Raw genomic sequence first — 228,889 nt, forward strand, 5'->3', positions numbered from 1 at the left:
GAGAGAGGGTGGGGATAGGCTAAACCATTTTACAACAGGGGCCCAGAAGCCAAAATCTTCAGTTTGAGTGCTAAACTTGTGACAAAGATCGACTGTTTCCCTCACCCTTCGCTCCAGGTTATTTAGCATTTCCCATCATTGTCTATGGTAAAACTCATTTCCAGTTCCATCGGTTAAATTCAACCCTTAGTGTCCCAAACAGAGCATGCAGAATCTGGAAGACTTGCAAAGTGGCCACCTGTCAAGAGCTGAAGTGCTGCACACGATGTCTGTGCAAAGCACAAAGAGGACAAACCCATTTCTCCCTGGCAGTTTTCAGCTTGCACTAATTACAAGAGTGGACTTTCTCTTCCTAAAACACACCATGGTTGCTGATAAAGCTTTCCCAGAACTGATTGCCAGTGTCTGCAAAGACAAAAGCCCCTCAGTACCCAAATTTGAGATGCAGCCGTGCTCAACCCAAAACTTTGTACCACCCCTGACAAGGTCTTCAGCCTGGACCTGCTCCAAGCAATGACCTCTGCCAGTGAACAGACAGGGAACCCAGTGCTTTACAGAGGTGCTGTCCCATCTCCCTGGTGCTCAAAGCTTGCCCTGGAGGTAGGCACGCAGCCTGTCTCTTGAGCTGGAACTTCAAACACTAGTAAGCCCACAACTGGAACTTGCTGAGCAAGAGCAGAGAATGATGCTTACACATAACCCTCAACAATCTTTGACTCACAGGCAGCTACATATTCCCATTCCTAATTCCTGCAAAATTCCCTCCAGAGCTCTTGTCATACCTTTTCAGACCAGATGCAGTTATATACAACAGCCCATCTCAGCCCTGTGTTTTCAGAGTCAGATTTAAAAGCAGTTATTCAAGAAGTGAAAGGCAAAGCCTGTAATTTTTTGTGTGTTTTGGGCAGGGGCAGGAGACGAACTGACAATACACCCAGCACTGGTTCCTTTGATGATTGCATGAGCACATACATGTGCTTAGGCCACAGTTTTCTCTGAAATTCTTCTTACTGTAGGAACTGACTCTTTAGGGAGATAGAAAAGGAAAATAAAAAAGGAGGAAATTCCTGTGCCATCACCAGTTATTCAAAGAATCAGCTTGCATAGCCAGTAGGGAACTATTCCCACTTGAGTTTGTGTTTTGTTCTCATGGCAGGCTCCAGAGATACCATGTTTATCTGTCTCCTAACTGACTAGCTCTACTGTAGCTCAAAGATTTTTTTAAGGACAGAAAGATGAGGTCTTCTCTAGGTTATGTTTTTGTCCTCTGAAGTCAGAATATGGTGCAGGTTTTGCTCTCTCAAGCTGTTTTCTCAGACATGAGGGAGCTGTGCCATTTGTTTACTCTACAGGTTTGTCCAAAGCCAATCTGCCAGATGCAAATCTCTACCATGAGTCTGCAGCAAGGGAAAGCAACATTCTACATCCCCTTACAGCACAAGAGCGTGGCAAACCACATTCCAGGCATGTCCACAGCACCCAAATGCATTTAATCCACACAGCAAATACATTAACACAGTACTGGTGATGGAAAATATAGAAGACCACAGAGGGAGGAGGGTGTGTGGGTCATGGGGAGGATTCTCAACTTGCAGTGTCTGTGATGATTCCACACAGACCTTCACTGTTTTATTGCATCTTTGTGGAGAGGTGGTGATGGGCGTGGTGGGAGCGTGGCTGCCATCAGCATATGAAGCCCTGCAGCTACAACACACCTGCTTGAACACGGAAAGCACTGCAAGCTGCCATCATTCATCCCATGGGGAAGGGGGACAGCACTGTGTAAGGCGGGCACCTCCACAGCCGAGGAGGCTGTGTGCTCCTGGGGCCAGCTCTTACGGATTCCATACACCCATGCTCCCAGTGCATCAGGCCCTCCCCAGGCAGGGCACCCATCCCGCAGCTGGCCACATCCAGGAGCTGGGAGAGGCCTGGCAAGCACAGAGCCTGCAGACTGCACCACTTGCCTGTGACTGAACAGGTACCAGAACATTCATCAGCAAGAGCCTGGCACTGCCCTAGCTGCCCTGGGAGCTGGAGGAGCATGGTGAGAGGTGGGAAGATGGCTGCTGCAGGCCTCAGGACACCGAGCACAGCATGCACAATGTGGCCTCTGTTCAAAGCACACAGTAACAGAATCAAAACCACTTCATTTCAAGGGGCATTCAGGCCCAGAGCCGCGACTGGCACTGGGACAGTTCTCCAAAGTGGCAGTGCTCCTGTTGAGGGAGCGAGTCCTGCCTGGCTCCTGTAGATACAGCAGTGTGCAAGAGCTTCAAGGACCAGGGCCTCTGCATTTGTCCACCCAAAGTCTGAATTTTCAAAGCTGTGTCTCAGAAAATGAAGCAGGATAGGGTTCTTTCAGATTTATAACTGATTGCTTAAGAACTTAAGCCTCTATTTCATTACTCCACTGTAACAGGAACACAGATCTGAACCATCAACCATGTACCTCTCCACAGCTGCAGTGGATATTATTTCAGGTACTCCTGACTGCAGCTCACCTGTGGGAGAGGCAGGTTGTTCACAGGGTTACCAGAATGCTGTTTCACTTGTGCATGCAGCAGGCAATCCAGCAACAAGATGCAGCTCAGCTTTGAGATGATTAAACAGATGAGAAGTACTATCAGCCTTGAGGGATCCAGTTTAGCTGCAGCTACAGAAACCAACAGTAAAAAGGCTTTTTTCATTACCCAGAATGCAGAATTGAACTCAAGAGATTCTTCCCCTACATCACAGAGGCTTCGCAGACTGATTCTTTTTATGTTAAGACAAAAGTATACAAAAGGACTTGAAATACCAGCACAGTTTGCCAGGGGAATAGAATTATTCCCAAAGCCAAAACTAGAGTAAGATGTTATCCTTGCTGCAACACAAGGACAGACCTCAGCCACTTTGCCATCAAAAAGTTATCTACATTTTAAGCCTGTTGTTCACAACTGTAACACTTACTTACAAATTGCAGTTTATAGCTGCAAGAGTGTTGCAGAAAATACCACAGCAATAAAAATAAAAAAAATACTGCATCTGTTTAAAATCATGAAAAATTTATTTGAAACTTTCATCTGCAGTATTTGGGTCACCAGTTACACCTGAGGTACCAGCTAAAGCACCATTTAACTCCAGGTGCACATTGCAATGCCAAAAAATATGCATATTAAATTATTTAATAAGTCAGGCAGGCAAGAGGCTTCTACCTGTGGTAGAAGTCAAGCTAGGGGAAGCTTTAGCTTAACCTTTAAACATTGTGAAAGGCTATCTATCACCTTACCATGTTTGCTATGGGCCATCCCAACGCAAAAAGAACAATATCATTCTCATTTCCACTACCAAATCTAACATCTGCAGTGTCTGCATTACAAAAAAATTACCTCTGTCTGTACTGAAGAAAGCAATATGCAGGTCTCACTGGAGATTCAGGGTTTTCTCTCTTACCCAAACCTTACAGACACCCTATTACTACACAGCCACATCACTCCAACATAACTAACACTATGGCCATCCTCAAATCTTGGGTCCTCTGTTAAAAAAACCAAAAAACCCAACACAACAAAAACCATAGGATTAACAGCACTGAAGGAAAATTAAGAGTTTTGTTTCCCCTTATCAAACTAAATTCATTTGCAGAACCATTTAGCTTACTGTTCTCATCTTCATATTCCACACGTTTTTCACTATAGGTATCACAGTAACTGGAGTCTGTTTAAAAATTGAGTAGGTAATTTTTAAATTATTTAGACAGGTTTTCAGATAAAAAGCTTTAAAAAAAGTAGTATTTTTCACCAGAAGCTACCAATAATGTATATAATTTTGAAAAATTTGGATGTGCTGCAAACATCCTACCCCCGGAACAGAAAGCTGTTGATCTAAACTTTAATTCCCAGTATCTTTATTTGGGAGTTTTACTAAATGCAGTAAGGTTTCCTGTATGTTTCTGTATAGATCAGAACTTGGTTTCCTAAGTCACCTTAAAGATAAAATCTGAGCTGCTCACTTTCCAGGCAGTATTTGTGTGCTAATAATGCCTTTCTGCACACCCATTGTACTCTGAAGGAATATTTCCAGCTTACAGAGGGAGCAGCATGTTTTACTCCTGGGCACATCTGTTTCCTACACTTAAACTGCACTCTCAATCTAAAAATGTTATCGACTAAATTTATGAAGCACTTAGCACTAAGTATCTACGTGAATCTCTCCTCAGCCCCTTAACAGAAGAGAGTAGGGAAAGAACACAGTCTGAAAAATAATGAAAGATCTGAGTGTCAAAGTAACTCTGACAACCTTAAATGTCATAGTCTTACCTAGAAGAAGAACTGGCACTTTCTCATTTGTAAGTGACATTAAAAGAAGGCAAGATGAATTTTACAAGTTTTATTATACAAAGATGATTCAAACCCATAAGAACTCTTCTACAGTTCTAAAAGTTTTGTTCTGCAACTTGTACTTCCATATGCTTTTCCAAAAAGCAAAGGTAAAAAGCCTCATTAGTCCCACTTTCTTCTTAGCAAGAGTCTAGAAAAAACCAACCGTAGCTGCATCACAATTTATTCTTTGTACTCCAGGAATTGCTGAAGTCTTTTCTTGTGTTCTGTAGCCACTTGTACAGCACTAGAAACAAATGCAGAACATTTTACATTAAAAGTAATACAGCACAAAACTAAAGTCTCATGCCAAAATTGAGTGTACATTGAAATCAATTACACTGAAGCTAAATTTTATGAAAAACCATCTATGTTCCAAGACAAAGAAGTATATTAACCCTTAAAACTGTCAATTCTTACCCTCAACAGCTTCTAAAAAATACCTATACCAGGAACCCTTGCCCATTTCCTTACCTTTAAACAGCAACTGATTAACTTACAAGGATGATTTAGGTAAGAAAGAACCTCTTAAAATGATCCCTTCTGTATACTGAGCACTTCTAAACCAAGGGACATTTCATCCCCAGAGGGAGAGATGGGCAGATACTACAGGATGTTTCAGTCCCACATATTCTGAGGCCAAGTATGGAAGTTTGCCTGCTGGGAGAGTGGTTGAGGAAGAGCTGTTGGACAACCAAGCAGCAATGGAATTTCATTATTTGGACCCTTCACAGGATTCTCTCTCTGCAGAACCATTGTCTCTAGTTGATTTATTTTCTTTTCAGCAGCTGAGATCTATTAAACAAGTGGTATTCATGAACTGCTTCTAAAGAGTTCGTGAAAAGTCACTAAGAAAAATTGCCTAGGAATCTATGAATAATAAATTTCTAAGGGGGACCATATATCTACACAGGAACTTTTTAAGGTTCCACAAATCAAAAAATACTAAAATACCAAGTTATAATAATGACCAGAAGGCATTTTTTTCCCCCAAAACTTCCCTTTTCACAAGTCCTAAAATAACATTAATTAGACTAAATTTAACAAGCAAGCAATCATGAGGAAATTCTTACTTCAAGTGTTCTCCAAAGACAGTAGTTATCCGGTATAGGGCTGTTTTCAGAGATGCTCTAAGTGCAAATCGTAGTGTTTTGTAGGATGTGTCCACCAGACTCCCTGAAATCCGGGGAGGTTTGCTAGAAACATGTGGTAGTTTGAAATGTCTGTCTACAACCTGATTGAGAAAAACAAACAGATTCCTATCACATGTTCAATTATTTCATAATGTAACTAGTGACATGTTTGTGTCAAATAAAGCAAAAACAAAGTGCAAATTCAGAGATTCCAGCAAAAATGTTTTGGAGACTGAGCACTTCCCAGCCATCAATAGGAATACAGAACCAGGCTCTGTGACATAAGATTCTCTGTTACTGAGTCTTAAGCTAAGGAGAAACACAATTCTATCCTGTATTATGACTTGTTTCTTTCACAAACAAGGGTATTGGCTTTATTTCCCTGCTGGTGCCTGTTCTTGGAATAGATGACTTACACTGAAGAACTTTAATAACCTCTAAATTCTTTCCAAGAATCTCCATTAGGGCAGTGTAAAATGGTAATGTTAAAAGGACACACATAGCCTTGGAAATAAATCTGGATTTTTTAAAAACACACATTACACAAACATCAGTAATTTGAGAGTAGTGTGTTAGTATTAGCAGAGACACAGATTTTATCTCCTGAGATTTGCAATGTCTCCAAGTGCTCCGTGTTGCACCAGGAATTATGTGCAACCAAATAAAGATTAAGTTCTAACTCTGCAAAAGATACTGTATTAGAATTGCAGCATCCCTAAAATAAACTCTTCAACTGAGCACACAGTAGCCTTTATTTAAAATTAAATATTCCACGTTTTCTCCTTCTACATTTTAAAACACCAACAGGGTTTTTATTCAGCTGTTTCATAGTGTACATAGTGGCAACCAGCTGTTTTGGTTAGATTAACTGCAGAAGAGCTGTTTTAGTGGCAACAACTTCAATGTTATGACTAGTCAGTAAGGTCATTACATAAAATCAGTAAGACTCCTCTTCTAAACTTGCCTTGCAGCAAGGCAAAGTTAATAGTTTTACCTCCTGAAGAGTCAGTAACGTGTTCAGGATAGCTGGCAGTGTAGTTTGGACAACTCCAAATTGGTCTTCAGTAAAGGAGGCTGCTACCAAGTGAGACAGACCTTAAAAAAAAAAGAAATCTGTTGTAATTAATGCTTCAAAAGGTGAGAATTCAATAACAAAGATCGTGGAATCTTCAGGCAACACCATTAGTGTGGTGGAATTCCTCAGGACTTGCTGCAGCCAGCTGACAGTCACCTCAGCTCTGGCTCAAGGACTAAACCACTCACTGGTTTGACAGGTGTTTAATAGCTTGATGTTGGTAAAGCAAGAGAGATTATACAAAAATTATGTGTGATTCCCATCTCCAAACTCTGTACATCCCAAGCCATCACCTTCAATCTGACACAGCATGGCACATCTGCCCATAAAACACATCACCAAGGAAACTGATACACTTTGCACAGACAAATGTAATAAAAGATTCTATCAATACTGGTATTTACTCATGGCTTTGAAAGAAACAAGAAAATCCAGAATGTAACTTCATACTGTCATTGTTCTTCTAATTCTCTGCAGACCATCTTTTCTATTTGCTGAGTTACTACCTGAGTATCTCCCTCAGCTCTCTGATGAACAGAGAAAGACGCAGAGCCTTTAGTCAGAAAAGCTGCTGTAAAAATAAATCTGTCACAAGAAAAAATGTAAAAGTGATATGTAGGTTCAAATGAGAGAGAACCACCAGAAATCAAGTTTAGGAATCTGTACAGAACATAAAGGAAGAGATCTCACATGGGATCTCAAAACTAACAAGTGAATTAGACTTTAGTCATGTTGGTGTCTGAAATGCAGCTGGGTTTTTATCAAAAGCATTTCAAAGATTTTTTTCTGTTACATTTATAAAACAACAGAGCCCAGAGAGTTTTCCATGAATGGAATCACCTGGAAACCACTTACCTTCCAAAGCCCAGATGTGCATTTGGGCGTCAGAGAAAACAGCCTGGATGGAGGCCTCTGGGTGCTGAGGAGAAAGCAAAGTGTTGCAAGTGCACTTTGTAAATAATATCACCAAGCTTGCAGGTTTCAGAACAGACTTTCAAGGCCAAAGGATCTTGGGAAATAGCCAGAAAAATCTGATCTAAAGTAGTAAAATTCTTTTTGGACAGGAGCTGCCCACAATGCTACAGCTGTAACTGGGGAGGAAAAAAAGGGGAAGAAAAGGATATACCCAAGCTAGTTTTCAAGGGCTAAGAATGCTTTAAGCAAAATGCAGTTTCTAATAAGATGAGTTTAAACAAGCATTGATATTCTTATTTTCTGCAGGTATGGGACAATCCTGCTGTGAAACTCACAGCAAGCAAGAAGTTGTACTTATGGAAAGCCTTAGACGAAAATACAGGTTTTAGAACCATAACCTGTGTCTCAAACACAGGAGCACCCTTACCTTGCTGAAGAAATACATTATCAGTGCCCGTTTGGACAAGAAGTTTTTCATCTGAAAAGAAACAAAAGATTAAACACATCATCTGCATTTAAGGCATGCACAGTTGGCCCTCCTAAACCCTACTATCTTCACACAGCATAGGGATAGAGAGTGGAGGGAAGGATTTGTTATATAAGCTAAGTGGACAAGGAAGTATTCATTCCATAAAGTGGAAAATTCTTCCAGAGAGATACCACCTAAGCTGCACCCCCCTGTGCACTGCAATTTTACTCCACCTGTTCTTGCTTGTTCTGAAGCCACGTGTAAATAAATCTTGGCTGCACTGCCTCACTGCCAGTTCTTGCAGCAGAGACCACTGGGAAGGATTCATGATGGGAACCATTCATTTGCTGATCTGCAAGAAAAAAAAATACAGTACCTTCAGAAAAACTGGTTGCTGCCACTTTAATCCTCACAATGCACTCTCCATTGACATTGTTACTACGCTTATGGCTGCGAGGCTCAAGACAGTGCTGTGGAAAAATCTCTACCTGGAACTGATGTCCACAGCTTTGGTCCTCTTCTCATGACATGGGGACTTTGAACTGGTCCGTGCCAAGGGGACTTTACATCCACAACTCCCATCTTGTAACTTAAAGCAGGGGAGCTGAAAGGTGAACCAACATCAGAGCCAGGAGATGTCTTCACAGGCATCAGGGATGGCTTGACCAGTGGAGACATGGAGGCTCTGAGAACAATGTTGGACCTCTGTGACTGGAATGCCATGTCTTCTATCCCAACAGCTCCTAGTGACAAAGAACACACTGCATGAAGACAACAGGCTGGCACAATGAAATAGGAGATGGGTTTGTTATTTGATTGCTATTTCAACAACTTCTGTATCAGAGCTTTTATTAAATGTCAAGATTAGCACTGTGGTCTTGCACATCAGCATAAGCATGGAGTGTTTTCAAAGTTCATCAGCTTAAAACCAGCAAGTGATGAGAAGGATCCTTGTGATTTACTTCTTTTACTCCTTCTGCTAGCCAACATTACTACACCCTGTAAGTACGAGAAAAAAGGCTGCCTATAGAAGAATGAAAAGTTATTCTGATTTTGTGAGAAAAGGCATGTCCATCTCAAAAGCCAAGGATCAGCAGCACTAGAAGAAATTCATCTGTGACACACCAACAGTCCCTGCTGTTGCCAGGGCACTGCCTCCTAAGGGATTCCATTACCTGGCAGCCTTGTGATAACACAGCTGTGCTGCCAGGAATGATGCCCAAGTCTGGCATGTAAAACACTCGAAATGCCTGGAGGCTGCTCACAGCTCAGGAGTCAGACTGGGCTCTCCTCACTCTACAGTGATATTAGTGAATCACACAAACATAAACAAAACCTAATTTTACCATCTTACACTAATCATAAGAGCAGTTATGCAATTTACAGAGCATCTCTTGGCAAGACTTAAATTCTCCCTGTGCTATGTTGAACCACTTACTGAAACTGTGATAACCACTTTTTTTATTCATGCAAGTATGGAAAAAATACTGTATTGAACATAGTATCATGCAAGTAAACAAACTCAGTAAACATGATAACCGCAAGTTTTCTAGCTATTTTGGGATTATTTCAACAAAAAGATCTTTTTTGTTTGGATTTATTTGCAGAAATGCCTCATTTTCCTCATAAAATTTGAGACTAAGGTATCTATTGGTACCTTCATGCTTTACAGACCTTTATGAGCATTTCCTCACATACCTGGAGTCTGTGGAGGTACCTTCAGCTCTCCCACTGGTGGCTTTGCTCTCCCATTTGCTGCTGCTGCTTCCTGCTGTGCCATCAGCCTCTGGGTAAGGTCACTCAGGAGACTCAAACACTCCCGGGATATTGCAGTCCAGTTGTGTGGGTGCCCACCTGGCAGTGCACACAAAGAGCAGGGTTTAACCCAGCTGCTCCTCCCTGTATCTGTTCTGACAATGCCCACGTGCTCTCAGCAGGAGCTTCACTGTGACAGGGCCACTCAGCTTCTGAAACGCCACAGGCCATTTCTACTGTGACAGCTTGTTTGTACTGAGAGAAGATGAAAACATGGACAGATTCTATGGATAACTCAGTGAAACCTGCTAAGCAAGCAGGAAACACAAGCAGTTCAGCCCATCAGATCTGAAATCACTGAATGGCTAAAATGAACAAGTATCAGTGGTGATGGCAAAACAGTTTTGAAATAGTACAAATACTAGAATTTCTGGTAAGGTGCAAAAACTTCCTGAAGGCGTCTAAGTAGTTTTAATTTACCTCCTCCGCCATATCTTTGAAAACAGCAAAAAAGCTGTACATTAATTGAAGTTACAGCCACTGTTTGCTCTCATAGCTGCAGTGGTGATTCAGTATTTGTGCCTGATTTTCCCCCACTCCCACCTCAACATTCAGCTTCCATACATATCTGTTAGATTTTCCAGTCTGGACTATCTGACTGGTGGTGTGAAGTGGGCCCTGCTTTCAAAATCCTAAACCTGTGTTTCCTTTTGGCTGTCATTTAAATCCAACAGACACCAGAACTGGTTGAGTTTAGCAGGTGAAACAACATGATTATAGGTAATTGAGCATCCTTTTGGAAAAGGCACCACAGGCTAGAGGCTCCTGGCTTTGGTAGCATGCCTCACAGCATTACATAATTTCTAAGAGCATTTGACTGACAATTTTAAAAAAGGAATCAACAGAAAATAAATTTTATAATTACCTGGCTGGCTAAGGCTAAAGACTTCCTGTCGTCGAACAGGAGAATACTGGGAAAGTAACATCAAGTCTTGTAAGGCTAAAAACTACAAAGAAAGGAAAATGTTTTAGTGCATGCAAAGTCCAATGTATGCTTAAAAAATATGTAGTTATCCATACAAAATCAATCCTTGCCAGAGAATGAGATCACACAGGCTAAAACCAGCCATGTAACAGAAAGAGAATGGAGGCAGATCCCTAGAACCACTCTGGATGGAGCTGCTGAGCTATTAAGAGCTTTACTGATATGTCAGTTCTCTGCAGTTCAAGATCTAACACTGTTTTTTTATTCTAACAGCTCAGGCAGAAAGATCTTAAGACACAAAAAAGTCTAAGAAGAGAAATGTTTTTGCAAACCAGATCTCAACTACAGCTTTAGGGTCAGTGCCTTATGGGACCAACCTACCACTGTTTTTTCATGGGATTAAGCAATTCGTGTGGCAAACTAAAAATAACCAGATTTTTCACAATATTCAAATCCTATTATAAATAGGACATTTTAATCACATCTGAGATCATAAATTAGATTTCCTGTTCCTTTAACTGTTCGTGGTCAACTCTTCCCCACTTATCCTCAGATAACGCAGCAAAGCTTAAAAAGGTATCTCCAGCCTTATCAGAAATCTGTAAAATCAGTAAAGGTAGATTTTGCATGTGCAAGAGAATATTCTTATCTTTATTTACATATTACTTCTTAAATAAGGTCTCCAATTTCTAAGTATTGTAATCAGTAAGTCCTATTAATGACTACCATAGACCAAAATTCCTCTTCTTTACTCACAGGTTCTAAGTAGCTTTTTACTATTGCCTTTTATAAAAAAGAAACCCAACTTCCAACGTAAATACAGATGTATTTTTAATTTCAAGAGAGAACACACATGTTAAGAGCTCAAATATATTTAGCAGGGACAAGATGTTGAGAGTACAAAGGTTTGAGAAAACACCTGCTTATGTGACAAGACTCAAAGTTGAGTTACAAAAACCTGAATGCCACTAAGCTGCTGTTTTTGCATCAGTACACACTATCACACTTCTGCTGCACACAGATCTTACCTTTGACTAAATGAATCTTCAGCTGAAAGTAACCGTGGTGAGCACCAGCAGATGTCACTACTAAACAAATTTTCACCATACAGTGTAACAGCCTGTGAGTGCTCTGAGGCAGCTTTTCAAGGAACACCTCAGTGAACAGAACTGGTACCTGTAAGATGGGACTGATTGCTCTGAAAAACATCTTTTTAGTACACACCTATCAGGGAAGAGGTAGGAGTTCAATTACCTTTATAAGGAGGGGAGGATTGCTGTTTAAGATTTTAGGCAGGCACTGGTCTGTCTCCTGAGCAAATGTTGGTTGAATGGGAAAATGATGACTCTAAATACAAACATCAAAAGTTGTATTATACAGAGGGAAGCACAAGAAAATCTTATGAAAGACCAGTAAACTGGCCTGGAATTTCTAACATAGAAACAAAAAGAGTTTACTCCTTTCATTTAAAATTGAGAAATCTTAGAAAATTCAGATATCTTTATCTTCAAATAAATGTGCTCATATAATTTGTGGCTAGGGGCATCACATCTTTATGTAAGAAATTCCTCTAACCACGTATCTGGGAAAAACTAATAACACCATATTCCAAAAAAAGACTGAAACCTAAACTGCAGTGCCTGTCTTTACACCTGGGTAACAACTCTAGTGAAGAACTGAGGGCTCTTTTAGCAAATAAAAAAATATTTTTGAAATTCTTCTTTTGTGCTGCTCCACTTCTAAACAGAAGAATTCTTATTTTTATCATCATGATATTCATATCCTGTGTTTTAATAGAATTTCTGTGGCTACAACATTTAAAATGTAAATAGCACTGCTTGAATTGTATCAAGCATTCCATTGTTTTAATGCTATTTCACATGGTTCAATTTGGGAACAGATTACCTGTTAGTTTTGTGTTACTGCACTTGTTTTACACATCATAGCCTTATTCTCCTGTTTCCAACTGCAACATTGAAACCTGAGGTAGCAATTGCTTTCAAGAGGTTAATAAATGAACTTCATGTGGCCTAATTTTACAATTTCTTTCCTGACTTTTCACTTAACACTATGCAAATATTTAAAAGCAACTTAATGAACTTTTTAGCTCATTAAGAAAAACAAAATCATGTGAATAAAAAAATATTTTTCATCAGCCAAAAGGGCAAAGTCCATTTCATACTTTCACAGATGGATGTTTCTTTTGTCTTCCACAGTTTCATAAGCAATATAGTAATTAGAGATGTTGACACAGTGTTCACTGGTGCTTGTTATTATCCTCTGAGACAGGTTGCTCACACCTCAGAGCTGTTGTCATGCTTGACTCATTGTTGATCTTTTGTCCACATAGTCACAACAACTACACCTTTCTAATTAAAGCTAATTAAACACCCCAACACTGAATTTGCTGTTTAATTCCATGAGTACTTTGCACCAATACATTGACCCAGGATTTAAACCTAACTTTTCTTCTCTTTTATCAAGAGTCTCGTAGTGTTTTAATTTAAAAAAATTAAAATCAAGTTAGATGAACAATTTTTTCCTCTCTATTCTTACAAGGAAATATCTGGAAACAGAAGCAGAGGAGTAAGAGGAGGAGGTGGCAGTAACAAAACATTTTTTGTAAGGAGCACAGGTCTTGCTATGAGAAGAAAGGGAAAGGCAGTTAACGCCAGGCCTCTCTTCACTACTCAGTTATCAGTTACTATCTGTAGTGCATGCTGTGAAAATTCAAGAACTCACAGTGAGTTATTTCCTAGTAGAACTTCTTTTGAAATGAAAGAATCATCTGTGCCACGCTGATGTTCTAACTTGAGCACTGTCACAAGTACTGACCTCTGTGGCATAGATTTTGAAGAGCAGCCAAGCAATGTACCAGGTCATCAGGAGAAACACACCACTCAGCCAGGTATGGTAAAACAAGGAGAGATCCAGTAAGCCACTCAGAGTGTCAAGAGGATGTAATTTACTGCAGATAAAATAACCAAGAGGATATAAGTATTTTAGTATTTGTATTATGAAAGATGTCTGTAGCAAGCTGTTAAAGTAGCAACAATTGCAGAAATAAAGCTGCTCTTTTTTTTTTTTTTTTACAAAAAAAGTTTAAGTGTGTTTAAGATACCAGCTCTTTGATTTTTCAGTAACTGAGGAAATAAAGTTAAGAAAAATTAATGAAATTAAGGAATAAGAAATATGAAATAAGTAATAATGACTACAGTTTTAGTCAATTAAGATATTAAGACTCCAGCTTCCCTATTTTAAAACAGCCATATAAAAATAAAGATTCCCCCCACCAAAAAAAACCCCACCATAGAAAATCAGATAAAACTCATAGATGCAATTTGGAGGAATTAGCCTTTCTAATATTCTAAAGACTTACAGAGATAAAAAAAACAGGTAATTTCTTAATTACTGTCTTAATGACAAGATGGTTCCTACAAGGGGACACTGGTTCCTTTAGGATTCATTGCAGAAGTGGCCAAAGCTCCCCATGTTCTATGTGGGGAGGCAAAGAACTGAGTCCTGCTAGCAAGCTGGATTTCCTCAGGAAGGCAGCTGTCAGCCACGATTCCAAGTTTCCAGCACAATGTCCTACCTACCTGTCTGTATGGAGATCCATCGTGGTACATATCCATACCTTTGGGATATAACCTAGGGAGTCAAAAAGAAACTCTGAAACAAATACAACACTACAAAACACACACACAGTAGGCCAAGAAGACGACAAAAAAAATAGAATTCATGCAGACACAAGAGACAGGTCTTGTAACTCACATGGACAAGGAAACAATCTGCCTTTGGGGTTATTTTGTTTTAAGAAATAGAAAAAAGAGAAGGAAAAAAGGCTTCAGGCCAGCAGCTATGCACTGAGAGATGTAGACCTTCTCTTTTATTGCTGCTTCTCAGCAGTGAGTTAATTGTGTTTCCTCACTAACAAAAGAGGGTTAATAGTAATTTAATATTAATTTTCACTACAGCCCAGGCAGCAGCAAAGTGCTTTTAAAGACTTAATGGAATCTGATATAGAACCACTATACTTCCAATTTATCCCCTGATGTAAATAAAAGGATAATAATTCTTGCATATTTTGACATCATCTAGGAGGATAATTACAACCCTAACAAAGCATTCCTGATTTTTAGAAAGTCTAGAGCAATTATCTTAATCAGCAGAGATTTTTTTTGCACCACAGACCAAACTCCATTTTCTTATGGGAGGGAGCCATCCTACCTTTGTTTCCCAAGCTCCCTCCAAATAATATACAGGGCACTTGAGAATAAAGCCAAAGTGCTAATCTTTGCCTAAAAAATAGGGAAGATAGAGAACATTACACACAGTGAAGTCCTGCCCACTGCTGGTGTGTCAAGTTCAGCTCTGGGACACTACATTTCCACTACCAGGCAGTGGAAGCAACAATCCAAAGCCTGACTGATCAAAGTTTTCAAAATACAGGAATTACAAATTAAAGAGAGAGAATTTCAGGAGCCCTTACCAAAAAAGTAATATGTGACACAGAAGTTTCTAACAAAATATAATGATTCCACACAACTGTGTTTTATCAGGAGAGGCAAAGACCTTCTGAAACGTAAATACTTGTATTGCTAAAACCAAACAAAAGAAATAGTTTAGTATTCCACATTCAGAACAAATCAATGAAACAGTTAATAAAAATAATACAACAAAAAAAGGACAATGTACTTGGAAGCCTGTAGTCTAGATCAATTAAAAACTTAATTTAAGGTAATTCCAGGTGTTGCATTTATTATTTATGCTCCCAGTCTTTCCTGATATTTTATACTCATGTCTAGTTCTTATCCTTTTTCCTAGTTGTAGCAGTGAAAATTGAAGATGGGGTAGATTGACTCCATACACAAGAGAACAAAATAGAGTAGCTCTGTCTAATGCAAAATAAAGAAGAAAAAAAAAAGGCATCTTTAATCTACTAGATTTCATTTAGATTCTAAATGTTCAATTAAAATACAGGGAAAATTTAGACAAGCCTGAGTTCCAGAGTCAGTAATCCTCCAGGCAGTGAAACCAACATAATACTGATGCTTTCCTCCAAATAAATGAACTCTATGCTTCCAAATGACAAAAGCAACCCAGCTGGCCATGAAACTATGAAAATGAAACTATGCAAATGTAACCAAAGTGATTTAATTTTTTATTTGACTAAGTTGCACTAGAAAAAAAAAACAAAAAACAACAAAACAAAACAAAAAAAAGGAGAATTAACAACATTGGAATAGATTTTTTTTTTTAATATTTCAGCTACAAAATGTTGCTTGGTTTGCTGATGAACTGAATGGTCAGCATAATGCAGCAAACATGTTTTTCACTAATACGACCAACCTTGTTTAAAGACAACTCTTGCCAAATTGGTTGGACTGTGTCAATCTGGGAATCAGGCAAAATTAATGGCTGCTGTGAGGCTGCAGCAACAGAAGTATTTTTAAGATGATGTTTCACACTGGTACAGATTTCTACAGGACTCCTCCAGAGGAATTAATGGAATTTCAGTTTCCATAGCGCTACGCACACAAAAAGGCTTTGGATATTGAGCTCTAAGCAAGATTTAAGGTGCTATTTAGACTTGAACTGAGCTGGTACAGCTGGAGCTCAGTTATGACTGATAATATGCTGCCTTTTTTTTTTTTTTTTTAACTGTCAAGATTTTCAGCTTTTAGGTGACCCTTGTTGTCAGTTCCAGGAACTGATACCCAGTTTGTGCACGTTGTCCTGTAGTTCACCTGCCACCTCAGCCAGCTTTTAACACGCATCAGAGCAGTGTAGTCTAAATGCTAAAGAGTCACAGCATCCCAATTTCTGTGTCCATTTAAAAGGAGCTGAGCAGGAAGGAAGAGGATGAAGCCTGCTGGCATTTAAAGCTGTGTGTACACTTTATCTATCAGTGAAAGCAGCTGCCCACAGGCAACTCCTACTGCCACACTCAAATTATCCAGGCTATTTCACTGTTTCACTTATGTGTCTTTCTACAAAGGTGCTTAAACCTCTTACCTGTATGATTGGAAATGGCAAATAATTCATGTTGTTAATAAGATAGAAAAGACTGTAACTGTATCCCAAGAAAGCTCCAGAAAGTAGAAAGAAGAGGTGATACTCATTTAGGCACATCTGAGGAACAGCATCTTCTAGGCTAAAATAGAAAACTTAGAATCAATTCTGAGTTCAAAACAAAAAGCTGTTCAAGCCTTAGGAAACTCAAATCAGAAGTTTGATTTTACTTTCCTGATCAGTACATCTGATGATATCTCAGTAAGTTTTTGCTAAAGTAGGAATCCCACCACCTGTTTTTGTGGTTTATGCATGAAATATGTCCCATTAACCACAAGACCAAGACTTAGTTCAAGCGACAACTTTTCATTAAGAATCCTGGCAATTTAGTTTTTCTGGTCCAGTTATTTCTCTGTGCACTGTAACATTTACAAATGGGGGTATTTTTTGTCCTTTAATAAAGAAAATCAACATACAATTGCTGATTTTTGAGAAAACCCAAATTCCAGGGATTCCTTTTGAAAGAAACAATCAATAAATACTTTTTACAATAAAAGTTCTTTCTTTATCTTTGACACACACACACAATTACCTTTCTGAAGGTGTGCAGGACACAGCAAGAAACTGGAACCTGCCTTTTGTCATGACTGTAGCACACCAAGCAACCAGCATTCCCATGATAGCATGAACAAAGGAATGGATGACTTGATGAGGGTGAATAATTTTTCCTATCAGTGCTAATCGAGAGCATGGTATTGATGGCACAACTGTAAAAAAAAAAGCAGAAAATTCATTTTCACTTACTACTAAAAAAACCTTTCATTAAAAAAAAGAAAAGAGAGAGAGAGAAAAACCCACCATTGTCAACAAAGAATTTTTCACAGTCAGGATCAGTCACTAAATTGTAAATGATCATCTTATTTAATACAGGTATCAAAGACAGTTCAACAGTTTACACAACCCACCTGCATAAAATTCAACATTGAAGATGCTTATTACTATTATCACCACAGACATCAGGAAGATACAAAAGATGACATAGGAAGTATACAAGTCATTGAAAGAATCTAAAAAAAAAAAAAATATATATATAGTTCAGAAAATTGCAATAACACAGCAGCGACACATTAAGTAACAGAAAAGAGCACGTAAGCAATTGACAATAATCCTCTAAGAGCTTAAAGAGAAGTAATGGTCAATGGACTCTAATCCCACATGAGGTCTGCCCAACTACGCAAAAGCATATGGAAGCTCCATAGAAACTATTTTACACCCTTATAGCTGATTTTCTTGTAAGTGAACACTCAGAAGTTTAAAACATTTTTTTTTCAAAGTGAATTAAACTATGGCTCAAATATCACATTTCTCTTCATTTAAGAAAAGCTGCAGCCATCCAGCCACACCAAAAAGGGAAGAAATTTCTTACAGAGTGGTTCTCTTGGGCTTTTCTGTTTTCAAAGGAGGAAGGAAGTCAATTCTCTCTGCCTGAAGCAGCTCAGTGACCACAGGCATTGAGCTTCCAGCTAAATACCTCTCAATTTTCATTGTAGGCACTCAGGGGAAGGTTATTCTCACCTGCAGAGTGGCTGCTTCAGGAATTTCTCTTAGGATTCAGTGCACCATAGAGAAAACTGAAGCTGTTTATGGAAACAATAGCTGCCCAGGGTGGAAGAGGAAGAAGGGTGTCCAAGTACTCAGAACACATAACTAAAGCACTTAACCTGGTTTTTGTTCTTCTCTGAGGGATATACTCACATGAACTTGCAACACTTATTCCTGCCTAGGGTGCACCGTGGCTGCTATGATTGTAACACAGAAACATTTCAAAGGCCAAAGACCATTCAAAACACTAGTGTAACACGATGCCACCGTCAGTTCCCGCTATCTGGGACTGGGCCCAAAACAACAGAATGGAGAAAAAAACCCCAAAACCACAAGCACGTGAGGGCAAAACCAGGAGAACACGGCCGGGCACCTACTCGAGATCCAGCGCACCGGGTGGAACAGGTCGAGGCCGCTGAGGACGATGAAGGCCGCGGTGCAGATGGGCAGCAGCAGCACGGACCAGGTGACAGCGGCGGCCACTCGCCAGCCCAGAACCTGTGGGGACACAGCGTGAGGGGACCAGGACCCGCCAACCCAGCGCCTGCACGGTGACAACAGGAGGGGACCGGGAGGGGGGACCGGGACCCGCCAGCCTAGCGCCTGAGGGGTGCACAGGCTGAGGGGACCAGGGCTTATCACCCCAGAACCTGAGGGAAGACAGCGTGAGGGGGCCGGGGACCGACACCATCCGCCAGCCCAGCACCTGCGGGGAGACAGCGTGATGGAACCGGGACCGGGGGGAGATGCGCCGCCACCCGCCAGACCAGCGTCTGAGGAAGCGCAGCCTGAGGGGAGCGCAGCCCGAGGACCGACCTGCCGGAGCAGCGCCCGCTGCCCGCCCGCCGCCGCCGCCGCCGCTGCCGCCTCCATGGCCGCGGCCCGGCCGCCCGTTCAAAGCCGCCGCCCAACGGCCCCACGTGCCGGGCGCGCGACACTTCCGCCGCGCGCCCCGGCAGAAGCCAATGGGAAGGCGCGCACGCCGCTCTCCCCGCCCCTCCGGGGGTGCGCACTGACGTCACGCGCACCGGGAACTACAAGTCCCGGCGTGCCCCGCGCGGCCACGGCCGCCTGAGGGAGCCAGGGGCGGCCTCCGCGTCTAACGGGGCAGAGCGCGGCCCGGGGCGGCGAAGAAATAAAATTATCACATTAGTCCACATTAAGTCTGTTTACTAACACGTTGAAAGCCTCGCTGGCGGCTCGAGGGGGTTCAGTCCTGTCACAACTCCACCATGCCTTGGACCAAACCCTCGCCCACAGCTTTAGAGCGTTAAGATGCTTTGTGCACAAAATATGGATCACATTGCCTTCAGAACGCTTTATTCAGAGGCAAAACAGTGTAGTGAGCATAGACTGAATTAAAGAAAAAACCAAAAAAAATTCCCTCCCCCCCAAAAAAAAAACCCAAAACATAAAAAAATCCCAACCAAACATAAAAACCCTTTCTGTTCTGGACTGGGATCAATGGTTCACTCTCCTCCTGGAACCAGTCAGTATCCAGTGAGCATGGAGATGTCCATGGGACATCACTGTCCATCCTGCTGCAAAACACAGCCCCCGTCCTTGAAGTTTCCATGGTCTTCAGTGAAAAAAATCATCTAAAACAAAACTACTGTATAGATGGAGGAAGTGGTGCTGTCATCTGAAAGAGACAAATAACTCCCGTGAATACTTCAGCTCCTCACCAGAGGACACAACAGCACACATATTTAGGTCTCAATACTAAAATTCATTACTGTCATATTGATTCTTATTAGGTATCTAGAATTAAAAACTGATTTTGCAGAAGGAAATGCCACTGAAGTTGACCTGGGTGACTGGATTGTGTAATTTTTTATGTGCCTTTTGCTAGGCACATTTGGCTATTTTTTATATTATTTGTTTATTTTAAATCGAATATAGCTTCTATTCAGTAAATACCCTGATTTTCACAAACACACTTGTGGCTGGTGTACTTGGAGTGGCCTGGCCTTTACATGTCTATTAGCCTGCTTCTGAACCTGCTCCACAGAACTATCCAACAGAATTCAGATGTCATCTCCTGCTGGCAGCAGTCCCAGATACCAGGAAGCAAATCCTCAAGCTATCCCACAGAAGGAATGCAGTCCAGAGGGATGGATGGCTCAGGCTCTGAGTCAGCCCTGCCCAGAGCCCACATGGATGTCCCCACACACAGCCACTGCTCTGGAACGCTGTCTCAAACAGCAAGGGTTTGAAAAATCCAATCTGCTTTTTACATTAAAAGGAAAGAAAAACTGGAGTGTAACAGTTTATTGCTTAAGTTTCACTCGTGCAGAATTCAAAAAAATGCTTTTGGGTTTTTGTAAGGGGCTGAATATATTATTTATTTAACTATGAGTCTCTTCACCAAGAGTAAACCTCAAAGAAAAGAAAGATAACCTATCTTTGCTCCTCAGTCTTTACATCTGTACTTAAAACTTACAACTGAAAGTTAAGAGATGTTATTTATATATAGACCCCATTTAGCAAAATTAATCCGTTAAACCCCTTTCCATTCAACCACAGTGATGGACAAAAGTTTCAAGATGTCTGTGATGACTGCAGAAAAAAAACACATTTAGATTGGATTCTTACCTTATTTAGTGACTCTTTGTTATTACTGTGGTTCCATTGTGAGCAGGGATAATAGGTGCAGGAATATCCAGTTCAGGGGCATCAAAAAAGTATGCCTACATTATCAGAGGCGAAAAAAAATTAGAGAGACACATACTGTGCTGCCTTATCCCAGCTCCTTCTTTCCATACCCATCAAACACAGCTACAAACACAGCACTGAAATGGCAAATTTGAATCTTTTTCTGTTTTTATCAATTAGAAAGAGTCAATTAAAACAGTACTCTGAACTGTACTTTTAAATTTAACTGTTAGCAGCCAAGGCCTTTGAAAAAGACCTGTAGTGGAAAGGGTTGGATTGCAGATCCAAGGACAGTTTCGTTTTGCTGTTGCCTCCCTGCACACTGAGCTGTGGGGAACCAAATCTGTCTACCCTGGAAGCTGTGGAAGCTGAGGCCTGGCTGATACCCTTCTACCTAGTGCAACAAGGAAACAAATAATTTAAGTGTTCATTGTGTATTTCAGTGGCATCAGGGTCTTCTGTTTCCTAACACTTACTGTGTATGAAAACATGAACCTGCCAAAGCCCATAAGCACATGCTTTATATTGAACATTTAATCCTTCTAAAGGACTAAGCATAGTACTCATTGGAATAAAGTGCCACTGGATACTATAAAGATTAATGCTTTGCTGATACTATGATGAATTCCAGGTACATTCAAGAGTGTGCTGTGGGGGGTGGACTCAATGACCATGATGGGTCCCCTCCATCTTGGGAGATGTTCTATGATTCCATAATTGATTACTGAATTTATTACCAGCACTGTCAGGGTCACATTGGCATCAATTTTTCGCTACATTTAAAATAACTGGAATTTTTACATCAGCGGTTTTCCAGTGACCAGCCAATCCTTCCTCCCCTGTCCCATAACATGCCACCTGTCCTAGGAAATAGGAGATTAGGGGAAAGGAATGGCAGTGTCCCACCAAACAGCCAACAGCCAGCAGGGCGTGAAGCAGCAGGATGGTGGCCACGGTGGCCACTGCGATCCTGCGGTTGTCGTCTCGGACCGCGGGCCAGAAGGTCATCACCAACACGGACCCCGAGAGGCACAGCGAGAACACCACCAGCACCCAGCGCACCACCTTCTGCGGAATGATCCACAAAATCTGGAAAAGGCAGGGAAAGGGCTGTCAAAGGGGCCGTGTGTTCTGTGACACACCATCCCTTCCAGCTGATTCGTGCACAAATTAACTCATGCCTTTATCTGACACATCTCTGTTACTGGAGGAAAGAGTAAGAGCTTCATTCCCAGACACAACAAGAGCGAATCCCAAGTTATGCCACTCCCTCCAAGGCCTGTCCCCAGCCAGGGAAACTTGTCTTTGGAGCCATCAACATTGCCTATCTGTTCCCTGGGGACACACACATCCAAGTTCTTGAGGCTGTCTTCTGGGCTCACCAGCAGCACCTTGCTTGGGTTTGCTGCCTCTGGGGAAATGACCTGTCCTGGGCTTTTCCAGCACCCACAAGACACATTTACATTAGACAAGCTTCAAGAAAAAGAGCAAAAGATTCTCCCAGTCCCTGAAATTTCAACAAATATCAAAAATATTTTAAGAAACAGCAAATCTTCTCAAGCAGGACAGGTGAGAGGTGCACTCTTTAGCCATACGTACCGCGGTGGGAATGTAAATGAAGAGGGAGTAGCCATATACACAAACTATCTCCAGGAACGAGTAGGAGACAATGTTCATGACTCTACTGTTCCTCCACATCAGGAATCCCCAGAGAGCAAGGGGAACAAGCCAAGCGTATGCATAAATCGTTGTAGCTGCTATGGACACTGGAAACACAACAAAAGATTTAATGTTCTACTTTGAATCCTGTCAGAATCAAAGGTGTAGAAGCATTCAGCGTGAAAACTAAAAAGCTACCTGTGAAGATACTTCCAAAAGATGGAAGCCCGAATTATTAATAAACTGAGAACTTTGCATTTATATCTAGTTTACACTCACTACTCTGCCAGCACTTCAAGTTAGTTTAAAAGTAAAAACTTCAGAAAAAAAATCTCTTGGTATTTTCAATTTCTTTATTACACCTGTGTACAAAATGCTGTTGGTTTCAGTTGGAAAGGAAAAACCACAGAGGCAGGAAAAACTTCGTTAAAAATAGAAATTCAGCTACTAGCAGCTAGTGTCAAATCAAATTATTCAAGTGACTGCATTCCCAAGTGGCAGCGTTCTTCCCAGTACATTAAGGATTTTGGAAACAAAGAGAAGCTGTGTTCCTTTGGAGGGACAGCAGCCTCCCTCATAACACAAAGACAGATATCGAAAAACTGGCTCCTCACTCTGAGTTCTTTGGGGAACAGATCAGTGGAACATCTTTTGTTTATTTCTGCATTTGCCAGAAGGTAACAACTTCCAGCCCTTGGCAGGTGGTATGAGTGATAATCTAATCTGGTAATTTTCTGCCTGAGGCCTGCAAGTTCCTGGGAGGCCACAGATCCAGGAAAGCACCCAGCAAAGCACCACGGTGGCCAGTGCTGGGCTTTCACTCTCTGTACAAGGAGACATTCACTAAGGCTAAAAAATAACTAATTATTCCTGCTTGCTCTTCTAAAACCCTGGAACTACTTTATGCTCTGGAGAAACAGGGTTCTGCCAGTGACAGCCCACCTTAAGGACTTGTTTCACATCTCTAAAAATTTAAAGACAGCAATCAATCAAAAGACTCTGCTAAATCAAAGCCGTGACCTGGTTTTATATTACTTCATTTGCACATTAAAAAAAAAGCAAAAAACACCCCACAACAAAAAACCCAACCAAAAACCCCCACAAATGACTACTTGCAAACCTTTTCTGAACTCAGGCACGTAGTGGTACGTTGGTTTGCCCAGATGGATGAAGAAATTCGAGAGATTGCCACTAACAGCAATGGTGAACACGAGTGTGGCACATATCCAAAATGGACCTTAAAAGGAAACAAAACCAATAGCACACCCTCTGCTCTCCTTTTTTAAGGCTAGCAAGTAAGAAGAAATATAAACTCAGAATATTTAGCACAGAAAATAACTTCTCACACCTCCTACCTACCATAAAGGTCGGGATTGCTGCGGATATACAGCCTTACAAAGTTCTTCCCTGGTACTGGGAACACTGACCCTTTGATTCTGTCCAGGACCTATGAAACGTAAGGATTTGTCTGACTGACAATGCAAGAAGGTAAAAAACCTCAATGGATAAGGCATAATTCAGACAACAGCTCTCTTCTGGAGCAGAGTATTAACCTGGTATGTGTCCACATCGAAGAAGGTCTGGTAGTACTCAAAAGTCCAGAAAGGGGCACTTTTCTTCTGTCCTGCAAGCAGCTGGGTGGTGGGAAAGGCAACATGGAAAGTGTTACAAGCAGGCAATTTATACATTACTAGCTCATTTACACTGTAGTCACATGATTTTGGCACCAAAACAGCAAACAAACTTAACTGGGTGGTACTTCCTATGAATTATGTAACGGTTTCCTTTCCCCCTCCAGTATCTGTTAGCAGTCAGTCTCTTATCTCCCTGTAAGCAGAATTGTGGCCTGGGATTCTAAAGAGCAGCCTGTTACTACCTGCTGCCACATCATCTGTAACACACACCCTCAACACCACGACATGTTCCTTTTGCTGTCAGAATCACAATCTAAACCTCTTCTCTTTTAAAATCCATTCCTCCTTGTCCTGTTCTCTGCATGCTCTTGTAAGAAGTCCCTCTCCATCTTTCTCACAGGCCTCCACCAGCAGGTGTGAGAGCATTACCTCTGTTTTATCGGAGTCGTCAGTGCCCAGTAACTCATCATCCTCTTCCCTTCCTGGCTCCTGCAGGCGGCTGTGCTGATTCTTGGGGATTTCGACCGGCTCATCGATGCTTATGGTGGTGGCATCAGGATTTGCTGCAAGCAAATTAGCTGCATCGTCAAATTCTGCAAATAAGTACATCACAAAACAGGCGATGATCAAAACACTAAAATTTTTGTTGTCATGGCTCAAAAAACCATATAAAGACCCTGAGACAGTGTAATCGCTAGCTTAGGCATGTTGGGTACGATCTGTTTCCTAAAGCCCAAACTGACACGGAGCAAGCTGAACCTTTACTCACTTAATGAAGTGTGAGGCCACCTTTCCTGCCAGTCTGCCTGCAGGATGTTCCAATGGCCCCACCGGAGCCTGCCCTCCTTCCCTGCCAACAGCCCCGGCCCGAGGACAGCAGGTCTCTGCAAGGGGAGGGAAAAGCTGCCTCTCTGAAGAAATGGGCACTTTTAATATTCTCCAAAAACCGACAAGAAATTTTTTATCAAAAACTAAGGAAGTCTGAAACCGGGGCCTTTTGCAGGTTACAGAGCGCTCTGCCCCTTTCCAGCTGTCACCTTCCACCACACAGGATTTCAGTCCACGATTTCAGTCAACGCCGGTTGCATTTTTTAGCTCGCCAGCAGCACAATTTCACCTCAGAAAATTCAGGACACCTGACTCCCCCATCCTGACGCCACCTGCAAAACTCCCAGGACGTTTTCATTCTGCGAACGCTCAGAATCGCTGCCAAAGCCTCCAGCGCCTGACAGCTCCCCGAGCCGGGCCCCAGCCCCGCGTCCGCACCTGCGACATCGCCTTTACCTTGAAATTTGAGGTCGTCCGCCGTCGCCATTCATCCGCCTGGATGAGGATCAGCTCCCCGGGGCCCGACCCTCCTGCAAGAGGACAGGGACAGCGCTGGCACGAGTCCTGTCCCCCGCGCTGTGCCAGCGCTGCTGTGCCAGCGCTGCTGTGCCCCGCGGCCGCGCCCCCCGCTCGTGCCCCCGTCCCCGCCGCACCTCGGCTCCGCCACGGCCCCGCACCGCCGCTCCGCTCCCTTAAAGGGGCCGCGTCCGCCGCGCAGCCGCAGCCAATCAGCGGCGCCGCCGGGCGCCTCTGCCCCCGCCCCTCGGGGCGCGACAGCCTCGACGGCGACGCGGCTGGCACCGGCCAATCAGAGCCCGCGCGGCGCTTCCGCGTGCGCGCTCGCCCGCCCCCTTAAAGGGCTCGCCGCGGCCCCAGCGCGGCTGGTCAGGGGTGGCGGGGGCTGGTGCTGCTGCGTGCCACCGTCTGTGCACAAATACACACTGGGGCTGTAGCTAAGCATACGCTTATACATCTACGTACACTGCATGTTCTGATAACTGAGAGTTTTATCAGAGAGTCACGGAATGCTTTGGGTTGGAAGGGACATTAAAGATCATCCCGTTCCATCCCCTGCCGTGGTGGACACCTCCCACCAGACCGGGTTGCTCCAAGCCCCGTCCAACCTGGCCTTGGACACTGCCGGGGATGGGGCAGCCACAGCTCCTCTGGGCACCCTGTGCCAGGGCCTCACCACCCTCACAGGAAAGAATTTCTTCTTCATACTTAATCTGAACCTGCTCTCTCCTTGTTTGAAGCATTTCCCCTTGACCTGTCACTCCAGGCCCATGCCAATGGCCTCTCTCCATCTGTCCTGTCTCCCTTCAGGTGCCAGAAGGCCACAATTAGGTCACCACAAAGCCTTCTCCAGGCTGAACAATCCCAGTTGTCCCTGCATTTCCTGCTCCATCCCGCTGATCTTGGTGGCCTCTCGAGGCCTCACTCCAACGGATCCACATCCTTCCTTTGCTGGGGGCCAGCTGGCTATTATATATAATGGAGTTGTTTGGTTGGTTGTTTTTTGGGGTTTTTTTTTATCTTTCAGCCCCAAAATGCCAAACCTTGGAGTGCAGCAGAGCCCCAGACCAGGCAGAGCAGGAGGAGCAGGACACTGTTTGCACAGCATCTGCATCACCCCAAGGCCTCAAGCATCAGCACCTTAGTCTTTAGTCCGGGATTCGGGGAGAACACCCTGATCCCGCTCCTCTCATTAGTAAAACACAGACCACATTTGTGGATGAGCCTCACAGCTCTGCAGTGAGCACCACGCATCCACCCTGGCTGCAGAGGATGCCTTTTGGTGCAGCTGGAGGGAGCACAGCTGACAGGATCCTTGCTCACACAGCGACTGAAGTGCAGGGAGGGGACAGTGTGCAAGGCAAGGCAGAAACTCAACCAAACATGTGAACGTTTTCCCTCCCCCTTACCCTCTACCTTTGCCCCTACCTCGCATTGTGCTCCCATCGGGAGCAGCCAGACCTCTCCACCACGATGTTTGGCCCCAGGGTATTCCTACAGAAAATCCTGATTCTTCTGCAGGTTACTCTGTCTGTTGTTGTTGGCAAAACACTGATGATACTGTTCCCTAACGCCATGAAAAGGTACATCCTAAAGATGGGCGAGAAGAGCAGAATGAACCAGAATCCAAAGTTCAGCTACGAAAACTGGGGCCCAACCTTTTTCAGCTTCAAGTATTTGCTGTTTGTGCTGAAGGTGAAGTGGAAGAGGCTGGAGGATGAAGCCTATGAGGGACACCCAGCACCCAACACGCCAGTGGTGACTCTCGGCGGGGAAGTTCGTCACCTCCTGGATTTCATGGCAGGTCAGTACTTGAGCCGTGTAGCTGGGTTTGGTTTGCTGAGAGCATAAATGAGGAGATTCTGCTGAGGGAACAGGGACAGGCAGCTGGCACCTGAGTGCATCACGTGCACACCACCAGCACTCACTTCATGGAGAAGATGCAGCACATTTACTCCAGCTGCCTCTTGATTTTCTGCTGAAAGCCAAGGTAATAATTTGCTTTCAGGAGAGAAGGCCCAGAATTGAACCATTTGCAATGATTCACAAGTGTTGGCTGTCGTTCCCTGTCCATACAGAAAATTCCACACCAACTCCCTTAGCCAGCCTAAAGCCTAGAAAGCACAGGGTGGGTTTTTCCAGATCCAAAGTGGCTGGGAATAAAGCAGAAGTAGCTGCTTTGTACTTTGTCCACTGCCTCCCACTGAGATCTCAGCAGAACACGGAATTAATAATTAAGCTGCAGCCTCCATCCCCATGGGAGGAATTACATCCTTCTCTCACTCTGCTTTCCTAATTATATAGAGATATTTATGTAGGAGATGGGACGCAAAATGGAACAGAGATACACAGATCTACATGAAGGTACCACTGTTATTTAATTCTTTAGGATGTGGATCTGTGTTAGCAGCAGCTTTTAAGTTAACCCCAGCCAGAAAGATCTTGAACAAATTTCATGTAATTTAGCATAACCAGACTAAAAGAGGTGCTTAAAAATCCTGCAAGCTCTCTTACATCAAGGTCTTGCAAACAGATGCCAACACCAACACAATACTGTGTTAATTTGTAAGCAACTGCAGATACTTTTGCCAGTGTAAGGTTAGTTTAATAATAATATATAACCAGAGTTCTGTTTGGACAGGAAATTGCAGAAATACATTGAAAGCATGAAAGCCTGTGATGCATGACTGAAAAGTCTGCAGCTTCCCCTCAGCTCAGCCTGAACTGACGCATCTAAAAAAATCTGGACATGAAAAGGCACTGGGACTCTGTCCTTAATGCCCACCCCTGAACCACTGTCCCTGGATAACCTTGCAGAAGGCCATGTTTAGTATTTTTGAAGTTGCTCCATACTAAAGATCCCTGGGAGGCTGAGATTTTGGATCAGTTCCCTATCCCAAAAACGTTGGTAGCTTGAAAATTGGCCCTTGTGATGAGGAAAAGAGAAGCTGTGTGACTGCAGGGTGCCTGCTGCCTGTACTGGGCAGGGTTCCTTCTGGTACACTCCTTGCTGGATGCGGCACAGATCAGAGCCAGGCTAGGAAAAGCACCTTTAAGCCTGCTTTGCAGAGATGCAGAGGTTCTGCTGCTGATTTTAATGACCTAGGAGAGGTTTATGGAATCAGTGACTTAGTGTTGCCCAGGAATCTCTGCACCAGAGGCTCAGTTCAGTGTATTTAGTTCTGTCCTTCCTCCCTTCGCTTAACCACAATTTTTTTTTTTTTTTTTTTCCCCCAGATAACCGACCTTTAATCCTGAATTTTGGAAGTTGCACCTGACCTTCATTTATGTTAAAATTTGATGAGTTCAACAAGCTCATCAAAGATTTCAGCTCAGTAGCAGATTTCCTTATCATCTACATTGAGGAAGCTCACGCAGTAGGTAAAGTACAAACACCACAGTGATGCCAACCACAGCTCCAGATGTGTCATTTCCTCTAGAAAAAAAAAGCGTGTTAGCAAAGGAGGGGGCTGAAAACAGGAGAGAAACCTTCAAATCAAGTGGCAACACCACATCGAGGGCCCAGTTTGTGTCCCTAATTCTCCTAAGATTTTACTCACACATCTGACTTTACACTGAGTTTCTCCTGCTGAAGACACCCAGCTCTGTGAAGGACAGAGTTATATGTTTTAAAAATTGCATCTAAGTGTTAGTGCAGCTCCTTTTGGAAAGAGGAAGAAAAGACATTTCATAGAACAAAAGTTAAGTGTACAATGCCAGCATGTTATGTGTTAACAGAAAAAAACCCTAGTTTTTAACATTTTCCAAGGACAAGACACAGACTCCAATTTGAAAAATTTAGCAAGCAAACAACACACCCTTGTTTATCTACGCTGGATTCTAAGTAACACATTGGCACTGCTTTTATCCCAGGATTAAATGTTTTTCTAAAACCTAACATTTATAGTTTTCTAGCAATATGTCATTTTCAGCAGTTGAGAATCAGGTAATGACTAAGTCAGTCATCAAACCCTTTTAACTAGTTTTTACTTTATTAGGAAGAGTTGTGTGTAAATGTTTGTTTGCATAGTTCTGAAAAACAAAGGTGTGTCCTGGCTCATGTGTTTCACTTCTCACAGACCTATAATTTTGGTTTATAGGCTTAATGAGTACAATCAAGTAGAATGAACAACACTGACAAAGCTTGCCCAGATAGAACATATATTCCCCTCCTGGTGTATTTCTATGGTCGATTTATGTGGGAAAATTTCAGCTAAAATCCATCAAATATTTCTGAATCTGGGGCAAGGGGAAAATACAGTTTGATGAAATGAAAAGGAAAAAAAAGTAGATCTTGGGACCACTTATTTGAAAAGCTCTAGTGCTCCCATAGTCTTTCATTTCATGGCAGGTTTTGGTATTAAGAATAAACTGCAAGATTCTTTTAACCTAGTTTTGGGATATGACACACAGTATATCTCCACCCTTGCACCTATTCAAAATGTTCCTTGCTAAATCCCTCCCTCATTTGTTTTAGATGGATGGGCTTTTAAAAACAATGTTGTTATTAAAAATCACAGAAGCCTTGAAGATCGAAAAATTGCAGCCCAATTTCTTCAGAAAAATCACCCTCTATGTCCAGTGGTTTTAGACACCATGCAAAACCTGAGCAGTTCAAAATATGCTGCGCTGCCAGAACGACTCTACCTGCTCCAAGGAGGGAAGGTCATCTACAAGGTAAAAAATATCCACAGCAATGAGCAGAATATAGAGATTTTAAAATTTCAAGGTAACTTGAGACTGCTTTACATTTAACAGTCAGTATTTCATTCTGTTTGAGAGCTAAACATTTCACAATGCACTGTAACTGTGGAGAGAAATGAACATGCAGCACAACCAGTCTGAGCCTTTATAATGTACATATTTGATGTACACCCCAGTCTTGCTCAAACATTTATCTTTTGGCTCACTACTAACCCGAGGTACATCTAAGCTGTGAGATCCAGGAACACTTCCCACCTGCAGGATCCAGACACTGGCTCTGTCCCAGTGACACAGCAGGGTGTAACCAGTGCATAATCATCTCCCAGGGATGGCTCCAGTGGAAAGGGAGCCCAGGCACACCTGCCCACAGTTCTGGTGCAGCTGCTGTGCTCTGAAGGACTTCTGCTCTGTCTGCCTGAGCATCACTGTGTCATTTTATTGCCTTTGCAGGGAGGAGTGGGGCCTTGGAATTACCACCCCCAGGAGATACGTGCCATCCTGGAAAAACTGAAATAGAGAAAGAAGAGGACTTCGGAGTAAAGACTATTTGGATAAAGAAGTTCAAGAATAATTTTTCACAAACATAAGACTAAGGAATAAAAAAAGAATTTAAAAACAGCCATAGAGACAAGAAGAAAAAAAAGAATGCTTTATGGGCATCTAAGGAGCATCTGTAACGAGGTCCATTATGTCTGTCTAGAGGCTTTCAAGTGTCATCCTTGCAACACCAATTTCTGTTCTGTAGTAACTTACTACTCTTATACCACATGCAGTAATGTGGGAGCTGGGTCCACTGAGCTCTGGATACCAACATTTACACTTGCAAGGAATATCCTGCAGGATAAACTTCAGGGTGGTGACATTTGCAAGAGGCTACTGGCATGCAAAGCAACTGATTTCACATTACTAGACACATTGCACTTGTATATTTAAAATGTTCCCTTTCACTGACTTCAGGAGGCTTCTGAGCAAGACAATTTCTATCAACATCTGTTTCCATGAGTATTTGTTATGATGGTCCCAGCATAAAGCACCGGCGGCTGTGACCTGATTGTAGAAAATATTTATAGAAACAAGGGATTGATCTACAATTATTAAAAGTCTATCAAAGCACTTCATATGGCTTCAGTTTATTTCCCTCCCTGCCCTGCCTCTCTCCCCAGGTTATTTCTAAGCATTAGCAGATATTTATATTCATTCTAATAATCTCTGAGTTTGAGCTGATCAGAAAGTTACCAATTTAAGGACCTTTGAAGGATTTGTTTGACAGTAGGAGGTAATATATCCCACTTGCGTAGTTCACACTTCTTTTCTATTTACCTCAGAGCACAAGGGAAGCATTTTACAGGAAATCGAGTTTTAATTCATGTATTATGAAAGCCTGATATAAACATACTAACTTAAATGGACTCAGTTATGCTCAAGTGTTCTAGGCTGACAGTTTAGGTTACAAAATGAGAAAGCTGTTACTACAATTAACAACAGCCCTGCGTTGTGGTTGGACTTGATGATCTTAACAGTCTTTTCCAACCTAAATGATTCTATATTCTCCTATTCCATACATTAAACCAGCAAGGAATACATACCACATCCATACCTTCAAAAAAACCACTTTAATACAAGGGTCTAATAATAAACATGCTCTGCAGTGCAGCTATCAAAATGTAACTTCCTTATAAAAAAATTAAATGGAGGCCCAAATTTCAGCTGGACTCAAGTGTTCTCTGCCGTTCCCTCTGCCATCACCCGATGCACTGACACAAAATGATCAAAGGCAGATTTGATGACAAAACGCAAGTAAGTGGCTTGGAACTCAGGAAGCTGCAGAAGGAATAAAAATAATGTTATTGCATTCTCTGTAGTAACAAAAATACCAAACCACATTTGCAGAAGTTTGTTGGACACAAGGATCTGGATATTTCGGTGTCTGATTTTGAACTGCACATAAATCAAACTCTTTGACCTGCAATTCAAAAAACTCCCATCACCTCCTGAATTCTGCAGCCTTAAAGGCAGCAATTGAAGGAGAGAAGATTGGCACACTTCTGGAAAGGGCCCTTGCACATTGTCAGGAGCACGAGGCAGGTGCAATTTCATAGCATAATCTACAGAGGAGCAGCTGGGAAGTGCAGTTTCACACCACAATCTACAAATTCCTCTCTTTAACACCAACTGAGCAATAATTGTAAATAAAGACATGTTTGGGTTCTTTTATGGTTTCTCCCCACTTAGTCCAGACATCCCATATCATGAACCACTACTGATGTACACTCTAAATACTCACTGGAAATTCTTCCATTTGGAGCTGTCCTTCTGTGTGTTGCAAATCTAGAAAATATATTTTAAGGTAAATAACAAAGAATAATGTGCAATGCTGTGAAGTTTTCACTGGACCCAGAGTTCAAGTACTATGAATTTACACTGCACATAGACATTGTTCTTTTTTATTTTCACAAGGTGATTCAAGAGAATACTTTTTTGCAATATCCCACTGTGTGTATATATACCCTACTCATTACCGTGTTATAAAAGGTCACCCAAGAGGCACTAGAGAAAGCCAATCCCCAAACCAAACAATGCAGGAAATGGCACTCTATTACACTATGTAAGCCTGGTTTTAATTTTTGGAACATGAAGTGCACAAGTAGTGCTTTTAGCCCTTATACAGCATTTTACTCTCCAAAGTGCTGCAGAAACTAGCAGTGTTCACAACATTCACTTAAACATGACCGTTACATTAATGTCTAATAAAATAATCATCAAGCCACACTTTTGGATGTCATATGAGAGAGCAGTTGATGAGTTGAAGGTAACAAAGGGTCACTTCTTCAGGGCCAGAAATTACTTCAAAAATACAGACTTTTCAGAATCAGCAATCTAGCAAAGTTGTAAGACAACTGTGTGGTATGTTGAGCAGTCCTGGAAAAAAACAGACCACTGGAATATGTTTCACAGCAATGCTAAATTTATAAACTTCCTACAACCTACTAAAATAACATTTCAAGATCTATTCAGCTTGTGATCTTACCATGCTACTCATGTTAGAGATAAAAGAAAATTAAATTCTATGTTTCTGAGGAATATGAACAGAATGACTGAATGATATTAAGCAGGACCTGCAGTGAGATCCTTTGTTGAAATCAGTTTTAAAATGAATGCAAAGAGATGGTTTCAAAGAATGTTATTATGGTCTATAATAGTTTCTGAAAATAAACTGTGTTTTCTATATAACTTTCATTACACCTCATTGCAGATATGGAATATTTGGTTGGATTTTTAATAATTCAAGAATTTATTTTCAAGTTTTCTTCTCTTTTGCTAAGTGTGAAAGAAAAGGTGTGGCAAAGTGATAATTTTGTATCAGATAGGCTCCTGTTTATTTGAAGTTAGGTTGTTTTTAGAAAAACACATGGATTGTCTGTCATCCTTTGACTGTAATTTGCAATTTTTAAAATAAGTTTATCTGTGATTTCCTATTAAGCAAAACATGCCAGTTTTCCTTTGTTTAGGGAGGCATCCAACCTTGCAGCTTCTCTGCCTTCTAGTCCAGCAGAAGAATCCCTTTCTCAGCAGCAAACCCTTCCACACACTGAATTCTAGTTTCCTAACAGCTTTAGGGCAATGGAGCCCAAATCCTGAGCTGGTATGAATTACACAGCCTCTAGCTGGGGCAGTGGAGCATAATAATCTTGGCTGAGAGTAGTTTAAACTTTTGGTATCCATCTTTCTCAGACTAAAGTAATCTCTAAGAACTAAATGCAAATCATCATTCAAAGCATGCCCTCATGTGAAAATGTTAATTGTAGACACTGGGAAACAAATTTTTAAAGTTAGTGAAGAAGGTGTAGAACCCATTCTAAAAATATTGGCCAATGTGAGAAGCAGAGAAGTCAAGAGAGCCAAGGGGCCAAACTTGTGATAATCTTCAGGGGGCTTATCTGAACCAAGTGTCCCTCTGACAATCCTTTAATAAATTAAAAAAGAAGTACAACCCATATTAATTTTGTTAGTCTGATCCTCCTTCAGATCTTGACCAGACGTTTATCTGATATGTGTCTGCAAATTAGCAAAAATAAAATTCAAAAAATAACAATTCTTTTAGGAAATAATAGAAACCCTTTTAGCTCAGTACTAAAGAAAACAAAAAAATGGATACAACATGGATAGCTTCAAGTTTCGTCGAGGCAATTTTGTATTGTCATTCAAAATGTTATAAAATTCAGCAAAATGGCTAACTGATACAAGAATTACAAGAATTTTATGTCAACATACATGAAGAGAAAAAGCATTTAAAAACTTGCTGTACATTTTCAGATTTCCCAGAATGGATTATTTTAATCAAAATTAATATGGGCATTCATGCCCTGTTTTTCCTGTTATATCACTTTTACACTGACATTTAATTAAGTTCAATGGAGTTATTTCTAATTTACAATATAGCATGTAAGAAGGATCAGATCCTGAGACTTTAATGTACCTAACATCACAATATAAATAAGCATCCTTCACTGTGAATCAGAAACCTCTAAAATAGATAGAGAGCTTAGTACAGGAGTATCAAAATGTTAGGTAGGAGGGGCTTAGTACTTTTGGTCTTTAAAAACAAAACAAACCCACCAAAAAACCCAAAATGGCAACAACAAAACCCAAACTTCTACAATATTGTACATATTTGTATTAAGCTTTCTGGATTACTTCTTGGTATGCAGTTTTAATATCCTTCTCTCTTTGACAAGGTCAGGTCTGCTTTCTCTTTAAGGCAGCTCAAGAGATTCAAGTTATAGCTAATTGGTTTGATTATTTGTTCTGTAACCTCTAGTTCCCTATGACTTTTTCCAAGACCATTTTCAATTAAATGAGCCAAACTAATAAAGCTTATACTGGGCTTTTGGTGAGACCTGTCAGAATGTCTTGACAAATTAAGTGTTCCACGTACTAGGTTGCTTTCAGACCAAATGCAACTGCAGAGTTAATGCTGTTTTTCTTTTAAGGTATATCGTTTGTCTGTACAGAACCATTGATTTTCACAGGAAAAAAAACTACAACCAAACAAAAAATATTTATTTTTCTACACTATCCATACAGGCTGGTCCCTAAAGATTAAATGTGTGTGTATATATATATATATGTGTATATATATATATATATGTATGCATCCAACATTGTAACTTTAATCTTTTTCTTATCCACTTCCCTATTTGATTAAACTACACTGCCTTATACAAGAAGTCCACCTGTAATTGGGATAGAAATATCCTTACAGGGTACAAACATTTCTAGTTTAAAAAAATGGATTAAGAAAACCTGAACTTTTCCCTTAAGCTGAGCCATCATTATCAAGCATGATCATAACAGAGAATTGTTAAAACAAGACAGGTGTAACTGGTGTTTTGATTTAGACTTTACAATTATTATAAATGGCATGACTGCCCTTTATAAGAAAACAAAAAATAAAGCTCCCTTGTCACACCCTGCCCCACGTTTGACAGTGGGATGTGGTGTTGACTTGTTTCAGGAAACCTGTTTTCTCTTTGGCTTCGAAAGACCTACATTTGTACTTGTTTTTATAAAACTGTCACTCTGAAGTAAAGCCCAGCAATTATTCCATTATCTAGAACAATGAATGGTTGGGATATGCAAAATGGTAGGAGGAAAAAAGGGGAGGAGAAAAGTGCTTCAAGCAGCAAGTTAACACCTTCCGGAAGGGACTGAGTACCTTCCAATTGACCTTAGTTCATCTGCACCATTCTTCCTAGCACTTGCTTTTCCCACACCACAGTACAAAGCCTTTTCTGTGACGTCATCCCCTGCTAATCACGTGCGCTATCCCGCGAGTTCCTGCGGAGGCTTCTGAGTTTTGGGTCTGGAATTTCCCCGGAGTACGGGATGGGGGAAAACCCGGACTGGATTTTTCCCGGAGTACGGAATGGGGGAAAACCCGGACTGGATTTTTCCCGGAGTACGGAATGGATTCAGGGGAAAACCCGGACTGGATTTTTCCCGGAGTACGGAATGGATTCAGGGGAAAACCCGGACTGGATTTTTCCCGGAGTACGGAATGGATTCAGGGGAAAACCCGGACTGGATTTTTCCCGGAGTACGGAATGGACTCGGGGGAAAACCCGGACTGGATTTTTCCCGGAGTACGGAATGGACTCGGGAGAAAACCCGGACTGGATTTTTCCCGGAGTACGGAATGGACTCGGGGGAAAACCCGGACTGGATTTTTCCCGGAGTACGGAATGGATTCAGGGGAAAACCCGGACTGGATTTTTCCCGGAGTACGGAATGGACTCGGGAGAAAACCCGGACTGGATTTTTCCCGGAGTACGGAATGGATTCAGGGGAAAACACGGACTGGATTTTTCCCGGAGTACGGAATGGGGGCAATCCAGACTGGATTTTTTCAGAGCAGTTAGTTATATTATAATTGGAATGAAAGGCAATTTTCTAGCTGAGATTATAAAATATTAAAGGACAAAAAGGTAGAAAAACCTCCCAAATGCTGACCTCTGCCCCAATAAAAGGAAAGTGATAGAGATATCCTTACACAGAAAGAAAGACAAGATCATTCCTGAGAAAGCAGACAAGAGAGAAAGATGAGAGTGTGCAAACTGGCAAGGACTAGCACTGTAAGAAATGCTAGTATTAAATCTTGAGGAGCTGTTAAAGCAGGTGGGGCAGTGCTCGTTATCTCCTACCATGACTCATCCTTGGTAACTCCCTCCAGGTGTTATCTCTGTTTAATGGGCAATCAAGGACCCACCACGTGACTCACAGAATTACGTCAAGCCATTGTTAGATGCTCCACCCAGGGGGAGGAGCCAAGCATTCCCACCTGGATCTAATCTGGGGTTTGGAACAAAGCACAAGCAGCCCTTAACTCCTGGATTCCCAGAGCTAGCACTGCACCTTCAGGTGAAGACCAAACTGTTTCTACAGGATCACTGCTTCAGCAGGACTTCATCTGGACTGCTACCACCACCCTGCCTAACAGGGTGTCAGGCTGCATCCTGACTCTGTCAGTGTTCTTGTGCTATTGTCTTCATTTCTTTTAATTTTCCTATTAAATTATAATTCTGACTTGTGATCTTCTTCTGGTTTGCTTACAAACTAGTACATATTTAAATCACTTAGTCAATATAAATAGCTTTCTTTTCAGATCAGATAAAAGATATGGAAACTTAAAGATCTTTTTTAAGAGTCAAAAGTTATTTTGAAAATATCTTGAGATACAATAATTGCCAAGGGAAAAAAAAACTCCAATGCATTGTTTGTTCCCTTTAACAAAATTCAAAACATAATCATCTGATAGTGCATATCTTCAAGGGTCAGATAAAAGTTTCATATATTTTTTATGAGGCTCTTCTTGTTCTTGTGTTGATAGCAATGGTACACGCCTGCTGTACAGTGAAATACAAAGTTAGTTAAATAGTGTATTTGTGCAATACACAGGTTTCTTCTACTCCCAGCCTCCCTAAGATGGCCTGCTTTATTTCTATTCTTCAAGAAGAGAGGAAGCAAAATCCTACATAAAAATAGATGAGGGGTTACAGTGATTCTTTGAAAAAGACCAACATTGTTACCACAAAACCACACAAACTCAGGAGTCTTACCTTTTTCAATGCACTGTTCAAAACCCACAGGGTCTTTAGATGTGCTTCTTTCAATCCTTAAGGTCCGCACTAAAATATATATAAATTTGAAATATCAACACAAGTTCTGATTCTTTATTGATAACTGTATTTATTCAATTACTTTACATCCACAAAGCACTTTCAAAGCACTAATTTATTTCTTCTCTAAGCTATGGAGATTGTGGACATGAAGGACAACTGCTTTGTGAAAATGAATCTTTATGTGAAGTTAAATGTTTATGAATCTGTTAAAAGTGGCTGCTTACAGACTATGAGACTACTGTGGGAGCTTTCATTAAGGCACAGACACACACTTTAATATAGCACGTATTACCTACTGTAAGACACAAAGTCTTACCCAAATAACACTGGATGGCGACTTTGCTGATTTTTACACATTTGGGAAAACCAATAATCAATTCCTGTGGGAACATGCCTGTTGTCGTCCAAAATGTTTTGGAACTTCTGTGGAGAGAACAGGACAAAACCCTCAACTGCAGCTTTCCATCTATAACCATCTTGAATTAAATTTATCACAGAAAAATATGGACGGGAAAGGAAGAGAGGAAAGGGAAAGGAGAGGGGTGGAAAAAGACGATGGGGAAGAAGGGAAGGAGAGGGAGGAGAAAGGCGGGGGGGGAAGGAAGGGGGAGACATTTTTATTTGCGGTGCTTTCAGCAGTGCCCTGTACAACGATGGGGCCGCTCTCTGGATGTGTTTACAACTCGCCGAGCAGGCTCTGTACCCTGGCGGCACCACACGAACCCCGCAATGGCGGTGGGCCCCGAGCAGTTCCACTCTGCGGCGACTGGAGCGTGAGGGCGAAGGGCCGGCCCCGGCCCAGCCCCAGCGGGCTCCGTGCGGGAGGAGCCGCGCCCGCGCCCCCGCCCGGCCCCTCACCCGTCCGCCACGCTCTCGGCAGGGTGCTCGGCATCGCTGGACGTGGCCAGGACGAGAGCGGCCCCCGCCGAGCTCCGGCACCAGTCGGCGGCTTTCATCGCGCACGGCGGAGCTGCCGCTACCGGGCAACGGCGGCGGCCCCCCCGCACGGCCGCTCCCGGTGCGGGAGGTGCGGGAACCCGGGGCCCTCCCCTGGCTGGGCGGGACCCGCCGCTCCCGCCGTGCCCCGCTCCGCCCCGCCCGCTCCGCCCCGCCCCCCGCGGCCCCGCCCGCCGCCCGCGGGCGCTGCGGGACGGGCGGCGGGAGCGCGGAGCCCCGGCCCGGCTGACGGCGCGGCCCCTCCCGGGGCAGGTAGGTGGGGGCCGGGAGGATGGGGGAACGAGCGGGGCTCTGGCCTCCCTGCCCGGGCGGGGCGAGGACCCTTCCCCCTGTGCCCCTTCCCCTTATTCCGCCTCCCCTTGTGCCCCTTCCCCTGGCGCCCCTCGGAGCTGTGCCCGCTCACGGCGCGCTCACCCCCGGGCACAGTCCGATCCCTTCACGGACCCTTCCCAGCGTGGCCCCCGACCCCGCTCCGGGCTGGACTCGATCCCTTTGCCCCCGCCTCCCCATCCCTTCGGTACCCCCGGCCCTCCTCGGGCAGGGCCCGATCTTCTCCCACCCCTCAGGACCCGGTCCCCAGCCCCGCAGGGCAGGAGCTGAGAGGATCCCGTCCCTCTGCTGCCCCTCGCCATCGCAGCTCTGAGCTCTCCTGCCCCCCGCCAGGACCCCGCTCACGAACCAGAGCCCCCCGGGACCGGCTGGGCAGGGGGCACCGGGAGATGCCCACCCTCCCAGGGAGGGAGGTTCCAGCAGTCTCCATTGCCCTGCTGCAGTCAGACATGTGCCCTCTTCCTCCTCCTCCTGCTCGTGCCTGCAGCAGAGCCAGGCCTGGTTGTGGGGACACTTCCCACTCAACCCCAGCTCTTCTCCTGCTTCCCCTGCCTCCATCCCGGGCGTGGGATCCATCCTGGGCCTCTCAGCCAGCCCGGGGTCCAGTTCCCACTCGGATGGGGTGTGTGGTTTGGTGGCAGGCAGCTCACACCCCTGCTCCACACAGCCTGGCCTCCTTGCACCACAGGGCTACGTGGCCATGCTCAGGGCTCTAAGGGGAGCTGCCAGCTTTGGGGTCTTCCCTGGGTCGTGTTTTCCTCTGCGGCTGTTCTTCACCTGTCTGTGATTTGTTTTTACAGAGCTGGTCGAGGGGAATGTCGTACTGTCTCCACTCAGAAAGCCATTTGGATACTGGGCCAATATACGTGCGTGAAAATGGGAAGCTGCACGTGGTAAATCCGGGTGCAGGCGGCGTACAGAATGTCACTCCCAAAACAAGACCTTTTAGTCTGTTTTCCAGAAGTTTTTCAGTGGAGCTTTGCATGAACAGGGAGGACGATAGGGCAAGGAGGCAGAGGACTGATCATTTCATCTTCACATACACTAAGGAGGGGAACCTCCGCTACTCAGCCAAGTCCCTCTTCAGCCTAGTGCTGGGTTACATTTCTGACAATGTTGATCACATTGACTCGTTGATTGGTTTCCCAGAGCAGATTGCTGAAAAGCTCTTTTCAGCAGCAGAAGCAAGACAAAAGTTCACAGAGCCAGTGACGGGACTGAGAGCTCTGCAGAAGTTCACTGAAGCCTATGGCAGTTTGGTGCTGTGCTCACTGTGCTTGCGGAACAGGTAAGTGTGTCCCCTAACAAATCTTGTCACCTGCCAGGGCTTTCTGCTAGCACACTTCAAGCTTCTCCTAAATTAAATTAAATAAAAATATATTTTGGGTTTATAACACCACCTAATTTTAATGGAATGCCCTGAGCCTTATCTGATTCTTGTGCTTGCTGCCTTTTGTCCCATCCCTTTCCTACAAGTGCAGCTGCAGGTTTTATTTTAAGATACAAATCATAATACAGGTAACAGACTACATCTGTTTTAACCAACAGGGGATCTTACATGGAGGATTCAACCTGCAACTATTTTTTAACAATAATGATCAGCACTTCTGTGGAAATCCATGTGCTTAGTGCTTTCTCAGGCATTTCATGGGATGTTTCTGTAATTGCTGTTTAAAAGCTTTTTGACACAGCTGACTGTACAGATAAAATACACCCTTGCAAATTATTTGGGTTTACTAAGTATAAGCTTGCTGTCCTGTCTCATTCTGGGGGCTCAGAAGAAGATACAGACTTGTGGGTAAGTTGCAGGTTTTGAAATCAGGCAGATTTTACCTTAATTTATTTTTGTTGCCATCCCCATATTGAGTGTACTTTAACAAGGTCCTGATTACAGTCCAGCACTAGTTTTTCCATCTTCTCAGTGTCCACATCTTTCACTGAAAGAGTCTTGCCAAGTTTAAAACTGGTTTATGGTTTTAAAGCCTTGCTCCTACTGAAGTCTTTCCCAATAATAGAGCCCGTCTCTTCCATCTCTGCCCTTGAAAAAGGGATGGTTTATCCAGTTTAAAATCAAAGTACTGGCATATTCATCTGAAGTGCCAAGGGTGTTCTGAGCACAGTAGGAATGTTTGAGTAGAAGTCAATTATCCTTTGTTTTATCCTTTAAACCTACTCCCTTTTTATCTCTAGCACAGATAATTTTATGGCCTTAATTTAGAAATTAAGCTACTTCTGGCATTTTTTGCCATTACAGAAAGCTGAGTTAAGTATCAAGTCTTTGAAATCCAGGAAGTAAGGCATTAAGGCATCTTCTGATGAATTTTATTTCTAAAAGAGCCCACTCTCCTCTCCAGAACCCCCCTGAGCTAGTAATCTCTCTCAAGAACTGGCTTGTGCTCTGACTGACTGTATGTAGTGCTTTTTGCAGAGCCAAATTGCACAGCAAAGGGTTTTGGGGGGTGGTTTGATGGGGAAACTTACACTGGGAGGATATTAAGGTCCCCTTATTTGCATGGACTAAGAGGTGTTCCTGGAGGGATCAAATTAATAATCACCCCCAGTTTATGCAGTGACGATGCTGACCTCGGGGTGTGTCTTGCCATGGGGAATATGAGGTAAATTCAGGAGAGATCAGTGAATTTTGAGCTTGTCTTGCCACAGGGGCAGCATGAGGTGACTGCAGGGGAGGTATTGAGGGCTACGTGCTCATTACTGCATACTCATGCCTGCCATTCTTCAGTGGTTTGTTCCCATCTCTAAACCTCCTACTGAATAGCTCCAGCACAGATGTTTGCGTGGCTGCTGAGTGAATCAGACCAGGGAACCAGCACAGCTAAAAAATAACCCACTGAGGAAGTGCTGCCCGGGGTGTAGCCGCAGCTCTGGCCAGTCCTGGACTTTTACCACGATCATGTATTTTATTGACATATATAAAATGTAAAATTTTGCCACTGACAAGCTATCCTGTCCTGTTTAAAATCCACATTTGAGGTGGATTTTAAACCTGGATGAATGCAGATTTGTCTATACCCTTCCTAGACACTGAGGAAGAGCAGTTGGTGAAGCTGACTTAGGATAAACTGGGATATTTTGCATTATTCTGAAATAATACAACAGTAATCTCTAAAGAAGCTCCTAATAGTAATATTTGCAAGTTGAAGTCTTGTTAGTCCAATTTTTTGCATCAAAGCAAAACCATGACAGTGATTTAAGGAGAAGGCTGGGAATTCAGACATGTTGTGTGCCAGCTGCACGTAAAGAGGTACTTAGTGCAGCTGGGTAATTTCTGTCAATTTTCACATAGATCCTGAGCAGAAACGAGTACATTGTGCTTATGACACTTGAGGATATAGACACCTTCTTATGTGCCTGAGCACTGATGGAGTTTTTTTTGCCTTTGCAGATACCTGGTTATCTCTGAAAAGCTTGAAGAAATTAAGTCTTTCCGGGAGCTGACGTGTTTGGATCTCTCCTGCTGTAAACTTGGAGATGAACATGAGCTGCTGGAACACCTCACCAAAGAGGCCCTGTCTAGGTACCAATTTCTTGAGCTAAAAATGACACTTTCTTTCCTACCACTAAGCAGTTCAAAGAATCAGGCTGAGACTTTAAAGGGAAGTTTCAAAGGCTGCAGAGTGTAAGGTTGAAGATTTTGGTTGTTCATAAAACCTGTTCTGGAGGTAAACAAAGTACAGAATTTATTGTACACAAGGCACATACTGAATCATGAAAAGTACTAAAAATATGCAAGGTAATTTACTGTGTCATGTTTTTAAATCAACGTTTTACAATTTTCATTGGCTGGGTAAAAAATATATCTTAGGCATTTGCAACAGTTTTACACTTACGTTTCCTTTTTCAAGGGGGAACTTTATCAGCCAAGTTTTTAACAAAACTAGTGTTCTAGACGAAGATTTCTGCAAGCAGGAGGTTGAATATTTGGTTACTTAACATCTCAAACTGGTAAATTTTCTATTTTTGTTTGGTAGTAAAGAATGACAAGTTGAGGATTTTGGAAACCATAAGTAGGATGACTGCTGATTGAGGATGTTATGTTGCTGTAAGATTTTGGTGCATTTTGCATCAAGGTTTTGTCTTGAAGTGCTCTGAAGAGAGCACTTTAGTGTGATATTTTTTCCTGAGTTTTGTTAATCTATGTTATAATACCTCATTATTTTCTTAAAATCATTGCTGTATCACTTATCAAATCTGTCCTCTCTCATTTTGCCAAGCATTTTTCTTAGTTTTGAGTGCATTTCAGTTTGGCAGCCTTGGTATAAAGAACTTCAGGGTATAAAGAAGCTTATTGTCTCTGTTGGCAAATGTTTGGCTCTAGGATCAGTTTGTCACTGGAGCTGTGGGAATAGCTGCTCAAGTAGTGCTTCTGTTGAGCTAGCAGGGAAATATAAAGATATTTGTTACTCCTGCTAACCCAGGCTCCTTTGTCACTGCTTTTTACAGTGAGCCTGTAGGGGTTGGCATAAGATGACCCTTCTGACACAGAGTTTTAGGACATTTTGCAAAACTGTCTGAAAAAATGACCATACACTACATGTTTGTGTCTCTTCCTGCCAGCGTGAAAAGGCTTCTCCTGAAGGACAACTCCCTGTCAGATGCTGGCCTGCGCAGGATGACAGCGCCCGTCCGTGTGCTGAAAAAGGGGCTTGAAAATCTGCTGGTGCTGGACTTGTCCTGTAAGTGCTTCATGTTTCATAACAGAAAGAACCTGTGTCCTTTCTGATAAAGAGTTTGTCCTCCTTAGTACTGAAGCAATACAATTAATTTGTTGATTGCTGTGAGCCAAGTGCTCAACCCCAGATTTCACCAGCAACCTGCCAGAAGGCACAGGGCAGACATGAAGTCTCAGGCATTTGCTACTTACATAAATAGTTTTGGGAGTTTGAGAATTGGCATTGTAAATATTTGTATTTTGATAATTAGAGGGGAAAAGTCAGTCTTGTTCCAGTATTAGCTTTTGGAACAAATACTTCCTTGGTATTTTGATCATCTTTTTCCACATCATGCAGCTTAATTAACTTTACTTGGCCTCACAGGTAACCCTAAAATCACAGATGTGGGAATTGGATACCTTCTTTCTTTCAAGAAATTGAATTGTTTGGACATTTCTGGGACAGGTCTCAAGGTAAAAATAATGAGAAAAAGTTTATTGGACAAGTATAATAAAAGTTCTTGCCCTCTGACTGTGGTATTTCCCTTTTTCCCAGGATGTCAATGCTGTCATTAAGCGGCTCCAAATGCAGATAGGCCTGGTTCATTCAAAAGTGCCTCTGAAAGAATTTGATCACAGTAACTGTAAAACAGAGGGATGGGCAGAACAGGTAAGGGGGGGTTAAATCTGCTTTACTCTCTAAAAATTTGCCTCATAGAGCACGAAATCGCTGAATAGGAAAGAACAAGGGATGGAGTTGTTTCAAATGGTATTTCTGTAAATTTTTTTTTTAACTCCTTCATCTGTTCTTTCAGACAGTTCTGCAGTGGGAACAGGCAGTTATGGAGTCCATGAAGCCCCAGCACAACTTGAGATCCAGAGCAGCAGCTCTTCACTTCTGTATGTAACTGCATGGACACCACGGAGTTGATTTATTTTCTTTTCTATGGGGAGTACTTCCATACTTTATGGGGTTTTAGTACAAATGGCATCTCAGCCGTGCAATTTTAGCCCTTTGTGTAACTGCATTACAATGTACTTGAGGTTTTTTTATTTGTTAGACTGCTGGATAATTCAAGTACAGCACAGCAGCCTGCTTAGGGCAACATATAACAATTGATTTTTTTCCTTAAAAATCTGAGTCCAAAATATAAATTATATTTTTTCCTCTGGACATTTCCAAGTTGGCTTGGCCAAAACAATTTGCACCACAAAGTTATGCATTTTACAGGAGAATTCTGTTTTTCCCAAAATCTAAACTTGATTTTTTTTTTTTTTTTTGCTTGTAGATGGCAAGACACACAGAATAGAGGAAGTAGTCAAATGCACACTGGTGGAGCCAGAAACTAAAGCATCTGGAAACTTGCAGTTTTATAAGGATAAAGTTCAAAATTGCCATTTACCTTTGAAAAAGGAGGTTGCAGGCAGCCACGAATTAAAGAACAATAAAAAAAGAGCTTTGGCTGAACAAGAGAGAGAAAGGACTTCCAAACAGAAGCATCTGTGCCTCACTGTAGAGGACTGGGATTTGTTAAATACCTACTGAGTCAGAAAGAAGTGGGTCTTTTGTTTGTTATTCTCTTGCTGATGAGAGGATTTGGACATATTGAGAGGGAGTGACAAAGGAGACAAGTGCTGTTAAATCTGGTTGCTGTGCCATGCCTGTGGGGTAACCTGTGCTGGGGGAGGGATAGAGACAAGAAGGTTGGTACTACTACTGTATATTTTCAATACATAATAATTTTTTCAAATAAAGTTTTTGTTGTCATCCTTAACTTACTCTTCTGATGAAGGTATTTTTCACCAGAACAGCTGGACCTATCCCTGCTCTCCTGCTTCTCAAGGGGCAGGACACGAATCACTGCAGCTCATCTGACATGAAGCTGCACTGGGCTTGTCAAGTGCCACAGGATGTTTACAGTGCTGCTAGAACAGAAACCTCAGCCTGAAAGCAGCAGGCTGTGCTGATGGGGCTGTGGCAGAGGGAGGAAGCACAAAGGATAAGCACAGGCCTCTGGGGAGGGAGGCACGAGGCTGTAACACCTCACCACAGTCATTGCAGAAGCCCAAAGTGGAACACAAGTCCCCTTTCTTTCTCATTTTAGCCCAGGACATGAGAGCTGGAATGAGGTTACTGTAGAGATTATGCTCTGCAGTTGTAATATATTCTGCCTGACAAAAATTCACTGCATTTGAGATCATTCTGTGGTTTAAAACTCATTTTCAGTGTGCCTGCAATACACTTAACTGTACTTCCCCATCTGAAAACATTGAGGGGCATTTTGATTCAAATATGAATGATGCAGATCAGCTGTAAAACACCTTGACACTCAGACCTGTTTTGTGTTGGTCTGTGCAGCTGTAATGCTGCAGGTAACTGTTTATCATTGAATTCCTGCCCTGAGTGTTTCCATCAAAACTGGCTGAGGTGCACGGTGCCCATCATTGTCCTCTTAGGCCTCATGAGGCCAAAGATTTTCTCCAGGTTTCCCCTACTAGTGCTTCTTCAGAGGGTATCTTCCTTTTTACACTGTTGTTTACCATAATTCATCACCAAGAAAAGCAGCACATCCTTGGAAACCATGAAGAGGCCAAGAAAATGAACTTCAGCTCAAAAATGCATAAAGAACAAAACCCCTTTGTCTTTCCCTTACTGCTGAATTTTCCTCAGAAAAGGACTACACACAAACAGAACAGGCACACTTGCATTCAAATCCTACTTTCTTTTCCCAGAACCTCAAGGCTATTAATAGCTTCCCCTGACAACTACATCAGCTCTCTGCTGAGACAAATAATGGCACAAATTGTGACTCAAAACAGCGGCTCAACGGGGAGGAAGATGTGCAATCTTCCCCCTCAAGCTGCTTCTGGTGCAATTGCCACCATGGAATTTTTGGCTAGCCCTTCCACCATTGGAGATCTGCTGATCTGACCACGGAGAGATGCACATTTTTTTACCAATCCCATTACCTGGGCCCTGTGCTGAGCATGAGGGTTCCTGTATTTTTTTTAAAAGCTGATTAGTTCAATCCTTACTGCACTGGGATAACATTTTACAGGCACAGAGAAAACAAACCCTGCACCCTGGCCAGGCCTGGAGAGGGACAGGTGAGTAAAAGCAGCTTTAACATTCCCCCATGCAGAGTTTTGCCATATTCCAGGTGAAGTGTGAGTCACAGAACTGTAAAGCTATTTATAAAAAGATCTTTCAGATTTCCGCCTGTATCCCAGTGACAAATTAGAAGCAACATTCACCATTGATCTGAGTTATGGTGACAGGCAGAGCTGCAGATCACAGGACAGAGCAGAAATGAGTGAACAGGGGTTTATTTTTAAATATCTATGACCTGGGGTGGTCATAGATAGAAAAAGATCACCTCATGTTTATTTTGGGCCTAGAAAAGTAAAAGTATTCACTGTAAATGTGGGGTTTTCCTCAGAGACAATGTTTTAGATACAGATGAGATTTTCAAAGGAGCAGAGAAAAAACTTCATCTTTCTTAAATTTCAGTGTCATGTCCATACCTGTATCCTGAGGACTGCTTTGAAGGCTTGGCTGCCTGATCCTGCCTTGCTGGCAGAGGAACAAAACAAGCAGCAAACGGATCCAGTGTCATCCCACACCGCCCTGGGAGCAGCACTTGATTTTCTGCTGCTCTCTGCTCTGAGGCTGCAACTTCTTTTTCCTCCTTTCTTTGCCAACTTCAGTGAAACCTATCCCAGCTCCATGGCTGTTCTCAACCTGCTGCTGCAAAACTGCACTGCCCTGCAGGTTATTTACTTGCTGGTTCCCTACCCTGGCTGTCAGGGACAGCTACTCTGTCCCTAAAACCCTGAAACTTCTCCAGTTTTCCTTGCCATTACACTCTCTGTGTAGTCCTTTATGGTTTGAGAAGAGAGCAGGAGGTGGTCTGAGCAGCAGCTCCCCACGGTGTCACCCCCAGCACAGCACTCTCAAGGAAGCGTCCCAGGAGCATCAACACAGAGCCCTCAAAGTCACTGCTGAAACCACCTGCAGATGTGTTTTGAACACAAATAGAAGCTTCTCCTCCTGCCAGTGAAGATCAGGACTGTGAAGATGTGTTGGAGGCTCACCTCACTCAGCTCTGCTCCTTGGGGCAGTTCTCAGTGTCCCTCACATGGCTGCCTGCAGAGGCCCCAGCACGTTCATAGAGGAGAAACCCCAGCCCAGGGCTGTGCCAGCAGTGGCTGGTGAAGCATCTCCAGCACAGCACAGCATCGAGTCAGTGCTGCCCATGCAGGAAGTGCTCACCTTCACACGGCAGCAGATTCCTGGGAGCTGTCCCACAGATGGTGTCCAGCCAAGGGCTGCCACGCGCCCTCGGTCCTCGGTCCCTGGTCGGTGTCACTGCACTGCTGGGGAGGATTTGCTTGGGCTGGAGCTTCCCAAGCAGGCAGCAGGGCAGGACCCCAAGGCTCCAGGGCGACGTGTGGGAAGCACCGTGCTGTCCCCAGCAGGGTGGGTGCCAGGATTCAGGGTGTGCAGATGAACTCGTCGGACCAGCCCAGGCAGTGCTGGATGCCATCCCGGCACAGCCTCCTGGGGATGCAGGAGCAGAAGTCGTAGTGCACAGGGCTGCAGCTCCACCACTCCCACCCGCACGGCGGGCAGGCAGCCACTGGGAAGGATGGAAAACAGGGAGCTGAAATGCTTCAGCTGCACTGACCCCCCCCCCCTCCTTCCTTACATGGGTTAAACCTTTTCATCCCCCAGCAGAAAAGCCACTGTGACAACCCTGCGACTGTGAGCCCACCAAAGAAGACACAGGTTTGGTGCTACTCATGGGAGACAACCAGAGTGTGACATTGCAATGACCTTCATGGCAGATAGGCCATCCTGGGAGGAGCAACTAACTGTAATTCTTTTTTTCCCCCAAACTATGGAGCTTACTTCGGAGCAGACCTGCTGCTCATTTTAGCAAGAGGAGGATCTCGATGGCTTTGAAGCTGCTGAGACTCAGCTCCCGCCCAGCTCAGAGATGTGCCCATCTGCTGACCAGCTACCAAAGGCCAAAATGAATGGCCACTACTGACTACAGCTACACATCCTGACAAAACTGTTCCACATCAGCAAGCCACAGAGGAGGAGCAGCTTTTGGGTCTGGGAGCAAAGCATGAAGCCTTTCCCCTCTCAGTTGCCACCAGGCTTTGATGCAGAAGCCTTGGCAGCTGGTGGGATTGAGTCTGCATGGTTCTTATTCACACCCTATCCCAGCTATTTTGTGTTTTAGTGGTGGATGCCAGTCTCCAGGCATTTCCAGCAGCATCCACAAGCACCACACCTGTACAACCTGTCTCAATCCATCAGCAGAAAAGGCAGGAGCCAGCAGACAGACTTACAGCTCCCTGTCTCGTCAGAGCAGTCCCCGCAGTCGTTCATCCTGTTACACCTCTGGTCAGCATAGACCCAGGATCTGGGGTTACTGCAGTGGAAAACCAGGTATTCTGGGAGGCTGTGGGGCAAGTCACCTGCAAGGACACACACAGAGGGCACGCTTAACTCCACCAGGCATAGACACACTGGCTAAAATGAGGATGGCACACACCAAAGGCTGCTGTCAGGACACTTCCCCTGCAGTATCAAATGAACATGAACAAATGGGGAAGCTCTGTCACTGGACACAGGAAGTCTGCCCCAGGTTTCTGCTTTATTTAGTTTTTTTCCCCAGGGTGACTGAACAGTAAATTACCCACGTAGGCATACAGCTTCACTGATGGAGGAAAACTACAGCATGGTTTTAAAAAAAACCCTGGGAAGGTCAGAGGAGCTTGGAGTCTTTGATTCCCGGCATTCCTGCTAGGTTTTGGGCAGTGCCATCTCTCAGCATCTGCCTTACAAAGGCTCTACCAGGCTTATCTGCTCGCTTAGGCAGCTGGAAGCACGGAACAGGATTAGAGAAACCGTGGCTGCTGTCTCACAGCTGGAAGACCAGTGCAGGGGGGATGCTTACAACAAAACCACTCACCACAGAGCTGCTCCTGCTCATCCTCTCCGTTCCTGCAGTTGCTGACCCTGTCACAGACCCAGCTGGCTGGGACACAGGTCACTCTGTCATCACACAAGAAGCCTGTCCGGTTATTGGGGGCTGTGCAGAAGCGGTTCACTGAGGGGAAAGAAAGAAGACCTTTATTTTCCAGCATTTTTATGATACAAGGAATAGATCAAGGGGAGTAAAGGGGGGGGTTCTGAAATTAATTTTTTGTTCTGGAAATAACCAGGGGCCGGGATTAATCTCTAGTAGGTTCATGGCAGAGTCTGAAAAGCACACCAATAGTCTTAAGTGTGACAGTGCTACCCAGAATTATCCCAGCCCTATGGAGCAGGACAGCAGAGCCAGGGAATGGCTGGTGGCCATTTGGGCTGTGCAAAGCTGGCACAGCCCCCACCACCCTGCTTGTCCCTTTCCTTCCTCCTGGTCTATGCTGGAGAGCACCACTAAACACACAGTGATGGACATGAGGGCTGTGCTCATGCAGCATCTTTTTTGCCTCCCTTACCAAAACAATAACCACTCTTGGGATACAACCTGGTGCCCGTGGCAGGAGTGCCAGTGCCACTCCCAAGGCCAGGGCAGCCACAAGGACGAGCAGTGCCACGGCAGAGATGCAGAGGTGTCTCTGTGTGCAGCCAGTGCAGGCACCACGTGGATGGCAGTGGCCTGGAGGAGGAAAGAGAGAGGTGAGGGCCTGGGGAAGGGTCTGGGGTGTTTCAGAGGGGAACAGTGCAAGGACACGAGGCTGATGTTTTGGGGTCTCTGCATGCGAGACTGGTATGGGCTGCTGGGCTTTAGGGGTTGATAGCTGAGTTTAAAGAGCCAAGCTCCAGCATTAAACACCCCCTCACAGGGAATTTTGCTGCTTGCAGTGTGGAAGAACCTGTGCTGCTGTTACAGAGCACTGGGATTGAATGGCACAAACGCTGTGTCTCCATCAGAGCTCATCCTGTGGACTCGGATGCAGAAGGATGAAGGCCAAGCCTCTGCCCAACCCTGTGGTACAGCAGTGACACCAAAACATGAGGCAAGTCGGTGTAAGGCTGGGGAAGGTGCCCTCCCAGAGCCCACAACAAAACTCCTCAAGAAGTAAGATTTCATTTTACAGCACTTCAGGCTTTCTGCCCCAACCAGGACTCACACCCCCACGGAATGAGGCTGGACTATCAGCACAAAATGTTGAGAAGGAACTGAAGAGCTCCCCTTTCCCTCCCTAACGACATCTCCACGACACAGCAACCTTCCAGGGACTCCAGCTTTCAGAAAGTCAGGTACATAAATCAAACCAACTGCAGAAGCTAAAGGCCAAACCCATAGTCATTGCAACACAAGGGCAGCACACATAGGAGCAACGCCAGGCACCCACCATCACCTCAGCAACCTGCACCTGGAGCTTTGCCTCTAAACCAACTGGGTATTTTCCTCCATTCCTTCATATTCCCACACCAATAGCAAAAAATATTAGTGTGGTCATCTCAGAAACGTGTAACCAGTCACTTAAGACAATCCTGCCTTTATAATTGATTTTGGTATATTGATTTTTGGTATATCTGAACGTAAAAATCTTTAATTATAATTTTAAAAAGCTTTCAAGGAACTTAAAGAACTTTTAAGTTAGAATTTATCTTAGCTGTGCTTTGTGTTTACTTAGTTGTTTCAGTGTTCAAACTCAAGGGAAGGCACAGCCTTTGCTCAACAGCAAAAGGATCCTGATTCCAGCAACCTCCCCCTCTGTCACACTCAAGCAGGAGCCAAACACAGAACATTTCAGCTCAGAAGAGAAATGGTGAATTACAGCATGTCTGTGTCTACAAAACACCTCTGACCATAAAGCACAACAATTACAGATGGACTTGTGTATAAAATAATGGCAGTGATGAAATGTTGCAACCTGATCTACAGGATTGCTATTTGATTCTGTTTGATCCCACCTTGTCCTTCAGAGTATGGGCAAAATTTGCAGAAGTTTGCCTATTAAGACGTATGGGAAACCCACAGCAAGCTCATTATGACAGACAAGGATCACCTATCATACCACTATACATATGACTGCCAGCTCCAGGCCAACACAGAACAGGTGAAGTTTATTAATTTTATAGTCTGGATATTTCACTACAAAGAAAAGGAGGAAAATCAGTCCAAACAGCCCATAAATACTGGTTGTATGTTACATTACATCAATAGTTTCAATTGACTTATACTTTAATAATAGAACTCTGCATTTTATTCATTACCTCTTTCTCCAGAGAAGGACTGTGTTGAACCAAAAGTAGCTACATCACCGTTTCTCTAGAAGGAAAGGGATAAAAGGTTGTTTACAGAATCCCACAGCCACACAAACTTTGCCTTTCTAGTTCTCACATCATCTTACCCAGGAATACACCATGTACTCCTTTATTACATACAAGCAGAAGTTGCCTCGGTGGAAACACGGCCCAGCTTTAATTCCCAAAACAATCGATCACATCACCTTTTAAACCTTAATTACCCATTTGTAAAACAAACACTAACCAAGTCCAGTGCTTTATATCAACACTTCTCTTTTGTATCAAGTTAAGTAGAAGCAACTCAAAATCTCAGAGAAAGCAGTAATAAAGAGGTCAGGCAAATAGCACTATCAAGAACACAAGTACTTCAGAGAACAGCAGGATTTTTCTGAAGGACTGTACCTGGGGATGAGTTTTGTTCATGCTTCCCAGAACTCCACGGGCCACAGGGAGTTCTCTGCACCTCAGCAGCAGCGATGTTACCGGGATACAAACCCAACAGAGGCAGGAGAGCAAGGAGAGCACTGCACAGGCAGGAGGGGACTGGCAGGGCGGTGCTGAGCCTCTGCTCCAGCCCTCGAGGAAAGCCAACCACAACCTCTGTCATTCTTGTGTCACAGTGTTTCACAGCAGGGTTCAGACAAATCATAACGCAAACATTTAGGAAGCCAAGAGCCCTGCTGAGAGTCCGGAAGAGGAACACTCACCTCTAGCGCATCCTGACTGAATTAACCCCAGTGGCAGCTAGGGAAAAGCCCCTTTCACAATGAAAGCTTGAGGGAAGAGTCTGCTCATCTTCATGAAAGTCTCCTTTCTCCACACCTCCTCCCCAAGACAGAGCTGTCACACTGCCCTTGTGGCAGCACCAGCCCAGACTCCTGCCAGATGATGAGATCTCAGGAGAGCTGTGCAGGATACAACCATCTGGAACAGCTTCCTTGCTTGGGCAATGAGCACAGGCTCAGGAAATCCTCCAGGGTCCTCTTTTACTTGTGTGCTTGAATTTCCAGGCCTGCAGGAAGTCTTAGCAGCTCAGCCCACAGCAAACACGAAGTTACAAATACATTGCAGCCTTCTAAGCTGGCTGCAGGTCTTGGCACAGCACATGCAGAGGGGAGTTTTACAGCTTCAAGGATGAAATTTCATGAGCAGGCAGCTTTTCCATGGGGGTAGTGGGGAGAAAAAGCACCAGCATAAAGTTTTTGAGGAGCCCGGGTTGTTCTTGCAAGAGTTTACTACGAGCCCTGTGTAAGAGCCAGGTCAAGCAGGCCAGCTATGCATACCCTGCAAAACAATCTACAATGAAGAGTTTAAAATGTGGAGTCAGCCCCCTCTTGGAGACAAATGTCCATCTGAGATGTCCAGAGAGGGACAACACAGCTGGGGAAGGGTCTGGAGCACAAGTGTAATTGAGGGAGGGAGCTGGGGGTTTTTAGCCTGGAGAGAAGGAGGTTCAGGGGGACCTTCTCACTCTCTTCCACTCCCTGAAAAGAGGTTGGAGCCAGGTGGGGGTTGGGCTCTTCTCCCAGTTGACAAGCAACAGGACAAGAGGAAACAGCCTCAAGTTGCACCAGAGAAGGTTTAGATTGGATAGCAGAAAAAAATTTCTTTACTGAAAGAGTTGTCAGGCATTGGATCAGGCTGCCCAGGGCAGTGGTGGAGTAATTACCCCTAAAGCCATGTGGATGTGGCACGTGGGGACACGGGTTACTGGTGGCATTGGCAGTACTGGGGGAATGGTTGGACTCATTCTTGGAGGTCTTTTCCGAGCTAAAAAATTCCGTGATTCTACAGCCTGACATCTACCACCATCTGTTTCCTGCTGCAGGATTATCAAAGTCAGCTGTAGCCAAGCAGGGTACAGTTGGATTTTAGAGCAGTTACCCACATCAAAGACTGCTTAGAGTTCAGAAAAATGAGTTCATGACAGCGAGGTAAGAAACATAAGCAAGCTTTTCTGAAATTTAAATTTTTTTTTTTTTTTAAATTGCTGAAGATCAGAAAAGCTGAAGACGCAGCAAATATTAAAGTATCCAATATGATAGGTTATTGTTAATTCTAGCACCTAAAAATCCCCCAATTTCCCCCAAATGTACCATGGCTATTTCTGCCAGCAGTGAATTGCACACACTAAAGAGGGTCACCTCATTTGTGTCCAGATGATTCCATTCTAAATCTGATACAGGCTCAGTTGAACACATGCCTAAAGAGAATATAAAATGCTTTCCACCTGCAATTTCAATAATTTAAGGCCCTTCATTTAAACAGTGGTTTTGAGCAGAGATCAAACCCAAATTGCAGCCTCTGAAAATGGAGATGTCGGTAAGTCAAACATTTGACAAAAAATGAATAGGAAATGACATTTTGCAAAGCCAAATGCCAAGATAGCTTAAAGAGTCCATTTAGATTAGAAGTCTTGAGAAACAGTTCAATTGCTTGCTAGTTATCTGATTTTACTGAGGGAAGATCTTTTGATAAGTTTACAACACTTACCAAATTCCTCAGGCTCTGGCTGGCTCTGGATACAGCAGTGCCAAGTGCCAGAGTGCCACAGGCACAGAGCTCTCTGTGACCCAAGAGCACAGTGCTGAATCACTGGCTGCACTGCACAGATCACTCAGCTGAAATGTCATTAAACAGCAAACAAAAGACAAAACACCCAATGAAAGCACAAGTTGTTTGCTTAACTCGAGCCCGGGGCTGTAAGCAATGGAGTTTTGAAGAGAAAGTTTTGTGAAATCAAGTCATCAGCCTAACAGAGGTTGTACTGTCCACGCTGGAACAAGCAAAGAGCCACGTCTGCACGGAGCTGCTCCCTCTGCAACCACGCTAATGGTAAAGAAAAACATTTTAACAGACTTGCAAACATTTCCATGAGCTGTTCAGTTAGAAAAATGGGGATTGCTGAAGTCTCTTCTGGAAATCCCAAACACCACAGTGCTAAGAAGATGGGCACTAATCCCTGAAGTAAAGCCAGCATTGGCAGAGTAATTGCTGAACAGGGTTGCACACAGCAGATCTGAGCTCTGGCATCCCCAGCAGAGCGGGGCCGTGCTGGGCTTTGCTTGCGCCAGCAGAAACGCGGCTGAATCGCTGCTGCAGAATCACTGACGGGGATCTCCTGTCCCTGCCAAGCGAGCAGTGGCCCCAGACAGCACCCTGGCCCTTCTCACAGCAAGGCCTCTGCAATGACACCTACACAGAGGGCAAAGGCTGCTACCACCCAAACTTCTGGGCTGTCCCACTGAAGAGTTCAGCATGAAGAGGTACTGCTAATTTAATTCAGATTGCAGTTGCTGCAGGCTGATAGAAACCGGCTTAAAACAAACATCCTTAATGGGCTGAAAGCTCCTGACAGCCACAGTTAAGAGTGCTGCTGGACTGGGGTCTGCACATTCCTGCCTGATGGCCCCTGCAAGGCCCCATCAGCTGCAGTCACACAACCATCTGCTCACAGCCAAGCTGGGAACCACCACCGAGCCAGGTTTAAGTAAGGGAACAAACACATCACTGAGTCACAGAGTCTTCACACTGCATCACACCCAGAATCTCCATAGTTCTTCAGTACATGGTTTTAAACCTTTGAGGGAATTCTGTCTAATCAACAAAAAGATGACAGTGAATTGGAGACCATGCATTCTAGCCAGCACTCACGTAGACACCCTAAAATAAATCACTGACACCCCCAACTTGCCAACACTGTGGGAACCAGCATATAATAAGATCCATAAAAAACAGGTTAGACATGAGGGATACTGTTAGTTGCTGTTGCTGTGCTAGTGAATCACACAGCAAAATCAGGTCATGTTGCTCTTGAGAGGAAGGCTACAGACAGGCTTTTACACTGAGCCTGTTGTGGTCAGTAATTAACCATACCAAAAAGCTATATAGTCAACATTTTCTATACAGTCAATTTTATTTGTCTGCTCTCATTTCTCAGGAATCAACTTGTTTCTGTAAATGAAGTTACAAGACCAGAATAGTTAATCAAGAACAGAAATTAGAAGTCTTCAAAAAACACAAGTGCTAACTTTACAAGCAATTTAAGACTTAAAGGCTACAGTTTGACAAAATAACTGACCATGTTATGTTCTGCACGTGAAGGGATATGTCTGTAAATTTTAACAAAGTTTCCATCTTTCACAAGCTGAGTTCTATCTTACAGTACCTCACAAATGCTTCCCACCTTGAATATCGCCACACCATAGAAAAAATAGATTTCTGTTTTTGGAGACAGGGTTGTTTGTGCATGGACATTAACAAGTACAAAAAAATTCAGCAGATAATTTTATAATATTTTCTCTTAACTACAACAGAAAGTGCAACACTAGAAAGGCATCTCCTGCCTACTTAAAATGCCTTAATACCTTTACAAAGCTAACTCTGACTGTACACATTACATCCTAGAACACACAAGTAAGTTTGAAAGTGTCCTGGCAGAAGTATGGAAAGCATGCTTACAACTTTTGTAAGCAAAAAGACACATAACAAACACCAGTGAGAAGTGATTATGCCTGGAAACAAACAAATTCATGTCTGAATGTCTGAATCTTCTCTACTAGCTGAAAACAAAAATCCCATGACATTTGTTGATTCTGCAACTTTATTTGCATTTAAAGACTGGCTGCTAAGCTTCTCATCTGAAGAACCACCACAATCAATCAGGAGTTGCTAGCTCTGTTAGAATTAGTCTATCGGATCCAAGAGATTTAAATTGCAGATTGATCCAGATTGACTTTTGTAGGAAGAGGTCCTGCTTCTTCATGTTCCTCAGTCTTGCATCTAACCACAACAAGTGCAGAGGGTGGGTATGTGTTGAGTTTTTGCTCATTCATGTATTCCAAATCTCCGTAGATGCTCAGCTTCTGAAATATTTAAACAAGTTACTTTAAGACAAAATACTGTGAATAAAATGAATTTCAGTATGCAGCTGCATTCCAGGCTCTGATGGCTGCAGCCCTGCAACACAAGCTAACCCAGGCTTTCTGCAACATCTGAAATTCAGGACTAGAACTGGACTTGCATCCAGAAGAAATGCATGAAACCTGCCAGAAGAAGGGCGGATACAGCGTTTGTGTAACAGCTCCTTTGGTGTGCAAACACTGTGAGCCAGGACTCTCTGGGCACTGGGAGAGTGCCTGTGCCCCTTGATCAGACTCTGCACTCACCAATACTGTGCTGTCCCTCTGTTCTCACTGTTGATCCTCCTGCATTAAACCCATACTGGGTCCCCCCCTACACCACTCAACCCTTGGAACAGCTTCATTCCCAGAGAAATGAGGATCAGCCTCCATTTGTTCAGAGTAATCTGAAAGTTGTTGAGAGTAGAGCACTACAAACCAAAAGACATCATCATGTCTGAGTAAAGCTCAGAGCTCCTGTGAGCCACAGGAATGAGCAAGAATGCTCAGCTATAAAATCATCATTTAAATAAACAAAATTGGTTTGCCATCCACAGCCACAAAATAAAAAACCCCCTCTTTCTAACTGAACCTCCCCCAAATATTTCTTAGTCTCTAGACAGCTGTAACATAAAAGCAATATAATGAATAAATTCGAAATACTGCAGCTCTGAAATGCAGTACCTCAGATGGAACATACTGCTCTACAGCTGTAGCTACAGTTGCACAACAAATCCAGAGCAGCACCAGCACTGACAGGACGAGCGTAGTGGTTAAAATCCAACTGGAATTTCTGAAATGAGAAGAATGTTGATAAATTTTATAGCCTGAATACAAGACAATGGACTCTATAAAGTCTGGCTCATTTCTGACTGCCTTTCCTGCCAATTCATTTGTCTCTGGCTCTTCCAGCTACACAGCCCACTGCAGACTCCTGGGTACTCTAATGCCTCTTTGGTATCACAAAAGACTTGCTGGATTCTGTTATTGGGCCCTTAGCATTCTCCTGTTTACAGATTTACAAACCAGTTTTTCTGTTATGCATCTGGGGACAACTCACTGATCCTGCATGTGTAAACTTTTAAGGACAAAGTAAAAAAGCTTTAATAAATACATACTGGGTATTTTCAGCCTGGAAACAAGACATAGCAGTGTGCTACATAACACAATCCCAAACAAGTGCTTTGCCCTAAAACACATCCAGAGCTAATGAACAGGCAAAACACAGTATTGATTAAACAGTTCCCAGAACACACTCGAAAAACAGCGCAGGAAATTATCAGTATGTTGTTCACTTGAAATGGAAAGGAAAAATCAAAGTTGGCAGGACAGCCTGCACAAAACACAGGTCCAGCACAGCAAAGCAGCACTAACAGTCAGATACAAAATTGTGATGCTGTGCATCCTGAGCCTACAGACTTGGAGACCTTGAGACCTCCCAAGAGTGCTGCACACACAGAGGAAAGGCCTTTATCCTCCTCAGTGGGCACAGACATCCCAGGCCATACGTACATGGAAAGACACTTGAAGAAGCTGTCGTTTGCTCGCTCCTCAAAGAGTCCCCGGAATGTCTGTGAGCTCCCTGGACGTCCGTCTGCTGAGGTACAACAGCAAAACAGAGGTCAGGAGAGCAAGGACAGGGAAAACCCAAACCCCACACACTGTCTGTGTAGACAGCATAAAAGGAAGCTTTTAAACCAGCCCCAGCTTACAGGGTTCCATTTCCAGCAGAGCTGGGTTTCTACCACAGTTTGCCAAGTGTACACACTGCACTCTGCACAGTAAATAATTACATTGCAGCTTTACAAAAATTTGCTTTCATACGCCACCTGTAACTTCGTTTTTTAAATTTGCATGACAGGGAACATTTGCATTTACTCTTCCAAAACACAAAGAACAACTTACAGGCTGTTTTACTCAGCGACAAGGATCCTCTTGTATCTCCAGTTTCCTGATCAAGCTGTGGAACATACTGCACTTCTGGCTTTGACTAAAACAAAATAAGGAGTTAGGAGATCCTGCTAGAAAGCTTCCACTGATTTTGATAACTTACATTTTCAGAACTATTACAGAAATTAACCTTAAGACATGCTCCATTCTTTTAAGTTTGAATTTTTAAATGGCCTTAAAGGCAGTGAAAGACTAGGAAAAATGAAACACTTCTGATGGTGCTCCACAGTCTTTGGCTGGAAGGAGCAGAGTTGAAGTCAGCAGCCAGGACACCTTAATCTCAATGAAAAAAAGGAAGCACCTGGAATATGACAATTTTGCCATCATCTGCTTGAAGGTAGAAAGTCCATGAAGATGTTATGAAGCTCTGAGCTGAGTCCATCATGTCACTCCAGAATGATCTCACCAGTGTCAGAGGAAAGAGGAGATGAATTCTTGGCATCAGGGACATTAACTGCAAGCACAACATTAACATTTTTTTCCATTGGTTTTCATTTGAAAAGGACAGAAGTTATGTTCTTGCTCACCCCTTGCCCCATGTCTAGATTTCAGTCTTCAGGAAGATTTATTTTCCATTGAAGAAGTTTAAAAATGAGAAGACACACACGGAACAGAAACAAGTAGGTGGTATTTGAAAAACATGTCACCTACTTACTTGCTCTTGCCTTAACTCAGCAAATGGCAACTGGTTCTGGCATCCAAGATGGCAAGCATATTGTTCATCAGATTGGGAGTATGCTTCAGTACAGGCTGCAAGGGAGAATTTCCCCAAATGAGATGATAAATTCTGCATTTTAGTTAAGAAAACATTCCCAGTATAAGTTGGATCAGAAACAAAGCGGCAGTTGACAATCCCATTTGCAGAGAAAGATATGGCAATCCCAGGGTAGCATTTGCTCTGAGGTCTAATGACAGAATCAGAGCTTCAACAGGGGAGTTGAAATCTGGCTGCAATCAGAGCAAATGACCACCAACATTGCCCTGGCTGAGCTCAGGGATGCAAGTTCTCATGGATCCTCCCACTGCCACTATAGCTTTCCTCTACATATCACATAAAGCATCAGAGAACAGAGATGGAATCCTAAAGAGAACAGAGGGACCATCAGTCCATTAAATCCCTTTGAGGTAACACAGAAGCCATGGTATCATAGGAATATCAAGGGAGTGTTTCCTGCTAATACAGAAACTGCACTGAAAGTACTATGGAATAATTTCTTATGAAAAAGGAAGCCAACTCGTTGTTTTACAGAGAGCTTCTATTAATTGCTCACTAGAGATCATAAAGACCAAGAAATCGAAAATATTTGGAGAGAATAATTTAGTTTATTCTGCCCATGGACAAATCAGGCAGATGATATACAGGCACAGCTCTCCTGAACAATTCTAAAGCTTACGTGGACAGTGTTGCAGTAGTGCCTGAACTAAAGAATCAAACCAAGAAGCAACACAGAGGACAGGTGCTCTCCTAATTTTCCAGAGGAGCAAATGGACCATCATAAAGACTAAGAAGCTGGCAGGAAGCATGGCAGCAGCAGCTAAACATTTGAGTGTTCAGCTCATGGCACCTGAGCAGCCATTCCACGCTACAACTGCCACAGAGTCAGTGTTTGCAGGAAGCACCAGAGACGGAATTGAGCAGATCAGCCAAGATGGATCTGCCAAGCACAGAACACTCACTCAGGGCACCCACCAGCAGATTACAGAACATAAGCCAGCAAAGACAACAGTCCCAGAAAGGGGAGTTAAACCAGAAGCAACTGTTCCATTACTCTACATGTGCTCTATTGCTACGTTACCCTGCTTTATGGCACTCTTTCGTGTGTGGTTTGACAACTGCACTGACAGGCTGTATCACAGCTACACACACAGTGTGACAGACTGGAGCATTAGCCCATTTCTGGAGTATTTAGTGCAGTTTTGTAACACATCAGCATCTTTCCATGTCAGGCTTCTGCTTCCCTACCTGAGCAGGCCACAAGCTCTCTTGCTTTCACAAGCCACTGAGAGGACAAAAGCCTCCCTTGAGTGCTGGCCTGGTGCTTACTGGCAGTAAAGATAGAGAGTTCCTACCCTTCATTTCTGAATAAAACATTGAATCAGCTTCCTCAATATTACTGAAAGAAGTTCTATACCATTCCAAAACCACTGTTAGTTAGCCTGTATCACACACCATCCCTGGAGGAATTTAAAGGTGTGGCACTTGGGGACATGGTTTAGTGGTGGGCTTGGCAGTGCTAGGGGAATGATGATCTTATAAGTCTTCTCCAACTTAAATGATTCTATATTTCATCTTCACTGTGAAATCTTTGCTCTAACACAGATAGCCTGAGAGAATTAGTAACCAGCACTTAAAGGTCTATTCCAAACAAAACACGTACTTCATTCCCAAGGGTTTAGCTGCAGGGAAAGCTTAGGATGTAGCCTAGGCCACAAGTTACAAGGCATATTAATATCTGTGTTCTTGCTCCACTTAAAAATTCACTTCTATACACAGATTTTTCAGGAATGGCAAATGGGACTGATTGTCGCAGGGAATTATTAAAAGACAAGTGTTCATTTGCCTGGATTTTCCCCCAGGCATTTTGTGTTTTCTATGACAAACTGTTTATAATAAAATGAAGTATTTCTAATTTATTTACAGAGACTGATGATACTTGAGAAGTTCGGGAAATCAGCAACACTAAGGAGAAACTCACAGAAAACAACCTTCCCCTGAGATTTTTTTTTTTTTTTCAAATATCCTGTACATAGACTTTAAGAATCTGTTAAACAAACCCAAAGCAACCGAAGGAATGCCACCAATTTAATACCACCCTTTCAGACATTGCAGCTCTCCCCTCCATTATGTCTTCATATGATGGGATGTGGAAGGGGCTCTGAGGGCTCACCAGAGTCGCATTCCTGTTTGGTCCGATTCAAATCGGCGCCATCGTCCACAAACTGACAGATGGAGAAGAGTCGGCAGCCCCGCTGGCAGGCGTACAGCTCCTCTTCCTGGGGAGGCACAAGGACAGGCTTGCATCCCTCCAGTCCACAATAAATTGTCAGAAAACAAGCGTTTTTTTGTTGTTTGGTTGGGTGTTTTTGTGCTTCTTCCCTCCATCAGACCTACAACCCAGCTCAACGTGACGACCCGAAATAAACCCAAGCCAAGCAGCGCTAACAACTTCCGGATTTATTTCAATCAGAGCTTTTCCTTCTGCAGTGGGCAAACCTGGAACAGCAAATGCTATTTTATAATTCCAGGCACACAACTCACAAGCAAAATGAATTTTTTAGAAAGTGTTGTGTTTGAAATTAAGAGACAGCACTGTAAAAGATTTATTGATGTTTAACCCTACAAAGAGTATCAAATCTCCATTCTCAGAACTGAAATGGTAAAACCCAGCAGGAAAGAACAGGAAACTTCTAATTTTTACAGTGTAATACAATGTATCTAATCAGACTAATGACTCTAATCACAACTAGGACAGAACTATCAGAGAAAGAGATTATTTTCTAATGTCCTACACAGCATCCTGGTTATCTGCTTATTGCCAGACCAGCTCCACAAACACAAATGTTTATTTATTATATTGAACTGAATGGCAAAAGTGCTTCCTCACTGCCAACCATTAAAATTAAGCAAATATAGAAATCCTACACCTAGTATTTCTTCCGTCCACAGCACCAAGGGGATGGATGTGAACCGAAACCTTTGTCACCGGACTGTCCCACCTCTGACCACACCCTGTCACTGACCCATGAATCAGAACTTCAAAGCCAGCAGCCACTCGAACTGCACAGGTGCAGAACAGGCTCTGAAGTAATTTAACAACAACCAAACACACCGCACCTCTTGTACAACCTGCTGTAAACGACCTGGCCATTGTAACCGAGACCACGAGTTCACGTGCTTTAAAGGCACAAGAGTAGAAAATTGTGAATATAAGTTAAAATTCAAGTCTCACACTGACAAAGTGGGTGTGCTGTCACAGAAAACATCTTCTGTACATTGATACCCAGATAAATCAGTTTACAAATATATCTCCATGACAGTCTCAATGAAGTTTATCTCATTTTCCAATCACAACAAAAACAACTTCCTTCAATTCCACCAGCAGTTTTGAGACAAACAGAACAAACACTAAATGTAAAGGAAGACGCGATTGTACTAGTGAACAGCTCCAACAACACATAACAAAATTAATATTCAAGAACTAAAGCAGCAAAATTCAAAAGTGCAATAAAAATCACAGAAATATCAGCCCTCCTTGAACTTCAAAAGGTCCTGCAAGAGAAACAAGAGCAACGCACCAAAACAAGCTGTAAGTACACATGTAAATTTACTTTTATTTCACACAACTCCCTGCTCCTTCTCTCCATGGTGACACCAGGATCAGCTACAAAATCCTACTGAATTCCATGGGGAAGTAGACAAAGCCCTGTTACCTGATCCTGGCACTGCTCCACTTGCCTGCAGCCTTCCTGTGAAATCCTAAATCTGGGATAAGAGTGCCACCTGCTACACAGCTGCAGCTGATAATGAAGTTTGTTGCCAAAAAAGAACAAGGAAAGATGAGATTTTTAATCCAGGATTTTCCAAATTTAAGCCCGTAGTTCAAAGCTGTACAAAGCATGAACCAACAGCAAAACTCTGAGGTATGAAACTAAATTCCTATCAGACACTTTCGGTATTTTATCATGAGATAAGAATTTCCCATAAAGGCTCTGACGAGCTACTTGTTTGTCATCGTTTATGTTTCATCCTTCAACATCCAGTGCCGCACTGGCACCCTGACTCAGGATCTCTGCGCTGCCACAAACGCAGCACTCTTTTAGTGCCCAAAATATGGAACACCCCAAGACAAATTACAGTTGCCTTTTTAGGAACAGGAGGAAAAAACAAGAGCAGCAAAACGCCCAAAACCCACAAAAGCCGCAGCACTGACAAAGCTCTACTTTGACAACAGCGCTTCACTGGCAAGCGGCAGCCTGCCCATCTATTTCCATAACGAAGTATCTGTCTTTAGAGACGAGACGGAGCTGCAGGGGGAGAGGGGCAAAGGAGCGGCCGTGCCGGCCCCGGGGAAGGCGGAGGGAAGCGGCGCAGGTGCGGGGAACGGCCCGCCCGTACCTTGGGGTAGGTGTGCAGGGAGTAGGTCAGCTGGCAGGCGCGGTGACACGACGCCGTGTTGCCCAGCACGGAATCGAAGGCTTCGGAGGAGGCGGCGGGGAGCGGCCCTGCGGCGGCTTCCGCCTGGATCACCAGGAACAGCGGCAGGAGCAGGAGCAGGACGGCGAGGCCTCCCCGCCGCACCGCCATCTTCGTCCCTCCGCCCCGGCACCGGCCGCCGGCAGCCTCTCGCGAGATGTGCCCACGCCCCACGCGGGGCCTGCTGGGAGGTGTAGTCCGCACAGCGAGGCACGCCCGCCCATTCCATAGAGCCTCGCCCCCGGTGGGCACTACCGTGCGGAAAGGACGAGGCAGCGGCACCGCCTCCCGCGCGGGGCCTGCTGGGAAGTGTTGTCCGCACCGCTGGGTACCCCGGCCATCCCATAGGGCCTCGCCCCTGGTAGGAACTACCGGGCGGCAATGGTGGGGCGGCGGCGGCGACTTCCGTGAGGCCGGGCTAACATGGACCGGTTTGTGGTGCGCCGTGCCCGCGACCCGCAGAGCCCCCGCCGGGCCGCGCCCGGGCCTCGCGTCTGCCGGCAGGTCACCCTCGAGTCCCTCAAGGCAGGTCACCGGCGGGAGGGAGCGGGGGCACGGCCCGGCCTCCCGGGGCCGAGGAGGGTCGTCAGCCCGCGGCACCGGGTGCGGCACGGGCGGGGCAGCGCGGGGCGGCGGCGGAGGAGCCGTGTGTGAACACCGGCCCTGCACCGAAATCTTTGCAGGCCTGAGGTGGGATCCTCGCAGGGAAGCGGTTATACAGGTGCAGAGGGCTCTGCTGCCTTGGAGGGGGTTCCATAACTAGGCGTGGTGCAGGGTCAGGCTGGGCACACGATTCTAGGATAGCCCGGTGGCACCGCCAGTATTTCCAGCTGGCTCTCTTCCCTCCCCAGCAAGGAAATCCCTTCAGTTCACTTCATGGATGTCTTGCGTGAGACCTGCACAAGAGCTGAACCTCTCTTGGTCACTTGCTTGTAGAAACACAACAGCAAAACATTAGCTGCACCAAAAAGTTCATCGATGTGTGGCAGAAATCAAAAGAATACTGCGTAAAGCACTGCAGTTGTCTGACCACTGCTGAATAAGATGCCTCACATCCAAAATACGAGACTTGAACTGTTTGCAGTCTGTTCTGTCAAGGTCTGTGGCAAAACCAGTGAAAAACGCTGCAGCTGTGCAGTGTACTCAGGTCTGCATTCGTGTTCCCTAATGCTTTGTTTCTCACCTTGCTGGCATTATTTTACTTTTGCAGTCAATCTGAGTGGGATTCTAAGGATAATCAGCCACCTCCCCCTTAATCCCTTTTCCTATTTAGAGGCATTTATACAATGGATTCCTTAAATTCAGAACACTTCCAGGAGATGTTTGCTGTTACCTGCCCAGAGTTTGGCAGACCAAGGTGATGCCTCTCACTTTGCTTTCTGGTTACTAGAGTCTTGATTTGCAGGGGTTTTCTAATTCCAAGCAAGTACCCATCATGATCAATAATTCATGCATTGATAACAGCCCCATTAGCTGAAATGAAGGCAGTGTCCTTACTTATAACAAGGTTCCACTTCCCTAATGGCTTTTCTCTTTCCCAGAGAGTTGTGGTTGTGGAAGACATAAAACGATGGAAGTCCATACTTGAGCTTCCTGGGCAACCAAAAGAGAACCTGATGGAAGCTTTGAAGGAGCTGAAGAAGAAAATACCTTCCAAAGAAGTGTTATGTTCCACTAAAATAGGTACATCTGGTCTATCTAAACTGTGAATATTAGGCTGTCTTGTGTCTGCTTGGCTTGTCAGTACACAAAGAGACTAGTCTGGAAGCTTTTTAAGAAATGAGGAAATTGCTGCCAATGAAATATTGTTGATATCAAGCCTGCAGTTTTCATAGCTTGCACTGAAAAAGTCAACTGTCCTCTGATTCCTCCCAGGAAATACTGCATCACCCCTTTTGTGGTCAGAGTTTTGAAGAGCTCTCCTTGGTACCTGTGTGTTTTATTCCTTCTGCTGTCTGTCAGTGCTCATTTATCTGATTTGGCTGAATCCTCTGAAGGTGTGAGAAAATCTCCTCAGACTGGCTTCCTGCATCCTCATCCTGAGGAATCCCCGGCAGATTGGCAGCTCCATGCAAATGGCACAGCCCGATGCCTGCCTCTTTTCTGTAGGACTTGGGGGAGGGATAATGTGTGACCGCATGGTCCCTGAGCAGGGAGAGCATCCCGGCCTTTGTTTGCCATCAGAGCAGGCGGATCTGTATTCACAGAGCCCTGGAAAAAGAGATGTGATCCGCCCCTTTCCCCTTCAGATCTGTCGTTTCATTTGCTATCTTCAGCTTATTCAGGCTTTTCCCGGGATTTTTCCTGTCTGAATAGCGCCGGGCTGGAAGAGCCACTGAAGCCTAACACTGACATCTCCTGGCCGACAGCGCTCCTGGCCAGGGAAAAACACCCCTTTGGAAGCAGGAAGGTCCCTTTTGTCTCCTCGCAGGGGAAAGCCTCTTCTGCACTGCTAGGCCCTCTTGGCAGGAAAGATTCTGCTTGGAGTCACCATGGTGTTCACATGTTAAAGTGCTACAGCCATCACCAGCAACATCTGCGTCCTTAAAGGGGTTTCCAGTTAAAAAACAGCATTTTTTATAGGCCAAGCTTAAAAGCTTTCACCAGATCCAGAATCTGTGTAAAAAACTAGTGTAGCCCTGTGTTCCATAAGTGTTGCTCCACACCTTGGTGACTTGGGAAGGTGATTTTCACAATTCCTTGCTAATTTCTCAGGCTCCATGCTTAGCTGCTAGTCATTTTGTATGTATGTTTGTGTCAATGCTTTGGTTGTTTTGCTGAGACTGCCTGAGTTAAAAACGTGTGGCTCCTTTGGCACAGATGTGATTTGGCTGGTGTCAGTTGTGTTTTTTCCCACCTGCCAGTCCCAAAAGAGCTGTTCCTGTTTTCCAGGTCACACCGTGAACAAGATGCGCAAACACCCCGACCCGGACGTGTCCGGCCTCGCCAAGGACATTTACAGGGAGTGGCGAACCTTCATCAGAGACCACTCCAACAGGCCCTCCATTGAGGTCAGGAGCGACCCCAAGACTGAGGCTTTCAGGAAGAATGCTCGGAAGCTGCTCTGTGAAGCCCTGGAATTAGAGGTACAATTCAGAGGCACTTGTCTGTGGCTCAAAAACTTCCTTCTTGTAGGAACAAGTTAAACCTTTTCCAGCCAGAGCTACTGCCAAGCAGAGTGGGGACAAGACCAGGTGATCTGTTCGTATTTTTAGGGATTCACAGCACATCCCTATTTATAAGTAACTCCATTTGCAAGCTAGATAATGTTTTTTGGTTGTTAACCAAGCGAACCTGCTAATTGTAAGCAAGGTGTATTTTGTCATTTCTATAACCTGTCAACAGATTACTTGTGTAGCCACTGCAGTTGGGCTGTACAAGAGAAGGAGGAAATTAATAGAGCATGAAGTTTTTCCTATTAAACAGCTGTGGAAGCAAGAGTGGGACTTTTTGGGTGTTTCCTAATTCAGTATTTGTAAATTTCAATCTATAGCAAAAACGGAGAGGTAAGGTTGACAGTATATAAAGTGGTGATAAATACCAGATCCCTCAGGTATATTTAACTAAATGGACAAGGCTTTGCTGTAAGGCTTAATAATAGTTTGCTTGGTCTATGAAATGCCATAATAATTATCCTTTTCAATTTATTCATTAATTATCCTTTAAATGATGAGTCAAGTGTTAAACACTAAAGAATTTCAAAGTTTTGTGTTTGCTGGCTGTGAGAACAACCTCTCCAGCTTCCAGTCTGGTGCAGCATAGAAGGATGGTTTGCTGTAGGAATGCCTCAGAAAGGCAGGAACTTACCTTTGCTGGGTCAAGCTTAGATCTTAGCACAGCTATGCATGGTGTTAGACTGGTAGTAAAGTCTAAATCTGTGGGACATAAAGACTCTGGTACCACCCTAAAACGAGTAGAATTGGGTAAACAAGAATTGGGAAAAGCAGAATTGCCTCTGAACAGGACTCACCTGAAAACACCTGCAGCCACCACATGCACAAGCAGAGGTCACAGCAGTTGAACTGCTTATAAAGGCAGGGGAGCCACAGCTGCTGCACCAACACCTGAGAGACTGACAAAAAGGAGAAGGGAAGGTGGGGCTGAGTGGGTCCAAGGGGCTTTTTAGTGATGTGTAGCAAAACCTGTGTGGCGAAGGACTTGCAGGAATACTACTTGGCTCACTGGAATCTCCTGCATGCAAAGCATGGGAGATCCCCCATCACAAAAGGCAGAAGTGAAATTAAAACCATTTCTTGAAGGGTGGGGGATTTTTTCCTAAACTCTGCTGAATTACAGGTTTTGGCACATGTTGAAGCAATAACTACATAATTAACATTTAGCAAATCCCTTTCTGCATTCTTAATTACACCTCCTTCTACACACAGAGAGCCCACATTTCCCTTTATAGCACCAGGCAGAGTTGCCAAGTGTTTGGCATGTCTTAGAGTTGCTGTTGGAATCAAGTTTAAAATAGTATCCAAGGTATCTTATGTCAGCAAGATCAAAAGTGAGCTTTATGGAGACACTACAGCATAGTTTATAATTGCAGTTGAGCTTGATACCCAAAGCTTGTCACAGATTAGTTTCCTGTTGTGATGGCAAAGTACTGCCACCCAGCTGGAGGTGGGGATATGTTCCCTGCCACTGACCACGTTGCCTTGTCCTTTAATTGCTAGGGTGGAATTAAATTGCTCTTCCTGTTACACTTGTGATGGGAAGCAGATTTCCTTGAATCTAAGCTGATTAATGAAGAAACACTGAAAAGCACCAAACTCCAATTTCAATCAGCTGGCCTCCTTATTAAATGTAAAGATCTAATTTTATACTTTGCTGTTTTCAGATTGATCACCCACTGGCTGAAAATATTGAGCGCGAAGCTTTTCATCTCTGTTCCCGCCTCATTAGCGCTCCGTATCGCAGGGCCGTGCGAGCCCTTGTCTTCTCATTAAAGCACAAACCTGAGGCCCGAGCAGGAGTCAAGGCTGGCACACTCACTGTCCCTGCCTTTGTACAGAGCCATAAAAAGTGAGGTGTTGAGAACTTCCTGTGCCTGCATTTCCCTGGAACTGGGAGCCCTCCCTGTGGTGAGGGGAGTGCAGGAGGGCTGACTGTGTGTGACTCCCTGGCACCACTCCATGAACTGGGCTGCTGGAGGGAAGAACTAATGATGGAATGGGTGCTATAAATCTGACTTGGTAAAAATCCATGTGGGCTTGTTGCAAGGAAAGTTTCTTCTACTCTGCTGTATATTTTCCATCCTTGCTGACTCACCTGTTTCTCTCTTCTGCACATTTGTCATAGCTCAGTTTAGCTCCATCCCTGATGTGGATCTTCAGGTGTAATCAGCTGAATAACCCTTTTAAAGGAGCAGCTCTGTGCTGTGCTGGTTGGAAATACTGGGAATTCAGGGTAATTGGTCCATGGGAGGGGATTCCTAGTGGATAATTGCAAACTCTGGTTAGCCCTAAGTCAGCCATGACTGCTGCAGGTGGGCCCTGCCTGTGGCAAGAGCTGTTTTGCCAAGGTGATTTCCCTTTGCTGCATTCCAGAACTGGATGCAAAATGGATTTCAGTAACTTCTATCATCTCAGCCATCCTGTGATTTGGGGCATTTTCTAAAGCCCCAGGGTATAGGTGCTATCTGATGCCTCTGCTGTTCAAGGAGCAGCTCACTCAGCCTTCCAAACCTCACTCATGATGTAAACATGGTGCTTGTTCTTACTGTAATGTGAAAGAAAACATGTAATGAATTTTCTAAATAAAATTAAATACTCCTTTTACAGGCTTTTTTTTTCCTCCAAAAGGAACATGGTTCAGAATGTTTGCGTGAACAAATCTAAGCAACAAACTATTGTTTAAATTCTTTCTAGTTATTGAAAACTGGAAATGTTGTCGCTATATTTGCTCTGATTTCTTTCCTGCCACAAGTTGTCTCCTTCTCCATAAGCTATTACTGAGGCTGTTCCAGGCATGGTGTTCATGTCTTCACCTAAAAAATGACTGACTGCCATTACTTGGACCTGCTAGATACTTTTTTCTTCTGTAGACCCTTAGCAGAAACACCCAAAATTTACTTGAGGTGTTGAAATTTAATTAGATAATTGCAGGTTCTCTTAAAAATATCTACACTGTTTTGTTTGCTTGGGCCAGTCCAAGACCAGTTTTGCCTGTACACATTGAAGGTGTCCCCAAACAGCTGAACACAGAGGTTTTATTTGTAGGACGTTAAGGTTAGGTGTGTTGGAGGCAGAAACTGGCAGATCCTTGAGTGGTGATGGTGTGGGTAATATTCAATAAGATGTAATACTTGTTGACCAAGCTATAGCAAGAAATGGGAAAACCCTCAATTTCTTACAAGCAATCAGCTCCATTCCCCACTTAAATAGCTTCAAACTGCACAGCTGTGATTGAATTTGTGTATCCTGGACTGTCAGGAGGGGTTCAGGATCAATGAATGACACAGGTTTTGCATCAGAGCTGCAACGCCAAGACCTGCAGTATTTATTTTTAGCTTCCTGTTCCTGGTGCTGGGCTGTGTTTTCTCTATTTGGGTAACATGTGAGAAGCAAAATTCCTGAAAAGGAGGAACTTCTGGTCTAAGGAAGGCCAGGCCAAGGAAGTTTCCCACACAGGTCAGATACAGTCTGGCTGTGCCAAATACTTTTCATTTAGAAAGTAACTTCAGGGATGCAGAGTTGCTGCACACGAACAGAAAACTCTCCTATAAACTTCCTCTATTTAATGGTTGATGTTTTTGCCCAACTTGTTTCAAAGGAACCCAAGTGTAAAGCTCTGGGTCCAGTTCTTTTATCTTGATGTTAAAGCTGGCAGTAACATCTGGGCTGAGGATTCACAGACTCAGCTTTGCAGAAAACTGACTGGAGGAACTGGGAAAGAGTCCAGAGAGTTGGACTCAAGACCCACAGCACAGGAGGGATTCAGGGAACAGGGAATGAACGCTTTAAGGACAAAAACAGAAGGGAAGGTGGGGAAAGGAAACAAAAACAGAGATGGGAAAGCAGTAGGCCAAAAAGGCCTTCGTTTTCCCAAAGGGTGATGCTGAGTATGACAACAGGATACTTGATACCTGCCACTAATGAAGTTTTTAATTAGTCTATAAAAACAGATTCCCTCCATGGGACAGTGTCACCTGCACACTGTTTATTTATGCCTTGGGTTACCTGCTGAATCAGTTTTCTGGTCCTTGGCTCTTCCTTCCCTCCCGTGGGTGATGCAGCCCAGTCTTCATGCTGGGGAAACCCGTCTAGATTAACATGGAGGATGAAGGGGCTTTGTGCTCAGTTTCTCTGGCATGGAGACTTTGAAATCGCTGGTTCCCTTTTTACAGGGGAGATGTTAAATGAGGGAGGCACCCAATCTAGAGAAAAGTTCTTATTTTTCCCTTTTTTCTTCCAGATTAAGCCTATCCCACAGATTCCTTTCAGCAAAGGGGTACATACATAAAGCTGGCAGACCTCTAGAGAGCTGTTGCACCCAGTGGAGAGAGGAGGGAAGCACCTTCTGGAGGTGTCACCTCCTGATCCCCCTCCCCATGCTTGGGGAATACAGGGTGGGCTCAAGGCAGCACCAGGAGGGATGGAAGAGGGAATTCACTCCTGCCAGAGCTGACTTCTGACCCTGCCTTCTGCAGAGTAGATTTGGGAAGGCAGTAGGTGACAGCTTGCTCTGTTCCCCATCAGCAGGCACAGCTCAGGAGAGCTTTGTCCTGCTGCAAATTACTTGGGTGAAAGAAGATGGGAGTAGACAAGACCCTCCCTGTCATTTGGAAAAGAGTGCGCAGCAGCTCACCAGCTTTCAAGAGGCTCTTCAAAGGTTTCTTCACAAAGAACTCAAACTTTTAGATCTCATTTGCTTCCCTGGCAGCTCTGTAATATGAAGGGTTGGCTAAACTGGCTCTGGATTAAGAGACATTAAGGCAAGGAGCAACCAAAAATGCCCTTTGGAGCCCAAAGGAGGCTCCAGGAACTTCCCTCCCAGGGTATGTTATGGAGCAGAAATTGGGGGCTGGAGCAGTGAAGGGACAGAGGGAAGCAGAAAAGAAGAGGTAGAGGGAGGGAAACACACGAGGGAATTCCCCAGCCCAGCTGACCACAACCAGCAAAGCCCTGCTCCTCCATGCAGGGCACAGCAACATTCAGGTGGATGGACTGGCACCTCACAGGAGGGGAAACTGAGGCACAAAGGAACTCTGACATGTCCCTGGAAGCAAAAAAAGGGAAGCCCACACCAGGGTTACACTGCAATTAATGATGCTCCAATTCTTGTGCTGGCAGTCCCCTGAACAACATCCATGGTCTCTGTCTATTAAACTAGATTATGGAATGATCATTGCTAATTATATATTATTATCTAGCAAGCAGTTATCTCACTATAAAGGGTGCTCCTATAATGGACAAACACCATTCCTCTAGCACAGCCAGCCCCAATGGCAAGGAAAACAAAAAAGCCAAAATAATTTCTGCTGTGGCCAATATTTTGCCTAAGCTGGAATGTTCACATTGCAAACACTGCACTCCTGTCCCAGACAGAGGGAAGAGGAGGAGAAGGGCTGCAACATGCAGAGCCAGCCAGAAGGAGAAGGCAGGATCAAATCTGTACCCTCCAAAGCTGCCACAGAGACATGACTGTAAGCTCAAAATCCAGCTGTGAACTCTCCCACCCGTCACAGAGCACTCAGCCTCCACACACCAAAATCCCCACGAGCAGGGCCCTCGCTGTCCCCGGGGCTGTGATGATCAGGAAACAGGGCTTAAAATAAGCTTGGAAAACAGCTCCCGGTAAATGCCGTCATTGCATTTTTAATTGTCCATATGCTTGATCCATTATGTTTTCCCAGATGGCTGGGCTGCCTGACTACTGCCTCCTCATCTGTGCCACTGTGGCCAGGGTCTCCAGAAGCTATCTGGATCCCCAAGGCAGTGACACCCTCATGGCAGGATCAGTGTCACTGTGGCCAGGGTCTCCAGTGGGTACCTGGAGAGCTTTGTCCTTCCAAGCACAAAACCACAAACACAGACCCATCCATGCCAAGCTCCTGGAGAGCCATGACTGGCTTGATGGCAAAAGTAGCTGGTGGCCTCCTGGCCTTATACACCAACCCCCAAGAAAACCACCCTGAGGAGCAGCAAACCTGCCCCTGCTCCATCCCCTTGTGCTTTCCCAAGGGCCAGTCCCTGTTAAATTACCAAAAATGTTTGAGGAGAGGATGCAGAGGATGCACACCACCAGCATCCTCAGTCACGGGGCTCAGCTCCAGCACTGGCTCCCTGGGTGTCACAAGCATCCCATTCCCAGACTGTGGGATTAGAGTATAAAAACTGAAAAGACAAATAACACCCTGAGCAGAGGAATAGGGGAAGAGGGAAGAAATCACTGGAGGACCGTGGGTGTCTCCACAGAAAATTTATAGTGAACATTCCATAGAATAAATCGCCTGGGAAGGGGTGGATCACGACACCCTGTGCTTGCTGGGCCCCCCAGTGGGATGCCTGGTCCTGCCCAGTGCCCAGGGCCTCTGGGAAGAGGGAGCTTGTGCCAGCAGCAGTGCTCATTTTGGGGCACTTCCATCATCATTGTCTTGTCCAGTGCAGCAGCACAAAAGCACATCCTGCAGCAGCACACCCTCACAGTGTGACACATCAGGAAAACCTTCCTGGTAAATAGAGAAAACACAGAGAGCATGGCTGAGATTTTTCGGATATTTTAGCACAGCTTCTCTGCAGCAGGAGCGATTTCCCCAGGGAAGGAGAGGAATGAACCAATTGATCCCCTGGGGGCTCTTGCAGTCCTGTTTTCTATGATCTACAATTTTCCAACAGTTCTTCACCGGATTCGCACGCAGATGTTTGCAGAGGGATAACAGAGCCTCTCCCTCCCGCACAGCAGCCAAGCCTTTGTCTGCTCCAGAGAGACACGACTCCACGTCCATAAGCAAAGCCAGGAAATGGGGTGGCTGCATCCAGCCCGGCTCAATCCAATCATCATGCTCTAAATAAATAATCAGATGAGCAATGGGAGTGCTGCCCGTGGCCGCCGCTCTCCCGCTTGCTCGGGAAGCACCGGGCAAACGCTAAGGAGGGAAACTGAGGCCTGATGTGTGAGCACCACAAGCATGGTGGAGGGAAGGAGTGCTGGTGATGGATTCCTGGTATCTGTTCGCCACTCATCTGAGCAGCTCTTACATGAGAAGAAGGGTTTGTTTCAGGAAATTACCTGGGCAGTGCCCCTCCTCTGCTAGGCTCTGTCCCCAGCCGGCTTAACAGAGGATGCCATTCCTGCAGGGCAGAGAGAGATTGGATCCCTAAATCTAGTGGAGAGGCTGACACATGGTAGAGGATGATTGGAGGCTGAGGAGAGTGGGTGTTTGGTGAGGACCAGCGGCTTTCCTTGCTCCAAGTGGGATGACTGGCTCAAGTGGCTCACTGCTGGTGGCAGATGCAGCTGTGAATGCCATCAGAAACAAGTGGGTAAAGGGCTTTTGGAGGCATTCAAGTTGCATTAATCACCCTGTCCATGACTCCTGCAGGCCTGGGAGTGCTGGGGATCCCCTTGACTCAGGAGCAGAGCTGCTCCCACAGCTGCAGTCCTGCATCCGCAGAGATGTGTGCAGGCGAGCACTGCACCCAGGGATGCTCAAGTGGTTGTGAACTGGAGCCAGAAGTGGAAATCCTCCCTGGGGCAACCAGGTCCAACTCCTTATTTGAGTGCAACACCAACAGCTATCCAGTAAAGCCTTTTTTCCTGCAAACCACAGGGTTCTGGAGGCTCCAGCTGGGCGAGGAGGTGCCTGTCCTGCAGGCAAGGGCTGGATGCTGCTGGGTGCTGTGGGCTCCCCGCCAGGCACGAGCAGCCGCAGTGCTCACCTGTTTCAGCAAAATCTGGGCCACCAAGAAGGTTAATTATATCTTTAAGTTTCTTTCAGCTGTCAAATCTTGTAACTATGGTCTCAAGCTGACAGTTCTATACCCAGCAATTAAGCAGCAGCGAGGCTTTGCAGGCAGCGGAGGGGGGGGGGGGCTGGCCTTGTTTACCATCTCTGCACACAACAGGCTCTCAAAACATTCCCTTAATGGAGCCTAACCGTGCTGGCAAATATTTCCCTCGGAAATCTCACATTTGCCGATGTGTTGCACCAACAAACGCCAAATCAATCCAGGCTCCGATAACGAAGGCTCCTCATTAGGAGGCATGCGCAGCTCTGTGCCTTCTTCTCTCCCCAGACACTCTCTCAGGGCTGGTACAATCCAGGAGGAAAAGCTGCTCGATCATCATCCTATTCCTTTGCTGCTGCTTCCTCTGATGCTCTGATGTACAGAACTCTCCCAGAGGGAAGCAGGACATCAGTCAGGGCAGCCTTTCACTGACAGGACTCTCCTATCAGTCCCTGCTAAATGCTGGATTCAGCAGCACGAGGGGTTTGCTGTGCCCCTGAATGACCACACTGGGACACTTTAGGATCTCTCCATGCACTGCAGTGTGTTTCACACAGGCTGGAGGAGGAGGGGTGGCCTCTTTCCATAGCAAGATTTCATGTGGCTTTGACACATGCTGGCTCTGACCCACAGGGATGAACACAGGCTGCTCTGTGACAGCCACTCCCTCTTGGATGCCAAAGGGGAATGTCCTTTGTGCTGCGGTGGCAAAAGAGGCAGGCAGGGGTTATTCAGCCATCCATCAGGGCTCTTGGTGAGGATCCCCAGTTTTCTGGAGGGGCAGACAATCACAGGACTCTTTATTGTCCTGCTCTCAGGTGCTGAGCTCACCTTCTGCAGGAACCACGAGTGGAGGTCTGGTGTCACTGAGGTCCCAGGGGAGCCAGCCCCTCCTGCCAAGGTTGTCTTTACAGGGTTACCAAAACCTCCATGCTCCAACATCTCCCCAAGCCATAGCAGGATTTGCCCATATTTTCAGACTTCAGGAGTAATGCTGTAGAAAGTTTGCAGCCATGGACACTTGGATATGCTGTAAAGGAAGAAAACACAGAGGAGAAGAGGATTTTTCTCCTCCCCTCCAGCTGCTGGTGGCTGAGGCGCTCAGATGAGTCCTGCAAGAAGGTGAGACAACATCAGAAGATCAAACGAGGAGCTCCAGGGCACAGCGAATGCATCTCATCACATCACCCACAGATACCCAGAAACATCACCCGGGAGCACCTACGTGAGCTACATCTGCGTGTGCCAGGTGGAGATCCCTATAACACAGCTCCACAGTTCTCCCCCAAGCACGGGCCGGGAGCACAGAGAACATTTGTTGGGAATATAGCTACATTTGGGGATGGTTTGTACCTCCAAGAACTCAGCTAGAAATAATTGACAGGAAGATTTGCAGCCATCGGCAAACAACGTTCCCTTCCTGAAAGCAGCAGCACTACAGGGAAAACAAATTGAAGCAGGTGCGGGAAGAGTTAGGGAGTGCAAGAATTGCATTCCTGAGCCAAATGGACAGATTGAGACAGAGGAAAACAAATTGGGAAGGGAAACGGCTGCCTATTGCCCAGATTTTTCAGGCACTTGGAGAACGTGGAGGTTGGGTTCACACTCAGTTTCAGGGCCTGGGAGCTGTGTCTCTGTTTGGGCAGCTGTGTTAGGGCTCAGCCTGGGGTGAGGGTGGATTTTGGGGTGCCTTTCTGCCCCAGGCAGGACTGCAGTCCCTGGAGCCTGGAAGGAGCATCCTAGAGAAGCACCAGCCCCACCACTGCGATGACCATGAGGAGTCCAGCCAGGATGCAGATGCTGATGAAGACGATGTCGCTGGTGTCCTGGCTCTTGATTTCACGGGTGTCCATCGCTTCCCCCTCCCGCTGCTGGGCATCCACCAGGTTTTCTGCCTGGCTGAGCCTGGGTGGATCAGGGCCAGCGATAAGGGTCACTGAGGCTTCCTTCCTCTTTGGCTCACACTGCACCTCATACTGGTGGATGTCCTCCTGGTCTCCCACTGAAAAATCGAGGTAGAGGGTGCTGACGATGACAGATGTGTTGTTGCGTCTCTGCAAGACAAGGGACACGGCTCCTCAGGGTTTTGGAAGGGCTGGCCATGAATCAGGCCAGTATCTACTGGGAAAATGTGAGAGGGACCAGGAATACCTCTCTGCAGCCAGCACAAGGCTAACCATGTACACAGCTTGCTTTAAAGGAGGGTTTGCTGACTGCTTACCTGGGATTCACTGCCACAGGTGTCGAATCTGGTGTGTATTTTAAAGTTCCTGCCAACCACCTGGGCTGCACAGGAGGGGGTCCCCAAATAAATCCTACTCCTCTCCAGCTGGGCCAGGGACTGCACAGGGATCTGGATGTGGAAGTCTGTCCGGGTGCAGCTGACGTTCATGGGCACAACTATTGGGACAGAAAACAGGGTGCACATGTAGAGCAATGGTGACCCCAGTCCCTCTCCATCACTCCTTCTAGCACTGTGTTTGGCCTTTCTGGATGTAGAAAGGATCCACACAGGGAAAGAAGCAGGGAGGAAAAATACCCCCCTCTTTAAAGTGAATCCTTGCTCAGCTTGAACTAACCACTTGGGCAATATGAATTATTGAATTATTCCAGCTCCCTCTGAATCTCGGCCTTATGAAACTGGGAAGATGCAATAAAATCAATACGAAAAAATAGTGTCACTTTGCTTCGCTTAGTGCATTATAAAACCATTAGAAGATTTACCAAATAACTAAAGTGCATTAGATCAAGAGGAGAAAGTGGATCTTCTCTCCTGGTGTGAAGGCTTTCATTCAATGGCCATAAATCACACACGCCCTGCCCAAGCCATGCCTTTTGGTGGGCCTGAAAGGGAAATATCTGCATGGCTGAAGGGCTGTGGGTGTGGAGGAGAGAAGGAAAATATCTGCATGGCTGAAAGTCTGTGGGTGTGGATGCAGAGACTGAGGTGCCCCTCTGCATCTGCGAGCTCCTGAGGAAGCTGGTGGCAGGGAGAGGCTGGTGTGTCCGGTGGGAGCAGCTGCTCTCCTGGCAGTGCTGGCAGCTGGGTGTGCCACGCAGGATGTTAATCACAAGCAGATGCCGGAGTCACTGGGCAAACATAGCCGGCAGGCTCAGCTCTATGGAGGGAGGCTCAGTTTCACATCCAAGCCTTTGTCCTCCCCTAGCATGCATCTGGCAGTGTGTACCAGGGGATGCAGGAGCCTTGGGCAGCTGGGAGATGTCACACCCCTCTCTGTGGTAGCACCCCATTTATCTGTCTGCAGGCTGCTCCCTCTGGAGCAGGGTTTCTCCATGACCAGTCACAGACACCAAGATACTCTCCCTGCACACGGCTGTAAACAGTGAGAAAACAGTGGGACAAGGACAGGGACAGACCTGCTGTGCACACTACAGCTCTACTAAATGTTCAGTACCACTGCTCTCCCTCCAGAGGCTGCAGAGGCTCAGGATAAAACTCCATCCCATCTCTAACTCCAAGAGCCACATACCTCCAAATCCTTTCTGCTACACTGGAAATAAGGAACAATTTTGCAGCTGAGGGATAAAACCTAGGCCAGTCCCTGCATTGCCTGCGCTGCCAGTCCACCAGCCGTGCTCTGGCTGCAGCCCTCTGGAAAGGCTGCCCCTGGCTGAATCATCCCTGACCCACAGGTCAGCTCGGATGTAATTATCTTGAAATACAACAAACGCCATAAATTTGCTGGCGTTTGAGGTGCAAAGGTTGGCAAATAGAGGAGGAAGGTTACACACCGCTCCTCCCACCAGCTGTGGACATGCTGGCTGGGACACAGGGCATGCCAGCAGCAGGGATGCGCCAGGCAGGGCTGGCCAGGTGGATTTGGGAATGCTGTGCCCCGGGGGTCCTGCCCTCCCATGCTGCTGCCAATGGAGGAGGGGACATGGTTTATGTCTGCCTGCTCAGCTGTGTGCTGGCAAGGCCGGAGCATCCAGGGGAGCAGGAAACAAGGTTGTGATGTTTGAGCTGATCACCTTCTCTGGGGCTTTGGCCCATTAAAAACCCCCTGGTTTTCTCTCCCTCACACCCTGAGAGAGGAACAGGAGCACAACAGTGGCAGACACACAGAATTCGAAGTTGGAAAGCATCTCCTGAATACTAAACATGAAGTGGAGCTCACTTGCCACGTCTTCCTCCACCCCATCCCTAAGGAGCCATGGGCTCTGCTCCTGCAGACAGGAACCTTCACTGATGATCCTTCTGGAAATTACATGGTCTCAGGCATGTCCCAATGGAACTAAAGCACTGAGGAGCACCCAAGTGGGACCTTACCTCCCACATAGGAGATGGAGAAGCCCCTCTTGGCCGTGTTGCGGTCAGTGTGGAGGACCAGGAGCAGCCGGTTGCTGCGGGAGGTGATGGGAGCCAGGCTCTCCCGCCCACACCACCGTCCCAGCAGGGATCCATTCTCAGTGCCACCATCAAAGGCAGACAAGTGATCATAGTCACAGCCACCTGTCAGGCTGCTCCGGCCCTCCAGCTCCATGTCCAGGAAGAAGACCTTGATGCGGTAGCCTGGGGGTAGCTGGATGCTCCACTGGCACTTGAGGTTGTTGGGGTAGAAGTTGGGGTACTGAGGGCTGGAGAAATTCCCTTTGATGGTGCTGAACACCTCCTGGCACTCACCTGCTCAGGGAAAAAAGGGGAAAGGAAAAATCAAAAGCAAACCTGAAGCTCCCTGGGTGTGGATGAGTGATCAGTTGTTTTACTGCTAAAGGATGCTCTGCCCTTCACCTCACTGCTCCCTGCCTTGCATTTGGCTGACGGACAACCAGCGCTTTTGGGGGATGGAAATTCCCAAGGTAGCCAAAGTCATATAGGAGCACATGGGAAAACCCATCTACCCAGGGAATGGCATGAATAACAGAGAAGGGTGGCTCTTGCTCAAGAGAAGGACAGCCCAGGGCTTGGAATAGCCACAATGATGCCATTTGCATTGTGTGATGGCTTACACTTCACACCATCATCTCATGGGATCTCCCCAAAGATCCCCCATATCATCTCCTCTTGCTGCTGGGAGGGAGAGAATCCCTACCCCAACCCAGTGCCTGTCCCCATGTCCTTCCCACTGCCCCACCACCCTGAGACCCCCGCACCCGAGTAGAAATGGGCCTTGAAGCCCCTGCCACCGATGTTGAAGTCCGACTTGAAGACGATGAGGAGGTGCGGGGTGGAGGAGATGGTGCGGGGCGGGCGGGTGCTGCCGCAGTAACGTCCCAGGCGGGGGGCAGTGACGGTGGGGCCATCAAAAAGGGCCACATAATCAAAGCCACAGCCTTGGCCCCCCTCCATCTGGAAGTCAGCAAACACCAGGGTGAGGGGGCCACCACTGCTGGCCCCCCCGATGCTCCAGCGGCACTCGGCATCGTTGGGGTAGCTCTCGGGGTAGCGGGGGCTGGTGATCTCCCCAGAGAGCCCCGTCAGCTGCCCACCGCAAGCATCTGCAAGGAGGCAAGGATGATGATGAGGGCAGTGGAAGAGAATGGATGGACGGATGCTCGGTGACCACCACCCCTCCCTGCTACCTTTCCTGTAGGCAGCGGCAAAGCCGTGCTTGGCCACATGCCGGTCGGAGCGGAAGACCACTGCCATGACGTGCCAGGCGGAGGAGAAGGGTGGTGGGGGCCTGTGGCCACAGAAGGTGCCCAGAAGGTTGCCCCGGTCCCGGGCAGCCCCATTGTAGACCTGGAGGTAGTCGTAGGCGCAGGCGTCATGGTACTCCAGCTCGAAGTGGCTGAAGGACAGCAGGACGGAGGAGCCCTCGGCCACCACGATGAGCCACGTGCACTCCGTCTCGTAGGGATACAGCCCCGGGAAGTTGGGGCTGGAGAAATTGCCAGAGGGTGCTGAAAGCACTCCCCCGCATTTGATGCCTGGGGGACACAGAGGTGGATGTGATGTCCCCTTTCCAGGGGAAGCCCAAAAGAATGGAGACAGGATGCACAGCACCAGCTCCATCCCATCACCACACTACCAAAACACCAGAATCCTGCAGACCTCCACTGGGCTTGTCCACCCACTCTCCCTGGAGGATGCGTGTGCCCCCATCACCTTTCATCCCTCCATGTAACCCCTTTGCCCCATGCTGCCCCTGTGGGGGCTGCAGCAGGGCTCAGCTGTGCCCTTGACCTTGTCCTGCCAGTGACAGCACAGCATCCACACCTGTTTAGGGCAGGGAAAAAGGAAGCTGGGAGTGAGTTTTAAAGGCTCAGTGGTTCTAGGCTCGCCAGTGCCCCAGCTGCCCAGCCCTTCAGCTTTGTGCCTCCCACTGACCACGCTCCCTCCATATAATGGTGGTATCAGAGAATTTGAGCTGGGAGAAACAGGGGTGAAGGGCTCGATCTGCTGAACAATGAGTTATGCATGTAGGGATCGATTTCCTAATGAAATCTTTATACTGAGACATGGTTATTATAAAATAAGGCTGAGAGGGGGCCGGCTGTCACTTGCCCCTGGGTCTGATTAGGGCTGGGGTGAAGAGGCTGATACAGGGGGTACATACATCATGTCTGGGAGGGATGCAGACCCTGCATAGCCCCCAGGAGACATGTGTGGGTTCCCAAACAAGGCTGGGCGCTCACTGCCATCAATCTGGGCCAAGTATATTGCAAATCAATAGTCAGCCTGTGCACATTGCTTTTCATCGTGCTCACTGGCATGGTGACCTTCCAGCAAGGGGGGTCCTGGGATGTGTGGGATGCAGCACCACGTGTGTGTGTCTGGCCAGATCTAAAATCACCTTGCTAATTGCTGGGGATAGGCAGTGAAGTAATATGGGGCTGGTACGGAAGGAATAACGTTGTTGAAATAAATACCCAAGAGGGGAGCCTGCGGGAGAAGTGAGTAGCCACGGTGCAGGCAGATGGATGGATGAAGGGCTGGGAGCCTTGGGGTGCTCTGGGAAGCCCAGGTGCATGTAGGTGGGGTGTGAGCAGGCACCACAGGGCAGTGGCGTGGCCTCAGAAGCACCTGCACCAGGGTCAGGGATGGGTTTTGATTTCTGGCACAGCCCTTCTGTGATAAAGGCCCTGCTGTTTTTGGGATGGGGGATTGCTTGGCCCATCCTATTCCCTGAATTACTGTGTCATCTGCTAACCCTGCTCTGCATCCTGGGGGACGTTTCATCCGGATAAGGTGAGAGGTTTATTGCATGCCTGCCACACACACATACATGTATACATATAAATCTGTAGGCGTATACAGATTTATATAGGCAAGTGCAACTCCAGAAGCTAACAAACCCTTCACCAAAGCACCTGTACACCACAACAGGACAACCCCTACCTGCAATCCTCAGTAAGGTAAGCATGAAGCAGAAAGCCAAGCACGGAGCAGTGTCCCACACTTGCTGCCACACACGGCGACTCCAGATCCCAGCTCCTTGCCCCTGGCCTGAGCCAGACCCTCTCCCTGCTGGAGAGCTGGAACCCACTGGCACCCCAGAGCCACTGTGGCACCTGCAAACGGCCCTCCCCTCCTCAGGGACCATGGATGCCCCTCCAGCCCACTGGGAGCTGGGACCAGGCTCTTACCTCTGCTGGGAGCATCCTCGAGAGCCCCGCAGAGCACGGCCAGCACTGCCAGGCAGCCCAGCCCTGTGCACCCCATCCTCCAGCAGGCAAATCTCCCCTCACCAGTGCCTGAGCATCCTTTTGGAGCTGTCTATCTGGGAGGAAAAAAAAAATAAAGAGAGAAATAAATAAAAAGCAGGAGGACTGTAGAATTAATAGCGGAATGAATAATTCATCGCTTGTTTGAATTAAGAGCAGCAAGGTAACTTGATCTATTCCTCCCTTCCTTCACTCAGTTTTAATGATCTGGATCAAATGTCCCAAGGATTTACGCTATACCAGATACCTTGTCAATACACTATATTTAGAAGAGATATTAATGTTTCAGAAATGGTGTATAACGGCAATAAGTCTGGGCTGACAATATGCCCTTAAGGGGCTATGAAAATAATTTAGTTCGCCAGGCAAGCCAGTGAACCAAAATGGGAATTTCAGACTTACCGCGGAAAAGCATCTCAGGAATTAACATGATTTATACTGCGGCACCCAGTGCACAAAGCCAGCTGGTGGTAAAGGCTAGAGAAACAGGGAACAGGATTGAAACGCGGCCGCGTCTCCGCGCCGGCTGCCCAGTCAGCATCCCTGCAGCAGGAGTCCAGGCTCAGCGGGATGCTCAGCCCGGGGAAGCGGCAGCCGTGAGCACTAAAGATAGCAAATCCCACCTCCCCCGAGGAAGATTAGAGATGAATTGTGACTCATGGGCACAAAACATCGATTATTATAGAACCTGCTAAGGCCTTGGAGAATTGCCACGTTCTTCCACGCTGGCTCACGCTACTTCTCGCCCAGGCTCTTGGATGCACTCGGCTGAAGGTAATCAAGCCTTTGGGTTGGGTGGGAAAGATGTGCTCCTTGTGCTGTGCCACATTAGCTGGAGAAACCCCAAACCCAACAGCGGCTCAGTTCCTTCCCTCCCGCCCAGGAGAGAAAAGACTTTCCTGCTGCCACAGCCCACACCCACATGAATGCCAGGAAACAAAATCCCACGAGGGCCTCCCAGCATGAGGGACCCGTGCTAAAAAAGTCACCTTCAAAGCAGCAGGGAGAGAAGCAGTGAGTACCTCTAAATCTCAGGCAGGAGACAAGTTGCATTTATTAATTAAGCAATGAGGATCGATGCCTGAGACATTTCCTGTGGATTAATGATGGGCTGGGAGGTGCTGATGGCCTGAGGTGCAGCTAAAGACCATTAATACCAACTGGTCATGAATCCCCAGGAAATGCTCCATGCCAAGGTCGTTAAGTGCCTGCATATATTTATGGGGAATAATAACAACAATAATATTTGTACAGGCTCTCTCCCCACTGCCCAGCCTTGCTGGAGCCATGCCGAGGGCTGCTGGGAGCATTGGGACATCCCAGCCAGGAGCCTGCTATCCTAAGCCCAGCTGAGGCAGGGAACATTGGGTTCTGTCCTGGGGCCTTGGGCACTGCATCACCCCACCAGCACCAGGACTAAGTGCACAATGGAATGAGGAGGAGCAGGGCAGCTCCCCCTGTCCCTGGGCACTGTGTGAAGATCCTGCCCCAGTGCAGGCTCTGGGAGATGCTGTGATGCTGGCACATCTCCTGCTGACCTCCCAGGCACATTAGAGACCTTAATTAGCTGCTTCCCTAATGGCTTGGAGAGGAGGTCTGTCCTTGTCAACACAGCAAAGATGCAGGAGAGGTCTGGCCATGGCACAGGGGTCTCTCCTGGTATTCTCCATTGCCAGAACCCTGGTTCATCCTGGAGGAGTGTTCAGCCCTCCCAGCCACCATCCCCTGGGCTCGGGGACAACATGCTCCCCAACTTCTGTGTCGCTGCACTATGGAGCAACACATTCATCCTCATCACATCCATCCTGGGCAACACCCTCTGTCTTCCAGCCTTTCCAGCACTGCCTCAGCACCGAGGCAGTGCCCAGGACGCTGGTACCTGCACAGCTGCTCCTCTCCCTCCCCTCAGCTGTACTCTGCATCCACGATCCCCAGGAGACGGGGGGGCCAGGGCCGTGCAGCACAGCAGCTGTGCCCCACTCCCAGGAGACGGCATCCATCAACCACCAGCACATTCACCCTTCTCCTGACCCGGAGATGGCCATTCCCAGGGCCTGAGCCCAGGCAACCCGGTTGTCAGCTGCAGAGTGGGGTGGGAGGGCAGAGGGAGGCAGGCGGAGAGTGACATGCAGCAGGGAAGCAAAGGAGCCAGGCATGGAGGTCCGGCTGGAAGGGGCTCTGGAACAGCCCAGGGTACTTTGGCACCGGCCACAGACATGGTGGGTGATTTCAAGGTGTGCCATGTCAGGGCTGCCTCTGTTCCTCTGTGGGCAAATTTATAAATCATGAGTCAAAAAGGCATTTGATTCATTTAAACAGAAAGGACGTCATCAGGACTGTGAGACTTCAGAGAAGATCAAAGGTTTAAAAACGGTCCCCAGGAGAAACGGGAATTATTTAGGCAGGAAATAATGAGATGAAATTAAGAAGGTATTTAGGCTGCACATGAGGAAGAAGAAAGGAAGCGAAGTGAAGACCCTTCCCCCGTCACAGCGCTGCACGGGTGGCAGGGGCTTCCTGGGGGCAGCCAGAGATCGGGAGCACCAGCAGCAGCCCCCCACCTGGAAGGAGAGGCAGGATGTGAGCCCCTGCCCCGGCTGGGCATCGGCTGCCCACCCCGAGCTCACACACCTCCAGCTCCACAGATGCCCCAGTCACCAAGAGCACTGACACCGATTCCCCGTGAAACTGCACCATGGGGTGGTTCTGGGCCTCCGAAGGGAAGGAAACCTCTCATCTTCCCCCGGCAAGGAAAATTCTGTCCGAGAGCCTTGCCACTCCACATCCCTGCGTTTGTTTGCAGGAATCCACGCCATCCTCTGAAAGGGGCTGTCCTCATGGGGGATGGTTGGGATGAGGGGACTCGTGTAAGAGCCAGCCTGAGAAACAACAAAAGGCGGGAGGGGGAAGGGAGAGCAGGGCAGAAAAATAGAGAACAAAGTGCCTGCGGGCGGTTTAAAGGCTCCTTCGAGTTCCTGCTTCCAAGGACATCATCTCCCCCATGGAGAATGTCTCGCAAAGCCCCTGTCCCCTCGGGCGGGACATGCCCCGCTCCTCCCGCTCGGCCGCAGCCCCCGCCCTCGCAGGATGGCAACCCGCAGCACTCACAGCTTGCTCCGTCTCTCACCACCCTCCCTTTGAGCCACGAACAAAGACGGAGCTGCGCGGCAGAACGGCCGGACCAGCTGGGTAGGGTTTAACCATCGTGGCCCATATGTGCTGAAATACCCAGACATATTGGGGTTGTGTTTAAAGGAACAGTCCCAGCTTTCACGCAGAAAGCCGGCGCTTTTCCAAGGCGAGCGTGAAGTTTTTTTACCTTGGGCCTTGGCAAAAAGGTGGGGTGGGGGTTTAGCAAAATCTCAAAACGACATAATATTTAAAGCAAGAGGAATAGACGTAAGATTTTCACATGCTTAATATTTGCAGAAATATTTTCTCCATGTTCCTAGCTAAGGCCAAAGTAGGGAAAGTAACTGGAGAAAGCATCTCATTATTTTATCAGCCTGCGCTGCAAAGAAGCACCTTCACTATGCAGTGACTTAGGGTGGCTGAAGCACATCGTGGATTGGAGATGAGAGCTTGCCTTGGACTGACCATGGACAACTTCCCTGGATCTCCATGCCTTTAAAGCCAGAACCCTATTTTGGGTGAGGAAGATCGCTTTCTTGTCAGCCCTTGCTCTAAGGAAGTTAACATAAAAGCTGCAGCTACACTTGATTAATTCCACGCATTTGGTAACTGGAGACAAATCTCAGCAGTGCAAAGTGAACTTACACTCCCTCCCAAATGTGTGAATTGAGCTACCACTTCAGTGCACACTGTGTTTTTTGTGTAACAAACTACATCTCCTTTGTGTAAGGTGTAGTGTTAGACACAGGTACAAAAGAAGGCATGAATGATAATGCAATAATCATCTGACACAGCCAGGAAAACCCCAACACAGGATGGACTGGGAATGAACAGAAAAACACAAGGTGTGCAGAGAAGCGGTATTTCCAGGCATAGATACTAAACACAGCAGTCCAAGAAGGTAAAAGAGTGGACAGCAGATACCTCAGAGGAAAACAGCAGCATTTTGGACTGAAAAGAGAGGAAGGGGACCAGGTGCCCAGGCTGGGTGCTGTGCCAGGCTGCCTCCCGGGGCAGCTCCCTGGCTCTGCTCCGTGTCCCACAGGGAAGCACCCCAGCAGAGACCCACACAGCTTTCCCTCCTCAGGTGGTGTTCCTGTATGCTTAGGGAACCTCCTCAGGCACCTGGGAGAGTCCTGTGACAACACCAAACAGCTGTTTATTTGAAAAGAGGTTCAGTTTAATGAGCCAGGGCTATGATACAACACTTAGGGGACATGGAAAGCAAACAACCATCCTCCCTGACAGACAGCAGCCACAACCTGGCCACACTCGCCCAGTTTTGGGACACGCTCTTTGTCTCCCCAGGCAGCATTTCAAGGGTTAAGCACAGGGTAGGTAGCACAGGCTGTGCCAGGGAAGCAGCTCAGCCTGCCTAAGATCTCACTAGCCATAATGTATCATTTCATCCTTATGGATAGCTCTTCCATATACAGTTGGAAAGGCTGTTTCCAGAGATCAGTGCCACCTTCTCTGTATTAGTGTACAGTGGGGAAACTGAGGCACAGTGAGGCTGAAGGGACTTGCCTGACATCAGCCGGCACATGACAGAACCAAAATTATCCAGACTCTGCCATTCTCTTGGCCTGGCAAGGATCCATGAGGATTCTGTCTCTCCTCTGGACACCTAGCAGGGCACAACACCACTGCAGAATAACACAGATTGCAAAGCAAGTCACCAATCTCTGTATTACAGCAGAGCTGTGTGCATGGTACAGTAAGTACCCCCTTAGGAGATCTCTCTCTCTTAAAATTGCACTTGAAGACTTCCATTAAAATTACCACACTGGTCCCTGAGGTGTGGGTGGCACACCATGTAGCAGCCACTCTGGAATGGCACCCATTCCTTAAAACATCCAGGCATGAGGATCAACAAATAGCTGCTCCAAGGAGCTCAGTCTTCTGAGCAGGCCCATTTTGTGCAATGTCTGCAAAGAAACAAGGACATTCAAGGCTCAGCCTGAGGTTCCTCAGGTCAGGAATATCCTGCTAAAAGACAAAACAGGAATTTTCTTCAATTCCTGAAGCTTCCAAGTATCTACTCATATCTTCATTGAATGCAGAAGAGCCACAAATTAATACAAATGGCTTTCGTCGACAGGATTTTATTATTGTCTTCATCAAGTCTTCATTGAGACGACCAGTGTATGTGTTTTCCTGATAGCTCCAAGGAAGTTTTTCCAGTGAAGTTTCCTGGAAAGGTAAAAGGTTTGCTCTGTGTAATGTTAAAAAGGACAACATTGCTTAGAGCTGAATCTCCCTCCTCCCCTCAGAGTAGTACCCAGGATGATTTTCACCTTTGTGACACCTTGTGGGTGACACTGACCCTTCCTTAGAGCTGCATTCCTCTTTCCAAGCCCAGATGAAATCTTTCCCTGCCACAGGACCTGGCCACTTGCTCAGAAGGGACTGAACAAAACCTGAGTGTAACTATCACTAATAAATGCTGCAGACCCTTCTCCATCGAGAACCATCTCCCACGGCACCTTTCCTATCCCCAAGTCCCAAGTCTATTCCTCTCTATTGCCTCTCCCATTCCCAAGTCTCTTTCAGTCCCATCTCCCTTGACCAAAACTGAAAGAAGCCAGCTCTGCTCCAAATACAGCTCTGATCCCATGAGAAGTGTCAGATCCTGTGGTGCTGGATCCAGCAGGGACTCCCCTGCTGCAATTAATCAGGAGCAGAAGGTGCTCAGATGTGGTGGTGACAGGCAGCACAATGAAACATAGACAGATACATAATCCCAAGAGGGAGGATGCACGAACCAGCCTTGGACTACCACAAGCCTGCTAAGAGAGGAGGAAAAAGGGAGAGAGGAGGGGCAGACAGTGTTGACAGGGGTCAGGTGGGTTTCTTGCCCTTCGCTGATTGAATTTCAAGACCTCCTCATGCTCTTGAGACAGCCATCAAAGAGTTTAAACACCCTGAAAAGGGTATTTAAGCCATGTCACCAGAGACAATTATGGTTATGCTCCTACAGAGCAGCTGAGGGGGTGCCCAAGTCACCAGCACTTTTCCCCCTACCAAATCTCATCTTGCTGAGGCCGCATGTGGAACAGAATGTATGAGGCAGTTCCACTGTGAGAGATACAAAAAATGATTCATCTGAGAAACTAAAAATGCAATGGGATTCATTCCCTTAGCATAAATAATTCTTTCTACATCCTCCCTGCAATGAATCCTCATTTCTGAAGGACATAATTTTTAACCACCAAATCCATGCAGAACACAGGCAACTTTGGGACCAAATGGAAATGAAAAAGACTGCTCAAAATATAAGACCACTGAGAGGCATGCCCTCCTCCCATGAATGTGGCAGAAAAGTAATTTTACAGAGGGGGAAACAACTTTTAGAAGTTTAAAAATGGATCAGCAAGGAAAAATAATTGCTGGGAAGTTGGTGCTAGCACACCAGAGGAGAGTTCTAGCTGTGAGCAATGAATGGAGGGATAAGGACAGATTAAGGCACTGGTATCAGGAATAAAAAAACAGCTTATTTGCTGTATAGGTGCAGCAACAACTGTCTGAAATGGGGGGGAATAATCAACAGTGACTATGGAACAGCAGGTCCATCCCAATAGAACAGCTCTCAGGGAAGCAGAGAGGGACAGTGATGGTCACTTCCCCAAAATTCTCCAGACTAGGAGCAGTATGAGTACATGCAGCAGATTTAAGAACAGCAGCTACTGGATCACAGATTAGGCTGAATGACTGGAAAAGAACTAAGATCATGTTCATGGAAAAGTGGAGGAAGCAGAGGCTCATTCAGCACACAGAACCCTCACACAAACACACTTCATAATCCATTTATTTACCTGGCTTAGGACATAAAATATTCTAATGTTCCAGTACCGAGCCAAATCCTGCAGAAGAGGTTTCAAATAAATTTTGTCAAAGGTAGGGAAGCAGCCAACAAGAGTTACAAAGGTTTCATCCTCTTCATCATCTGTTATGGACTGGAGAATGGGAATCATTGGTGCAAGGCCGGTGCCAGAGGCCAGCATGAGGAGTTCTCCATGCTAACAACAGAACAGAGAATTTGGAATGAGCTGTGATGGCTGGAAATGGGTGTGCTCATGGTCAGTTCCTCTTGCTGCCACACTGGTAAAGGATCTCTTGAGAAACAACATATCAGAAGGTCATGAACTGCTAAATTCACATCTCCGAATGTATTTTTCTGAAAAGGATTACAGAAAGCACTTAAAGGGTTTACATATCAAATCTAACAAAATAGGTTTTACCCAAGTGTAATAATCTATCCTAACTTTACCCTTGATTTCAATTAATTCACATTCCAGTTTCAATTCTGCAGGATGCTTTGCTGACCCACTGTGTGTTTTCTTCCACTGGAAATGCTCCCTGGGTTTCTTCTGGTTGCTGCAAAGTAAAATCCTGAATGTCCTCTGGAGGAAACAAGTATGTCAGGAAGCAGGACACAATTGCTCTGCATAGAGCTTGGCCACTCAGATTTTGCTTATTTTTGTTGGGGGGGTGGGGGGGGGGGGAAAACCCCACCAAAACAAACCCACAAAAACCCCCACAAAGCTTTGGGATCTTAATGACCAGTGTTTCAATTCTGCTCCTCATTTGAAAGGTCAGAATTAAGTAACTGAATTAGTGTGTGTGAGAAGCCTCCCCCTGAAACCAGATCTGCCTTTCCCTGCAGCCAGCCTGGTATTGGCAGGTGGGATCAGCGTTTGGGAAGTGACCTGACACCTCAACAGCTCAGGGAATACCCAAGGGAGGAGCAGATTAACACCTCCCCTTCGCCTGTGCTCAGTCACAACACAGAGATGTGGGTCAAACCAGGCAAAAACCCATTCACACTCATTGCTGGTGCAAAGAAAGATGTGCCCTTTGTTAGGCACATCACGAACTTCTACTGCAAGTGATGAACACAGAGCCTTGCTAATATGTTCCTGTCTCCCATCCACCTCCTCTTCCCTCTTAAATATTCTGCAGTTCAAGAAGGTGTTCCAACTGACTGCTAATGCTGTCACACTGCACAGTAACCCAGGAAGTCTCTAAAATAATCATGAAAACAGTAATCAAATTGAAGTCTTCCCTTCAGAGTATTGAACAAAGCTTGCTGCCACAGGCTGAAGCATCCTATGTCTCTTAGGAACTAACCTTATTAGGTCGATATGGGAACCCTCCAAATGGCCCACGCCAAAAGACCACGTCTCCTCTTTTCCACGTTTTTATGTATTGTGACATTAGCCCAGCTTCATAGCACTAATAGAAAACATTGCACAAAAGAAAAGAATAATTATACTCCATTGGAAAGTTTCCCAGCTTAAAGTCGATTATAAAGTTAGCTACATTTAAACGAAAAGGGGACAAAAAAACATTTTGTGTGTTTAAAAAAAAAAAAGAAAGATCTTTCTGTTTGAAAAATAACTCAAAGTTATACCCAAAACAAAGACATTTAAATTAAATCATATTGGAACCACTCCAGCTTGACTATAATGTAAACACAACCCCCCTCTCACGCAGCCTGAATTTCCAAAACTGGAAAAAGCTTATCAGAGTTCTTGCTTACAAAGCACACAGAGAAGACTGTGTTGAATGCAAAGCAAAATGCAGGCCTTCAAGTGTTCTCCAAACCTCTGGGTATGGGGTCTGGAAATGCCCTCTGGGTACTATTAGTTACATAAACACCACACAGCTCTTGCTTTGTTTCAGTCTCTCAGATGCTGTGCTGATACAATTAGTGACCCAAAGCCAGGTTTCTCATTTGTAAAACTCTTGTTTTCAGAAGAGATCATCTGGATGCTGAGGGATGCCTCCACAATTCCAAAAGAATATGTTAATATTGGCCCCATGGAAGAAAAACACGAGCAAAAAATCCTGCTTTACTTTCTACCAAGCACAAACAACATTATCCAGGCTGTTGCCTGCAGGAATGCTGATCTCACTCATGACTGATGAGAAGGGAGGAGAGGCTGGAAAATGAAGGGCTTGTCCAAGTAGTCTTGTTGCCATCCATGCCCTAAATGTGTGTCCACTGTGTGGTTAAAGAGAACAGAAGTGAGCAAAAGACCGGCCACAGTCCGAGACATGGCCGGAGAACCAGAACTGGCCCAAGCAGCAAGAGCAGAGAAGCCCAAAGCTGCAGCACACGATGGATCTCGCCAGGATAAGCCTGGGGAAGAGCAACACAACCAGGGGCCAGAAGATGGGATGTGGTACAAGCCCTTGGCAACTCCAGCCCACACAAAAGAAGCGTATTTGGGGGTATTTCCTGCACAGGCATTGGAGAGAAGCCCAGCTCCACACCCTGGTGCCTTGGCTGGCCACCAAGCTGCACTGCAGGCAAACAAAATTGGTGAACCACAAAGCAGCTCAGAAAAAGTGAGTGAGGGAGCCTGTGCTTGTGCTTGCAAGCAGTGTTAGCTAAGAAAGAACACAGATGCTCCTCCCCTCCCAGCCCCTCACTTAAACCTGAAATATTAAGAAGTATTAGCACCAGTTGTTACATTCAAAAGGTAAATCACACACACATCCAGGCTCTGAGTTATTGTCAGAATCATTTTATGTTCAGAGGGCTCTGGGCAGGTGCTAAGTCTCGTGCAAAGAGTGTGCAGTTGCATCAAAGAAGCAAATTTTATACCTCCCTTCTTCAAATACATCTGGAAACCCAAGGCAAGAGCAGAGAAGTCAGGCCCACTTACTGCCTATTCCCAAAGGACCAGGATAATGGAAACTAAAACAATCCTTCTTTCACCAAAATTATTTCCAAAAAATTGAAGTGAAAAGTCATTGAGTGGGTTTAAAATGAGTTTTTCTAAATAAAAAGAAAAAAAAAAAAAAAACACCACAATTCCTGGGGGAAAACTTCCACACCCCATTTTACATGGAGAGAAACCCTAACATTATAAAATCACTCAAAAAGAGGGTTATGCTCTGTAAATGGCAACTCCCTCACTCTTAACTGTAGTATCACAAATGCAATGCTGTAATAACAGGAGACAGAAGGGTTTGAACAGTGCTTGGATTGCATAGTAATAATAATATACTACTTTCCAAAATTGCCTCAATAGTGTGAAATACACCACAACCTACAGAGTGAGTTATAAAAATGGCTGCTTTACACTGGGTGTTACCAACCTCTTTTGTCACTGCCAGAGAATAACTATAGCCCCTTTTGGGATGAAAGGTTCTATATAAAGGAAAGGTATCATTACAATCATTACTATTATTATTGAAATGCAAAACCTGTGAGTAATGAGCCGCTATACATGAAATTTCACAGTCATCCTGTGAATATATCCTATTAATGCAACTCAAATGCAACATTTCTCTCCCCTACCACACACCAATTGCCACAAGAATGGGGAAATGACCCTCCCACAGGTGTCCTAGAGAAGCTGTTCACTCTTCTAAAGAGCAGGGTTTGTGTTCGAACACACAATGCATAATAAACCCCACAAACATGAAATCCTGGAAGACAGGCAGAGGACAAGTGGCCCTTCTCTGCAAGCCACCTGGGATACCCAGCACTCTGAATTTCACACCTGTACTCAAATCTGTGTCTGCCCTGGGGAATCACTAGTGACATACAGATACAGTATTGGAAAAACGTTCAAGCTGGTATTTGCCACACAAAGTAATCATTTACGAGGGCCCTACAAACTATATGAGACAAATTTCCAGCCAAATCTCCTATAAAATCCTTTTGAACTCAAACAGCATTTTGTGGTTGTCTCCAGAAAGGCAAGGGCACTTGAACAAAATGGGCTCTGCCACCCTGTCCACTCTGACAGATGCAGCCTGTGCCCATGGGACACCTCTCTGCCCCGTGGGCAGAGTCCCTCTCAGGCTGCTGCTCCAGAGCCCTGTCTGCACACCAGGAACAGCTGCCCACTGACAGAGGGGTGTTCTTCAAGTAAATACAAGGGGGAGATAAGGGCAAACATGTCCCAAAATCAGTGGTTCAGCTGGGCTGACAACTGGGTGTGATTTCAAAGACAGCCTGAAAAAGCAAACGGAAAGGCGGGAAAGTGGAATGGATACCTCTTTCCACCTGAGGGGCTCTCCCAAGTGCTCCAAGGGCTTCTGCTGCAAAGCATTTGTTTATGTGTCAACTTCTTCTGCTTTCAGTTTTGTGGGGAAAACTGAAATTTTTATCAACAAAGCACAACTGCTTCCAAACAACGGAGGAACCGGTCCATGAGGGATTTGAGACAGTCTCACTTGAAGCACTGACAGCTCGCTTGGGTCCTAAAGAAAACACCTTATACTCTAATCCATATTGTCCAGGCTTACTTACTTTAATTAGAACTTCAAAGTAACCTTCTGCATTCCCAGGGCTAATTGGAGTATAGGCTCTCTGGACCTCCAAACCATTCACCACTCCTCTGAGAAGAGAGACAGGAACCCATTGTGACTTGGGTCAGCTGGGATTACCAAACTCCTGCAGCTCTCTGGAAGGAAGATTGGGCAGGCAGTAGGTCCTCTTTGCAGCAGCCCAGCCTGTGCACAGGTACAAAACATTTCCCTTCCAGAGGCAGAAATCTAGAGGGAATACAAGAGCTAACAGCATCTTTTGTTTTCCTGGTGGCAGCCTCAGCTGTACCACATCCAGCTCTTGGACACACCCCTGAAAGGGATTTTGTGAGAACATGCAAGAGTGGCAAAGGGGAGAGAAAACACTTCAGTTTGCTGTTCCTTTTGAGCTGGGGTCACTTTCTGCATCCAGTCAGCACCTGGTAATCAAATAAAAGCCAAGGCACAGCCTTGACCTCAGGCCTTGTCAATATAGACTGCATTTTCCTGTAAGTCTTCCCTTTCCATGGAATTATCCACCCTGCTCTATGCTACTGACCACGGGAATTGATTGAAGTGACCAAACTTTTTCTGAGCTGTGTGATGAGCCAGGGCTGAAGGGAGGAGCCTGTGCTGTCAGCAGAGCCAGCTGCACACACCAGCCCTGAACATACCAGGGACGTCAAGAGATGCCCATCAGTGGCATCCTAACAGGACTTTCTCTATCTGGCAATAATCACCACAGATGGCTGAGAGACAGAAACTTTCCCCAAGTGGCCCCTTTCTGGCAAGCAACAAACTACACAGGAGGGTTGTTTTGCTAGAAATCAGTCAGGCAGTGCCTGGGTACCGGGGTGCTGAGTTACCCCAAGATATAGGACCTAAAATACTGAGCTCTGGGGCAAGTGCAGCTCATTGTCTTCATTCCAACACGCTGGAGTAAATCATCTGCTGTAACATCTATTCTGTAAGTCCTTCTTTCTGCAAATGGATTTTCTTAATCACACCTAGTTCTTTCTGACCCACCAACGCAGGGACAATGCTGAACAAAACTACAGCTTTTACCTTAGAATTAGTAGGGGCAGTGAGCTCTTTCATCTGTGTCATTGTGGAGGTACAGAAATCATGATTTGCCTGCTATGAAGCCTTTGTCTATTAACAAAACCCTACGTGTTAGGTTACATAATGCAGACTGTTTAACTAGCACAGAGAACAATACCTTAACACGATATGTTGTCCTAAACTCAATCGCAGGCTGCTATTTCCCGGTAATTCAAATTTGTACTGGTAGGTGTCCTCTGTCAGCTGCTCCACCGAGCTCACGCTGAATGCAGTGAATGTATCTGGATTCAGCTCTGAATTATTGCTCTGCAAGAACAACAATAAATAATTACTTGGTTAGATGGTGTCTTTCATGATTTCATTTTTCTCTGGAAGCAAACGTGTGTGCTAATTTAGCGCCAGAGATACTCAGGACGTGTATTAAACGCTGAGGCCTGGTGCAAATTCCAGCTCTCTGCTGATTCATTATCATGTTCTGCAGCGTGCACTTTGGGATCTTGCATTTCTCCCCACCACCACCTTTTTAAATTACACTTTTTTACACCTTACAGCAAGGTCATCCTATTATGACTCACTGCAATCATTTTCTCATGCCTGCAGACAAACAGAAATAATTCTGCTCAAAGAGCCACACGCTGCTTTGGAGGCAACTTTGCAACCTGCTGATGGCCACAGTGAACAGAAAATATTGTCAGTTGTTTCAGCTGATCTTTTTTGCTTGACCCAGCATAGTTAATCTTATGTAAAAGGGCACTGACAGGCTTAAAAATTACACTCTGAAGACAACTGCTCCACCACACACAATGCAGCTTTCTTCAGCATCAAAACACAAGCCTAAGGATCAGGAAAAGATGAGAAAGGTGAGGAAAACAAAGCTTCTCGGAGGAAACTCGGAGAGGAGAAGCTGCAGAGCCAGGGCTGTAATGTGACACCAGGGAGAACTCTACACTTGGAAAATCACATTACAGCAGGGAGAGAGCGGCCAAAGGGGAGGGTGAAGGCTGAGTTTGGGGAACTGCATTTACAGCCATCTCTTAAGGCAGCACTTGAATTTATTGCTGCATCCCTCACCCATCACCACAACCCCACACCCGAACAAGTACGATCAAAGCACAGGCTCCAGGATGCACTGAAGATAAATCAACCTGCTCCTTCTTTCCAACGAGAAGGCTTTTGTCTTGCAGTGCTTTGGCTCTCTCCCACTGTGCAAGCTCCTTCTCGTACACATCGTAGATGCAGGGCTTGCAGCCGCTGCCGCAGCACTGGGATGGAGAAGGTTCCTGGGGCCTCAGAGCCAGCCAGTCCTGCTCGTTGCCACTCATTGCCTGCAAAACACAAGCCCTGCATCAAACCCAGCACGCTGAAAAGCAGCGCGTGCTCATCAGCTGGGTGCTTTTGGAGAAGGACTGAGAAAATCTCTCCCGAGCATCTTGCACGTGTATCAAACTGAAAACCTGGAGCTGATCTGTGTCTGCAACACCCCATTTTTGCTCGAGTGCTCAATGCCTGGTGCAGAAATGCCAGAGCTCACAGCCATCAGAGCAGAGCAGAGCCTTAGCCCAGCCTCAGGCCCTCCTCCCCAGCCAAAGTTACACCCTTTAATCCTGCTCGTTCTGCCTTGGTGATCTTCAAAACAGCAGCTTGGTCACCCGGAGCAGAAACATCTTAAAAACCTGCTGCTCGGTCCAGGAGAAAGGGTGACAAACCCAACCACCAGCTGTGGCCTGAGTTTTGTGCAGCTTTGGAACATGGGAGGGCAGCGAGCTGAAAGCAGCATTTAAGAGCCAAGAGACTTGAGGCAAACAGGGCAAAGTCTGAGGCAAACAACCACTTTGGTTATGGGCTTTGAATATGGCTTTAAACGCACAGGTAGGGGAGGGCAAGAAGCACAGGATTTTATCCCTTGCTCCCGCTGCTTCCGAATGAGTTGTACCCATTGAACACTCCTCAGGTCAAAATCATGCTGCAGACCTCGCGGGGACCCTGCTATTTTTACCCATCGGCTGAGTTAAGGCTGTTCACAACGCACTTGTCCGCATCCTTTGAACACAAAGCGGTCCACAGGAAGTTATGGAGCCACGGGTGACGAAGCGGAGGAAGCGAACATTTATTAGCGCTTCTAGCAGTTTCATTGTCAAGGTCAATTAATTAACTAACCTTCACCCCTGTAACAGAACACACTTATTTTAAGGAGGGGGGTGGGGAACGGAAGAGAGAGCCAAGGGCCGCTGGTCCAGCTTCTCACCGCGCCCGCTCTGTCCGGAGACCCGGCGCACCCACGGGCTATGAACGGGGATAACCCGCCGTGGCCGCGGGTGAGTCCGAGACGCCCAGGCTCGGGGCTGCGCAGATTTACAGAGTTTCGAGCACTTACTGTGCGCGCCCGAGAGCTCAGACACACCGACCCGGGGGAGTGCAGCCCCGACCTCTCCTGCCCCGGGACACGAGCGCTAACCCCGCCGGCACCCGTCCGGGGATGGTCCCTCAAGTGCCCCCCGCCCCACAGGCGATGAGGCGCCTCTCCCCGCCCACTTCCCCATTTATCAGCCCAGCACCTGCCCTCACCCGCCAGGCAATTTGCCGACCCTCCCTTACCGCGGGGCGCGCCTGCCCGCCATTGGCCGCCGCCGCTGTCAGTCACCGGGGGTGACGGTGGGGGAAGAGCTCTCGCCAAGATGGCGGCGGGCGGGCGCTGAGGCGGCGGCGGGAGGAGGAGGAGGAGGAGGATGGCGGTGGGGCCGATGGCGCTGAGGCGGGCGGTGGCGGCGGCGCGGGGCCTCACCCGTGGCTTCGTCACCCGCGCGGGGCGGCCCCGCCACCGCGCGCCGCTGCCGCGCACGCCCTGGACCGTGCGCGGGCCGCCGCCGGAGGTGCTGGCGGAGATGGCGGAGCGGCGGCCGGTGCGGGAGCAGGTGGAGCTGGACACCGTCACATACGCGGGACGGCTGCATTACATGCCCGGCCTGGCCCGGCCGCGCTTCCCGGCCTGGGACCGCGGCTGGCGTGACCCCTGGCACTCGCCGGGGCCGCGCTACGAGGAGATGCCGCTGTACAAGGAGCGCGGGTGCTACATCTGCCATCAGGGTGTCCGCATGCTGGAAGGTACCACACACCCCGCGCTGTCCGCAGCGCTGCCCCTTCCCAGACACTTGCCCTTCTCTGCCTGCCAAGGGTTCTCCTCGCACAGAGTGTAAAACACGGGCTGTGAAGAGCCTGCCCAGCCCCATGAGCTGCCAGGCATAACATATAGAATGGCTTGGGTTGGAAAGGAGCCTTGAGGATCACCTCTGTCACCTGTGATAGATCGTGTTGGGTTTTGTTTCCAGGAGTGCGGCAGGCGCAGTGGCTCACCAAGACGAAGCTGGTGGAAGGTTTGCCCCCAGCCGTGCAGGGCATTGTGGATGACCCGGTACACGGGCTCCAGGAGCTCGAGGAGAGGGCGAAACACGCGGTGTCCCACGCGCGGCTCTGGGACACGGCAGAAGTTGCTCCCAGGAGGGAACAATATTGGTGAGTCCTCAGCTGTAGGGGAGGTTTTAAATGCTACAAAGAAATTCATACATAGGTCTGTTGTTGAAAGAGGGTCTGCTGTGCAAGACCCTTTGCGTCAGATTGTCAGACAAAAAACCCAACAACCAAAGCAACAAATAAAACCCAATTCTGAATATTGACAGTAGTACTGGCATAAACACTACACTAGATTAAAGCTTCTTTCAGGCCAATGTCTCCGTTTCAACTCAAGATCTGCTTCTAGCTGATGCAGAATATCAGTTTTTAAAATAATTGTAAGCATTACCTCTGCCAACTTAAAACAGGACTGGTGTGTGTGATACCGATCTGCAATCTCTGTTAACTGTTTGGGAGTGTTATGCCATCATATGTTTTACATACAGTAATTTTACAGCATTTGCGCCCCAGAAGCATCTGCCTGCTATTATGATCTCATTTTTATGTAACTGTTTCTTTTCTCATTTTACAGCCCAGTGCTGTTTGAAAACCTGATGCATATATGCCGGTTAATGTCTGGGAAGTATCCTTCTCTGAGTAAAAGGATGTTGGCTAGAAACTGCAGGATAGCAGCTATGTGGGAAAGAGGTCAGTTGCTGCTGTGGTGGAAGAATTTAGCTCTGTAAGATAAGAGGGGTAGCAAAGCTCCTGGCTTTAAGGCTGAGGGCTTGGAGAAAATTAAACAATTTCTGGAGCCAGGTGATTCTGGTTTCGATAGTACTGTTGGCATGGGCAGCCTTGGATGATGGCAGGATGCTGTCTCTGAGGAGATTATTAGGTGTTAATCAATATTGACAAGATGGTGGCAGAAGGGAACCGTTGTCTCAGGCCTGATTGTTTATTTCCATGTGTCCTAAATCACTGCTGTTGTTTTTCTAAGGATGTTTAGTTAAGAACCCTAGCAATTAACACTGGCATTTTAGAAGAGGAACCTATAGCTGAGCTACTATTTCAAATGGGTTTGGAGGTGAGGGGGAGAGAGTGAGCCTTGCAGAACAGACTTGCAGAAGCAAATGTATGTACATCTTTCCCTAATGTTATTTCACCAGTGTTTGACTGTAGCCTAATTTCCCTCCCCAGAATCCATCCTCCTTCAGGTCCGTGGCCTGAGTGGAATACTCATGAACTCTATGACCCCAATACCACCAGTAGCCTCCAAGGAGGAGATACTGGCCACCAAAGAACATGTTCTGGAGACCTTCTATCCCATTGCACCTACAATCGATCTTCAGGAGGTGAATGTGTACAAAGAGCTCAATGATACAGGTCAGTGTTGATGATAATTATCTGTCTGTGTACAGGTTAACCTGGGGCCCTTGTCCTTCTGGGGGGCAGCTGAGAGTAGGGAGTGTGTGGGAATGAAGGGACAGAGGAATGGGCACAGGTTTGCAGTGCAAGTGCTCCAGACCTGTGGTGAGTACACTCTTGCCTAAGCAGGACCGAGGAGAAGAACTTAAGCCCCAGCAAACTGCTTGAGCAGTTCCTGAAGATAATGGGAGAAAACCTTGGCTGCGTAGTGTCTTCCTGAGCGGTTTCTGACATGATTACATGCCCTTTAGGTTTTGCAGATGGTTATCCTTACTCTCATCCTCACACCCTGTTCTTCCTGGAGTCGGCCAACGTTCGCACCGACAGGTTCAGACCAGAACAGCTCCGTGCTAAAATGCTGATGTTTGCTTTTGGCAACGCGCTGGCCAAGGCCAAGGCGCTCCATGGGGTACGTATGGGAGGCCGTGCTGGGCCTCTCTTCTTCCTCTAGTGCTGCAGCCAGTGGAGAGGGGCCTGAAAGCCCCTCACAGTAGTTGTCACATCCAGGCTTCCCTGTCCAGAGGTCAAAACCCAACCTTCAGAAATCCAGAAATCCACCGCTCAGCGTGTTTGTGATGTAACACGCACTGGGGTGGCATGGGCAGGAACCAGGGGGTGAGTTCAGCTGTAAAACTCTAACCCATCCCACAGCTCAGTATGTAAATTGACACTTCATTGCTGGCTGAAGGAGGCATTTTAATTAAAATACAAAATCTACATTCAAAACTTGTTTGGCTAGGGTAATTTTCTGGGCAAGGTAACAATATATTTATTTAAATCCTGGCTTTAAACCAACCCAAAGATGCAGAATCAGCAAATACTTACACAATTTCTGTTGTAACTAGCTTTTAAAACATTCTCCCCCACATGCCCCTTCTTTTCCTAGAATGATCCCAGGGTTTTGGAGCAGCCAGTAGTGGTGCAAAGCATTGGCACAGATGGCCAGCTCTTCCAGTTCATGGTGTTCCAGCTAAATACAACAGACCTTGTCTCTAGTGATGGTGTGAAAAATCTAGTCTGGATTGACTCTGATCAGAACCTGTATGAGAAAGCCCAGTGTGTCCCAGAAGTCAAGAAGAGAGTTGTTATGGTAAGGAAAACTTGGGAAATGGTCATAGAAATGCTGCCCTTTCACCTCAGCTGGGGGTCTGGGAGCTGGCACAGAGCTGCAGCAGGTTTTAAACCAGCTGGAGGGACCTGAAGTGGGCATTTGCCTCATTTTTACCGAAGCAGGTGTTTCTGAGGGGACCAGTTCCTGAGTATTTGTAGTGCTGATGTGCCACATGCCAAGCTTAACGTGAACTCCAGCATACAGATATCCCCAGCTGTAATCCACCATCTCATAATGTGCTTGTTTAAAACCAGCTCTGATGAAGGGAGCGCTCACATGCGACCATCAGCCTTGCTGGGGAGTAAATAGAGCACAGGGCTGCCAGTACTGGTTATACTGGGAGGGCATCTCACTGATGGGCAAAGGGGCGCTGCCCTCTGAGACTGGCACCAGTGGAAGTACCCCCACGCAAACCCTTCTGGGGAGGGAGAGCATTTGGAAGCTGCCATGCCTGAAAGTCTTATTCAAGCATGTTTAAAGCCGTTGTTTGTCTACATTAATCACTTCACTGCAAACTGAGCATCCGTGTCTTTTTCTCTGCAGAAGCCCGCTGGAATTTCTGGCTTTCAGCCAGACACATTCAAGAAGTTTCTGGCACTGTATCTGCATGGAACTGTGTGAAATTCAGCTCAAATGAAAATACTTCACCAACTGTACCTGCTGCTTCCCCTTGCCAGAACTGTCGTATAATTAAAGAAAGGTGGATTAATTTACTTTAAAAAATAAATTATATTGTTACTGAAAGTAAAAATTTTTTTAAAACTAAATAGTGCATGAAGAAACTCTTTCATTTTAGGGGCTCACCTCTGGATTTGGGTTAAGAGAAGTCATCAGATGCATCATCCTGCACTCTTCCTCCATTGCCTGGGAAGAACATAAGCCAGTCATTATTCCTCTGCGCAGGCTCTGCTCTCAGTGTGCATCTGCACAGAGCCAGACTCAAACCTATTCCCGAGGTTGCTTTGAGTCCCTCTGAATGCAGAAGAGACTTAAAAAGCTTCAAGGGGAAAGCCTGAGCCACGAGCCTTTTTCATTCTGCCTGGCTTTGACTTTGTTTTACTCCTGGCTGCTGTGGGATGCGTCGTGCTGCCCTGTGCTTAGTTCCCAAAGCACTTAATCGGAGGGATTGCTTTGTTGGATCTGTAGAACCACAGTCCTTTTATCCCCCAATCCTGGATGAAGAGACCTGTGCATTTGGGGAAAGTGGTGTAGAATGTAGCGGGAAACTTTGGTGCCTGTAGCTGGTATTTGCTGCTAAAAATACAAAGGAAGAATTTCTTCCTGCCACACAGAGTTAACTGAGCAGGAAGCGTATTCTTTTTAACATGGGGGGATTAGTGTGGGTTTTGTATGAAAGCTAAATTAGCTGCAGCCAAATGTAGAATGTTTTGCAGTTCTGATACCCTCCAGCACATGGGAAGGAAGAGGACAGCCTGTGCTATTTTAAGGTGTGGAAGAGCACATTTCCAAGAAATTCATCTCACTTCAGCGTCTTGTGTCAGAAGCTGGTCTGTGCTTTGTGATCTCTGGCTGCCTGGATGAACACCCCAGTTGTGTGTTCCAGCCCCAGTCCATGAGGCAGCTCCACTCCGCAGGTTTCAGGAACATGCACCAGTCACATTTGAGATCAACAATTGCACCCTGTAAATTGGGATGCAGTGGCTGCAAGCTAAATCAACAAATCCCTCCATAGTTAGGAGGAGTGCTTGAAAGAGAAATAACCTCCTAAGTGTTGCATTGCTCTGCATCATCTTAATCCTGCTTGCTCCAGGGATGCCGAATTTAGCTCGTCGGAGTAGATCTGCTCAGGTCTGTGATTTGCACCCAGGTGTTTGGGAATACATTTTAACAGAGCTGTGCTCTGTGGAGCCTGTCACAAGCAGTGGGTGTTTCTTTCTCGGACTGTTGGCTCCCTGCTGTGTCACACAGACCCTACTTGACATCCTTTTGCTCTTCCAGCTTCGGGTCATTACCCGTCCTAGGGAGGAAGCCCTGTAGGGCAGCCAGCTGCCCATTAGCATTCCTGAGGAGAGAATTTCCCTGAGGAAGCCTAGTGGAAGAGCGGCTGTGGTGGGGAGGGGTTGTGTAGAGGTGGAACACCTCATGCGCTTCTAGTAGATGTGGGAACTTGTGGGGATGGTCTGTCTGGAAGAGGTAGAGTCCCTTCAGCTGCTTTTACCTCGCAACAAAGACATCTCTGTCAGGGCATGCAGCTGAAGAGGAGAGAACGAGGGAAGCTGGAATCCTGCTGTGTCCAAGCTGAGCTGAGACAAAGCACAAGCACAGGGAGGGATGGACGAAGGCAGAGCAAAGGGAGTTTTGAAAAACAGTGGAAGCAGCGAGACATGGGATGGTCAGCAGGAAAACAAGGCTTCAGGGGTTGTGTGAGGCATCAGGAAGCCACTAGAGGTGAGGGGATCTCACACGACAAGCATGTGAGACCACGTCCCTGCTTTGCTCGGGCACAGCCACTCTCACCTGAGGCAGGGGGCAAGTGGTACTCGCGCGTTGCTGGAAGGAGCATCTGATCCTCCTGCAGGGAATGCTCATCTGAGGGTCTGGAGGGGAGCTCAAGGTGGGGGAGAGTGGAGCTCCCAGCTTGGCACCTGGCACAGATGCTCAGGTTGGCCTGTCTTGGTCCAGGAACCAGGCAGCCCCTACCAGCTGTCCGTGGTGTCCTGCTGTGCTTCCCAAGCACTCTGCATGCCTCGGCTCTCCCAGTTCCTCCAGTGTGGCTTGCTGGAATCAGCCCAGCTGAGGGAGGTGGGATGGGGAGCCCAACAATGGGTCACAGAAGCACATCTGGGTTGGCATCAATAAGTTATAAAGGCTTGTCAGCAGACGAATGGCGTTACCTCAGCACGGACCAGGGCCAGGCATTAACTTTTCATGAATGGCAGCCGGGGAAGCAGAACATGCAAGAATGGGATGGCAGGAGCCCGAGATAAGGAGGCAGAGGAGCCTGGCAGAGAGCTCTGCCCACAGGAGAGCTCTCCAGGACCCAGAGAAGCCGGCCTGCCCACAGGAGAGCTCTCCACCACTCCATGCTCCCTCCCCCTGAACCACTCCCATTGCAAAATCCAGTTCCACAGACTGCACACATCATGCCAGCAAGTACACACTGTGCTCAGCCCAAAGCCCCTGGTTGTTCAGATCCTCCTCCTGCATTTAATTTAATGAAAACTAATGGGGGAGACAATTATCCCTGAGGCTGGGCTCAGGAGATGTTTCGAGGAGGGAACTCGGCAGTTTCATGGAGATAGTTAATAATACCAGCCTGTAACCCTTAAGAGCCAACAGGAAGGACTTTTCTATGCCCTGCAATAAAAAGCGCAACAGGCAGCAGTGCAAGCTCTGGGCAGCTGAGCAAGGCCCGGGTTGGCAGGGATGGCCCCCAGGATTTGTGAGGGCAGGATTTCCTCATTGGCCTCAACCCCTCAGGGGTCATGATTCCAAGTGATGGACAATGCTCACACTCTACTTTCTGCAAAGCACAGGGGGACGTGATTGCCTGGACCAAAATCCACACTGGGGCACGGCTGTGGGCCCTGCGCATGGGCATCAGTGGCATTACCCTGGAAGCAAACCTGCCTGGGCAGCAAAGGGTGCAAACACATCCTGCTCCTCTGCTGACGGGCTCAGCAGGCACGATGGTGGTTCCCAAACCCAGCAGCCATCCAGTGCATTGCCCCCTCGCCCTTCTGCTCCTCGAGCGCCCGCAACCACACAGCGCTGGCTGCTGGAATTCCAGCAGTGACGTGGCCGCGGGTGCCAGTGCCAGGTGGGAGCATTCCCCAGGAGCAGCAGAGCTCCAGGACGGCTCACAGCCCCCCGAGCCCACAGCCCATGCCTGAAACTCCCCACAAGGAGGGAGAGGGCTCACAGCCAGCCATGTCCTGCCCCAACTAGTCAAAGGGAGAGAACAAGTCTCACACAGCAGCTGCCGGGAGCGTTTCAGGCACCTGGCACTCGCAACCACCAAAGGCCTAAAAATCCCCAGTCTTTCCCCAAATGCTGCAGCAGCCTCTGATGCTGCCCATTGGGGAAGCAGGTTGGGTTGCCTGCATTTCTCCATCCCCAGTAGCTCCTGGAGCTTTGTTCCTGCAGTGGTGCACACACCCACCCAGCACTGCAGCTCTTGCCCAAGGAGGGGGTCACAGACCCCACTGCAAGCCCAATATTTATATATTTGAAAACAACACTCATGTCTTCCCCTCTCCTTCTTACCTCCCAGCAGTGCAGCAGTCTGGCAACGGGAGGTAGCAGGACCCAGCTCCTGTCCCAGGGAGCTGCTGCAGGGGAGACCAGCCTCCATCGCCACGCTGGCATCCCAACTCCTCCAGCCTCTAATGAGCAAAGCCTGGGAAACAGCATACAAGAGAAAAAAAAAAACCCTTTTTAGCCCCTGAAACACCCCTCTCTGCCTGCAGCCTGGTGGGCTGGGTGTGGGGAGGGCAAGGGTCCGGCCAGCACATCCTCAGCCTGATGCAGACAACACTGACCATTTTCTAGGCTAAATTTTCAAAATGCTTAAAAAAAAAAAAATTCCAAGAAACAAGCAGGCACTGTTAACCTTCACCCAGGTCTTGAACTGCCCCCAAATCCCTTTGGGATTTTGAATTTCCAGCCTCAGCCAGCCCCCCCAAACACCACCTTCTCAGCTCTGCATCACCTCTGCTCCCATACCCCAAATCTGGGATTTGGTCCTCGATAAAAGGTTGGAAAAAAATACCCAACTCCCACCCTGGGTCTGGCAGCAAACACCAGGAACAAACTGCAGAGCACCGAAATCAAATGTTTATGTTGATATTTATTACAGCAGGGGAAGGGGGAGACGGGGGGGAACCATTTCATTCAAAAAACCATCCCATACCAATGAAGACAATAATTTAGCTATTCATTTTAAAATACATTAAAACCGGTCCTTTCATTTCCTCACGTCAGAACAAAAAATTAAAAAAAAAAAAAAAAAAAAGGAAACCCCCCCCCAAAACCTGAACAAGATGAAAAAGTGGAAAAGGTAAAAAGTTGACCCCTTGGGGAGCCCCTGGGTATGCAATGCAACAAATCTGCATTCAGTTACTTGGAAAATATTAACCTGGCTGTAACTATGAGACTGACAGCCTCAGACCCCCCATCCCACCCACCCCTCCCGACTTTCTACAGGTAAAGTACAATGAAAATGGCCTAGGAAAAAGAAGGCAAACGTTAAAAAAAAATTATTGGTATTACACACTAAAAAAAAATGTTTTGTCATCTCATGTCTTGCAGTCAGAATAATAAAAACAAGCCAAATGTCCCCCAAAAACATTTCAATGAAGGGGTGCGGAAAAAAGACATCCCTTTAATAAAACATTATCAACAAATATCGTACACAAACTACAATGTATAATAATTATTTTTTTTTCCCCTCTCGGTAATTTTCGAACCAGACTACAAGGTAAGAAAAAACACTGAAACAAGATACAATGCTTTCAATAATCCGCACAAAGGTCAAATCCAAGGGAGAGAATATTTTACAGAATATGATATACATGGAGCAGAAATGGGAGCTGGAGAAAAACAAAGACCAAACTACAGGATAGTGTCATGTACAGAGATCCCAACCCGCCGCCTTGGCTCGTCCCTTCCTCTCCCACCAGAAGGAAGGGCCTTCGATGCTTGCCATTAATTTTTATTTTCTTATTACAGAGCGAGCCTACAGAATAGCAAGGTTACATTTTAACAACAAGAATTCTTTAAAAAATATCTCCATCCAGTTCCAAATTATAGATAAGTGAAATCCTGACAAGAGCACATCTCTAAAGAAAAGAATCCCCTCCCACCCTCCCCCCCCCCCCCCCCAATACCACCAAAGCAAATAAAACCCCCAGAAATTCCCAAAGTTAGCTGGAGATCACAGTTTCAAAGTCCCAGGTCAGATAAACCCCTTTTTCCCGGTGGATTAAAAAAAAAAAAAAAAATTATTAAAAAAATCGATTTTTGTAGTGAACCAGCTGAAGGACTCTGGGGAAGGGAGGGACAAGAGATTTCTTCTTGTACTCAGAGGGGGGGGAAAGACTAACACAGTGCATGCCACAGTCACAGAGAGCAAGATCACGATTCATTCGAGGATGTGATCCTAGAAGGGGTCACCTGCGTTAACAAGTTTATAACGAGGTGGTGGAGTCTCTTCCCCAAAGCAGATCTTGTTAACTGGAGGAGGAAGCGTTGTGCTGCAAACGAACAAAAAAAGCCCCCCAAAACAAAAAAAGAAAAAAAAAGAAAAACAACAAAAAAAAGAAAAACAGGCCTTCTGAACGAAAACCACCATTGTAAACTGTCCAGTTTATTTAAAAAAATGACTACAACAGAGACAACATGATTTCATATCTAGACTAGCTTCCTGGTGTCGCACGGCACAAACATACAACAGGTTCGGTTTCTGTCTTTATTTAAAAGAACAAAGCAAAGAGATCGGAGTTGGGTGCTAGAGGCTTCCGTTTGTTTCCAAAAAGAAGTGTCATGTACATATATAAACCCTTCTGCACAAAGAAGGGTCTTGTCATGTCTTGAAATATTTTAAGTTTTGTCCTTCATGTTTTATGGAATAAAAAGTTCAGCCTTTTTATTGCATGAAACTAAACCTGGGGTTTTGGCCCCCGCCACATGTGTCCCTGCCCATACACCTAGCTTCTTCTTCTTCTTCTTCTTGCATAATTCGTTGAGATCCTCCGAACGGCAGCTGACTCTCTTGATCCTGGAGAGGAGGAGGGGGAGGGAAATCACACACTCATCGTCATGCTGGGGGAATACTGCAAGAGAGACAGAGCCACGGTGAGAAACCAGGCGGGTCAGACCCCCGGACATCGAAGAGGGGGATGCAAAAGGAGGCTGATGACAACTACACAGCAACCTAATTGGATCTAATAAACCAGGAAGAGAGGATATGCTGGAGACTCCAATTTATCAGGGCCTAATCTGTGCTGTAACTTGCTTTTCCGGGAAGAAAATCAGCAGAACAGTATGGGGTGAGATGCAATTTAAAACAAATAATTAACATGCACATGTGTATATGCTGCTAATAGAGGGAGAAGAGGAGGGATGTCTGCAGCCACCCACGGAGCCTCGAATCAGCCAGGCTGCACTGGGGCTCCTCTCCACCCTGCAGATCCTCCCCCCTACGCCAGGTACAGCCCTGTCCCAGCACAGACCCCAGACTTCCACCCACTGGCCTATTCCCTCCTGCCCATTTTTCTGCCCTGGAGCAGCTCACACACGGCATAATCCAGGTCCAAGCCCACCCATCCCCGTGCCGGGACACCTCGGGACTGTCTCCCTGTCCCCAGGCAGGCACTCACTCACATTGTCATTTTGGAAGGAATGGAGAAAGTTGCCTCCCAGCTCCCCGTCGTCTCTTGGAGTGCCCGGGGGATTGCTAATGCCACTTATGTTGTTTGGAGAATTCTGTGGGAGACAGGAGGGGAGGTGGTGAGCAGGTCCCCACGCCGCCCCCCTGAAACGCCACGGGGGTAGGACACAGCCCTGCCCACCCCAGTCACATTCCCTGTGTCCCCATCCATCAGGGTCACAGCAGCACCCCAGTGCTGAGGAAAGGGGAGAGCCCACACACCCACCCTGCAACCCCACTTACTTTTGGAAGTCCATCTATGTCTCCTGACCCTGCACAGGGGAGAGAAAGGAGAAGAGCCTTACTGGGCCTGCAGCCATGGCCCTGTGCCCCTCACACCCTCACTGATTTCCACCCAAAGGCTCTGCTTTGAGCACTGCTGCAAACTGGGGGCTGACCCCGGGATGGGAGCAGGCACTGCGATGCTCTGCCAGTGTTCCCAGGGCATGAAGGATCACCGTGGCTCACCTAACGATCCGTTCATGTGATGGGGTTCCATCCCGCCCATGCCGCCCATGGGGCCGTCAGAGCCGGGGCCCATCGGGAACTGCGGAAGAAAAAGGTAACAAAACCAAAATCAGCCATGAAACAACCCCAAGCAGCTGCCACGGTGGCTCCTGAGGACTGTCCCTGCCCCAGCCATCCCTCTGGAGCAGGGCAAGGAGGGGCGTATCACAGAATGACTGACTGTTAAGGCTGCAAAAGTCCCTTGAGATCACCAAGTCTAACAGTCAACTCAGCACCACCACTAAACCATATTCTGAAATGCCAGATCCACACATTTCTTGGACACTTCCAGGGATGGTGACTCCACCACTGCCCTGGGTAGCACATTCCAATGCTCAGCAACTCTTTCCATGAAAAAAATTTTCCTAATATCCAATCCAAACATTCCCTGACATGACTTGGGGCTGTATCACCCCCCAAAGGCTGCGGGGCTCATGGTCCTGTGGGTTCGGCTCTAAAATACGGCTGGATGGCAGACCCAGAGCCATGGCAGCACAGAGGGCTCCCTCCAACCAGCATTCCACAGGATTTAAGGTTGCCCATATCCCACAAAACCCAGCACCTCGGCCGGAGCAGCAGGACCGCCGCTCTCTTAATAAGCATAAAAAATTAACAAAGTCGCCCAAGAGTTAATCGCTTTTTGATGGTTTGTTTTATTTCTGTTTTGTAACAAATGGCTGAAATCAATTAAACTGCTTTACTCTCAACTGATGAAGTTAATTATGATTTGTTATGGTATCTGATATGTAAATTATTAGAAAGCAGACTTACATTCGATCGACTGCCTGCGGGCGGTACTGGATTAATCATTGTGTAGATGTTGTCACTTGAATTTGTTGAATCTGTGGAACAGTGAAGCCCAGTAAGTCGGGTGATTAATTCATTTCTTAATTAAAACAAACTCATGCCACTTGAACTCATTCTTTTGTATTTTATCACCCAAAATTCCCTCTAACTACCACCATTTTCTGGCTAATTTGTATTTAATGAAGATCCACAAAGTTTTTAATCACAGAAATTCAACTGTGAAAAATAATTCAACTCCTGGCTGGGAAGGGTGGGGAGGTAATTCCTCACCTTCCTGAGCCCCACAGCATGCAGATCCATAGGCGGATGTAGGAACATCCCCAAATGCCATCCCAAAGCCAAGCAGCCCATGCCACTCACTTCCCAGAAAGCCAAAAGCCACAAAAATTGGTCATTACCAATAGGGCAGGGATCACCTGTGCTCAGCAGTACAACCCCAGGGATGTGAGTTTCCTGGCATGGGAAGGGGCAGGAGCCTGGGAGGACTGGCCCTGGAGAGAGGGGGGGGTCTCAGGGGGCTCATACCTGCAGGGCTGGGCATGATGGGTGTCCCTGGAGGGCCACCGCCACCGGGCGGACCCTGCGGAGACAAAGCCGGCATCAGATGTGCAAACATGAGCATTGCCCACCTTTCCATGTTTTCAAACACCTCCCCCAACTCCCACCCCGCCAAACCCAGGCCCAGTCACCTCCCATGGCACTGATTCCCCCCCAGGACCACGCGACGAACTCCTGACAAAAGGACAGACAGCTGGGGCAGGAGGACTCACCACATATGTACCAGGCGATGAAGAAGAATATGGGATCTGTAAGGACAAGAGAGACAGATTCAGCCATGGGGGGTCCCACAGGTTGGGTCCCAGCAGGGCACAGCCAAAACCCCCAGTGCCCCCTCAGCCTGGCCATGATGGGAGTCCCAGCAGCCTAAAAGAGGCTGGGGAACCCCACTGTCATTAGCAGGACTCAGCTAACGGGGAATGATCCCGTTTGCAGGACACTTCCCAACCAACCCAGCTCTTGCCCCAAGACACTCACTGAGTTAGCACTGCTGGGGTTCGGCCACGGTCTACCAGCGCCCGGCCCCCTGGGGACAGAATTAAACAGGGGAAAAAATAAATGTTGTGCTTTCCTCCAAACAGCCCCGAGCCAGCGGTCCAACCTCCCAGCACAGGGATTGCCTTACATGTTAATTCCAGGCATGCCAGGACCTAGGGAGTTGGGTGGAGGTCTCATGCCGCTGCCGTAGTTCTGCAACGATAACCAAGGGTCAGTCTACCGCAACGGGAAGGGACACCAGAGAGACGAGAGCAAGGGGAAAAAAGGCCAATAAACAAACAAAAACCCAAGCGTGTCTGTGTGCAAAAATGAGCTTTAAAAAACAAATTAATGACGATAAGCCTAAGAGGCAATCGTGTTCACAAAAAACCAGGCAGCTGAATATGGATGGGATCCAGGCAGAGCCCCAAAGTTCCCCCTCCTTGCTCTTTGTGGAGGGAAAACATCCCCCTCCCAGCTCTGGGAGACAATTCTGTTCACAGTCCCCAGCAACAGCCTTTTGGATTTTTCCCTCTGTGCAGGAGAAAACAGGGGCAGGAGGAGAAAAGGCACCACTTGGAAGGTTCCTGCTGCAGTGTAAGGATGAGGAAAGTCTGCATGAGCTCCCCCCAAGATGGAGCATTCCTTGCTCCCTGGATGGCTGCTGGAGTAGGGAAAACCAAGCCAGGCTTGTTTTTCTGTTGCTCCCCAGCTCTCTGCTCCATCCCCTGGAGCGGGTCTGCAGCCGCGGGGAGTGGGCGAGGACAGGCAGCCCCCTGGGCCTCCTCTCCTGCCTTATTCCTCCCTGGCTTAGCCTCCAGCTGGGACCAGGAGCCTCAGATCTGCATGCCTCCTCTCCTAAAACCAGCTCTAGTACAAAGCCAAGCCCAAGGCAGAGGAGGAAGAGGAATCCCCCGAATGCCGCGCTCCATTTGGTCTGTGCTTTGCTCCCTGTGCCCTCCAGGCGACGTGCAGCCGGATTTAGGTCGCGCTGCCGCTCTTCCCCTCCCACCTCCCTCTCTGTAATGCATCTTTTTGGATTGTATTTCTGCCATTTAAAGAAAAAACTGCTACAGCAGGAGGAGGGATGGCTGGCCACTTCCTACACCCCAGCCCCTTGGAGTGCTCCAAGATGGATTTTAAGTTCAATGCTTTAGTGCTGTCAATTTTTACCTGGATTTACGGATGCACCAGTGCATGGTGCCCTGCTGAGGGCATCACCAAAGTTTGTTTTGAAAAGGCAGAAAAGGGTTTTCCCCAAACAAATTACCAGCAAGTCCTTAATTGATTGAAAATTCAGCCATTTACACTGAATAGCAGCATCAAGCCCCTTGTTTTAAAAAAAAAAAAAAGGGCTCAGCATTTTTAATTGGAGTTGAAAGGCTGGAAAACGAAGCCAGCTGAAAGATGCTCAGGGAGGGTGGGGAGGGAACGCAGCTGTGCTGAGCGACCTGGGCAAGGCACCGCCAAAACCCACAGAGCTACAAACCCTCTTCATATCGGTGCTGGCAAACCCTGTCCTGGCTTCTGCAGAGCTACAAATGGGACTCTTAAAGGGAAAAAGGCAGCGGCAATCAGCTGAAAGGGATGATTCATCACTGCTGTGTAATAAGGAGCTGCTGTCAGGACGCCGGGATGTCCTGGCTGGATGTTCTGCAGCCCTCTGGAATTGTTTGAGCAGTATTTAGGAAGGTCCCAATATAAAACTTAAAGGTAAACAAGCCCTGGGCACACAAGGTGTGAGGGGCTGCTGGGTCTGGGTCGGTATTTTTGGTGGCTGCCTGCGCAGGCGCCGATTCCTGGATGGCTGCGGGGAGGCAGCGCCTGCGGGTGCCAGATTGGGAAGCCCAGCGCTTCTCCAGGGAAAGGCTGCCGCTTAAAAAACCTCTCCCCAATGTACACACACAGGGAACGGTGGAGTCAAAAATAAAGCTCTGAACATTTCACAACTCCTGCCGGCTCCCAGAGCCGCCGCCATCCCACGCGGCGCTCAGCGCGCGCTCGCCGCTTCCAAGTTTCACGGCGAGCTCTGGCAGTGGGAAGCAGCCTCCCCCGGGCAAGCCGCCGCCACTCGCCTTGGCGCACGCCACGCTAGCAAAATGCATTTTTTCTTTTTTTATTTTGGGTGTAATCCTCCAGGAAAGGAGGATTTTAAGCACAGCAGCAGCGCTATGAGATGGCTTGCCTGCGAAACGATGCTCGCGCAGGATTTTTGTCCCCTATCCTAGGATGGATGGAGATGGCCGAGCACCCCCAAGCAGCATCCTCAGGTTGGTGCTAAAGAGATGATACAACTCCCTCTTTACACATCCACTTATCTCAACAGTCTCCAGGGGAAAAACAAAACAAAACTCCAGCGCACCCGCTCGTCTCCTGACAGACTCTGATCCTCGCGCTACAAACTCCACGTAGGCGACGATGCAGAGAGGATAAACCTCCAACCAAAATATGGTAATCTGGTTTTGAAGTCTCATAGAAGGAACAAACAGGAGTGAGTCAACAACAAGCCACTCCATAAAGTGAATCAACGGAACGACAGCATGTATTAACCCAGATCTGCTTAATTTCAAGAGTTCACTCCCCTTTCCTGAAATAGAGAGCTCAAGCAGGCAGCAGGAGGGGCAGGTGGAGGGGAACCTCGCAGGGGAAAGCCTTATTCCCTTGCTCAAGGGATCTTTGCCATTTCTTTTTATTTATTAATTTCAAATGCAAGCCTCCTTTCCCTTTCCTGCTGTTAGGGTCGTAACTGTTTCCCAGGCAGGCAGTGTAATGCACTCAAAGGCTGCTCCGGTGCGGAGCTAAGTGCCATCCCCTCTGACAGAAGGGCAGGAGGGAGGCTGCAATACCCTTAATGAGCTCTGAAGACCTCACTCCTGTTAAAAGGAGGGATTTCCAGATGCAAGCCTAATGTAAAACGCATTAACACTAATGGGGGGACAGGGTGTGTTGGGGGGGGGAACTCCCAGCCCTCTGAGCCCCAGGAGGTTGTTCCCACGGTTTGTAGGATGCACTTTGGCACTGGGCTTACCTGCGGACCGGGACCCATGGGGCCCATCCCTCGTGGAGGATTCATCCTTTGCATGGGGCCGCCCATGTTAGGGTGCCCTGTTGGGAGGAAAGCAGGGGTGTTACGTGGCACCGCAGCCACTCTGGGTCCCAAATTAACAGCTGATTAGGAACATCAGCGCTCGACCCTCCTCTGCTGGGTTTACCTTGCTGTCGCGTGGGATCCATCGAATTGGGCAGCAATGGCTGTGTACCGGGAACGGCACCCGGGGGCTGTGAAAGCAAGGGAGCAAGATTAAAAAAATAAATCCTGCATCCTGCTGCATCCTGCTGCATCCCACATCCCACTGCTACAGCCTCCAGGTGTTTGCCTCCCTCATCCTTCTGCAAACCCCCTCTAAACCTTAAACAAGGCGCCAGCGTTTTCTCCTCCCGCCAGGCTGCGTGCTCTTGTACTTTAGGGAAGCAGGGGAAAACCCAGACTGAGCAGGGCAGAGGTGCCAAATCCAGCAGGGAAAGGTGAGGAGCAGGATGGTACCCTGGTAACACACAGCACCAGGGCCAAACCAGGCAGTGATTTGGCTGTGGTGGGGAGATGCTCCATGTGTAGCAGAGCAGGGCTGGGACCCACCCCCACACAGGCTGAGGGGAAGCTGAATGCTCCCCCTCCCCAGACTCCCATTCCACTCGGGCAATGCTGCTATTTAAGTTTCAAAGGCTACTCCAAACAGATAAAGAGGAAGAAAAATGCAGATACTGTCTGCCTGAGGGAAGCAAACTGTAAACAGTTTTGCTACGGCACTGCTTTTTACTTGGATGCCAATACAGAGGATCCCAGTGCTGGAGCACAGCACAGGCCCCGGGTGCACACGGCTGTGCTGAGGCAGAATCAGCCCAGTCCCAAGATTTTTGCAGGCTGGAAGCTGGCAGCAGGAGGAAGATAAACCAGGGGGGTTGCAGAGGTGGATATTTACACTTCTGCTGCCTGACCTTCCTGCCTGCCTGTTTATTCCTCTTATCCCTCAGGATGTGACCATAACCTTGCTGAGCTCTGCCTAGGTACAAACATGTGCTTTATATGTGGTGTTTGGGGGAATAAAATGAAATCATTCTAATTAACTTTACCCACTCCTGGATGCTTGATCCTGCTGTGGGAACAGCCTTCCCAAACCAGTCTCTCCTGCCTCTCCTGCCTGCTCAGTTCGCTGTGCTCACCTCCAGCAGAGCTCAAGACGAGCCCAGAACCACTGCAGGATGGGGTCCTGTTAAAACTGACCCATGAGGAGGTGCAGTGAATTAATACCTTGTTAGAACAGCCATCAGTGCCCTGGGTGGAAAGCTCTTCCAGCCACCCTGGCACGGGGGTCCTCCATTAGCCCCTTCTGGGTTTTTCTCAGCTACATCTCAGCTGTCTGACTATCAGTCAGCAAGTTCCAAAGATTCAAGCCTCAAATTCAGGAAGCACAAACCCAGAGCAAGCTGGTACACCCTATTTCCTGACTATCCTGCTCTTTCTGCTAATTAGACCTACAGGAAAATAACACTGATAGCCAAAAAACAAGCTCCCGGGGTAATTTTTGCAGAGACACCTCTGCTGCTAAAAGGAATTACAGGTTTCCTTTAATTTCCCTTTAGTGACAAATAACCTCTGGCTTGGTCATTACCCTATGGATCTGCACAGCATCGTTGGGAAGGAGACAAATTCCTTAACCAAAGGCCACGCATGCGTCCAGGCAAGGCATGGGGTGGAAGCCTCAGTCCATAAGGCCAGAAACAAACTGCCCTTGTATAAGCTGGGGTAAGAGGATAAACCCAACCCAAAAAATTCAGCAGTGACCTGCCTCGCTTGACCCTGCCGCTGATCTAAACGCTCGGTCAACCCAGCAGCAGGATTATCTTCATCACTTTAATTTTCTGCGATTGCAGGGAAAATCCAGGCGGACAGCGAGCACGCGGCACGGCACAGCCCTGCTGGGAACACCACGGGCGGAAAGCAGCACATTCCCCGTGGCTGTTCCCACCCTGGATAGGCCCAAACCTCAAAATAAAATTAAACTACCATCGTTAAGTGACACCTGATGCTCCAGCACTAGGAAAAAGGAGGGTGACCAAAGGAGGCAATGCTTGCCACCCAAACCCAAGGAGCATCTGCAGGACACCTGGCCCTCGTCCCCCTTCCCAAATAACAGCTATCCCTAGGAAATGTGGAATCCCGGGAGTGCAGTACCTGGTTGCCCATCCTGATGGGGGGCCGGGGACCTCCGGCGTAGCGCGGCGACATGAACGGCTGTGGGGACACAAAAGGGGGTCAGGGCTGAGCTGTGGGGAGGCAGCACGCTCCCCACGCACGCTGGTTAGCCTGTACACACTGCTTTTGGTATTTCTGTGGTTTGTTTTGTTTTTTTTTTTTTCTGGAGACATCCTTTTTAAAAAAGTTATGTTTCAAAAGGGAAAAAAAAAAAAAAGAGAAAGGTGTCTGGAGTCCGTTTTTTAGACATTTTCTCTGTAGGTTTATTGTTTGAGAGCGTGTTTGACATCGGCAATACTAGGTGAGGCTGTTAAAATTAGTGCATGGGTGGGAAACCCTGAGTGTTAGATAATGTTCAAGTTTAAATATATAGAGATATATTAAAAAAAAGTGGCAAATAAGCACATACAGACACGCACACACAAAAAACCCCAGTGCTAAGTACTGAAAAAAAAAAAAAAAAGAAGAAAGGCTTAAAGTTACTTCTTTTTACAACTGCTGCTACTAACAGAAGCTTAAAAACCCACATCAAGTTAAATTTCTCAGGCTACCTTGGGCAGGTAAAACAGTCTGATACCCACGATTGACTTCTCAGTTCATTGACAACTGCATATCCAAAAAAAAAAAAAAAAAAACAAAAAAAAACACAAAAAAAAACAAAAAAAAAAAAAAAAAAAAAAAAAAGCGAAAAAACCCAACATTTTGCTTTGGAGCTGGGGTGCCTGGGAGGATGCTCCCCGGGGAGCGGGTACCCGCTGCCCAGCATGCTTACAGAGGGGGGAAAAAAGAAGTAAATCGAGCGCACGTCCCGGTTCACAGCCCTACCCATCACTAGTGTCTTTACCTGACTGTGGGGTCCCATCATGCTGCTAGGATTGTGGGGTGGAGGCTGTGCGTGTGGCGAGGGCTGTGACCCAGGCGGTCCCTGTGAGGTCAGACAGTAGAAGGAGGTTATAGATTAGCACATGAAAGCGCAGAAAGAGCTAAAAAAAGGATTCACGGGTGGACCTGTTTAGTTGGGGAGTCAGTTCTCCCGGTTTTAAATTATTGTTTTTTCCTTTTTTTTTTTTTTTTTTTTGTTTCTAAAATTGAGTTTCTATTCATTTGCAGCCAAACAATGAGTTATGATATATGCAAAAAAAATATATTTTCAAAATCAGAATATCTGTCAAAATACAGTGGCCACATTGAGGGTAAACGGTCCAGTGGTTCAACCAAGTCTGCAATGATAAACACACAGGGAAACACTTTGCAGGGGCGTGCAACGAGGAAAAAAAAAATATATGCAGGAGAGGACCAGAGAGGTTGGGGGGAAATACAAAAAACACCCCCAAACTGAAAAAAAAAAAAAAAAAAAGAAAAAAGAAAAATTAAAAAAAAAAATCTTTTTTTTTCCTCTCTCATCCCAAAGGTTGGAAACACCTCTGGGTTTGTGTTTTGACCGTGGTTCACTGGAGGTGCTGGAGTGAGCGCGGAGGACGAGAAGCACATCCCAGCTCACGCTTGGGCAGCGTTTGGCTGGCACAACCAGGGCTGCACCGCCACACTGAAGGGATGCAACATCCTTCCTCGAGGTGGATTCCCTAAGGATGCGAGTAAAATGGCTTGCGAGCAAAGAAAGGATGTCTAGGGGAAAAAAGGAGAGATTAGTTGGTGCAGGTTTAAGGCTGCAATGCAGCAGTCGCTGACATTTTGGGCTTGAACGCCCACTTTGGTTTTTCTTTTTTTTTTTTTTTTTAAATTTCCCTTAAAAGCACAAAATGAAAATTTGCTTGGAAAAATCGCGAGCTCGGTGCAAGAAACATACCGGTGCGTGTTAACGTGAGGAAAGAAAAAAAAAAAAATAGTATTTCTTGAGTCAAAGGAGGTGTAATTGGTAGAGAAAGCACAGGAGCTCTGTCAGTAGGTGATGGGAAGCGACGGCAGGCTCCAGGACCGGCGCCGGAGCAGATGTTCTCTACCTGCCTCGTTACTAATTTCAACAAGTGTTCGCCTTCTAGCTGCTGCCAGCAATGGCATGGTTTGTTACCATTAGCAATTTTCTTAATTAACAGACATTAATTAGCCATTTAGCAATTTTGCAAGCATTTGTTTAGCAGCTTTCCTAAACATGAATACCACTGTGATAATGGTACTGATTAGAGGGTCCCCTAATTAACAGTACAGGGAAGGAAAATTGAAATCACATAAATTAAAAAGGGAGGGGAAGTTAATGAAGGCAGGACATATTTGCACCTGCAAATCTTTTGTACGGCGGAAACTTGAGTGCAATGTAAATAAAGTAAGAGGGTGGGTTTTTTCTTCTTCCCCCCCCTTTTTTTTTTTTAATTTTTTTTTTAAATTTGAATGGTTCGGCGGTGAGATGGAGCCAAGCGGATTTAAAACCAACAGCCTCCTGCCAGCCTCTCTGCTCCAGCCGCTGAAACCCCACCACTTACACCACCATTTATTCTCCAGGAGCCAAAAGGAACCAGGCCCTGCCCTTACTGCCTGGCCAACCTCATCTGGACCAGGTCACAGCACCTCAGGACAGCCCTCCCCCTGCCTTCTCCATCCATGTCCCACCAAAGTGGAGAAGACAAACCTTTGAGGTCCAACTGCAGCATCAACCTCCTTTAGCAGAAGTCCTCTCCAGGCATTGAAGTTGACTTATTTCTGCTTCTGAGTTGCTAAGTCTGTCTGTGAATGCAAAGTGCAGCAAGAGCAGCACACAGCTCCCGCTATCCCCCAGTGAGGTCTAGCCACCACCAAAGCCCTTCCTACATGCCTCAGCCACAGGATTTGGGGTAGGGAAGATTAGAAGAGGTGAATGAGTGATGAAACCAATTGGAAGGTAAAAACCAGGGCTGGCAGAGGCCAAACCTCAAGCCCCATCACTGCAAGCGTCAGTGTCCCCCATGATGCCTGCCTTGTGCTGCAGGAGGGGGTCATTGTTGTCCAGGTACCAATGTCCTTCCCCTCGTATCCCACAGCAGGTGAGGATGTGGGGTGAACAGGTATCAAACACGTGGGAGACACGGCCACCTGAAAGCACCCTGGCTGGGCCTGAAGGTGATGCTCTGGCTCTGCATTTCGAGCTGCAGAGCAAACAGTGTTTGATTATTGGAGAAAAAGCATCTATGGGACATGGCAGCATTTCCACCAGAGAAAAATCCCCTGTGGCAGCTGGATCCAGAGAGCATCCGCTGTTTGTGCTGCTGAGTGCATCCTCTGGAGCGTGGTCCTGCCCCAACACCAAGGCTGCTCCCGGGATGCTCCAGGCTCGGCGCCGCAGCATCCTTGCCCTTGCATTATCCCATGTGGTACCGTTCCCAGAGGACACTTCTGGATAAGGTGATGCCCAGCTTGTGCAGATGTTTTGGCAGGCAGGTAGGAGATGAAAGCAGCTTTTTTATTTTTCCTTCTTTTCTTGCTTTTTCCCAGCAGCAGCATCCAACACGCTCGCTCGGAGCTGCGACTGCCGCAGCCCCCTCGGCACGGCTGCCCTGCTCCGTCAGGAACGCAGCCCCTCTGGACAGTGTTATCTCCATAAATATTTACAGATGTTTCCGGGCTGGGACCCGTGTAGGGCTAGGAAGGCCTGCCACAGCGGTTGCCTTTTCGCACGGAATTGCCTCGCTGCAGAGGAAGCGGCAGAAGCTCCCGATGGATCATGGCAGTTGAGACAAGTGTTTTGCAGAGACGACTTGTGGGCACCAACCAACAGAACATCCCTTTTTTCTTAAAAAACCCTGTGTTTAGCAGTTATTAACTACTCCTGTTAAAAGAGGACATTGAACACATGCCATCCTGCTTCCTCCACATCCCTCTGTCCAGCCCTGGAGACACATCCCTGCGGCACAGCTCCTTCTGACACTCCATGCTGGGCAAGCAGGACCTGCTCTGCAGTTGCTTCACTCTCATCTCCAACCAGCGCTCTCTCCAACCAGAGAAACTCCATAATCTAATAAGTTTTCCCTTTTTTCCCCAAATTGGACACTCTTGTGTGTGGGGTTGTTCTTCATCTTCCTGTAGCTGCCTCAAAAAACACCAAAAACAAGTCCACAGCTGAAACGGTGTTAGAGGAAACTGTTTCCAACAGCTGTCGGTGCCCCAACCTCTGCTCTGCTTCATTTTTTTCTCCCCTCTACACTCCAGGGACTTTCAAAGCCCAGCCTGGCTTGCCGGACAGCCGAAGTTTGCTGCCACAGCTGCTTCCTACAGGGAGTTTCCAGGAGATCAGGTTATTTCCACTCTGTCTTTCATGAGCTCGACTCCTCAAACTTCTTGTAAAATATTAAAGATGGAAAATGGCATGAGCAATCATAGCTCTGCGTGTGTCAATTTATGTTTCCAGTGTAATTCACCACAAATGGATCATGTTTTATGGGCTACATACTTTCAGCTAATGGGGGAGTTTTGCTATTTAAAAACATTTTCAAGCACCTCTGGGGGTGGAAGAACAAGGCAGGACGGTACGAGAAGGCAAAGCATCACTGCCATGAGACACTGATGGTTTCGAGATAGCAATAGGGAGGCATCTTGTGTTTAAAATACCTGCCCCTGCCTGCCAGTTTTGACGTTAGAAAATACTAAAATAAATTAGATGGATATTAATTGAAGCCATGCCTGGGTTTATTGGAGAGGAGCTTTATTTCTACTGAAGGAGAGAGATGTTTTGCAAGTTGTCAAGAAAAAAATGAGGTATCACTTTAGCCTTTAGGAGAGATGCTCCAGTTGCCTTCAAAGAGAAAGACCCTGGTTGACTTCCAGCATGTGGTGCTGGGTGAGGACCTTCCCGAGAGAGGGCAAGGCGAGGCCAGGAGAGGTTAGACAAGGCAAGGCAAGGCAAAGCAAGGCAAGGCAAAGCAAGGCGAGGTTAGGCAAGGCAAGGCAAGGCAATGCAGCAAGGCAAGGCGAGGCGAGGCGGGCCAAGTTCCCCCGCAGACAGCGAAAGGCAGTCGTGGGCAGGAGCTCTGCCTCGCCTGCAGCTGGGGCTCCCAACTGCAGAAGCCTGGTTTTAAGGAATATGTTTAACACAAGCTCTTCAGGAAACAAACCCGTGTCAGCCAGAGCCAAGAACAGTCACCTCCATCTGGCTGGAGCACCCGAGAGAAAGTTGACTGCAAATCCCACCATATGCTCCAGACGCTCGGTACAAAAGCCTCGGGCATCCTACTAAACTTCCAGAAAAAAACTTTCTCTGATGCTTGCTTTTCCTTTCCTCCAGCTTGTAGGCTACCTTCCTTCAAACCCTGCCTGGTGCAGGCTGGTACCAAGTTCTACCCCAGGATTTTGGGAAGACCACCTGGTTTTATGGCTCTTGTGCTGCCTCACAGGAACTGGCTAACCAGAGCTGGTGGCACTTGCCGAGCAGTGCCAAATCCCACTGAGACATCAGGACAGCTGGGCAGGGGGAAAATGGTGGCCTCCAAGGAGGGAGCAGGACAACATGGACCCCTTCCTATTGTCCCTGGCTTTACCATCCTCACCCCACGGGCGACCTCACCCAAAGAGGGAGGTCTCCAGGATGTGGGGAGGAGAGGCAGGGAGGGCAAGGGATGTAGGGAGGGAGCCCCCCGGGCTCTGGAGCCCCCGGTCCTCCCCAGCTCCAGAGGTCTGTCTGCATTAGGGGGCAGTGTGGGAACACGGAGCAGCCGGTGCTTTGTTTTGGTGCATCTCGGCGCTGAGCCGCTGATGCATAGCTAACGCAGCACCGACATTGATTTATGGTCAACTTTCCATTTCATCAGCGCGGGGTACGGGGTGGCGCTGGGGAGAGTAGGCATGGCTGGGGGGCTGCTGACTTGCTCCCCCCCTCCCCCTCATTTATTTAGTGGTATAAAGGTGTGATATTAATTGCTTTCAATTTTTCCTTTTCCTTCCTGTATTTCTCTGGCACCCCCCTGTCCCTCCTGCAAGGGATCTGCACCCCGGCATGAATCCAGCTTTCAAAACAAAAGCAGGAACGCCTCTGATGACCTTTAGGAGGATGAGCAGAGGGTTTGTTTGCTCATCCCAATGGGACAAAGAGAGAGATTTAAATAAAAGCATCTACCCATGCTGGCCATCAACCCAGCCAACCTTTTGTCCGGAGCGCAGCCGATGCTGTGCCACTGGCTGGCACCATGAAATGCCCCAGCAACCCAGGAGTGCCATGGGCCTCTCCTTTCCCATAATTTTGGGAGATTCTGCAGGCTGCACTTCCCTTGGCCCCTGGCCTGAAGGTGCTGCTGAGCCCTGGCACTGGGAAGGGTATCTCACTGCAAGGCAGCGGCTGTGGATGGGCACTGTAGCCTGGAGTCCTTCTTGCTTCTCCCTTTCCTGGAACATTCCTTCTTCTCCCAAGCTCACTCACATGGGTTTAGGCTACAGAGTCCCAGGAACAGTCCATATACATTTTCTTCCTTTGCCAATCTGTGGTGGACATCCTCACATTCAGGGCTGGGGGCGGTCATGCACCCCCAGGGTGGTAGTGCAGGGTTTCTGCTACCTGAGCTTTGCCGGTGACTCATTCCTCAGCTCCCTGTGTGATGCCCCACCATGCCTGGACATGACCAGTCTCTAATTCCTCTTAAAAACTATCTGCCCATGCCTGCTACCCTTGGGAATATCCCTTGCAGGTCCCTGGTGCAGAAGAGCGAGATGCTGAAAATCCATGAGTCCTCTCCAGCAGTCTCCTGGCATGAGGATGGCACTGGCTGAGGTTGTACCACCTCACTCACTCCCAGGGCTGGCATACCAAAGGTTGGGGAAAAATCCTTTCTATCTTCTGTGACCTTTTTGTTTTTGCCCTCTGAATTCAGGCACTTTAATCTCCTACAGATAGGAAATTACCCCCGAGCTGTGACTGGCTCGACACTGAGCCTCCAGCCCACCTCTGCAAAGAGCTGCTCTCCAGCATCTCCCGAAGCTGGAATCGGCTCCAGCACCCGCAATAAATCAGACAGGCTTTCATGGAGGCGATGTTCAGACTGTGTTAAAAGGTGGGATTTTTCTTCTGCTTTCCATCCCGAGGGCTGGGAGGAGAAACCAGATGTTGGAGGGCTTTCAGGAAAGGCAGGCTCTTGAGATGTCACATGTGAGCCATATGCACCAGCACCCACCCTCTCTTCCCTCCGGCAGCGCTGGGGATGGGCAGCATCCCCCACACGACACCTGTACCAGTGTTATTACATTATCTGGGGCTTCAGGATCCCCTCCTGCTTCTGAGCCACCCCCTGCCCCAGCGGCTCCCAGGCCAGCTGCACGGCAGGCAGGGAGCTAGGATGGGTTGTTTGCTCCTGAATCAGACCCTCAGTGCAAAAGTGCTACAGGAGGGCAGAAAGGAAAGAGGGGGGACAGCTTGGGGGCTGTCAACAGGAAGAGTCAAGACGGCAGCATGAACAGTAAGTCTGGAGAGATGTGACTCCTCTTCCTCACCTTTCCCGCTCCGGGAAAGCCAACCCATACTCTTGGTGCCTTGCCCTAAATTCATGCCAGTTCTGCAGCCCTCGCAGCTCGGCGTGAAGCAGAAGCCTCAAAGGACAGTCAGCTTCACCACGGGGCGAGATCAGGACGTTTTGGAGACACATTTGTTGGAAGTAGCAGCTTGGCACTCGGATTGCTGGCAGCAGCTATGACCTGCGAGATTGCATCTCCGCCGTTGGCTTCACCCCCTGCCACCGAGCGCTGCTACAAGATTCGCCTGTTTTAGGGTTCCCGATCAATATCGGATATTCTTACTTTGTCAGAAGCATGTTCAGGAAATGGGATCTCTCTTTCTCTCAAAAAAAAAAAGACAGGACCCTCCTTCCCCCTTCCCACACAAATGCAATCGCCGATATCGGGCTCAGATATCGCCACAATAAATCACAAGCTCCTTATCGAGCTCGCCTGTCTACTGCCCGAGAAGTTCTCCCATATACAAATCACAAGCCCAGATTAAAAAAAGCCCAGCTTGCCAAAACAAATATTCCTTTCAACTCTTATCCCATTTTTAACACGAACAAGTGTTTCGTCCTCAAGCAGGAGGATTTTAAAGCACTGAAATCTTATGTTGCTGCAAACCAGTGCAGCTCACCCCAGGCAAAGAGATTCCTGAGAAAACCCCCAAGGTTTGAGGTTTGAAAACTCCTTTTCTTTGTCCTTGTTGTGTCCTTTCTGTCAGCATCACTCCAAACATGTTAGCCCCTCCTCTGTCAGCTCGGTGTGGGATAAGGAAGGAGTGAGGGGATGTTGGGGACTTTGCTGGGTATTTGCTTACAAGGTGCCTCCACGGCATTCAGGGATTTGGCTGGAGCCCACTCCCGCCTGCAGCCGCAGCCAGGGCTTGTTAATGCGTTCAGTGATTGCATTTGGAAAAAATCAAGTGGTTAACCAGAGGAGGGGGAAAAAGCTTCAGGAATCAAAATCCAGAATGTTTTCAATTACGCCCGTCTGTTAGGACTGGAGAACAAATACAATCCCAACCCAAACACAAACCAAGCAGCTTTGTAAAAAAACACTGGTTGTAAATACACAGTAACCTCTTTGAGCGAGAAAGGAATTTGCTTTAAGGCCACAAAAGATAGAAAGCAAATGTGGAAGGACAGCAGAACACAAGTTATTCCTAGACAGGTCAGCTGTGCAGGCATGCTGCTTCCCTAGCATCCTCTTGGGGAAAAAAAAACAACACAGGCATGACAGCGCTGACACCCAGAGCGAAAGCAAACACGTGCGCGGTGTGGAGGGAGCACCGGGAGGAGCGGCAGCCTACCTGGAAGAACCCGGGCGGGATGGGGCCCCCGGGCATCCCGTCATTCGGGGGAATGTTTCCAAGCACGGGACTCGGGGCAGCAGCTGCACTCTGCGGGGAACAAAACCAGGGCAAACATGGTCAGAGTTATGACAAAAGCACATCAAAAATGCCACCTCTCCTGCCACATCATACTGAGTCCATCTGCCTTGTATCTCTGGGGCCCTGAGCATCTTTCCCCCTGGAGGATGCTCACAGCTGAAGGGGCACCGGTCTCTGTGACTCACCCACGGAGGAGATGGCCACACAGAACCTGGAGATGATTCTAGGATTTGTTTATTCATTTATCCAGGCATTGAGTCTTGTTAATCCACCAAGGAGCCTCATCCAATGTGTCATTTTAGGCAGAAGCTGCTTGAAAGCTTTGAAAATGCTTCTCTCCTACCTCCCCGCCATGCTTGATGGTTTAGCCCTGTCCTTCCAAAATTATGCTTCCCTGACCTCACCAGCATGCCAAGACTTTATTATTCATTTCCAAATTCATTGCACTCAACCTGTGGAGTCCCATTCCCCCTCCTGCCTCCCCAGAATGAGCCACCAGCACAGCTCCAGCCCCAAAAAGGTGGGACAGAGACAGACATGGGGTACCTGGACACCCCACTTGCTCCTTCTCAGCATCCCTATTTGTATTTATTCACTTCTTCTGGGAAAGCACCAGCATTATGGGAAGCTCTCACTCTAATGGAAAATATTAGAAAAAGATCTTTCCCTAAAAGCCACTGCTGGTGACACACCCCTGTGGGGTTAGGAGCAGTACCTGTGCCATCCAAGTGCAGCCCAGTTTGCCACCACCAAGTGACCTCCATTCCCAGGGCAGTTATAAAGGCACCTCAGTGCTGTTAATTAGGTTTGGATCACTGAACTACTCCCTCCACCAATTTTTATGATGGACGTACCCACCTAAAACCATAGTGGAAAAATTTTCCACTGAGGAAATCCCATGAACAGATGGGGTACATGTGAGCCTGCTCAGGCTTGGTTTTACCCACTAAACTCCACGTCCCAACAGCAGCTGAGCCAGCCCCGGCTCCTGACCGCATCTGATGCAGCAACAACCACAAGATGTGAGCAGAGGGGGAAGCCAGGCTGTCAGAGCAGCCTGGAAAATTAAGGATTATTACTAAGGACTAAGGATTGCCATGATAGGATCCCCATGTTTGGTCGGCAATCTTGCTATTTCTGACCAGAAAGCCTTGCAGAGGCAGGGGAGCACCTGACTAATCATTGCCTTGTGCCTTCCCAGGGCATCCCTTGTGCCCCTCATCACGCTCTCCAGCAGGAGCTGGCGTGCAGGATGTGGGATGAAGGCCAGGACCACGCCGGATGAGTGGTTGGTTTTACCACCCCAGCACCTCAGAGCTGCAAGTGACACAGACAACAGCGGAGGCTGATTCCCCAGTAAGAGCCTCCCTTCATGAAATAACCAGTTCCCCCTGAGGCTACAGAGTCCTGCAACCCCAGGCACAGCCCACACCACACTCCCCCCGTGCCCCTGAACACGGCATCCTGAGCAGCCTTTCCCCCATCAGCAGCAAAGGCCAGATCTGAGTGTTTTTACAGTTAATAAAAAAAAAAAGTCCTGGCAGGAAAAATAAGCCTGCCCATTCCAGGCTCTTTTTATACATCAGACGGCAGCAAAAATAGATGGGAGAGGGAGTGAACCCACTTCTCCCCCTCCCTCCATCCCCCCAAGTGGGTCAGCTATAAAAGTAAAACCAAATCTTAATCCAAGGCCATGAACATATTGCAGTTTCTCTGCAAAGCAGATGACGGTTCTTAATGCAAAAATATATAAGACCGAGCCCCAAACTGCAGCGAGCCCATTTGGAATTTCCTTTATTAAACCCTCTATCACGCAAAACGCTTCTCTCCCAAGGCGGCAAGCGCTGCAATAAAGCTGCCAAGGTGATATTTTATGGTTTCAAGAGATTTCCAGCACACTATAATCCTTTGCTTGGGGAATCTCCCAAAGCGAAATGGATCCCGAAGTGGTGGGGAGTGAGGAGGCACATGGATTTGGGGATCCAGGGGGAAAGAAAGCTGCTCCTCTCCTCCCGTCTGCAACAGGGAGCAGAGGGAGAAGGGCAGAGGAGCCAAAGAAAATCTTGAAGCAAATGCCCATTTTTCCACAAAACCACAGAGTATTTTTCCGTGTTAAACACCCTGAAACCTCACCTATGCTTTCGCGGCGTAAACGGGGATTTAAAGTTCCTCACACATGTGGCGCTTGGCAGAACTCGGTAATTAAAAACCCGCAAGTGCCCTGAGCATATTGTAGGATGGGAGCCAAACTGGTCAGCCCTTGATGAATGATTTACAAGGCTGCAAAGTGACATTTTATTTCTTTTTTTATTCCCCTCCCCATCGCCGCTGCTAAGGTAAACACCGAGGCACCTTTAGCCCTGTGAAGCGATGGGAATGCAGCCGTGGCTGGAGCAGCTCTGTAAAACACTTGGGCGTGCCAGAAATGAAAGAAAAAAGGGGAAAAATGACAGCAGGAACAACTTTTCCAAACCTTAAGGGTGAGCACCCAAACCCTAAGGGTCAGCGTCCAAACCCAAGGGCTATCCAGCACCCATTTCCAGGACTTTTTTGGCCACGCAACTCCTCCCACATGGTTTATATTCACCATTTTGTCCCAGAAACTCTTTTTAGGGACTCTTAGTTGCAGTTTGCTTTCGAAAGCTCTTTCCTTAGGTGAATTATCTAAAACTCATCGAGTCTCCCTGGTGCAGATACAATGTGCAGTTGCCACAGAAGCTGGCCAAAAGGGGCATGGAACTGCTGTGCCACCACGTCCAAGCTGGTACTGAACCAGAAGCACATCAGCCACATGAAGGTCCCCATTGGCATGTGATACCCTGAATTTCCTTCCACCAAAGCACATGGAAACCACTGCCAGAAATGAGCCAGGACAGCTCTGGCAATGCTGGCACGCCAGCTCATTTGCCTTTCGTAAGATGGCAAATTTTCTCCACGTTGGAAATCAATATATATGTGTTCCTGGGGCGCACATGTATAGCTATATACACAAACACACATATGTATTTTTAATTCCCTGCCACATACGTTGGTATTTTTCCTCTTTTTTTGGTGGAAGCCAGCGGAATGATGACAATCTGGATCACCGTGTTTCGCTTCCAAACCAAAGCTCTCAGTTAACACACCGGCCTGGTACGCCAGCAGATGCCGTCTAAGCCTTTAAATCGCACACTAATTGCACTAATTGAGCTAACAGTCTCTGTTTCGTCTCCCTACCCTGAGTCAACCAGCATCTTCTGGTACTGCTGTAGAGATCCAAGCTGTTGACTGTAGTGTTATTTTGTCAGCCATTAAACGATTCATCAGAGTCATTAATTGATTTATTACCGCTGCCTGCGAGTATAGCTTTGCAAATAAAGAAGGATGGAGGTCAGGAGGCAATAGAAATCGGACAAAACAGCACAGCCAGGAGCTGGGCACTTGAATTATCGACAGGAGCCCGCTTGCGCAGGACCGCTGGCATCAGGTTATGGAGGAAAAAAAAAGGGAAAAAAGGAAAAGATGTGCTGCAAAGCCGGTTAGGGTCTTCAGCTGCAATCTATGCAGGATGTAAAAGGGCTATTAAAACCATCTTGTTTTCTTAACCCAATCCTTCAGGAGAAACCAGGTTATTCCGCTGTATTAACTGTGCTGAAGAGCAGCAGGGAAGAGGCACTGGCGTGGCTGCCTCACGCAGCTCCCCGGCCTCTGGCGCATCCCCGCCAGCACTTTGGTGTCACCCACATTTGCTTTCCCAGGCTGGCTGAGCCGGGAACACAACTCACCTCCGCTGTCCCACAGCCCTGGGAGGAGCTGCGGTCCGGTGCTTTTATTTATTTACTTTCTTTACTGCAGGGTTTAGGGCTTTGCTGGGCGTGAGGGCTTGCTGCGAGCAGGGTGCGGCGAGCCGTTTCCTGCCCCCCGCCCTACCGCACGCTCGGCCCCAGAGCAGCCGTGAGGCACCACCGAGGCCCCACGAGGGTTTTGGGGGCTGAATTTAGAAACCAGAGCAGGTGGGTTGAAATCACCGTCACCACCAGAACGTTGCTGCTCCCAGCCCCCAGCTCCAGGGTACCTGCCTAATAAAAGGCAGTACCCTACAAGAGAGGGCTTGGGAAGCTAAGGAACTTTCTGGATGTGCTGTCCACACAGAGGGCTGCTGCAAGGGATTCTTCCTCCTAATCCCCATTGCTGGACATTGAAGAGCAGCTTGAAGGTGGGCTAAGGCACTGCACCCCATCCTGCAGGGCTCTCTCAGTGTCATGGTGAGACAATGGTGGCAATGGTGGCCAAGCCTCAGCTCACCACCTACCCAAAAACCTGCCATGCTTCACCAACACAAGCAATGGTTAACAGAAACCATCTATGAAAACCAGGTTCCAACTGGTGGTAGTAACTCTGCCATTAAATTCAAGCTGGTGTCCCCACTGCATGCTCTAGGAGACCATCTTGCCCCAGCATCCCATGCTGGCTTTCACCAAACACTTATTTTTAATAAAAATAACCTGCCAACAGTGGTGCAAGGTGCTGCCAGGCAACGGAGAGGGTGCTCCATTCGTGGGAAGCACCACCAGCACTGGCTGCTCGGCCAGCCACAGCCTCCATCAGTGAGATGGGGAGAGCAAAAACACCTTCATGGCACAGACTTAGAACCAAACTAAAGGTGGCTGGGTATTTCCTTTTTGAGCTCCAGCTGGTTTTGCCCTCTCTCTCCTCTCCAGAAGAGAGGATTTTGGCTGCATCTCACACCTCGCAGCCACTATGGGAGCAGCTGCCTTGGGTAGGAGCACGCGGGGGTGCTCAGGACATGCTGGTGATCTGGTATCTATCTGTCTCCTTTGATTTTATTTTTTTGCCTAGAGCACAGGCTTTGGAGCCTAAAGAAGAAACCAGCGTGCGGGTCAGGACTTAAGCAGGCTGCGTAAACAGGTAATACGGAATTTAATTGGACTCCAGTTAAGCCTTTTCATCTCGTTAAAGCTGCCTTCATCTTATATAGTCAGGTTTTAAATTTAATAATAGAACCCTCCCACACCTCAGAGTAACCCGATTAACACCACAGAGGACGACATGCCGACCGCTTCCTCCGGACCCAGCCCTCAGATCCTCTCCCACATCAGCCCCCTCCGCGGGTCGGTGCCAGCGCCTGTGTTGCATCAACGTGCACCAAAATAAATAGACCACCAGCCTGCTGCAGGTTCTGAGAGTGCAACTGCCAGCCCACGTGCCAGCAGCAGGCACCCACTGTGGCACCCACTTCAAAACCACGGCACCTGCAGAGCCTCTCGGGTGGGCTCAGCGTGTTTTTGGGGCACGCTGTGCTTGCCAGCTGGGGTATGCCACACTCCATCCTGCTTCCTCCAGTGCAAGCCACTTGGCTGGATGCTCCAGAAGACAAAACAAACCAGTTTTGGTTTATTTTAGGATAAGAGGAGGTAAAAGAACATTGGGATGAAGCTTTGTGCATTTGCCAGATACAAAAAAAAACCTCCAAAACAGATTAAATGGGCTCATAGCAGTATCACCAAACCACCCAAAAGCCATCACAGTGTTCCCATAGGACATCATGATGTGCATACAGGTTCAGCTTAATTAGACTTCTGCAACACCACAAGCTTTTTGTGCTTATTTTAAATCCATCACCTATGAGCCACCTGGCACACAAAGCTCCAGCATACACCCTGGTTGGGAACAGCCACGCTCAGCCACTTTTTCCCTCTCCTTTACAGAGAAAGAAACAACCCCCAGCCCCGTATTTTCCTTGAGCCTTAAAAAAAAACATTAAAAAAAGGCACAACAGTTGAATGGTGTTTCAAGCTAATACAGGTTTTTTTTGTTGGTTTTTTTTCCCCCCTCCCTTGTAAAGGATAATCTGAGACAGCAGCTCCGGCCACGAAACAATAGGATTTTAATCTCTTAAGTCGGCGTCCCCCTTATCCCCGGGAAGGAAACCCCTTCAGTCATTTACAAGTTTGTAAATAAGGCTCTTGGTAGCATCTCGCGGACATCTGCTCCGCCAGCCCGCCAGCGTTCCTGCTAACATTTACAAACATCCTTCCACAAACACCCAGCGCGCTCTGCTGAGCTGGCTTTCTCTAAATATATCCCAAGGAAATAACTTGGCAGGGCTGCAAAAATTTCACAGCGACCGAATTAAAGGGGGGGTGGAGAGTGGGGGGGGATAAGCATGGGAGGTGTAAAACAGACTAAACGCAGTCAGGCTCCGTTTTGCACACGCGTGTGTACAGGGAGGTTTACAAAGGGAAACTTGTGGGAAGTGAAGCCGGACTTGCTGGAAGTGCTTCCCCTGACTCAGGAAGGGTTTTGCAGAGGACAGCACTCCAGGGCTTCACACCATGTGGTGGGCGTATAGATTCACCCCAACCCTGCTATTTAGGGATGCTTTGCCATGGGCAGCCCAGAGTGCCCCCTTATCCCTGGCTTGGAGTGAAGGTGAAGCCGATGGTCCTGGCCTTCCCACTGCCAGCATCTTGCCCGGCACAAGATCCAGGTCCAGCTACACCTTAAAACCAGTGTATGAACCCTCCCCACTGCCAAACAGCTTAAATGGATCCCACGCAATTAGCACCCCGGAAAATGCTGTAAATACACAGGTATTAATTACTATCAATTCTCCTCTAATAATTCCAGCAACAGACAGGCCAGGCTCTTTTCCAGCAATCAATACCATCCATTTCAGGGTCTACCTGCCAAAAAAGTGATATAAAATAATTATATAAAATTTTCATTAGATAATGCAATTGCTTAGGACTATTAATCTACTGCTCATCTATCAGTGTGGGATGCTCAGCTCTGTGAGGGCCACCCGGCAGCTCCTTGCACTAACAACCCGCACTCCCTTCTGCACTGGACACTCCGTGGCTCCACTGAAACTTGCTCCTGATGTACCCACACAAGACTTTATGGAAAGCTCACAGATTAATTTCAGATTTTAAAAAACATCACAATTTTTAAAACCAAGAGGGAAATGATCCCAGCAAGCAAAGCTGCTGGGAGAGGTGATTTCCTGGAGTTTGCTACAAAGTTGTCGTAGTTAAGCTCCACAGGACTTTACTCCCAGTGATGTCCCTTGCTCCATGCTGCAGTTTCTGGGGTGCAACTACGTGGGACTGCATGGCTAGACGCTCAGTGGCACGTGCACCAGCTCACCTTCCATCCTTCCCTTAAGCATCAGAGCTAAAATCAAGTCCTCTCTCCTGCCAGCCTTTGAAAAGATCATATTAAGGAAAATACTGCCTCCCTCTCAAAAAACCAGTAATAATGTGGTGATGAGGTGCAGGGGAGGCTGCTGATGTTGGCAGCTGGACTTCTGCTTCCCAGCGCCTGCTCCTCTCTGCTCCTCTGCCTTCTTCCAGATTGAAACTGCCAAGTGCGTTTTGGAAGGGGTTGTAAGAAAAGCTAGATTTAAACTGGTAATCTAATTCAAGAAGGAAAAATAATAATAATAACCCACGACTTTAGAAAAACACCACGCCACTGCACCACGTGCATTTGAAGAAAACTAGTTTTAACTTGTCCAAAGGATTTACTGACAACTAACGAGGATATTGCCAATCGCATTGGAAAAACACCTCAAAGGCATCCAGAGTCCGGCAGCAATTTCCCCATTAAAGATGGGTGCAGATTACAAATATATTTTTCAAATTCCCCCCCCGCCAAATTCTTGCCACCTTGTGTTTCAGCCGGTTGATGTCATCGGTTGCTCTTTGCAATCAAAAACAAAACAAGCTGTGAGTTTGCTTGGGCAGTCAGCAATGCCTGGTAACTAACCCTCATCAGAACCCAGGGAAGGGGGTGAGACCCCCTTTCCCAGCAACTGCCTTTGCAGTGCAGCAGGAAACACCGTGACCTCCCCGGAAAAACATCCTTTTCCATTGTCTGGGCAGTTGGATGCTGTGGGATGGAGCACTGACACCCCAGCACAGCATCCAGCACTTCCCACCCCCAATCCATGCGGAGAAGACCAGGCCCTGGCTCTACCCCACAGGAAAACACCCTGGCTTTCTCCATCCTCTCCCGCCGCAGGGAAAGAGACGAGAGAATTAATGCAAATACTCCCATTCTTGTCGTGCACTTGAATGCCAAAATATCCCATTTGCTTAAGCCTATTTTACTGCGAGCAGCTGCCCCGGTATTATTCCCCGACACCAAAGGCAAAGGGCAAAAGAAGTTGGTCTGGAGCAGGTGAACACCATCTGCCCGTCCCTGACAAGATGCTCGTGGCCACCATCTTCGTGTAATAACACAAAGCCTGTTTGAACGCCTGCGAAAGGTTACAGCGGTGCTTTTTGAGCAGTGCCGTAACCTTTCGCGGGCGTTCAGGCGGGTTTTGTGTACCTACGGAGGCGGCCAAGCATCCAGCCCCGCTCGCAGCAGCCCCTGATGGATTTGCCTGCTGATCTGTGAAAGTTTTTCCACAGCGAGCCCTTGAAAAAGGAAATAATTAAAAAAAAAAAAAAAGAATAGAAAAAAGAAAAAAAAATCCCCTTCTCTAACAAAGCAGCAGGTTAACAAAAAAAAAGAAATCACCATTTTTAATAAAGGTGGCTCTGTTGATGTTTGAGGGTGCTTTGTAGCACCTTCTCTGCACAGCATCTTCCATGAAAAATGCTGTTGGAAGAGTGGAAATGCCTTAAACTGAGGCGGAGGTGGCAGCTGAACTTAACTAAGGGCTGTGACTTGCTGCACGGGGACAAAGTCCGGCACATCCTATAAACCCTGGAGAGGTGGATGGGGAGGAAGGCGGTGGACTTTGCACGGGAGCAGCCGGCACTGCTATGGCCAGACCCAGGGCAGCCCTTCAGAGCCCTAAATTAACTGGGATGGATGGACTCAGTGCCGATTTGAGGACTGCTGTATTCAGCAGCAGTGATGGCTATGGGCTTTTGTCCTTGCCACCACCCAAGGAACACCCATCCTACAGGACCCACCCTCCTGGGAGCACTGCCATGACTAACCCTCCATGTTTCTGCACCCTTGATTCATCCCAAGAAGCCCGTATGGAAATCCTTCATGAGGCTGCAGCTGTGCTCTGAGAGCCAACCCAGCCCTCGATGAGCCATTGCTGGAACAGCAACACCGGAGCACCATGAGGAAAGCTGCTGGCAAACCCCAATCCCAAGCAAGATGGGTTTTGCGACTGAGTGATGATGGAGAAAAGCCATCATGCCTTGGCATGATTCCCATGATTTCCAGGGTGATGTTTGAAAAACGGTGAAAATATTCTTTCTGCCCTTCCTGCAGACCTTTTGACTGACATCCTGCCTAGGAAAGGAGCCACAAAACGTCTCACATGCTGGCATCCCTGCAGCGTTTTGGTGTGGAGCTATGGAGCTGTAGTGCATCCTGCATCCCTGCAGTGTTTCACTGCCCAGTTTGGAGCTGCAGAGCACCCTGCATCCCCACATCCCACAGCAGCAGCAGTTGGCCACCACCAAGGTCACAACACATGTGACTTCCCAAGTGCTGTATCCCAGGCTCACCCATCCCTGGGGAGCGGGTTTGTCCAAGCACCACTGCTACTCTTTCCAGGCAAGCTGAAAGCCTGAGCAAACAGCTCAGGTTGGAAACACACCGAGCGCAAGGGAAGGTGCAACATGTGGGTGTGAGGCGGTGGCAGGAGGAAAATCCCAGCTTTCCTCACCACCTGCCAGCACAGGATCCCAGCCCAGGCCTCGCTTTACCCCAGCAGCACCGAGACTGAGCTGTGACTCCAGGGGCACAGACAAACCTCAAGCAGCGCTAATCGTCCCCAGAACTCATCTTTGCGCATCTGCCAGGGGTCAGAGATGAGGATTTTTGGGGAGGGGGGATTGCAGCAACTTTCCCCTCCTCTCCACTCATCTAATCCTCCAGGCTAATCCCTTCCAGCCATATGGAGCCCTCACATCCCAAATCTGCTCCCGGGCTGCCCCTTCGCACCCTCCATGCCCTTGGGAGTAATGCTTTGGACCTCAAAAGTGGTGTATGAGTGGGGAAAGGGTGTGATCCCCCCCTCCAGACCCCTGAGAGATCCCCCAACCACTGCACACACAGGGTTTCTAATGAAAATTCGTATTAAAACACTCGAAATCTAGATAAGGACAGCCCCATGTCTGTTCCCTTCCCTTTTTCAACAGTAGGGTTTATTGCAGTTATTTGTAGGTGCTGCCCCCCAAAAACAGTGTTTCCTAGGTCTGGTAATTGCTCAAGGCATTTCAAAATTAATAGAGCAGCTAGAGCAAAGGACAGGAGGAGTAAATCTGACGTAAGCCACTGTGTAATTCAGTGTTGTTCCCAAGAACTGGTGGCTTTCTCCACTGCCAAAAAAAAGCCAGGGGCTAGCTTGGAGGGGGCGCAGATCTCCCCTGGTAGGCTGGGATTTCTTGGGAGGGGGAGGGTGAACGGGAAGAGGCATTTTAACCATTTCAGCGTGTTCTGGAGGAGAAGAGGTGCACATCCATGGGATGAGATGGAATTCAACACACCAGCTCGCCTCCTGCTCTGCTTCCTCTCGCCTGCCTTTACCTGGGGATCAGAAACACCACTCCGAAGTGGCCCCACGTTTTATTTACCTTACTACGAGCTCTCTGCATTGCTTTGGTGTCGCTGGCACTGGTGATCCAGGCACAGCTGAGCTGCAGGACTTCCCCGTGGAAAAGTCCCCCTGGGGTTGCACAACTGACAAGGTGCACATTGGGATAGGGGAGGATTTCTGATAAAAATATGGGTTTTTAAAAAATCACCGTTTTTTTGCACAGAGCAGTTTGGTTAGATGCGACTCCAAGCCACGTTACCCTAAAAGCTTACAAAACAATAATTATTTCTCTTCTAAGAGCACCTCTCCCTGTCAAAACACAGTGGTTAATACAAACCCCCCATTTATGAACTGGGAGCTTTTTGAAGCTGGCTCTGGAGGGACCCTATAAAACCAGCGTGCAAACCCCTGCCCCCTGACCCAGCAATAAACTGGTACGTGAGGCAGGAAAACTTAAAGTCTGGAGAGCAAGGGAAAAAAAAAAAGAGCCCCAGGCTTTCAGACAGCAGAGAGGGGGAGGGAGTGATGTGAGAGCGCTGAGCATCACTGCAAGGTCTTGTTTAGACTGGCAGTGCTGGGAAAAACCTGGCTACAGAGCCAGTGAGTGGAGTTCAAGGGATGGACCGGGATGAGGAGTGGAGGGAGCACAGGCATGGTGGTCATGGCCGTGAATTGCTGGTGGAAACTTCCTGATAGGCTTTTTCTCTTTTGTTTGTTTCACATCCACCATTTGATATCCATAGGTAAGAACAGCTCCTTCACTCCCCACAGTCAGGGCTGCTCTTTCAACACCCCAACACAAACCCAGGCACGGGCTGGCAGGTTGACATCAGTGGCATGGCCCCCACAGCACCCTCCTCTCCAAGGTGACATTCCTACAAGCACCAGGTTGTGATGCTGACCCTCCTCAATCCCCAAAGCTGAGCATCCCAAAACCTTCCAGCTTTGAGAGCTGCTGCCCCTCACCTCCCTGAGAGCAAAACACCTCCAAACCCCACAGGGAGCCACAGGCAGACCCTAAGCTCCCCAAAAGGCAGAGGATGGCCCATGGCATTCCAGTTAGCTTTTCTAGGTCTTAGCACAGGCTGGAGAGAACTCCCCTCCCCTGCCCACCCATCCTACAGCACCCCACAGATTCCTGAGTACTGGCGAAGCTCCAGGGCTCTTTGGGGTTTCTCCCTCCCCTTGTCCTGGTGGGACAGGGTACCCACCGTAGCAACCCCCAGCACCCACCAGGCTTTCAGTGGGCAATGGCCTCTCCTGGGAAAACTCTTCCCAGCTGCAGCATGGAAATGACATGAGGGACGAGGGGCCTTTGTGCAGGCAGCACCCTGCTAAGCTGCACAAAGCTGGGAGCAGGGGGGTTCAAAGGCTCCTGGTGCAGGGAAGGGGCCCCTCCATCTTCCCCCCTCCCCGGGCACCGGCTTTTGTATCGCCTTGGCCGGATTCGTTAACTCCCCTGCCGGAGCTGGCTGGGGCCTCCTCCGCCTGCAATCCCTGCGGATTTTACCTCAGGGCAAGAGCAAGGGGGGGAGAAAAGGGGGGGCAGCCCAGTGCCTTAAAAGAGCCTGGTAAAAACAACAGACTGCAGTTGGGGGATAGATACACGATGGCTTTAAAAAAGCACACCGCCGAGGAGAGTTTGATGGCTCTGCCAAAAGGAAAGAAGTGTCTTCCCACTTGCAAACAAGAGTTAATTATAGAAAAAAAGGCCCAGGAAAGTGTTAAAACCATCTGTGCCATGAGGAAGAGGCTGGGGCTGGGCGGGTGAAGGCAGCAGCGCTGACAGCTGCTGTGTACAGGCAGCCTGGACCGCTCCCCCGGCGCCGCACCGTGCCCTGCCATCCTCCTGCCCTGCCATCCTTGCTGTGACATCCTCCCACCCTTGCCATTCTTGCCCTGCCATCCTTGTCATGCCATCCTCCCGCCCCGCCGTTCCTGCTGTGCCATCCTTGTCACACCGTTCTCCTGCTCTGCCATCCTTGATGTGCCATCCTCCTGCCCTGCCATCCTTGTCGTGCCATCCTTACCATGCCATCCCTGCCACGCTACCCTTGCTGTGCCATCATCCCTAACAAGCCACAAGTCCTATCTGCCCTAGTATGTACTGTGGATCCCCAGCAGGATCCCCCCAGCAGCCTCCCTCCTGCAGGGATGCACAGGGCAGGAGCTCCAGGTTCATCAGGAAAAGGCACCACCAACCCCCAAAAGTAGCCTGGATGGCACAAAAGGGACATTCCTGGGATGCACAGTGCAGCCTTGCCAGGAGACCTACTCTAAATATGTCCCACTGAGGCATCACACTGGTACACCCCATGAGAGAGACCTCTAGGCACCCGTTTTCACCCCAAATCCTAGAGAAACATGGCCCAAGTGATGATGCCAAGCGCCCTGCACTGCCTCCACCATGTCCTCGGCAGGGCAGAGGATGGACATGCCTCCTGCTGTGGGAAGGACGGAATCCACAGGAGGCCAGACCAGCCCGCAGGGCTGCACACAGCGCCTGACCCCGCAGCCGGATCCCAACCGCTTCACAAATATTTACCTAGCTGGTTTTTAAACAAACCCCAAATGCCAGAGAGTTTAAAGTCCATGTCCTAAACAGCTCCTGCCTTGCTCTTGCCTGCCCTCGGGTCCCCAGCCGCCTGCCTGGGGAGCCTCCAAGCCCCTGCATGCTGCCCCGACCCCCAGGTTTAAGGAAACTGTAGGCAGCAGGCTCCTGCCTGGTCAGGCAGCTGGGCTGGAGGCAACACTTATACCTCTGATTTTATTAGGGACATTCAGGCTGGATGATGCCTGAACACGCAACCAGTGCATTTCAGAGGAGCCCTCATGCAGAGGAGCTTCCATATAGATTCACTGCAGAAAATAATTAGCCATAATTAAGGGTTTCTGGTTTATGGCTCCAACAATTGTTTAAACAGCAGAGCCCTGTTCAAATTAAGTTCAGGACTCACCAATTAATATTTCTTTACCCCGCTATGGTTTAGTTTCAAACTTCTGCTTGGAGAGCAGCCTGGGCTGCACAGATCAGGGCCAGAGCTGCTGCTCCTGCGAGCAGGCAAAGGATCTGCGCAGTTGGGCCTGGCCCCAAAATCACTTTATTTTGAAGCAAAAACCTGTGATGGGAAGAAGGAATGGAAGGATAAAACTGACAGGCGCTGGAGAACATGACAGTGGACGAAGAGCAAGAAGGTGCTGCCAGTTTGTAGATGGCTCTGAGACGTGACACAGCACCAATGCCCATGGCACAGACGGATCAGCTGGAATCTTGGCTCACCAAGTCTGAGTTTGAGGCAGTTTCAGGCTCTTCTATGTAGCAACTACCCACCAGGCCAGCCCCCGCCCCACCTGCGGCGCTCCCTCCCTATGGACAACATATGGCACGTTTCACCTCATTAGAGACATAACTAGCAGAAATAATACCCAAGTCTTCACACGAAATCTGAACTAGTGCACTAGAACAGGCTCCTCAGCATCGAGGTTTTTGGTGTGTCCCACCAAATCCTGTTCCAAAATCCAGCTGTGGATGCCGTAGCCTGCTTGTCCTCCACACCACCAGCCTGGGCAATATCAACTGGGCAAAGCAGAGTTAAATGTGGAGATCAATATTCATATCAAGGCAGCTTCTGAGAGGTTTCAGTTGGTTAAGTAGCCTCGAGATTTTGGCTGAGAAAGGCAGTGCTGCTGACGTGGCCGTAGGTGCATGCCGGGGTCATCTACACAGTTGTGATCTCTGGAGGAAGTTGCTGACGAGAGAGAATCATAGAATCACTGATGTCAGAAAAGACCTCTAAGAACATCGAGTCCAGCCATTCCCTCAGCACTGCCAAGCCCACCGCTGAACCACATACCTGAGGGTCACGTCTACATGGCTTTTAAATCCCTCCAGGGACGGTGGCTCCATCCCTGCCCTGGGCAGCCTGTTCCAAGGTTGGACAAGCTTTTCAGTGAAGAAATTTTTCCTAATATCCAATCTAAGCCTCCTCTGGTGCAACTTGACGTCATTTCCTCTCATCCTGCCTATTCCAGCAGTCCCAGGCTGCTGGGATAGGATGCAGGAACCCCTCATGGGTGGAAGCCTGCAAGCAACCTCCACAACACATACATTAAAACTTTACTTTTTTCCACTTGTTAATTAACACCAGCCCTCTGTTAGCAATGGTGAAGGGGTGTGCCACCATCCACCATGACGCACCATGCTGTGATGCAGTCCCACCACTCTGGACCAGGTAAAGGACAAGAAAAGAGGATCCCATACAGTGGCCTGCTAGGAGTTTTGTCCCCAGCACGGTGAGGACATCACATGAGGATGCTGGCCCTCAGCCTGGTTAGCTTCTCCTCTCCAAGGAAGATCCTGAAGCCACCTCAGGGCCACCAAGGAAAGCACAGATAATGCTGCAAATCAGTAAAACTCTTTCCACTGTTTTCTTTGAGGAAAAAGGATGTTTTCCCCTGTGTCTGCTTCCTCCATCAGAAAAAACTTCAGAGAGTCCTGGGAGCAAAATCCCAATGCTGCTCTGTCACCCAAAAGGGCATCTTCATGGACATGTGGTGCCTGCCCAGAGGCACAAGCTGGGAGCACCACTCCTGCCAGCTGCGGGGTTTTTCCGAGTATGACCTAAGAGCGCTGTGGGAAGCACGCACAGAAAACAGCCATATCATAAACCAACTCAACTTCATGACCTGAACGTTTTTAAGACACAGAAGGAGCCTTTGTACTGTGGCCATAACTGCAATATATCAGTTAGCCATCGCTTCCACCAAGATCTAGTGCTCCAGATCTCACAGCAAATGCTGACTTAAAGACCCATATCAAATACATTATGATACCACTGTTTCCCGTTACCCACGCTGATGATTCAATTAATTTAAAAACAGCAGTGAAATTTAATTTCGCCATTAACCCTGCAATCCCCAGCAAATGCCAGCTGGGAAGGCAGCAGCCACCTGCCCAACTTTGGATGGACCGGAGGGGTAGGAAGAGAGTGAAGGGGTAAAATACGAGGAAATACAGATGTAAGAAGTAAAATAGGGCAAGGCAGGATCTTTTCTAAACCCTCTGAAGGGCTTGAAAGTGTAGGAAAGTTTGCAGGAGACAGGACAGGAAGCAGATGAGGGGTTGCAGAGCAGCACCTGCAAAGGGTTTTGTTCACAACAGCCTCTTCCAGGAAAGGCTCACTCTCCTCCTTCCACCTCCTTCCATCAGCACCACTCAAATTCACAGGGTCCTGCCCAACTCCAAAGACAAACACCAAGCAGAGCACAAAATACACCAGCAGACACCCTCCAAAAGGGCAACCCCCGGAGCCTGCCCAGGCCTTGCCTTGGCTCCATCAGCAGGGCCAAGGGTTAACAGGAACCATCAAATGGAGCGCAAGCTGTTCTTTCATGGGGGTAAAAGGTTGCCCTTTCGAGATCTGCAGTGATGGTCTGCACGTAGGCTCAGGCCTCAGGTCAAGTGGGGTTCACCCGGGGCTTCAGCAGGCAGGCCAGCTCACCACGGAGGAACAGCACAGAAGGGACACAGCCGCCCGGCGAGCTTCCCTCCCCGACACGTGGCCGGAGAAGAATAGTTAGCCCAAGCAGAGCTCTCCCATCTGCTTTTGTTTTCCACTCTTCAGTCCTGGGCTCTGCTAAAGCCCCTGAAGTCACCGGGCATCTGTTCTCCTCCACCCATCGCAATCTGCCAGCCACCGCCGCTCTGACAGCCATCCATCACGCCGTAATACGCTGACCACGAGACCCAGTGGGACATCATTTTCAAGTCAAATGCAGCAGTTAGCATAAAATAAAGCATCGCCTTGGTTTGTTGGTTCCCCCCCCCCGCCCCTTCCTGACGATCCCGCAGCTGCAGCAAGGGATTCGGTATGCAACAAAAGTGAGGGGGGGGAAAAAGGCACAGGAAAATGGCAATTCTACTCTTCTGAGTCATAACAATTATGACGTTGTGATAAGAAACGTTTTCTATGAATTTTTAAGTACCAGTAATCCTGTTTTGCAATTGTCCCCCGGGAACAAGGCGACAGATTGAATGGGGCTGACAGTTATTTCCATCCTGACGAACGTGGCTCCGACGCGCCGTCTCCTCCCTCCAAACTTCCCGGCCCCACGCTCAGCCCACCACTCCAGCTTGTTTGGTGCAAGCAACGTGGAGCTGGCTTGGCCACTGGTGTGACTGAGGACATCCCCAAACACCCTCTGAAACTGTCCCCCTGGCTCCAAACCCTGAGCACATACTCTTCTGTGCACCAGTAGAGCAGAGCTGCCCTCCAACAGCACACACAGGGAGGAGATGCACCCATGAAGCCCCTTTTCCTCGGACACACAGCCATGCCCTCAGGAAACCTTCAGCTGTGAGCTACGAGGTGAGTTGAGCATCTTGGCTCCCCCTGATCCTGACACAGCAAACAGCCTTGGAGGTCCAGGGAAGATGGGGATCAACAGCGAAAGCGCTGCTCGACGTTTCACTACTTGAGATTCCAAAATTTTCATCACCACTCTAAAACTCTGCAGATTTATCTCACTGATACAGGAGAGAAGGCGGCAGGAAACACCTTTTTGTTCGAGTCTTTCAGACTGGGAACAAAACCAGCTCCTTTTACCTCTTTTGTAAAATGAGCACTGTCATCAGAATCAGTGCCGAGGAGCGAATTTGTTTTGCAGAGGATCAAATAAATAATGGATGACGAAGGAAAGCTGCCATGGCGAGACTGCTCGGGAGATGCTCTGCTCTAGGCAGCCTTTCCTGAAACGCTCCTAACAGATCCTCACACTGGCTCCTGCTCCAGCAATGCTCCCCAAACACAGGTACCAAGGGGTGCACTGGCCAAAGTGACACCCTCCAAGACATCAGTGACTCATGGGTGTTGTCTTTGGCAACCTGTACCTATGAAGGGAATGTGTTTAATTGCTGCCAGGCAAGGACAGAGATGCGGGATGTGCTCCTGCAAACCCAGGGCGCTGTGTGGGCCCTGGGAGCAGCCTGGCACAGAGCAGCACCCCTACTGGAAAACATGGCTTGCTGTCCTCCAGCGCTGGCCATTCTCAGCCACCAGCCTGTCAGTAAGTCTCAATCAATCCTTTCAGTAAGCTGGGGTTTTTTTTTAAAAAAAGCAAATACTAAGTTTCTGCTTCCCTCCAAGCAGTCACCCCATGCCTCTCCCACCTCCACCCTGGAACAGCTCTGTGCCACTACACCAGCTCCCAGCAAGAGCAGGGATGATGCCACATGCCCATCTACAAGGGAAGCGTGGGCCTTCAGTGCTCTACAGCCAGGAGACATTAAAATCAGCCTGTCAATTTACATGCAAATTTATTTTAGATGCGACAGAGGGCTTACAAAAGAAGGTGTACTAGATGCTGTTTGCTTCTGCTAAGGCTGTTGTGATTTGGCTCCCAAGGGTACTAGATGGGTGAGCTTGAGGGGTAGGTGCTGGGATGCAGAGGCTTTCACCTCTGGATCAGTCTCAGGCTGAAACCCAACTCCACAAGGACCAAAAACCCTCAGTGTGAGGGCAGTGCAAGCTGCTGCTGGTGCAGCAGTGCAAGCATAGAAGCATGCCCACCACTGCTGCCCCTCTGCCTGGCAAATCCTCTTTGGTATGATTCCACCTTGGTAAGATTCTCCCCAGCATCCTTTGTCTTCTGCTTTGTTTTCCTTCCCTGAGCCCGGGGAAGCCTTCCTCCTGTCCTCCTCTTCCTCCTGTCCTCCTCCCCTCCTCCCTGTCCCCACCACCACCGCCCCAGGGCCAGGCTGCTGCACCCGGCAGGTCCTGGGGCGGTTTCTCAGAAAGCGCAACCGTTTCTGCAGAAAGTTTGGCAGTCTGGGCCAATGGCATGCGTTTCTTTAATCAAGTCAAATGGCATTTTCTGCAGATAAGTCTCCCACTCTTGGCCGCCAAGAAAAAGCCAGTCGGACGGCAGCAAGGAAAAAAAAACCCCAACACAACCCCCACCCCCCCCCACAGAGGCTGCAAAGTCACCGCACAAGCTCGCGGGGTGATTATTTATAGCCTTTCCCTCTGCAAAAGCCAAAAATAATTGTTCCAGCCCAATTAATGAATTTCTGAACGCTGGGATCAGGGGTAGCCACCGAAGAGCACCGCTCTGAGCTACTTGCAGTGTACTGGGCTCTGGGATAATGTATTTAAGAAGGGGGAAAACTTATTGTGCAGGAGCAACTGCAGCCAGAGAAGAGAGGAGTGAGAACATGAATGCAGCAGCCCTGCAGACCCCAAGGTCAGTGGGGAAGGAGGGGGAGGAGGTGCTCCAGGCACGGGAGCAGAGATTCCCCTGCAGCCTGTGGTGCAGACCATGGTGAGGCAGCTCTGCCCCTGCAGCCCACGGTCATGGTGGAGCTGAGATCTACCTGCAGCCCATGGGGAACTCCACACAGGAGCAGGGGGATGCCCAAAGGAGGATGTGACCCCGTGGAAGGGACCCACGCTGGAGCAGTTTGTGAACTGGAGCCCAGGGGAAGGACCCGTGTTGGAGAATTTTGTGGAGGACGGTCTCTTGTGGGAGGAGCCCCATGCTGGAGGAGAGGAAGACTGGGAGGAGTCTTTCCCCCGAAGAGGAAGGAGCAGCAGAAACAGCTGTGATGAACTGACCACAGCCCCCATGCCCTGTCCCTCTTCACTGCTGGCAGGAAGGAGGGAGAGAAAAGCAGGAGTGAAGTTGGGCTTGGAAAGAAAGCAGGGGTAGGGGGAAGGTGTTTTAAGATTTAGTTTGTATTTCTCATTATCCTTTTCTGATTTGATTGGCAATAAATTAAATTAAGTTTTATTTGAGTCAGTTTGGCCTGTGATGGTAGCTGGTGAGTGATGCTTCCCTGTCCTTATCCGACCCATGAGCCTTTCGTGGTACTTTCTCTCCCCGTCCAGCTGAGGAGTGACAGAGTGGCTTTGGGGGTCACCTGGCACCCAGGTGGGGTCAGCCCACCACCCGCAAGTGGCACCTGGTGAGGTGGGATGGTTGAAGGCTGTGGGTGTCCCCAGAGAGCTGTGGGCGTGGAAGTGCTTCCTGGATGCCAGGGTTTGGTGAGGAGGACGTGTCTTACGAACTCATCTCCACGGGGTTGAGCTGGAGCTCCCAAGAGGCTCCCCACTAAAGGGCTGGGCTCTAACATGGTTTCACTACAGCCAGCACTGAACCCCAGAAATCCCTGTGAAGGTCTGACCATGGTCACCAGCTGGGAGCAAGTACGGGAAAACACTGAGTTGGGATCCTTCCACCCTGTCCCAAAGCCCAGCAAGACCTTCTGCAGCCTCCTCCTCAGGCACCTTCCCCAGACATTTCTGCCCTCCCTCAGCTTCCCATTTCTCCTCACAAGCCCTCTGGTTTTGTTTGGAGAGCGTTATTCCTTCTCCACAGGCTCAACCTACTCACGCCACCACTACCTTTTCTATCACCAGGAGAAGAGGAGCAACTGCATTTGCATGGGAAGAGAGGGGTGGAAAGCACTAGGCATCCTCCCCAAGTTCCCAAGCTCTGCAAGCAAACCTTCTCTAACATAAAAAAAAGATTACATTGTCCTGGTTTTGGCTGGGATAGAGTTAATTTTCTTCCTAGTAGCTGGTACAGCGCTGTGTTATGGATTCAGTATGAGAACAACGTTGATAACACACTGGTGTTTTTGCTGTTGCTAAGTAGTGCTTACTCCAAGTCAAGGACTTTTCAGCTTCCCATGGTCTGCCAGTGAGGAGGTGCACAAGAAACCAGGAGGGAGAATGGCCAGGAGAGCTGACACAAACTGGTCAAAGGGATATTCCACACCAGAGAATGTCATGTCCAGTATATAAACTGGGGGGATTTGGCCAGGAAGCACAATTGGTGCTTGGGGACAGGCTGGGCATTAGTCAGTGGGTGGTGAGGAATTATATAGCACATCAGTTATCTTTTTTAGGTTTTACTTCTTTCTATAATGTCTCTTTTCACTCCTATTACTGTATTTTATTTCAATTATTAAACTGCTCTTACCTCAATCCATGGGTTTTACTTTCCCCTCTCGCCCCTCCCATTCTCCTCCCCATCCCACCGGGGGAGAGGTGTGAACAAAATGTGTGGTACTTAACGTGGTTTAATCCCAACCAGCAAATCATATATATACCCCATACACATGGCATGTGTGACAAGCATCCATAGACCAAAACTGCTGGTGGTGGAGCCAAGCCAACGGGGTAGTTCAGGTAGACAGTTCTGACTGTCCTTGCAGTCAAAACTAATCCCCCAGGTTGCATATCACACATCCTGGGAATATTCATCTCTTGGCTACCCCCTAAACAAGCTAACCACTCACAACCCAGCATGAGCCACAGGCACAGCTGCTGAGGACATGGGTTGCCTTTGCAGGTTGAAAGCCTGGGTTCCCTCTGCATCCCACCTCTGTCTGTTGGCTTGACCCACTGGTAAGTCTTAAAAAAAATAGCAGTTTTGTAAAAACAGGTAAAGCAGAGAGAAACCCAACTGCTCTGCGGGCTCCAGCTGAAGAGCCAGCAGAGGAACTCCTGTGGGAACCCGGAGACGCTCCCATAGCAAACCCACAAATAAGACACATTTCTTTCTTTTTAGAGAGAGCATATACTTTTTCCTTATTGGGGAAGGAGTTTTCCTTTGGTATCCCCCTTGGGAGGAGCAGATGTGTCCTGCTGAGGTGCTCTCATGACAGCAAACACCCGAGGTCCCCATGAGATGCACCCTACGCTACAGAGTGCCCTGTGCCAGCACGTGCTTCCAACTCAGGCACCCACCTGAGCTACAGATGCCTAAAACCACCAAAAGCCTGCCCGTTCCCTTCCACACCACTCATCCCACCCCACAACCATCTTCACCCTGGCACGACCCACAGCGGGAGAGGCGCGTATCCTCCTGGTGATCTGCATCCATGGGACACCTCCGAGCAGCACGAGCTGGGGCTAGAGCATGCCAGCGTGGGCTTCAAACTGAGCTAGAGGACCCCGAGTGGGAGGAATGTGGGGCAGGGGGATCCTATCTTTACCCCTGCAAAGCGCTGCCCCCCCTTCCCGCGAGGCTGCGCCGGCTCCAGCCGCTCCCGCGATCCAAGCGGAGCAGATGGCACGCGCAACACTTACGGCTTCACTTTCCAGCCGCCATCGCAGAGCTGCTTCTCAGCAGGGCGGAGGCGGGGGGGAGACGGCTTTTTTCTTTTTTTTTTTTTTTAATATATTTTCCCTGGGAATTTTGATTTTCTTTGGGGGAAAAAAAAAAACAAACCAACCCCATGTATAATCCTGTGCTTGAGCCCCAGGAGCCCCTGGCAGCAGAGCACAGCGCTCCGTGCACGGACGGTGCGCGCTGGCTGATTGGCAGCCTGTCCGTCTGTCCGTGCCTGGGGACCCAGCTGACCGCCCGAAATCCCCGCCGAGAGGGACAAATCCTGGAAAGCCTCACAAAGCAGAGATAGGGAAAAAAAAAAAAAAAAAAAGGGATGAAGTGATCGAAAAAAGGGCTTTCTAGGGATTCTGCTGGCTTGCCTGGATTTCCTCCCTTTGCCTCCCTCCAGCCTTTGCCTCTGAGTGGAGAAGACCCAGAGAGAAAGCTGAGCTGTTTCAGCTCCCTGGGACATTGGTCCTCCTGCTGTCTCCACCAGATAAGATGGAGCAAGGGAGATGCTGTCCCAGCCGGGGTGATGACAGACTCTGGGGCCATTTACCAGCTTGGGGATCAGACATGGGGTCCGGTGTCACTACACACCACGGTCCTCTCATCCTACTCCGATGGCTCAAACCAGGTTTTCTACTTCCCAGTGGAAGCCAACACCTCAAATGAGGCTGGGAAACCATAAATCTGGGCATCGCAGACACCAGATTGCTTTCAGCAGCCGCGCTCTGCACAGAGCTCGGCGATAAGTAACAAAAAGTCTGCGCTTTGCACCGCTGATTTCTTGTCTGGGGATGCATAAAACCTGGAGATGACAGATCAGCACCTCGATCCAAGAGCATCCCTGCGCTCGCTCTGCCGGAGAGGCGGGTAAACAAAGGCGGCTCTCCCCGGCGTCCGCAGGCAGCTGCCACTGACGCCGTGGAGTAGTGGGAGGGGGGAAAAAACAAAAGAGGTCTGCACGCTGGGATCTGTGGGAATGGGATGCCCCTGGTGCTGTCCTGGCCCCTTTATTCCACTGGTACCCAGAGGGAGCTTGGCCCCAGCCCTTTGGACATCTTCGTTCCCTCAGGGTCTCCTTGCCCAGCCATCCCGGCTGGGTGCCAAGGGCAGAGTCACACTCCATAACCACTCAAGATCTAGCAAGCGAGAAAACATCCTGGGTTTGGGCACAGAGAGTGGCTTGGCCATCCTGGCAAAGAGCTCAGTGATGATTTGGACCTGGATGCAACAGTTCTGTGCAAATGGGCACTATCAGGTGTGACCACCATCCATTCCAATCCCATGCGGGACTGTGCAGGCAGAAGTTTGGGCCCTCATCTGATGGTGCACAGAGATTTAGTGAGGCCATATATTTGGCAGGGAAGTTTTGTGATGCAGTTTCTTAATTTAGATGGCTCCACTACTGGCAAGGACAAGTGGGTGGTCACCAGTGCTTTCCACAGGGTGGTCACTACAGCAAGGGAAAAGGGACAGTGCTGGGAAATGCCAACCTGAGGATGTTTCCAAGAAAAAAAAATAGAAGGCAGCCATGGCTGTGGCACTGAAATGCCCAGGTCTTGGCCTATCCATCCATGGGCATGTGCTGGTTGTGCCACTTGGCCCAGTGAGCCCAGAGGAGCCTAAAGCAGCTGGAAAAATGCTGCCACACTCCTCCCAAAGCCCACCAACCTTCCCCAAAACACTGGCTGGATGCTGTATCTCAACTCCATCACCTTTTCCAACCACTATGCTTCCCTGTTCGTGCCCCATCTGTTTGTTGAAGCACCACAGAGCCCAAAACACAGTGTCTGGAAGTGCCAATGAGCATACCTTTAGCTCTGGGGCCACATGAATTCATTTCCCCAAGCCACCACGGCAAATCCTTTCAAAGCAGGAAAGGCAAGGTAGGAAACCATCTTTACAATCCTACAGTTGAATAATTATCACCTGGGCTGCGGGAAGCCCTCTCCCCCTTTCTGAGCAAGAGCTCCCAGGACCCACCAGCGCCCAGGGAGGGGACTGTGCTGCTGGCCCCTCCAGGGCTTTGCCAAGGAATGCCGGGGGCGGCAGCGGGGGGGAGCAGCGGCGGTGGAGGCACTGGGAAGGGAACCAGCTGGAGAGCCGCAGCCTCATGAAATAATGAAATGCCAAACCAACCCCTGCATCTTCCACAGTCTCTCAGGTCACCTACCAGATTAGGAGGCCTGTTGCTAAGGCAACCATATCTTGCAAGTGCTAGCTGAACTTCCCCATCGGTTTTAACCCTTTAAGGAGCAAAAAAAAAAAAAAAAAAAAACCTTCTAAGAAATATATATAAAAATAAAATGAAGGGGTAATGCTGATGATGCAACGCACAGGAGACCAGTGGAGGCAAAGGGGGGGCAGCTGGGAAGGGGAAGCAAAGGGAAGGCGCCCCAGCAGCCACCTCCTGCGCGGTGCACGCCGTGCTGGCTCCCTTCCAGGCAGCTAATAAAATTATTCGGCATCCGCACACGCACGCAAGACCCAGCAAACTTTCGATGCGCCTGGCACGGCACCAGGGGAGTGAAAAAAAATATATATAAGCCCCCCCTCAAAAAAGGCAACAAAAAGTCAGGTTATACATATGAAATGGGGGCAAACAAAGCAAAAATGGAACTTTTTTTTCTTTGCCTTTTTTTTCCTCTGGTGGCCTCGCAGTCGCTGGGCAAACCCTGATGCCTCGGCAAGCAGCCGGCAGCCCGGCGCCGCACGGGAGGGGACAGATGGCCGGCGCAGCGACATCGGGATGGAGACGATGGGCACCCGTGGCCACCCCGCCAGTTCTGCTGCAATCCATGGCTAGGAGCATCCAGAACGGGGATACACGACTTGTGCTCTGCGGCTATAAAATAAAATAATAAAAATAGCCCCTTCTACATGCAGGGATCATGTCCCAGTGGGGTGACGGGGACCACGGCCCCCTCCTCTGGAAGGATAAAACCCCATTCAGAATGCACACCAGGCAGGGAGCCCTAAATCTTGCAGCTTGCTGGGTTAACAGGGAGGCCTGCGAGCAATAAGGGGGGAAAAAAAAGGAGCAAGGCAATGCACAGGCAGCACAAGGGAGAAGGAAAAAAAAAAGAAAAAGGAGGGAGAGGAGAAAGAGGCATGGAAAGGAGGAGAAAATGTGGAGCGGCATAAATCAGGCATGCGGGGGGAGCCGGGGAGCACAGCAGCACGTGCTGCGTTCCAGGCGCACAGGCAGCGCACGCGGACGGTTCCTTCCCGGCAGGGTGAGCACCGGGAAGCAACCAGCCTCATGCCCCAGAGAAAGGGACCCCCAGCCCCTCCTGGTGCTAATTCGGTGTGGGGTATTGGCTCTGCTAGCCAGCACACCGTCATTCCCATGTTAAAGTCTCTTTGGGAAAGAAAAAGCCTCTGCCGGTGCTGGCGCAAAAGATACACGATGGTAAAAATTAGAAGGGTTTTTTGCATCCTTCTTCCCACCCTCAGGTCAGGTTGGGGACAGCAGGCGTGACAATTCCTGCTGAATTCCCCTCAAATGAGAACAGCAGAATGGAAACTTGCTCCCAAAAGCTGCCTTCTTCCCACCAGCCTGTTCCAAATTCGTAATAAAGAGAGGGGCAAGGCTCAGTGCAAACCCAGCTTTGCTCTCACTGTGTGGCTGCAGCGAGATGGGCTCACACCATGCTAAGGGACTGCTGGCATTGCTGCCTGGCTGTGATCCTGCCCTCTGACCTCAACCACCATGCCAGCACCCCTGCACCCTGCCAACCAGCTGACAGGAGAAACTTAATTAGCCATGTCCATCAACCCCAAACATCTGTAACCAGCAATATTTACAACCAGAAATAAAGAGGAGTGACCTTCGCGGTGTTGAAAGACAGTTGGGTTCTTGTATTACAACAGTGGGGACAGGCAAAATTCATTATCTCTAATAGCCATCCTTATAACCAGATTAAACACCAGGGCAGCAATTCCATATTCCCTGACCTGCCACCGTCCCCATCCCGAGCAGAGGGGAGCTCCCCCCGGCACAGCACTGCTCACACAAACCCCACGGCTGCACACTCAGCTGATGCTTATGCATGCGGCCATCTCCATCCCTCCTACCCAAGAAAGACAATACCCGGGCTCATCCCACCCCAAGGGCCACAGCTGGGGTCACATCTCTCCTGGTCCTCCAGGCAGCTCTGAGGAGATGCTCGGCTCCCCTACGAACACTCTGGAGGTACCAGGCGTAAGCTCCCTGCTGCACCAGGGATGCTGTGGTGATACCTGGAGCCAGTGCTGGAGATGCTTGCTCAGAGGATGCAAGCAAAAAGCACCGAGTTTCCAGCACGCATCACCATTGTCACACCCTCCCCTCCACAGACATCCCCAGGCACGAGGGGTTTTGTCCTGAAGACGCAGCCAAGGCTTTCATCTCTGGCTGCGAGATCCTCGTGGTGCCGATCACTGGCCAGGGAGCCAGAGCCTGTTATCTTCATCAGAGGATGTTCTCTGTGGGGACCTTCAGCTGCCAGCCAGGAGAAACAAGCCACTGGAGAAAACCTGAGCCTCCTAATGGCTTTTCCCTCCACCAGCCCCGGCTCCTGCAGCAGTGTGAGGGCAGCTCCTTCTCCCCAGAAGATGAGCACCAGTGGGGCCAGCTGGTTTCTCCAGCGTTCAGCAGCAACAAGTCAAACTGCTTGGAAAACACTTAAGGTTGGGGGGGGGGAAGCTTCAAATGGACCAAGCGGACGATGCACCGCGCCGGAGCAACGGTAAAAGTTAAAATTAATTAGCTGGCAGGATGACAAAGAAGCCATTGTGCAGCACGGTGGAGCAATCCAAGTACAAAGGCTTTATATAAGTCATGTTGAAAACTCCTTGATGACTGCAGGTAAGGACAGACAAGCTGTCAGGACGTGCCACAACACCCTGAAGGGCTCCGGGATAAGCAAGTAAATCTGCTTTTAATGATGAAATGAGCCCTGGGAGCCTCAGCCTGGACCTTCTCTCCAGCAGAGACTGGCAAAGGTGTGAAGCACCTGGGTGTTATTGGTGCTGTAATACCCAGGATAAAACAAAACCATCTGTTTTGGGGTTTCCATGGAAAACTGCACTTGAGCCGGGCTAAAGGGACACATATGCATCGTGGAGCAGTGTTTGCTTCCTTGTGAGCTCCCACCTCCATCCCCAACCATACTCCACAAAGCACATCCCTGCCAAAGCCCCCCTGATGAGACCGAGCATTTCACAGTGTGGCTGTCCCTGCCCCAAACCAGACCCCAACAGGGTCTCACAAAACCAGACCCACCTCCTGGTTCACGCCTTGCACAGAAAAACCCCAGAGTGTTTCCACCACCAACGGGCAGACCCTGGTTCTGTTCCTCACGAAGGAGCGGGCACTGTCCCAGAGCCACGAGGACGCAGGCGCGGGGCTGAAGCTGTGATGGAGAGTCACCCCAAGCTGCCACCAGCCATGACCCCCCCACCATCCTGCTGGCAGATGGGCACAGGGAGGCTGGGTGTGATTTACACCCCACCAGCTGCACAGCGCTCCGGCAGAAAAGAGCCAAGGGGGAGAAAAGCACCTCTCCCTCCTTCCTGGTGTGAGCCTCGCTCCTGGGCAGGGAAATGTGGGGGTTCAAGCAGCTTCTGCACTAGAGGCTGCCTTATCCCAATGGGGCTTCCCCCAAAAAACAGGACAAGCACCCAGTGAGGGCGAGGCAGAGCAGGAGGGCAAGGAGGATGCTCTGCCAGGCTTTGGCAGGGCAGAGGAGCCAAGCGTGACGCAGCACCCTTATCTGCCCACCCCAAACCAGGGCGCCTCAAGGAAGCGCCCTGCCCCTTTCCTCAGCGTGCTCTGCCTTTTTTCACTTAAAAAAAAAAAAAAAAAAAAAAAAAAAAAAAAAAGGCAAAAAACACAACCCCAAACAACCAACCTCCCAACTGCTCCCCAGCCCAGAGGCTGGGCTATAAAACACTGCCTTGGGGCAGGGAAGCAGTCGCCTGCCTGCCTGGGGACACAGCTGGGCACTGCCAGCTAGCCATGGGGTAACAGAGGGGCATTTCCCACTTTACAGTTAGCACAAATGGGTAAATAAGCAAAGCCAAGGCTTGGGACACCCTTGCAGCAGGGCTGTTCTGGAAGGAAGGAGATGCCAGCCGGCCACTCGCTGTGGTGGTCACCAGTCAGTGCTAGACCAGGTGAGCCAGGTACGATGGCAGCTGTACACAGAAGGAAATCCACGTCAGGTAGGAGGGACTGGCTGTGGGCTATTGTACCTGCTGGGAATGCCATGGGATGCCAGCACCCCAGCTGTGTTGGGCAGGTTGTGCTCACCAGCAAGCCAGAGCTGCTGCAGTGCATCCCCTGCTTCAGTTTGTAGCCAAAAAACTCCAATTATAGGTGCAAGCTCAGCCTTGAGAGACTGTAAAAAAAACAGCCCAAATTCAGGGAAAATGGGAAGGAAACCCCCCCCACCCCAGACCCTGTTTGAGGCAGGCAGGAGGGGTGGTGAGAGCTCATTTTCACTACAGAAAGCTGCCGCACCCCAGGAGGAGAGGCACCAGATCAAATGTTCAAGGGTTGGTGCAGAAACATTAAGGAAAAAAAAATTAAAAAGAAAATGTTAGCTCAAGACACAGCCAGAGGTCTTCCTTTGGACTTTATCTTAAGGCAGCAGGCACAGCCTCGCACACGGACAGACAGACAGACCCCACAGCCTCCCACCCTGCCTGGGGAACGCAGAGGTGGAAATCACCTTGCTAAAAACCACTGGTCTTGGTGGCAGTGGCCATGGAGGAGCAAGAGTAAGGCAAGTGGCAGGGTGTTGGATGGCCAGGCACAAAGCCCTGCTCTGTCCCACCACTCCAAAATACACAGGCACATGCACCTCTTCCTTTATCCCTATGTACATCTCAATTCTGCATATTCCACAGATATAACTGCATATGTATACACATTTTTTTCTGCTTAATTTTGTTACTAACAGTCACCATGCATGCCGCATTAAGCTCAGGCAGGAAAGTGAGCATTTCTCCTCTTATTCCTTTTATAAAAAAAAATAAAAAAATATATATATTCATTAAATGCACAAACCCAAAACAAAAGAAAAGCTGGTCTTACCACACAGAGCTGTGCCCCATCCAAACCCAAACCCTACCCAAGCCCCCCAGGTGCCCCTCTTGCCCTGGCTAGCACAGGAGACTGGTGACACCACTCTGGGGATGAGAGGAGGGAGGTGGCAGTGGGTGGGTGGGTCAGCAGCAGAGTCCCATTAAATGTGGGAAGCAGCACCTAGAAGCCATCCCGTATTTTGGAAATTCCCCCCTTGACTGCACAGCTGTAGCTTTGAACTCAGCTCCTGGCACCTGTGGCAACAATCGGTAGTTTTGAGAGAAGAAAAAAAAAAACTAAACCCCAAACCAAGGCAGAGGTATTTGTTTACTTGCAAAGAGACATTTTTGCTCCCTGCAAGCCTGGAGGAAAGCACTGTTTCTACCCCACCAAGACCCCAACCCTGGGCTGTCCCCCCAGGGATCTGCAGGGTGAGGACTCAGAGGGAGAAAATGCAGGGAAATAAGGAGGAACGTGCTCGTGGGCTGAGCAGAAGCCTCAGCAGAAGCCTCAGCAGAAGTCAGGGAGCCTCCCTGACCCACGACTGGGATGCTGGCAAGACAGGTGTGTGATGCTCATGGGGACACAGCTCATTCTGTGGTCCCTGTGGGCAGGGCAGGGCAGCTCCCAGCACCAGCCAGGCTGGACACAAGGTGCTCCGGGCGCTGCACCGGGCACTGCACCGCTCTCCCCCGGCCATCCCCTCTGTTCCTAAGGAAAACCAGGAACAAACGAGGCTGCAGCAGCTCCCCCCGGAGCACACCCCCACCAGCGAGGGCTTCGCACAGCCGGGTGCCATTTCGGTGGTGCCAGCTCTGCCACGGGAGCGTGAGCGGCAAGAGAGGAGAAACAGCCAGAGCCCCCCGCCCGCTCCCCAGGACCAGCTCTGGCAGCTGTTTCCAATAGAACCAGGGACAGCTTTACAAGAGAAAAATATGGAACAAAAGGTAGGAGAAAATCCAAGTTTCCAAGGTAAGGAAGGAAATGATCAGGAGAACAGGAAAGTCTCACTCGTACCCAACACACGGCGTCCTGACCTAACACCTCCCCACTGCCCGCTGCCGGACAGGAGTGCCCGTGCCGGCCACAGCTTCCCCGGCACGGCTTGGCACGGTGGCCCCTCGCCCTCTTTGTTCCTGAGAAGGGACCCCCGCACGCCGGGGAGGGCAGGGCTGCGAGCTTTGTGCTCGCCCGGAGCCCAGCATCTGCCGGGGGCAGGCGCTCCCCCCGCAGCGGGTCCCCTCGCCGGCCTCACCGCGCTCGCCCACGTGGCCGCCGGGGCAAACAATGGGATGGCGCTGGGCTGCCGCGCTCGCCACGCAAGGCCTTCCTCCTCCTCCTCCTCCTCCCCGCTGCGGGCTTTGCCTGCCACTGGAAGCTGGCCCCTCTTGAGCACCGGGGGGAGGGGGATTAAAAAGATACTATAAAAAAATCCCCAGGGAAAAGAAAGAATACTCCAGTCTGGCTCGCTGCTGCAAACGGGCTCGTGGCGAGGCGAGGGCACGCTGACCCGCACACACCGGGATGGGCAACGGGGCAGCAGGGCAGGACCTCCATGGGCAGCGGCCAGACCCCAGCACCCAGCCACGCAGGGGGTGCCCACCCGCGGCACAAACCCCCATCTGCCCTCCCATCCTCAGGATTGAAGAAATCCTTCCTTTCCTCCCATCCCACTCCTGGCTTTTTTGAAGAACCCCCTCCCGGACTGGAGCCAGAGAAACTTTGCATCTTCGCACCATTTGTTGATATAAAATCCATCCCCTGCCTTACTTTTGCAGAGGCACTTGGGGTGGGGTGGAGGGGAGGAACGTCTGTTTCTATTTGAAACCGTCAAAATTAGCATTCAGTAATTAAAAATCACACCCTTTCTCTTAATAACCTAACCAGCATGATACAATCAGGTTGTGCCAACTCTTTAATCTAATTGACTAATTACAGATTTTAATTTAGTCAGTTACTGAACAACTGTTGACAATTTGTTTTCATTAGGGACAGAACAGGATAAATATTTAGGCTCCCCAGTCAAAGACTAAGACATAAGCTCTGGGCTCTGACCTCCGGTTTCACAATGGAGCCTTCTCCATGGGCATCACCCGTGGAAAGGTGCTGCTCTGAAATGCCCTGGTCCTGCTGCTGGGCAGCAGGAAGTGGGGCAGCAGAGGTTGCTCCATCACGACAGCCAACGCTGTTTAAAACACAATATTAGACTAATCCATCTTTGCATGGTACTCCAGCAAGAGTGGGCTTTAAAGGACACCCAGGCTCACCAGTACCCTAAACTGGGAGGGAAGGCTGAGCCCAGCACTGCTGGGAGAGGGAATATCTGGATTTATTTATTTTTGTTGCAATTTATTTTAAAGCGATGTGGAGTTTTGCAGCTGCTCCTGGCAGCCTGCCACTCCTGAAGGAAACTCCTCTCTCTGGTTACCTACCAGGGAACCCTGTCCCTGCAGAGTGGAGCTGGATGGAGCCCAGACAGAGCACAGTCCTGCATGAAAACAGGACAGAGCTGTGTGTGCCACTGCTGAGCCACACGCCCAGGGCTCAGGCAACGCCTGTCGGGGGGCTCACATAAAGCTGTTCCCAGCCTGTCCCTGCATAGTGATAAACCTGCCCCAAAAACATCTCTTCTCCTACACAACACATTTTCAATACACGGGCTGCACACAACAGGAGAAGCTCTAATGGGCCATCACCACCACCACAGAGCTACTCATGGACCAACACTCTCACACCTGCTGGTCCCACCCTCACAGCCATGGGTGCTCTGAACAAGGTCTTACAACCTTCACTGGTCCCAGAACACGAAAAGAGCCTGGCGTGGGAGAGGAGACAGTCACACCAAACCCCTCGTGCATGAAGAGCAACCCTTCCCACGGGTCCCACAACGCCATGTCACCTGCCAGTGCACCACATCATGAGTTGGCCACACAGACCCTGGGGAGCAGAAGGTGCTGTGACAAGGAAATGCTCCCCTGCAGCCCAAGAATACCCAGGCAGGGACGCTGGGATGGGGTGCCTCTCCTGCTGGCACCTGGTCCTGCTGGCCTCTTGGGCTTCACCTTGTTCCCACTGAGCACACTAACTCCAGCAAACCTGAATTATCCATCCATCCATCCATCCATCCGAGCTTCAGAAGCCCCTGAGATCTCAATCCAAGCGGAATTGTTTAAGATGGAGGAAAAAGAAGGAGCCCTGGTTGTCTCCAACCAAGATGGGAGGACAGGAACACCAACCACACCATCTTTTCCCAGACCAACCATCACACTTCCAGCAGCAACCACTCCACTGCCGCAGAGCATCCTTCCAGGCCCAAGTTAGAAAGAACTGCAGCAGCTTTCCAAAGTTAAAAACAAAAACAAATAAATCAATGCTTTCCGTTAATGGCAAGTCAAAGCCACAGCTCCGCAGATCTTGTGCTGCAAAGAAAACAGCATTTCAAGTGCTCCCAAATGCAGGTCCTTCTCAGGAGGAAACAAGGAAACAGAGGAAGGGAATGATAAAGTCAAAGTCTTCATCAGCTAAAGGCTACCCCAAGTTTTCTCTCCTGCATGTTGACATGAGCTGGCTGTGCAGGCAGAGCAATACCACAAAAAAGTATGTAGCAACAGTCAACTAGATTTAAGTTCATTTTCTGTAGCTCGAGGCCAAAATCGACTGAAGTGGTTCTGGTGATCAAGTTTTCTGCAATTCCCCTTCTATGTATTAGCTCTTTGACAGAAATTCACTGCGGTATTTAAACTGGCAGTCATCACCGCTAACTCAAATTGTATTGGCTTTCACGGCGTTGAAATGCTCAACTGCGACCAGCCATCGGCCAATTCCCAGATAACGCGGCGGCTGAAATCCCCTGTCATGACGAGCGATCCCGTTGCGAGCTCGCCGGCTCCAGGAGCGTGCCGGAACGCTGGCACGCTCGCCACGGGGCTTGGAGGAGCCTAAATCAATGGCTATGGGTTGAGTTTTAGGAGTTGGTGAGTGCTCGTGGGGCTGTTACCTCGGATAAACTCTTTGGACACAGGTGGAAGAAGATGACTAACAACCCTCCAACCAACACAACCCGACAGTTGTGTTAACAGACACGTAGCCCTGCCAGAGACAGAAGGATCCAGCATTCCTCCTGCCTGTGCCAGGTGAATCCCCACTCCCATCACTCTTCTCCCACCTTTCTACTAAGTGCCAGCAGGCTTTTGTCCCAGCTTGGGAGAAAAACCTCAGGGGAAAGGTAAAAAGCAATATTCCCAAGTGTTCACAAGAGCCCACAGTTTTCAAGGGTCCCCTCGAAAAAAGAGCGGTGGGATTTCTCCTTACTTTATTTTCTCACTGGAGATTTAAATGTTTAAAACTTGAGGGGGAAATTGGCAATTTGTCCTGCTGCTCCTAATAGTTTTCATACAGTTATGCTGGAAGATGAAGTAGAAATGACACAGCATGCAAATCCCACCGTTAGCACCCCGCTAACAAGGAGCACCACTCCCCCTTCCCAAAGATGTGTCCCCCAGGTAAGAACCCTTCTGGTGCTCACTCTGGGAAGGTGACATGCCAAGCCCCAAATGACTCCCAAAGCATCCCCTCGTTCTGTCCTTACAGTAGCACAGTCTCTGGGCTAACACACACTGCATTTTGGGCAAGCACCAAGCAGGACACACGGAGTTTGCCCATTCCTGGCCAAGTGTAGACACAACACCCTGCCAACCTGGGGCAAGACTTAGATTGGGATGTTTTTAACCACAACCACCACATGAAGCAATTCATGACTCACTGATCCAGCCCCATTTGGGGCTCATATCCCATTTTAGCTGCCATGCACTGCTGATGGGTTGCTGGGTTTGGTGTTTGACACTGCCCACCGTGCTCACCAGTACCGGCAGCCTGCCCTGGAAGCTGGCGAGAAACAAGGAGCTATTCACACTTCCATGGTTATCATTCGGTTCTTTGGTCAATATTTAAGTTTTGGCCAGGCAGCTCCCTTGCCCTGTAAAGTACACGCTGTGCCAGGAAAACACTGCTCCTCAGAAAGGGACTGTACCGTGAGCATCCATCACCAGCCACGCCACAGAGAAGAACAAGCCCTGTCTTGGGGCCAAAACACACCTGGGGAAACCAACCCAGTGCCACCAAGCCAAGGCACAGGGGAGGGAAAATCTTTTTAGGAGTTACCCAAAAAGTAAAGCACTTGGGGCTGTTACAAAACTGCATTACACCGAGAATTAAAAACAATCAGGATTGTGTCTATTTACTGTAAGCTTAAAGCAACGTGTACTAAAGAAGTTTATGCGAATCATCTAATGCACTCAGGCCTATTGTTAGAATTATTACCAAGCTAAAAAAAGATTAATTTCTCTAAATACACTAAATCCTCAGACATGATGAGGAGGGTGCTGTGGATGGAGCATTACCATGTCTTGCTTGCTAATGTCATCTTCACCTGTGGCTCTGCTGCCCAAAGATCTACCTTTGCCTTGCTCGTGATGAGCCTGCTGTCCCATCTGGGCTCCCGAAACCCCCCCAGTTTGCCCCAAAACATCCAGGAAGTGAGCAGAAGCCAACAACTGACAGATGTACTTGCTGGCTGTCAGCTCTGACCCTTAGTTCAGGAGTTCACCGTTTTAATCCAACCCAGTGAAAACAAGCAATGCAGAGAGCAGCGGCAGGGACAGATAGACACACAAACTCCACCTAGCAAATACCCAGACACGCTTCTCCCATGACCCAGAGGGGTGGGAAGAGACAAGAGGGAGCTCAGCAGCCAGCCAAGGCTCTCTGGCACTGCCTGTGCCCCAGGGCGACCGCTGTGTCCAGTGCCAGCATGTGAGAGCACCGTGGAGGTCCCTGAGACGCTCGCCCGGCACTGCTCACCAGCAAACCCTCACACATCCCAAGCCAGGCATGTCGAGGCAACGAGAAAGTTGGGAAGGGAGGAAAAATGGTTTCCATACCATAGTCTCCCTGGAGCAGACAGAACCAGCTCCTGCTACAAGGTTTAAACGCATTTGACTGGGGTCCAAGCCCGCAGCCAGGTGACTAATCCTTTGATGCAAATTCCTCCCGACGCTGCGGATGCGGGCGCCGTGTGCGGGACGGGAGTGGGCAACCCACTGGAGCAGACATGCCATGCACCCCTGCCAGGAGGTGTTTCTCTGGGAGATACCTCAGTCTCAAGCATGCCACCCCAGAAGCACCATCCATGCCTGGGTCATGCTGCCACCTCTGCAGATAGCACCCCAAACCATGGAGAGCCAAGACGCACAACGACCAACCAACGCAGGTCTGCAACCCCAGCTTCGACAAGACAACACCTCTCCCTTGCTGGGATCAAGGGACGTCTCAAGAAACCAAGGAAGCCCCCAGCCTTGCCAAAGGCAGGGAGGTAGTAACCGGGGCATTCAACAGCAGCTTGGGGAATCCCCCTTCTCCTTCCCACCAAAATCCAACTCCCGCCCATCCTGCGAGGTGTCCTCAGCATGAAACATCTCACCATCACAGCATCCTCAGCATTAAATATCTCACCATCGACCCTCTACAAACACTTCGTTGTCCATTGCTATGCAAAACTTCTTAATTCTACCAGTAGCCTGAATGCCTTTAAGTGCTTAAGATAACCATCTGAGCTCATTTACATAATTGCAACATTATGAAATACTGTTCAGTCAAATCAGAACATTGTTGGTTAAAAAAAAGGCCACGCTTTTTGCCAGTTGGTTACATTAGGTTGGCTCTTGGTGCACCGGAGCTCCCCAACGCCGTAATTACCGCGAGGATTAGAAACTTGTTACTCACGTAGTCATGAAAGGCTTTGGCTTCACTCGAATGTTCACAAGTGTCTCGCCTTTCGGGAGCTGCGCAGTACAGGTCCCAAAACACGCTGCATGGCGGGGAGAGACAGGAGAGGAGCAGTTACTCATCAGGGATCGGGCACCCAGGTCAGCGCAGGTGAGCGGCTTCCCACCCCACGGCGCCCACGGCTGGGATAGGACCTCAGCTGGATCCAGCTGTGCATCCCAGCTTCGCACCGCTCGGACCTGACTGTCAGGAGCAGAGATGCTGGGTACTTAAGGAAGCAAAAGTAGCCCTTTAAGAGACAACACCTTGAAGGGATAACCCCCGTGGGACTTCAGGGACTTCTCCCAGCCTCGCTGCCGCCCAGCTCTGCTCCCCTGGGCGCCCCAGTGGCACCGGCACAGCCCGGTGCCTGCGGCTGGCCCGGCAGCTCTCCAGCGGGAGCCCTGCCCGCCGCTCCCGCGGGGACGGGGGTGGCTCCGCCGCACCTCGACGCCGCGCGGGGAGCGGGAGCCGGGGCGGTTCGGGGCTCGCCGCCGCTGCTGACTCACGCCACTGCCGGGGCTGCACCCCGTGGGGCCCCGCGACACCGGCGCGCACCCCCCCAGCCGAGGGGGCTGCTCCCACCCGCGACGGGACACCGCCGCCCGCCCCCCCGCACTTACCACCACCAGGAGTGCAGGAAGCCGGGGGGCTCGCCTAGCGTGATGTTCTTCTCCCACCGGATCTGCGGGCGAGAGGAAGGCGGAGGGGGGTGGGTTGGGAGGGGGGCGGTGTGGGTGGGGGGTGGTCGCGGGTGGGCGTGGGCCCCCACGCGCGGCGACCCCCCGGCGCCGCCGCCGCCCCGCGCAAGATGGAGGGCGGGCGTGCGGCGGCGCACAAAGGGCGCGGGGGGCGGCGGGGCTCACCTCGGACAGGAAGGTCTGCGCAGACTTCTGGGCGCCGACGTGCAGCAGGTACTCGTAGACGTACAGCGCCAGCCTGCAACAGCCGAGCGGCGGGTCGGATAAGGAGGAGGCGCCCCGCTCCCGCCCCGCACAAAGCCGCCCCGCCGCCACCGCCGCCCCGCTCCCCCCGCCGCCGCCGCTCTTACTTCTCCCGCGCCTGCCCGTCCGAGGGCACCGCCGAGCCCTTCCCTTTGGCGAACATGGTCCGCGCCGAGGAAGAGGGGGGCGGCCGCCAGGAGCCGCCGCCGCCGCTGCCGCCGCCGGAGCCGCTGCGCCCGCCACCGAGGGAGCGCCGGGGGCTGTCAGAGCGCCGGCCGCCGCCGCGCCCCCATCGCCCCGCGCCCGCCGCCGCTCGCTGCGCCCAACGCGCCGCTGGCCGCGCACCCGAACGTGGCCGCGCCGGGCGCCGCCCCCGCCGCCGACGGGCGCCCGCTCCCGCCAATCACCGCCCGGCGGGGGCGGGGCCTTCCCGCGCCACGCCCCGCTCCGGAGGCGGCGGGCGGCCTCCCGCGGTGGGCAGGGAGGGCGGGCGGCGGCGGCGCGCGGTCCTAGAGCGCGCCCGGCTCGGCCCGCGGGCGGCGCCGCTCCCCCAGCGCCGCGCGGCGCACGGGCCCTTTAAGGCGGCGGGCCGCGGCGCGCAGCGCGCGCTGATTGGCCGGCGCCGCGGAGACCTCGGAAGGGGGGACTTGAAACCGCCCGTGGGGGGTGCGGGGGGAGCGTCGGTGCGGCCGGGCGGGCGCTGCCGCTCCGCGGCGCCGGGCGGGACGGACCCGGCGGGAGGCAGGGACAGAGAGAAGGAAGAAGGGAGGCGGCTGAGGGCTGGGCACGCCGCCTTCTCCTCCGGACCGGCCCCGGCGGGTCCCGCCCGGCGCCGCGCACCCCAGCCCCGCGCTGCGGGCGGTCACCTCGAGGCCAGGCGCGCCCGGCTGCGCGGAGCCCTGAGTAGAGCCCGGGGCTAGCCTGTCCTGGCTGCCAGCTCCAGTCACGGGGCTTGCTCGCTTCGCTGCCCTTAGAAACACGGGGGCGGGGAAAGCCGCCCCCTCCGGGTTGGGTGGGGGTCGCGCAGGGTGGGCTGTGGGAAGCACTTCTGCCTCTCTCCGGGGGCTTGGGCAAGGCCGCGGTGTGTCCCAGGGCACCCCTAATTTATGAGCCAAGGCTTTGCGTCCCTCGCCCCACCAACATTCGTTTCTGCAGGAGCCCACCAAACTAACCATCAGTGCTGGCCTCGGGTGGCAGTGCCCACGGGGACAGATGTTGGAGCAGCACAAAAATAAGGGCTTCAAGCAGCTCATTCCCCCTGCCCTGGCCTCACCTCTACCTCCAAAGTGACTGGCTGAACAAAAACCGGCCGGGACGGCGGCTGCGCGCTGGGTTGGGGTTGTGCGATGAGTTACCCACTGCTGAAACGGGGAGGTTGCACTTAAAACACGGGGGATCTTGGGTGTGAGCGGGGCCATGCGCTCCGTGCGAGGGCAGGGAGGCTCGGGGCGGCGGCGTGGGGAGCCGCGGGGCGTGGGAGTGACTCCTGCGGCGGCGGCAGCGCTGCGGCGCCCGTGGGAATGTTCACGGCCATCGGGACCTGCCTGAGCAGGGCCAAACTCGCTTCTTCACAGTTTAAATTGAGGTTTAAATTGAACTGGGGGTTGGGGGGGGGGGGGGGGGGGGCGGGGGAGAAAAAAGTCTTGCAATGCGGTAGGTCGAAAAGGATCAAAACTTGTAGGCGTCCGAGATCATCTCAGCAGAAAAGGAAAACCTGGGGCTTTGCCCAAGTTTTGGTTTTTAGGGTGGGGGGAGTGACGGCGGCGATGACAAGGCAGGCATGTGGGGCTCTGCTCCACGCACGCCTTTGCGGCACAGACCGGAGGGACAGGCCAGACAAACCCCAGACTTTGTGTCTCCCGAGCCTTTGCATCCCTCTGCTCCTCTGCTGCTCTGATGGGTTCAAAAATAACTAGGAGCGTCCCCTGGGACTGAGGTTATGGGATAAATCCGACCCTCCAGCAGTACGTGAGAAGTTCACTAAATATCCCTGGTTAAAAATAATACCGTGATACCCTGTACCTCCTGCGTGGAGGTGGAAAGCACTAATGCCGCTGGAATAATGAGCGCTGTGCCCTCGGCAGCGAAAGGGCCTCTCTGTTCCCAGAATATTGCCCTGCCCTGCTCCTGTTCATCAGGAGCTTGTTTTCTTCTAACTCATTCGTTTTCTGGGATAGGTGAGTAGGCAAAACCCAGCCACCATTTCTCCCCAGCCCCCTGAGTAGCGTGGGACATGAAGCAAGCCCAGGGAAATGAGATGGGAGACAGGATCCCTTCCTCTTAGGTGCCTTCAGCAGTTTGGTTCCAGGTCTCCAGCCAGGAGTGGAGAATGTTTCTGAGATGCTCAGAGGAGGGAACAGCCCGAGAAGGGAGACAGGAAACCAGCTCAGCCTTCCCTCGTCTCCTCCGGACAGCTGTAGTTCCCAGCTGTTTCTTGAGGAAATGGCCAAGAGCAGTTGATGAAAAACTTCCCAAAGTGGCACCAAAGGAAAGCCCAACCTGCCAGCTGCCAAACGCCAGCATGGTAAGGGCAGAAACTCCCAGCCCATGTGAATACACCAGGCACTGGCCCTGCCTTCACATCTTCTGTGACCTGATGATTAGAGCAAATTATAAGCTGGTGCTTTGGACCAACATAGCTAAAGATCAGAAGGGAGACTAATTTCATATCATCACCACCACAGAATGCAATTAAATGGCTCTGCAAAGTTTTAACACAAGTTATGACAGGAAATTTAGGAAAAAATAAATCCCCACAGCCAAAGCCAGCAGCTTCATCTGGCCGAGTCGCAGGAGGATGTACCAAGGCTGCTGAACGCTCCCAAGGCTTGGAGGGTGACCTGTAGGCTACCTTACTGGGCCAGACTTTCTCTTTGTCAGGAGTTTTTCTTGGGTTGCACCAATCAAAGCGCCAGAAGTCATTAAAAACCCTAAACCAGCACCCAGCCGGTTGTTTTAAACAGCTGCCTGTGGATTTCTCCCAGCTGTCTCAGGGTGTCTCCTATGCCAGGGCTGCATTGCATGGCACCCACCTGGTGGGTACCCAACAGATCCTGCTCCGCTGAGCCCGAAGGCAGGAGAAGGTGCTGCGTGCTGGGGGAAAAAGGCAGCATCCCCTGGGCACAGCAAAGGGAAGGCTCAAATTTACTGCACACTGCCAGCGGCTCCGCTGGGACTGCTGTGGGATCCCCGTGGGCAGGCTCCCAGTGGGCAGGGATGTGCAGCAGGAAGGACAGGTTTGGGAGGGAGTAGCTGTGGGAAGAGTGGCCTCTCCACGTTGCATATTAATGCTCCTTGTGCTTTAATTGCAGTGGGACCTCTCGCGCAGAGCCATTAGCATGCAATGCGGAGGAACGTGTATTTTTGGGATGCCTGCCTGGCTCGCAGACTCTCAGCCGTGGGGAGGGGGTAGGCTGTGGGATGCAGGGAGAGGTGTCTCGTCCCCCCCCCCCCCGCCAGGGATGCCGCTGGAGTCGCAGCTCCTTCCTCAAGCCCCTGAATCATCCCCACTGCCATCTGCTGCACCCTCGCTCTTCCCCGCAGATGTCCTTCTTCCTTCCCCAGAAGGAGATGAGAACCGAGGATGAGGTGCCAAACACGACTTCAAACAGCATCTAATAAAACACGGGATTAATTTCTTCTGACTGGTGCTCAATGGCTCTGATTAAGCAGAGCAGGATTTAATTAGCTTGTTTGGACTGCCTCGAAGCCTGTGCCAAAGGTAGTGGAGTCTCAGTGGTTGGGTCTCCCCAGGCCCCAAGCAAGAGCTGATGCTGGCCTGCAAGACCTTCCCCTTGCAGAGCAGAGCGCACTGCCTGCCCTGCCAGGCTGGCAGCTCTTTCAGGATCCTCTGACCACCCTTTACCACCCAGAATGGGTGCCCTTAGCTGTGCTTAATCCCAGTGACACCCATTGGGCAGGCACAGGGGAATGACAGGAGCAGGGTGGGGTTTGATGGGAGACACAAGTTGGTGGCCCCACCAAGGAGACACTACTGTCTTCCCCAACAGCGTCTCATCCTCTGAACCCTGTGCCTTTTGGCACAAACCAAATTTGCCCTGCCACCAGAACCTCGAATTTAAAGTAGCCCTGTTCTCTCCCTGATTTACTACCAGTTGCTGGCTCCTCTCCTCTCCCTCTGCCTGTCTCCTTTAACCCATTTCATTATCTATGCTAGCTTAGGCTTGTCTATGTGGGAACATCATGGTGAAGTTATTGCAAAATAGATGGGCTGTGAATGTAAAGCGTGGCAGCTATTCCCCAGCAGCTCCCTGCGTGGCGGCTCCGATTCCTCACCCGCAATTCCTGCGCTAACCTCGGCTGCAGGCAGGCACTGCAAAGTGCCAAGCAGGAGCACCCATGTGGGACATGGCTCCTGGGCTTTCCCCAGGGAAGGCTGGGAAATCATGCTGCATTCCCATAGCTGGTGTTCCTGGGATTTTAACTCTGTGGATTCCTGTCGTTTCAGAGGAGACAAACAGAGGTAGAAGGCTCAAAGGGAGAAAGCGACGGAGATAAAGCCGAGGAGCAGGACTTCCCTGTCTGAGGAGCACAGACAACTTGCAAGCCCCAAACTTGCACTTGCGGTTTGACTCCTGAGGAACAGGGCAAAGGCAAAACCCAAAATGTCAGAAACTGGTTACCCTGTTGCCCCGACAAAGTGTCACCTCTGCCCACCTCTTGCCAGTGCCAGCTGCTCTGGGCGAGTCTGGTTCTCCTGGTTCCCACCTCCTTTGCCACTAGCCTACACCTCCCTGCAAGGGACATCTTGCAATGAAATATCCCCTCCCCCCAGGAAAAGCAGCATGCAGGGGCTGTGATCCTGCACGGTGACAACCCCCAGCCTGGCTCCCAGCAGTGCTGCTGACATTCCCATGCAGCGCTGTGTCTGACCCTGCTCCTTCCCTGTGGCTGAGCTCTGGTGGCTGCTCTGTGGGGCCAGGCAGGGCACCGACGTGGGCTGAGGATGCTGCCAGGGGTTACATGTAAGTGCTACCTGTAGGTCTCCTGTAATGGCATAGCAGGGACCCTCCCACGGGGTGCCAGCAGAGCTGTGTGTGCCTGCAGACCCTACAGCTGATGGGATGGTGCCTGTCTTAGAGTTTCCTCAGTCATCCCACAGGACAGCCTCCGAGCTGTGCCCCATGTCAGCCATTCTCAGGTGAAGGGTCGCAGCCTCCCCAGGGTAGCAGCAGTTTTCAGCTGCCTTGGGAGCCAGGCAGAAGCCCCACTGCACCACTAAGTATCTGCAGTTCAACATCAGAGGTTTCCTCACCCCTTGCCCTCGGCAAGGAGGGGTTTAGGCAGGGAACAGGCGCCCAGCCGGCATTACGGGATATAAATCCAGCTCTGCTGGGTCTGGTTTTAAGCCTACTCTCTCCACTGGGGCAGAGCCTCTGGGTCCTATCTCTCCTGTTTCTTCTCCAGGCTGAGTCCCTTATCTGTCACCTCTTCCATCTGTCTCTTCCTGATATGTGTTGCCAGCAGTGCCCTGAGCCAGCCACCCCCTCTAGCGCCCTGCAACGTGGCCGGAGCGCCTCTGACGGAGGGTGACCTTGGGTTTTGGAGCACACCTTCCCCCTGCTGCCACTGGCCCCATGGGTGCTCCCACAGCAGGGTGGACCGGTGCCAGGTGTGTGCGTGGAGCTGTAAATCTGCTGCGAGCATGGTGACAGTTTGGGTACTTATTTTAGCAGCCTTATTTTAGGTAAAAAGCTGCTGCAGGGTGAGCTGTGGTCCAACTGGCTCTGCTGCCCACGAGGGTTTCCTCCATCGCTCCTGGGAGTTTTGTGGGAGGAAGGGGGACCTCAGGGCTATAGGAAAGGCTTTCCAGTCAGCAGCCTGCCATTGGAGCCAGTGTCCTCAGGGACACTCACCTCTGCAACATCCTCCAAGGTTTCAAATCCAGCTCTTGCTGCTCAGAGGGCTTGCTCTGGCTCTGCTCTCACACCCAGCCATCCATGGCCACCTCGCTTCCCAGCAGGCAGTGAGGGGACCTAGCTGGTACTCATCCATCCCCTGGTCTGCAGAATGCTCCAGGGAACAGACTCGCCCCCAGGCCACAGACCACACTCCAAAAGGAGCCCTTTCCTGCTCCCACACTGCACTAAGCACCCCTTTTCCTTACTCAAAAAACCCCCAAACCAATCCATTTTATCAAGCCCATGTTTTTCTGGCTTGCACCTTCACTTTGTCATATGGAAACGCTGTGACTGTCTCTCCCCCCTGGGACCTTCAGGCAGGGAGCCACTCCCCCCCACCCTGGATTTTACCTTTACTGTTTTCAGCACGGTCTCTTCCTTCTCCCTCTGAGCACTCACCGCTCATCCAGCCTGCACGACTTGCTGACCCAGCACTCCTGTCCGCTCCTCCATCCGTTTTGCCTCCACACGTAATGCACTTTCATAATCTCCCCTAGGAAGGTCGTGCAGAGCAGGTCACAGTGCCGCATCGGGGGCTGTGACTGCACAGGGGTCCCCATGCACTGCCTGGGCCCCTGCACCTGGGTTTCCCTCGCCATCCACCCCAGTACTTGGCCCAGACACCTCCAGGGATGTGGGAAACCCCAAAATACCTAGTTAGAGGGCTGCCTGCAGGACAGATGCTCCTCTGTGATGGCCCTGCTTGTGCTGGCCATGTCGTGTCACTGGTCCCAGGGAGTTTTGTACTAAGCCAGGCTCAGTACTAAGGCTGCCCACAGCCTCCCCACATCCTGGCCCTGGTTGCTGCCAGATGAGTGAGGAGTGGGCAAAGGCTGGTGACTGCCTGCAACAACAGCCTGGGGGAACAACAGCCCAGATGTGAACCCCAGCCCAGATGTGTACAACAGCCCAGGTGGGAACTGCAGCCCAGCTCTGCCAGTGCCACAAGCTGAGGGATGCTTTGTGCCAAGGCCACTGCCCCAGTGCCTCCCTCTGTTCCCAAATCTCTTCTGGGGGCTTTGCCATGCCCACACTGTGCCCATGGCCACTGCCATCATCCCACCCAGAGAGAAACACAAGAGCCATTGCACGAGACCCAGCCAAAGCCTTTCCTATTCTGATCAGCACAGGCATGGGCTGCTCACCACGGGGCCTCGTTAGCTTAATGAATGAATTTCAAAGCTGGGCTTTCAGATGACATTTGGGCATACAGCTTTGGGCAAAAGACTTTTGGAGTGCCAGGCTAGTACACAGTCTCCGTGTCTCCAAAAATCCTCATCTTTTGGTTTCTGAGTGAAATAATAACCAAACCAGGAGACTCTCATAAAGGAAATCAGCAAAGACAACTACTTTTATATGTGCGCTTAAGTATTTAGGTCAGTATTTTTAGAATAAATAGCCGTGGGTTGGTTCCTATCTTTTCACTTTCATTTTTCACACTTCAGCTTCATTTTCCTGAATCTGGTTGTACTGAAGCAGCAATTGGGTTTTTCAAAGCACTCACACGTACCAGTGTGCTGACCTCACTGCCTCCTGCTTCTCCATGGCTCCTCTGGCCTTTCCTTCTCCTCTGAGATATCACCACGGTTGGGGGCTGTATCTGTTCCCCTATGCCATAAAGATTTCCCCACGAGTTGGAGAGGGAAAGGAGGAAATGGGCTGCAGTGGGATCAGCTCTGCAAGGGGGTGAGGATCTTTGCTGCTCTGAACCGGGAAAGGGATGCCCGTGTGCATTGTCATGGCCCATGATGGATGTGTGTGGCTCCCTGCACGTCCCCAGTCCTGCTCGCAATGCCATCCAGTCCCTTCTCACTCCAAAGAGAGCCCTGGCCACGAGCTGGGCCACCCTGCAGCCTGCTATTAAAAGCAAACCATCTAGAAGAGTCCTTCGGAGTGAAAGCAGCTTTTAAAGGAAACATTGGCAGCCTCGTTTGGCTGCAACAGCGCCTGCTTTGCTAACGGCCTCCAAAATTAGAAGAGGCTCAGAAACTTAGGATGGATGTTACTGCAGCAGAGTGGGGAGGGGGCATGAGGGGGAGGCTCCAGCCTGCTCAGCCTCAGCTGTGCTTCCCCAGGAATCAGGATGCTGCTCCATAGCTCATTGATACAACCTTTTTTGCGGGGGAGAAGAAAAGATTGGCATGGGAAGAGAGCATGGGGCACAATGCCTGGCCGCCATGGAAATCACGGGCATGCACGTGCTGTTGGAAGAAGCAGCGATCTCTGCTGTGCTAAACACGCTCCACGGGAGCGACAGAGATGTGCCAAAGCCTCTTCATGACTTAGCTCCTAATAAACACACTGCGGATGGGAAACAAGCCCTTGGCTTCCCCCAGCGTGGGCGAGCGGCGAGCTCACCCCGGCGATGCTCCAGCCCTACAAGCTGGGGGGGCTGTGGGGCACGTCCCTGCTGGTCTCTGGAACTGGGTCTGGGCTCCTGCCTGCCCTGCATTGCCTCTGGGAGAGTTTTTCCCGAAGTAAAGCCTTCCTCCTCCCCAGCTCAACGGCCGCTTCACCTCCAAGAGTTATTCACAGATAAACTCCATAAATTTGGGGGACAGCCATTTTATCACTCCTGGCAGCTCTGTGCAATGCCTGCCACAAGGTGAAGCCGCGGGAGCTGGGAAGGGATGGAAAAACCAGCTCCCAGGAGAGCTAGAGCAGCAGGGCACCTGGCCAGGACCAGCTCTGCTCTGGGACAGCTGGGGCCATGGCTGGCCGGATCCTGCCCCGGCTCTCACTGCCCACCTGGGGTTTCTGAGGCTTTGTTAGACACAGGGAGGCTCGAGAGCAGAAAACCTCCTCCTTCTCCTCCTGCCTGCCTTGCCTCCATGGATGATTTATTTCGACACGCGACTCCATCCTGTTTTGCTGCATCACTCCAGGCGCTTTATTGCCTCTGGCCTGGACTGGTGACATCTCTGCACCCATCCCTGGCTTGCTGGGAGCAGAAAGGAGCCCTCAAGCCCCTGCCGCCAGGGCTCATCAGGATATCGAAATGCTCCCAAGTTTTGGTGGTTAGTTGGCCTTTCCTGACCTCCCAGAGCAGCTTCCCTTCTCCTGGCCCCTTCCTTGAACTGTTGGTCCATCACAGCCCGGCAGCTTCCACCCGGGGCTGTTTAGGGTGCCCATTGCTGGGAAGAATGCCTGTGCTTGTCAATTCACTGGGAATATTCTGCTGGAACATCACCTGTAAAAATAAACACATTTTTAAAATTTCCATCCTTGATTTTGCCCTGCACTTACAAAGGTGCGGTCTATTCAGTAGCTCTAATGGCTCCATGAGCCTCCGAAGCGATGTGGCCCTTATCCATAGTGGGTGTGTGGGCAGTGTGTGCTCTTGCAGATGAGCACCACTGCCATCCCGTCTGGACACAGACCTGTACAGGCTGATTCCTGCCCGGGACACTGCACCCCAGCCTGCTGCAGGATTGCCCTCCCACCAGGCACCACTGCTGGCAGTTTGGATTTCGAATTTTAATTTTGACTGAGCTATAGGTTCTTTTATCTTCATGTTGCTGCCAGCCTGGTATTCCCTTTTCCCATGGGAAAACCAAAACTCCAGGGCATGATGACTGCTGGAGATGCTAATGGGGAGGATGGGAGAGGGGTTTCCAGCCAACTGGGGCACCACACACTCCCTGCACCCCTCCAAAACTAACCCTTCCATTTCACAGCCTCCCTGGAGCACAGCGCAGCCATTGAGAGGGGCTGGATTTGGTGTCTAAAATTCCCTGTCTTCTAATAAGGCTTTTTTCCCCTCTAAACCTGTGAGCAGGAAGAACCCCCTCCTCATCTGGGCGAGATTTCCACACCTCAGTGGCGGTGGCGAGCACTCTGCATGGCTCGCATTCAAATGAACTCGGCGCAGGCAGGCGGCCAGCGGTACCGGGGGGCTGCCACCCATCCCCTCTCCCACCCAGCCCCACGGCCGCGGAGCCGCTGATGTTTTTGGGAAGGAGTCATTCGCCTGCCGTGGGGTTGGGGTTTCTGGGTCTGGCGGGCGCTGCGGCGTTGGGGTTTCCTGTTTACCCGCGCAGCTGTGCCGGCGGTTGGAGGCAGCTCGGTGCCGGAGGGAGCTCGGCGTCGGCCGAAACATCACCAGTGCCAAAACATCGCCGGTGCCTGAAGTGGCTCCGGAGTCCAAGGCCTGCGTGCAGAACCCCAACCAGCAAAAGGCTTTTCATGAAAGCGGCGGCGGCAGCAGCAGCGATCCGCTGGTACATGCTGCATGCGCATAATTAATTAAATTGCATAATTAATAATACTGCATTATTAATAAAGGCCTGGGGGGCGTCCCCACCATAACCAGGGGGCGAGTGCCACCCTGGCCCGGCAGCCCGGGACGCGGAGGCGAAGCCCTGCGCTGGCAGCACCCGAACCCCCGCGGCCACGGGCGCGGGCACGCGTGGGTGCGATGCCTTCCCGCTCCTCCCCTCCCCCACGCCAGCAGGAAGGCGGGCAGCAGGGTGGGCAGCGGGGCCGGACCCCGGTCCCTCTCCCGGCCCGTGTCCCTCCCCCCTCGGCCCGTGTCCCCCCCGGGGGCCGCGCGGCGCCGCGCGGGCGGGGCGGGGCGCGGAAGGGGCTTCTTGAAACCGCCGCGCGCTGATTGGTGGAGCCTCGCTCCGCCCCGCCCCCTCCTTCTCGCAGCCCCCCCTTCCCTCCGGCCCTCCCCGCTCCGTGGGGGCCCTGAGGGTACCGGAGGGCGCCGTTCCCCCGCCGTGTCCGCCCCCGGCCGCGGGGACGGGCGGGGACGGGCGGGGACGGGCGGGGCGGGTCGCGGTGCGGGGCCGGGGCGGCCGCGGCCGAGGGGGGGGGGGGGGGGGGGACAGGCGGGGGCCGCGCGCCGCCGCTCAGAGCAACGGCGCCCCCTGGCGGCGCCGGCACAGCGGGGACCCGCGGGGTCCTGTGTCCGTGTGTCCCCCGGGGGTGTCCGTGTGTCCCCCCGTGTCCTGTGTCCGTGTGTCCCCCGGGGGTGTCCGTGTGTCCCCCCGTGTCCTGTGTCCGTGTGTCCCCCGGGGGTGTCCGTGTGTCCCCCCGTGTCCTGTGTCCGTGTGTCCCCCGGGGGTGTCTGTGTCCGTGTGTCCCCCCGTGTCCTGTCTCCGTGTGTCCTCACGTGTCCTATGTCCGTGTGTCCCCCCGGGGTGTCTGTCTTCCCCCGTGGTGCTGTGTCCGTGTGGTCCCCGGGGGGGTTCCTGTCCCTGTGTACCCTCGGGATCCTGTGTCCGTGTGTCCAGGGATGTCCTGTGCCCCCCCGGTGGGTGCCCCTGTCCCTGTGTACCCCCAGTGTCCTAGCCCCATGTGCCCACGGGTGTCCTGTGTCTGTGTAACCCCTCCAGATATCCAAGTGTTCGTGGACTGCCCTGGGATGGCCCTGTCCTCATGTACCCCCCGAGTGCTCCTGTCTCCGTGGATTCCCCGGGACTCTCTGCTCTTGTGGACCCCTGGAGCTATTCCTGTCCCCATGGACCCCCCCCTTGCAGTCCCTGCCCACATGGCCCACCAGCACCTCCCAAACCTTCTCCAGAAAGTTCTGCTTCCCAGTGGGCTTTTCCTGCTGCCCTGCAAGCACCAGGGAGCTCCCTGGTGCTCCCCATCCCCATCAGGGCTGGGCTCTGCCTGGGTGCCCCATGTCACACTCTGTCCCATTCAAACAACCCCTCATTGCTTTGGGCTTTGGTGTCTCAATTAAACCCAAACAAAATCCCACAGCCTGGCTCAGCCTCATGGCACACAGCCTCCCTCGTCCTCTCCCTGGCATGGTGGGCATGCCAGCCTTGAAATTAAGTAAATACCAATGGAGGAGTTGAAAAATAGGTTACCTTGTAATTGATTTTTTTTTTTTGCCTGCAGCTGAAGAAAAAGTAGCCTTCCTCCTGTCTTGTGCAGTGTGTTTGAGAACATACTGGGGTGTGTACTAGCTGAAGGGGTGGCATGACAGCTCCTTGGCCCAGCCTTTCCCACTGCCTCTCTTCTGAGATTGGTTTTTTTTTGTCCCTTTCCCCAGCCTTTAAACTCCAGGCGCTGCCAGGGAAATCTAAAGCTTTGATAGCTTGGAGGAGCCAAGAACAGGACTCCTGGCAGAGTGACGGGGCCCTGATCATGTGCCAGGAGCTGTGGGAGAGCCCTTCTCTTACGGAGACCCAGGCTCGTGGGGTACCAGTTTATCCCCCTGTCCTACCACCCTATGGCACCCTATGGCACTGCCTCTGTGCCAGCCAGAGCTGCTGCAGCTGCTGTGGGTAGCAGAGGGTGGGAGGTGGTGCAGGGCAGAGCACCCCAATGCTGGTCTCCAAGCAGTTGGAGGGCTCCTCCTCCCTGGAGTCCTTTGTACCCTCAGCCCAGGCTCTGCTCCTTGGTGGTGCAGAGCTCCTGATGCAGCAAGACACGAGAGTTTGATTTATGAAGTGCATTAGTATCACTTTTTCTCCTCTTTTCCATAACAAGCCATTTGTATGGCTCTGTCTGTGTGCTGCCTCCCTTCTTCCCATCAGCACGCAGGTTTGGGGAGCCTTTTCCAGGGTGAAGAAACCTTCAGCTCACCCACCCCTGCTACATTCTGGGGGCGTGGGGTCCCTGCACATTCTATCTCAGGGGCTATGACTCCAGAGGCTGTGAGTGCTGATTATTGGGGCTTGTGGGTGATGACTGCAGCCCATGGCTGGGAGTGGGATCCCTGCTAGGGCAGTTTGGGACACCCTGAAAACCTGTCCAAGCCCCTGGTGGTGTGGTCTCCCTCAGCAGTACAGGAGGGCTGGGGTCTCAGTCTCCACTAACGCTGTCCCTAGTGTGGGTCCCACTCCTGGCCTCGCAGGGTGCTGGGATTAGCTGTGGCTGCACCAGCACCGGGCTGGTGCTCGCCAGCATCCCCTTAAAATCCGAGAAAACCTGCATTTCAGCCGAGATCTACCTCACGCCGCAGCCCCTTTCACCCACTGCCAAGCCCCTGAGCAATTCATCCTCCCTACTACTCCAAGAAGCGATAAAACCAACAGGTCACTTTTTTCCCCCCTGCTCAGCAGTAATTAATGGTTTAATTAACACTCACGACATCCAATTCCCATTGCTTTGCATGAGCAGCCTCCACTGCCGGGTCCTCGCTGCGAACTCCCGGGTGAGTGGGGGTGGAAAGGGTTAGCCGGGAGCTGGTGGGAGCCGCCGGCTGGAGGCCGCCCATCTGGCCCGGATTTCTTCCGAAGCTGGAAAGTTCTCCTCCTCCCGAGCAGCAGCGGCAGATCCAACACGTTCCACAGCCTGCTCTGCTTCTGCACGGGCTTGTTTACCATGCGGCGGCCGAGGCAGAACCCGGGCACCATCAGCACTCACAGCCCTCGTTACTTACCCCGAACGATTTTCCAGTATTTTAACACCAATCCCTGAGAAATTTTAGCTGTCCCAAGGAGAATAGCTGCTTGTAACCGGTTGCTAATTACAAGTATGAATGTCAATTAATTCATTTAGCTAATTATCCACTCTCTGAGCATCACGCACCAAAGAACTGTAAAAGACGGGCATATGGTGATGGATCAGAAGGAAGGAGCTGGTGCCGGCGTGCGCTCGCTGGGCGGCCGGGGCGAAGGGATGCAGGCAGCCTGAGAGCTCGGGAATTACAACATTATGCTAATTGGGCCTGGAAAACATCAACCCTCTCCTTGCAACTTTTGTTTGGAGGCTCGAGCGTGGGTCAAGCATCTGAAGTGTTTCTAATTGTGCTGTTCCCTTTGACTCGGAGGAGTGGGAAGAATCGTTTTCCCTGCATGGAACAAACCTTTTGATCCTAATCTCTGGCTGCAGAAACAAACAGTCCTAAGGAGGGAGGGAGAGATCCCTGAAGAGCTTCCTGGCCAGGGGCCTCCGTGCTAAAGGTGGGGAGATGTTCTGGAGGATGCTTGCTGCCATCTGGTTTGCAGGGCACCTGGTCTGCTGCAAGCGGGTAGAAAACCATTGTGGTGAGAAATACCCTATTTGCTGTCCCAAAAGACAATGCTTTAAAGGAAATGTTGTTTTCTGAAATGGTGGAATTTAATCGTATCTGGGTGTCCAAAGCCACCTTCAAGGCATGGAAAGGGTTGTGCAGGGCAAAACGGCTGCTCCATTCCTGCTCTTGGAATGAAGAATTGCAGATTTTATCCAAGTAGCTGAGCAGTGAATGCTCAGTGGGGTTAAAGTCCTCAGGCAACAATCTTCTTCCAGAGAGAATCTCCATCAGCATAATCGGATCAATCACCTGGTGCTGTGCAGCGCTGCTTCCTCCATCCCCCAAAGGCTCCAAACCCCCTCAGGGCGGCATCACCCTGAGGTGGGCCCCACCTCCATCCCTACCCGGCCCAGCCCTTGCAGAGGTATCCAGGTGTCCCACCTCCCCTGTGCCTGGGTCTAGGGTTTTGATGAACATTTTCCACGTCCAGCCTAAATTTAGGTGGCTGAGGCAGAGACTTTTGCCCTGTTCCAGTGCTTTGTTATTCTTATTTACAAAAAAACAAAAAGAAAAAAAAAAAAGTGGGGCTTTGTTGAAATTGCTTGATTATTTCTCTGCTGGCTTTCCAGTGGCAATACTTGTGCTGCCGGTGCCTGCCAAGAGCTTTGATCAAACTCTTGTAGGTTGATTACCAAGATTCACTTGTAAAAGTGTGTAAATCAAATACAAAGAGAACAACATCTCCACTAAACCCATTAGTCATTAATGCAGTGACAGGGCAATTTGCATTTTATTTCCTTGTTAAGGAAAAAAAAAAGGGGGGTTTTGTGATAAGCCCTGTCAGAGGTACTTCAAAGGCAGCAGGGCCAGGGAGCAGCTGTGTGGATTGGATTTGCTTTGGAGAAGTTTGCCGAGGCTTTTCCGGACAGTGAGCTTGGTGTCAGCACCTGCGGCTCTGGGGAAAATACTGATATGTTTAGGCAAGTTTAACTGAGTGCCCCTTGCTGAGGTGATGGGGGGAGAAGAGGATGATGAGTGGGCTGGGGAGGAGACCTCATCCCAGGAACTGCTCCCTGGGGAGGGATGAAGGAAGCAGCAGCACCCCGCTCCGCAGAGCTGCTGGCAGCGCGCCGGTGCCTCCCGCCGCTCTCCCTGGCTCTGCAGCCAGCCCGACGCATTCCCTCCTGCATCCAGAGCCAACCTCCAGAGCGCCGGCCATTTTCCAGGCGAGCGCAGATCTGCCAAGCGCTACCTTAAGAAAAGTTCTGCATGGCCATATTTAAGGAAGCGGGAGGGGGTGTGCGCTGGCCCCGTCCCAGGGCTCCGCGCCAGCCTGGCCTCGACGTCCGCGCCCGCAGGTGTCCGGACGCTTCTCCTCCGAGCCAGCCGTCGCCTCAACACCTCCCGCAAATGCTCAGCTTCTTCTGGCTGAGGTGAGGGCTGGGGGGAGCTGGGGACCATGGGGACAAGGCGGGGAACCCCAGGGCTGGGTGAGCGGGAGCTGCTGTGGAGACTTCCACTCCCGGCGGTGGAGCGGCGGCTTGTCCTGGCTTGCATCTGTGCTGGGCGGCTCTTGCAGGGAGAAGGTGAGGGGTGAAAGCTTCTTGTGCCCCCCTGCTTACCCGGGTGATGCTTTCTTGCCCTTGGGGTTTGCATCGAGCTGTGCTGCTGCTCCATCGTGGTTTTCATGGGAACGTGGCACCCTCCGGCTGCAGCGGGGACAGCGGGCAAGAGCTGGGGACATCAAACCCCCCCCAGGTCTTCCTGGGTGTGACAGGAGGAGTACTAGAGGGCTTTGGCTTGAATCAGCTTCTTCTCACTTAAAAGCAGGGGCAGATATTTGGGAAGCGTGGGCACAGGGCTGCTGGCAATGATGGCAGCACGGCGAGGGCAGAGGGATGTGCTGGGGCTGGCTGGGGCAGGGTAGGTGGCTGGGTGGGTGGCACAATGCCATGGGGATCTCCACCCTCCAATGAGGCGGTCTTGGCCATGGTGACTACCATGATGTAGACCAGCACACCACCATGGTGTTCACCTGGGTGTTTTCCAGTGGTCTCAACCATGGTGACCCCCATTGTAGAGACCACACAGGTAAGACCACCAGGGTGTAGACCTTTGCACCAGCTTGGTCTCCACTGTGGTGGTTTCCAGCTTGGTGGGCTTGACTGTGGTAGTCTAAAACACGGTTGTATTGATGTTGTGGCAGTCTCCTCCTTGGGAACGCTGTGGGTGGCCGGGCAAAGGTGCCTCTCTGTCCCCAAGCGTGTGAATTTTGGGCCTGGCAGTGTTTACAGCTGTACTGGCGTGACATGTGGCATTGTTCTCCCCCTGCACTGGAGCCAGACCTTTGTCCCCTGGGACGCTCCCTTGGGAACTTTGCCCCTGTGCTGGCAAATCAGCACCAGCCTTCCCAGGAGCCTCGCAGGAGGTGTAGAGAGCGCTTGGGCAGGGGTATGGAGGGGGCTGCGGGCAGGGCCAGGGCTGGGGATGCTTCACCCTGTGGTGGAGAGGGAGGTGAGGGTGCTGGAGGTGCCCCCGCTGCGCTCACCTTGAGCGAAGCTTTCCCATGGGTGATGGTTGGAAAACCATCATCCCCTTGTAAGAGGAGTCATCACTCTTGCCTCTGACCCTCGGTTTGCACTTTCCTGGCCCTATGCCTTGCTTTGCACCATGAACTCTAAGGAAACAAGATGTGTGGTCCCAGAAATACCACTTGCAGTTTGTCCTGCCCTTTCTTCTGGGCTGGCCACCCTCTGTGCTGCAGGGAGCTGCTGTGTTTCCTCACCGTGCTGTGACCTGGCCCTTCAGTCCCTCTTGTCCCAGTGGGGCCACATCCTGAGCAGCAGCTCTCATCCTGGGGACCCTGCTCCATCCCCATGGGCATGCAGTGATGGGGCTGAGCTGTGCTGGACATCTCCAGTACTGCTGGCACTGGGGCTTTGCCACTGCTGGCAGTGGGAGTGGTGGGCCGGGTCTCGGGGGATGGACAGCCCTCACTGCCCTGTCGAGATGGCAGAATTTCCCAAAGTAGGTCAGGTTAATTCTTTAACGCGTGCAGATTTGCTTGTTACCATGGATATTGCTCAATTATACACCAATAATCCCCCATGAGAACTTCATTGTCGCCGCTTTCCTCCCCAGCGTCTCCCCCCTTTTTTTCTTTATATACTTCCAGGGAGGGGTAAAGTTATGTCGAGGAGCAGGGGTGGGGGTAGGCGGCAGAGCCAGGTGGGGGAAAATGGGGATTAGGTGTTTGGGAGGTGGGAGTGGGGTGGTGAGAGAGCTCTGAGAGCAGGTGGGGGTGGCTCAAGGTGCAAGGCTGCCCTGCTCTGCCCAGAGCCCCTCCAAAGCCCAGCACTTGGGAGCCCCACCTCAGTTTCACCCTTGTCCCTCCCTCTCATCCACAGTCTTGGGGGTGGCTAAAGCAAACCCTGCTTTCAGTGGGCCCAAGGATTGGGAGGAACAACTGTTCTCCTGCATCTCTGCCCAGCATCATCCTAGGGAGCTGCGGGACCCACGAGGGTTTGCAATGGATGTTCATCCCCTGGTGATTTCTGAAGAGGCCAGCACCGAATTTCACAGCAGAAACCTTCCCTGGAGCTTGTGGATGTTCCAGTGCTGCAGGACACCCTTCTGCCAGGGTATAGAAGAGTTGTGGGGTGCCGTCGGGTCCCTCTCCCCAGTACTTGCAGAGTTGTTGGTGTGTCTTCCCCTCTGTGTCTTTGCTGGTTTGCTCTGTGGGCTTCCTACGCCTCCAGAAGCACAGGAAGTGAGCGTGGCAGGAGGCAAGGAAAACATTCTGCTGGAAGGGTTTTTTTTCTAATGCAAACTTTCTTTTTTTTTTTTTTTGGGTAGAAGTGGGTCATTCGAGGGGTGACAGAGTAAGAGCATCATTGCCTGGGTACTGCATCCCGTTGCCATGGTGACCCAAGGGCTGCATCAGTCAACAGCTTTAAAAATGTGACAGTTGAGTGAGGCTGAAGATTTTAATGAGGACAGACACTTGCTCACTTAGTTTCGATAACAAATACTCCATAAATACCCACTGGCTGAATGGTTCCGGGTCTCTGGAGCGCTGCCGGGGCGCTCCCCTTCCCCAGGGTGGGAGCGTGGGCTGGGGCTGCCTGCGAAATAGCAGGAGGATGATGCAAAGCAGACAGCTCTGGGTATTTTTCCCCCTCCTGCTAACGCAGCCCAGGGGACAAGGTGACACGATTGCCGAGCCAGCAGCAGGTTTGGGTTTCCAAGGAATGTCCCTCTGGTGCTGTAGGCTGGGGCTATGGGGTGTAACAGGACCACCCCCAGCCACCGCCTCATGTCTGCAATTGGGCAGCAAACCCATCTTGTAAAACAGGAGAGTAAATCTTGCACTGGGCTCTTGCAAGGGCAGGTGAGCCATCAGGAAGCTCCCAAACCTCAATAACAAGGCTAGAGAGGTCATGGGGCTAGGGAAAAAGTCATGGGGCTGGGGAAAGCAAAACCCGGTGCTGCTGGGGCAGGGGTGGGAGGCTGCGAGAGGCTCCACGGTGCCGTTTGTGTGTGTAGGGGACCTGAGCGCCCTTGTTTTGTACCGACCTCATTGGGTGCACTCCGTGTGACACCCCAGCTCCTGGTGGTGCAGGAAGCAAATCTACAGCTTCCACTCTTTTAGCCCCTTGCCAAAATCAGTCAACCCCCTGCCTCGGTAAAAGAGCAGCTGCCTCCAGCAGGTAGAGGGATGTGTGCTGGGAAGCTGGGGGTGTGCCAAGGGCCTGGCAGTGTTGTGTTTAAAAGCAAACTGTAAATACAAAGCCTGTTCCACTTGTTTTTGCAGCAGCTCCCACTCTGCCTTTCCTTGCAATGCCACCACAATGTCCAGCTGGGACACAGTCACCATGCTCGTGGCCCAGGAGCCTGCAGGCACCCAAGGGCACACGATGCCCTTGGGGAATGCCAGGGCTTCACAGGCAGAGGGGCTGGAGCAGGGCACAGTGGCGTTGCTGGCATTGTGTGCTTCCCATTCGCTGCCCTCAGTACCACCCGTGGCAGCCTCAGCCCTGCCTGCTGCCAAAAATATGCTCCCGGCTGTCTTGTGACTGCAGCGGTGTCACTGCTCCGGCCAGGGGAGCTTCAAGGCACAGTCCTGTCACATGTAGCAACACAGGAAGCACTGACAAAGCATCATCGACCAAGGGGTTGGCCACGGCCCTGCAACCTGTGCTTGGTCCAGCACCCCAAAATAGCTGGGCCTCTTTCATCAGGGCTGGTGAGCGTGGGACCTGACTCCCATGGAATGGCAGGCACCTGCCCTGGTCTGCCCTTCTCTGTTTCAGCTCTGACAGCCCCCTGATAGGTGCTGGCGAGGGGTCAGTGCTGTGGGGAGAGACGTCATCATGGGATGTGGGGACAGGGTGTGACAACCTGCCACACACACTGCCTTGTCCCTGCCGGGAAACAGCCACTCCCGTCTCTGCCAGTCCTGCCGTAACCAGAGCCACTCTTCTCCTTTCCAGGTGTCTCTTAAAAATGGTCAAGGGGAATATTATAGTCCCTGAAGAGATCTTGAGCTTCTGTTGCAATGGCCTCCAGGTACCCCTCGTGCTGTGCAACTAACCTGTGGCTCCCTGTTGTGCCGGCGGCTACTAACCCAGGCTGTGCTGGGGAAATGCCACCCTGTGCCAGGAGCTGCTCCCAGCCCTGCACCGGACCTGGCAGCCTCCTCTCCCAACGTGTTCCCTCCCCATCAGCATCCCCAGCCTCCTGCTGGCTACCGCAGGGCCAGGGCTCTTCCCAGGACTAGCAGCTTCTTCCCTAAAACTCAGAACTGTCAAACGCCGGGAAAATGACCGGCGGGATCTCGGGGCAGGCTGTCTGCTCACTCTGCAGCAGGCGGCTTTGGAGCTCTTTGCATTGCTGGCTCATACCCCAGAGCCTGCCGGCTTCCCAAAATAGCTCTGTGGTACTCATGTAGGCGCCTCTGCATGCTGGGAAGCAGCCCAGGAGGTTCACGGAGGGGTTTGGAGGCTGCTGGAGGGGCTCTGGTGGCCGGGGCTTGGTCTCACTGCAGGATGGGAGCCCTTTGCCATCGGCTTGGCTCGGTGCTCGCCGCCGTCTCTGCTGAGGCGAGGTTTGTGCCGTTCCCGGGATGTCGTGTACCAGTAGCTATGGAAACAGAGGTTAGACCCACTGGAGAAAAATGCTGTTCTGAGAGGCAGTGAGCTCAGGGTAATCGGGAAAGCATCATTTTCAGCATAAACCCATCTTTAAAAGAATCTGGGCAAAGCAAAGGGCAGAGAAGCTGCTGGAGTGGGACTCTCGCAACAAGTGCTGTGAGCAGGAGCTGCAGCGGGAGCAGAAAGCGGAAGGAAGGGCTATGACAAAGCCCAGACAGCTCCTCGTGTCTCCTCAGTTACTCACCAGGCTAACTGAGTTCACCCCTTGTGTAACACGACTCACTTGACATCTCTCATCAGCTGTTTTCCCTGCCAGCACTGCCTCAGCCTCCTCTCTCTCCCACCCTGCTTCCCACCGGGGTGCCAGGGGAGCCGCTCTGTGCCCTGCAGAGGGACCAGCCAGCAAGGAACATATTTTACTGCCTGAACAACCCCAAACTGAGGATGCTTCTCCTCTGCTTCTTGTACCACATAGCTTCCAGTGCTTCCTTTGGCAAAGGGGGGGTGTTGGTGGAAGGTGTGGAGCACTCTCCGGCCCCAGGAGAGCAAACCCACCCTGTGCTGCAGCACCCTAAAAATGAAGCTGGCAGGGAGAAAAATTTCTTCCCAGAGGAGGGATTGACTTTGGGAGGAGTTTTGTGTGGTGTTTGGGAGGGGGCAGTGGGGTTGGGTGATAAATGGCCTGGAAACCTGGAGTAATCCCTTATGGAGCATTTTTTAGAGGGATTTTTCCCCATTTGGCTGCGGGCACCTTGTCTTTGGCAAGGGCTTTGGCGGTGCCTGGGGGTGTGCAGGGCTGGGGTTCTCCCGGCTCTGTGTGAGGAGTGTCTTCACGGGTCACTGTTCCCTCAGGGGATTTGCTTCCCGTTTGGGTAAAACAGAGCTTTTGTGCCCCACAGAGCTCGACCTCTCCACCACGTGCCCGGGAGCCAGGGGAGCGGGAGGAGGCGCCGGGGGCCATGGCGAGCCCCTCGCCTGCCCGCAACCCCACCGAGGTGCAGATGAGCCAGCTGGTGCTGCCCTGCCACACCAACCACCGCGGCGAGCTCAGCACCGGGCAGCTGCTCAAGTGGATCGACACGGCCGCCTGCCTCTCTGGTAAGCCATCCTCTCCCTCTGGAGCCGTCCTCCTGCTGGGCTGCCGGAGAAGGCACCAGGCAGGATCCACAGGATCCAACTCATCGGCAGCATCCCTGGCAGTCCAGCACAGTGCCTCGGAGTGACGCCAGCTGGGGACCCACGTAATGCCATTTTGCTGAGTAATTAGAGAGCAAACAGGAGCAGGACAAGAAGGGGAGGAGACGTGCACTGCAGCATGCATGCTGGCTTGGGGACAGACCAAAATCCATGCCTGCTTTGTCTATAATGCTGCCCTTTTCCTTGCCTGGTGTGCAGGGCATGGGGAGGCCAGGCTGGTGGCATCCCTGACATCCCGGCAGCAGCCGGAGTGGGCTGAGCTCCTCCACTCAGCAGGAAACAATGGAGCTCACCAGCTCAGCCAAGCACGGGCAGGTTATGACAGGGAAACGGGTGCAATTCTGCAGTTGGATGAGGTTCCCAGAGCGGTTTTGCAGTCTGAGGTTCCTGGAGTCCCAAGGGAAAGTCTCACCGGCAGAGCAGCTTTGAGATATTTGCTGTGTACGGGGAGATGGAATCAGCTGCCGGTGCATCCCGACAGCTGCAAACTCACGGAGGGAAGGCAAACACCAACACACCCTCCAAACCTTCAAACATCTGCAAACCCACGCTGCTGGGAGAGGAGAAGCCCCAAATCCCGCTCTTTTCCCCAGAAATGGGCATGAGCAGATAAAAGGATGCTGCCTGGGTGTCACCAGCCTGGGGCAGAGGAGCCCTCGTGCCCCTCGCACCCTCAGCACGCTGGTGCAGGTTCCTGATGCAGTTTGTTTTTCCTTTCCAGCCGAGAGACACGCCGGCTGCCCGTGCGTCACGGCTTCCATGGATGATATCTATTTTGAGCATACTATTAGGTAAATACTCCACGCCCCGCGGGGCATGCGCAGGGAAACGCAGGGGTTTTTCCCATCTGCCGGCTGCAACGTGGACAGGGGCTGGAGCTGGAACAGGGAGCAGCGTGCCTGGGAGAGGAGGAGGTGCGGTGGCAGTGCCAGGCTCGCAGGGCAGCCAGGGACCGAGGCTCCATCTCCGCCGCAGGGCTGCGGACGGACTGTCTGCTCTGATTTATCCTCTGTCTGGTCGCCTGGGGAGCTCCTGCTGCGTTGGCTTCCCGGTATTTCCCCCAACGCCAGCTCCTCCCCGGCTTAGTTCAGGAAACAGCTCTGATTTAGTGCTCTGGAAAACTCAAATCTTGCAAATCGTGCCTCTGTAGTGGCCATGTGGGTGGCTGAGGCGTGGTGGGGCTCACCCACCCGGTGGGTGCTGGGGGAGCTGGGACCTCCCGGCTTTGTGAGATGCATCAGGCTGGGCATTGCTTGGCCAAAATCCCACCCCAGGCTGGTCCTGGCATCCCCTGGTGCTGCCCCACAGAGGTCCCCCTCTGATTCATGCAGCCCTTGAGATGTGTCTGGGAACAACATTTCTCCTGACCTGAGGGTGTGACCAGAGGGGACAAAATCCCTCCCAGGGCTCTGCCCTCGTCATCCACAGGCTCCCAGTATTGAGACCATTCCCACCCAGCATTCCTGAAGTAGTCTCCTTTTGTACTCCCAGTAAGCCTGGTACTGCCACCCGCCTTTACTCATCTCTCAGAGCCCCCACACCCTCTGTGCCGGGGCTGCCTGTCTGTTCCCACCTGGGTACCATTCCAGGGGGCTCCCTGGAGGTTTGCCATGCCATATAAGATCCTTGCAGTATAGGATCCATGCTGCCCAGCAGCTCCTGCCTTGCCGTATAGGATCTATGCACTACAGGATCCATACTGCCCAGCCACTCCCTGCTGTGCAGGTCTGCCTGCTGGGGCAGGCACCAGTGTGGGTACCCAGGGCTGGCATTGGGGTCCCTGGCTGTCAGCTGATTTGTTTGGCACTGGGAAGCCTGACTCACTCTTGGGTTTCACTGTCATTCCCAGGAAATGCTGAACTCACACTTTTGCCCTCTCACATGAGGTGCCCATCGCCCTGGGGCTCAGCTCCATGACAAATCCACAGTGTGGGGATGTGGTGCAGCCCTGGTGCCAACTCCCACTGGCAGAGGTGGGATTGATACCCTGCTCCTGGGGCAGCTTTGCCTGGGACGCCTTTTCCCCTGGGTTTTGGAGCAGAAGAGACCCAAGCCCCACTCCACAGTGTTACATCAAGCCGTGCAAAGCATTTGTCCCTCCTCAGGGGTGAGCTGGGCACTGCTCCAAGGGGGCAGGGAATCTGTGCTGCTCCTGGCTCAGATCCCACTTGCTGTAGTCCAGCTTAATGCTCCGAGCAAGAGGCCTGGCAAGGATTTCCCGCAGAGCTGTTGGAAGGTGAAGTTTTGTGTTGGATCTCCTCGCCCAGCTGTTTGTGCTTTCTGCTGCCCTTGCACTGCGGGGGAGAGGCAGGGAGGAGCTTTAGGTGCTTGAGGGCACAGAGGAGACCCCAAAATTATCACTGGCTTAAAACTCACTGGCTGGGCAGCAGGTTCTCCCCACCCCTCTGCCCTGCCATGTGGAAGTGCAGCCTCTGGGGAGGATCACACGTACCCTTGAGTGAGGTTTCATGTGGCATTTATGGCACTGGCTTCTACTGTTAGATAAGGACAGAGAAGATAAAGTATTTTTGGGGCTATATATAGACATGTGGGGCTGCCAGCCTGCCTGCCTGGCCCATTGCCCTTGCATGCCTCTCGCTGCAAACCCATGCAGAGCATCCATCTGGCTGCTTCCATCGCCTCTAACCCTCTCCCCACATTTGCTTTCTCTTTTTGCCCCAGCCAGCCGTCTGTAAGCCCCGCTGGGCAGTGGGACGGGAGGAGCGGTGTCGGGTACGGACGTGTTTGGCCCTAGAGCAGCCAGCCTAGCGCAGCGCTGCCGTGAGTTGGGAGCCTTAACCCCACTGACGTGGCATGGCATGTGAACAGGGGCTGCTCACGTAACCCTGCTAACGTTCTGGCATGCCACCGGCCCGAGGTCAGTGCTGGGGGACAGCCAGAGGCACCAGCTCATGCCACTCCTGTTCCAGCCAGAGCCAACGTGCCAGAGGGTGTCATTTACAGAGCTCATTTGAAGCCTGAAGTCATGCGTGAGGGCACGAGGAAAAATCTGGTGTCAGAGCACACGCTGACTCTCCCTCGCTTCTGGTTTTGGGAAGTGGTGGTTACAGGGTTTATTTTTCCACTGAGTTTTCTAGCACTGGCCTCCTTTAGGGAATGAGGAGTATTCCTGATTTAATAATGTATTTGGTAAAGACTGCTGTTGGTGTCACAAAAGAGTTTAATTTGTTCATTCCATGGGTACCAGTCTGGAGTAGCTCAGGCTGCAGGGCCAAAGTTGTCTCTGTGTGTTTACTCTGAAGCCTCCTGAAGGCACAGGGAGAGCAGCATTTTGCTGCCAGCAGATGTTTCATTTAAGAGATGGTGCAAAATGCCCCTGGCTGGACCCTGCCTCCTGCCATCTCCCAGTATCCCAAGGTATCCACTGCTTGTGGGGAGGCCCCGTGGCTGGTCCAGTTGTGCAGAACAGTGGATGCAAGGCTGGAGGAGCCGTTTGCTCTGGCAGGAGCGTGCATGCCCACATGGGCAGGGGGTGCCAAGCAAGCCTCGGGCACCTCTGCACCCCTCGGGTGTCCTGGCAGCACCCCAGACCCAGGGACCCACTTGCACGCAGCTGCTCAGGGGTGACATCTCACTGCTCTCACGTCTCGGGGTGGCTGTCCCCGTGTCCTGCTGGCCATCTGGCATGTCCCACAGTCCCAGGAAGCCTTGCCACAGCGGGCAGTGAGCGGTAATGCCGTGGCACGTCAGTGGGAGCCGCTCGGTGGCTGTTGTCCCCGAAAAACCCCACAGACTTTCTCCTCTTCCTGTTTTTCAGCGTCGGGCAAGTTGTCAACATCAAAGCCAAAGTGAACCGAGCCTTTAACTCCAGCATGGAGGTTGGTGTGTGCCCCTGCCCCTGTCCCCCTTGCTGTGTGCCCGTCCCCACCAGCCATGTGGCCAAATCCCCTAATCCTCCCGCAGTTCCCAGCTTTGATCCCATGTGTTCATCCCTTTTTGGCTGGCTCTGGCCAGGGGTGCTTGGTGGGATATGGGTCCCTGGGGAGCAGAGCTGACTCTCAGGGGTGTGTGCCCTCTCCCAGGTGGGCATCCAGGTGAGCTACGAAGACCTGTGCAGCGGGAAGCACTGGAGCATCTGCAAGGCGTACGCCACCTTTGTGGCACAGGGCCCCTTGGGCAGCAAGGTGAGCAGTGGCTGGTGGATGGGGGGGACTCTGTTGCCCCCTGCACAGAGGCAGGAAGGAAATGGTCTCTGTGGGACTGGGCTGGGCTCAGTTTTCCATCACAGCAACTGCTGTTCCTTCATGGGTCAGTGATCCTGTGTCCTGTGTTTGTGCGATGCACGGTTGGTGGCTCTTGGCCCTGCTCTGGAGGGCACCTGCTGGCTGCTGCTGGTCCCCCACTGGGACTGCACCCTGCCCGTCCCTTTGCAGGTGAGGCTGAAGCCGCTGACCCCGCAGACAGAGGAGGAGAAGATCGAGTACAGCATCGCTGCTGAGCGCCGCCGCATGCGCCTGGTCCACAAGGACACCCTCAAGGACCTCCTCACCCGCAGCCCCCAGGAAACCGGTACTGTGTCCCGCAGCTTCCAAAATAGCCCTGACACCCACTGGTGACATCCCACTTCCTCAGCAGGATGCTGGTGGTGATCACTTCATGGAGGTTTGGGAATGCCCTGGCCATGGAGGGGTAGGGATCAGCCCCACCATTCCAAACTCCCAGGCTGGGAGGTTTGTGGGGGGTTGCTGCAGTGGGAGGGCAGCTGTGGGAGAGGGACAAGGGCTGGTGGGGTGCTGGGAGCAGGGGTCCCACTGTCCATCCGACACTCTGAACCCTGCTTTCCCCCTGCGGCAGAGCTGGAGACGCGGGACGGCAGCGGGGCAGTGCCAGCGGAAAAGACGCGGGTGGAGAGCGTGGAGCTGGTGCTGCCTCCTCACGCCAACCACCAGGGCAACACCTTCGGTGGGCAGATCATGGCCTGGATGGAGAACGTGGCCACCATCGCAGCCAGGTGACCCAACAGGGATTCACAGTCAGGGGATGACTTGCCTGGAGGGAACACATCTGGCTGGGTCTGGCCACAGCTGGGTTGTAGGGACCCTGCAAAGGGATGGTCACCAGCATGTCACCCTTGGGTGACACTGCACAGGGAGTACCAGGGGTGTGTGGTGCTGGGGGACGCCAGGGAAGGGTTCACACTCACTGCAGTTGGCTTGTTGTTCCTTCTCGTGGCTGGCTTTGGCCATTGAAATCCAGGGGTGATAATTTTTTTGGGGTCTCCTCGGCCCTGGCTGGGTCCGGGAGGGTGCATGGGGCTGCCAGGGCGTGGGGCCATGGCCGGGGGGGTAACACCTGTCCCCACAGCCGGCTGTGCCACGCCCACCCCACGCTGAGGGCCATCGAGATGTTCCACTTTCGGGGACCGTCGCAAGTCGGAGACCGCCTGGTGCTCAAAGCCATCGTCAACAACGCCTTCAAAAACAGGTGGGTGCCGGTGGCAGGGGTCCCCTTCCCACCCTCCCCATGGCCCTCCACTCCCTCATCCCTTCTCTCCGGCAGCATGGAGGTGGGGGTCAGCGCCGAGGCCTACGGCCAGGAGATGTCCGTCAGCCGCAGGCACATCAACAGCGCCTTCATGACCTTCGTGGTGCTGGACCAGGAGGGTCATCCCCGCACGCTGCCCATGGTGGCACCGGAGCCAGGGGTAAGGATGAGCTGGGCTGGCTTCTCCCCACCGTGGTAGCACGGGACCCCCGGGAATCCCGCTCGGCCCTGGAGGGCTCTTGGATTCGCAGCAAAACAAATGCAGTTTTATGATGATGGAAATGAAATTGCTCAATAGCAAGTGAATTGAATTGATTGCTCGGTATCACTAATAAAATAAACCACTTGCCTGTGCAGAGATGGAGATGTATTAGCCATGCAAGGCTTAACAGAGTATTGCTTGCAAATTCCAGCTCGTCTTTTCTGTAATTTAGGGGAAGGAATGTTGAGGTTGTTTTTACCTTTCAAAGCATCCTAATCCATAATTTGCTGGGATCCAAATACTTAGGGAAGTCTGTCACGGGAGCACAGCAGCAAAGCCAACACTCATGTGTCTCAGCTTCTCCTGGGCTGATCCTTGCCCAGCTGCCTGATTTTTTTGGTGCCTTAAAACTAGGACCTCCCACTGTGATGGAGATCATCTCATGGCCAGAGTCGGGCTCCCTGAAACCTCCTCATGCCCGCTTTAAAACACCACACTAGCACTTTCTTCAAAATAAGCTGCTTTATTTTTGGCTGTTATTTCCCCAGGAGAGGACATTTGCAGGTGCTAGGGAATGCAAGTTGTGTTTCAGGGGCTGTTTGCAGCTTGGCAGCCGCAACAAAGGTTTTCCCTAATGTGCCAGTGCCCATCACTTGATCAGAGCATGGTGGCAATGCTGAAATAACTCACAGTTAATCACTGACCGTCACTGCAGTGTGACCAGGGTGGCAGCTGGCAAGCAAGGGGGCTTCACCTTCCAGCCCTTCCCTGCTGAATGTTTTTCCCACTCCCAAAAAGATGTGATTTTTTTTTCATCCTCCTTTTCCTATTAACTTAATTGCCTTTTCCCATTTATCAGGACGGAGAAAGGAGGTACAGAGAAGCCAGCGCTAGGAAAAAAATTCGGCTGGACCGGTGAGCAGCAGAGCTGAGTTGGATGTGGGGATGGAGGAAGGAGGAGAGAGGGGCTCAGGGCTGAGGTGCAGGGACAGTCTAGGGGTGGTTTGTGTCCCCTCATAAGGGAAACTGTTCCTTTGCTGCAGAAAATACGTTGTCTCCTGCAAACAGACCGAGGTACCACTCTCCGTGCCCTGGGACCAAAGCAACAAGGTAGGATGTGGGAGCTGGTGCCTCCTGCTCCCTCTCCTGCTCCCCCTCCTGCTCCTGACGTGCTGCCCCCACCCCAGGTTTATCTGAGCTACAACAACGTCTCTGCACTGAAGCTGCTCGTGGCCAAAGCGAACTGGGCACTCGCCAGAGAGAAGGAAAAGGTACTAAACCCTGTCCCTTCTCCCTTGCCCCAAAAGTGTGGGCAATCCCGGTGGGAACGAGTCCCAGCCGTGCCCTGTGCTCCCCGAGGTGCGGATGTACACGCTGGAGGAGGACAAGTTCCTGTCCTTCCGCATCGAGATGTCCGTCTGCATCACGGCCAGCCGAGCCTTCTCCCTGCTGTCCAACCTGCGGCGCCGGCACGAGTGGGACAGCCACTACGTGTGAGTGCTGCAGGCTGCCCCCAAAATCACACCCCCGACTTCAAGGCTTGTGGTTGAGCATCCCTTGGGGCTTTCCTGGGAGCCACTGTGTTGCCTTGCTTGCTCTTAGAGACCCTGCACTGTGTCCCTGTCCTGGCTCCATCTGGGCTGATGGCTGCACTTTGCTGAAGAAAATACTTATTTTGGGTCCCCCCAAATATCTTGGGTCTGGCGGTGGGCTGTAAATGTGCAAGGCCCAGATTCAGGGGGCACGACAGGGTTTCTGTGACCAGTCCCCTTCCCTCACAGGAGTGCTGAGCTTGTCCAGAAGGTCGATGATGATGACATGATCTACCACGTGGTGAGCCAGAAGCTCAGGCACGAGAACAAACCGCAGGACTTTGTGATCCTGGCGTCCCGGCGGAAGCCCTGCAGCAAGTGGTGAGTGTCCAGCCCGACCCCTGCTCCCTGCCATCCAAGCTGGGCCACCTCACCGGGCTCTGTCCTCCCCAGGGACCCCTACGTGGTGGCCTTTCGGTCAGTGACGCTGCCCACCCACCCCGCCAGAGCCGAATTCACACGCGGGGAGACGCTCTGCTCCGGGTTCTGCATTTGGCCAGAGTCAGAGGAGATGAGCAAGGTGGGACGCTGTGGCTGTGCTCCCACAGCCCATGGGGGAGGCCTCCCCCTCCTGTGCCCCTGCTGACCTTGTCCTGTGCCTTGCAGGTGGCTTATTACAACCAGGCTATGCCAGGGTACCTCAACTACGTCACCACCAACGTGGCGGGACTGTCCTCTGACATCTGCTCCACCTTCGAAGCCTGTGAGAAGTTCCTGCTGAAGAACAAGGAGGACCTAATCTCACGGCTGCAGGACTTCTAGAGCCATGCTGACCCCCTGCTGATAGATGGACAGACAGATGAGGGGACACTTCTGTGGTGGAAGGGGACGTCGGATGATGGCACCCAGACCCTGCCTCCCTGGGGGCTTTGGTCGCAGGGGCTGGGGTGAAGGGGCATTACTGTACCACCTCATCCCTTGCACTGATGTGTCATATCTTTTCTTCCTTCTTTTTTTATTTTATTTAGAAATTTTATAAGCTGATGTACGGGACTGGGTTTTCTAGTTCACTTAACGCTACTTGAATCTTTATATGATCCAAAGTCTTCCCAAACCAGATTCTTTTTTTTAACTGGTACCTTTTGAGGCACCAAAGGGAAAGAGGGGGCAGTGATACAGGGAGGGTGCTGTACCCTCCTTGGTGTAGGGATGGCTGCTGGAACATCCCACTCTCCCCAGGACTGCTCCTTTTCCTAGGCAGGGCTGCAAACTGCCCCTGCTCCTCCTGGCCTGAAATCCCACCCCATGGGACCGTGGAAGGAGCAACAGTAAAAGTGCATTGAAAGGAAAAACATCCATATGTGCTCTGGGTGAGTGTCTGCTCCAGGGACTTGCTGTGTGTTGAGCTTGGAGCAGGGATCCTGCACCCACGGCACACCTGGGGCTCAGGTGGACGTGGGGTTCTTTGAGGCAGGATTCTTCTGCAGGAAAGGGGTGGTGCTCCCTGCAAGTGGCTTTTGGGGACTGCCTTGAGGTATTGCTGCCATATCTGGGGCAGCCCTCCTCATCCCGCTCTGGTGGGTGCACCAACACCTTGAGATGTAAACCCCAAACTGCCTCAGAGGTGCTGGAAAAGGAGAAGACAAGAGCCAAACCTTGTTCCCCTAAGTCTGGGATGCTCTGGGAAAGCCACCAGAATGAAGCAGGCGTGACAGTGGAAGTGCTGCTCATTAGCCACAGCCCAGGGGACATCTGCCCTCAGAGCATCTGTGGAGAGCCCCCTCCCAGGCCTTCCTGGGTCACACAGCCAGAGGTTTTCTGATGGCATTGAGGTTTCTGGAAGGCTTGCTGCCTGCTGGAAAATGAATGAGCCCTGGAAGCCCTCAGGCACACAGAGCTTCGGGCACAGCAGGTGCCAGCTGTGCCCTTGCCTCTGCCTGCAGAGCCCTGCGCTTAATCCCAAGGATAAGCAAGTGATGGTGATGCTGTGCGTGGGGTGCAGTGAGGCCATGGGGCACCAGAAATGAGCACAGGGTCTTTTCCAGATGTTTTGTCCCTCTGCAGCACCCCATCGCTTTGTTACCCAAATTCCCCACTCAGTTTATAAGCAGAAGGAGCTCCTGCCCCTCTCCTGTGGGCACTAGCCAGTGGCTCCTACACTTGGGCTGGCTGTGGCCATAAACCCCTAATCTCTGCTGTACCTCCCATCATAAACATCTCAGCTCAACGCCTGGCACGGCTGTGCCCCGACCTCCCAAAGATAAAGCCATCTCAGGCTGAACATAGTACAAAACATTCAATTTTTATTGAGCCCTCTTATCTCCCAAAACTCAGAGCAATCCTGCCTTTTTATCACCAGGACGAGCGCCATCCTTTCTACTTACTGTTAGGAATTGCTGCTGCTTGATTAAGTGGAGGGGATGATGTATTTGCCTGAACATTAAACTTTAACTGACCTCTCCTTCTCCTCAAGTATTGTGCTTTTTCCCGCTGGGAGGCCCTGGTCAGCCCTGGCTCCAGCCTGGCTGGGTCCCTGGGGATGCAGGGTGATGGAGCAGGAGTGACCTGGGGGCACGGCAGAGCGCTGCAGCAGTGTGAGGCATCGTGTGGTTTGTGTTTTTGGGAGAAAACTGCAGCCCTGCAGCATCTGCTGGCCCTCAGGAGGGCATGGACAGCAGGACTGGGCAGTTTGGAGCATCCCTGGAGCGCCCATCTCCACTGCCTCATCCCACAGAGCAGCAGGCACCTGATGGTGACTGTCCTTACCAGCCTTTCCTAGAGCCCTTTCTTTGCCCTCCCCATGAAATGAACCTTCCCAGGACCAATTCAGCAATCAATCACCATTTTTCTTAATCCCTTCAAAAAAAAGAAAAAAATAAGGGGAACTACTCCCTGCCCTGAGCAACCTTCCAACCTACAGCTTCTTTGCACGAAAACACCTTGGAGCTCTCGGCTGCTAATTCCTGCATGGAGGCAAATCATTTGGAGAGGGAGATCTGGGACCTGGGGAGCAGCAGGGATCTGTGCTGGCTGCTGGCAGAGCCCATCACTGCCTTCCTGCCCAGGATGATGCAGGGAACAAAGCCCCACCTAAGGACCACGGCTGCCTTCCCTGGGCCCCTGCCATCCAGGGCTGCTGGAGGATGGAGCAGGGGAAACGTCCCAAAAATGCCCAGAAGCTTTAGAAAAAGAAAAGGCCATGAAGACAGCTGGGGATTTACAGGCCAGCACTCCAGGTTGGGTGTGGGCACCTTCTCCAGTGTGCTGCCATCATGAGAAGGTTTAAGGACCTGATTTTATGGATGCCTAAATAAATACATGGAGCTAATACATCACAATACAGGGTATATTTATCTGCTTTGCAGGAGTGGGATGGAATTAGACGGCGGTGTCTCTCGCAAGGCCAGCCCCGCTGTAATTCATGCCCTGAGGCGCCCAGCCGAGGGGAGGAGGAGGAGTTCTGCAGGCAACATTATTGATGGGCTACTCCCAGAAGCTTTTAATTAATTTTCAGAGCACTCCTTGCAGTGGATTAGGCAGCTCCTTCAAAGCCTCCCTCCACCCACGGCTGCCCGTGCTCCTGTGAGGGGTCTGGGGCAGCGGGGTGAGCCTGGGGCCCCCTGCTCCTCCGAGCCCCCAGGCTTTTGGTTAAACAGTACAGAAGCTGCTGCTGTTTTTAAACAGGGGGGCTTCTCCCGGCCAAGAGGCCTCTTTGGTGGCCACAGCGTGGGCAGGTGTATTTGTCAGGGCTTTTCTCTTCCCCTTTTTATTGACTTTCTGCTTGTTCCTGCTGCCAGGGGTCAGTCGGGGCGTTGGCTGAACTTTGCCAAAAGTCCACCCAAACCGGCTGGTTCCTAGGTGCTGACGCAGTACCCTGCCCCTGAGATATGAGGGGTTTGAGCACCGGGGTTGCAGCCCAGCCGGGTGTGTGGTGGTGAGGCTGGAATGGGGCTGTGCCAGCTCCAAAGCCTTCCCTGAGTAAGCAGATTGTGAACCTGAACTGCATTTGCCCTGCGAGCAGCAAGGTGACAGCAGCAACCACAGCTCAGCGCCGAATCCGGGGGTGACCTGGCTGACATGGAGGGACCTGTCCCCATCCAGGACGCCATGGCAGGTGACACGCAGCCCTCCAACACCATCAAACTGCTGCACCTGCTTTTCCTCTCCACCTCCTGGGGAATGCAGGTCTGGGTGACCTTTGTGGCCGGTAGGTTGGGCTCTGTTGTGCTCTCTGCCCGGGGGGTGGCACAGGGGAGGGGGCTTTGCCCCAGGACTTACCTGCTGTCCCCCTCGCAGGGTTTGTGATGAGCAGGCACCTCCCTCGCCACACCTTCGGCTCCATCCAGCGTGAGCTCTTCCCCTACTACTTCCACATCAGCTCCACCTGTGCCTTCCTCAACCTGACCCTGTTTGCCATGTCCCACCCCAGCGAGCGGCTCGGCGAGGAGCACACGACCCAGGTAGCCCCCTCTTTCAAACAGGAGCTGTCCACAGCCCAAACCCCTTCCTCTGCTCCACTCAGGCTGGCTTGCCCACGATGGAGACCCACGCACGGCTCCGGGTAGAAGCAGCCCGTTAGCACCCAGATTGCAGCGAGCCAGGGGGGCTGGGGGAGAAATTTAACCCACCACACGTGCGAGGTGCTCACAGCGGGCTTTGCTCCCTCGCAGATCATCGTCTTCCTCGTCTGCATCGCCGCTTCTGTGCTGAACACGCAGTGGTTCGGGCAGGTCACCTCCGACATCGTGGCCGAGCTGCACCTGGTGGAGCGCAGCCAGGGGCTGGGGCAGGAGGTGCGGCTGGCGGCCAGCGAGCCCCGCAGGCAGCTCCGAGCCTCCAACCCCAGCTACAGGCAGCTGGCCCGGCGCTTCGCCCTCTTCCACGCTCTGTCCTCCCTCTGCAACCTCTGCTGCATCGTGTGCAACGGGCTGAGCCTGTACCACCTGGCTGCCCGGCTCTCTGCCCTCTGAGGGCAGGACACTGCCAGGGGATGGCTGGCCAGAGCCCACCCCCTGCTGCCTTGCTGTAAAGCAACCCTGAGCTTGGGACGTTAAACTGCAGCATCCTCAGGTGGAGATACTCTCGCTGTATTTGTGCACGGTGCGGAAATTTAGGGATAGCGAAATGGAAATGTTTTCTCTAGAGCTGTCTGCAGCCGGCCTCCATGATGGAAGCAGGAGTGTTTTATGGCTGAACAGCTTTCTAATGCCCTGTGCATTAGCTGTGTCTAAAGCTGCAGTGTATTCCTGCAGTCACAGAGAGACTGCAGAAGAGAAAGAAATGAGAGATTGAGAATTACTTCTAATTAAAAGCCAAAAGCTAATACAGAAGCGCAGAAGACCCTGGATGTTGGCTGTACCAGTTAATGTAATGGATAAGGTTGTTATGTTGGGGTTTACAATCAGTGTGTGTCATTCTCTTGTATTTCACAGTCAGACAAAATGTTGTCTCATTCATTAGGCAGAAGTCAGCCTAGTTAAAATAGCCATGTTTATTGCAGGTTCTGCAGGACAGCCACTAAGGTATCAAAAGGGTCAGTCAAATACTGCTCCACACAAAGAGCTCTGCTGTACCCTGGCCAGCAGCAGAGCCAAGCCAGCAGCTGCTGAGTCCCAGGCAGGAACCTGACTGCATCCACCCCGCTGCAACAGGCAGGCACCTCCCCAGGCCACTGCTGTTAAACCCCAGTAAGGACAGCCCACCTCAGAAGAAATGTGTGATTCTTCTCAGGTGAGGAAGTACATTCCCAGCTGCTGTTACTGCAACCACAGCCAGTGTTTGGCACTGCTTCAGATTTATTTCAAAACCACATGCAGCTCATCATAGAGGAGACCTTCTGCAAGCCAGCTGGGTTTCCTTTTCAACAAATAATCCCCTCATGTTCTCCCCTTCGTTCTCCTATGCTGCTCCCCTGGAAGTTTCCCTGTGTGCCAAGATTATTTTCCTCCCCTGAAGAGTGCAAGGTATTTTTGTTCAAGCAGAAGTTTGCAGCCTGGAGCTGGGCTAACAAACAGCCTCTTGCACAGAACTCCTTGTTTCTTTCTTGCCCATTACAGTCGGTGCACCTTCTTGCCAGAGAAGTATTTCTTAGAGAAAGGAGAACGCTTGGCAAATACCAAAACTGTCGGGGTCCCGGCCTTTACAAAATACCTGTAAAGATTAAAAGGAGTCCTTGGCTTCCTTGCAGCTCACCCAGTGTCCTGCAAAGCAAGTGACTTCTGCCCAGCTCCATAAAGACTGACCTCCCAAAGGCTGGTGAGGAGCTTTTGTGCTGATTAGCAGAGCCTCTTGGAGCCAGGGCTATGCACATCTGAGGAATGTTTTATGAATCAACTCATCTCCCAACAGCTTCTTTTAATTAAAGCAGCTGCTATTCTCCCTCTGGAAGGAGGGTTCTTTTGCAACTGCCCTTGCAGCCTGAAATCTGAGGGCTTATGGACACTGCTGAGTTTTGTGGAGTGATGGAGATCCCACTCCCACTGCGACAGACCGAGCCCCCCACGCTGTGCAGCAGCTCCAGCCAGCTGCGAGATGGTGCAACTCAGCAGCACAGGCTGTACAGAAACTTTCTGGCTTCGCAAACAGCAAATTCTTCTCTCTCAATAACAGCACAACACTTTAAAGGCAGTTTCAGAGGGGAACAGTGCTGCGTGCTGCGCCAGGGGCTGCTCACGCAGCAGTATGAACAGCGAGAGCATTGTTAACCTTCAACATGCTCTTTATAGGCTGCTGCCTGGTTTTCCTTTTTTTATTTTTTTTTTTTTAAAGTAGTACTGTGTAGCTGGAATCTGGAATAGCCCTTCTGTGCTGCTCAGCTGTGCCCAGCTCCCTTTCCCATCTCCATCCAGTCCTGGAAAGAGTTGTTCACTTTTTTGGGGAAAAAAAATATGTAAGTCGCTAAAGCCAGGCACAAAATCCTTGCAGCTTATACCTTCAAGAGGTAGGACTATTAAGTCAGAGAAGAGTTAGGACTATTTAACAACAAACTGGACTTAAAGCTCATAGTTTTTGCCTTTTTTCCCCTGGACATGGACAGGTACAGCCTCACCTTTCGTGCTGCAGCACTTGTAGCAATGTGTGTTCTGGGTTCACCTCATACATTTCTTCTCTTTCTTCATCTTCAAAATAGAGCTGGAAAAGAATTTGGGGGATTTATTAAGGTACATGAAGGGAAGTACTACGCTGCTGAAAGCCCAGTAACAGCACACCATTATCAGCTGGGGGTTTATCAAACCTCTGTGGCTTGACCTGACTGTCGGATCAAAATTCACTGAGGCAGAAATTGTGTGAATTCCAAGTTTTCCCTATATAAACCAGCTTAGGTTCTCCTGGCAGTGGCAGCAGGAAGGCAAAATACACTGGCTGTTCCCATGCTTTACATGCAATCAATCCAAATCTAAGGGCTGCTTTTTAACAGGTGAGATGCAGCAATGTTATGTGATAAACTGAGTGGGTTTGGAGGTATTTGAACAAAATAGAGTTGATTTAAGAGATTAAAATCCAGCAACGGTGCCTTAGACTGTAAATACACATAGGTTTTAACCTGGAAAAGTACACAACCTCTGTCCTCCTGGACCTGTCTACCCACCATACACAGGGTTGTGCTGCTCCCTGGCATGGATGACACCGAAATGGAAAATGAAAAACACACATTCATATCCTTCTATGTACAATTTCAGAAAAACTCTCAGCCACAACCAACTCACAACCCACCTTTGCTAAAGTGTGAAGAGGGATATATTGTCTTGACGTGATTATGTGCTTAAGTAGTTCCACTTTGTTCCAAAAATAAACTATTTTTTAAATAATATTTTCTTATTTGTATTGAGCAACTCCACGATGCAATTGAAAAACCAAGCAACCTATCAGCTTGATGGTCTAAATCTTAATTATTGTTACAAAGATGGAATCTAAGCAATATCTATAAATACCTTGTGTCAAACACAATGTAAGTGGAAGACAACTTTCATTTTCATAAGTGAATTCTGTCAGCACATGTGGGCAATGTTTGAGTTTATAAGTGAGGGTAGCTCTCTCTTGTTTCACATCTGTGCATGACAAGCAGATGCCAACACTTTCATACCCTCAGAGCTGTGCATCTTCTCACTCCAGAAATAAAAAAAACCCACAACACAACAACCCTGAAATTGAAGGAAAGTCAAACTTCTCACCTCAAGATTGTTGGGAAGGTATTTTTTTTCTAAATCCCAAGGAGGCAACTCAGCAAACATCACCATTAAATGATCAATAAACCTAAAAGCCAAAATACACTTGGTGAGCTTAGACACAAAGTGCTCAGCTTCAAGAACTTGTACAGTTGCATTTGAATGATGGCAAAAATACATTAGCAAATTAAACAACAGACTTGGAAGTAAGTTTAGGTCACCAATAGTTCCTTCCCTTCAAACTCATCACTTTCCCAATGAATCCAAGGCCCTGTTGTAACTCAGGTTATTGGCTTCAAACTTGAGCACTGCAACAACAAATTATTTTTAGCTCTGCATTTTCACACTGAAAAAGATGTCAAAATAAACACCCTGCATTTTGTCTAAAATGGATTTTCCTTCGACATAGTCCCATGCTTCACCGGATCAGAGCAATTAGAATATGTTTGTGTGTCAAAGGCTTCTTTATTTTGGTACTTGAGGAGTGTTGGAGGCCAGTTTGTTCTAAAAATCCATTTCCACTTCCTTTAGTCACAAAAAGGCACAGTGAACACTACCATAAAAGTACAACAACTTTACTAACCTGCTTGCACTGTAATTTTAAGTCCTAAACTTATTAATAGATCTGAGGAATATGTCTTCCAACAAACAAAAAGTTACAAATTCCAAGTCTGTTTAACACTACAGGATCAGAAAATGAAGTTAACATCAAGGAGAGTGGAATTCCCAGCGTGCCAGTGGCTCGCTTACAGTCTGAAAGGCCTGCAGCACTTCAGTCAGATCTGGTGAAAGCCCTGAGGAGAACTTTGGGGTCACTGCTGGTTAGGAGAGGTTCCCTTTGGAAGCTTTTCATAATTTTTACATTTAATCTTTTTTTCTGAGACCCCATATTCAGAGGGCTTTGGAACAGCACCTTAATGAATCTCTAAAATCCACAGGTGTGGGTGGGTCACGGGTGTCCCTGGCTACTAATTAATTACTGGTCTGAGCTTGCACTGCAAGACCCTCAAATCACCCTGGCTAAATGTGTTTGTCTGCACTATAAATTTATGTAAATCACAGAACAATTCAGCTTGGAGAGGACCTCAGGAGGTCATCCAGTGCAGCCTCCTGCTCAAAAGCAGGGTCAGCTGTGCCATTAGAAATCTGGAACTGCTTCACCAGCATGGTAGTGTTTCACTTGCTGCCCGTTCTCACTTGCTCAAACACCTCCTTTATGCCAGAATGCTGTGGGCAATGCATTTACCTGGAGTTCTCATGAAAAGCCACAGTGAAATCTGTCTGCTCGTGCTCAGGGTACAGGAAGAGGACAGGCCAGTTCAGGCTGCCATCAGCATCTAAATGCACTTTTGCCCCCGTGGCACTGTCAGAGTGGAACCCATCTAAGGATATTTCAGCCAGGCCATCTGACACTTCCTCTTCTTCATCTGAAGGCTCAAGAACCAGCTTGATATTTCTTTCCTGGAGGGGAGGGAGGGAAAAAACAAAAAACCAACTGAAAATCAAAGAGTTATGGTGGGGAGAATAAGACCAAAAAATTAGCAGTCAGTAAAAGGTCAAATTATGTTGTTCTAATTAATGAGTGAGCTCCTAAACATGCTATCCAAAGCTCTCCCACAGTATCAGACTCAGGTGACTGGTCTTCCCAGTAGAATCCAGAACCTCAGCCAGATATCCAAACTCCTTATGAAACAAATGAGGAGAGGGGGGAATCCAGAGGAGCCCACACATGGAGAGAAGAGCCTGAGAAAACTTGTGGAAAGGGATGCATCTAAAATCCTTTTCTTTGGGGCCTAGCAGGCATCACTCCAGGGTGCAACTACGCACACCAGCTCCTGAGAACATCCAGTCTTCCAGAGAACTGAAGAAAGCTCCCTCTATTCCTTGGAAAGATAACAGCAGAAGAGATCTGACTGCATGCAAGAGCCCAAAATATTTTAATGTAGCCCAAACATTCACTGAGGAAGGAGAGGATACAGGACTGATTCCCTCCTCTACTCTACTGAATGGTTATCTTCTATTCTTCCACAGAATTAATGCCTGTGAGCAGCAAAGAAAGCCAGGTTCATTGGGCTGACATGATGCTACAGCCCAGCAGCCAGAGCACTCACAAAGCTCAGCCCATCTCCTAACACTGGGCCTGTATTCTGCATTAGTTGTTACCTGAAATACAGAAAGCTGGGAGCTGGGCTTAGAGCCATGCAGACAAGGAGAATCATGGTTTTAACTCATTTTTTTTGGCTTTAGCCCTCAAAAGCCAATGTATGAGAACCAACTTTTAGAGACAAACGAGAGAGCTCTTAAAAAAAACCCCAAACCACACAAAAACAGCCCCTCTCAGTGACTCACCTTTATTGCTGCAAGCAAAATTTCCTTTTGACACTGCTCTTTCCTCTCCATCGCCTTTGCTTTCCTTGCATCCCGCTCCTGAATTCGCTACATGTAAGAAAAGGAGGCACCACGGTCACACAGAGCAAGCCAGTGCCCAGCACTGCTCTTCCCTGGCAACGGGTGGAGAAACCAGTTTGGATCCCCAGGCAGGTCCCCTCCAGCTCCTTCCCCTGCACATCCCAACACACAACACCTGGAACCACCACTCAGTCCTGTTTGGGGACATCACACTATGCAGAAACCTGGATGGAGCATTCTCCCTCCAAGGATCCCAAAGAGACAAGCACTACAGATGACAAGCTGCCTTAATATTTACCTTTAATTTGTCAGCTTTAGCTCTCATTTCCACAAGCTTTTTCTCTTTTGAGTCTATTTGCAAGCCTTCCTCACACCATGCTATCGCTTCCGAGAAATTCTTTAGCTCCATGTGACAGAGAGCTCCTGGAAGGATTAATATTGTAAGTTTCTAGTGTTGGGGTCAGTGTACAACTACTACACAAAGTGGTGCTTATAAAGACAGTGTTTGGACTGGTGCTTTTGCACTAAACTTTTTTGTCTTGTGTGGTCATGTTCAACCAGAGACTTCCAGCAGGTAGGTTGAGAAGAAAATCTGAAATATTTTATCAGTTCTTGTATCATTTAGTCATAGAAATCAGCAGTATTATGCCAGAAGTGTCTGTTACAAACAAAATTTTATCACTGTAATTAACATTTCAGTATTTGTCTTGTTAAGAAAAAGAAAAGGGGGTTTTCTATGGAATGGGAAAAAAGAACAGATCCCAAAAAGCAGTATTGTGGAAAACAGGAAAAGTTACGCTGTACTCTACAGAAACAGGTCCAGTGCCTCTGATAGATATAGGAGATGGAGAAAGAAAGCATATTTTGATTGAAAATGCAAAGCAAAAGGCAGAGCTCTGTTTTGGGGAGAAACAGCAATAACAAAACAAGTGATCTCTTCCAGTAACTGCTTTCCCTTTCTAAAACGAATTCCGTCCAGAAGCAAAGTATGATGTCCACTCACAGTAATTTAGGGTTTATAAACACACTTATTAAACATACAGAAACGTGCAAGGACACAAAGCAACATGTAACAACAGCCTGTTTCAGGGCTGGTAACAATAACAGCACAATCAGTAAAGTTAACATGAGCCAAGTGTTTGGGAAGGATGCCCCTTGTGCTCCATGCAGAAACACGAACTTTAACTCTCACCTCTTATGATGGCTTTGAGATGGGTGGGCTTCAGCTTTTTGGCTTGGATGGCATCATTGAGAGCAGAACGGTAGTTACCTGTAAAGCAAGCAAAAGTGCTCAGAACCTTTCACTTGTATTTAAAATCCAACCAGATACCAAGGTGACAAAGTAGTTCATGCAGAGACCCTACAATTCACTGTTTCTCCAATCACAGTGAGGTGAGAGGAGGGTAAAAAAAGAGCAAATTAAGAGCAAGAGGTGAAAGGATGGGATCAATCATACACATGAGAGGTAAACAACATGGTGTGAGCAAAGCACCTCCCTACTACAACACATGGCAGCATTGAAAGGCCCAGAACACCTTCCCTGCTGTGTGGGCACTGTTGGTAGGATGGTGGTAGCTGTAAGAGAATCACAGAATTAATAAGGTTGGTAAACGACTCCATCATCAAGTAATGGTTTTAAACTAAAAGAGGGTACACTTACACTAGATAAAAGGAAGAAATCTTTTACAGTGAGAGTGGTGAGGCACTGGCAGAAGTTGACCAGAGAGGTGGTAGGAGCCCCATCCCTGGAAACATTCAAGGCCAGGTTGGACAGGGCTCTGAACAAACTTGTTTAGTTGAAGATGTCACTGCTCCTTGCAGAGGGGTTGGACCAGATGGCCTTTACAGGTCCCTTCCAACCCAAACTATTCTATGATTCTAAAACCCACCGGTTTTGCCCTGTCCTGGAGCCAAGGCTCGAGCAGCAGGTAACAGCTGGAAGGAGCAGAGCACAAACCCTGCACTCAGAGAGGTGCTGAAGTGAGCCAGCTCTTCAGGGTTCAAGGAGTCTCCTTCCCATGAATAAGCTACTTACTCTGCCGCATCACAGAACCAAAACAAACAAAAAGGAAACCCCAAATGGGGGGGAAAAAAAGCAGCTCTGGAGCGCGGAGCCATGCTCCCGGGAGGTCAGAGGCCCCTTACCCAAGTGGAAATGTGCGGCCCCTCGGTTCGTGAGCAGCACCGCGTCCAGCTCGGCGTCCCCGCACCGCCTCCGCAGCCCCTCCGAGTAGGCGGCCACCGCTCTCCCGTAGTCCTTCTCCTTGAAGTACTCGTTCCCTTCGTTCTTGTACATCCTGGCCAGCTCTGCGAGGATGCAGCGGGGTCAGGGTGGGACAGGGATCCCCCGAGCCCCAGCCCGGCCGCTGCGCACCTGCGGGGCTCTGCTCCTCGTCGAACAGCAGCGACTGCAGGCAGGCGAGCTCGGGCTGCCGCGCCGCGTCGATCTCGGCCGGGCAGCGCTTCATGAACATGGGGATGGCCTCCAGCTCCTGCGGACGGACAGACGGACACACACAGCGCCCTGAGCTCGGCCCGCCCGGCCCCGCGCCCGGCCCCCCGCCTCACCTGCTCCCACGTGTCGGGGTGCAGCGCTCCCCGGTACCGCGGCGGCTCCGCGGCCCCGGACACGCCGTCCTGCTCGGCCTCCGCCATGCTCCCGCTGCTCCTCCCGCTGCCGCCCGGCCCCGCCTGCGACCGCCCCCGCGGCATCAGGCCCGGCCCCGCTCCTTCCGATGAGCGCCGGCATCGCACCGGCCCCGGCATCTCACTGACACCGGCATCTCACTGACACTGGCATCTCACCGGCCCCGGCATCGCACCGGCCCCGGCATCTCACTGACACCGGCATCTCACTGACACCGGCATCGCACCGGCCCCGGCATCGCACCGGCCCCGGCATCGCACCGGCCCCGGCATCCCACTGGCCCCGGCATCTCACTGGCACCGGCATCCCACTGGCCCCGGCATCTCACTGGCCCCGGCATCCCACCGGTCCCCTCCTCAATCCCAGCCCCGTTCCTTCCGACCGGCCCCGGCATCTCACCAGCCCCGGCCCCACTCCTTCCGACCCACCGCCCCCACCTCAGCGGGGATATTAGGAAAATATTCTACATCAAAAGAGTTGTCAGGCATCGGAGCAGCCTGCTCAGGGAAGTGATGGTGTCACTGTCCCTGGAGAGATTTAACAGGCAGTGTACACGGCACCTGGGGACATGGGTTAGTGGTGGCCCTGGCAGCTCAGGTTAATGGTTGGACTCAGTGATCTTAAAGGCCTTTCCAAACTAAACTATTCTATTATTACAGTGGCACCGTATTTCCTCATGATCTCTAGATCTCAGACCGAGGAGCTTTGGCACAGGGTGAGGTGACTCCCTGCAAGGAGCTCCCTGTCCAGTCAGTGCTGCTGGGATGGCAGCAAGCTGTTCCTCACGGGAGTCCCGGGGCCTGCCATGGCAAGCTTCCACCTTCATGGGACCTGGGTGTTCTCAAAGATGCAAACAGAGGAAAGTCACCTTCCTTTATCTCTCTCTTAGAATCCTTCATGCTGAGAACTTGGCAGCGAGGGGAGCCCTCCTGTCCCCCTGTGCAGCCCTGGCTGTCCTGTGCTCTTGACAAGAGGCCATGGCCAGTCTGTCCCTGCCAGGCAGTGAGGGGATGACCCTGCCAGTGCTCCCACAGCCACACGAGGCTACACGTGATGGAAAAAGCAGCTTCCAGGGACCTGTACCCAGACACAGGAGAGTCCCTGGCTATGTGGGGAAATGTGGGCTGGTTCCAGCTCAACCTCAGCAGCTGGCAGACCTGCAGGACACCGTGGCTGGCTCTCACGTGAGCTGGATTTGCCTCTGCTCACCCAGAGCCATCACATGGGCTGAGATAAACTCAGTGCAGCAGAGACGACAGATTCAGAGATGAGGCATTTAAGGGACTTGCACTTTACTCAGCAACTCAATGACCCCTTCCTTGGTGAGATACAAAACCTCGCCGGTGTTCTGATTCCAAACCTCAAAGACCGGGGGGTCCTCACAGACCCTCTTCCCAGCCACAACCACGTACGGATAGCCCAGCCTGTTGGCGTCCTTCAGCCTTTTGCCAATGGTCAGCTGGGTCCGGTCGTCCAGCACCGAGTCACCAGCGAGGTGGGGCAGTGCTTCGGCCAGGTCATCGTACACCCGCTCCAGCAGAGCCGCTCCCTCCTCCTCCTCCTTGCTGCCCCTCTTGGGGGGAATGAAGCAGAGCTGGAAGGGTGCGATGAGGCTCGGCCAGCGGATGCTGTCCTCAGTGGAGAGCACCTCGATGGAGGCCGCCAGGATGCGAGTGACGCCCAGGCCGTAGCAGCCCATTTCTGCCAGCTGGGGTTTGTTCTCGGCAGAGGAGAAGACGGCGTTGGCGACGGAGGAGTACTTGGTACCCAGGTAAAACGTGTGCCCCACCTCAATCCCTTTGGTCTCGGTGAGTTTCTCACCGCATGTGGGGCACGAGGTTTGCCCCCCGTTTAGCGTCTCCACATTGGCCGCAAAATGTCCCTGAGGGCACAGCACCAGCCTGTCCTCGCCGATGTCTGCCGGGAGCTGGAACTCGTGGGACGTGGTGCCGCCGATGCTGCCCGTGGCCGCCTGCACCTTGACGAAGGGCAGGCCCAGGCGGGTGAAGAGGCTGCAGTAGGCGTCACACACCTGCTCGTAGGTGTGCCGAGCCGCCTCCTCGCAGGTGTCGAAGGTGTACATGTCCTTCATGTAGAACTCCCGGCTGCGCAGCAAACCAAAGCGGGGCTTGGGCTCGTCCCGGAACTTCCTGGTGACCTGGTAGAGGCGCAGTGGGAGCTGCTTGTAGGACAGGCCACTCTGCGAGGCCACCAGCTCCGTCACCACCTCCTCGTGCGTGGGGCCCAGGCAGTAGCCGTGGTTGTGCCGATCCACTAGCCGGAAGAGCTCCGGTCCCATCTGGTCCCAGCGGCCGCTGGCACGCCACAGCTCTGCCGAGCACAGGCTGGGCAGGTTCAGCTTCTGCCCGCCCACGGCCTGCATCTCCTCGTCCATCACCTTGATCAGCTTCTCCATGGCGCGGACGGTGGGCGGCAGGTAGCAGTAGCAGCCGGGGCTGGTGGGGTGGATGAGCCCCCCTTGCAGCATCAGCCTCTGGCTGCGGCAGGTGGGCTCCCCGGGCCGGCCCTCGGACCCTGCCTGGCCGCCCATGGGCAGGGCCAGCGGCTGGAAGAGCTGCGAGAGCAGCAGGCGCCTGGCCCCGCCTGGGGTGCCACCGTGCCGGGCCCTGATGCCGCGCTGGCGGGTGCCCAGCGCCGGGAGACGGCACCGCCTCAGCAAGGCCTCCATGGATGGAGAGGGCCCTGCGGAGAGAGAGCGGGACAGAGCAGGGGTCAGTGCTGACCGCACAGCGGGGCCACAGCACAGAGTCTGCAGCCACTCTGACACGCACATGTGTGCCCCAGAGCTCACACGTACCCACACACGCCTGGGGGCACATACGTGAACACTCTCGGGACATACAGGCACCCCGACGTCGACATGTGAATGCTGCACAGGCACACCTGCACACCTACAGAGGCACCCAGGTGTCCACGCCTGCACGGCTTCCAGGCACACCGGCACCCCAGCACACCTACGTGTGCTCACACACACCCGCACACCTTCGGCGACACACAGGCACCCGGACACGGACATGCAGGGACGCTGCACGGGCACACCTGCACACACGCGTGGCTGCACACGCACCTGGGTGCAACACGCGGGAACACCTTCCGGGATACCCAGGTACCCCTGCACGGTCACGGGCACACGGGAATGCCGCAGGGGCGCCCCTGAGCACACACACACGGACCTGAGCACACGGGCCTGAGCACACACACACGGACCTGAGCACATGCACTCTCTCACGCGCGCACACTCTCACGCGCGCACACTTACACCCGCGGGGGCGCGCGCCCGGCCCCGCCGGCACGGCCAATGGGGGAGCCCCTCCCTGTCACGTGGGCGGACACACGCGGACGCGGGCGGCGCGCGCCGCTCTCTATGGTTCCGCCAGGTGCAGCGGGCGCCACCTGCCGGCCGGGAGGAGTGTCTGCAGCGGTGGGGGGGGTGGCACCGGGCCAGGGCTCACACAGGACTGGCACCGTCAGGATTCGGGAGTCCCTTCCTCATTAACAAGGGCTTGGAAAACTGAGAAGGTCCCGGATCTTGGGAGAGACTGCTACCGTGGAACTTGCTGCCGTCCCACTGGCTCAGAGGGACAGGGACCATTTGTCCGTCCTGCCCTTGGAAGAATTGACCTTCATCACCTCAAACAGCACCTTCACCAGCTCCATCCTCCCCCTCTGGTGATGGCTTTGGACAGCTGGGTCACGTCCAGAGTGTGGTTATGGCAGACTGCCCTCAGCTCCGCAGGTGCCGACTGGGAATTCCTCATCTTTCTTAAGACCCTGCTCATCTCAGCCTTTCTGTCTCCAGCCTCACCTGCCCAAAGCTGAGTCTGCAGGAGGCACCACAAGGTCTCAGTGGAGCCACACCGCCCAGGTCAATGACCTGCTCAAAGCACTCGATGGCAAATGTTTTCTCTTTGTCCCTGAGGCGCTGCAGTTTGGGAATGGCATCACCCAGGTCAAACTCCACAGCTTGGCCCAGGAGTTTCATCCACCAGGAACAGTTCTTGCAGAGTGTCCACCCTTATGTAATAGTAAAAAGTAGTAAATAGAGCCAGGACGGGACAAAATGGGTCCTTGAAAACAATGAGCCCATCAGCTTCCCCTTCCAGGCTCAAGTCTTGGGGCAGCATGTCCCGAGTGTTCAGGGGCAGAACCACTCAGAGGGGGCTGAAGGAGGGCTGAGAGATCAAAAGCCTTCTGATCTCATTCCATCTTTCTCCACTCCAGTCTGGCAGACAGACATTGCCTCGCACCCAGTGACCACCTCCACACTGCACTTTTCAGCCTCCTCCCTCAGCTCAGAGGGAGTTAAACATCTCAGAGAGCAACTGTGAGCACATAGTAAAGTACTCCACTAGAGGAGGAGACAGCACTTCAATGAGGAGTTAAATAATCCTGTTTAAATATAGGGAAATAAGAATGAATCCTTGTTTTGTTTAAAAATGGGATTTGAAGAAATCTTCACAGTTCTTCTATAATGTGAAGTCCCCATGAGCACTCCTGTTTACAGAGGGCTGGAAATGGGCAAAAGCAAGGGATTAAAGAGCACATCTTTGATGCTCCAGGTTATCTGGAAGCATTAAAGTCATCAAACAGGCGAGCCAGTTCTACAAGGTGACTCAACATCCTGTGTGCCCAGAGGGACCTGTGGGAGTCCTTCAGCAGCTCAGTGCTAGAGCTGGGATCTGGCCCAGGTTTCCTTGCCCTCCCAGACCAGCCTTCACTGGTTTTGTCAGGCAATTACTTCTCCCTGCGTGTTTGTCACTATTAGACAAGCACTGCAAACACTGTTTGGGAGAAGCGCTGTGGCTGTCTCAGAGGCTGGAGGAGCAGGATGGATCCTTGTGGGAAAGGAATTTGCTCACACCTTGGACACCCAGGTGCTGCTTTGTGTCCTTCAGGACCTCCAGAGCCACATTGGAAATCCCTCTGTCCATCTCCTGCTTGCCCAGGAATTGTGAGATTTTTACCAGGTGGTTCAGGACGGGAGGGTTGTCTTCATTTCTGTTGTTGGAGCCAGAGAAGTGAAACACATTTCCATCAGTGACTTATTACCTGCTGTGCTGATCAAAGGGACAAAACCATCTTGGATTGATTCACTGGGGCAGTGTCTTAACCAGGAGGGTTTAAGGCTACACAGGAGACGTGGTCTGTGGGGAAAGCTGATCTCTTATCAGCTGACAGGACTGAATGGAGGGCTCAGCTCAGGGGTTATGTGCCTGAAAGCCTGTCTGGGCTCCTTATTTTTTCCAGCTGTGTTGGGGGAACCTAATAAAGGTACTGCTGTCCCTGCAGCCTTTCACCAAACTGCTCACCCGCTGCTTTGCTGGGGCTGATTTACGGCATCGGGGCCAAACGTGTGGCCTGAGAGGGGTGTGCCCTGCACAGGGTGAGACTGAGGGGCTCAGCTCCTGTCTGGGGCCTCCCTCCCTCTTTGCCCCGAGGGATTTCCGGGAGGAAAAAATGCCGAGGATGGGGAGGAGATAAATGAAAGATCATGCAGGCAATAGCAGCTGCCTTGAATCAGTCCCTGGCACAGCACCAAAGAGATCAAGGGGTCAGTGTGAGAGTAGCCACTGGGGTGGTGGAAAATGGTTCTTCCCTTTCCAGCAGCATCCCCAGATAGCACCAGGCCAGGGCTGGGGAAGAGAAGTCAAGGCAGGTGAGAGGCCAAGTCATTCAATGGTCAAACCTCTCTCCATCCTGCAGAGGATCTGCAGTTTGGGCTTGGGGCTGGCACAGAGTGGTGGCACATCCCACCCGCCCGTGGACGTGCTCCTACACAGCTTGTGGGGTCCGTGACCCCACACTGCTGGCTCACACACTTGGCCCACAGATTTGAATCCCCTCCAGTGATATTATTGTAACTGCTGGACAATGTTTTTATGCCCAGGGGAGTGGTGGTTACAGGTCCTGCCTTTGACTTGCCCCTTGAGGAGTTGCTGGGGGATATAAAATTACTGCACAGCCCCTGCACCCTGGCAGCTACCCAAGGTGCAGGTGCTCTCTCCTGGGTAACCCTTGGGTACTTTCAGACAGCTCCTCCTGAGCAGACAACACTTTTTTTTCCCCTGCCATGACCCTGCTGTTTTCCAGCCCTGTCTGCACAGAGGAGGGGACATCCCCTAGGGAATGGAGATGCTGGGTGCCACGGTGATGGTTGCCATGGCAAGGGCTGCCACCATCCCCGCAGTCCTTGGGGACCAGAGCTGTCAGCCTGTGGCTGCAGGCAGTCCTGGGGACACAGGCAGCCAGGTGAGAGCTGGATGTGTGGGGAGAGCTGGACTTACTGATGTAGCTCTTCTCATCTCCCAGCCTGTCTGTGGCTGCTGGGAAGCAGCTCCTTGCATAGGGAATGGTCCAGGACACCCAGCTCAAGCTGGGAGCAACTTGGGGTGGAAGCACGAGATGTGCTGAGCACCAACCACAGAGCACACACTGCCTGCAGGCAGGTGAGCCTGCCAGGAGCTCAGCAGCGACCACATTACCTCCACCTGCATCCTCAGGCCTTTGCCCTTTTCAAGGGATGCTTGGCCAACCCTTCCCATTAGTTTTGCTCTCTTTCACCTGCAAGCAAGCAGATGCACTTCATGGATGAGGGCAGCTGGGTTTGAGTCCTTTTAGGTGCTAGGAGCTCCTTGTATCCTCAAAAAAGTCATAGTCTGCTGCTTAAAAGCCAGTTTATCCTCTAGCAGCATCAGCACAGCACAGAGCCAGTGCAGGTAGGAGCCCCTCCCTTAGTACCCATTCCTGGAGCTGTATTCATCTTGGCAGCTTCCCCACAGAGAACCAGAACAAAGCCTAAAGGGCTCAAAGCAGGCAGGGAAAGCTTTAGTCTGAAATAGTCCACCTTGGCTAGGGATGAACAGCAGGAATCCACATGGTTTCTCTCCTTTATCCAGCTGAGTGAGGAACAGGCAGCTTGAAAGAGGTCAAGACATCTTCGTAATTGGTGGGGAACTTTTGGATTACACTTGAGTGGGGAGGTTGTGACACTGCTGCCCTTCACTGCAGCTGGCAGTAGGTGACTGTGAGCGTGCTCAAGCCTGCAGAGATAATCGACTCTCTGTGGCCTGCTGTGGCCAGAACTGCTCCTGGAGGAGACTGGCTGGGCTCTCACTGGTTACTGTGTCCTCTCCTCCCTCCCCTGCAGTGTGGGCTCCCTTGGGTTAAGATGTGCCACTGTTGCTGTATCACTCGCCAAGGTGAGTGGCTCTGATGCTGGCACAATCAGCCTGGTGCATGGGGCATTTCCCAAACTGGGGGAACCTCAGGAGCAGCCAGGAGCAGCCAGGAGCCTGCAATTCACATGGCAGGGGCTGACAGGACCTGGGCAGGCCCAGGAGCAAAAGACAAGAGAAACTGCTGGAGTTGTACCATGCGTTCCCTGGGATAGATAGGGCTGACAGGAAGCATGACAGAGAGGATTCCCTGTCCTCTCTCTGCCTGGATGAACATGGTGACTTAAAGGAGGGGGGCAGTGACACTGCAACTGAGCAGTAATTAACTGTTTTCAGCTGGGACTTTAGAGAAGTTACATACATCAGAAGAGGATGCCAGATCCTGCACATCCTCCCAAGGAAGATGTGGTGGCACACGCAGCTCACTCAGGGTTAAACACATCCTTTCAAACTCTGCTGCTACTCACAGGAGTTGCACATACCTGTTATGGGTGGTGTTACCACACCTGAGTCGCCCCAGGTCCACCACAACTTCACAGAGAACTGGGTCTGAAAAAGTGCTACCATAGCAAGGCAGAGCAGGGAATGAAAACCTGGAGGCAATGGAGAGAGTGAGATGAGCAGGAAGTGTCAGTAGCAACAAAGGCTGGCCATAAAAATGTACTGGGAGCACGCTGGTTCTCCTGGAGTTAAGTTTTATCAGGTCTCGTACAAGTGTTTAGACCAGACAGGAATAATTAAATCTAGGTGTAATTACATGTTAGTTGTGGCTGATTAAGTACGCTAATTAATCTGCAATTATCATTTGGTGGGGGGAGATAATGGAACACAGGTAAAACTGCAGTGATTTAAGGAAATCCTGACTATTGTTCCCAAGGAGGTCTCTGAAGGGAAATGCCTGAGCAGTGATGTGCATGAGGGAGGGCACAGAAACGCTGCTGGGACAACACAGGAGGGTTGTGAAATGCAGCCTAAGCCAAGGCCAGCACAGAGTGTGTGATCAAAGCAACGCAGGGCTTTGGCACCTGAACTGCAGCTCCAGCAGAGCTGAGGCACTCGGCAGCCTGGCTTTCAGGAGAGAGCCTGGGAGCTTCTCCCTGGGAAAAGAGCACTGGGAGGTGTACCAGCTGTAATCGGGGAGGGGCAGGAACACCTCCCACTGAGCCTACAGAGCTGTCATGAAGGCATTTATCAAGGACACAGAAGACGTGGGTGTGAAACTCCTCAGGCTGAGGAGTGCACTAAGTCTTCCTCTCACGTTTGGCTGCTCATTCAAGGCAGGGATTAGATTTATTAGCATGAAATGAGAAGAATGAACTAACTACCCACTGTCACTGGGTAGCACCTAAATCCAAAATGGGGGTTTGTCCTCCTTGGACAAAATGGCAGAGGGAAAGAATGAGGAGGTGTGTAAAAAAATCGGGACAATTGGCATCATGAGGCTGTATGGAGCTAGTGGGGCACAACTGAAGGGTTAAAGGCTCAGCTATGAGGTATTTCTTTTATTGCAGGTGTCTTGGGGCAAAGATAAGTGAAGGCTCACAGACTTCAAAGACATTCTTAACAAACATCACCTCCCACCACCTCCCTCACAATGCCTTGGCTCTCTTACCCAGACTTTTCTCAGTAATCGCTGGCCATGTGGAACGGCACAAGAAGCACGAGAGAAATGATAAACAGCTGTTGAAAAGCAAGCAATCACTCATTAAAAGACACCCCTTGGAACAGTACACCGGCCAGAGCTTTATTTTCAATAGCCCATACAACCAAAAACCAAGAGCAACAGCAATGATGTGTGTGCATGTGTGTGACTGATACAGTGCAGTACCCAATCACGGCATACAAAGTCTGCCAATAAATTAAGGAGTGAAAAAACAAACACAGTGCATACCTAAAGATCATCAGTACATAAGTGAAACACAGCCTAAGTAGAAGTATTTGCATATCCTCTAGCTGTTTTAACATTGCCCTTTCAAAGCTAACCAAACCATTCTTGCTCTGTGCAGACTATTATACAAGCACTGGGCTACATCGTAGCTTCACCCCAGGGACAATTCCCTCGTAGGGGCAGGAAGGCAGGTCACACCCTGAGAATCAACACTTGCCTTCCTGTGTACCCCTGGTGCAACCAGGAGGCGTGGCAGACACTCCTGGATCACTGACACAGCTCCACGGCTCGGGCAGCACTGAGGACACTCTGCACTGGCCGTGTCTCCCCATGGAATGCTGCCCCTGCGCAGGGTTTGAGGGGGTACCTTACTTGCACACAGTGTGCATCACTGAGTTACAGCCCAAGCTTATTCCTGCTACTGCTTTATCATTGGTTTCATCTGGACCTTAAACATCCATCTATCAATAAATAAAATCATTGGTTTAGCAAGCATAATAAAATTACACCTCCCACTGGTAACTGTTTGAGAAGTTCTCCGGGTTACCCCCTACACAAGCCTCAAGAAAATTACTTTCTTTTCTCTCAGGCTCAGTAAGGTTTCAAGTAACAATTTTCAGTACTGCTTGGACAAGACACAGGCTTGGTTTGGAACCCTGATTCTGGCTACAGGGTCAAAACATTTCCACACTTCTACACTCAACTGTATCAAGTCCGTGACTGTGCCATTTTCACCTGCGAGCAGCAGAAGAGGGAACTAACAGTACTTGCTGTTATTTCCTCTCCAGGTGACTGAAACAGTCCTTTTACAAAGCCTATCAACCTAACCCAGCTAAAATGAAAAGCAAAAATGTCACTCGAGTCCGAACCAAAGCCTGTGTGTATCAGGATTCACATCAAGAGTTCTCATCCACAGCCAGTTGCTCTAACAAACCTCCTATAAACGCAGCCTTTACTTCCTTCTCCTACAGGCCAGGACAGAACAGTCTGAGATAAGCCATATCTTCCTCCAACTGAGTACTTATAAGGCACTAAAATTAAGCCACAACCAAAAAACCCCAAAAAACACAAACCCAAAAGAAACCCAAATAAACTGACCCACAAAGAAATTAAAATTTGGCTATATGAAATAGCAGCATTTTTTTTTTTTTCAGTGGTCTAACAAAGCCAGAACATTGATACTTTGGGGCAAAAAACCAATGCACTGTTGGCCAACTACAAAATACCTAAAAACCTACACCCATTCGCACTCCATAATCAAAAATCAGTACAAATCTGATAGGCACAAGTAAAAAGCATCTTCTTCACACCTCAATGCTCAATTTTCCAGCAGAAGCCAGGGCTGGGGAGCTCAGCTGCCCTGCAGGACAAGCTGAGCAGCGCAGCACCACAACCACGCAGCCAGAGGATGATGGAATGTGGATGACCCTCTGCAGAGCTGCTCTACAGGACACTGACTGGAGGCAAATGTTTTTAACAACATGATTAATTGGACAACGTGTTCAGCTTTGGCACCTATTTCTGAGCCCTCCCTCCCATTCCAAGAAGTCGAGTTAAATATAGCTACAGTACACAGCTGGTGTAGCTCCAGTGTCCTCATCCATTCCCATTATTTTTTTTCTGCTTGGAAATAGGTGAACTCACCTATGTCACTACATTAGATACAAAGGCTAGCACTTCAGATTTCTTAAAAACAATCACTCTGAGTTTGGAAAACTGCTTTTAAAACATACGAAGAAATACTAAACATAAACGTGTAAAGCAGGAATTCATACCTTTAAACATCAATAAGAATGAGCTTATTTGGAGAGCAATAAAGCTTTTTTTTTTAAAGGACATACTGACTAGCTATAGGTAAATTCCTCTTTCCCTGATTGCTTGGTGAGCTCAGCCAGGCTCAGTGCCTTGCAGCTTTGCAGATTTTGTCATACACTTCTGGAAAGGCATCCTTGCAATTCATCTGCTCCCTCAGCTTGTGGTACAACGAGCCATCAAACATATCCCAGAACTCCTCACGGGTCATGTAACAATCTGCATACAGCATCTGGAAACTGGAGAGAAGGGAAAAAGAAGAGACAGAGATTCAGTATTAACTGAGCCACAAGATTTGATATAGAATATTAAAAAAAAAAAAAAAACAATTCAGTGCAAGCTATGAATAGCAAATACTTAACAAAACAAAAACATCAACAGTGCTTTTTAAAAACAAGCCAATACAATTGCTCACATGGATTATGCTGGGACACTCAGCCAATTATGTTTTATGGACTTAGTGGTTTTTTTCTGCCTGTTTTCTTAGGATCCATGGAGGTACAAACACAGAATCTCATATTTGCCTGCATTACAATATCCATTCAAGACAGATGTAACAATGCATCCTTTGACTTTTTCATTTCTTTGAGAACAGAACTAAGAAGGCAAGACACCACCAAATGAGACCAGGCCAAGAAGATAAATTCATAGTGTAAACAAAGCACAGTATAACAAAGGTCCATTTACAAATTAAATCCTTCTTTAGCTGTGGACTCCTCCTCGCTTCCATAGTGTGCTCTCTAAACTGCAGCTTCCATCAGAATACAGCAGCAAAACACAACCTAACATAAAAGATCTATTGTTTTGTGTGATTATGAAACTGGAAGATTAACCATTTATCCATTGTTCATTTCCCAGAGACAGGTAGAAAACAGACCAAACTTTGTCAGTAAAGAGCTTTAAATTAAAAGCTTAATTTCAACTTAATGAAAAAAAAAAAAAAAGCTTAAAATTAACTTTGGGTTGCTTTGTTCTCTGGCAAATCACTTCTTGCAGCTCCAAGTCATTTGCAGTCCCCAAATCATCTCGAAGCAGCCTTGCCATTATTGCTCAGCCACATGGGACATGATCACTGTTAGACTGAGAAGTAGGTCAAAATAGAAATGGGGATAAATTATACTGATGGTGTAAAAATACCGTGTAGTTGCTTTTTTGTTCCTGAGAAACCAGCCTGTGGCTGCTTCTCCACTGACACTGCTCCAGCAAATTAGGCTGGCTCGAGTCCGTGACAGATGGTGGGCACATGCCTCACGCCCACTGTGGTCCTGTGTAATAAGAACCGAGGCAGGGAAAAGGAAGCTCTGGAGGACAAGTTTTGAAGGAGGAAAGAATGCCACCAGCACACAGGGAATGACTGCAGGGACAGCCAAGGCTGGCCCCTGGGCAAGGACATCCTGGTGGTGCAAGGATGGGGCAGAGCCACCGCGTGACGCTGCAAGGACTGCAGGGAGAGCAGTCCCAAGGGCAGGCAGGGAAGCTGTCCAAACTTTTGGGATTCCTGAATGAGGGATTCCAAGGATGTATTTTGTAGCAGCAGACTCTACTCCCAGAGCAGCCTGGAGCTGAAAGGTGACCTGAAGTCACCCAGCTCCCAACTACACTGCAAGAACTTCAGCCAGTGTGTCCTTTTGTTTGGTTGGTTTTGTAATCAAATAATAAAGTGAAATCGTATTTAAAACTCACCAAAATTAGAAATTAAATTAGTTTCCAATTATTGTGGTTGTTAAATTATTGCAATATTAAATATTGAAGTTCTGTAGGATAAATAACTGATTAAACCACATGGGTATGAATTATATGAGATTACTACTATTCTGAGGAGTGGGGTCCTTACCCGTGCACACTTCTTACAAACTTTTCCATTTGCCTCATTGAAGCTCTGGCTTCAAATTGCTTGCTTTTGGGCTCTCCATAAGCTCCTATATCCACGTAGAGTTCAGTTTCATTTCCTTTGGGATGGACCATACCAGGATTGTTGGGCAATATGAAAGGACATAACCAAATAGGATACACCTGCAGGGGCAGGAAAACACTTTATCACTTATTTTTTAACACAATCATCCTTTAAGCTCTATAATAAATGTTACAAAATGAAGAGTTAAGAGAACTTCTCCCCAGTCTGGGACTGAAACCCTTGCTTTCAGCTCTTCCTTCCCAGCTGTCCTGGTGTTGTTTTTAGCTGGACTTTCTAATGACCATAACACAAATAGATTAAAAATGTCCTCCTAGAGTTACATCTCCTCTCCTTAAATATTTGAAATTAAAAGGGAAAAAAAATCCCACAAACAAACCACCTCAATCTCAAAGCAACAACTGAATAAACATTCTGAGCAAAAAGAGAAGGAAGTGATTTCTTTTCCAGATCAATCCAAAACTGAAATTGTCAAAATTGAAATTCTATACTAACTAAAATAAATTCAGAAATAAAAGCAAGAAAGGGAAATGAATCTCCACAGTTGGTGTTTAGTGAGACCACCAATCATTCTAGGTGAAGATCAGTTCAAATTTTAGTCTAAGATAAAAATCTTTTAGAAGTGTTGGCTTCTACTAAAGTTTGACTCTCTTATTTAATTCTTCTCTTTTTCAGAAAGCTGTGTTTATTTCTGCTGCAGCCTTGCACCATGGACTCACACAGCACAGCACTCCCCAGGACACAATAATGGACCTTTTGCACAAGCAGGATATTATGTCTTATGATCAACAATCACACTTCTTATCACAACCCAAGATTTACTGTGTTCTAAGACAATGTGTTCTTACATTAAGGTCAACGTGGAAGGTCTGGATGGATTTTTCAAGGCTCTTCATTGGCACCAACATGTCCTGCACAACGTGGTGCTGCTCGTACAGCTTCCGAATGGCTTCTCCTTGGGTGAGCTTTAACAGGGAGATTTTTGGGGGAACCATCCAGCCGAACAGGTAACGGAACACAGGGTTATTGCCAAAAGGAATGATATCCTTCAAAGAGGAAAGAAAAACAGTTCGACTGAAGAAGGTGTAAGCGGAACAAAAGAACACTTCAGAAGCCTCGGAGCAATATTAAACCAGATTCTCAATAAATTTAATTACTGATACTTTTGTGAAGTCCTAAAATACAAATATGAGCAAATTAGAGGGGCCTGGATTGCACTTGGCTACAGAGCCCTGCCCCAAGCCTTCTCTGGTTACCACTGATTTTCAGTTGTACGAACCACAACATACCCAGCCCCAAATAAATAATTGCAGACAATAAAGTTCAGAGAGCAACAGGCTATCATGTTACAACAGCCAAGGGAGGAGTGCACAAGGAGCTACCCTTACAGAAGTTTTGCAATAACCACATAAAATTTCTCAAAAGCATTTTAAAGCTGTAAAATTTTAATTACCACCTGCACAGCCAACTCCTGTTCAGCTTCTGCAGGAGCTGAAAGGATCTGTTACCTCACTCCAGAGATTCAAAATGAGATAACAGGAATATTTCAGAATATCAAATAAAGTTTTGCGTAAGTACACATGACAATAAACACATTTGTGAAATTCCAGGTAATGACATGCTACATAATTACTTTTGGCGGGGCAGTTTTTCAGCCAGAATTTCACATCCATGTTTTTTCCACCATCTGAAGTTGAAAATCACTCAGTAGGTACAAAAATTTAACGCTGAAAGACATACTTAAGGTCTAAATTCAGAAAAGCACTAAACCAAAAGTCAGGAGTTTCTGATACAACGCCTTATATGTGAACAAGTGTCTTTGGATTTGCTGTACCCAAATGCAGGACTTGTAAATTTGCCATAAAGTTTGCTGGCTTTTTTCTGCCATGAAAGACAGAAGTCGCTGCCAAGGGGAAGAAGGTACTTTGTACCTACACTGGGAAAGGGCAGAGTACCTTCCTGCAGATCTATCCGTATTTTGGAACTGGTCTTACTTGGAGCTCCCAGAAGATACTGCGAGTATGTCTGTGGTAGTAATGTCTGGAAGGAATGTACTCTACTCCAGTCCTGTCAGCTTTCAAATACTTCTCCACATGCTTGAAGAACCACGGCTTGTAGTAGTTGCCAATTCTGTTTATCTACAAGAAAACATGCATTCATTAGACAACAGTTACACCTTGCTAGACAACAGAGGATGTCCCCAGATTCCTTTCCTGGGAGGAATCTGTGTTATACCCTCTGGATGAGACTGTCACAAGGCATCCAGGGAGCTTTCACTCCTCCACCTGCAAGGCTCCTGCTTACCTTTCTTGTCATTAAGGTTTAAGTACGGCTTGCCACTGACAAGCTATTGAAGAGCCCAGAAATGCGACAGAACTGAATTCCTAAAATGCCAATCTCTAAACCCACCATTAATCCAAAATCTCACACAGCAGAGGAGAAACATCCAGGTGGAGGGTTGCAGGAACACTTAGCATGACTCTCCTGTGCATGTCCCTGATATACTTTTATGAGTATTAACAGAATTAAAAGCTTGCTGGGAAGAGAGTTACTCTGAATAACTGCAGTTCAAAGCAGCATTGTTCAGTCTAAGATCCTCTCTTCCTCCTCAGGTACTGCAGTGAAGAGGCTGCAGACTGAATTATTGGCTAGAACAATGAAATCAGTGGGTCATTTCTCATCAGTTGAGGAGATTTACAGAACAGACTCTGTCATAGTAGCAAAGGGCTGTTATTTAAAATATTCTCATGGACAGATCTAATTTTTAATCCTACCTTAAGGGATTGTTCCAGTTTTATAATGGTTTTATCCTAGCATCTAGTACAGCTTTGGTTAGACTTTGGGAGTATTTTTGTCATTGTGAGTAACTTCCCTTTAGTTACCTTGCTTTGCTCAGCTTCATCAGTCAAGACTCCTGTCATGATGACTGCTTCATCCAAGGAATACATAAGTCCTTCCACAAAACTATTCTCCTTTTTCTTAGACTCTTCAGTGAACTTCTCACAAATCTTCTGCAGTCCTCTCACTGGCTTGTAATGTATTTTGACATATTTCTTGGCAGGAATCATTTTTATTTCTGCTGCAACCAGGAAACCCAGAGTACCACAAGACCAAGGCACTGCATAAAATAGGTCTGAGTTTTCAGTCTGCAAAAAGTATGTCATACTAAATCATATATCCACAACGATAACTGTCAATGACATTGTAAATGATAGCAAAGTAACATTTTGTCTTACTGGTGAACATCTCACAAGGCTTCCATCAGCAAGAACAAGTTCATAGGCCACGCAGGTGTGCTGAAAAAGTCCATAGATATGGGATGAAGACTCAATGCCAGTTCCCATGATCAGGCCACCTTATCAAGAGAACACACAACAAATCAAATGAAACACAGTCCAAAATGTGGGTGATTTATGAGAGCAAACACCCACTTCATAAACTCAAATTTTAAGACTATTTAAGAATAAAAAGAAAGGAAGTGCTTATAACATAAATACCACGAAGAACATAATGTTCAACAGAGTATTTCTAGAACCTTTAAAACCATGCAATGTTTTACTGCATAAAAAACCCTAATGAAAGCGCAGCAAAATCAGTGAGTCTCTTGTCATCAACGACCCTTACCTACTGTGAGATCATCAAGCTCTGGTACCACAGGAATAGTCCAGCCCATGGGATTCAGGTATGCAGTCAGCTGGCCCATGGACACCAAAGGTTCCACACGAACAACCTAAAAAGCAAAAAAACCCCCAAAAAACAAAAAACCAACCAAACAAAACCCACCCCAAGTTCTCAACAAACATAAATGGAGAGTTCAGCATTAATGATGACAAAATATGGCTAACTGGATATACTTCCATCTGTTACCAGAACTCAGAGGCTCACTTTCCTAAGAGCGCTACTAAAAATAGTGGGAACTGTTTAGTGATTCCTCCTCTGCCTCAACATCTTGTTGCTCAGTGCCCAAACCCATAAATCAATCTGGTCTTTTAGACTTCAGCACATAAAAGCCAAGCAATTCCATATGCTGGGTTTTTCGGATAAAACGATCCAAGCACACATTGTAAACCCTTGAAATTTGATGGGTCTGCTACAAAATTTTGTTCTTTGTGGAATCTGATCTCTTCAGCTCCGAGTATTGTAAAGAAAACTGTAAAATCCATTATAGTGAATGCTTTGTGATGGAATTTGTTACCTGTCTTTCACTGTCTACTTCCAGAACATCCATTAAATTGATCATGATGTTCTTATGAGTCTTCTTGTACTTCCCAACACGGAGTGACACAGTCAGCCAGCCGGGCCGGCCCGTGCACATGTATCTCTTGCTGCCTTCCTTCTTCCATTCCCGGACCTGCAAGAGCCAACAACTGTCAGAGTAGGGATGTTTTGGAAGCCTTTTGGCAGACCTCTGAACTTCTAAACAAAATACAACCAGAGCGGTTCAGTTACGTAGAGGAAGCATTTCTAATATCCTGTAGCTTTGGGGTTTTCTTTTGGGGGGAAGGATTCAGAAAGCTATCAAGACACTACCAAAGAGTTAAAAAAACCCACAGGAAAACCTCCTCTAAGGGAGGTATTATCACTGTTATAATCTTAATTATAACAAAATACACAAAACCACTCCAAAACACACAAAAAGTGCCCTGAGCTTGCAAATGAACAGGCAAAGAGAGAAAACTTGGTCTAGTGGAAGCAACCTTAAGCAACCTGGTCTAGTGGAAGATGTCCCTGCCCATGGCAGGGTGAGGTTGGAATGAGATGATTTTTAAGGTCCCTTCCAACCCAAAGCCTCCTAGGATTCTATGAAAAGTTGAGAAGGAAAATGTGTAAGCCATACGTATGAGCCACGAATTCTGCAAAGCCACAGTGGTTAACACCTGGAGCACAAGCAACTGCATCTTCTTCAAAGCTGAGTTGCTACTACAGCTGGTAAAAAAAAAAAACCCAATCAACAACCCCAAACCCTCTGAGAATAACGCCGTGCACATTAATATCCATCTGTATCTGTGATGTGAGAGACAAGGCAGGAAACAGAAGCAGACGTGACAGAATTACCACAAATACCAGAGAACACAGAAGAATTACAGACATCTGCATTTCTGGGTGGAGGAAAAGTTTAATCTCGCCATGAAGCACCTCCTGGAACTGGCAGTGCCGAGCAGCAGGATGTGAGTGGAATCTAAACACGCTTCTGAGCCTGCCGTTCAGAGAAGGCTGTTTCCATGTTCCACACACGTGTGTCCCTGAGCCTGCTGCGCGTCCAGCGCGGCTCGCAGCGCATCCCTGAGGACACCGCAGTGCCAGCAGCCGCGCGGAGGCAGTTCCACAGGAGTTTCAGCGGGACAAGAACCCTACAGGGGGCTGAAAGCCCCGCTAGCGTTTATTCCTTTGTTTTTCCCCGCTCCAGCCGGACTTTGCCCCGGGTGAGGAATGGCGCGGGGGGGGGGGGGGGGGGGGGGGAGAGGACGGGGATAGCGGGATGCGGGCGCGGGATGACAAGAGAGCGGGACAGGGACACGCTCTCCCCTCCCAAAGCCGTGGTACCCCCAGAGGTACCGGGGTCCGGTCAAGCCTCACCTGCTCTTGGATGTGCCGGACGCGCTGGGCGTGCTGCCGCGGGGCGCTGTGGAGGCGCCAGACGGCCCATGCGCGCAGCTGGTAGTAGATGTCGAAGAGGATGGAGAGCGGCATGAGGAAGAGGCAGACGAACAGCCAGCGGTGGTGCACCAGCACGGCCTCCAGCCCGCGGTGCCGCACCCACAGCACCAGCAGCAGGAGCCCCGCGCCCACCGACCACAGCGCCGACATGGCGCCCACCACCCGCTCGCGCTCCATCACAGCCGCGCTCCCTTATGGGACCCCGCCATGCCGCGCCCGCCGCTCGCGCGCTCGCCGCCCGGACCACGCCCCTCCGTCCCCATTGGCCGAGGAGTGAGGCGAGGGGAGGCCGACGGCCAATCGGAGAGCTCCGCGGAGATCGGACCAGGCGCTGAGGGCTCCGATTGGCTGCGCGCGGCCGGCCCCGCGCTCCCCTCATCGCCGCGGCCACCGGCCCCCGCGGGGCGGGGGTGTCACCGCCTGGGGACGGGGGGAGCGGGGCCGGACCCCCGGGAATGGGGACCGAAACCCCCGGGCAGGGCTGGGAGTGGGGACTGGGCATGGTCAAACCTCCGGGCAGGGCTGGGAGTGGGGACTGGGCAGGGTCAAACCCCCAGGCAGGGCTGGGAGGGGGGACTGGGCATGGTCAAACCCCCGGGCAGGGCTGGGAGGGGGGACTGGGCAGGGTCAAACCCCCAGGCAGGGCTGGGAGGGGGGACTGGGCATGGTCAAACCCCCGGGCAGGGCTGGGAGGGGGGACTGGGCAGGGTCAAACCCCCGGGCAGGGCTGGGAGTGGGGACCGGGCAGGGTCAAACCCCCGGGCAGGGCTGGGAGTGGGGACTGGGCAGGGTCAAACCCCCGGGCAGGGCTGGGGGGAGCCGGGTCAGGTCCCCTGGTAAGTCACCAGCTGGTGACTGGTACTTAGACAAGGGCTGAGTGGGATACAGGGCAGAGGACAAGGGCTGAGGCAGACGGGACCCCCAGTCAGGGCTGGGGACAGGCCCTTGGAGGTGCTGTGGTGGCCAGTGTCTCCCGAACAAGGGATGCACCCTGCTGCCTTTAGGCTGGGGTCTGGAGCAAAACCCGGCAGTGCAGGTGTTTCCCACAGAAAGTCCAAAGCGCCATACAGTTCCATTTCTAGCGTAAAGAAGGGGACATCTCCCTCCAAAACACAGCTTGCGCTCTAAAACCCCAGCAGAAATTTCCCATCCATGCTGGAACCATGTGAGAGAAGATAAATAAAGTCTGTGAGAAAGATGAGGCTTTGTTTTTTGAAGTTAAAATGCCTCAAGGGATGTGCTGCTTGAGAGGACAGTGACAGAGGTCCAGTGACAGCCCCAGGAGGTCCTGGCACAGCCAGTGCTGTCAGGGACCCTGGAATGGCAGAGACTTTGCCACGGCACCGCTGGGTTCAGAGAGGAACGTGGAATCGAGGTGTTTTGTGAGGACAGTGCCACGGTGATGTAACACATGTGTCAGGTGGTGCCTCTTGCTCTTTGCCAGCAGGACAAATGCTTACCTCAGTCTTTAGATGATTGATAGCTGGGAGATGGAAACTTCAGACAAGGAGGGATCAAGGTTCGGAGCTCAGCTGTGGCAGGCCAGCCACACCTTTCAGCTGACTTCAGACAACTGGAAGGCTTTGTTTTGAACCCCACTTCATGATTCTATGGAATCATTCACAGAATGGTTTGGGTTGGAAATACCTTAAAGATCACCTAGTTCCAACCCTTCTGCCATGGGCAGAACCACCTTCCATTAGAACAGTTTGTTCAGGTCCCCATGCAACCTGGCCTGGAACAATTCCAGGGATGGAAACTTCAGCACACTGCTTTTATGGGTTTTGTCCCACTGCTTTTATTGAAGGACTAGTCGGAGACTTCACAGCTCTCATATTTGGAAATGGTCCCCTAATTTCCAGACTAAATTTACTTATAGCCAACTTACACTTGTTGCACTTGTGCCTAGTCTGCTCACTAGCTCTTCTTAACATCTGAGCTGATTTATGTTATCTGCTTTTATTTATCAGTTCATCTGCTGACTGGAATTATTCATGCAAAAGAAGGTTCCCATGCCCTATAGGGAGGTTATTGTAACCTCTCTGAAGGACCTAAATAGTTATTCCTGATCTGAATGTGATCAAGCACTGGGCTTATTGAATAACAGCATCATTTATTCCTAAGGGGATATTTATGCTGTCAGTGTAAATACTGTTTTGAAATTGTTTTTATGAAGAACCATTAAAAGTGCTTATAATGTTTTTCATGTTTTGCTCTTGTTTTTGTAAGGTCCTAGGCAACAAGAAAGGGGTAGGTGAGCTCAAAAATTGTGATGTGAAACTGCTTTAAAGCAGAGGAGTGAACCACCATTCAGATTATGGTCAAATTGCTTGTGTACCTACTGATGCCAGGCATAGAGAACACAGGAATGAGATGGGGATGAGGGAAGGGGAAATAGGTGTTAGAAATGCTGCTGGTTTTCAATTCTAGTTATTCTAGTTATTCTAGTTATTTGAGCAAAACATCATCCAATGATCTATGTAGGCTTAGGAAAACATCATCTGCAAATCTGGTTGGAAGAGCTAAGGTTCCCTTGGTATCTTGGTGAGACTGAAATCCCTGGTTTCTTCAATTAAATTATAATTTAAAGTGCATTTAAGCTGTTAGTGCTTCTTAAAAAAGCCGTCCTTTTCCCTTCCTCTCCTCCCTCCCTCCCTCTCCTGCCATCCCATCCGCCCACTCGTGCTGTTCTGGGCATGCTGTGCAATACAAGTGCTTCTGCTGTCACTCAGTAAAACAGGTTGGAGAACTGATCTGACTGAAGAATTAAACAAATTTTTTTAAATCAGTTTTTTTTCTGCCTGGATCAGCTCCCTGGTGGAGTTCACCCCACGCACGCTTGTGCTGGGAGCAGAGCACGGGCCTGGCATTGACCATGCTGGAGCTCCCCATCCTCTTGGGGAGAGCTCATCCCAGATGGTCCTGCCAGCCCTGCCCAGGACTCTGCTCCTTACCCAGCAGGGCTTGGTGGTAACCATGGAAAGGCTTTTGGACAAAAGACGCAGCTGTTTGTCCAAGGAGACCGGGAAAAGGGACACACAGTCATGGAATCATAGAATTGTTTAGGTTGGAAAAGCTCTCTAAGATCATCAAGTCCAACTGTTCCCCCAGCGCTGCCAAGGCCACCACCGCAAGTGCCGCATCCACACAGCTTTTAAACCCCTCTAGGGATGATAATTCCACCACTGCCCTGGGCAACCTGTTCCAGTGTTTGATAACCCTTTATGTGAAGAAATTGTTCCTGATATGCAATCCAAACCTCCCCAGCAAAACTTGAGGCCGCTTCCTCTTGTCCTGTCCCTTGTTCCCTGGGAGAAGAGCCTGACCCCCACCTGGCTACATGCTCCTGTCAGGGGGTTGTAGAGACTGAGAAGGTCCCCTCTGAGCCTCCTTTTCTCCAGGCTGAGCCCCCCTCCACTCCCTCAGCCTCAGACTTGTGCTCCAGACCTTTTCCCACCTCCGTTGCCCTTCTTTGGACATGCCCCAGCCCCGCAATGTCTTTCTTGTCATGAAGGGCCCATAAGTGCACAAAGGATTCGAGGTGTGGCTTCATCAGCGCCGAGCGCAGAGGAACAATCACTGCCCTGATCCTGCGGGCCACGCTACACGATCATAACATACAGAGCATTTGAGCTGCACACAAAAGTAGGCTGAGGACTCCTGTCTCTGTAAGAAAAATACCAAGAGGCCTTCAGTGGCACCAAAGGAAGGCATTGAAAAGCATTAAAAAGCCCATTTTTTTCACGCAAACTCTCACAGCCCTGGTACTGACTGCCACAGAGCTGCTGCTGAGAGGTACCAGGACGTTAAAAGGACAGGCATTTTACAGGAATAGTTATGAAAACTAGTAAAGAATTTTGGGAGGACTGCAAGTCTGCTTAAATCCATAAACAAACCAGCCGATGGTTACTCGGGGTTAGGAGTCACCTGCCTTCAGTTCTCCTGCAGTTCTCCTTCAGCTGGTTTGGTGCAAAGCTGGTGCTGTTTGAAACGGGAGAGTTGCTGAGGCTTGGAGGGAGGTGTTGCTCAAATTGCTTGTGAGAAGCTCCCTCTGCTGAGAAATCCAAAGTATGTCCGGTCACCCTGAAGGAAAAGCCTGTAGGGGAACGTGGGCTGGAGCGGGGCTCCCTGTGTTTACCTGATGTTGCTCAATTGACCAGCGTCCCGATGGGTTTTTTTGAAAGGTATTTATCAGTGGGATATCTGTTACCCAGGACCTATTTCTCAGGTTTCACAAATGTTTCATGTGAGGGAGTAGAGGTGTGTGATGCCCTGAGGAGGAGGAGGAGGAGGGCAGAGGGTTTGGTGCAGCAGCTGTAGCTGGGGTGGCCCTAGGGAATCAGTCAAAAACGGAAAATGAGTTTTCAGTTACTTTAGGAACTTCCAGCTAGCTCTCAGGGAAGGTGAAACACCAACCGAAGGCTTAGGCAAGGTTAGATTGGTGAGGCTATTTTAGGTGTAGGTGGACCTAATGTGGAAGGACTCATTTAACATCCGTGGTGAGGAAAGTGGATTGGTCTACCCTGTCCAGCACAGAGTCCTTGGGGTGACTTTGCTCTTTTTCCCTTGCTTTCCTCTGTCGTCTCAAGGCTGCAGTCACCCTGTTCACATTGGGAAGGGCTTCACCAAGAGAAGGAATAACTGGTGCTGCAGGAACCAAGGATACATGGGCTGTATCCCATGTGCTCTGACACCAATCGTGTCGCAAGGCCCCACTCCTCCGGTGATGAGCTATTGTAGGTGCTGGTGGGACCCATCACCACCTTGGGGGGAAGCAGATGCAGGGTTGGAAGTGAAATTGGGAATACTGACGATGGCAGAGTGTGTCCCATCCTTCAGTGGCTGTGCTCTGCATCAGGAGGCAAGGTCAGCTGCTGGTCAGCACGTTCACAGAGCCACCAAAAAAAACCCTAGTGCTGCAGAACATACGAGAGCTTTCGTGTATTCTCTGTGACGTGTATTAAATCCAGCTTTACACTGCCTCTGAAAGGATACCCTGTCTGGGATTTATAAAAAGAATCACTTGTCAAAACAGAGAGCCAGACTGGGAAAGGAATTCAGCCCTCCCTTCACCGTCACCAGGGTAGTGTCCTCTGTAGCAGAAATGAAATGGCTGTGGCATGGTAGTGGGTGTGGAGAGCTGGTTACTGAAGAACTTGGGGTTCCAGCACTCAAATTACAGCCTGAGGGAGGCCACACTCCTCTGGGTGAGCAGTGGGGGACAGCGAGCTCATGGTGACCATCAGTTGGCTTCACAGCCCTGAGAGTGAGGAGGAGAAGTGAGTGAAGAAGCAGTGATGGTCCCTTGTCTCCTTCTATTGGTGAGATCCTGGGGACACCAACTGTGCTGGGCATGAGAAAGGAGCTGCAGTCATTGAAAGGCAATAAATGGATTATTTCAGACTCATGATATAATGGACACCAGTGCCAGTGGCTTCCAGGATGCGCCTTGTCATGAACCACAGCTGGTGGGGAGTGACTGCAGGGTACCCTCTCCCATCACTTGCCTCTGGAATCTTCTTGCTTGGAGTGGCAAGTTCTGTGGGAACCTGCAGCAATCATTCAGGGTGATGATGGTGAGGGCTTGACAATGTCACTGGAGAAAAACACTACAAGTTGTTTCTCTGTGCAGGCCACATTTTTCTCCTGTTTTCAGCTCCCAGCAAATCTGCCTGTGTGTTTAGCCTCCCAGTACCAGATGTACTTGCAGGCCCTTTTCCTCCAAATAAATCTAAGACTGGCACTGCCTTGGCTGTGGCCATTCTCTCTGTCTGGTGCTGTCACTCTGTCACCTGTCTGCTTTCATTTATTTCAGTGTTTTAAAAATTCCATGGGCCCACTCCCAGGTGATGTAAACTGATAAAACTCCAGGCCATGCTCCAAAAACATCAGTGTAACTGTAGGATCTGGCCTTTTGGGTTTACTTATGCCAAAGAAAAATAGAAAAGCTGTGAGCAGAGCAAAAAAAAAAAAGGAGAAGAATGGCTGGGAAAAAAGAGTTTAAGATGTTGGTTATATAAGAGTTGTATAGCTGTTAAAGTCACCCAGAATATCCTTTTAATAAATGAAGAAATCACAGCCAGATAAGTTAATAATTAAGGGTGACAAAAATATACCATTGTTCCAATAGTAAGGAACTGTATTGGTCTCTTATTGAAGATAAATGGAGGCGTATTTAATGTGGTTCAGTGCTATGCTGATAGACTACAAATGTCCTTTTTTTCACTAGAAAACTCAGTATAAAATCAGGTCGAAAGCTGATTGCCAGTATTTGTTCCCTCCAAGTTGCTCGGCTCCTTTCAACAGCAGATGTGCCTTGGAAGCAACTCCCACGTGTATGGAACTGAGCAGAAGGAAGCTGGAGGCTCTGAGAAGAGGTTCCTGCCCCTTTCTGTGGAGAACGACAAGATGTGCTCCCACGTGTGGATCATCTCATGGAGATACAGAACGATTTTCAGACTGAGGACTGGATAAATCCACTGGTCCTCAGCTCTGCAAATCAGTGACTGGAAAAGGTGTCTGCACAGAAGGTGATGAGGGTGTGATTGCTCGGTTTCCTTTAATACAGGAAATTGCTGTAGAATCCAGTTTGGCAGACTTGGTTGGAGCCATAGCTAGTAAAATGAGACAGCAATTTCAGAACCTCCTGACACAACCAAACCCCGGTTTTTTGATTGCTGCAGCACCCTACCCATGGGAAACAGTGGCCTTTAAATACCCATCCACAGAAACCCTGTGACTCAAAACAAATAAATCTGAGAATGGGTAAATGCACTGATCCTGCCCCCAGCTCATGTTGAACTCCAGGTGCACTTCCAAGCCCCTCATGTGCTGAGCTGCAGACTCAGACAGCTTACCTTCTGTCTCCTCCTGCCCTCTCCATCCTTGGCAAGGCCCACTTTTTTACAGAATGCTTAAGGAAGCATTGAGAAATCAGCCAGCAATAAACCATTCTCATCCCACAGCGGTTAATTACCATTATCTATGGTATCAGCCCAGAGCCTGTAATAAGCCCTGAACTTTTATTGCACTGAGGTGTCCACTTTCATCCAGACTAATGCAGATTATAGGGCTGGGATGAATTTTCCCTCATGCTGGAACTGGCAGAGTGAATCACAGGGCAAGAGAGTTTAATCTCTCTGTGAGGCAACCAGTCGCCTGCCAACAAGAGCTGACACTTCTCTGGCACAGGAGAAGTGCCAGGGAAGTGAAACCACACCTTTTCAAATATGAGTAGCCAAAGAAAAGGACAGAATACATTTTGGGGAGCAAGA

The 228,889-nt window shown here is 49.7% G+C and overlaps 17 protein-coding genes and 1 long non-coding RNA gene across 37 annotated transcripts; 6 read left to right on the plus strand and 12 right to left on the minus strand.

Annotated features, from left to right (window-relative positions):
• Nucleotides 1-4,356: 4,356 nt before the first annotated feature.
• On the minus strand, nucleotides 4,357-19,570 carry NDC1 (NDC1 transmembrane nucleoporin). Of its 2 annotated transcripts, none has more exons than XM_032118170.1 (18): nucleotides 19,488-19,570; nucleotides 18,688-18,808; nucleotides 17,674-17,775; nucleotides 17,301-17,475; nucleotides 16,712-16,850; nucleotides 15,186-15,294; nucleotides 14,293-14,344; nucleotides 13,529-13,661; nucleotides 11,948-12,040; nucleotides 10,634-10,715; nucleotides 9,652-9,807; nucleotides 8,442-8,696; nucleotides 8,187-8,305; nucleotides 7,912-7,962; nucleotides 7,425-7,488; nucleotides 6,489-6,589; nucleotides 5,435-5,595; nucleotides 4,357-4,608 (listed from the first exon to the last, which is right to left on the minus strand). In XM_032118170.1, exons 3-18 carry the CDS (start codon nucleotides 17,723-17,725, stop codon nucleotides 4,545-4,547), a joined length of 1,806 nt encoding a protein of 601 aa, XP_031974061.1. In that variant the 5' UTR covers nucleotides 17,726-17,775; nucleotides 18,688-18,808; nucleotides 19,488-19,570; the 3' UTR covers nucleotides 4,357-4,544. The 2 variants fall into 2 exon arrangements, with proteins under 2 accessions (XP_031974061.1, XP_031974059.1); XM_032118168.1 differs by lacking the exon at nucleotides 19,488-19,570 and adding an exon at nucleotides 19,127-19,212.
• Nucleotides 19,571-19,615: 45 nt separating this feature from the next.
• Nucleotides 19,616-25,838, minus strand: YIPF1 (Yip1 domain family member 1). Of its 2 annotated transcripts, none has more exons than XM_032118172.1 (10): nucleotides 25,740-25,838; nucleotides 25,543-25,616; nucleotides 24,688-24,821; nucleotides 24,178-24,258; nucleotides 23,984-24,071; nucleotides 23,745-23,861; nucleotides 22,565-22,731; nucleotides 21,872-22,054; nucleotides 20,906-21,000; nucleotides 19,616-19,952 (listed from the first exon to the last, which is right to left on the minus strand). In XM_032118172.1, exons 2-9 carry the CDS (start codon nucleotides 25,571-25,573, stop codon nucleotides 20,911-20,913), a joined length of 891 nt encoding a protein of 296 aa, XP_031974063.1. In that variant the 5' UTR covers nucleotides 25,574-25,616; nucleotides 25,740-25,838; the 3' UTR covers nucleotides 19,616-19,952; nucleotides 20,906-20,910. The 2 variants fall into 2 exon arrangements, with proteins under 2 accessions (XP_031974063.1, XP_031974062.1); XM_032118171.1 differs by having other exon boundaries at nucleotides 24,688-24,851; nucleotides 25,740-25,780.
• Nucleotides 25,839-27,009: 1,171 nt separating this feature from the next.
• Nucleotides 27,010-31,422, plus strand: DIO1 (iodothyronine deiodinase 1). Of its 2 annotated transcripts, XM_032118282.1 has the most exons (4): nucleotides 27,076-27,406; nucleotides 28,840-28,983; nucleotides 30,080-30,279; nucleotides 30,757-31,422. In XM_032118282.1, exons 1-4 carry the CDS (start codon nucleotides 27,076-27,078, stop codon nucleotides 30,820-30,822), a joined length of 741 nt encoding a protein of 246 aa, XP_031974173.1. In that variant the 3' UTR covers nucleotides 30,823-31,422. The 2 variants fall into 2 exon arrangements, with proteins under 2 accessions (XP_031974172.1, XP_031974173.1); XM_032118281.1 differs by lacking the exon at nucleotides 30,757-31,422 and having other exon boundaries at nucleotides 27,010-27,406; nucleotides 30,080-30,384.
• On the minus strand, nucleotides 27,958-39,054 carry HSPB11 (heat shock protein family B (small) member 11). 2 transcript variants are annotated; one of them, XR_004241835.1, is made up of 6 exons: nucleotides 38,844-39,054; nucleotides 38,302-38,408; nucleotides 37,923-37,991; nucleotides 32,591-32,634; nucleotides 31,904-32,127; nucleotides 27,958-30,813 (listed from the first exon to the last, which is right to left on the minus strand). XR_004241835.1 is itself a non-coding variant. In XM_032118283.1 (5 exons), the coding sequence occupies exons 1-5, from the start codon at nucleotides 38,939-38,941 to the stop codon at nucleotides 32,020-32,022; spliced, it is 426 nt and encodes a 141-aa protein (XP_031974174.1). In that variant the 5' UTR covers nucleotides 38,942-39,054; the 3' UTR covers nucleotides 30,941-32,019. The 2 variants fall into 2 exon arrangements, 1 of the variants encoding a protein (XP_031974174.1); XM_032118283.1 differs by lacking the exon at nucleotides 27,958-30,813 and having other exon boundaries at nucleotides 30,941-32,127.
• A 64-nt stretch (nucleotides 39,055-39,118) lies between these two features.
• On the plus strand, nucleotides 39,119-45,716 carry LRRC42 (leucine rich repeat containing 42). Its single transcript, XM_032118270.1, has 8 exons — nucleotides 39,119-39,194; nucleotides 40,073-40,560; nucleotides 42,676-42,807; nucleotides 43,848-43,966; nucleotides 44,327-44,415; nucleotides 44,498-44,611; nucleotides 44,757-44,841; nucleotides 45,231-45,716. Exons 2-8 carry the CDS (start codon nucleotides 40,088-40,090, stop codon nucleotides 45,485-45,487), a joined length of 1,269 nt encoding a protein of 422 aa, XP_031974161.1. The 5' UTR covers nucleotides 39,119-39,194; nucleotides 40,073-40,087; the 3' UTR covers nucleotides 45,488-45,716.
• A 1,536-nt stretch (nucleotides 45,717-47,252) lies between these two features.
• Nucleotides 47,253-53,674, minus strand: LDLRAD1 (low density lipoprotein receptor class A domain containing 1). Its single transcript, XM_032118271.1, has 6 exons — nucleotides 52,625-53,674; nucleotides 52,190-52,244; nucleotides 50,490-50,621; nucleotides 49,929-50,066; nucleotides 49,303-49,431; nucleotides 47,253-48,581 (listed from the first exon to the last, which is right to left on the minus strand). Exons 1-6 carry the CDS (start codon nucleotides 52,643-52,645, stop codon nucleotides 48,436-48,438), a joined length of 621 nt encoding a protein of 206 aa, XP_031974162.1. The 5' UTR covers nucleotides 52,646-53,674; the 3' UTR covers nucleotides 47,253-48,435.
• Nucleotides 53,675-56,108: 2,434 nt separating this feature from the next.
• TMEM59 (transmembrane protein 59) lies at nucleotides 56,109-64,415 on the minus strand. Its single transcript, XM_032118000.1, has 8 exons — nucleotides 64,190-64,415; nucleotides 61,962-62,067; nucleotides 59,729-59,823; nucleotides 59,375-59,527; nucleotides 59,029-59,113; nucleotides 58,636-58,720; nucleotides 57,808-57,916; nucleotides 56,109-57,087 (listed from the first exon to the last, which is right to left on the minus strand). The coding sequence occupies exons 1-8, from the start codon at nucleotides 64,376-64,378 to the stop codon at nucleotides 56,932-56,934; spliced, it is 978 nt and encodes a 325-aa protein (XP_031973891.1). The 5' UTR covers nucleotides 64,379-64,415; the 3' UTR covers nucleotides 56,109-56,931.
• Nucleotides 64,416-64,592: 177 nt separating this feature from the next.
• On the plus strand, nucleotides 64,593-70,047 carry TCEANC2 (transcription elongation factor A N-terminal and central domain containing 2). Of its 2 annotated transcripts, none has more exons than XM_032118001.1 (4): nucleotides 64,593-64,792; nucleotides 65,809-65,950; nucleotides 67,160-67,353; nucleotides 69,108-70,047. In XM_032118001.1, exons 1-4 carry the CDS (start codon nucleotides 64,691-64,693, stop codon nucleotides 69,294-69,296), a joined length of 627 nt encoding a protein of 208 aa, XP_031973892.1. In that variant the 5' UTR covers nucleotides 64,593-64,690; the 3' UTR covers nucleotides 69,297-70,047. The 2 variants fall into 2 exon arrangements, with proteins under 2 accessions (XP_031973892.1, XP_031973893.1); XM_032118002.1 differs by lacking the exon at nucleotides 64,593-64,792 and adding an exon at nucleotides 65,013-65,365.
• Nucleotides 70,048-73,674: 3,627 nt separating this feature from the next.
• On the minus strand, nucleotides 73,675-84,332 carry CDCP2 (CUB domain containing protein 2). 5 transcript variants are annotated; one of them, XR_004241829.1, is made up of 8 exons: nucleotides 83,251-83,522; nucleotides 82,771-82,904; nucleotides 80,764-81,111; nucleotides 80,335-80,679; nucleotides 79,511-79,864; nucleotides 77,441-77,619; nucleotides 76,051-77,273; nucleotides 73,675-73,940 (listed from the first exon to the last, which is right to left on the minus strand). XR_004241829.1 is itself a non-coding variant. In XM_032118214.1 (8 exons), exons 3-8 carry the CDS (start codon nucleotides 82,844-82,846, stop codon nucleotides 76,959-76,961), a joined length of 1,617 nt encoding a protein of 538 aa, XP_031974105.1. In that variant the 5' UTR covers nucleotides 82,847-82,904; nucleotides 83,251-83,325; nucleotides 83,537-84,332; the 3' UTR covers nucleotides 73,675-76,958. The 5 variants fall into 5 exon arrangements, 3 of the variants coding, with proteins under 3 accessions (XP_031974105.1, XP_031974106.1, XP_031974104.1); XR_004241828.1 differs by having other exon boundaries at nucleotides 74,501-77,273; XM_032118214.1 differs by adding an exon at nucleotides 83,537-84,332 and having other exon boundaries at nucleotides 73,675-77,273; nucleotides 83,251-83,325.
• A 2,806-nt stretch (nucleotides 84,333-87,138) lies between these two features.
• LOC116448147 (NADH-cytochrome b5 reductase-like) lies at nucleotides 87,139-98,072 on the minus strand. 4 transcript variants are annotated; one of them, XM_032118217.1, is made up of 7 exons: nucleotides 97,906-98,072; nucleotides 96,456-96,635; nucleotides 95,468-95,616; nucleotides 94,253-94,340; nucleotides 91,111-91,215; nucleotides 89,796-89,999; nucleotides 87,139-88,173 (listed from the first exon to the last, which is right to left on the minus strand). In XM_032118217.1, the coding sequence occupies exons 2-7, from the start codon at nucleotides 96,630-96,632 to the stop codon at nucleotides 87,970-87,972; spliced, it is 927 nt and encodes a 308-aa protein (XP_031974108.1). In that variant the 5' UTR covers nucleotides 96,633-96,635; nucleotides 97,906-98,072; the 3' UTR covers nucleotides 87,139-87,969. The 4 variants fall into 4 exon arrangements, with proteins under 4 accessions (XP_031974108.1, XP_031974112.1, XP_031974110.1 ...); XM_032118221.1 differs by lacking the exon at nucleotides 97,906-98,072 and adding an exon at nucleotides 97,685-97,799; XM_032118219.1 differs by lacking the exon at nucleotides 97,906-98,072 and adding an exon at nucleotides 97,468-97,678.
• Nucleotides 98,025-102,003, plus strand: MRPL37 (mitochondrial ribosomal protein L37). The gene is made up of 7 exons (XM_032118216.1): nucleotides 98,025-98,412; nucleotides 98,637-98,820; nucleotides 99,290-99,405; nucleotides 99,898-100,083; nucleotides 100,377-100,534; nucleotides 101,012-101,215; nucleotides 101,780-102,003. The coding sequence occupies exons 1-7, from the start codon at nucleotides 98,037-98,039 to the stop codon at nucleotides 101,855-101,857; spliced, it is 1,302 nt and encodes a 433-aa protein (XP_031974107.1). The 5' UTR covers nucleotides 98,025-98,036; the 3' UTR covers nucleotides 101,858-102,003.
• A 4,557-nt stretch (nucleotides 102,004-106,560) lies between these two features.
• SSBP3 (single stranded DNA binding protein 3) lies at nucleotides 106,561-161,758 on the minus strand. Of its 2 annotated transcripts, XM_032117867.1 has the most exons (18): nucleotides 161,609-161,758; nucleotides 161,424-161,496; nucleotides 161,181-161,242; nucleotides 160,516-160,600; nucleotides 124,946-125,035; nucleotides 117,074-117,154; nucleotides 116,209-116,268; nucleotides 114,188-114,254; nucleotides 114,004-114,080; nucleotides 111,124-111,188; nucleotides 110,976-111,024; nucleotides 110,711-110,746; nucleotides 110,466-110,520; nucleotides 109,905-109,975; nucleotides 109,095-109,173; nucleotides 108,870-108,898; nucleotides 108,581-108,682; nucleotides 106,561-108,030 (listed from the first exon to the last, which is right to left on the minus strand). In XM_032117867.1, the coding sequence occupies exons 1-18, from the start codon at nucleotides 161,662-161,664 to the stop codon at nucleotides 108,001-108,003; spliced, it is 1,167 nt and encodes a 388-aa protein (XP_031973758.1). In that variant the 5' UTR covers nucleotides 161,665-161,758; the 3' UTR covers nucleotides 106,561-108,000. The 2 variants fall into 2 exon arrangements, with proteins under 2 accessions (XP_031973758.1, XP_031973759.1); XM_032117868.1 differs by lacking the exon at nucleotides 117,074-117,154.
• A 6,988-nt stretch (nucleotides 161,759-168,746) lies between these two features.
• LOC116447999 lies at nucleotides 168,747-175,303 on the minus strand. The gene is made up of 2 exons (XR_004241779.1): nucleotides 174,471-175,303; nucleotides 168,747-170,612 (listed from the first exon to the last, which is right to left on the minus strand). It is a non-coding gene; the product is annotated as an uncharacterized LOC116447999 (long non-coding RNA).
• A 1,094-nt stretch (nucleotides 175,304-176,397) lies between these two features.
• Nucleotides 176,398-192,389, plus strand: ACOT11 (acyl-CoA thioesterase 11). 4 transcript variants are annotated; one of them, XM_032117860.1, is made up of 19 exons: nucleotides 176,702-176,773; nucleotides 178,831-178,981; nucleotides 180,833-180,908; nucleotides 182,392-182,590; nucleotides 183,411-183,480; nucleotides 185,372-185,422; nucleotides 186,468-186,528; nucleotides 186,733-186,834; nucleotides 187,084-187,219; nucleotides 187,505-187,661; nucleotides 188,015-188,134; nucleotides 188,210-188,354; nucleotides 189,256-189,311; nucleotides 189,440-189,506; nucleotides 189,584-189,667; nucleotides 189,756-189,889; nucleotides 190,178-190,309; nucleotides 190,382-190,508; nucleotides 190,595-192,389. In XM_032117860.1, the coding sequence occupies exons 3-19, from the start codon at nucleotides 180,846-180,848 to the stop codon at nucleotides 190,748-190,750; spliced, it is 1,860 nt and encodes a 619-aa protein (XP_031973751.1). In that variant the 5' UTR covers nucleotides 176,702-176,773; nucleotides 178,831-178,981; nucleotides 180,833-180,845; the 3' UTR covers nucleotides 190,751-192,389. The 4 variants fall into 4 exon arrangements, with proteins under 4 accessions (XP_031973749.1, XP_031973750.1, XP_031973753.1 ...); XM_032117858.1 differs by lacking the exon at nucleotides 178,831-178,981 and having other exon boundaries at nucleotides 176,398-176,773; XM_032117859.1 differs by lacking the exons at nucleotides 178,831-178,981; nucleotides 185,372-185,422 and having other exon boundaries at nucleotides 176,403-176,773.
• A 241-nt stretch (nucleotides 192,390-192,630) lies between these two features.
• TMEM205 (transmembrane protein 205) lies at nucleotides 192,631-194,982 on the plus strand. Of its 2 annotated transcripts, none has more exons than XM_032117870.1 (3): nucleotides 192,631-194,135; nucleotides 194,225-194,388; nucleotides 194,599-194,982. In XM_032117870.1, exons 1-3 carry the CDS (start codon nucleotides 194,006-194,008, stop codon nucleotides 194,896-194,898), a joined length of 594 nt encoding a protein of 197 aa, XP_031973761.1. In that variant the 5' UTR covers nucleotides 192,631-194,005; the 3' UTR covers nucleotides 194,899-194,982. The 2 variants fall into 2 exon arrangements, with proteins under 2 accessions (XP_031973761.1, XP_031973762.1); XM_032117871.1 differs by having other exon boundaries at nucleotides 192,631-194,042.
• Nucleotides 194,983-195,395: 413 nt separating this feature from the next.
• TTC4 (tetratricopeptide repeat domain 4) lies at nucleotides 195,396-203,263 on the minus strand. Its single transcript, XM_032117869.1, is given in 11 exon segments — nucleotides 195,396-196,078; nucleotides 196,977-197,059; nucleotides 198,100-198,181; nucleotides 199,340-199,554; nucleotides 200,443-200,529; nucleotides 200,801-200,925; nucleotides 201,695-201,772; nucleotides 202,648-202,809; nucleotides 202,877-202,994; nucleotides 203,071-203,205; nucleotides 203,207-203,263. Coding segments are annotated over 11 exon segments (1,230 nt in total). The 5' UTR covers nucleotides 203,252-203,263; the 3' UTR covers nucleotides 195,396-195,978.
• Nucleotides 203,264-204,409: 1,146 nt separating this feature from the next.
• Nucleotides 204,410-212,070, minus strand: PARS2 (prolyl-tRNA synthetase 2, mitochondrial). 3 transcript variants are annotated; one of them, XM_032117863.1, is made up of 3 exons: nucleotides 211,958-212,070; nucleotides 210,828-210,938; nucleotides 204,410-205,852 (listed from the first exon to the last, which is right to left on the minus strand). In XM_032117863.1, exons 1-3 carry the CDS (start codon nucleotides 212,049-212,051, stop codon nucleotides 204,426-204,428), a joined length of 1,632 nt encoding a protein of 543 aa, XP_031973754.1. In that variant the 5' UTR covers nucleotides 212,052-212,070; the 3' UTR covers nucleotides 204,410-204,425. The 3 variants fall into 3 exon arrangements, with proteins under 3 accessions (XP_031973754.1, XP_031973756.1, XP_031973755.1); XM_032117865.1 differs by lacking the exons at nucleotides 210,828-210,938; nucleotides 211,958-212,070 and adding an exon at nucleotides 206,430-206,517; XM_032117864.1 differs by lacking the exons at nucleotides 210,828-210,938; nucleotides 211,958-212,070 and adding an exon at nucleotides 205,985-206,162 and having other exon boundaries at nucleotides 204,410-205,853.
• DHCR24 (24-dehydrocholesterol reductase) lies at nucleotides 212,065-221,870 on the minus strand. Its single transcript, XM_032117866.1, has 9 exons — nucleotides 221,535-221,870; nucleotides 220,153-220,308; nucleotides 219,582-219,687; nucleotides 219,194-219,312; nucleotides 218,840-219,103; nucleotides 217,952-218,095; nucleotides 216,806-217,003; nucleotides 215,880-216,058; nucleotides 212,065-214,284 (listed from the first exon to the last, which is right to left on the minus strand). Exons 1-9 carry the CDS (start codon nucleotides 221,790-221,792, stop codon nucleotides 214,131-214,133), a joined length of 1,578 nt encoding a protein of 525 aa, XP_031973757.1. The 5' UTR covers nucleotides 221,793-221,870; the 3' UTR covers nucleotides 212,065-214,130.
• Between the last annotated feature and the right edge of the window lie 7,019 nt (nucleotides 221,871-228,889).

This window comes from Corvus moneduloides, chromosome 9 (genome assembly GCF_009650955.1).
Source record: "Corvus moneduloides isolate bCorMon1 chromosome 9, bCorMon1.pri, whole genome shotgun sequence".
Classification (NCBI taxonomy): domain Eukaryota; kingdom Metazoa; phylum Chordata; class Aves; order Passeriformes; family Corvidae; genus Corvus; species Corvus moneduloides.

Excerpts from the sequence above, each read along its gene's own strand:
- DHCR24 (XM_032117866.1), bottom strand. The coding sequence starts at position 221,792 with ATGGAGCGCGAGCGGGTGGTGGGCGCCATGTCGGCGCTGTGGTCGGTG. Across the intron at positions 216,059-216,805 it reads CCTTCCACGTTGACCTTAAT|GTGTATCCTATTTGGTTATG; the intron begins GTAAGAACACAT and ends CTGCCCCTGCAG. Across the intron at positions 214,285-215,879 it reads TTTGTAAGAAGTGTGCACGG|TTTCCAGATGCTGTATGCAG; the intron begins GTAAGGACCCCA and ends CCTTCTCTCCAG.
- PARS2 (XM_032117863.1), bottom strand. The coding sequence starts at position 212,051 with ATGAGTGATTGCTTGCTTTTCAACAGCTGTTTATCATTTCTCTCGTGC. Across the intron at positions 210,939-211,957 it reads GATTACTGAGAAAAGTCTGG|GTTTTCATTCCCTGCTCTGC; the intron begins GTAAGAGAGCCA and ends CATTGCCTCCAG. Across the intron at positions 205,853-210,827 it reads GGTAACACCACCCATAACAG|GGCCCTCTCCATCCATGGAG; the intron begins GTATGTGCAACT and ends CTCTCTCCGCAG.
- ACOT11 (XM_032117858.1), top strand. The coding sequence starts at position 176,610 with ATGGCCATATTTAAGGAAGCGGGAGGGGGTGTGCGCTGGCCCCGTCCC. Across the intron at positions 176,774-180,832 it reads CTCAGCTTCTTCTGGCTGAG|GTGTCTCTTAAAAATGGTCA; the intron begins GTGAGGGCTGGG and ends TCTCCTTTCCAG. Across the intron at positions 187,220-187,504 it reads CCGCAGCCCCCAGGAAACCG|AGCTGGAGACGCGGGACGGC; the intron begins GTACTGTGTCCC and ends CCCCTGCGGCAG.
- CDCP2 (XM_032118215.1), bottom strand. The coding sequence starts at position 82,846 with ATGGGGTGCACAGGGCTGGGCTGCCTGGCAGTGCTGGCCGTGCTCTGC. Across the intron at positions 81,112-82,770 it reads CGAGGATGCTCCCAGCAGAG|GCATCAAATGCGGGGGAGTG; the intron begins GTAAGAGCCTGG and ends TGTGTCCCCCAG. Across the intron at positions 79,865-80,334 it reads CAAGGCCCATTTCTACTCGG|GTGAGTGCCAGGAGGTGTTC; the intron begins GTGCGGGGGTCT and ends TTCCCTGAGCAG.
- YIPF1 (XM_032118171.1), bottom strand. The coding sequence starts at position 25,573 with ATGGCGACGGCGGACGACCTCAAATTTCAAG. Across the intron at positions 23,862-23,983 it reads CAGCAATCCCGACCTTTATG|GTCCATTTTGGATATGTGCC; the intron begins GTAGGTAGGAGG and ends TTTCCTTTTAAG. Across the intron at positions 22,732-23,744 it reads CGTGCCTGAGTTCAGAAAAG|TGTCCATAGCAGCTACAACG; the intron begins GTTTGCAAGTAG and ends TTGTGTTTCCAG.
- NDC1 (XM_032118168.1), bottom strand. The coding sequence starts at position 19,183 with ATGGAGGCGGCAGCGGCGGCGGCGGCGGCGGGCGGGCAGCGGGCGCTG. Across the intron at positions 13,662-14,292 it reads ATGGATCTCCATACAGACAG|TAAATTACATCCTCTTGACA; the intron begins GTAGGTAGGACA and ends TTTTATCTGCAG. Across the intron at positions 4,609-5,434 it reads GTCTTTGGAGAACACTTGAA|TGCTGTACAAGTGGCTACAG; the intron begins GTAAGAATTTCC and ends ATTTGTTTCTAG.
- SSBP3 (XM_032117867.1), bottom strand. The coding sequence starts at position 161,664 with ATGTTCGCCAAAGGGAAGGGCTCGGCGGTGCCCTCGGACGGGCAGGCG. Across the intron at positions 117,155-124,945 it reads TCCCGCCCGGGTTCTTCCAG|GGACCGCCTGGGTCACAGCC; the intron begins GTAGGCTGCCGC and ends CTGACCTCACAG. Across the intron at positions 109,976-110,465 it reads CATCATGCCCAGCCCTGCAG|ATTCAACAAATTCAAGTGAC; the intron begins GTATGAGCCCCC and ends ACTGTTCCACAG.
- MRPL37 (XM_032118216.1), top strand. The coding sequence starts at position 98,037 with ATGGCGGTGGGGCCGATGGCGCTGAGGCGGGCGGTGGCGGCGGCGCGG. Across the intron at positions 98,413-98,636 it reads GGGTGTCCGCATGCTGGAAG|GAGTGCGGCAGGCGCAGTGG; the intron begins GTACCACACACC and ends TTTTGTTTCCAG. Across the intron at positions 101,216-101,779 it reads TCAAGAAGAGAGTTGTTATG|AAGCCCGCTGGAATTTCTGG; the intron begins GTAAGGAAAACT and ends TTTTCTCTGCAG.
- LRRC42 (XM_032118270.1), top strand. The coding sequence starts at position 40,088 with ATGTCGTACTGTCTCCACTCAGAAAGCCATTTGGATACTGGGCCAATA. Across the intron at positions 40,561-42,675 it reads TCACTGTGCTTGCGGAACAG|ATACCTGGTTATCTCTGAAA; the intron begins GTAAGTGTGTCC and ends TTGCCTTTGCAG. Across the intron at positions 44,612-44,756 it reads CAGAGGGATGGGCAGAACAG|ACAGTTCTGCAGTGGGAACA; the intron begins GTAAGGGGGGGT and ends CTGTTCTTTCAG.
- TCEANC2 (XM_032118001.1), top strand. The coding sequence starts at position 64,691 with ATGGACCGGTTTGTGGTGCGCCGTGCCCGCGACCCGCAGAGCCCCCGC. Across the intron at positions 64,793-65,808 it reads TCACCCTCGAGTCCCTCAAG|AGAGTTGTGGTTGTGGAAGA; the intron begins GCAGGTCACCGG and ends TCTCTTTCCCAG. Across the intron at positions 67,354-69,107 it reads GTGAAGCCCTGGAATTAGAG|ATTGATCACCCACTGGCTGA; the intron begins GTACAATTCAGA and ends TGCTGTTTTCAG.
- TMEM59 (XM_032118000.1), bottom strand. The coding sequence starts at position 64,378 with ATGGCGGTGCGGCGGGGAGGCCTCGCCGTCCTGCTCCTGCTCCTGCCG. Across the intron at positions 62,068-64,189 it reads CCCTGCACACCTACCCCAAG|GAAGAGGAGCTGTACGCCTG; the intron begins GTACGGGCGGGC and ends GTGCCTCCCCAG. Across the intron at positions 59,824-61,961 it reads CAAACAGGAATGCGACTCTG|CCTGTACTGAAGCATACTCC; the intron begins GTGAGCCCTCAG and ends TCTCCCTTGCAG.
- LDLRAD1 (XM_032118271.1), bottom strand. The coding sequence starts at position 52,645 with ATGAACAAAACTCATCCCCAG. Across the intron at positions 52,245-52,624 it reads TGAACAAAACTCATCCCCAG|AGAAACGGTGATGTAGCTAC; the intron begins GTACAGTCCTTC and ends CTTTCCTTCTAG. Across the intron at positions 50,622-52,189 it reads GTCCTTCTCTGGAGAAAGAG|GCCACTGCCATCCACGTGGT; the intron begins GTAATGAATAAA and ends TTCCTCCTCCAG.
- LOC116448147 (XM_032118217.1), bottom strand. The coding sequence starts at position 96,632 with ATGAGTGGCAACGAGCAGGACTGGCTGGCTCTGAGGCCCCAGGAACCT. Across the intron at positions 95,617-96,455 it reads TCGTTGGAAAGAAGGAGCAG|AGCAATAATTCAGAGCTGAA; the intron begins GTTGATTTATCT and ends TTGTTCTTGCAG. Across the intron at positions 90,000-91,110 it reads TCCCATATCGACCTAATAAG|CATGGAGAACTCCTCATGCT; the intron begins GTTAGTTCCTAA and ends TTCTGTTGTTAG.
- TMEM205 (XM_032117870.1), top strand. The coding sequence starts at position 194,006 with ATGGAGGGACCTGTCCCCATCCAGGACGCCATGGCAGGTGACACGCAG. Across the intron at positions 194,136-194,224 it reads CTGGGTGACCTTTGTGGCCG|GGTTTGTGATGAGCAGGCAC; the intron begins GTAGGTTGGGCT and ends TCCCCCTCGCAG. Across the intron at positions 194,389-194,598 it reads GCGAGGAGCACACGACCCAG|ATCATCGTCTTCCTCGTCTG; the intron begins GTAGCCCCCTCT and ends GCTCCCTCGCAG.
- HSPB11 (XM_032118283.1), bottom strand. The coding sequence starts at position 38,941 with ATGAAAGCCGCCGACTGGTGCCGGAGCTCGGCGGGGGCCGCTCTCGTC. Across the intron at positions 38,409-38,843 it reads GCCGAGAGCGTGGCGGACGG|AAGTTCCAAAACATTTTGGA; the intron begins GTGAGGGGCCGG and ends TTCTCTCCACAG. Across the intron at positions 32,128-32,590 it reads TCCAAATGGAAGAATTTCCA|CTTCCTGAGTTCCAAGCCAC; the intron begins GTGAGTATTTAG and ends TTCCTTCTGCAG.